Source organism: Dromaius novaehollandiae, chromosome 8 (assembly GCF_036370855.1).
Source record: "Dromaius novaehollandiae isolate bDroNov1 chromosome 8, bDroNov1.hap1, whole genome shotgun sequence".
Classification (NCBI taxonomy): domain Eukaryota; kingdom Metazoa; phylum Chordata; class Aves; order Casuariiformes; family Dromaiidae; genus Dromaius; species Dromaius novaehollandiae.
The window spans coordinates 20,772,799-21,061,156 of record NC_088105.1 but is presented as its reverse complement, the minus strand read 5'-3'; the positions used below and the strand labels follow the sequence as shown (position 1 = coordinate 21,061,156).

General features: G+C 39.6%; 3 protein-coding genes across 8 annotated transcripts; 2 read left to right on the top strand and 1 right to left on the bottom strand.

Moving 5' to 3' along the window:
* The first annotated feature begins 66,431 nt into the window (after positions 1 to 66,431).
* On the top strand, positions 66,432 to 98,074 carry SNX7 (sorting nexin 7). Of its 3 annotated transcripts, XM_064515863.1 has the most exons (10): positions 66,432 to 66,719; positions 75,747 to 75,929; positions 77,820 to 77,930; positions 78,334 to 78,498; positions 79,454 to 79,655; positions 81,439 to 81,638; positions 82,709 to 82,795; positions 89,847 to 89,999; positions 91,270 to 91,339; positions 93,379 to 93,597. In XM_064515863.1, exons 1-9 carry the CDS (start codon positions 66,534 to 66,536, stop codon positions 91,318 to 91,320), a joined length of 1,338 nt encoding a protein of 445 aa, XP_064371933.1. In that variant the 5' UTR covers positions 66,432 to 66,533; the 3' UTR covers positions 91,321 to 91,339; positions 93,379 to 93,597. The 3 variants fall into 3 exon arrangements, with proteins under 3 accessions (XP_064371933.1, XP_064371931.1, XP_064371932.1); XM_064515861.1 differs by lacking the exons at positions 91,270 to 91,339; positions 93,379 to 93,597 and adding an exon at positions 97,664 to 98,074; XM_064515862.1 differs by having other exon boundaries at positions 91,270 to 93,597.
* PLPPR5 (phospholipid phosphatase related 5) lies at positions 86,891 to 253,443 on the bottom strand. 4 transcript variants are annotated; one of them, XM_064515864.1, is made up of 8 exons: positions 253,271 to 253,443; positions 200,538 to 200,612; positions 181,822 to 182,010; positions 161,443 to 161,575; positions 158,868 to 159,118; positions 149,497 to 149,673; positions 146,907 to 147,026; positions 86,892 to 87,358 (listed from the first exon to the last, which is right to left on the bottom strand). In XM_064515864.1, exons 2-8 carry the CDS (start codon positions 200,604 to 200,606, stop codon positions 87,155 to 87,157), a joined length of 1,143 nt encoding a protein of 380 aa, XP_064371934.1. In that variant the 5' UTR covers positions 200,607 to 200,612; positions 253,271 to 253,443; the 3' UTR covers positions 86,892 to 87,154. The 4 variants fall into 4 exon arrangements, with proteins under 4 accessions (XP_064371936.1, XP_064371934.1, XP_064371935.1 ...); XM_064515866.1 differs by lacking the exons at positions 181,822 to 182,010; positions 253,271 to 253,443 and adding an exon at positions 238,997 to 239,049 and having other exon boundaries at positions 86,891 to 87,358; XM_064515865.1 differs by lacking the exons at positions 200,538 to 200,612; positions 253,271 to 253,443 and having other exon boundaries at positions 181,822 to 182,265.
* Positions 253,398 to 285,919, top strand: PLPPR4 (phospholipid phosphatase related 4). Its single transcript, XM_026094226.2, has 7 exons — positions 253,398 to 253,720; positions 268,708 to 268,893; positions 271,507 to 271,636; positions 272,999 to 273,194; positions 277,692 to 277,749; positions 279,006 to 279,179; positions 281,162 to 285,919. Exons 1-7 carry the CDS (start codon positions 253,643 to 253,645, stop codon positions 282,497 to 282,499), a joined length of 2,160 nt encoding a protein of 719 aa, XP_025950011.2. The 5' UTR covers positions 253,398 to 253,642; the 3' UTR covers positions 282,500 to 285,919.
* Positions 285,920 to 288,358: the final 2,439 nt, after the last annotated feature.

Here is a 288,358-nt window from a genome sequence, read left to right as displayed (position 1 = left end):
CTCGGCCGGTGCTGAGCTGTGGCTCCCCAGCATCCGGAGGAGCCAGATTTGCCAGCGGCTGCAGTGGAAATGCCACCAAACCGCAAAAGTTTCCATAGCTCCTGCAGCGGGTCCTGCTCCGCAAGGGTGGTAACTCCTCCACACGGCAGGATTTCGGATGAAGAGACGTCCTGCACTGACCCCTGAGTGGGCATTCAAAGGAGTTAGGGAGCAGGGTGGGTTTCACGCATTTAAAACCGGATCTTTGCTGGTGACTCTAGTTAGGAGCTTTTAGCTGGAACCGACCCATTGTTGCTTTTTATCTTCTGTTTGCTTCTTTAAATGAACAATCTTAGAAAAAAATTGCGTGGTAGCTCTACATTACTAATGTTTGAGGAACAAAACAGATCATTTTCAAGCTGTCCTACATATACAATTTCAAGAAAAAAATGTATCACTTAAGGAGAAAATCATACCTGCTGAATTCCAGGTCTCTGGAAGTATGAGCGGAGATAATAATGCTGCCTTCTATGGCATGTGAAGAAGCTTCTCGCCTTCTTTTATTGATTCTTAAGGCCTGTTGAAACATTACATAATTAAAATGTAAAAATACAAAGTTATTTGTCAAAAATATGAAGTTATTTGTCTCAGACCTTACAAACAACTTTTTTTACTAGATTCTGTCATCTACAGATTTGCCTTGCAAAGAGCAGAAATGACATTTAAAAATCATCACCATCTATTCTGAACTCCATCTGATACAGATTACTTAACAAAGTCTTGCTGCTTTATCAGTAAAAAGAGCCATTCTGGAGAACAGTATGGGGAGAGCATAAAATTCTCCTGCTTTACAGACTGTATGATAGCATGATGTCTGATTGCTTCTCAGAAGCCACCTACATCACTTTATCCCCAAATCACTCAGAGAAAAAGAAGACATAAACTGATGTTTGTGACTTGTGCATCTTGGATTGTTGACTCTTCTCCCAGTAGACGCAACCCAGGACGAGCATATTTCATGTGTGAGCTTCTGCTGCACAAGGAAGGAAAGGTCAAAGGGTAACAGGCAAATGCTATTTGCCATTCAGTCCTAATTTCCCTTATAAATTATTAAACAATCCCTTATGCATTTCCATCTTTGATAGTCTTGTGGTATGAAGTGTAAGTCAATGGATAAGCTAATTGCAATAAGCAGAAGTGGTATTTAATGCACTGGACACTTTCAATAGCAAAGTAGTTCTAATTAGTGTTTCTAACTGATGTGACAGCAGTTTACAGAGCGCCAAAATAGTTCCTCATTTGTCAAGTGGGTCTGAAGCTTATGGCAGCTTTCTGATCATCTCCCTTGCCGCAGGACCTGAAAGCACCTTCAAAAAGCTTTCTCTCATTGATCTTTAGTCAGATGCTAACTGAAAGGCACACAGCTTTGCCAGAAAGAAGATAGATAGATGCTGCACCAGCATGAAAATGTCACTTGCCTAATGAAAAAGGGTATCTGTTCATAACCTCCCTGTACGCGTGTATATGCATACACATGCACACACAAGCCGAAACCCAGAGAGGCTGTGAAGAGAGGCATTTTTATTAAGCATGTGAATGCAATGTGTGTAAAGTACTGACAGCATAAACTTAGCACATCAGATTGCATATAACATGCATGTACATGTCTGTAGCTGTGTTTGTATATATATATATGTATATATATGTATTGACACACACACATATATGGCATCACCCAATCTATGACTAAAATGCATAGATTTTAAAAGGTGCATTAAACTCTTCCCTCTAGACTTTTCATTGAATATTCGGCATGCAGTGCATCAGACGAATGACACCATTAGTTTCAAAATGTCAGAATTTACTTTCCTTGTCTATGGTTTTTCTTCTAATATATTGATAGTTCAGCTATCCTGCTGTTCTCTGAGGGCTGAGGGAGTAAACGATGGTGTGTCAGATAAAGAGCAAGTATTTGCCGAATATAGTGTCAAGAAAGTTCAGAACAATTTTCCCTTTGTTACACTTCTTTTATAGCCATCATTAAATAATTAAATATTGTGGTTAGTTATGGGATAAACTATGACATTTTCCTATGTATCTCAGACAATACTCAAAGGGCCTTAAAAGCATTTATGAGCGGGAAGGAAGGAGGACTTCTGAAAAGCGTATTTGTAAATCCACGGCCGAGCAGCTTCCTTCTTGCAGTGCCTCTCAGAAGCTGAGATACTATTACTGAAATACGTGTGCCAGACACCAGAAGCTGTGCCAATGTGCTAAAACCAGATTTTTTTTTTTTTTTTTTGGTAGTGCTGTATGTGAACCATAAAACTTCTCTGATATCAGAGATCCACCATTTCCTACAACATATGTTCTGGAAATCCCCCAATTCCTGAACTTCCTGTCTCTCCCACAGCTTATAACCAGACTGAAAAAAAATAGGAGGAGGGGTAAAGATGTCTTCTGGTTTTTCTTGTTTTCTGGGTATGGCTTTATTTTGATACACACTAGAGGGCTGAAGCTCCTTGGTTTCTCTGGCCCTTGAACAGCCTTGAAGGCAGCACAACGCAAAACGGCCCCAGCCGAGGGCAAGGCCCCATCTGAAGAGGCGACCACTGCCTCTCTCTGCACTACCCAGCTCCGTAAATACGCCATAGTTTGTAAATATGTAGTTTGGCCAGCTGAAATAACTGAGTCATTTCAGATCAATAGTCCAGGCTGATACAGGCACTTCTCTCCTCTTTCGGGAGACCACAGCTCATAAAAGTATGTGGCAGGCGGTGTCACTCAGTCCGGCACAGACAACTGGGAGTATGGAAGGGACTGGGCCAGAACACGAGTCAGAAATAAGAGAGAGTCTGCGCTAATTGGAGACGGTTTTTATTTTGTTAGTGCCTCCATGTCACATTAGTCAGATGGCTCAGGCACTTACGGAGCGGCAGTGAAGCAGGCGCGCTGCCTGCCTGCCCCAGCAGAGCCGCCGGCAGCTTCACGTCGCACCGCCCTGGCTGCCTTCCCTCTGTGCTTTCCGCGCAGAGGAGCCCGGGCTGCGTGCAGTGCCTGCTGCTGGCAGCCTGGTCACCCTTCAGAGCAGGTGAAGAAGTTTACCCAGGGAAAAGACTTACTGAAGGAGAAAAAGTTATGTGGCGAAGGCACCGCCCAGAATTCAGTCCGGAGCCAAACCAGAATGGCCGAAGCCCGGCAGCCTCGCGCTATGGCTTCGCCGCAGTGCCAGGGAGGCGATGTGGCCCTCAGGCCATAACGCTACATGATCTGCCTGCGTCCCACCCCCAGACTCCGCGCTCTCCCTCATGATAGGAGGTGAAAGCAGGGATGCTTTACTGAACGATATCCCAACAACCAAAAAGAATAACACCAACAGCAAGACACAAGCCGAGTCTGAGCCAAGTGAGCATGGAAATACATTTTCACCTCCCTTCCAGCAGAGCCACTGCACAGGGAGGTGGCAGAGCTAATGGGGCCGTCGTGGGTACCAAGAAAGGACTTGTGTTTGCTCCTATCTGCTTTAATTTAAGGTGTTTGCATGCCAGGAATCAGGCAAGGCAAAGGATGATCAGTGATCCTTCCCTCCATTGAAATTCTCATACTGATTTTCTGAAAATGACCCTGAATGTTATGAAGCTTTGCTTAGACTTAGAAATTTGCTAGAAAACTCGCTTTGGTAATGGAGGTGTGCTCTCTGCTTCCCCTGCCGTTCGTGGTTTCAGAAGCAGCCAGGACTGAGGGGGGGCGCAGGGGAACCTGTCCCGGGGGCTCCCCCATCCTCGCTCGGCACTGCCCAAAGAGCGCTCCAGAATGCCAGGCAGGGCAAAGGCCACCGAGGCACCACTGCCTTCCCCCAGCTGAGGACACCGTTTTGGAAAGAGAGCCAAATGGCGTGGGGATCAGACATGGGAGCACTGTTATATAACTTGCATTTTCCATACTTTAAAATGTTATCCTCCTGTTTAATGTCTCAGACTTCCATAATAGATTGTCATCTTCCCAGTCCTTTTCTCTCCTTCTTAAATACTGCTCCTGTATTTTAGAATACATCTTTCTGTCATTTGATCCACTTATTGACTTTTTTCTCTGATCCCATTTTGTGCTGTCCCAGTGAACCTCCCTATCCTTTAATCAACTAATGCCCTATGTTTTCACACTAATTTCTCACTAAACAATAGCTCTCCAGTTCCTGTTGTAGCTATAGATCTGTTATGAATATTAATAGCTTCTTGCAAGCTCTATTATTTGTGGGAGAGAATGCTGGTGTTTGATCTGTGGCTTTTTCTTGAATACACTAGTATCTCTGCAATTGGGGCTTGGGTCCCTTTTATGTTTTCCTACCAGACTCCTTGCTTCATTTCCATCTTTCCCTTTTATTGCAGAGTTGGAAGCTTTGGAGGACCTTTAAGCATTTTTCTTTATTAAGCAAGCCGTCTCACACTGGCATAGTCTATGGTGATTTCTGCCCTCACTGTGGACTATTTCTGTACATTCCCTAAGGGCATCAAGCCATTCAGGTGGTAGTGTGTAATTTGTTTTGTACTGTGGAATTCCTGCCATGCCTATATGTATTTAGACCACAGGCAAACCAATAAAGTTGTCATAGAAACAAAGCATTTCATGAATAAATCAATTCATAACAAACTTATAAACTTCGAAGAACCCACTGTGCTTTAACAACACATCTATTATATATACCCACTAATCATGTTTGTAATGAACAACGTACACATACTACACATGTCCATTTGTTTTGTCCTGTTGGGCACCTTATAAATATTCTTTAACACTTTCCTGTGTTGTGTGTGTCTCCACAGCATGGAAGAACAGAATTGGAAGCTTGCATGATAATGTAGCAGCAGGAATTTTTCTATTTCTTTTTCGATGTGCAAAGTGGAGGTTCAGTAACTCCGAATGCCTTTTTTACAAGCCAGTGAGGACTGCAAGTATCAGTGCAGCAATTCTTTTACTAGTCACAGACAACTTAATAGGACTTCATCCACTATTCACGTAATTAGAAAAAGGCCCAGAGTCAATGGGAGCCTGATAACAGAAGCATATAATAATATTGCTGAGAGTTGATAATACAAGCCAAAGTTCAGAGGCTGAGGAAATCTTGCCTCCTTTTATTCCGGTTTAGTGTCACTGAAGCACATCCATTCCTAAGGCAGAAGTGCTGCTAGAATTGACCGTAACAGTTTTGCTATCTCACCACGTAGCATGCCATGCTATCACCAGCACTTGGGTGAGATGGGCGGAAAACGCCACCTGATCAACGCAGCACTGCTTGGGTGGGAACGACCGTGCAAAACAGAGGCTGGAGACTTTTGAGAATCTGTCAGACTAACAGTCCCCTTGATTTCAGATGGATGACCCTGCACTAAGGCACTATTTGCCACAAGTTGTGTGGTGAATCTGAACTGTCAGCTATCAACGCAAAGCCAGAGGAGAGCTTTTCAAGTGTGCCTACGAGAAACTTGCCTCCCAGCGAGATGAAAGAAAAGGAGTATGTGTTTCAGGACAAAGTGGGGGGGGAATAGAAGTAACCTGAATTATTAAAGAATAATGGTTAACATTCAAAATCAGGGTGGGTGTCTTCCCATCAGCAGATTCAGGTGCTTAGGCGCTGGCCCCACACGAGGACAGGACAGCCCTGCGAGGCCGTCACACTCGGCAGCACAGAGCCCACCGCAGCTCCCTGCCCGGCTCCCCGGCACGCGCCGCCTCTTTGTGCCCCGGAGCCAGGGGCAGCCTGGGTGCTTGCTGCAAGGAAAACCGCTCCCTGGGCCCTCCACACTGCAGCCCTGGTGGGAACGGCGACGAGAACTGCGTGTTGGGGGGGAGGGATGTTTAGCATCTGTCCCAGAAAATGTGTCTGCACGATCCATTCATAATAGTCGTACATCATAGCATGTGAATCTGCCAGACGTAGGGTAGTGTCATATATCCTACTGATCCCAGCAGTTAGAAAGTAGATGATCACTTCATGTCCCTCTACAACCCGATAATGTAGTTACTCAATCTGTGTTCCAAATATCACTGCTTGTACACAGCCACTTCAACGAGTGATTCTGATACATCAAGGAAAACCCAAACTAATTGTAGGAATATGTTTTAAAACTACAAGTTTAAAAATGCCTCTTTTCTTTGCAAGAAGCCATTTAAGTGCTGTTGCTAGTGTCTCTAAGATATTCATTGATTCCCCAGCATTTAAAAAAATTCGAAGTATTTAATTGTCTTATTCTGGGATATTTACAGTGAAACTAGCAAGCAGAAAACTCCAGCAACAACCCCAAAGAAAGAGCTCTGCAAAACATATAGATGGCCTATTTCTCGGCAGAAGTCCCCCCCAGGCCGCACAGGGAAGGCTACCACAAAGGAATCAGCTCATGGACTTGCGCTGGATGTTATTTGACTCTTTAGGGATGTCAATGCACAAGACAGAGAAGCTCTTAGTCAGTTAGCAGGGTCCAGGAACGTACTATAGCGAGCAAAACTCAAAAGCAAAAATCATCTGCTTTTGAATGCACCATACCTTCTTTTAACTATATATATTACAGATATGTTATTTCCATAGAATAATACATTACCCAGTAATTAGGTTCATTTATGGAATCAGATCAAGCCTGTCTACATTTCTGCTGGGTAATGTTCTTCACAAACAATCTTCTCTCCTGGCTCCTCTGATTATTTTATGATTCCTCTTGCTTCTTGTCAGTACAGATTAAAGGTAACACATACTGCTGGGAACAAACATAATTTTCCAGCAGTAGCATTTTGTTTTCCTTAATAATTAACAACTGCTGCTGACTAACCTTCCAGTATAAAATGTGCACCTTATCGAAAGGGAGCGGACACAGGTTAGAACAGCTCAGTTGGGATATCAAAATAAGTGTGATTAAAGCATTAAACATTTAGAGGTTGACATTAAGGGATGAAAGGTGGAATTACTGTAAATATAAAACTGTTCAGCATTAAATGGAATGTGTTGCACTTGAAACAGTCTTTCAAAGTGCTAACATTTCAGCATTAATTATTAATAGAAACTGACAGTTCATTTTTAATTTGAGGCTAATGACAAGGTTCCTTAAGAGATAAATACAACACATGGGCTCAGAGGGTTTGTGGATCTTTTGAAAGGCTCTTTAGGTTGTCTAGGCCTCAATCTGCAAACTCGTTATAAAAATAACGTGCTTTTCTCAGAGGTAACAAACTCGCTGTGAACGTCAGTCTGCCGGCTCGCTGGGGGATCGTGCCCTGCTATCTACAGGCAGCCGCGGCAGGTGAGCTGGCTCCTCGCGCTGCAGCTCTCCTGCCCTCCACTCTCCATGTCCCTGATTCTGCCAGACTTCAGAGGAGGGGAGAGGCGAATATCTAGTCTTCGGAGTGATTTTCCTATCAGGCCACAAATATCATGTTCACCCATCACTAGTCGCCAAATGTCTTTAGGGCAAATAGCCACCTCCGTTTCCCATTTGTCATCGTTTTGAGCCATGTCACCCTAACAATGAGTTTTAGGACCCTTTTCTGATCCTACCTCCTCCGTCACTCAGGAGTAAGATCGCTGGAACAAGGGGCACAACTAGGATATGCACCGAGAAGACAGAATAGGGCCCCGGGGGTCAGGCTGGTGAGAGCATCCTTGCTAGAAATCATTGTGGATGCATTTCCTCCATTGGTCAGAATAAACTTGTGAAGTGGCAAAAATCAATAAATAAAAAGAAGCATTTATTTTGTTTCTGCTATTCAAACTTTTATGACTATCTTCAATAAAAAATGCAATTTAGAAATGTATGTAATAGAAGAGAATAGAATAGAAACATAAGTATATTATATTAGACCACTGTTATATTACATAGAGGGAGACATTTTAAATAGATTTCTGTTAATAGAAGTATTTGTAGTGACACCTCAGGTGCTCCTTTGGGATATTAGAAATCTGCTGAAAATGTGAAGTTCTAAATAACAAGCCAGAATGAGGATCAAACTTAGCTCCTGAGCTTTGGCGGAGGTAAGGGCTCACGACTGATAGTGTACTTTCCATCCAGCCATCCAAACAAATTGTAACAGGTAGACTAAGTGAAGATATATGGCCAGTGCATTCCTAAAGGGCAATGGAGAGATGGGAAAGATAGAAAGAAATTGGATGGGGCAAGGAGTGGGGGAAAGAAAATGAAAAATAGAGCCCCACATTTTAGGATATGATTGAGAAAAACAGTCAGAAGTAAGAAAACAGAAGGAATGTGATGATGGTTTTATCCGCTCTCGCTGACACATTGAGCATTGCCCCGGGGCTGGACAGAAATGAGGCAGTTTGCAGGCTGGGCCTGCTCTGTGCTCAGCCCTGTCGCACAATGCGCAGGAGGTAACTCGTGTCTATGAAAAACCAGTATTTGGCAAAGAAGGGCACTGAGGCTGTAAGGCTGTCAAATTAAAAGACATTCAAAGAATGCAGTTGTATACTGGCTTTAATTCAACCATCCGGGTAAATGAAGAGTAAATAAGAGTAATAAGAGAAGGCAGTAAGAGAAATCACTGCTTGAAAATACATCCTGATTTCACTTGAAAGTCTGCTGAGATGAACCCTCTTGGGTTTGGTTTGACTTTTTGGGTTATTTAGTGCTTTTGTTCTGCATTGAAAGAATTTGTGCTAGAAGTGGCACTTAGGGAGTATTGAAATTACAAGATGGCTTTTGGGAAAGTCAGTTAGTTAAAATACTCTGAACTTCACTTCTGGTGCTGTCTTGGAGTTAGTGTTCATTTCAGGTTCTTTTCAGCATGTGCAGCCCTTCTTAGATAGCTTACAGGAATCTGATTAAACCAGGTGCTTCCCCCATTGGTGCTAAACAATCTGCTTCTACCTGCTCTTGGTAGTGTCTAGGTATAGTGTCTCTGGAGTAATTAATAATATAATTTGGGAAGCAAATATTTTTGTTTCTTTGTTAAAATGTCTTACAGAGAATGTTTCCATGTGTAATCTTGCTCAACAACTAAACACCTGTATCCTGGCAAAGGGAAAGGCTGATCCAAGAAAAGCTTTTCAGTTTGTATAGAAAATAAAATTGCTAAATTTACCTAAATGAACAATTTAGAGCAATTTACTTCCCCAGATATTACTTAGGACTACTTGCCATCTAGGAGCTGTTAGAGAAGTATGAAATATGCCTAATGAAATGCACAACTATACAAAAGTCAAGGGTTTTTTTAATATATTTCATTCTTTAATGAAAGATGAGGCACTTTCTTGTAAAAAAATGTTGCCATTGTGTGTGGCATAAAGCGTATTAAGAAATGTACAACAAGAAGCAGCATGCTGTTTTATCTTCTGCTTGTTTGCTTGAAAAAGTCACTGTCACAAATAGAAATGGTATCTGAAAAGACTCAGTGAGTGCATCTTTTCTAGAAAAAAGAAAAGATTTCCTCTCATTTGAATTAGCTGACATTCCAGGGATGACAAGGCAGTCTGCAATTTCAGCATGACTCTCCTGATTTTCGTAAAGAGAGAAACGAGAGCTTCAAAGGGGCAGCTCCCAAGTGTGAAACCCTTTTGAAAATTTGCCTCTTAATAACTCCTCAATGTCTGATTTAATAAGCCAGTTTCAACACATTTATGCGACGTGAAGACTCACATGCGGGTTCCAGGCCGAAGAGTTGTTCTGACAAGCTCTTCCCCACATCAGCTTTCCCAAGAGCCTTACGGGTTCCCTCCGTTGTGTTGATTAGAGGGACACAGATGGCATCAGTCTGAAATGCAGGTGTCCTGCATCCCCTCGCAAGTGCGTGTCCCGTGCACGACGGGAACACGCGTGCATGCTAAGCTACACAGTTGGAGGCTGCTCATTCCTCCATGACTGTGTATTTGCTTGCTAAAAGACAGGGTTTGTCTGTATTTTGGCCACTTAACAGATGCACACTAGGAAAAAGGCCATAAAATATTGCCTACGCATACCTCTCGGAGGCTACACAGCCTGCTCCTGCAGAAAGTGTAGACATCCCGTCTTTATGACATTTTAAATAAGGGTAGCAAGTGTTGATTTTGCACATATCTTACTACATCAGAGCCCTGGAACATCCTCTTGAGGGCTTTTAAACTAGCAGCGCATGCTATAAGTGATCTGCCTTGCATGCAGACTAGAAAATATTCCACATTTCTCACCTTTCCTTCCCTCTTCCTAACCTCGCAACAACCTCAACAGAACTTCTGTAGAAGAAAAGAAGAAAAAAAAAGGTGACTTTGAACAGACAAAAGAAAAGGCAAACTTTACTGACTGTCTCAGGAACTGCAACAATCCTTAGCTGGCAGAGACTTTGGCTTGTTCCTGGCTTTTCCACTTTGCATGACAGAAGGAGACCAGTAAGTCTCTTATCTGTACTTACAGGGAAACGCCTCACGCTAGGATTTAGAAAATAGAAGGAGCTCTAAGCTCACAGGCAACAATATTTTAGTTTCCTAACAATATATACATTAAAAAAACAGAAATATGAAGGGTCGTTCTGAAAATACAAAACATAATTGTGCCTAGATTTTTAATCTCTCGTCAGTGAGAAAATCCTCTGTCATGCTGCTTCTGCATCAGCCACGGTTTTCCATGAGAGGTGAAATGGCCTCATTAGCCGTCTCCTTGCTTGCATTGCACAGTCCCCACTCGAGGCCAGAGCTTCGGTCCACGCAGACCCAGGTACGTCCCCTGATGCTACTGCAATTTGTGCAGTAGGCTCCAGACGGGGATTTGACGCCTGGAGCTCTGCTATATGTGATAGTCCTTTCCAGCACACAATGCTTTATGGAGGCAGCATTATTGCAGACACGATTTCCTGCTCTTTGAAAGGCAGACACATCTCCTGCAATCTGACACCAACAATTTATACACCTGATGGGACCCAACCGAAATGGCAACAGGAGCTTTTTTTATTATTATTATTTCATCTTGTCAAAATGAGATTAGACGGTGTGCATTTTGAAATGGAGCACAAAGGCTGTAGTAGTGGGAGTTTCAAAGGCTCTGCCAAGGCAGAAGAACACAAACTGCATGTTTGAGGCACTTGGCAATGGGTTATGCAACTCGCTAGGAAACAGGGAGAAGCAGGGAGGGAGGATGAAGTGAAATCATGGCAGCACAACTCAGTTGTGAAGTCTGGTGGCAAGGGCGGGGAGAGGGAGGTGCAGGATAAGAGCCAGGGAGGAAAGAAGCTGAGTATCAACACGCAGTGTTGGAGGGCAGGGGGATGTCAAGGTGGAGATGTCCAGGAGACAGCTGAAGCTGAAGACCTGAAGATTTGGGGTGAAGTAAAGAATAAATTGATTGAGTTGGGAGCTGTCAAACAGGGGCAGCAGGTTAAATCACATAAGAGGAGCTGGTAGGGAGAGAAATGGTCCTGGAAACCATAAGAATCAATAAAATAGAGTTTAAAAGTGAAGATGCTGCTTATAGCAATGCTGACTAATAAAAATCGAATGGGACAATGAAAACCAAGACAGAGCAAAGCTAATACAAATCATTGCATAAATAGGAAGCTGTAGCATGTATCTTCCTGGAGAAAGACGAAAAGGGCCAATGCTCAGCTGGTGTAAACTGGAACAGCTCCACTGAAATCCAGAGGATCCCCTCTAGTCACTGAGTCAGCCCCAGTGACATCTTCAAACATCGCTAGGCTTCTTGCGCACTGTTCCCCTGTGCTTTATTAAATATACTGTATCACATGCTCAGGCATAACACACAGAGGTCTTTTTCCCCCTATATGAAGCACCCATAAATTGTATGTGAGGTAGGTGGCAGAAGGGAGAGAAAAACATCCATATTGACCTTTGTCCATTACTGATAGATGCTCCCATAAAGAAAAAAATAAACTAAGGAGGCTTATTGTGTAATTGTTGTTCAGCACAATGATTTACTGTGCAATATAGCAAAGCTTATCATGTAACTTCATTGTGAAACTCCCTGATTTACTGTGCAGCACAGTAGAGCTTATCACGATGTAACTATTCTGTGGGAAAGACTTGGCATCAGCTTGGGATAGGGTTTCACAGACCATTAATGATGACTGACAGGTTCATTTCAAATGAGTTATAAAAGAGAGAGTTCACTGTACAAAACTGTCATGCTGTCTGTGTGATATTCTAATATTTTAACTTCAAGGCTGTGTAAACACTCACCACCACCAAGAAATTACAAAACAAGCACATATATTATGAGACTGGATTGCTTTACATTTCTCTTGTGTTTTATACATTATCATTAGAGTCAGCCATCATATTTTCATGGTCTATACATGAAAAATGGAAACATTTTTTCCCTTTTTCTTCAGATTGGACTGGATGAGATATACATAACCCTCCAACCCAATTATGAAATATTAAATGCTCTCAGATTAGGTAAAATATTGTCACACAGCCATAAATCTGTGCTTTTGAAGGCTTGGACACATGGCTGTAAAACATAAACTGGGTGTCTGACAAGAAAGAAGTCTGATAAAACCCAGCATAAAAATAGTGCAAACACCACTCAGCTAACTGCTCACCTGTGTTCCCTTTGCTCAGCTGGGCTTAGCAGTGTTGTGCCTGAAACACTGACGAATGTACGAGAACCTGGATCTTTGTGGAACTCATATCCTTGAGGGGTCCTGCCAATCAAATCGGAGTCAGAGATTGACTCCTGCAGCTGAGAGGAGAGGTGCTTGTCTCCTGGGCAGGGAAGATGCCATCAAATTTGGGTGGAGCTCAGCCAGTGCCATGATTCACTAGGACTACACCGAAATAACAAACATGCCTTTCTCTGGAAAGTACTCCAAAAAAGGGTTGGACAAAAACATCATTTGGATTAAACAGACAATATGTTGAATATTAGAAATGCAAAACTGAAGGGGTCATCCAGCAGCTACCACCACTACAAGCCCATTCACTGCCAAGTCTTGCATGTTGCACGAGGAAAGAACTATGAATGCTTGCTGAAATAGTCTGTAGGGGTCAACAGCCATTTTAAATATGCATTTTTCCTCCTGTATAAACAGAAACATAGGGCTTTGCACAAAATCAATTCTGCATTGCACCTGGCCACATTATGAACTGTGCATTCTTCAACAGTGGAATGTTTCATGTTAATCTTACTAGTGCGAGTAAGGGGAAGATCAAAAAAATGATGCTTAATGTCCAATTCACTTCCAAATCCCAGTGCACATCGCTGTGCAGCACAGATGTCAGATCTTTTTTTCTGCTCTTCAGACAGATGGATGCTAAAATTCTGCTTTCCTCATTCTGGATGAGTCCAGAGGAGCCATCCCTATGCGTCCGCAGAAGACATCCCCACGTGTCTGTCCCAACTTCCCAGCTGCTCTGTGTACTCAGAGAGGCTCCAAGCAGCCATACTGGGGAGCAAGGCACGACCCACAGAGCAGAAATCAAACTGCCCTCAAGATAGGCCTTGCCCCCAGATCCTCCGCAGGGCTGATGTGGCAAAATTACGAGCGCAGCCCTGGGGTTTGTAACTGGTCCTTTCGTGCTGCAACAGCTGTAACCATCCACATTCAGTCAGGTCTGAACGTGGTAAATGGATACGGGCTGTAAGATTTGCAGCTGAAAATGGCAGCGTGTGTGCGTCTCCAGCAATTTCTGTGCTTTTGTGGAAAAGATCGATTCGAGGTGGCCCCATAAATACCCCCAGCCGATTCGGCAGTGATAAGAGGCACGGCACCAGCATGCTGTCGGAACGGAGGCTCTTACGCAGCCCAAAGACCATGGCGAAGAGCACGCTTGCTTTACAAATACACAAGCTAAACCCACTACCGAGGGGTTTCTGTGGGGCTGTTGCTGCTCGGTAGGTGCCAGCAGTGCCCACTGTGCTAGCCACGGCCACGAGAAGCGCCTCAAAGTGATCTGGTTCTCAAGAAAGCGGTTCCCATTTCTCCTCTCGTGAAAAAGTATGAAAAGAAACCTTGCACTGTAACAACCAGATAGTAGTTAGTCAACACAGCCACAAAACAGCAGTGTCACAGGCTTTCCTTTTTCTAGGGATCTGTGATTTACCTCTCATATTTACTCTGGAAAAATAGCAGGATTTCAGATTCCTGTAATTCTCTTTCAGTGCTATCTGAGGCTAAGCACCTGATTCCCTGACTACAGCGGGGACGGAAGCACATGCTTCGGTCTGAGCACGTGACAAACCGCTTTAAGAAATCAGGGGCAAAAACGTGTGCGGCAATGTCTGTGGCAGGTACTTTCACAGCACTGTTTGCCCTCCAGCCTCCTCCTCCCCGCTGTGACTCACTGCTGGCTTGCCCCTGGACCGGCTGACCTATTAAAAATGTACCGGGCGTTCAGCTGTACTCCGCGTGATGGCTAGGTAACTCTGTTGCCTTGGACTGACGCAGGGAACACAGGAATATGCTCATCTGAAAAGGCAAGAATCACAAGGAAGGAGAGAAACAGCTGGCAAGTCTTAAAGACAAAGGGGAAGCTCTCTTCAGACACTTTTCTTGTATAATTTATGCTGTAGACATTTTACTCTGTCTAATTGCCCCATTTCAATCTAATGTCAGTTAATCAATGACTTCTGCATAGCATAGAGGTGAACGCTGGATGCAGAACAAATGCATAAATTTGGTCTGGCTTTCTGCAGGCTCTACTTACAGAGCTTCATCTTTTGCATTTGCTCTCCGGAGTTGAAATTTCTTTTTTGACTCATCCCCACCAAACACCCACGCTCTCCCTCTTTTGAGTCACAGTGTTTTTATATTTTTAAATCATGATTACACTTCTGTAAAATGTAGATTTTTTGAAGTACCTCACCACTGCTTTTTACTATTATTGTTTTATTACCCTGATATTTTTATTTGGAAGGTCTGTTTCTCAAGTCTACCCAGGTGGTGAGATCCCAGATGTATCATGAAATGAACATTGTGACTTTTTGCTTTGCTTTCAAAGCCTTATTTTCATGCCTTTCCTTTCCTTGCTCAATATATTCAACATAATACTTTTAAAATGAGAATATAATTACTCGAACTGCTTGGAGGGCCCACAGTTTTTCCGAATCTACTAGGCTAATCTATGTAGAGCAGTTGGAAAAATAAAAAATACATTTAGAGATTATGCCAATTAACCTAGCATGTAGAGGACCTGATTTGGCAGCCGTTCCAGGCTACAACTTTGTGGGATGAGGCCTATATTCTTCCATTACTTTTCCACTAACACTAAAGTTAAGCAGCCAGCATCCTAATTCGCCTGTAGGTACCCTGCAGACGGACACACTGCACACTCCTGGGCAGACAGACTCTCCCCACTCTCTGGACTTCACCACGTCACAGTCTGACAAACAAGTTGGAGAATCTTTTGCACTTAAGAAACTGGAAGGAGCCTTGTCCGGCCAATCCACCAGGGGAATAGTCTAACTGCCTGAGCGTGGCCCTTGGCAGCAACAGGCACTTTCACTCCGACTTCACTGGATGCTAGATCAAACTCAGTACAGAGCTGGAGAAAGCAAAATGTTTTGGAATATAGAAGAAATCACAGTTAGATGACATTGTTACCCACATCTCTTCCAAACAGTGGGGAAATTCAACATAAGGTAGGCTTTTCTCCATTTCTTTAAATGGTCTACACATCTGAGTCATTCTGCTCAGTGTCTGACATAGCATCATAGGTTTCTCAGGAGCTGGATATTTGCTGAGGAGAGGTATTTGGGGGAATTTTGGCCTGATCCATTCTGCTACGAACCACTGTAAGACTTCTTTTGAAATCCCCTGGGATTTGGATCAACTCGTTGTCTGCCAAGTTGTCCTGAACAGAGCAAACAAAGTTTTATTCCGCATTTCCTAGTAGAATTCAGAATTCTACTGGGGGAATTACAATACTGCACGGTCACTAACCTTTCCTTATTCACCACAGTGTGATATTGTACTGCATCCAATTGTTGCTGGTACAGGCAATATTTAACATCAATTTTGTAGTTGTAAATTACAGTTAAGAAATTTTCCAAATGCTTTATCCAACACACATTGAACTGTTATGTTCATTGTTCCAAGATGCCAGAATTTGCCATAGAAAGTCTGCTCAGGATCCTACTAACTAAAACTGCTTTCTTCTTCAGCGTGACCGGAATAAGACTACCTGGGGATATTTTTTCTACTTCCAAAGACAGAATCAGACTGATGATAGTTTGGCTCATCAGGACGATGTATGATGTATTTTATCTTTAGTTTTTGAGAAAACCCTGTGTCAGAAACGTGTGTTGTAGGTGGAATAAATTCACCGCTGTATAAAATTAGAAAGCATTCTGAGATCACATGTAAAACAAACATGGTCAACAATAAAGTTGTTTTAGAAGCTATTGAATTTGTGGTAATCTTCCTCTTTGAATACACCATCATTAGTATCTTATTGATCTAAAAGTTCTTGGTATTTCAAAGGCTTTGATTACAATTTTCTCAAAATATGAGAAAAAATCTATTGTACCAATTACTCGAACAATCTGAAGTCTATAGCGTGCTTCTCCTTCACAGGACAAAACAGTAGCAAAAGGAAATAAAAGGCAGTGTCAATCTTCAATGAAATTAACACAATTTAAAGCTGCTCCAGGCAAAACAATGAATTCTGTAATTTATCAGCACTGGATAACATCACCAGGGGAATTATTTAATGATTAACTACAGCGGGCTGGAGCCTGGGGTGAGGTACGGTGGCTTACGGCTGCTCTTCCAGCGGGCTCTGCCTCCAGAGCCGCAGCGGCCATCCATTTCCAAGGGAGAACAACCGCGGCAAGTGCTGTAACTAGCCCTGAGTGGCAGCCTGCACGTGACGCGTCTGCGAAGAGGGACGCAGCGAGATGAGCTCGGCGCCAGCTCTGCAAGCCTACGAGCGTTCTGGGCTTGCACGGAAAGCACTGATGTATTAGAACAGCTTTACAGGGAAAAAACAACCCACGATAGTAAGGGCAAAAGCTGCTCAGTAGTTGATGCAGATTTTATCAGTGACTCTTGTAGAGTCAGGATTTCACACCAAGTATTTTTGCTACAGAAAATTGAAAAGGTGAAAGATCTACATGCTAGTATTTAATATTGTAGTGTAAGTACTGGCAAACTGCGTTTCTGCACTTCATGGAAGCAGTCTGCTTCTGTGACTAAACAGTTTTCTGTGGTATAGCCTAATGATTTCGCTCAGAGTCACTGGGTAAAGCTAAGGGAAGACATGCCATGTTTTTCAGCTCTCTGCAGAGCTACGTCCTCATGGCACAGAAACAGAGAGGCTGTTTTAGAGCTGCAGACCAATCACTGATCTGTATCCTTGGAAATCAGGAAAATTGGACTATTAAATTATGGAATTACATACAGGCAAAACTGATGCAACCAACAGAAGAAGGCAGCCTTGGGAATGATCTAACTTTTTTTTTGCCTGGTGTGTCTCTCTTCATATAGCTTTAGGACTGGGAATTTGTGGGTGGGTGGATGAGGGACTCCACCACGACTAAGCTACAAAGCTGTTGGGTTGAGTTTAATTTCTATCCTGGGAGGAGCATTTTGTTTGTGAAATTAAACCGCGGTATGACTCTCTGCAGCAGCTGAGCAATGGAGACACCTAATTCCCTTTTCATGTTTCATGGCCTGAAGACAACAGAAATGGAGAGCCAGAAATATCCTAGATCAACTTCTGCATCACAGCAATCAAATAGCATGTGGGCTCTTGATTTAATAATGCATTTTTGCTATAGAGATACCAAGAGTGTATAAAGTATCCCATTTTTTAAGTATTATAGGCATTATGAGCCATTGGGGTATTAGCTGTGTTGCCTTGGCCATCTTGTATCTGGTTCTCTTACAGTCTGTCATTTCTACACATCCTCAGCTGTGCCTTCAAATTGGCAGTTCCTTTGTCATCATTGTAACTGTTGTGATGTTTTACACTGACAAAGTTCTTGTTGCTATTATTAACAAAAGCGAGGCTGTGTCCCCAAAGACTATCTACAATAATATCTACAACACAGATTGCATTATTCCCCCTCTAAATATTGTTGCTGATTAACAGGGTTTTTTTTCCTGAAGAATATGTTGTTCTTCTGGTTCGCTATTAGCCTCCACAAATGACTGTGTGAAACAGCTTTGTGTCTCCAAGCCTACAGTAAATGAGAAACATTTTGTAGAATTTTCTTTTCCTCTTGAATTTTTCAACATGCACATGGGATAAGAATGTAACAAGACTCCAATATAATTTTATAATTGGATCAAAACACAGTTCACCCACATATGTGCTGGATTGGTTGTGATAGATGTCAGGAGAAACTCTAAGGCAATACTAAAATTCTTTTATTCCATAACTGCCAAATAAATAGTACTAGAAACCTGTGAGCAAAAGCCTCCTGCATTGGCTGGGTTTAAACAGGAGAACTGCGATCAGCTAGTGGATGGGGCACCAGTGAAATCCAATTATGTGAAATCAGATGATGACATTGCCATACCATCCTCCTTGCCTCCGTTTTGATTTTAATTCTGAGCACATTAATCGTGACTAGCTCAGTTACACCCTGAATCCAACACAGGTGCCAAGACCAGATCTCTCCTGACTGCGTCACATCTACATGCAGCTCCTCCAGCTGCCAATGAGACCATATCAGACCATCCAGCCACAGGACCGAGTAATTCCACATTACTGGAATAATCCATGTCTGGTTTGCTCTAAAGCCCAAGGAGGACGCAGGGACGTTGATCCCGCTGTTCCCTCCCGGCCGGCAGAGGCTGGCCTGGCCACATCAGCGTGGAGGTGCCCCACGCCGCAGAGACACCATTTCAGGCCCCCATGCCAGTCCTGCTGGGGGGCAGACGAGGGAGCCTTGAAGTGGCTTCTGCACCACCACCCTGCTGCGTTCCCAGCACTGTCCGAGCATAGGAGCTCTTCTCTGCACCAGGTACCCACCATGGCCTCGTGTGCTGTATGGGTCACCTCATCCCACACTACCTACAAACTCCCTGAGCAGGGGAGCCAGGGCACAGGACCTACAGGCTCGTTTCCCACTAAAAAGGAGAACGCCAGCCACCAGACGCACCAAGCCCCTTCCTGTCCAGTCCAGGGCTTTGGTCTCAACTCCAAGAGCATCAGCATCACTGACTACTGAAATCCTCCATTTCACCACGAGGCACCAGCAAAACCTGCACGAGGGCTCCCGTCATCTGCGATAAAACGCCTATGAGAGCACCCTTGGCACAGGCAGACGTGTGGATGACGAGGAGGATGAGCTCACACCATGGCGCCTGCGGAGCACAGCAAAAGCCTCATCTGTTTGTATTAGCCTTTCCTCAGCGGAGGTGTCGTCACTCTGACCCACAGCCCCCAAGCAAAGCAAACAAAAGCAGGGAGGGCAGAACAAGCGTCAGCTCCTGCTGAAACCCTGACGAAGCTTACAATCCTTGTGTGCGGTGCCTAGATTGTATGTCAGTGATGCAACATAATTAATTAGATTTAGACTAGATGATAATACATTAGACACAGTGAGACACTACCTTCCTGCTTGTCCATCCTTGGAAGAGCTGGGCACAGTCTCTTTCCTTATGCATATTCCCTTAATAATATATTTGTCACAAGCATTCTTCCTACACCCATCTGGCATATAGATATTTTTCCAAATTTGTCAATTTTTAATGTTCCAAAATGTATTTTACTTCAGATACTTTCATAATGAAGCAGCAAAAGCCTGCCATAGCTTGATATATGGAGCAGAAATCACATCTGTGCCAGGCTGTTTTCTAATCAGATAAAGCACTGCATACCTGCAGTGCTTATTCTTCTGGCCTTTGACTAGATGTACCTGAGTGACTTCCAGTGCTACTCTTCTAGCCTTGCATTCACAATTAAATTACAAAATGCCATTCTTAATTTTAGCTTTCGGCTAATTTCAGTGCTTTTAAAGCAAAAACGGAACCTTTAGAATTACCTGGTGGCCCCCTGCACAGCATAAACCATGGAAATTCATTCTGCACCTCAGGCATCAGCCCAACAACCTGTGCTTGAACTAGAGCATACCTTTCAGGAGGGCTTCTGCCCTCAATTCTCCTTGTAAACTTGACATTCACAGCATATAACATAGCACACTACTAGAAAACACCTGCTGTGAGTGGACACTGAAAGTGGACAACACGGCTGGGAAACTCAGTGAGCATGCTCTTACCAAATCTGAGCCCTGGACAGAAGAGAAGGAGCTGTGCTACCCATTCTTCATTTTGTCTATGGGGCAAGGAACTTCTCTGAACCCAACAGTGCCATAGGGAAATGCTTCTCCTTTTCTCAGAGCCTTCACCTGCCCAGCTGTGCCTTGGCTCCTTGCCCCTGCCTGGCTCTTTTGCATGCGCGCAGCAGTCAGTCAGGATGGATTTTGCAGGAGATAATTTCATCTGAAGCCACATTAGCTCCCCAGACACGCTGTCTGCTCCTCATGGTACATCCCATGAGATACTTCCCTGGCGCAGCAGAGACAGGAAGGCTGATGGTTTGTGGCACTCCCCTACGCCAAATCCCCGGAGAGTGTTCCACCTACTTTGAATTTCCTCTGTTCATATAAAGCAAAAGGACAGTCTGAGACATTGCTCTGAGTATAGTTCAAAACACAGTTTGAAGTGTGAATTTTTCAATATTTGAAGCATTGGCTTTTATGATTTATTTATTGATATTCCAGGACAAGCATCACAGAGTGTAGCTAGTGCCTACTCCAAATATAACAACAATCATTGAATGAATAGCAGTGTTTTCATAGACATTTTATCCATTGCTATGCAGATAAATAATCTCTCTGTATAATAATACAAAGATACCAGCAGGTAAGATTAAGCATTTTGAAGAATCACTAAAAAAAAAAAAAAGACTGACACACAATGGTTCTTACTCCTTAATTTCTGACAAGAGTATGTACTTCATGAGCAGAAGCTCACTTTATACAGGGTGTGACGCAGGCATAAGAGGTGTACAGGGTTTGCTGTCTCTTATCCCTTGAGTCCACCTTGTAATATTGCTGGTATCCGTGTGTAACAGATAGTGTTGTGCACTGGGCTGGAAGATAATAAATAGATGTGAGAGGATGATTTACAGGAGGGTGCTCGGAACTCCTTGAACCACCGGGGAAGGAAAACTGTGCTGGTACAAGGTTGTGCTGTCAACCTCGCAATAGTTTTTCCTCTCTCCTGAGGGCAATTTCTCCAAGATGTAACTTGCTTCCTGCCTCATCATCTGGAAATTCACAAATCAGAGGAATTGTGGTTAATTACTAAAATGGCTGATCCATAGATTCCTAGCTGTCAGAGATGCTGGGGGGAGGGGTTTCATTGTTGTTTTTCACAGAAAGGATTTCTCCTAAAGTGATGAAATAACTCATATTAATGAAGATTGCAAATAGAAGACTTTTGTGATTATTTCTAGTTGTTGAAAGAATTGCTTATTTAAAATGCATTGCTTTCTTATGTGAAAGAACTTATATTTCTCCGAACAGCCAGAATAAATTTAGACCTAAAACATTCATAACTGAGGATGAATGCATATTCAAGCTAACACTGTATGTGATCTCTGATCATACAGTAGTTAAGTTATACAATCACAGTGATTTATGTTACTAAAATGTGGAGCCTCATATCTGCCGGAGTGTGGGTAAAGGGGTGGAATCCTCATCAATCAAAAGACTATACTTGTTCAGCATTGGGATAATTAAGGCAGACAGTAAAAAAGCATGAAATAACACTAAAAACATGGAATCAGAATTGCTATTTGCATAGTGTTATTAAGCAATACAGTGCTGAGCCACCCTTTGAAATGGCTAGCCTAGAAATCCACTTATTATCTCGTAGCACTTGATACATGTGTTCTTCGTATTCATATTGAGAGTATTTGGAGAGTAGTTATATAATACATATACTGTCCTAGACTTAAAGAAAAATGATTACAAGTAATGGCCACCATTCCACTTTATTCCAAGACAGAGACAGAGCAAGAAAGAAAAATATATAAGCAGCTTGAAAGTGCAGATCTCTGAAATTTTACTCGTCTTATTGATAGTGCCTTTGTTCTGCTTTAACAATATCAGGTAGAGATTGTTGGGCATAATGAGGGGCTAGCACAGTTGAACTGTATTAATCAAACAATGTTTAAAAAAAGTTTAATTAACTGCATATTTTGTAAAAGCCACATTTCATTACTGTTTGTTAAGAAGATGGAAGCATGCACTGGAAACACTAATTCTAATTATTACTTCAAGTGGGAGTTTTTGGCACAAGGTCAAGGAATAATAGAAGAATGTGTGAATCTGCGCTACACTGTAGCAGTAAGACTAATCATTTGAATAAAGCCAGTTGCTTTTTCTTGGACTGTCTGTGTGCTGTTCAGTGTTCTGGATGGATCTAACACAATCAGCCTGCTCTCTGGTGTATATCCACTTCCTGCTGACTCAGGGCAGCTTGCTGCTTCTGCCATTTATTAAAATGAAACATTCCTATTAAAACACCATTTTTCAGAGGGATGACCAAATAGATATTAGTAATGACATTATTAAAACTATTTTGTTTAAACTGAACTGTCATACTTGTGTGTTGCAAAGCAACACAAACAAATCTATTTCATTTAGTTCCGAGTTGGCTTTGAAGACCTGGATTTCTCTCTTTCTATTAGAAGGTATTGCAGAGGGGATGTGATGTGTGCTCCAGGAAACCGTCAGCTTTTATAGCTATTAAAAGGGAGGAATACTGTTTCTAGTACTCTCCATAGCAAATAACGTATAATTCACGGATTTCATTAACATGCAAATATGATCCATGTCCATGGTCTCCTATGTTTATATCTCCTAATAATCTATTAACGGTTTTAAAAGTAAAGGGTAATAGAAACATTTTATACGAGCAACATTTACTCATGGTTCTCTTTTTTTCTCTAATTGTATAGTACAAGCGCATCTAGAATCAAAACAGAAACAATGAAAATTAATTAACCTATGATTATCAAATAAATATTTGTAGAACATAAGGGCACAGGCCCAATAATCTCCAATTCTGTAATGAAAGACCCTGTTATCACTAGATGTCAACATGCCTTAGAAAAACCTGCGCTGGGGAGATGGAAAGGTATTGTATCACAAGTACTGCTTGAAATGACCCCCCTAGATTTGGGAGTATCAGTTGTATCGAGATTTCAGCTTTGTGGCAGACTTATCTTCCTGGCAGACAGGAACCAAAACTCCCAGATCAGGCACGGACGGAGCTGAAAAACAAACCAACACTAGAGTCACGTCAAAGACTCGGACGTGTTCATTTTGCTTTGTGATAGCGGAAGGAGAGGTAAGATTCCATCTCTAACGCAACCTTGTCTAGGATTTAAGGATCAGGTACTGTTCCTTTACATATTCTAACTGAAACTTCACTGTTTTCCGCCTGAAAAAACGCAGCAAGACACATCGCACAGCTCACACGGCACGGGCAGGCGGACTTCCAGGCTGTGTTTTGCTGCTCCGGGCTCTCACGGGTTTGCTGCCGCTGCCCCTGGGGCCACCTCGGCGGCCCGGCGCGGGCTGGGGGCCCCGCGCTGCCCCGGCGGCCGCCCCCGCGCACCCCGTCCCGGCGGCACCCCTTGCCTCTCCCCTGCCGAAGCGGCGCGGCGGTGACCTGCCCCGACAGCGACTGCACTGCCGTGGTTACGGAGAACCACACAAAGAGGAGCAGGGCAAGAAACGGGCACATCTGCTCTTGTACGAAAATACATCTAAAGCAATGGCGCTGGAGGCAGCAATAAACCATTTTAATCAACTAATGGAAAGAAACATCCTGCCAAGGACGGTTTTGATGATTTTCATATCGCAGCCCATAAGCACTGGACAGTATTTTAGACCAGGGTCAAGGCCCTTTTCTCTGAGGCTGAAGAGTTTTCCTTGGCATAAGGAGAGAAAAGTAATGTGTCACTCCCCACAATGTCTGCCTTTTTTTTAATTAAAAGTGCTCCTCCTGCCACATAATGATGGGAAGAATGATGGATTTCCAAGTATTTATTATCAAACAAGTGTAGTGCCTTTAGGAAAATGTATACATGATTTAGGAGCCTCCTTTTTTTTCCAGCTACTTCCTTGGGATGCTGCTGATTTCTCAGAGCAGCGAGGAGGAATTGCTTTGGGCTGGGCTCTCGCTCCGCAGCCTCAGCTGGCCCCTCTGCGCTCCTCTCCGCAGCACGGTGACGTGCAGATCCTGACCACAAGCATGTAGCAGTGTTTTAATCTTTTACTACTACGACCTTTTTCAGGCAACTGTGACTAAAAGAGTCAGTCTCTTATCCAGGCTCTTGTATGTCACACCGTTACCAGAGCTCCCTGCTCTCCGAAGCACGGGAGAAGGCTTCTCCTTGCGCACTGGTAACGCTTGCGGGAGCGAGAGCTGGCCCGTGCCTGCAACAGCCCCCAGGAAAGCTGCAGCCACATAAAGTCAGACAGCCGGGTGATATGAAGAGAGGTGGTTCAGAAAATAGTTTATATGCTATTCATATTGATCTATACGTGCATAAAAATACCAGATTTGTCTGGTGGAGGCTACCTGTCAGAATAAACACATCCACGTTCACAAGGAGAACATGCCGATTTTACACAACGAAAAGCCTGTTGGTACATACACTTCACAGTTCGTTACAGATTTCCTTAATTAAATGAATAGAACAAGTTGATTAGACTTTAGAAGCTTTGAGAAAAGTCAGATCCACTTATACTGAAAAGTAGGACTCTGAAATAAATTATTCACAGCTGATTAGACGAAGACAAGCATTTCTCAAACATTTCTCAATACTTCAGAAAAAGCGACATATTGAACTCTATTTTACTGTGAGGCTCAAAATGGCAATTAACAGTCCTAAGCTGCATATAAAACCCAGTATGAACCACGTTTACAAGAACATTGTGTGTGAATCAAATTACGTTATCTTTGGTTTGAAGAACTTAGAAATAATTGCCAATAAGTATTCATGTATAGGACCAATTTTTTGAAACAAGTTATTTTAATTACTGCTAGTGTCAGGAGTACGTGTGGGTGATTTTATTAGATTTAATGTGTTTAGTGAAGCTCCCTGAACTGTAGCTGGTTTATTTTTGTAGAGGATGAAATATTTAATATATCTTTATTATTCTTACTTTCTAATATTCTATTTATTTGTAAATGAATTCCAACTTTTGATGCTTTTGATGCTTTTATAGAAAATACCAGTAAGAACCACAGTGATATAATAATATATTATCAAAAACGATCTGAACATCATTTAGATTTGCGTCTCTACATACCACACTGGGAACATAAATACCCTCCAGACTGCATGTATTTAGAGCCATCTATGTTTGCACCCACACTTGGAGCCCTGATTCAATGATGTACAGGAACCCTTCCATGAAAGGGGTGGCACTGAAAAATGGGGGAGAGAGAGGGGAAGAGGTCCATAAGAGGTAAATACCTTGGCCTTCAAAAGTGATGGAAATCCTTGCTGCTTGTAGATCATTTAATTAGCAGCTTTTCACTTCTCTTCACTTCTCTCTCAAATGTGGAGCTCCTTGAACCCTCCACAGCCAAATTATTCAAAAAATTATCAAACAAATGATGCCAGCAACTATATCAATAAATCATCCTACAAAGAAGGCCATTTCAGGGTATCCACTCACACAAATGATCAAATCTTCATGCATATGTCAAGCAACCCTTCAAGTTATACTACGTGGGTTTGTTTCCTTTTCTGCCTTTTGTAATCACCGAGGCCACACATCCACACAATTTCAAACATCGCAGCGACAGTCAAAACGCACAGAGAAAACCGCCCGGCCCATCACGTGCGAATACATTGCACCATGTCTGGAAGACGGGCAAGGCCACATCCCTCCTGGTGCTACAAGGCGCAGCCGATGACCACGGGCACCACGACGGCCTCCTTCCCCCCCCGGAGCTGGCCCTCCTGGCCCCGCGCCCAGGGCACCGCTCAGCGAGCGCGACAATAAAGGTGGAACCATGCGGCACTTCGCGATAATCAGCATTTTACATCCACCCAATTCCAGCGGTAGACTGATTTCTTCATATGCAATATCTTGACCATGTCAATCCCGTGTAAAGTTTTTACGGACATCTGCAAACATTCATATTTCAAGGAACACAATACATTTGCACTTTCCCGGTGTGATATAAATTAGCAGTTTCCCACTCTTCATTGCCACAATAAATCTACACAGAAAGAACTGTTGGTATATACAACAACATCAAAGAGCCTGAAATAGAAGTAGCGACTTGCAGTTATAAAAATAAATTTCTAAAAAGAAGAGAGAAGAGAAAAGGAAACGAATGTTCTAATCTTACCTTCATCATAATCTTATTAGCATTTCTCAGTGAGTAGTTCAAGTATCAGTCTATACTCTTATGAATCTGTCTCATAAATATGTCAAGTGCAAAGTATAGTTATTTTAATAGTCTGTGTTGGTGGGCCATCATGGATTTAATTAAGAGACAACTAGTGTATGAAATATGACAGAAAAGCACCAGACTAAATGGAGAAATGTTTTACTGCAGATTTAAATCAGGGCCGCAGAAGTAATGATGATCTGGCCTTAGAAATCGTACTTAAATTTAATTAATGCAGACCAGTACAGACCTGTTCATATAGGAACTAAAAAATAGAGGCATTAAAAATAATGATTTAAGCTATACTGTGTTATTTATAAAGACATTTGCATTATCCCCCACTGCATTATGTTATTTATAAATGTGTGTTGGTTTGTAGCTCTTAAATTAATTTTAAAAGACTGCAAATGCAAGTCTAGTAAAAATGACTAAAATATTACTTTCAGCTATCCTGTTTTTGCGAACTCTCCAAAATGAAACCTTAATGAGCTTCCTGCCTTGTTTTGGAGGGTCTCAAAATGTTCAAATCATGCTGATATGAAACTGGAAACATCGTTCTAAGGGGGCAATGAAACCTGTGTTATTTTCCATCCAAGTCTCCTCTTTCTCGATCTTTCTTTTTCCATCTTCTCAAAAAGCAAGAGCATAGTCATCACTACGAATATGCAGGATTAGATCTTCAGCCAATGCACAGTCTTTTCTGCTGTCATCTTGGTGCAGTGTTTTGACTTCATAGGAGATTTTGGCAAGATAAGCTATTTTAGGAAGCAATGCAAGCACGCATATTTTCAAGTTGAAATTCCTTAGCACTTATATGAGTTTAACATGATATTACAAAGAAAGAATCACGTAATTGCATGAAACTATTCCAATAGCTCAATTCCAGCTTGCAAAGTCTTTGACTGCCAAAAACCTTGCTTGCACTGATGTTGAAAGTGGGTCTAGGCAAGTCTTGCTATTGATTTGCAGAGGCACAGAAGCAGATCCTGAATATATACAGTTAAGTACACGCCTGTCTGGCTGTAGGAATTGCTGCCTTGATCACCTATAGGGACTACATTTATACTAGATTTTCATGTGTAAGACTTTATTTTATTAATCTGAACCAGCAGGTACTAGCTATCGCATGTTAACTTTCTCAATTTGAGTGGCTTCCAGTCATTTAGATTAGAATAACCTTTAATTGGTTGGTTGCTCTAGCAGGCAGTTAAAGTATTTATTAACCTTTTATTACTAAAGGAGAAGAAAAAAGGCAATGGCCAGAAAGCATCATTAAGTGCACTTCATCCCTGTTTTCAGAAAACTCAGAGCTGTGGACTCTAGCCGCTCTCCAAACACCATAATTTGGACTGCCAGGAATGTAATAAAAACTGTAAATTGACACAAAAATGAAAGTGCTTGGGAGAAATAAATTCATAAGTACTTTTATTTTTTGGTGAAGAAAACATCAAAGGTTTGCAACTCAGCCTGGAAGGCAAAAATGGATAAAAGTATAGAGCCTATAGTTTCAAAATATTTTTCTCTTTAATGAACAGTTGAAAATATCCATAAATCTCTCCCAGTATCACTGTATTTAAAAAGCAGTCAAGTCTTTTGTGTCTGACATGTTTATAGTAAATCTATTCTCATCTGTTGTGTTTGCATAAATTGTCCAAAAGTTCATCCTGTCTTGGCTGTCTTTCAGTATTCATTAGTACTGAAGTCATTTTTGCAGTAAATGAAGAGAAAAAATGCCCAGAAATTCAGATAATGCATAGAAAGAACGAGACTTCTGATGACTAACAAGAGCAAACATAGCTTTACTGAGCTAAATTCACTGAAATTTGTTTCCTATTGCCAGGGATGAACTCAGCAGTATGAACTGTGTGTGTAAGGGTGTAATAAATACACACTCGCACATTCGTTTCCCCACGGCAGCTTTCTCGCACGTTTTCCCACCCGCGATCCTTCCCCTCAGCCCCTCTGCCCGGCCCCACGGCCCCGCGAGGTCGGAGCCAGCCACGTGTCGGCCGGGGGCCGCGACGGCAACGGCGGGGCACGCGCCGAGGGGCAGCCGCCACCACGCTCGCCCGCCTCCCCGGCCGCCCGGCACAGGCAAGGCCGGCACTTTGATCTGCTCAGCAAACACTGCCAAACTCAAAAGCTTTCTCTGAGGAATAATTAGAGCCACTTTGGGCGGTATTGCAACTGCAGCATCTAAACACATTTTTAGGTTACTTTTAGCACAAAATATTCGTTCAATAAGAAGGGCTGAAGATCAAGGACATTATTTGCTGAATGATTCAAGTAATCAAGAAGTGAACAGACAAGAAACAACCGTACAGCTGTACCACGACTGAAAACCAAGGGAAAGGGGAGCTTTCCAGCCTCGACTCCTGTGGAATCAAACCTGAAGATACAAATAATAGGGCACAATATCTCTTAGCCCCAGAGCACATTTTCTGTAATTGCCATTAAAAGTCCTGTTGTCTTTGGAGTTTGTTCACTAAAATGCTAATATACAGCGGTTTTGCAAAGAGCTTTATGGAGTAACTTACATTCACAGAAAACTATCCACACCTCTGTATCAAAAACAATTTGCAGAATTAAATATTTAACAAACAAGTTTGAGATCTGCAGTGATTAAATTAGTGAGATAATTAGCACGATCTTTAAGGTTAATGTTCACAAGTAGGTTAATTATATCCTTTCCCAAATTTCTGTTTTCATTTCACTTGACGTATGTTGTAATAACAGTGAAAGTGAGGCCACACTTGCAGAGGTGACATACGGTGAGGCATTCATCACCAAAGGTATCAAAGACTAACAGCATCCTTCTGAGAGAACTTTTTTCCAGCTTACAGTCTGAAAGCTTTACATTCTTCATGCCCCAAGAGTTCTCCTGTCTTTTAGGGTGAATTCCCTTGAATAACACTTCAGATCAGTATTAAAAAAGCCTGTTCTACAGGACTTGTGGGATTTCGTAGCTTTGAGACTTCATACAGCTCTCTAATGTTAATTACAAAAGAGATATCATTTAATGCTTTATACTGAATTCAGTCCACATGCACAGCTCCTATTTACAATACCATAGACTCAAAGCAACTTACAGACAGAGCTGAAATTCCCTGACTGGACTTCAGTGAGGTTACTCCACATTTACTCTAATGAAATTAAGAGCAAAACTTGCTGCAATTATCAGCAGTATGATTGTAGAGAATCAAGAAAGGATTCAAGTACTGCAATAAAGTCTTTAAAAACTATTTAGGAATTCTTCATGCAGTGGCAATAGGACACTTCATCTGGGTTCATTTACATAAAGCTACTCTTCTACTATTGAACATATTCAGCCGACATGACCACTGGACTCATAAACCAGAAGGCTCAGCAATGTGCACGTGTGCAGTCCTCCCCTAGCCCCATATTCAATGACAAAGTTGAAGCAGCTTCAAGGTAACATGCTGAAGCTTTCTAGGAACAAAGCAAATGTTTTTTCAAAGAATGAAAACACGGTTCCCTCTTCTCCCTGGTAGAGCCTTTCCATTTGTTTTCCTCTCAGTATATTTTGGATTTTAAAACTCATGCTATATTGATAAAGGTGGCGTAGAAAGGTTCAGTAAGGCTGTACTGCAATGGGAGGAGCAACTGTAGAAGACACGGTCTTGTCTTCACCTCTGAAGAGCCCCTTCGGGGCACGTTTGGGAAGCAGAGAGTGGCCACAAGAACCAGCACATAGCAGAGCCTGGAGACAGCCTCCCAAACCCCTGACAATAGGGTCCAAAGGACTAAAGTCCCAGAGATGGCTCTGAGCTTCAAAATTTGCTCCAACCTCTAAAACAAGTGAAGCCCAGACCCAAACATCACCAAACATTGTCATATTTAATATGGGGGTCTTATATCGACAGCACACGTAATCTGTAATCATTACATCCATGTTTTTTCCCTCTTGAAAAACTTCTCATGCATAGGCCAATAAAGGCCTCCAAACTTAGATGACTTCCCTCAGCAATGTGCAGTGTAGTACCTGCTAAAATGGTCATTAAGCCACTTTTTATCATTCTTCCGTATGGGAAGCTGGCTTCATTTTACATTGGATTCAGAACTGCCGGCATGCTGCCAGAGGTGGAAATGCTGCAGCGCCCATGCTCATGAGCTGCACCGGAGCAGGTGTGCTTCATCCCCCACCTTCACAATGCCGGAGCACCTGCGCTCCATCCCTGCCTCCACCACGCAGAGGCACCTGCGCTCCATCCCTGCCTTCACGGGGCCCAGGAAGAAGCATTGCATTTCTCTAGGAGAAGAGAACAAGTGCTGCAGTCAGGCCCAGTCTGCAGATCTCCTTGGTTTCCTTTAACATGCAGTAATAAAGCTGTTATTGGAAAAGGAAAACAGACTCATTGCTCTCCAGGGGAAGAAGGAAGCCATGACTGTAAGGGACAGCTGGATAAAATGTTTTGTGTCAAATTTTCTCCTGCGAACATTTTGCTGAGCAAAAGAATGGAGCTGGAAGTCTTATCACTATCTACAAAGGATATGCTTTTATATACTGATATGATTATAAAAATCAATCTTCTGAGCAGGAGGAGTAGCTTTTTTAACTACAGCTAGTCAGAACATCTGGTTTTCAGATTCTGCAATGTAAGAAATTCACAGTAGACTATGTTGAAAAATGGAATTTTCCTTGAAATTTTTTAAGATGTGAAATTTAAGTCAGTTTTGTTTTATTTTATTTTGGTATTGTGCTGTTATTTTTCTAAATTATTTGTTCATTTTGCCACAGCATTACAAAATGTTAACGTGCTGACGCCTGCTGGACCCTGCTGATAAGGAGGTTCACAAGAACTGCGCTGGTAAAAATCAGTCTCTGTCCTTTTGAAAAATTAGTTGAAGTAATTTCACATTTTTACTTTCCCAGAGAGACACTGCAGCCATTTCTCTTCCTTTCTTATTTATTGTTCACACTACCTCAACAAAAACATATGCTTCTCTATCCCACATGCATACTGTTACAGACAGAGCTCTCTAACGCTTCAGTGGCAGACACAGAGGTATAGCTGTTCTGGGCTGCACTGTATTTGCACAAGCAACTGATGTGAATATACAGTGCAAGTAGAGCCACAGATTTTTGAAAGACAGTTAGATATCCAGCCAGTAATTGTGTGCACAATTACTGTGATTACACATGTAATCACGGTCATTGTGCTTTCAAATGATGCATGTGCAATTCTAAAAATCTGCTCCTGTATTGCTGAAATAAACGGGAGCTTTGTTGTCAATTTGAACTGGCAGAGGATCAAGCACTACGTATTGCTAGGGGCAGTCTTGATATATATACAAGAGCAAATGCAGTTTGTTGCATCCAAAATGCTAACTTTTCAGAGTTTATTGAAACAGTAAAAGAGGGGTAGGGAAGTAGTTTTTTTAAAATATGCAGGTATATATTCATTATAAATTCCTGAATAAACAACCATTTTTGGATAAGGTCCTGGATTTGATTTAAACATCACTGAAATTAAGAGAAAAATAAGGCTTTGGATCAAGACTTCTTTCTCTAATGTTTCCAGTTAGCTTGGGTTATAGAAATGTGGCATTTGTTCACGGCAAAATCTATGGCTTTTCACTGCCTTGGCTTCTCAGAGTCAAACAAGATTTTGCAGAGAAGATGCTGTGAGAGACACTAGGTATGGTGATATGTAGTTTCATAGCTAGTCTTTGTCCATGTTCTAACAATGTGCGTTAAATGTCTTACCATTGTCTCTTTTTCAGATTAGTTTACAGCTCTGTAGTTCCAGCTGTTTTATTCTGAAACTCTAAAACCCTATCACTAGGGAGTTCTGTGTAATTGCCCATAATATGCACCACATTATCCATTTCAGGAACTGTGCTGAAAGACAGCAGCAATAAGGGGTTTTCTAAAGGCAGTCTGGTTTACACTAATGGATCTAACAGGAAGGAAATGCAATTTGAAAGAAGCTGATGCATATGTTCTATTGTTGAATATAATGTTTGATTTAATTATTAACTGTCTGTGATGGAAAGTCAGATCCTGCTCAGTTCTGCTTACAGTTTGGTACTCTGCTACCAGTAAAAACAGACAAGATTCAGTCTGAGGATTTAAGAGTTCTTTGTAAAATGCTGACATTTAATTGTGCTTTTATAAAATGTCAGCTGAGGAACCTCAATTGCATGCTTCTTCCATAAAGGCTTGCTTTCTTTTATCAAGCAAAATATACAATATAGAAGCTGACTCTCTTTCCTTTTTCACTTATGTAAATCAGGAGATTCTCTGCTAAAGTTAATGAACTGCTGTAATTATTTAAATAAATATGATCCAAATTGAGTTCATATTCATTGCTGTCCTTGAACTACTAATTTTTATTTTATTTTGCATTTCATGTTATACACATAGCACTGTAGTCAATCTGCTTCTATATGATTGAAGAAATACACCATAAACCCAAGTGAAATTTTAGGAAGGAGTTAAAATGTGCTGGCATGACTTTACCTATCCTTCTTCTATCAGGAAAAGGGATTTGGCAGCCAATTTCAATCCAATTCTGTAATTGGTGTTTTGTGATTTCTAGTAAATTGTTGCATTGTGTTGCAAAGGTCCCTAATTCCATGTGTGGGTGTTAACATGATGTAAGGAATGAATTCATTATGAAGAACTCTTACCTGAAATTCCATTATCCTTTCCTTACTATGATGACTTCTATCAAACTCATTCATATAATGTAATCTGAAAAGAAATAGGTACTGATGCTAAACTGCTTGCTGTATTTTCAGAGGAGTTTCAAGGTAAAAATCACCTCTCTTGCATGATTCAGATAAAAAACAGTAGTTTAACACCACTAGCAAACAAAATAATTGAGCAGTGTAATTTCAGGTTTGTATTTTGTATCTGTCTGGTAAGATTATCATCTTTGACACTATCTTAAGCAGATGCAGGACTGGAGTTGAAATTAAACAATAGTAATGATATTTGGAGTTCATCCAGAATGATCTTCATGGTTTATGAAAGTGGCTTCCACATCATTAGTTGATCCATAATTTCTCATCTTTCATTAAATATATGTTGCTACATATTAGCATTAGCTCTGTGGGATGCCTTTTCCTTTGAGAACTCAAAAGGAATCGGTTATTTTTGTCATGAGAGTACTAGAAAGAAACGAAGTTCCTCGGAAATACACCACCACAACTCAAACACCTAATTGATTTAGAAAGATTAAGAAAGCCCCGCAACAGTGCATTTCCAATCCGGGTGTCAGTCAGCAGAGCCTTGAACGGCAGACCTGCAGGAGCCACTGCAGCAAAATCCATCTCGGATTAAATTGGAGACGACTTCTTGTAATCCATTCTCAATTCTGGGGATCTGAGATGATTTTAGGGCTTTTTTAAAAAAACACAAACATTTTGAATATTTTGGTTTAGAGAAGTACTTGAGAGCTCAGATCAAAATATAGCCAGACTGTTCTAGCCTGTAACTCTCATCAGAACAGATTTCTGCTAGGTCTTTCCTGGGTCAAGAGCATCATAAAAAGAGTCTTTCTCATGTGTTTCAGGACTCCTACTTTCAGCCTTGCCAGACACCAAGAAATGCCAAGGTGTGCAACTCTTTTAAAAATTAACTAAGTTCAAAACAGGTACGAGCTGAGGTCAACTTGAGTTTTGGCTAAAGTGTTCTCCCAGTTTCACTTCTACTCTTACTCCTAATTAAAAGTTTATTGAAGCACTTTGCAAAATCTACTAAATTGACGAAGCAATTGTTGGAGTGAAAAGAAAAACTGTCAATTCTGAAAATAGCTTGGACTGCTCATGTGTCATTCTCAGTATATGCTGAAATATCTAGAAAAACGTGGCTCACACTGTGAATTACACCAGATACCCACACATGTATAAGCGGGCCCTCTTCCCCAGCCTGTTTCTCCATAGGCTCATTTATATAAAACACACGGTCAGATCTGAGCTGTGCTTTTTGCCGCTGCAGTGAAGCAGGATGGAGCAGAGAACAAAGGAGGCTGCTCTCCCTGGCTTAAGCAGGCTCCGTCTGCGGGGCTCCACGTGAGAATGAAGATCCAGGCATTTGCAGTAACCAGCACACTGCAGCCTCGGGGGTGGGTGGAGAGAGCTGCTAAGCACGGGAGCATGTGCAAATTGGGAGTACTAGCTTTTCACCCAGCTCCTAGGAGCGCATCCTCCTGTCTCGGCCATGCCCAAATCCATCAGCACGAAGCATCCTACCACACCAGCACAGTCAGAGTTGGTGGGGCCAGTCCACGTTCACTTCTTCTCTACTCCAGGCGCACGCCTCTAGCACCATCCATGCTTTCCCTCTGCCTTGCAGTACCGCCCTGTGTGTGTTGGCTCACGCACATCCAACAGGGAGATCTCAGCGGATATCAGTGGCTACACAGAGGGGCAATTGAAGAAAAAAAACGCTCTGGAAATCATGTTCATAAGGAACATAGGGAAAAACTGAACTCAGACAGGTGTTTCTTCATTTCTATTGTGATTCCTCTAGGCAGCAAAACAGGTGAGTTTGCTGCATGCTAATCAGGAAAAAGAACATCTGAAATATGCATCTGCACATAAGCATCTGTGCAGAGTTTCTCCAAATCAGTTCTCGAGCGCATTTTTTTTCCTGTGTGGGCCTCTTTTGTACTGTGTTGTGCCAAGAGGCTTATTTCGTATAGGTGGAGAGACCCCTATCCACCAGCCATCAGGGAGTGCTATTAATATGCAGCATCTTGAATGCATGAGCTGAATGACAAGCTGGCAGAGTTTGAGACTGTGTGGTCCAAGTTTGTGTCTCTCCCAGAAGAGGCAAAAAGCCCCCTCCCAAGCTCTCTGCCAAATTGTGCAAGAGATGAAAGAAAGGAGAATGGGCAAACTATTTTTTCTGCTTCTCTCTTCCTGATATCTGCACATTATCATTTCTTTCCCCCAGCCACAGTTTCTGTGAATGGCAGATATTACATAGTTTGCTACTGAAGTCCACTGTCAAAAGAGATCTTAACAGGAGAGCTATTGAACACATATTTTAAAAACTGCTTGTGGAACTAACCGGAAATATTTATTAGACTTTTTACACATGCACTATCTTCTGGGTGCACATATGTTGCTCTACCCTCTGTATGAAATATCCTACAATAATGAGTTTAATATTAATTGACAACCCGAATTTTAGACATACTTCCACTTTTCTTTGGTTGCTAGTGTAACTGTGCAAGACTTAGCTAGATTTTCAGGTAGATTTTCCTGAGTAGGAAGAAAGGACACCTGTATTACTAATTAGGGACTAGTTACAGCTTGATCTAGGAAGAGAAGATTAAATGGATGTTACTTATTCTCCTCACGTAGAAGATGGGCATGGACCCAGCGGGAAGAGGAGGAACCAGACAACTGCCATTCCCAGCCTCAAAACCTGCTGAGCCAGTGGCTCTAACTGGAGCACCAGGCGCCTGCTGGACTAGAGCAGCGCCCACTGCCACTCGCCTGGTGCAAGGCAGTCCTCTGTCTCTTAGCTGAAAGCGCGTGAAGGCAGAGAAAGAAGAATTTGGCTGTTTACTGGGACAGTTCTAACCGGGAAGTCCCCCACTGGTGACCGCTGCTCACACAGGTGACTTGGCATGTACACGTGCAGCCGTGCTCGTGCCGCGGCACATCTCCCACGAAGACGACGGCTCAGCGCTGCAGTGCCCGCTCACGCTCGGAGCGCCCAGGCCCGCGCGGCCGTGCGAGTTAGCTGCCTGTGCCCACACGTTCACGGGGATTTCCCGCACCAAAATACACTGGCTTTCCTTACCACGCAATGTAACCCTCCTGTGGTTTGTTTGCGGGACTGGTGCCTGAACGTAGATCTTTTGCCCCTTCTCTGTTGTTAGCATCCTGTAAGATCCCTTCATCAACTGCTCACCTTTGGGGAGGTCGGAAGGAATTAGAGAAGCAAAGAACTACAAATGAACAGTTTGCTTCAGAGACCTGTGATAAAAGAGACAGAATTCAGAGGCCTGTGTGCCAACCTAGGCTAGTGGCAACATCAAACACACATGCCAAACTGAAACAATCCCATCCCAAAGATCTCCCCGTTGGTGGGGGTCATTCCCACCACGTCCATCCGGCTGAGCAAGAAATTTGCTTTCCTTCCGCCGTAGGTAGCATGGAGGTAGGGCCCAGCTTTGCTATACTTGACACTAACCTGTTGGGGCCTCGCAACACATGATTTTCAGAACAGCAGCTTTATAGCAGAAAAGAGGCAGCTCATTCGGTATCCTCCTTCCTCGAACCTGGCCTGATTAGCAAACAGTTCCCCCCCATCCTCCACTCAAAGGTACTAAAGGGAGCAGCAAACTGGGCTTTTTCAGATACCAGCTGTTACCCTGGCATCATTTTTTCCCCTCTGTGCATGCCTTTGTCATTCCCTGAATCTCTGCCTGCTGCAGAACTCTTGGAATGAGTTAAAATGACTTTCGGGATGTTTTTCTCTTGCCTTAAAGGACTCATCTGCTTTGTTTTTCCCTCAGTCACAGCAGAACGTAGAAAATGGTCTACATGGAAAATGTGGAAAATGGTTTCTATGTAAATTGGAGGTAATGTCAGCCAGATTAATTTGTTAATTTAATGTCTAAAAATCATTTCATATTCCCCACTTACAAATTTATATTCTTTCTTGTGGGAATATGCCATAACTAAAGTTTTCTCCACATCTGATCCATTTTTAAACTGCTCCAACTATTTTCTTCCACTGTTTCACAAAGCAGGTTCATTTACAAATGAACTAGATCCTTATCAGTCACATGGGGAATTATACCTTTTATTCCTTTTTATGAGACTGAAGTCCTGCCTCTTTACTGGGAAGATTATGTAGTATCTTACCTAAGCTAAATTCCTTTCAATTCAGGGATCAGGGTATGGAAGGTCAGACCAATACTGCCAGAGGAGCAAAATTACTAGCCACAGTTATTAGCTTGAGAAGAAACCAGCTATGGTTTGCAGAATGATGTGGGACAAGCATGAGTCTAGATTTGAGTTTTACAAGGTTAAAAAAAAACCCTTACAAATATGTATTTTTATTATGCCATTAAAAATCTCTTTGTTTAAAACCCCACCATGCAAATGTGTTGAAATTCAGATGAGGTATTAAGAAGCTCATAAAATAGATAATCTATTAATAATCTTGTCCATGCTCATACAGCAGAGGCTAGCAACAAACTCTCACCGGTACTTTAAATTTCAGAAATATTGATTTTTATCAGCTTGCCCACACAAATAGTGAAGAGATTTTCTAGGATAAAAGTCACCTGGGTAATTTAAACTTTCTGGTCAACATATCTCTGTTGCTCAGTGCCTGTAACCTCCCCGAGGTCGGTGGGAACGTTTTACACAGACCGATGCTAGGCATGGGTCTTACACAGACAAGAAAACCAAAGCTTTGAACCACACATTCAAGGGCTTCTCACTGTGGGAAAACTGAAGTAATTTTAAATAAAATTCCTGGGTGTTGAATAAACACCAGAACAGCGCAGATGCCGGCAGCAGCAGCTTTAGGATTTAAGGAAGCTGGTGGATACCAAACCGCCGTGCGTCAGACCACGTCCCGGGGCGCTCAGGGCTGCGGTGTGCTTGTGCCAGCGGCAACCCCCAGCCGCTTCGGAAGGAGGCGCGAGCGCTTTCGAGGCAGCGGCCTGGGACGAGCTGCCTCTGCGCGAGGCCCACGCTGACCTCTGCGTATCCCCAGCAGCGTTTGGGGTTTGCTAATTCTGACCCCTCCACATATTGCTGATGTCCTTACCGACATCCAGTTCTTTTTGTGAGCCTCATTACACGTCAAAGGCCTAATACCGGCAGGCAGAATTGGAAAGAAGGAAATGTTTTCATCTCCTCAGAGCTGAAACACACAGTCTGAGCCCTCTGCCGAGCTCGCCCTCTGCGCAGAACCGCCCGAACGCCGCCCACGCTCTAACGGCGCGCCAGAGGCTCTACTTACCCTGCTCAGGGCGGCCTCTGATGCCGCTACAGCAGGGAATAATTTCCCCCGATGCTGACTGTCAGCAAGGCAGCTGTGGATTTCCTTAAAATAATAGATGCCTGAAAATAGAGGCTATTGATCTAGGCTATCATGTCAATCACAGAAAGGAAGAACAACCCAGCAGGTATTATACAAGCAGGGTTTGTAACAAAATGTGTCTTTCTTTCTTTCTAAAGACCAGAGAATATAGCTATCTTTAATGTCAGCTGGACAGACAAGCAGCTACCAAAAATTTCATCCAAGACCAAACATTTTGCTGGAAACAAGCAAGACAAAGACAGTAAGTTTTCCACTGAAGCAAGATAAATTGGTTCCACAGCCAGCTTCATTAGCACCTTGGAAGGCCACAGCAGAAAGCAATGAGCAGTAATTTGCTTAGCAACTGCACTGAGTTCGGAAGGCACCTTGTGCCCCTTGCCTTGGGTTGCTCTCACAGCCCTTTCCCACTCCTCCTGTATTGAGCATGTCAGTAAGAGGACAACAAAATAGTGAACTACCAGATTGTTTTGAAATTCTGGAGATACAAAAGGTCTGCAGCCTCCCACGTTCTGGCTCTTACTACGTCCTTCCTTCGTGGCTTCGGGAAGGAGGCTGTACCTTGGTCACGCTGAGCCATCGAGCGTGCACAGACACAACGAGCCCTGGGACACAGACCCATCTCTGGAGCACAGGAAAGGCAGGACAGGACCCCCGTGATGCAGGGCTGCATAGTCAGACCCACAGCATAAAAGACTATGGAGCTTTTATACTAAACAGAGCTTCAAAGCAGCAAAAATATTGAGGCCCACCAAAAAACAGAAGCAAAAAGGTTCTTTAGTAGCCCTATACTGTTCTTGCCATGAGTCCTAAGTGCTTACTGAGGAAGTGACCTTTATGAAATTATTGTTTATGATCTCTCAGTGTGTGCTAGCATAGGCACAAAGAGTATTCCAATTTATTTAAAAGGTTACATATCAAAACTGAATATGCAGTACAACTGTGTTATCACATTGTACAGCTTTTACATAAGAAATCCAATCCATAGCATGTATGCCTTCTAGGCACCTGGGCCAGATTCCTACAGTATCGAAACTAGAGATGAAAAAGTAATACATAATCAAATAATTTATTCATCCTTCTTTTCTCGTTTATAAATTGTCTAAAAATCACTTTAAAAATTCTCAGAATAATCCCTGGTTTTAAATTCCTCACAAATTTCTTCCAATAAATCACTTCTTACCTTGCAGACTATTTGAACACAGAATCCAAGGTACTCAGTGCCTTTGCAAGTGAAGACTGTTCCTGCTGAATAATTTAGTTGTCTCTGTTTCAGAAACTGCTCTGATTTCTTTTGAGCTGTACGACCCTCTTAGGGTTCCTCAGGTATCATAAACAATCTCCCCCTCACCTGCTGCTTATTAGAGGCACTGGCTCTGCCCGCCAAGGGAGCCTGACCCGGCACTGCCTGTTACCTGCCCTCAAGCTGACTCCAGTAAGTTGGGTGGGAAAAACACTCCCCAGCTCAGACAGAATACCTGTGCGCGGCTGCGCTTCAGCTCATTGCTCCCCAAGTAAGAAAGAGCCCAAAGTCAGCCAGTTTCCCAGAGGGAATGTTTCTCTCACTCGAAAAGGTAAAGGAGGAAAACAGAACACATTTATTTCAGCAAAATAAATGGGTAGATTCTCATGCATAAAATTGGGTAAAGTCACAAAATAAAAACCAAACTAAAATAACAAGTGCAACTCTTGACTGCAGTTGTTCACAAGGATCCCTCCTAGCTCCTGCAAGACCAGCCGCAGAGCGTGCAGACCGCTACCCGCCCGAGCCTCTCCCGGGCTGCCTCACCCCGAGGAACACCCCTCCGCTGGGGGCGGACACCAGCGCGCAGGGGCCCGAGAGTGGCCCAGGGCTGCCAGCAGCCTCCCGCGCCCCGCGGCAGCGCTGCCGCGGCTCCCACCACTGAGCTCCGACCTCTTTCCTCGCCCCGTTTCTCAGAGGCAGAAGACAAAAGCAAAGGTAACAAGCAGGACGCCTCCTCCCCCAGGCCTGCTGGCGTTTAGCTCCTTCTCCAGCCATGGAAGATTTCCTGGACTTTCAATTCTAGCGTATTCCTTAAAAAGAATGTTCTTTTTGGCATCAGGTCCTTCTGCAAGTCACAACGTGCTCAAGACAATGCTTAAACTTGATACAACGTGAGAATTATTTTAGATAAACGTCTTGCTAGATTCAGAGCTTCTTACTTGAGGTTGGTTTCTAATAGAGACCACACATCGCATTTTGGAGTTCAAATGATGGTCTTGGCATGTATGCTGCTTTTTCTAAATTACTCCAAATTATCAGCCTCTGGATTCTATCATGATCTCTTGTGTATTAAATAGTTCAAAACAAAAAAAAGTTTCTTAAAATTATTCTGCTTGGAAATAAGTCACTGAACTTACCAGTGACAATTTCCTGACAGCACATATGAGGAGAAATTGGCCCATAAGATTCGCTTCATGCTGAAGTACAGTCTTTAATACTTAAAAAAAAACCCAAAGTAGAAATTTGAAATCTGCACACAATTTCTTATTTTCTTTTATTTTCTGGCTTGCTCCTGTTTCTGGATGATTGCCGTAATTAACAAAGGCCAAGGTTCTCCAAACTATTCCATCTAGCCGAAACCCTCCTGAAGGCATCCAGGTAATGCATTACCATAGAATAGATCACAAACATCAAGTAACACGATCTAAAATCCAAATCTTACAATTAAATATATCACCGGAAAAATATTTTTGCAAATATCTAAAAAGTCTAACTGAAAATTTGTTTTTGCAAATATTAATGAAAGTTAATTTCAAGTGCTTGTATGCTCATAGGAAGTAAATTCACAAGAGTCATAGACATGATCAATTTGGAGTTCATTTCTGAATTTAAATGAATATTCATAGACATTTTTAACTATTCCTTTAACTTCAATACAGACTCATCAGCACTCATTTGCACCTAGTTTTTATTAGTGCAAATCAGGATTAAAAACATGGAAATCAAAAGTTAAGCATGTCTGAAAAATGCTTAAAGAGCAGAATTGAGCCACCTTTCTTATGTTCAGAATGGAATAAATCTAGCTTCCTTTTTTATTAAAATTTGAGAATAATTTGTAATCTTTTGAAGCTACAATTGTGCTCTCAGCTAAAGCTATTTATATACTTTGATACATTCCTTTACATAATGGTGCTTCTTCTCCCCAATCCCTTAAAAATTATTCATCTACAATAATTTTTTCCCATTTCCATGGATTCAGTTTAAATGAAGGTTATAAAACCCCCATAAAATAGTCTAATATGGGCTGGTTTCAAATGCGATGAGGTTGAATGTTAGTTCTTTCACTCATGAAAATTTTGACAATCTCAAGAAAAAGACAGAAGATATGTTAGACAACAAATCTCACAGGTTGCAGGTCAGTGAGTTACTGAAACATTTTCCTAAACTTAAAAGAGTATCGTCAGTCACATTTATTCAGTTACATCACTTATGTGCTTCAAGTTACTCATGTGATTAAATAACTTGTAGAATATGATAATACAGTAAAACCACATTGTTTTGAAAAGCTTTAGTTCTGATATTTTTTTATTCGCATCTTATAATTTATTCTTTTTCAGTTTGAATTGCAGTTCAGCAATTCTTCATTTTATTTGACTCCCAGTTTACTTGAAAACTCTGGACTGATCACTGACGCTGTTTGAAAAGACGGGTCAAATTTTCAAAAATATTCTAGGTGATTTAGAAGTGTAAAGGTCTGCTGACAGATAGGCTCCAGGATGCCTTAGTGACTTTCAAATGGGGTGCATAAATCAGGGATTATTTGGCTCTTTTGACTTTTTTTCCTAACATTACTTTGTCAAAGTCATGTACAAAGAATACATTGAGTTACATCACAAAAGCTAACAAAGATAATTATGTTAGAGCTAATCAGGTTTGTGAACTATGATGTTAGTCAAAAGCTTTTTCAAAGAGCCACTGACAAACTTGATGGCCCATCGTTCTTGAAAACTAACCAATCCGTTCCTCAGCTTTTTTCTTGGAAATGTGAAGCAATGTGGAATACTGTCTCTTAAGAATATCTTTTCCAATGCACCAATATTTTCTAGAAGTTATAGATGCATTCTTCTCAGTTATTGTTTGCATTCATGGGGTGCCAGTTACTTCCCTACAAAAGAATTTTCTTGAAACTATGTGCAACAAAACCAGAAAGCTAAAAAACCTAACAAGAAGAGGAGAAGGAGTTCTTTTTTTTCTTTCTTTTTTTTTTTTTGAACCATTTTTCTTAGATTATCCTAACATCTAAAATCAATATTTTTTCCCTACCTATTTTCTTCAGTACCCAGCTTGTGGGCATGTTTTATACAAGGCAAAGTGAAAAGCTTGGCTTTGAAGTCACAGAAAACTCACTGGCCAAGTGCATCAGCAATTCACGGAAACACACATGAAGGCATAGAGCAGAGAATTGGTACAGATCAGAGAAACTACACAAGCTGCTGTATCAGTTCAGCTTCATTTATTAAAAGGAATTGACAAGGTACCCTGTATTGGACTCTCTGCTATATTACTTACAGAACAACAGCTTAAACTTTATGAGAAATTTCTGCTCCTGCCTTTCGTGGATGCCAAGGTCTTTATCATGGGTGGATCATTTAACTCCCTTCAGATAGGACATTCTAATTCCATCCAGCCTGATTGTTAGTCACCTTTATTTCTTAGATCGTATTCACCATTGCTGCAATAATCACTAATTATCTAAAATTCTGAAAACATAATTGAAACATGACATTTATTTCCTTAAATTTCTTTCTATGAGTAGAACACTGTGTGATATGCATACACTTCCAACACTAATTGATTAGCCAAGATGCATCTTAGTTGAGGAAAATGGTTTAAAATAGTTTTTAATTCTGGCTGCAAAATTCTGCAATATTCTTTCACACTCAGTGCAATAATTTTCATCCTTGTCCTCCTTGCTTCTCATTCTCTCCACAGTCATTCACTTAACCATGGGGTTCTGAAGAATGCACTAGCTATTAGTCTACATGAAGAAACTGTTGCTTTCACACCAAATATGTAATATGCAAATACTCCATCATAATTCATCTGCTTCTTCAAGCTAATTTATATTTTAATGAACTTGGTCATTGGGAACTGAAGTACTTTAGCTTCAAAAATAGAGCGTGTTGAAAACCTTTTGCTGAAATATATAATTTTCAAACAGGTTTTCAGCCAGTGCAAACATTGAGATCCTTTGTTTAGTCAGCCAACACTTCAATATATAAGACAGAGATCTGACTTTATCGTAACAGCCCATAATTTTGTGTATGAGATACAGGGATAGCAAAGAAAACATTGCACCAACGAGAAAGCTGGACAAGCTATTTCTGAGATACAGTTATAAAGGAGGTTTTGAAAATTATTCTAAGATGACTTTGCCATGAATTTAGTGCAAAAGCAGCTTCTTTCAGAAAAGAATTTAAATTAATTTAAAAGATTCCGTCTAGTTTTAATAAACAAGTTCTATGCACATCTGGGAAACACAGCTACAAACGGTTTACATTTTAGATAGCTGCAGGAATGGACCAATAGGAATATTCAAAAGGTGACACTGATGGGTGTACCAGTCTTGAGTCATCAAAGCTGATTTGAGGAATACCACCTGTATAAAAAACTCCTTCAGATCTGAAGAACTTGTAAATTCAGCACAGTCCTTATACTGGCACATGACACAGCATTTTGGTAGAAATATCCTAAATTCACTTGGTGAAGCAAATTCAGGCATTAACAAAATTCCTTCGGGACCGGCTGCAAGCCTCGACCACACAGGCTGTAGTGCAGAGGAGCTGGTGCTTTCTGAATTCACACAGACGCTCACAGGCACTAGCTCTCCCTGCGGAAAAGCACCAGAGCAGAGCTGCACCTTGGCTGGATTTAGTCTGACATCTGTAAAATCTAGATTTTCCATTGGCAACACTCAGTTAAAGGAAAGAGCATTTAAAGAAAAAACTCCCAGAACGGACATTTTGGAGCTCTTGTTCATTAGCGGGGGATTATGGATGTTGGCGGTGCCTGAAAGCTGTGGTGTCACGGTCCGGTTAGGGACACGCGTGGTGGCAGTTGTGGGCTCTTTAAACAGATTACTTCAGTTCTGATGGAAAGGACATGCAGATTCAAGATCACAGGCATGAGTATAAGGGAGAGGCAGAACGACATTAAGAGAGATATCACTAACAAACCTCACACAGTAAAAACAACGGCAGTAAAATCACAATGACAGAACAATCATTTATGTCATACCAGTTTGAGAGGACATCGATTTAAAAGGTGTAATCAGATCCATTTATTGCAAGAACTAAAAAAATACGGAAACTGTGAAAGTGGATACAAATATCTCCTTCACCATATTTTAAACCAGTAGCATAGCTTTACCCAATTAGAATGAAATTCATCTTATAAGAAATATCTAATTAGATATGGTAAACTTATTTTATTTTAACAGAAAGACATTGATGACTCCTAATTATACACATATATGTTCCCTAAGTAAATTAGGGATTGTTGAAGCCGTCATACTGAACATGTCCTTATACAACAGTGTCATCTAGTGGTCACTGGTCAGACTCCTTGCTTTAACTGCAAGATGGAAATGACCAAAAAAATAAACAACAATAACATCGTGTTTGTTTGTTTAATAAATTGCATTCGTTCATAAAACAAAATACTCTGTAATTTCTAATGTTCCTTTTAACATCAGACCTTCCACCACACTAGCAGCACGAGTGTTTGGCCACTTTGGGAGGAAGAGGGGAAAGCCCGTCGGTCACCAGGCCGACGGGAAGGAGGGCTGCACCAGGTGCTTTCTGCTATGTTAGTAACGACAGCAGCTTTCATCTTTTTCTCTGCCTCCAAATTCGTTATCTGCCCTCTATAGTCCTTTCAGTCGAGATTTATAGTTGAAGTTAGCGGAAGTTTTGCTGTCAAGTCGGAGGTTTTGGCCGAGAGACGGCCACGGCTGCTTCCCCGCAGCCGGCGTTCGCCCTGCAGCGGGCAGCGGCTGCACCGCCTGCCCGGGGGTGCTGGGGACGGGCAGCAGCCAACCCAGGCCGCTCCCTGCGCCCGATGCCAGCAGTGCAGAGCAGTTTGTGCATTCAAGTCCACCGTCCCTCGCTTGGAGCTGTTCTGCTCGACACCACGCGTCTCTATTGTATTCAGGACAGCTCACTAATACTTTGTTTCGTATCAGGCAGCTAACTGTGCGCTGGGATAGAATAGCACGAGCCTGTGCTGCTTCTGACCGGAACATTTGATACCCCGTGCAATAAATAAGTACATTTTACAAACCTGCATCCTGGAAATATTTGTAATTGATGGAAAACAAAAACTCTGATGTGATGACAACACGGGGACCTAAAAGCAATGCATCACCATGGCCCAGAATAATCTGCTATCAAATGAGCCCTGTATCTACCAGTAAATCTTATTTTATCAAAAAGAAGAATATTATTTTCTAGAACCCGCTGAAAGTTCTGGTTAATGATATTGTTAGTGTACAGTCTTGACACGGACCCCTACCACAGGTTTTGGTAAAACCCATGCTTTATAAGGTATGTGTCTCTGAGATCAAATACTGATAATCATGGTCAGACATGCAAAACCAGAGAGTATTTCTCTGATCCTTGCTGTAATAGGCTGCTCATCTTCCCAGAAGAGCCTTGGGGCCTGATACTAGCAATCTGAACAAATCAGAGATCACATTGTCGGATTGGCAAGCTTTGATCTTTGACGTAACCAAATAAAATTCAGATGCAGACCTCCTCAATTCATAGAAAGACAGTACGTTTTCCAAGAGTCCACTAACTCAAAAATATTTCTGGAAGACCTGAGCCCTTATTTCTTGATACACAGGTGTCATAATTGGGGCCTTAGGACCATAAACAGACTTGCTTAAATTTGAAAGGTCTTTTTGAGTATGTTCTACAAAAATTTCACCATATATTATACACGGGTCTTCAGCATCCAGTAATTACAACCAGTATTGTCTTATATTCAGTATTCCCCCCGCTCAATGACATTATGGAAAGAAAAGGAATTCTTGTAGAAATCAGCTTCTTTGTCAAGCTTTTTTAGAGGTAAGATATAAATCAAGGGCTGGATTTTATGCATCAAATCTGATCTCTAACAAGTATAGGTTTTTCCCTATTCCATGCTGCTGGGTCCCACTCACCAGGCTTTTTCACTCAATCCAGCATTCATAAGAGGGGCCGCACTAAGTCAGCATTCTTCGACTGGATTGTTCCAGTGATCAATAGAGAAAGGACAATGATTTATTTATAAAGCAGCAATGCAGCACTGCAAGAATTAGTTCTCTTCTGGAAATGCTTCCCAATCGCTACATAAAAGAATGCCCCATAAACTTTAGTGTGGCTTGCACTGCAAACCAAATTCTAACTTTATCCCTTCATTTTTTTTTCTTTTGGAAGCATCGTATAGCTTTTTATTTAAAGCTGATTGTATATTGATTTAGCAAGGAATAAGTAACAGACATACGAATTTTCTCACAGCGAGATGTGTTGGTAGAAAAACAGTTTTGTAACTAGAAACAGAAATGAGTGATCTATTGGGTATTATGAGCTATTCTGATTATATTAGATATTGATTAGATAGTTGATATATGTGAATAACAAAAGCAAGTTTTGCATTTTAGATACATTTTAACACAGGCAGTCTTGTTAAGTAACAGTGTAGTCCACGTCAGCAGGATAATATACTAGAAACTGATCCTTTGCATAGGAAATAGAATATATGTCTCTGAGTTCCTTGTTATGTTGATGATTACATTTGGGAGAAATAGCACTCTGTATTATTATGGCAGTCTAAAAAATAAAAATGTATCTGAGTCTGCAAAAAATACAGTTTGTAACAATCTAGGCACATACTCACTGTTTCGTGAAAAGTAAAGAGGACAGAAAGTATGTTTTACATCTTCAAAAGGAGAATTTCCCCCCTTTTGGGCTGCACGTTTCTTCATAATCATCATTTTGCAATATAATGTCAGAATGAAGCACAAAAGGGAGTTTTTTTCCAACAATTGGAATTGCCATGGCAACACCCCAGATCTCAGATAAAGTTTGGTCCTGTACCGATACATTAGCATTTATTTTTTGTGCTGAGCACAATACTGCATGTAAAAAGCACTTTGGTCTTTCTAGTTAAGTATAGAAGGTGTAATTTAGATTATTTCAGGAATATGAACTATAGAATTTCAACAGCTCCATAGAAGGCTTCATCTTTAAAATCAAGTATTTTCAAAATGACACAAATCATCAGAAGGAAATTAGGTACAGCTGTCAACATAAGAGCAATTGTTTGTTTCTCTAGTCTTAATTATGCTGCATTTGAATTATTTTCCACTACCCCCTTTCCAGCAGCTCTTAACTTTCCCAAACGAGTTTATCTTCAGTGTTTGTATTTACATATATACATATATACACACACATATATATTCATATTAAGAAACAGGTGAAATTAAGTGATGCATTTAAGCCACTAGAGAGTCAAAGGAAACAATTTTTCCCAGAAACCTTTACGAGGATACTCTCCTTACACTAATGCAAAGAATTAGCTGAAGGCAAATACAGGCCCTTCTCCTCTGACACTTCAAAATTCTACCCAAGTTATAAGGAAATTAGACTCTTTTAAGTTATAAATATTCTAACATGGCAACTCTACATATCTACAGTACAGTCACATGTAAACATTTTTAGGATGTGTGTTCAGGAGGCTTTTACTCCTGCAACACTACCGCGTAGGCTGGTAGAATGACTTGCCAGAACGAAAACACGGAGGCAGGATATAGGAGCACTCTCACCGAAACCTGACTCCTCCCCAAGCAGAAAACAAAACCAGAATATGCTTTCTATCAAAGCAACGCACAGTTCAGATTTCAATTATTGATTTTCTCAAACAGTGTAGAAACAAAGATTTTGTTTTTCTAAAAAAAAAAAAGTTGGAAATATCTATGAGATAACCCTAATTGTTCCTGAATAAACTGACCAACAAAGTACCAAAGTACTTATTATGAATTTTAACAGTTCTGCTGATAAAATAAATAGTATAGAAAGAAAGACGAGACTGAAATTCTGTTGCAAAAATAAGTGAATTCAGAAAGGTTTGATTTTTCAAAATTGGGCAACTGTCATGAAACCTATAAACAACGTAATACAAGTATGTGGTCTTGGTCTACTCAAGGAGGTACCACATATTCCGTAATAAATACAGTGAAGAATGTAATAGGAAAGGTTTCCCGCTGGAGAGAGAATAGCTCAAACACAAGACCTGTGTCTCTTTTCTCATTAAGGGCCAGCCAGCTGAAGAACATAGGCTCGGAAAGTATATTCTAGACACATGACATTAAATGAGGCAGTCATGGTTGTCACTTGAAAGATCTTGAACTCCAACATCTTACGAGCTTTTTCAAACTCTGTTTGAAAAATATCTTCATGTTTTAAATGCCACTACCTTCTTGTTCATATTATAGATGAATTTCTATCTTCGCCGAATTCAGTGATTAAATTTACATTGCCTTCATGGATCCAGGATGACAATGTCATAGGCAGAAATGTGATAGGCAGAAAATTGTATTTAAGAGTAGGATGACCTAATAACCAAAACAGAAAGCACAAAAGTATGAAAATAAAAAAAACTGGGGCCAGACACTGTTAGTTGCAGTGGCGTTCATGTTCAAGGACCTGGCAGAACTTTAAGTCCCAATTTAATTGCCTAAGAGGTGTGCATTTCTTTTCACTGATAATCTTGATGGCTAGATACGCTGGCCTCCTACTTGAGACACAGGAGTACTGAAAGGTTGGTGATGTGTCTTTAACCACTTTGGAGATCAACAGCCTTGACAGTTGCAAAGCGCTTGGCGGGTAAGTTTGGCATGTCCCAGATCAGGTCCTAAGAAGCCAACAACATGTGCTGCCTTAGAAGCAACTTAACTGTGATTCATTTCTAGTATTTACTGGTGCATATAAGGCAAGACAATGAGACTCCCTTGCTACATTTCTATACTTCCATTGTTAAACTTTTTCCCTTATCTTTTTGATTTATATGCTGCAGGAAAGGCTGCTAGCTTTACAATGCAGCAATCATCTTTTGGGTTTGCCCTGTGTTAATGTACAAATTGTTAATTAACAGACCTTTTTTTAGAAAAGGCAAAATGTCTTTGTTAAAGCACAACATCTTCCACTTTCCCAAGCAAAATGTTTCCTTTGTATGGGAAATAACTGGGGTCTGCTTGAAGACAGAGGTGAATTCTGAATCTGCTTTTCCAGATTATTCCCTGTGATGTGAGGCAATAGCTGAGATGAGCTGTGAAAACGCAGCACTTTGGAGATTGTAAAACAAACACAAAAAATGTGAGGGAACTGGGAAGAAAAGGCAGACAGCAGAGAGACTACATCACTGGGCTTCTGGGGGTTTTCACCCCTTTCCTTGCTGCCCTACAGTTTTTGTAGTAGCTCCTCTTCAAAGGGAGTCAGATGTAGGTAGCTGTGTCCCTGGTAGCTGTATCTGCATAATAAAATCACAACTGCATAGTCACAGCACTGTGTTTTAATAGTCATTTGAAAGCATTATTGAAATATCTCATTGCACATTACAATGACTCTTGTACCAGTAACTAAAGATGCAGTCCCCAGGAAGTGCCATTTATTTCAGCGGAGCACAGCTGCACTAGAGGAAAAAGCCTGGGGCACCAGCAGCAGCAATAGGGAAGCAGAGGGAATCAGCAGCTTCTGTCTGTTTTGAAGGAGAAAACTCATCTTTTTTAAAGTATTTATGCGCAAACATCTTGCACAATTACAGACCTTTTTAGAGTACTCTCCCATTTGTTTTATTTCTGAATTAATTTGTCTTCAGGTGTTATTTCGATGATTTTACTTATCTTTTCCTCTGCAAATAAATCTGTTCCTTAGCTTTCAGTTGCTGACCTTTCCCATAGTTTTCCACCATATTGACCACTAGCCTCGTAGAAAAGTCCAGCAGTCCTGTTTTTAGTGGCCAGCATGCCCGCACACGGAGGCCACACACTATGAAAAACATACGCCTCTTTTTAACTTGTGCTTGCGCTCTGATGGAGGAAAAGCAGCAATTCTTTGAAACATCTTTCTTCTTATGCAAATATGTTATTCTTTCTCATTGTTTGCATTTAAGAAAAATATTACTGAAAAGATAATTGAAAAGAATAGTTTTTGAACACTATTTTGATGAGGTTTGCAACAGCCATTAGAAATAGTTACCATCATTATGTAGGAAAGCATAAGAAGGATAAAAATAAAATACAACTCAATTTCAAACCCCTCATTTTTTCCTAAAAATAAGGATTACATTTCTGACCACCCCAAATTTAGCAGTTTGGGCTGCAGACTGGGAACCTATTACTTACGCTGTCAAAGTTGTGTGTTGTGATCTGGAACAGGTCATTTAATCTATATCCACTCCTCTTTCTTCTTTTTTCCTTCCTTAGCTGTCTAATTTATATAGCAAAATACCAGGACACACTATAACATTCTGCTGCCTATAGAGCACACAGAAAAATGAGGCATGATCTTTTAAATACACTATTCATTATAATACTGGCACTAGAAATGCTTTACTGTTTTACAATGCAAATAAGATCTCGGATATAGGGGTTACATATACATGTCATGGAAGCACATTTAACGACAAGCAAAAGATACAGAAAAAACAGGGAATCTGAATGATGATCAAATTTCATGGGGTAAAAATCTGATCATTAAGGCTACTTTCTGCTTAGTGCATAATGGAGGCTAAGGCTTACTTTCCTTTTAATCCTTTTAAGGATTTACTTTCCTCAAACATGTAAATTTTCAATGTGTACAGTTTCAGTAATTAGAAAAGAAATTTGGATGCCAGAGTTTCCATAAATAACAAAAATCACCAAGATGCATTTTCCCTTGTGTATTTTTTTCATTGTATGATTTACAATTTTTTTATTTTCTTTTTGTGATCTCAAGAGATTAAAGTCCAACCCACCTACGTATATCACAGGCAAAATAAGTCATATGACATACTCAGTTTTTAGAGTCATTAGCTATCTGCAGACATCATCTTAAGCAGTGGAGTTAAAAAACCTACAGAGAAAAAGACAGAATATGTCTAAGGGTAAAAAGCCTCTGTGGGTGTTGATGGAAGTATATGGAAGAAACCAGCAAGAACAGTGGATAATGGAAGATCGGTAGTGCAGGTAGTGGGCTTATCTATATGACAAATTGATGAAGAATGAGGAGAAAAACTATGTTGATTTAATGCTGGCAATTTGAAGCATAGGCAGCACTGCTGTTTCAGACAGAAATACCAAGATAAATTCAGAAGCAACCCTTGCTCTGACAGATTAATAAAATACCAGGAATTATTTGAGCTTCTTAGAGGAAGGGATCACTAAAGAGCCTTCGAATACCCAAGATATTGCACATAAGAATAAAGGAACAGCTCCTCCAGCCCTTGCCTGCCTGTTATCAAGAACATGCTTTAAACTGATAGCAAAGCTTTTCTAGTAGACATGAAAAAATATGTATTAGAAGAGCAAAAGTAAAGAATAAAGTGAGTATCTGCTACTGATACCATATTAAAAAAACTGGCAGTGGTAGTGCCTTCAAACAGGACACCTAAGAAAGGCCTACCTAAAATGAGAAAAATACCCCATACTGGGTCTTATGTTTCAACTGACGATTCACATACGCATTATTAGCAATAGGAATGTTTACCCAGTTAAACAGAACATCCAGACTTTTCACACTTTAAAAATAAGGAACAGCTGATAAGACAAAGTGACTTAGTCTAAACATTTTCACCACCGCATTAAGTATGTCTGAACAAATATCAAAGAAGACGTTTTCCAGAATAAGGGGCTTCTTGGAGAATTTTGGTTCTGCTGGATATTTTAATATGTGGTCTGCCTGCTCACTACTAATAAAATCAGTATACCTGTCATTACAAAAGGTGTCTTAGCACATTTTACTGATCAGAAAGCCATGCTTCTTGGCTGGATTTCTGAGAGAAGTCTGATTTAGCAGCATTTTGGTCCAATTCCAGAAAATCAAGCATTCTCAGAAAGGCTACTGTGTGTCAGCAGCCTTCTACCAGACTGCTCCAGAACTCATTGCAAAAATAATATGGATTAATTTACAGACCAACAGAAGAGAGCTCTGAGAGTTAGTTCTTTGCTGCGAGAAAAGACTGCTATGAAAAAAATGCTTACGAAGTGATAAGACTGCAGGTCAGCATTAAGAAAATAAGTAAAATCTGATCTTTGTGTCCCTCTCCCCCATCCTCCAAAAAAGAAATACATATCTTTGGAATACTTCATTGTGAAGGCTCACTAATGAATTATTCATGGAAAGGTAGGACTTGCTTTCTTTCCCAGGGGTTACAGCAATGTCAAGCGAAAACATGTCAGTCTGCCAAGAAATACCAATGGTGTGGAATAATTCTATTGGAAATGACACAATCACCCCCTCTAATGATAAGAACTCCTTTGATGAGCATGTCTGAAACTCCTACTACATTCCTACACAGAGTATCAGGCATTACTAATAATTTGATATTTAATTTGGGGAAAACTGAAAGATTAGACAAGCTCATCTGAGCAACTTCTAAATCTATGCTTTATTTTTCATTTATTTTTAAGTTTATGTAAATTTACTATTCATTGCACAGTTCTCTTCCAGCACTATTCTTTTTTTTAACAGTAAAATTACCTGTGTTACAAAAATGTTTACCACCTGCTCATCTCAGCTCTGGGAAGAATTGTTCAAACCTCAATCCCACAGACAGTCCAAAGGCAGAGGAAGAACCTGGTGCAGGAAATGTAACAGTTGCTTGTTCTCTGGTACTTGTCCTATTTTTCTCACATTCCTTGTAGTTGTAGCACAGAAAAATTGGTGTTTAGGGTGCTTTCGGTCAGACTGTTGATAATGGTAGTCAAGGAGGAGTTTTCTCTATTAGGGGAACCTATTGGCAAAGGTCTGCTGGGGTTTTTCACTTCATTCATATCATTGTTTAAAAAGAATTTAGAAATTAACAGTATTTAGAATTTAATAGCAATATAAAAGAGCCTTGGTGATATACTGGTGGTGACATAAGCATTTTATTTTGTGTGCTACAGACCCCACTGTTTCAGTCTCTTCTTTGGAACCATGCTTGAATCCTCCATCTTAGGAAAACCAAAATCTTTGTGATGAGGCAAAGTCTGTTCATAAAGGTATGGTTCCACCGGCAAGAATCATGAGCAGGTATATCAAGCATCAAGGGGGCTTGAAAACAAACAAAATCAGTCTGGAATTAAGATGCAATTTCCAAGCAGCGAAGGTGACTAAACTTTGGGGTGGCTTACCAGGAGAAACGCTAGACTGGCCTGTGCTCAGACACCTTTAAAAAGATATCCAATACCACCTGAAGGTACAATTTGTTCAGAAGAAATGCTTTGGCCCGCAGGTACGGTAAACTGGGAAGTAATGCCCCTAGGAACACCCGGTCCCCAATGAGAGTAAGTTTGTGTGAATTGTGCACAGCATGCTCCTAACACCAGCAATTCTGCAACAGTCTAACACTTTTAACCAAGGCTGGTATCAGCCAACCATTGGCAAGGTCAGGATGGACTCTCTTCAGAATCTCTCCTAAAGCCTCAAGGTCAGAGTAATGGATCTGTAACTTTCTGGCTCATTTTCTCCCTCTCCTTAATCATGGTATCCGATATGAGAGTTCATGAGTCAGTTCCTTCCTCTTTCCAGTCAGGAAGCTCTCTTCATCACCATCCTGGCACACGTCAAGCTTTTTGTGTTTTGCCTGTACCTCAGTTGTGACAATTTTCATGTTTAAGTCTGTGGATACATTCCCACCAGGCAACCTCCACTTTCCACCACAGTCAGCATTATCATCCCAAATGAAGACAGAATAAAGCATTTTCTTACTTTTAGGGTCACACCTAGAGCACCTTCAACCTCTGAACAGTGGCCCCATGTTCTTCCTAGTGGTTTGTTTCTGTGAGTGTTTGCTTAAGGCTGGGTATTTTTTATCACTTTTAATATCCACTGTAAGGTCTAGCTCTGTTTGACTTTTGTTCAGTTCTATGCTTCGTCTTGACCTCTTTTGCATAGATTTCTTTGCCTGTCAATCCTTTTCACATCTCTTTCCATTTTATTGATTTATTCTTAATTATGTAGTTATTGATCTGGCTAGATCCTTTCTACAATGTTTTCATCTTTGTTTTGGATATTAATTCCATGGTTTGAATGGTTTTCAAACTTTTGAGCAAAAGAATTTCAGACGTCATCCACATTCAAGCTTCTGAACTTCTCAGGTGAATTGATTTAATTATTTGCATCCCTAGAACATCTACAGATCCTCTGTTACAGACCTATTTGTTTTAATATTTCCATTTAATTGTATCTGAATCACACAACTTTTCTTCTTCTATTAGCTCATCTCCAGTATCTTTGTTACCTATAAATGAAACCTTAAAGCTGGCATCTTACTGGTGAAGTGAAAAAAATTGTCAGCTATTACCAGCAGAAATAACCCAGGCCAACCATTATTATTAGCATTTGTTTGACAAGCTATACTGTAGAAGTTAAATACACCTCTATGTGGGGGTGCTTACCCAGACTGCCACAGCTTCTGGTAGTATCTACCGCTTTAACAGACCAGCAAAATGTTAAAGCATAAAATGCTATAATAAGATCCCTTTGGTAACTAAATCCAGTGCTAAAATATTCTATGGACTCACAAACTTAGCAGAATTTTTTAACCATCTTTTCCTGATTTTGAAGTGGTTCGAATTCAAACAGCACAGCTACACTATTGCTACTTCTTTATCACATAAATTAATCTGCAGTTCTATCCATTCTGATTACTGCATCCCATTCCATACCTGACTGTTTTTCCACTACACTTTTGTAATCTTTCCAACACCCTGCCTTTTGTTGCTTTGACTTATTGTATTTGCATACAAACATTTAAATCACTCTTTCCTGACCATCAGCAATTTTTATCCAGATTACTCAAAATCCTTCTGCTGACTATAGCATCTAACTGCAGTCTTGAAGAACAGTTCTGGCCTGTTGTTTTTCTCTTCAAAAAGCTTTTCTCACCAAACATCCAACTGTGTTCTCCCACATATCTAAATGGCTACTTCTGCCACACCAGCACAGAGGTGGCAGGTATTGGTGGCTGGATACTTCTTCCTCGTGGGTGCATCCATCAGCACAGGCCGCATAGAGGAAGGCCCAAACAAGGAATCCATCTCTCAAAACCATAGAAACCAGACCAGATTGGGCCACTTGACTATTGTTATCGATGTCATTATTTTCTCTCTTTGCTGTCCATCTTTTTGCTCACTGGTACTCCTTTATCACTGGAATACACTTGAGCTCACTTTTTTCTCTCTGTTTCCAAGAGGTAGGTTTGGGATTCTACAAACCTCTCTCAATCTTTCCCCTAACTTTAGTTTCAGGCTCATTTTACCAATTATGCCAATCTCAATCCCCAAAGGCAGTTTACCAAGGCTATTTCTTATTTTCAGCTTCCTGAGTATGCAGCAGTTCATTTCATTATTTACCTTTTGATCAGTTGTGGGATAATTTGTATCCATTTCACTCTGTGTTGGTTACCTAAAAATTGGCTGATTCATGTGTAAATGGGCATAATTATGTTTTAAAGCCATTAGCATTTCAGGCCATACTTTTAATGGAGACTCATTCCTTCAGCTTCTGTACGGAATTGTACATTACCTGCTTTTTTGTACTATAAAAGTAACAATGAGAAAAAATGCTATATTAAAAAGATCATACTTTTTAATCTGCTGAGTAACCAGAGGGTTATTTAAACCCTTTTTCAGATGGATTTCAGTTCATGGCTATCACGTTGGCTTTTCTGGTCTCCTTTCTTACCTCCTTTTTCCCACTCCTATCAGGCGTATACTTGAGTTCAGGTATGCATGCAAAATTAAGGATAAAGGTAATAGGCATCCACATTGCAATGGCACGTTCTCACGGGAACCTTAGGCCAAATTCTTTGTTGCCTTGTAAGTAATTTGCATTGGTTCGGTTGGAGCACAGAAATTATGAATCTTCACAGGGAATGTTCCTAAAGCCCTAGTAAGTCATATAGACATCAAAAGAGATTTCTTCTAATCTACCCAATAACTCTCACCTTGCAGACAGCATAGCTGAAGGCAGGGATGGCCTTGCTGTGCTCCAGCAAGGTCCAAGATATTTGTGTGGCCTTATCAATGTAGGGCCTCAGATAGAAACAATAGGTCTTATTGGCAATTACAGTAGATATTTTTGGCAGAATGGGAAAGAAATCCAAATCTCCCGCATCTCAAATCATTCCCCCCAGTGGCTTGAATGGCTAGAGATTCAAATTCAAGTGAAGACATTCCTAAACTATTCTAACCTGCCAAAAAGCAGAAGTAATTCTCAGCTGATTCAAAAACAGGTGAGTTTACTATTGCATTTACTCTCAGCCATTGAGTCAACAACTGAGTCAAAATAACATCAACAGAGCTTGCCCATCTAAGAATCAGTCTAACAGATACTAAAATATATAAATTAGAGCTTCCTATTTAGCAAATCAAAAGGTCCTCTCAAAGATGGTGTATATACAGAAAACAAACCCTTTGCACCAGCTGGTCTCTGTTCACTGCTTTGTTTAATAAATGGCTGTTTGCCTCGTGTGTTTCATGTAAGAACAAGAAAGGTCGCTGGTCTAAAACTCTAATCTGTTCCATTAGTTTCATATACAACTTTAAAATGTGAACAATTTGGTAGTATATATCATTAAGTCCATTTAAAGAGGAATTCTTACAGAACGTCAAATCAACTACTGTACCATATATTGCCACCGGCCGAAAAAAATGCAATATATTAGATAGTCATTTCCTGTCTTAAGTGATATGACATACAAAAAACATATTATTCTTTTAAGGTTTCGGAAGTTCAGTAAAGCAAAAAAGGCATGCGGCCTTACTTCACAGATAAGGAACACACACTTACAAACTTCAAGTGGAAGGAAGTGACCTCCCTGATTCCCAAACTTTTTCGCAGTATGGAACAAGTTTAGTGTAAATACTGTATTACAGACCTTTCCTGTTCTCTTATATTCCTTCCATTTTCTCAAGTCCATAGCATCCTTATAGCAATTGCTTATTGCAAAGATTAACAAAGAAGAGAACTTTCATGTATTTTAGCTTTAACCTAATATAAGAGGGACTTAATCCCTGGGAGGTGGGGAGGAACACCTACTCTTCGCTGCAGCTTCATCTTGCCTAACAGCTTCTCTTTCTCTCAGCAAAAAACAAGTGCCGGCACTGCGTAACTAGAGAGCTCACTGTGACACACCAGAACACAGGATTCAATGTCATGGTCAATCCATAAACCTAATTTTAAATTTTTAAATACAAGTTCTCTAGCAAATCCACTGGGTCAACATCTCAAGTGATCTGTTGCCAAACCATCCCTAACAGTGCAAAATCAGTTGAAGAAAATAGGGATCTAATTCATTCCATTGCTTCCCTCCTAAGACACAGACAAATTTGGCCTTTTTCATTTTCCCATGCCACAAACTACAGAACTGCTAAAACTTAACAAACAGGAGAAAACTACAGGATGCATACAACTGCTTGCACCACAAACGCAATCACACCTATTGGAATAGTTTCCTCCTGGTCCGATCCGGAGCGCTTGCAATTGCAACCTGACCATATTCTCCAAACTTGCCCTTTGCTTGCCTCATGTCTTAGCACAAAATCTTGCAATTTAAATTGTTTTGTCAGCTATTCCTTTCTAGAATTTGGTGCTACTGCTTCTCAGAATTTGATGGAAAATCTCCAGAATTGTACACAGACTGCAAAAACACCAAGCCATGCTAAGAGGAAATAAAAGCAAACAAGTTTCTTCCCAGGTTACAAAACCACTGAAGTCTACTTTCACGTGTATTTGTGGTGTTTGCCACACCTCACTCCCTAGCTCACTCACTATGCAACTTCCCCACTAGATATTCTACATGCTTTAGCTAATCCCAAGCAATGCGGGCACCGGTTAGAGAACAGGAAGTATCATTCTTCACATTTCATTTGCTCAGAAAATTATGGTACAGATACTGTCCGGAACCGTACTTTCCACTAGAAGCAACTGAAAATTTTAAAACATAAAGCAATTTTGGTGCAGTAAATATAAATAAATGGGATAATAGTAGAACAGCTGCCTACCATACTATCAGTTCCATACATACATATTCTGGCAATAAAACTTTGAGAAGGTTTCCCAAGAATTTTGGCCTATGTAAGAGGTAAGAGAACAAGCCAAAAACCTCAGAAATATCTTTTCATCTATAAATTTATCTCTGCTCTGTTTTGAGGTTAGGTGTGTTTTTTAATGGTGTTGAAAATATTTTGAGCTACTTAGCAGATTTATAGGAAACATTGCAAGTAGTAGTATCTTCTTTGGACCAGATGGCAAGTTTTCATGCAAGGGCTTTTCCACATATTAATATTTGTTAAGGTAACTACCCTAAAATGGGACATAACTGTTTCTATTCTAGGGCTGATGTCTTCTGTGTTGGGTAAGTTCAGTGGTCACAAAGTACCTGAATGTTACTGGTTTATATTTGTTACTTATTTATAGGCCGGCTTTTCTGTTTAATGATACTGTCTGAAAATGTACATTGTTCTTTTGGTCACTTCTGAACCTTGCCAGTTTTCAGTTTTTTACATAACCTCAACTGTTCATTGAAATGACCATGTGTTTGACAGGACTAAAAGCAGCTCTTCATAAACTGACAGCAGCCTTTGTCTGATCGGTTGTGAAAAAATCAGTGACACGCTGTAAATAGCAAGAGAGGTATCCATGAAGTACATTCAGAATTTATAACTAAAGACACTGTAGCTGCCCTGTCAGACTGTGGATTTCCTCCCAGCTCTGGCAGACTGTAATTGTTTACTTAACCTGGATATTGATTGTAGCTAGACTGCTGGCTCACTTCCTTCGGCCGCAATTTTCATTTTGGCAGTTTCACATACATCATTTAAAATTCCACTGAGCAGCCGAATTGTTCACATTCTTTTCTCTGAGTCATAATCTACTATCCAGGACCAGACTTTTATTTTTGTATTATCATCGCTGTTTGTTTACACATTCTGATCTCTGCAGAGCAAAAAGGGACTGTTTCAGCAACAATAACCTTGAATTACTGTCCTTTATGTTTCATACTGTATACAGATTTACAGAAGAGTCCAGTGATGCCAAAATAAAAATGACAGATTCCATAGCAGCAGGATGTATTTTTCACATATTTTATGGAAAACTAAGTAGATGTATCATTTACTATCAGTAAGCATTAAAATGTTAATCAGGTCCCACATAGATCCAAGTTTTAAATCAGTAGTTCAGGTCAAAATTTGAGTACTAAAAAATTGTTATGGATTTTAAATAGTTATCCTGGTAATAATAAACTAAGACAAGAGGCACACAGAGCTTCTGCCAAAAAAAATCTCTTAAAACATCATCAACTTGGAGGGTTAATTCAACCATGATGTGGCTCCTGGATCAGTTTAGTGTGCTCACCTACAAGCCAGCTCCCTTTACCAAAGCTTTTTAGGGTTGCTGAAAGTGTATGTGAGCAATAAAAAAAGATTGCTAAATCTTCATAGAGTGATTCTGTAAAAGCTAATAAGCCTTCAAACAATGGTAAGCCCTGTGCCTAAGAGGTCAAACAAACGATCGTTCACACTTAAGCTTATTACAATATAATTTTAAAATGAATGCACCACATCTGGATCTTCTGAGTTTCCTTGAATCTCAACATTATTTCTACCACAGATTTTGTATGCCAATGGTGTGAAACATGTTTTTTAAAAGCTTTGCTGTGATGATTTTGTTAGGGCACATTTCTGGATGGTTCCTTCCTTTCAGCAGTTGTGCTTCTTCTGTAGAAGGTAATACCTCAGATGGCAATACATATTCTCTATAGAGGGTCCTGCAGGTTTCAACTTACTTATCCCAAGCATTTTTAAATGTCACAGTATGCAGAAGAGACTGATTATTTTTGTTAACAAAAAATTTTGTTGGACTTGCTTTTTTCTCTTTCCCAATATGTAATGGAATCAACAAATGGAACAAACAAGCGTGGGTTCACCAGAAGAAAAGAGAAACGGCATAGCCAAGTAAGAGGAAGCATGAGGAGACACCTGGATCAGTAAGCCAGGCTCTCAGTGTGCCTTTGTGGCAAGAGTGAACATCTAACATCTGCCATTTCAGTTGTTACGTTCAGGATTATATTGGATGCTGTGGGCAGGATTCAGTTGCCGAAATACAAGCATCTAGTGTCATTTCAGAGGCTGTGAAGAGTCCCACCGGCTCCAGCTCCTGTGCGAGAAGGGTGTGCATCTCCTGTAAGTCCTGAGTTGTATCTGCCACCTGTGCGTCTTATGGAGACCTCAGGGAATCTAATGGCACTGTATGTCTTCATTAGGTAACTGAATTCTGCTCTGTATTTCTAAATGATGAGACTGTAGTCAAAATACACAATACCATCTCTACATGTTACCGGCAAAAAAGAAATCCTTCAGTTATGGGCCTTCCTTTTAATGTTTCATTAGGTTTAAGTGACCCCTATGACATAGTACACCAGTTAACTTGCTTAGTCTATTCACAAGCTATAAATTAGTGAGGGGATTCTTCTCACGGAACACGCAAGTTCACAAAGCATTTTCAAAGCATGTGGACTACATTGCAACAGCTGAAATGAAGTCTTCAATTTAAATAGGTTATAAACAGATATTTGTAAATGAATAACATCCATATCAGTCACTTTTGTTTCTTTTCAGTGATTTAACAAAGAGGACCATACCTGATCACAGATAAACAGGTTAAAATGCACTCCAGTATTAATGTTTCCTATTACTTAAGCTACAGAACTCTCAAACTAAACATCTGGAAAACTAAAAATAGAGAGAACTCAGATTCATATAGCGAATTAATTGGATAAATTGGATTGGAGGTATGTTAAATATTAATGTATTTGTTGGATACTTCTGGACTAAGAAATAGTCTTATATTTCATGCCATGAAGTACAGATTGCTAAATATACTATTCATCAAAAATGAGAAGAAAGCAATTATGTGGAAACATGAAACTATTCCTTCAGCAGAACAGACAATGATAGATTAGAATGGATGGACTCTATCTGACAACGGTGTAAAATATTACCAAAAAACCCCCCCACAATGGTTTCATATTCAATGAGACTTGGAAACTGTTTTTAGATATTGTAAAAGTTATGAAACCCAATAATCCTTTACCTGGAATATTTGCATGTCTAAAATTTGGCAGACACATAACTTAAAAAGATGGCAAGTCTCTAGATATTGATCAGGGCTTGGTGCATCTACAATATCATAAAAATGATCTGCAGCTATAAAAAAGATAACATGATTATGAGTACACCACACTGTAATTTCCTTTGGGCAATCAGAAAACACAGTCTCATAGCCTCCGAAAAAAATGTTTGGCAGTTACCCACCATCTGACAGATTAATCATTTCACAATATCCCAATTAAAGCACCTTCCAATCTTAAACTAATGACAACAACAACAACAACAGCATTTATAGCTTAATGGTTACCTTTCAACCAGCACATAATTGGCAGCTGAAAAGCTAAGCATCTCACAACTTAGCTAAGAGCTTTCATGCTCTCCTGCCATGGTTAGCCTAGGCACAGAACACTAACAGTTAACTTTATTTTTGAGCCATTATATGGAGCTTAATATAAAGCTTGCTCTAATAAATGGTATGATATGAAGGTCAGCCTGTAATTCACCATCAAAATATCTTTTGGGTGTAATCATAATGACTTCTGCTTACACAGTATCCAACCCTGACAAGAATTCTACCTGACAATACATTTCAGACCTAGAAAAATGCTCTCATTTGTGTCAAGCTGCTGAATGTCAGCAGATTTACTAATATGCTTATTATTTGCACTTCAGCGGTGGAACAGAGTAAAACACCGTGGGTCCTCTATAGCCCCCTACTGCTTGGCTAGAGAGCAGATGAAATAAAACAAGATTTAATCCTGTCCATGTAATCGTACAGTTGGTGAAACTCGACAAGTCAACATTAAGTATTCAAAGTGGTATTGTGGCCTAAAGGGATCACACGCAGCCTGCACAGGAGAATGAAGGAATAGCTTGGTTCTGCTTCGGTGTTTGTAAATTTAATTTGTTCAAGAAAAAGCAACTCTGGAAGGGATTACTAGCTAGCATCAACTCTGTTACCAAAGAAAAAGGGAAAATGCAAGTAGGAATAATATTGACATTTCTGTAATACAAAAAAGCTTTTAGAGCTTAAGTGAATAAATAAAAGTTGCAGGCAGCGGCAGCCCAGCCCTTCCACATGCATTCCACTCAGGGCTCATGAGCAAGAGGACCTGAAAAAGTTGAGTATTTCATGTGGATTTTATATCTATTTAGAAAACACCATATCTTACAAAATACTAACTTTTCTTTATAAAAATAGTCAAGTATTGTCTCAGTGTAACAGCTATTTCTCTAAATAAGGTAATAATATTCATAGTATGAAAATGCTTGGCATATTGACCCTTAATTATTTCCAAGATTTAATTCAGGTTCAGAGAAGGTTATCTGTGGTCTGTGCTTAAATACGTAATCCCAGGTGCCCAGGAAACATGGAGCCAGTTGGCACATATGTGCACACATGCACGCTGAACTGATGAATAACCAATATCCACAGCAGTAACAATACAAAAGAAACCGTCTGCTGAATGTAGCTCTATATTTATGCTACCTACAATATCTCTGAATAACACAATTATTCAATTGTTTAAAGTCACCTCTGGTCTTGCAGATGAAAATGAGTGACAAATTCTTGAGTCCGTAAAATGCTCCTCTTGCTAATGATTGCGTGGCTCAGCCTGCAGGGCTGAGAGGTGCTGGCAATCCCACTGGGACTTGGCGTGGAAGTGAAGATGCCCTGAAGTTACATCTTACTCTCTGGACCCTTTTATTAGAGATTAGAGACAGCTTAGGGGAAGGCTGGGGAGGGCAGGTGAAAGTAATGCCAGGATGGTTTCCTATTTTGTTTTAGCATCAGTCCTTGAGATGATTAAAACTCCAAGTAACTATGTTATGTGCATTGTAATGTGCATTTTATTAGAGCAAAGGACTACAAATACCTTTTCCTCACAGATTGGTACTTCAAATATAGATAAAGCACGGAAAGATAAGCAGTACAAGTGAGAGATCTAAAAATATGTCTTGTTAAGCTTGATTAATGAGATAATAAAAAGCTATAATAAGAAGAAATCCAATTGAAGTATCTCGTGAGATTTCTCTCAAGCAGAATAAAAAATCCAGGATAATGGTAAAACTTAGGAAAATTAGTATGGTACAGATGACAACCTTAGTATTCAAGACTACAGTACATCAGTTTTATACTTTCTTTGACTAGCTGTCTCTTATTTTCTCTTTCTGATGTGTGATGTCTAGAATTCTGATTGCTGTTAAGTTTTCTTTCATTGTTTTTGTATTGCCTCACAAGTATAACATGTGAATTTAAACACAAATGTATTAAAAATTCAGGTATTGTAGAGTTTGTAGATACTTGTTCCATTCAGAAGACCCATAAGCCTCTGGCACTTTAAAATAATGAAATGAAAGCAAAAACAAAGAGGAAACTATACTCATCCATCACTTATATGAAGCAGAAGTAGTCAGAAAACAAACCATCTATGCTTGTCTTATCATTGATATATGAAGGACAGATTAGAAAGAGTAGGGAAGTTATAGTCTGACACATTATTCATTTTTCATCACTAGCTGGGACATGAGGGTAACCATAGGATATGGAAAGGAGCAGCTAGGGATGCTGGAAAGATACCGGACGAAACAGAGCGGGAAGAGCTGTAGCTCTGGATGGCAGCAGAACGCCTGCCACCATTAGGTCAGCGGTCTGCATCCACAACAAACACGTCTGCCCAGGCCAGACGAGCGTCGCCGTCGCCCTCCCCCGCTATGACTGCCCCCACAGCTGGTAAAACCAGAGGAGGGGCTGGCGGCAGTCTGGCAAGGAGAGGGGAGGGGAGCAGGGCCGCCCAGGCGGCATAGAGCTGGGGGGACAGCAAATGGCAGCAGTGCAGGGACAGCGTAGATGGAGAGGGAAGGACAAGCAGCCTGAGGACCTCATACCAGGCCTAGTGGTAATACTAATGCAAGGGAAAAGAGCCAGTTTTAACTTGCTGAACCATACTCTGCTATCAGCATCAAAGAAGTGTGTACCTCATCTCCCTCTGGTGGCTGCTCCACAGCAAATAGCAAGCTTCTGCAGCAACCAGTTGTTGCGTGAAGTGCGGGAGATCACATCTGTGTGAAGGTTCGAGCCCTCTTCATGACTCATGCTGAAAAGAAATATGGTTCCCTCTGAATTTTAGATTGTTTAATAAACAGGAAAATGTCTTACTACATTTTATAATTACATAGGCGTATTCTTTTTCTCCTTGCACTGCTCAGGGAGTATCTGATCTTTATTTTTATCAATCTCTTTCAAGGTGTGGCTCAAGACTTTATTGAAAAGCACAAAATACAAAACGAATTTCCTCATGAACTGTTAAGAGCGTTTCATGAACAGTTTTCACAAAACTTTCACGTGACTATGGGTTCTGCCTTTTCTAATTTGACAGCTAGAGAACTGAGGTACAGACAGACTATGCCATATCTGGCTGTTTCAGTACTCATCTAGGACTTTAAGCCATTTTACAACAAAGTTCCCATTGACTTCAGATATTTCAAACTGGTCCTACACTGTGAGAAGTTGGTTTCAATGACTTGCCCAGCATCACAAAGCAATTCCTGTGTTTCACATAGAAAATCTCATCTGCTGAGGTAGCACTGAACTTTGCTGTAGGTTGAAACAACCTTTCTTTTCCCTCAACCTGGCTACTCAGTTACCACATGTCCCCAACTTTCGCAACAAGTGGCATTACTTATTACACCCTATTCATTTTCCAAAGATCATCTTACCCAGAACAAGGGAGAGCTTATGTGGAAAAAATACTAAACAACTGCAGAATTAAAGATGGCTAATAAAGGATATGCTCAAGAGGAAGAACTCAGCAACATGGGCAACTTCAAAATTCCTCTATTCTGACATTTTGTAAACTTTCTGCAGCTTTAGCATTTTGAAATGTTTCACTGTTTTCCTTTTCAGATATAATGTGGTACCAATGTATCCCAACAAGTGACTCTGACCTCAGAGCAAGCGCTGAGCTCAGCCTTCAGCACGCATACCGGACCTCAAGATCACGGGACAGGCAAGCAAGCCTCCAGCTGCAGGCAGCAGAGTCCAACACGCACGGGCAGCACGAGGCGAGGCCTGGCTGCCGCCCGCTGACCCGGCGAGCAGCTAGGACGCTGGTTCTGCAGCCGCACATCCAGCAGGAAGGAGGACACAGACCTGAGAAGCAGAAGAAACCTAGGCGCACCAGTCCCTGGAGAAATACACTTGGGGATTTCTGACCAAATAAAACAAAACAGCCGTTTGTTTCTACTAGGTTCTCAGAAAGAAGATACTACGTACACTGTTTTGACGACCCAACTCAGAAGCAGCAGTTTTCCCTGGGCATTTTCCGAGCACTGCCCTGCGTGGGCGGCTCACCGCAGCCAGCCCCTGACCCGCAGCAGCCCTCGTAACTTGCCCAGCCCACTCAGGCGCCCAGCAAGCCGCTAAAGGCGGCCGAAGCAGAAAGGCTGGAAAAAGAGAGGGGACCGACACTCGCTCGCCCGCCCGCCCCCGCGACAGGGCTCCGAGCTGCCGCCCCCGCGACAGGGCTCCGCAGGGACGCGCCCGCAGGGAGCCGCAGCCCCGCCCCGCCCCGCCCCGCCCCGCGGCAGAGCCCGCCGGCCGCGCCCGGCCCGCTCCCCCCCGCCCCCCGCAGCCCGCCCCGGCGGCGCGGCGGCCGCCGCTTCCTCTCCTGCGCACTGGGCGCGCCCGGGGCGGGCCGGGGGCGGGGCCGGGCAGAGCGGCGGGCGGCCAATTGCGGCGCCGCGGGGAGCGGCTGCGGCGGGGCTGCCGCCCGCGCTTGCAGGGGAGGATGGAGGCAGAGGGCCGGGTACCGGGGCCGCCGCTCCCCCCGCTTCCCTCCGGCGGCGGCGGGGGAGGGGCCGGGGCCGAGCCCGAGCCCCCCGCTTGCGCCGCCGGCGCGGCCCGGGCGCCGCCGCCCGCCGCGGGGGTGCTGGAGTTTGACGATGAGGAGGACGATCTGGAGGTGTTCAGCAAGGTACGGGCTCCGCGCGGCGGGGCGGGCAGCGCGGCCCCCGGAGCGCCCGGCGGCGCGGGGCAGTGCCCGCTCCCGGCCCGGCCGCGGGCGGGAGGCCGCGCCGCGCCCTCCCCCGCCGGCACTTTGCCCCGCTGCTTGCGCCGCCCGGCCGCGCTCTCTGCCGCGCCGGGTAGAGTCCGGCGCGGCGGCGCGGGGGGGCAGGGCCCCCCGGGCAGGCCCCGCGGCCTGCAGCGCTGCCGGGGCACGCCGGGACCCGGCCGGGCGGCTGCGCGGGGGGCCGGGGGGGCCGCAGCGCCGCCGGGGCGGGAGGCCCAGCCGTGTCTGCGGGTGAACCTATCACCGCCGCCGCGGCGCGTCGAGGGCACGGCGGCGGCGGCCGGCGGCCGTTGGCGGGGCTCCCTGCTCCCTCCTCCCTCCCCCCCGGCGGCCGTTGGCGGGGCTCCCTGCTCCCTCCTCCCTCCCCCCCGGCGGCCGTTGGCGGGGCTCCCCCCGCCTCCTCTCTCGCCCCCCCCCCCCCCACCGGGGCGGCCGTTGGCGGGGCGAGGGCCTCGGAGCAGCGGCGCTCGCCGGCTCCGCCGTCCGGGCCTGTCCGGGCCCCTGGCTCGTGGCGGCCCGTGCCGGGAGCCGTCGGGCAGCGTCTTCCCCCGCTTGGAGACAATGGGAGTGTTTCGACAGCGATGACTTCGGGCGCAGCAGTCCTGGCTCTGCGCCGTGTCACTTATAAGCCGTGACTGGAATGTGGTGCTTCGGAGCAGCTGAGGAAAGCTCCTCGCTAGACGCGGCTTCGAGGGCAGTCGTGCGCGCGGCCCGGTAGGGATGGCTGGGCGGGCGCCTCCTGCGGGGCCCCGCGTCCGGCAGAGCCTCCGAGCGCGAGTGAGGGCCGGCGCGCAGGCACCTCGCTGCCTCGGAGACCTCCTCAGGGCTTTTCGCAGGCCGAGAGCGTTTCCTCGCCAGACTTGGGCTCCGTAAACGCTCCGGAGTGTCCTGAAGTTCCAAGCAGCTTTTTCTTTGGAAAGCTAAAGTGTTTTGCTACTTCAGGCAAGCTACTGAAGTAATAACTATTACTGCTTTAAAATAGCCACGTAATCTGGAGTCACTGTTATTTTATCATCACTTACATTTGTCATGTATCATGTATGTATCTGTAAATTAAATAAACATTGCAGCAGCATTTAAATATAAACAAATTGAATATGTCCAAGTTTCAATATGAGTTTTCTTTTAAAAAACAAAGAAGGGAAATTTAGAAACATGCACCTTTCACATAGGAGATTCACGGAGATGACTTCTGTATTTTGATGCCAGGAATAAAATGATTGTAACTGAGATATTTCAGGGTCTGGACTCTGCAAACACACATAATTAGCTGTCTGTGTCAGCCAATCTTGCCACTACTGATGATTTTTAAGGAATCTCCTGTTAGGTCAGCTACTGGCATCGAGTGGTTTAGATGAGACTCTGGGATTTTATGACAGAATTCCAGTCGTCTTGGCACTTAGAGGTGTGGAATGGAAAGCAGCTGAAAATGTGCACCAGAATATGTTTTAATGGCTCAGAAACCAGAGAACAAATAAGGAGTTAAAATGGGGTGTTCAGGTTAATCCTAAGGTTGGGACCTGGTGTCTTCTTTTAAACCATGACGATAGTATCAACAAAATTAAAACATATGTAAATAGTTTCCGTATTAAGGCCTAGTTCCTTGTCCGCTTGGGACCCACACTTTGGGTTGGATGCACATCAGTAGCACTCTTGATGCTTATGGTGTAATTACAACTGCAATGCTTTTATTAGCTTGCAAAATCCTTTTCAGTTTCACATTTGGAAAACCTATCTCCTCTGTCTCCCAGGCTTAAATGAACAAGTACCTTTCACAGTAATAAAGAACAAGGTTGTTTTTTCCCCAAGTTGTTGCAATTTCAGGTATGATTCTTTAAGACTCTTGTAATGTTGCTGTCATTATTCAGTAGTGTAGAAGAGTAAATACATGTAATGGAAGTTAAATGTGTTCGGATACTCTAATACTCTGAGATACTAAGAGCAAAATCTATTTTCCTTTAATGTGACATTCATTAATTCCTTTAACATGGATATAAGCTTTGGTAAACTAAGTATGATATGGCTGACATGTATACTGCTTCTCATTTTGTATTGATGTGGTAAAGACAAGACTTAACTCCTACGTTTTCAGCCATTAAAAAAGTGAGCATGTGATGAATTTATTTGCCTTATCAAGACTACATCTAAAATATAACATAACATGCAGGGAGCTAAGGTGGAAAAATACACATAGGGGTCTAAGGTCCTGTTCAGCTTTCTAAATTGTTGTGCAACAGGAGGGGTGACAATAGAGATAAATAGCAAATATTTTTCCTATTTGAAAATATGTGATGGCAAACATATTTTCAGTAGGATCAATTATAAACTAAATGTGTATTTTCTGTATTTCTGTAAACAAGATATATTTTTAGTGTATGTTAATAAAAAACATTGGAATAGGAGCTTCATTCTTAGCAGCTATATATTTAAACTGTGACTGCAGTATAATTTGTGATATTCATGGAGTTTAAGGCCTGAAGGGACTATTAGGTGATTTAATGGTCTGTAACTTACAAGAGGTCAGGCTAAATTTCACCAAGTTATCTATGTTTTATTGAAGCATAACTTGGATTTAGTTAAATCATGTTTTCTAGAAAAGCATCCAGTCTTGATTTGACATCAGGAGATGAATGATTCACTGAACTTTTATGCAAAAGCAGTGCTAAAATACAATTTTAGTTTTGTTTCTCATTTTGAATTCTTTGGCTTTTACTAGTAAGCTCTGGCAGTTCTGCATATGGGTATCTATGCCTATTAATACAATATATCAACAATTGCATTGCTTGTTTGTTAGAGGAGTGATGTTGAGAATAAATATAAAGACAAGTATAGATAATATGAGTTACTGCTTGTATATGGCAAATATCTACACCTTTAAATTTCAGCCACCTGTATTCATGCAAAATATTTCCTGCTTATATTAAAACTTACCAACTGTTAATGCATGCAAAGCAAAGTGATAACTATTTCTGTAAACAAGAAGATGAGTCACGCTATGTGAAAGTATTGCATTCTTTTCACATCTTGGACACCTGCATTCACTGGTTATATATAGACTAGAAATTCATAGTTTCTTTTCAGGTGTAAATTTGAGGGCTGAGCTTTTTGAGATGAGGAAAATCTGTGAGGTTGAACGTCCTATTTGTTTATGTGCTGTATATTAAAGGGAAACTCTAAACTATTTTTTCTGTGACATAGTGTTCCAAGACCCACTTGTATTAAATAGCATTTTAATGGGGTTTCCTGCACAGCTGTCTTGAAGTAGTAGTGTAGAATCTGCAGGCTAAACACCAGCGCAACAGAAGTGTAGTGCAGTGCCCGACAGTGACATTGACTTCATTTTTCTCAGTTTAGTCAATGAAAGTGAACCAGGTACCAAAATGCTGAAAAATGAGATTCTTAAAAATTGTCAACCTTGATACCCTAAGTTATTACTCAAGATGTAAACACAGGCTTTTATTTTATGAAAATTCATAGACATTTAACCTGAGAGTTTCACAAGCCATTGACCCAGTATCCTCTGACATATCTCAAATATTACAGATGAGTATCTTATTTGGCAACTCTGATAAAGCATTATATACATGATTTTCCCTTTATCCTAATTTCAGTTACCATGGAAAAAGTTCTGAGGTCTTTTTAGCAGAGACAGCTTATCAAGATTGAATTATGAATCACACAACCTGCTTTATTCCACCAGTTTCAACATGTAAAGTACCATACATACCACACTGTCAGTTCCGTTATTCTTTGTTTTCCTTGTTACTGATGTGGTGACTAAGAATTGACAAAGCTGTAAGCACTTTTGTTATTAGTTAAAATCTTAACCCGTTCTCCTTTCAAAACTCTGTTTTTCAATGTTTGTCTCCATTCCATAATGACAGAAAACTTAATTCATGGTATTTCTGGAAAAGATGTATCTGCCCACTTCAGAATTGCATGGAGGCTATTTTTTTCTTCCAAAACAAGCTGATCAGGGATTTCAGACTGATTTATAAGTGAATGTCTCAACCAAGGAACTAACTATTCTACCATCTGTCTTCCTCCATCTTCTTCCTCCATCTCTTTGCTGCTTTGAAGAATGCGCAGACAACTAAGCTATTCTCTAATAAGATTAACTTTGCAACCACTTCATTCCAGACATATTTTAGATATCTATGCCCAAAAGATTGCAAGCTCTGAATCCTGATTGGAATGGATGGAGGCACCATGAGTCAAGCATTGAAGGTCTAGTGAGGAGTGGTGTGTAGGCAAACCCCTGGACTTAATGTTTTCTACAGAGAGCTCTAGGCAGCTCTGTGTTCAGCGTGCATTTTAGCCTATTTTGAGGCTGCTCATGCTGTATGAGTGTTTTCCTTACTTTATTACTTTTGGAGTTCCACTGACCAATTTCAGCCCAGTGTGAGAGAGGGATTATGTACCTGCAAGTTTTAGAGGAAAGAGACCCAGGACAAAGCCCCCACGCAGCAGGAGCTGAGTGGTTTTCTGCCTGTTTGGTTTCCTGGCCAGTGAATCAAAATGCACGAAGCTACTTGCTGATTAACACACACAGCTCTGCCAGTGATCTGCCCAGAGGTAAAGGGCTTGGAAGGGAGAAGGTGAGAGGTGAGAGAGGTTGGGGGGTGTAGGAAAGGGGGATGAAACAGAAGTTCAGGATGTAGAAAGCCTGTTTTTGGATACTCCAGTCTAAGTCATCTGAGTCAGGAGATTCTTGATTCTGCCTTTGGGGCAAGATATCTAATGTTAGATACCTACATTGTAGATCAATATAGATCCTGCAATGGGGAAGACCTCCCCCCCCCCCCCCGCCCCCGCCCCAGATTAGACCTGCAAGACTGCAATCTGCAGTATGGTTACAAATGTATTTATTGGATCATGTGTCATCAAAGTGCATTACTTGCAGAACAGGACTTTGGTGGTGGATGAAGAGGAAAAAAATTAAAGAAAAGTTAGAAAAAACAATTGCTAGAAGCAATGTCTGTTTTTCTGTGCCACGCAACTCCTCCTCCCTCAACTGTATGCACACAAAAACGTAGTTCCAACTGCAAAATTATGGCTAAATAGAAGACAGAATTTTATAAGGTTACCACACTTCTTTTTTTACCACGTTTCTGTGATAACATCTCACCACACAAACTTCAAGAGCTGCTGGAAGTAAACCTGAAGTATTATGAAGATAAAGAGAAACAGATACAGATGCTTATTTAAAACTCACATGCATTCATTCATTCATGTGTGGGTGATGCTAGAACCATATACAACAAAGCTGGAGACCTGCTTATTCTATGCTTTTTTTCCAGTATTTTGTTTCGCATATCGCATATTCATTAGCCCCCCCCCATATAGAAGTATACTTTCACGAACCTGCCTGTATGGAAAACTTTTAATAGCAACCTAGAAAAAGGAATGAAAGAGTAAGATATTAATAGGAGATGAGAAAGCATGAAATACATTTGGCTTGATCCAGTTTAAGCCTGTCAAAGTCATTATTCCTCAAGTACATGGCCATTCAAGTCCCTTACATGCTCACAAGTATTTTTCTTTCTCTGAAAATTTCAGATTGTCTCAGTACTTTGAATTGCATGGTCTGTTCTAAGCTATCACTTCTAGAGAGCAATTCTCATTCTTCATATAAAGCATATCCAAGTAGTGCTAGATAACAAGGAAACCAAGCTTTTCTGTTTAGCCTCCATAATGCCAATCAGTGCTGACTAGATATCAGTATACAAATGATGTGTAGGAGCAGACTGAGTAAAATAAGTAAAATGAATGACAGGCATACAAGTAAGCAGCTATACCATATTTAAAGCTATTGCTTTTAATCTTCCACCTTGCTTCCGTTTTGTCTCCTTGTTCAAAGAACTGTAATAATGAGAGGAACACTGGTACATTACTGGTTTTAGTGTGTAATTCTCTAAGTAAATTTCAACTCCATATTTGTGCGATTATACTGATAAATCCAAAGAAAAGAGATAGCAGTAGACAATGAGGTTTTAAGGCAGGAAAAGAATAAGAGGGGAAAAGATATGCCAAAGGAAGTTTTGATCCAGCTGAATTCAAAGGCAGAATCCGAAGTAACCTCAGTAACACTATGATGGTGCTCTTCAGTCCCGCAAGATCAGTCTTAGGGTAATACATGGGACTGCAGTTTGTGTGGGCTCACACTGTTCCGCTCCTGATACCTTAACAGTTTTCTCTTGAGCAACTCCCCTTTTTCCCCTGCTATATGGTTAGGGAGGCACTAGAAAGGGCAAATTTGTGAGCTTGCCACCCAGGGATAAGCTCATTCGCAACAGAGTGCTCGCCTTGAGATTGCTTGGGTAAACATGCCATGGGTTTTTTTATTGTGGCATAAAACTTTCATAAAGGTAGTTTAGGTGACTCTGAAAGGAACATTTTCACAATGTGAAGGAGCAACAGTCTTTCTAGAGCAGGAGTTTGGCCCCTTGCATCTTAAACTGCATGCCGAGGATGTTGTAGGCTGCGCTGGCGCGATGGCAGCAAGCCTGTCTCAGGCTGAGAGCCGTATTTTGTGAGTGCAGGTTGTTGCAGAGGCAGGTGGTGAGCCCCAGCGCAGACGACACAGTCTGCCACAGCTGAATTCAACCTTTGGCTTTCATGTGATTCCCAAGCAGCGATGGTGGCTCACGGGCAGTCGTCCTCTCTACAGCACGTTCCTGTCTGGTGTCTTCCATAGGACTGCACGGTTTACCTGACCTCAGGCACAAAATTAGCGCTGATATTTGCCACTTCTCCCAGTCCCTCCGCCTGTTCCTGGCGGTGTAGCTTAGCGGGGGTGCTCCGGTTTATTTGCCCTGCCGTCCTTTTGGCTGCCCAGCAAAGCAAACAGTCTTTGCACAAGACTCCCGTGACACTGGTTCTCCTTCCCTTTGCGGCGTGCACTGCTCACGGGTATTTGGGGAAAGCGGTAAGTGGTGCAGCCATTCACACCGGGCCCAGGAATAAGCCCCCGCTGCCGTTTTTCTGTGGAGTTACAGAAAGTAATGAGCTAGAGAGAAAAGCTGAGATAGTTTCTTACAGAAGGCTCCTGTCTCACCCTGCCCTGTCGCATCACCAATTTATAAATTGCCGCATCCCACGTTCAGTAATTTGAGTAGAAATCCAGGGTGGAGACATTCTCGGCCAGTTCCCATTTCTAGAAAAAACACCGTTTCCGTGGCAGACTCTGTTGACTGGAATATTATCACAGCTGCTCATTCTTGTGGCAACCCCTTAGGAAACTACCAGACTCAATTGTAAAGCTCTGCGTCTGTCTGTGACAACTCTTACCTCCCGTGGTTGCCTAATACGGATCATATTCTTAAGGGCAGGAGTCACAACATCAAGTGAAGATGAGAGTTCAGTGGAGGTAGGTGCCAATGTGTCAGAGGATTATGGATGCTTTCCGTCCCGTAAAAAGCAATAGCTTGATTTTGCTGATGGCTAGTTAGATGGTATGTTTGGTGTTGTGATAGATTGCGGAGTATCCTTGGTGGAAGATAGGTAATATCCTTTGCATCCTTATTTGTGCCAGGTTCAAGTGGACAGATTTGAATCAGGATGATCATTGATTTACTTGATGACATTATTTAGAAACTTTGTTGTAAATAGCCTTTTATTATCCAGTTTTCCATGTAAACTTTTTGATTTTTTCTAAAGAGACAGCAATTCTCATTGGCTGGAAACTTTAAAATGTTATTTTCCACTAAGTGTACCCATTACACTAAATGTGAATTTTTTGCTTTAAAAGAAGAATCAATATTCTTATCTTTTGAGTATCTTTTGAGCAGCTTTACAGATTACCATACACTTATTATGATTTTAGTTTTTTAATTATGTCAGAAGGTGCTCAAGAAGTATTTCTTTTTCACTAAATAATTTTTGACTCTTGATTTGTGTCTAACTTCACCTTTAGAAAACTGCAATTCAATGAAAACACAAAAAGGAATATAATTTTTTTCAGTAATTAAAATAATTCATTGCATTGAATACATTACAAAAGCAGTATAAAATATTAGATATTTAAAATATAGTGATTAATTTTAATTGCTCTAATGTATTAATCAGTTAATTTTTTGGAGTTAATAAATTGTATTTATTTTCCTAGTCACCCTGTTCTTCAAGGTTTTAGAGTAACAAATCTCATCTAGACTTGCATCACAGGGAGAAAATGAGATTTCTTGCCTGTTTCCAGTTGGTTTCTCAGCATTTGAGTGATAACCACTGAACTCAATGAGCAGAACAAGCTGTTATGAGGAAGTGTTCTTCGAAAGCTGTGGTGAAGGTGGCTGATATTATCAAAAGGTGGTTTTGCACTTCAGTAGATCAGTGGCTTCACTTTTTTTAGAAATTAAGCAGCAAATTTATGCTGCATTTTTACCTTTTTTTAATCATTAATTAAATGTATGTCTCTGTAACAGCTTTCCATTTCAAAATTTATTTTAAAATATATTCAAAATAAAATATCCAATTCCAACAAAAATTTTGATAGGGTTTTTGTTATTTTTTTTAAATCATCATTTTTTACCCACCCTGTTCAGGTTACTAGAGATAATTCAAGCTTCATAAGTCCTGAGTAACTTGCTTCTAACGACTGTAAGAAAGCTGGTAAGTATCCTACACAGTTACTGGGACCTCGGATTCACAACGAGCCTTAGCATTCATAGGCGAGCTTGCTTTCTCGGTATGCAGAACGTTCTGGTCAAACGGTAGCATTTTGCTCTTTCATCAGTAATAGAATAAATCTCATTTCTTATATGCTGAAGTAAATACTGAAAAGGATAACAGATTGGCAGTATATTATGTAATTCTCTCATCTGCCCTTTGTTTTACCTGTTTATTTAAAAACTTGCCATTTTAGCATCCGAGATGTGTGCGTGTGTGTGTGTGTAAATATGTATTGATGAGGATGTTCTTGTGTCTTATCTGTAGGATGCATCACTGGCTGAGGCAAACTCATTCAGTCCTTCAATGCCAATATCCCCCTCATCTATGATAAACCAGTATAAATTTGAAGATGAACCAGAATTAAGAGATCTCTTCATTACAGTCGATGATCCTGAAAGCCATGTTACAGCCATTGAAACATTTATTACGTACAGAGTAGTCACAAAGGTAAGCTTCCATTGCTGGTCTTAATGGCTTACATTAATAACAGTAGTACTATTTTCTTTTCTTTATTGCAACCTTGAAGAATTTTGACTGTTTTTGTGGATCATTCTCTGACATCTTAACTCAGATTTCAAAATTATACTCTGATTCTGCTATGAGTTAGAGACCACTAAAGCTATATGAATCTGTGGGGTAGTTTCTGAAAGCAAATCCAGCATGGTAAGGCTACATGCGCACATATTCAGGGATTTTATGCTGAGAAAATAGTTAATTAATATTCCTTCCCCTCAAAATCAGTTCTACATGAAAACAGCATTTTCTACTGCAATCTTTGATAGCAATATGAAACAGCAGAAAGACTGATTCAGTTCGAAGACACTATATCCAACCAAGTATTCATGACTTTTGGATCAGTTGCAGGGTAGTGATCGTTTTCCTTGCCTAAATGTTACCTGTTACAAAGCCTTTCGATTCCACACTCTTGGAGTTACATCCACTTTCACATGGAAGTTTGTTTCCTCTTTATAGTTGCATATTATTTCTGGGGAAGCTGCAGCAACTCTCAAATGAAAAGGTAATATTAGGAATCAAATTAGTGTATTTTTAGCTGTCCTGGATGCAAATTATTCACTAGGAATAAGGAATACAGTCAGCATTATGAGACCAGCCAGCTCTTTTAGGATTGCCAGCAAGTATTCTGCAGGCTGCATTTTGAGAATCACTGTGTGAATTTATTTTACTTTGAGTTCTTTTTAAAAGATTCATTTAAAACCAAGTTTTCAAATCAGAATTATTCATCTTTAAATAAGAGAAGATATCAGTTCCTCATAAAATATTTAAAGAATGGGAAGAGAGCTGTCTTTGTTAGGTTGCTAGCAATAATTTTCACTTTATGCATGTTTATGTAGAAGAGAGAATATTTTTTCTTCGGGCAAGTATGGAAGGTCTGCAGGTGGATTTCTTTTGCTTTTTTATCTATTCTGTCCTTTCTTATCATATTTAATTTGTAGTGCTGGTTGATGATGATAAAGTAATAGCATTCCTCCCACATACTTTGGGAAATTTTTATTCAGCCCTCAGAAATTATTAGATTACAAAAGTATGTTTGAGTTTTTTAGAATTTACTTGCATCACATTATAAGTTTCTGTGCAACAATGAATGCTAAACAGACATTACTTTAATGAAAACATGGCTCTTTTCTACATTGATTCCAGAAGATAGGGCAGTGATAAAATAAGTCTCATGGTTTGGCAATTTTTCAACACTGTAATAAGCATTTTTTCCTAAGCATTAAAGGTTTGTTGGCAAGTTTGAGCAAGGAGTACAAAATTAGAATTGATGATGGAATGTAGAATCAATTAAACAGTACAATAAATTTTATATCTATGATATGCTAAGGTTTTCATGTTTTGAACGTGGAGATTGTTGACTAATATCAGCAGGGTCCAAGGAGATATGTCAGCTGTTTTTAATTTTTTCAGAATGCTAAAAAATGGACTTTCCTCATTCTTAGATTTTTAATTACTTTAAAAGAAGAGCCCTATAAATACTGAACATAATCGTGGTTGCTGAGAGGGAAATGCTTCTTTAGAATAATGTTGAAATCTTTTGGAAACACTGTAGTAGGCTGATTGTTACAAGTCATTCTGTTTGCAGTTTAGTACTTGCTTTCTTTATACAGTAGAAATTTAATTTCTTGGTAGAATAGGATGTGTGTTATCTCTTACAACAGTTGATTGCACTTTAGAAATAAACAGCAACCAGCTAGCACGAGCAAAATAGAACCACATATGTATTTCCTTCAAGTTCTCCATTTTCTTAAAAAAAACCCTATATTGTTCTTTTTATCTGGTGTTCTAACATTCTGGGTCTGTTTTTTCTATGGTTTTCAGACATCTCGCTCTGAGTTTGACTCCAGTGAATATGAAGTTCGAAGACGGTATCAGGATTTCCTTTGGCTGAAGAGCAAACTGGAAGAAGCACATCCAACATTGATTATTCCTGTTCGTTTGCTAAAACTTACATTATATTTATTTGTTTATAAGATGGGTCCAGTTTTATACAGGGATGTTTGAGGTCTTTCTTGAGTTTCTGAAGTCTCACAAACACTAATCTACTTTCATTAGCTTTATATGTATGTGATAATTAAAAATCCCATGGCGTATGTCTCATATCTTCCAGTTATTGTAATTTATTTCACTCTTGCTTAGTTTTAGTTGTATTCTGCTGCACTATCTGCTGCAAGAACCAGCTTATACCACTGTTGAATATGTTAATTTTATAACAATCTGTTTTTACCTGAGGATTTTACAAGGCGTACCTGTGTTTTTTAGTAAGTAGAAGAACCTTTGTAATACCCCTGATATTATGCAGAGTTATGCAATGTATTTTTTCTTTTTTCCTTAGCCATTGCCTGAAAAATTCATAATGAAAGGAATGGTGGAACGATTTAGTGATGAATTCATTGAGACTCGAAGAAAAGCTTTACATAAATTTTTGAACCGCATTGCTGATCATCCAACTCTAACTTTTAATGAAGACTTCAAAATTTTTCTTACTGCACAGGCTTGGGTAAAATGATTTTATTTTTATTTACATTTATAGGAAACCATGTCTTGTCTTAGTAGAGTAAACCAGGAGTCTCCCTAGTTCAGTACACAACAATCTCCAACCATGGCTTGCTACAAAAGTGTCAAAAGAAAGCATGAAACTTACAGAATATTATTTGCACAAGATAACTTTGTCTGTGGTGTGTTTGGTAATAATCATGTATATTGCCATAAAGATTGCTGTACCTTCCAAAGCAGTTTTGTTGCTGCATATTGGTTTTCTGTGGCAAATTTGTGCCATTTTAATTCTTCATGCTTTTTGTTATACATATAAGCCTCCAAGATTATATGAAAAGTAATATTTTAGGTAATAATTGTTTTGGCATAGCACTTTTTCCCCTGTTTTTTTTTAAGTTATACTAATTTCATAAAAGAAATATACAGCCTTTGAATTTCCTACTGTATTTTTGCAAGATGTGTTCAGCTGAATATTAGAGTTCTGTACTCAGAAAGCCTGTCTCTGGACTTCAGCAAAGGTTATTCTAGCAACGCATATAAATAGTTACCAAAAAAATAGATGGATTACTTTTTCCAATGGAACTTTTTTTGTTTTTCTGAATGACTTCTTTCTGCAATCTATTTCTCTGCTCAAAAGACTAAATTGCAGACTAGATAACACCCTAAAGAATGAAAGGGTAAACATTTTCTGCCATCTTTAATCATTCTTTTTGAGAGCACAATACACAGCATGCTTATGTTTGTCCAGAGAAGCCTAGCTATTAAAGACATATGACTGTTAGGGTTCTGAGACTGGCCTAATAATTTTAGAGTAAGCTTTATACACTAAAAAGACATCTCAATTTTTTTTTCACCAAGGTTTATGTACATAGTTTTGTTAAAACAAAGCCTTAAATAGCAAATTATATTTAGAGAATTTAAAAATGTCCATGAAGGTAAACACAACATTCTGTTTTTAGGAACTTTCATCACACAAGAAGCAGGGTCCTGGTTTGCTGAGCAGAATGGGACAAACCGTAAGAGCTGTAGCATCCTCAGTAAGAGGAGGAGTTAAAAATCGACCTGAAATGTTTACAGAAATGAATGATTATATGGAAACATTTAGTCAGAAAATAAATGTATTGGACAAAATAGCTCACAGAATTTACAAGGAAGAAAGGGGTAAGTAGCAAACAACAAACATCGTTTTTATTGATTTAAGGAATATATTGAAAAAGTGAGTTGGTCTGAAAAATAAGTTTTTTTTCATTGTGCCAGACAAAATACTTCTTTCGAGCAAGCAGGGAAAAAGAGAGATTTGTATTTATTTTAATGGTCATCCTTTTGGCATACATTCAAATTAGCTTGAATAACCTGTTAATAACTTGCTTAGCATATCATTAAACTACTTGACGAGGAAGTTAGAAAGAAGAAATTACAACAAGTCCAGCTCGCTTTTTACTGTGCTTATTGGAGAACTACATGACCCTTTGTTTTGTACTTTCAGTGAAATGTATATAGTTACAGTTTTATATGCTGCATCATACTGGCATAATTCTGTCCAGATTCCAAATCCCCAGGTCTCTCTTTTTTGGTTTGATTCTGCAGCTTTGTTTCTGTATTGACAAAGCAGAAATTTTTAAAAAATTTAAAAGCTTTACTGTTGACCATAATTTCTATCATGAAACTGCCTGGTAGAGTTTTCCTTGATTAAGAAAGATGACTTCCTAAGCTCAAATTTTTGCTTAACAGTAACACCTACTTGGCACTCTAAATTACTTAATTTCTGAGACCGACCCTGATCTCAGACTGGCCATGGTCATTAGAATTTCCACTGGTCAGTACTTGAGGGATTTCACTTGTGCATAAAATATAATTTGAAGGGCTACACTATGTTCCGTAATAACTGAGACCTTATGCCTTAGTGTGCAGTACCAGATCTCACTGTGTCCTGACTAAGTTGGAGGGGTTTTATGTAAGGAGAATACATGTTGCTGAAAAGGATTCCTTTTGACATGGCTCGCTTCAGTGGAAATAGCTGGCTGAGATCCTTAGTTTCATCAAGGCCAAAATATTTGTTGCAAAACCTTATGAATTTTGAGATGTTCCCAAGCGCTGCTGGATAGTTCTTCTTTCTAGATTTTCCAAATAGCAATCTGCAGAACACTTGCGGTGTGCCGGGCAGCACTGTGGTGGATGTGAACTGTTGAGAGCTGATTCAGGAAATATTCCTGCTTGGAGTTCTTAATTACATCTTCCATGCAGGTTTTTTGTCCAACTGATTTCAGAGTCAACATTACACTCTTCGGGGCATACAGCCATGTATGCTTTGCATCTTCTGTTGGACACTGCTTCATTATAAATTCAGTTGTGATGAAATTTGGTTTCAATACATGAACAAAGCATTCATGGTACCCTCCTGTAAACATACAGACTTCTGGTCATATCTAGCCTTGCCCAACTTTAGTACTGCCAAAGGGCACAATAAATTCTGGCCTTCATCTTTCTGATGTGCCACAACAGGCATGCTTACAGGTTGTCAGTGGGGCTAGAGACATAAGGGAAATAATTCCTAGAATATCCATATATTTAGATTAATAAAAAATACTAGAAGACTGGCTATTGCCCAGGGCTGTTATAGCCTGTGTCCATCTATGTGATGACAGCATGAAGTAATTCAGATCTTTGGATGATCTATCCCATTGGCCCATCGGGTCTACGTGAATATGTGTATCCTTTAAAAATGACTGAGTTTTTTTGCTGATAGATTTCTGGGAATTGCTTAGTTAAAATAACTTCATTTATTAATTCATAACAGTGAGCTGCATTTTACTTATCTTGGTCATTTGAGCAAATTTAAACTCAGTCTCTTGCTTTGTTCACAGTAAATATGAGGTTGCAATTAGTATCACTTAGACGTCTATTAATGAACAAGAGCCTAATATGTGCGTATGTTCCTGTTAAGAGTATTTTAATGAAATGAAGGAATACGGCCCCATCCACACACTTTGGTCAGCATCAGAAGAAGATATAGCAGACTCCCTAAAAGGTGTTGCCAGCTGCATTGACAAGTGTTGCAAGGCTACAGAGAAACGAATGGCAGGGCTCTCGGAAAATCTGCTGCCAATTATACATGAATATGTTCTCTACAGTGAAATACTGATGGTAAGGTTCCCCAGCACATGCTTATAGTTGTACATTAGTAACAAAATAATTCTTTTTATTTTGTAATATAAACAATATTTATGATAAAAGCTGGCACATAGTCAATAAAACGGTTTTATAAGAGGCAAAAAAAGTAGTGAAAAAGCAAGAAGCATTTCTAATATGAAGGAAAGCTATTCTAGACCTATTTGTTTTGCTTCTGTGCTTACAGCTAAACATTTTCTGTATTTATTTAAACAGACAATATTCCCAGCTGCTGAATGGTAAAGCTAGGGGTATTAGTATTGCTGATGTATTACTCAGAATTGTCCAAAGCCAGGTTTACCAATTTTTTCTAGTGAGTACCTGTTCAAAAAGAAATGTTGAAAAAATATTTGAAAATTAGCCTCCTAAATTATTCTAGTGTGTTTGTTAAAGTGACAAGATTTCAGAGTAAACTGTCAAATAAGACAGCTAGAGAAACTAGAGCTGCTTGTGCCCTGCACTCTTTCAGCTTGCCTTATGCTAGAAGTAAATAGTGAAAATCTCTCTAGTATATGCAGAAGAAGCAGTCAAACCAGTTGTGGCAAGGTAATGTAAAAGTTTTGAGATTTGGAATTATATATTTCCTGCATCTGATTATTTTTCTTCAAAGGACTAATGCATTGCAACCTTTCTGTGAGATAAGCACACTGGATTTTACAGACAAGGAAACTAAAGCAAAAAGAAGTTTAAATGACTTCCTCAAGGTCACAGACCAAATAAGCATCAGAAATGGAAATTTAATCTGTACCACCATTCCTGTTTTGTAGTCTAACAAGAAACATTTCCTCCGCTTCTTAATTATTTTTTGACAATATGCTAAAAATCCAATAGCTTTTAATTGAATTTTAGAGGAGGAAATAATTACATATACTGAAAATAAGTACATATATCAATATTAGCACATCCATCATTTGTATCATGCCAAAATTCTTAAATCATGTCATTCTGTGGTCTAGCTTAATTAATTAAATATCCCAGTTGCATGGTGGGTTTCTGAAAAGATAGCTAAAATTGGTTTACTTCCTTCATTTTTTTCCTATATTAAGGGTGTTTTGAAAAGAAGAGACCAAATTCAAGGCGAGCTCGATTCCAAAGTTGATGCTTTAGCCAATAGAAAGGCAGAAAAGGATCTGGTGAGTATGTCAGTCTCTCTGAATAGCTGCAATATTCTAGGCCTTATTCTAATTAGACAAGCTGAAGGCCCTGCAGAAAGCATGTCCTGAGAAGCCATGCTCTGTGACTCTGCGGTGTCTCTATATTTCTCATACTTTGAAAAAGTTTGGTCTTGCAGCTGTGCACACTGGGCAAAGGCAATCATGAGAAAAATGCAAAACTTGAGTAGATAGGAGGGTGTGGCAAAGGACTGGTGATAGTGCAGTCTCATGCATAATGTTTTGTCAACACAGATGGTACAGCAGCTTATTTTTAGCATTTATGTTTTACTTTCACACTGGGCATTAAAAGGAGGTGAGACTTGCTGCAGTGATCTTGTAACTGCTGCTCTGTTGGTTTAGGAAAGAGGAGGGAGGCAGAATGAGCAAAGCTGTTCATTACATTTATTTAAAATAAAAAGTTCTCGATTCTGTTCTTCCAGGTTTCTGTCCTATCTAGTTGGACCCTGGAATTTTTTTTAAGTTTTACTTACAATATGACACCTTCATTCTAGTGAGGTCAGACTGTAACTGTGATAGCCCATGGAGTCATCCTCAAGCCGTCATCAGAGCTCAGTGAGCAGACGAGTTTGCACTGCCTCAGCAGCTGGCCTGGCTGCTGGAGCAGCCACCTGGGTCCTTGCCTCTGCTGAGTTGTGCGCAACCACAGCCACATGATCTCAAGACAGTTTTTTCCACACAACCCTGCTACGTCCTGTGCAACTTAAAAATACAGTGGAGAACAGAGCAGGCATTTCTTAAATATTTGATTGTTTAACTCTACAGCCCAAATAATGTTCTTTTAGCACAGTGTTAAAACTCAGAGAGCTTGCACCTGTGGTTGCCTGTGAAAGATAGGGTAGCTACAGGCAAGATCTGTAGCCTCGACAGTGGGAAGGGTTGCTGTGCCTGACCAGCATGGAGAAGGGAGGGTGCAGGAGTATGAGGATTTCACAGTTTCCCTGGCCCAGGGTTACAGGGATGTTCAGAGGCATCACTGGAAGGAGTCAGAGAGATCACGGGTCATGGGCTGCCAGGAAAACCACATCCACTCTTTGTTCCCACAAGTATGAGTTTGTAGAGAATGTTAAACAAAAACAGACTGAGATACATTTTCCATTTGAAATAAATTAACATTTTAGCTAACACTAATATCACTTTGTAAGGGCAGTGTATGTACTGGTTAATTAAGCATTCTGTGAGGTCTCACACTGGCTATATCAGAGGTAAGATCTATTAGTTGCATTACACTTGGAAACAAAGTATATAGTTAAGAATTTATTTGGCAGAAAGGAAGGTTCTGTGTCATCACTGAAGTTATTTGTATGCCCCTAACTATATGAACTTTTCAATGTTGCATCCCTTTTTATCAGTGCTTCCCATTTGTAGGTTGGCAGCCTGCTAAAAAATAGTTGAATTTGCACAGAACAGGTCAGTGATGAACCGCAATTTCATACAACTTGTATAGTATGTCTTATTGCTATCCATCTCCGGTAAAGGAACATTGCCTGATGGGACATGTTCTTTTAATAATAGATTTTTGTTATAATCTGATGCAGTCCTCAAGCACAGTGCATCACTGTTTCCTTGAATTTATTTTCTTGAACTAATACAGACAAAAGGGAATAATTTTCTTTTTTTCACTGTTTCTGTGTTTCCTAGTTCTAGCTGTGGTAAAAGCATTTGAACAATGTGATTCCCAGGTGTTCAGGTCTTTGATTTATCTTTTTAACACCCCTATTTCTTACTTATTTCACAAAAAATCCTGTTGATCTTGTATATCTTTGTTTTCTCATGAGAGCACCAAAATAGATGTCTGCCAGTCTAATCTGATCATAGAATCCTGTGTTCTCTAATTGAGTGGAAGTTGTATGCTGAAGACTTTCTTCTTAATTAGAAGCTGAAAGCTTTTTTATCAATGAAAATGCTGGCAACTGAGAATGGTGCACTGCCTATTTATGGAACCTGTAACCAAACTAAAATAATAGCAGCAATTTATAATTAGAAGGAAGACTAACACAACTTCATTTTTGAAAACTATTTTAAAAAATCAGTATTATGATTCTTGGAGTAAATATAGGTAGATTTTCTAATGATTGTATGTTACTTTTTGAAGAGTTTTATTTATTTGACAATAGGTAGGTGCAGCTTTACCAGCTAATGATTATTATGGTAACTAAAACCCTTTGTCTGATATGGTAATTTAGATATAGTTGGTCTAACCACTCTGTGATAAATAAAACTAATGCAGAGTGTACTAAAAATTAAAATGCTTTTTATTGTAAACCTTTTTTCCGTCCAGCTTCTGTTTCATATCTAAAGTTATAGGGATTTGTAGTCTTATTTACCTCTACAGCAAACAGCACTTTTGAGGAGTTATAGATGTGTTTTTCTAGGATTTTATATTCATTTTTCTGTTGAAGGAACAAGACTTGAAATTGTTCCATTGATATCAACTACTGGTTTTTCTTTACTTCTCTGTTAGTCTCTGAAGAATTGATTTCAAAATGATGTCACCCTTAGATAGGATTGCAAACATACCAAATTAAAGCATTATATAAAGCATTACATTAAATTAAAACATTAATTCATTAATGATGTATGCATAATAATGATTCTCATAATTAAAATGCAGGTTTGTAATTTCTAATAACGACTTATCCAAATTTAGATTGACTTATTTTCCTAGAAGAGTAAGAAAGAGGTAAGTCTGGAATTGTAGATTTACTGCAGGTTACTGTAAATGGAGCAGGAGTACTTCTTACACATAATATTTATAACACTTTGTTTGGGTAACCTTTGACTGTTTTTTAACTATGTTTTTTTTTACTATGTTTTGATTTTTATTATGTGTTGAAATATTTTGCTGAGGTTTCTAACCAGACTGATTGCACAATGAAAGGAGGTCTTAAAAACCAAAAAGCCTGAAAACACAGGTGCTGTTACTGGAATTTGTATCAAACAACTGAGTTTGAACTCTCTTTGCACATTTTTAATTCTAAGCAGATCTCATGTAGCTTCTAATCATCTCAGCATAGATGTCAGATTGAACTTGTCAATGCAATCTAATAGCCAGAAATTGTGCTGACAATGAGTGGCATGAACTCTAATCTTATTTGAAGAACATTTCCACCATAGATAAGGGATCTCAGACTGTGATTAGAGCTGATAAAAGGCTGTAAGATCTTTACTGTAGGTCACAGCAAACATTAAGTGATTTAACAAACAGGAAGTTATACAGCGGGAGAATACAAAACATTCCCAAGGTCAATGCAGCTGAAGTAGACTGGAATCACAAATTAAACCTCATGAGATACCAAGTTCTCTGGCTGAGAAAAGCAGTTTACTTGAGCTGTGCTTCTCCCACTTGGTATTTAGAACAGCTGTTTGTGGTGCTTCTAAAAAGCCCCAAATCTGCCTCCCTCTCCAAAGTTTAGGCCTTAAAGAAGGCAGTTGTTTAGGGTATAGAAGGTTTGAAGAAAGAATGTGATTTTAGATGCAGGCTCTGCAAGCAGTATATGGGAGGACTTTAGTGTCCTCCTGCTTATCTAAGACCTTTGTTTCCTCCGGAGTTCTAGCTGTAGGGACACTGGAATTTGTGGCTGCATTGCTCATCGCTGCAGCGACTGTCTGTTCTGAAGGAATAAACGGTAATGCTAGTGCAACCCTCAGTGGTTTTGAGTTTTAAACAATTCTCATACTGCTAACTAATTCTGACAAAAGGTTGGTATAATGTGCTCTGACAGAACCAGGTAAACATTAAAAGATAACTTACGAATTCTACTATCCAGATTTGGAACTGAATAATGAAGAGATGAAAGGCTGAAACTCAGATTTTGAGTACATCTTACATTTTAACACTAGACTGAAAAGAGTTAGTATCACCAAACTGTAGGATTAATTCATGCACAAGATAGAAATTCATGCTGTTTTGCTAAATGAAATATTGCAAAACGCTCTGTCACTTACTGGGTAATTTGGCTCATGGGGTAGGTCTCACTGTTCGCATTTGGATAGCAGTCTGCCCTAGCAGTGTCTAGCCCATGCATTCCTGTCCAGTGGTATGATATCTGTTTAGCATTCTGCTGCCCTTCTGTGGCCATCACTGATGTAAGATTTAAGTTATCAGACTAACTGTCTCAGTGAAATCAAACACAGAAAATGGATTCAGAATCATATTTAATTTGCAGTATAGGTTATCACAATTTACACTGTGTAAGTCAGGAATACATGAGGTAGCTATTTTAGTTTAGAGACCAAGCCTTTCTTAACTGGTTTTTGCTTCATGTCAGCTGAAGAGGGTTGTGTTTATGTTTCTTTTCAGGTGTGAAAAAGTTGATCTTAAACATCTGTAGTTGAGATGATAAAGTGTAGCATAATGCTGTCTTCAGATCTCAGGTCCCAACCCCGGCCTTGATATAACATGCAGTTTCCTTTAGACTTTAGAGTGTGATGTTTAAACTGCATATGCCAGACAGGCTTGTAGAACATAGTCTGCTTCTCCAGACCACACTGTGACAATACAGCAGAAGAAATTTGTAGTTCCTAGAAAGAAAGAAAGGCAAAACCAAATTGTAAGATAAATGCCTTAAGATATTCAGATTGGGATAATGGAGTGCTGCTGCAGCCAGGATTTCTAAGTCAGAGAAGTTCTTTAAGCTTGTAGCCTAGCTCATTTTGATATAAGGACTTTTTCTTGCAAAATCAGAAAATAGATTCAACTGTCTTTCCTAATCTAAAGCATCTAAAAATATGCAGTATTTTTGGTATTCTGTGTGCATTCATTTTTAGTATTTGAAGGAAAGGCAATTAATTTATTTGGAGCATGCCCAAGATAGCTAATCCTGTTGCCTTTAATTTCTTTAAATGTGATTTCCCCACATTTAAACTTTAAAATAACCTTTCATATTGAATACAGTGTTGGTAGTTGATGAAATTGCCCTTGTCCAAAGTTTCATTACAGGTCTGGCTATATAATTGAACTTGGGCTTTCCGATAAAGTAGAATTAATATTTTTGCATTTGATTCTTGATTAATATCCAGTTTTCATGAATGTAAAAATCTGGGAAGGAAAATCAGCATAAAAATCAAGTCTAACAAAAAATTCATTCCATCTCCGTATCTTGGAACATGGAAAAACCTCTATTCAGATGAAAATTCTTTTCATTTCAGTAGCTAAAGAGTTTTTGGACACTTTTAGAGCCAAGGGACCGTCCAACTTGAGTCAGGATTCATTCTTTCTGTTTGTTCTTGGAAAGGTTGTTTTCAGCAAGAAAAGTACCTGCTGTTTTGGTGTCCCCTCTTTATAGGTGGACAAATCTTGATGGATCCCAAATGGTGAAGTCCCAAAATCTTGTACTTTCGAGTGACACTGGTGACCATTGATACAGACCTTGTTTTTATGGCTTTGCCTCACATAAATTTTACAAGGACCGAAGCAAGAAGAGGCGCCATTAGTGCACTGGTGGAGAAAGTCTATTGCCAACAATAGACTGTGCTACACTGTTGTAGCACAAAGAAGCAGTGACATTTTATGCTGAGATTATATGGGATGTGAACAGGATTTCTGCAAAGCCATGCATAGTGGAAATGTGCACAAGAGTGGATTGTTTGGTTAAACCGTATGTGTCTCTGCTTGGATACAGGGTCATGCAAGAAACTTGCATGCGCTGTCTGCCGCCATTGATACCTGGGTGAATGCTCAGAGGGTGGGCTCCAGTTCTGTGACCGTTCCAGGCAGTGCTGCTTCGTTCGTTCCTGATGTCTGCAGCACTTGCAGCTGTTGCGCTGGAACACTCTCCTCCCTGCCTGGTTCAGGCTAGAGGCTACATGTCTTGACTTTCCACATTCTGCTCTCAGTATTGATATTTCTGCATTCTGTGAATAGCCTAAGAGTTCCTTGACAAACCTGTAAAAAATTTGGAAGTTCATACCAATGAAGGCACCAACTCTGTAGAGATCATGAGGAGCTATCCAACTTTACAGGAGTGTTGTATGAGAAAAAAACAATTTGCCTGAGAGCAAAATCCACGTAAGCGGAGAGTGTAATGGGACCTGACTTGCAATGGAAATAATCTGAGCACATAACCTTTTCGTCCTCAGTGCTCTATATTGGTGGTATTTCTGCCTGACTTCTGTAGTGAAGGCTGGTCACAGATAGTCACTGGGCAGTCCCAGAATATGAACTGGCACTATAGCTGCATGTTTACCTTGTTTTGTGATTGCCTGTCAGCCAGCACTGACATAGCTGATTAGTAAATGACAATAGGTACAAAATTATTGGGACGATTAGAAGACTCATTAAAGAGAGGCCCTCTATCCACTTAATGTTTCCTTTACCATTAACTCAGAAGTCACTTTGGGCATTTACAGTAATAAGAAGAAGATTATGGCCACAGTGTAGCCCAGGAGGTTTTTGAACCTGGATCTCTGTGAAAGACTTCCTGTTCTGCAGAAGTCCTTTGTTTTAATTTCTTTCTCCACTTCTGTACTTCTCTCTCCCTCACATGGTCATATGGAGGTTATTTCCACAATAAAAGATTACAAGGGGATAGGCAGGAAATCATACAGTTTATGTTATGATTTCTTTTGTCTTCCTCCCATTCTGATTTCTCTTGAGATTATCAAAGGTTCTGTCGGAGTTTTTTTCAGCTTTTCTGGGATGAATTCCAAAACGTATAGTTGATTCTGCTTCAGTATACCCCTCTGTACTTTCCTTTTTAGGTGAAGTCACTGTCAAGTACTCGTGAAGAGGTGCCAGTGTCCATAACTTCTCAGTCAATAGGAATATCTTCAGCAACACTTTAATTCTGGTCTGGAATCTGTGCTACTAATATTCCAGAAATTGTACTGAGCTACTCAATAGGAATAAAATGCAAAAATTTATCCCCAGGGAATGATCTTCTGTGCTAAGTTTAATGTCAACCTTTGTTCTGCAGTTCTGTTCATCTCATTGCACAACAATCACTTGATGTCAATCACTTTTGAAATGGTGACTTTACTAATTTTTTTAATGCTTGTAATTCGTATTTAGATCACAGAAGAAATTGGGAAACTTGAAGACAAAGTAGAATGTGCCAATAATGCTCTGAAAGCTGATTGGGACAGATGGAAGCAAAACATGCAGTATGATATGAGATCAGCATTCACAAATGTGGCTGAGAATAATCTCCATTATTATGAAGAGGTAAAACACACTTACTCATATCAATGTTATTATTTCATTGATTATTTCAGTGAAGAAGTCAATGGATTGTATATAAAGAGGAACTTTTGCATTTTAGTTCAAACCTATGTTAACTTCAGGATCAGTTTTTGTGGAAAGAGAGAGTCAATTATCCTTAGTTTGACTTGTTTTAAACAAAATATATTTTATTTGAGCCTCAGTTGTTGATCCTGAGTTCCTTATCGACAGAGGGCAGTGTTGTTTTAGTAAGCACAAGAATCTGGAACATATTTTTTGGTTCAATGTCAGCTGCTATATTTCAGTTTGGAAACCTTTTGCTGCAACTGCACAAAGAAGCTCTCTGGAAAGCTCAGACTTGCATAAATGATTTGGCATGAGGAAAAAAATTAAATATGATTCCTTTTCAAAGAGCACATTCAGAAAATTCTCACTGTTGTTATTTCTCTGCTAAGGAATTGTCTTTCATGAAATAATCAGATTACTAGGATAAAAATATACAAATGCTGCAAGTATATACAATTAATAAATTTAGTCTTTTTTTAATTGAAACTTCCTACTTTGGAAAAAAAGAAAAGTGTTTAAAATTAAATTTTATTTTCAACTCGAATACCATGTCTAATATTTTTGGTAAGAATTCCCTTTTACAAGAATGTATACTTAGAAACTTGAAAGCATAAAACAAAATATGTTAAGCATTTTGTGAAGTTTCTTCGTGGGGAATATTGTTCCTTGGAGGCCACATTTTGAAAATATCTCAGATATCTTGAATTTTTTTAAAGAACTTCTCTTTTTAAGAACTTCTCTTTATATTGGAAAAAAACAGGAGTACAATAAGCCCTCTATTAATCATAGAACAGTATTTTTCACATATATATGTTACTGCAATCTGTAATCCCAGCCCTGTATTCTGAACTTTTTATGGCTTGCCCGTTAGCTGATGACAGTGGCCTGATTTTACAAATCATTTTGTTAGAACGTAATTGAAAAGACAGAGCTCTTGATCATCAAGTCTAATTAATTAACATACAGTCTGTGAGATGCACAGACATTGACAATCTGTTGTTATATATAAAAATCAAAATATTTTCTGAAATCAGGCAGCAAACTTTTGGCATCCTCTCACATCTTCTTCAGTTATTGATGATCTCTAACTTGTACATCAGGAATAGGCATGTTAAATCAATATTGGAATATATTGGAATACTTTGTTCATGAATGATTAACTAAATTAAAGCACAAAAATCATCCTTTGATTCTCTTTCCTGTCTAGAAATGCTTTTTGTTGAATCACAATTTTAATCCAGAATACCAAAGCTCATGATGAACATGAAATTATGATTGTAAGTCACAAACTGTAAAAGATAATTCAATTATTGCTGATACCACAAATGGTTCTTCTTACATAGTCACTGAAATATTGGACAAATTGATCTATACTAAGCCATTATTCTTTGTTTATGTTTTTCTTGAATATTGACATCTGAATAAAATGTTTTTGCTGTCGTATCTCGATAGATCTAGATTTTGGAAAAATACCTTATCTTACTGGATTTTTTTGAGACCTGCAGTTAAAGCAGATGGTTAATTCTTGGAGGAGTGATTGCTGACAGGGGCCCTTATATTACAAGCTAGAGGTGTTACGCTTCTGAAAACAGCAGAAAAAGAAGCACTGCCCAACCACTTCAGCTGTTTGGAAGTAAAAATTCAGGAAAAGAATCTCAGTAACCTGAGAATCAGAATGCCATTTTTTACTTTCAGTAAAAAACAAAATCCTACTTCATTTTTAAAGAAAATAGTTTGAATTTCACTCTTCTAACTGATGCAAAAGCACAGTGCCTACTGCACTACTTCATTTACAGTGTTTTTCACCTGCTTAAGTCATTACTGCATCATTACCTTTCTCTCACATGTCCAAAGTTAAATGACTCTTTCATGCTTTTGGTGCACCATTTGATGCTTACAAGCCTACTCTTGCTTTAACATCCTTCATCTTATTTCCTGCATTTCTTTTCCCTACTAACTCATTCACACAAGGAGACCTGGATTTCAAAGCACATTCTGTCCACGCTCCCAGGCACCATGAACGCCATTGATATGGTTCAATTGACCAGCTCTTCTGTCTGTCTGTCTCTGAAGAGTCATCTCCTGCTTTCTAACTCAGTCACTAGACTTGCTTATCCTTCTTTCCACAGCTTTTTTTCCCCCAGTTAAACTCCTGTTCACGTCTCTTCACCTGCAGTGCCTCCTTCCCTTCTCTACAGTAGTGCTTCTCTGTGTTCCTCGTTATTTCCCAGTCTTGCTGACTTCTTCATTTCCCAGGCACACAACCTAACCAGGAACCATTCCTGCTAATGGCCATGCTCTGCATCCCTTAAACTTTTGAGAACTCTAGAGCAATGGGAAACAGACATGTTTTCTGGTGACTTTTGCTTTAGAGAATCCAATCCTTCAAAATCGTACAGTTTATATAAAATGAAAGCTGAGCTGATCAAGTACAACAAAGCAGTGTGCCAAGGTACACCAGAATTTCTAAAATGTTATTGCTTCTTTGTTAAAATATGGGGAAGGAGTATGACCTTATACTTGTTCAGATTTTTCCTTAATTTAGTTGCCTAAGGATTCTGCTGTCAACTTGTCAAGCATCACTTAGCTAGCATAAAAGAGTATGTCTCCCCTAAGCTGAACTAATGTTCACATTATATCAAGTGCTACTTTAAAGCATTACTTGGAATTACATTTCTCTGCATGCAGTAATTCAAAGTAAGTAGAGATATTTCAGTGGTTTTCCAGTTTACTGACTGTTTATATTTAATGTAATTGAACAAGAGGTATTTCTTTGTTTCTGCACCTGTGGAATCACCAGTCTCCTGTGTCTCTCAATGTTCTTGTAACAGAGACACTATATAATGCTGAGCATTGTAAATTTACAGGGTGCTCCTATACAGACCCATGAGAATGAAAGCTTTCCAGTGATAATGTGCAAGCTATGTTATAAAATTTAAATACAATGTCATTTAGTAGCCAAGTATTACCATGACTGACCAATCACTTGCTGTTGCTATAGTAGATCTCAAGAGTCCATAAAGTCCTCATTTCAGAAAAGAGTTGAATACATGCTTAAGTCTCTCTATATTCCACAAAGGCTTAAAGCCAATAATTTATTATATCCATAATGATTTTAAGTGCATTGCTAAAATAGAGAGGATTTCCTTAAGTAATGTGAAAAAACTTTAATTTAAAAAAATCAGAACTTTACTCCTGTTTCCAAAGTATGTTAAATAACATCCATTTGTTTGCCTTATTCATAGACAAAAGTTCTTGAATGAAGTACATGTTAATGCCATACTGATTATTTTATTCCCTTTTCCCTGTGCTTTAGGTGTGATACTGTTGTCTGAGGTAGCACACCTCTTAGTTCAGAACAGATGATATCTTCTAAACGGCTGAAATCACAAACTGTCCACAGGGTGGAGTTTACAGCTGAGAAAGAGTTGATTATGGCCAGAAGTATTTTTATCAAGTTAGATATAGATATTCTGCAGAGGCCTAAAGATACATCATTAGTAAAAATAAAACAAGATACAAAGTCATTATTCAACATTGTTGTTGTTGTTGTTGTTGTTATTGTTGTTATTATTATTATTATATAGCTAGCACGCCTGCCTGCTACATGGTACAAGTTAGCAGATGCAATCCAGGAAGGTTGAACTGTGGCTTCAAAGAGTTGTAGTGATTAAACATTTACTAAATTTTTCCTTTTATTTTTGTCTTCTGCTCACTACAGTCTGTAGGATATTTATAACATTAAAGAAAAAGAAACGCATTCATTTTCCCAGCGGATGAAAGAGCCTTGTTAACCCATTCTATTCATTAAAAAAAAAAAAGCCTGATTAAAAGGCTAGATTTTGCAGCATGATCCAAAGACAAATTAAACATTGTAAATCTAGAGACAGCAAATATACCACAGTTTGGTTTCCCACTGCTCATGAGGCACTCCAGTAAATGCAGGAAGAATTTTTTTCTCATGTTGAATGATAGGGAATATTTAATTAGATTTGGCATTGAAAGAAAATATTTTTTCTTCTGCATGAATGAGCCTTTGTTTTAAAGTGTAGCCTCTAATTTTACTTTACTCATGTCAAACTGATCCTGTTAAACCTTTGCAGCTTAGTCAGATGCAAAGTTAGTTATCTTTGATAGTGTAGTGAGACTCTTATTGGTGTTGACAGTGCTTACTCTTTTCAGAAAATGTAAATGATTTCCTGATTTTTTTCAGGAAATCAGTTTTTGTTTCAAAGATAATTTGGTTTATTTCTGGGACCTACACTGTTGTACAGGCTTAAATTGATCCCAAAAAATCATTAGGTCAAAAGATATTCCTTCCCCATTACTGTAACTTCTCTGTAACTCTCAAATCCTTATGTACCTCTCTATCTAGTATAAGCTGTAGAAAAATAGATGAGATTTGTTGTTTGCCCTAGAGGCCTCTGTAGTGATGCATTTAACTAGTCATTTGGTTGTGTAGCAAAGTTAGCTGCTCATGCATGTTGATCACATCCTACCTTCGCAATGCCTTGGAATTCAGCTAACAAACTTCATGCAATTTTCAGAAGTTCCCATGTGGCTGAACCCGTTTGTGTCTGTGAATGTGGTTTCAAAGCTAGGATCCATCTTTGAACCTCCAAGCATTTTATAGAAATTTTTTTAAATACATTTTAAGGTGACTTTTTAATAGCGGGAATCAGGGTTTTTCTATTTCTTTACACTCTATTTTTTGTTTCCTTGCACCCAGAAACCACGAAACTGTCTTGTCTCTCTCTCTCACACACACAGAAGACTTCGTCTTCAGATTCTACTCTAGGAAATGTCACCATACACTGTGTTTTTAAGAAAAGGTATCAACCATGGAAAACAGGGGACTGGCATAGAAACAAACATGGCATGTGACACACTTGTTTCTGTTATCATCCCTACCGCACATTCTATTTTTATATCTCCTTTTCAGTTAGATATGCAGTTGTATTATGTGAAAACCTCTTCACTGTTACTTCAAAAAAATGATGTTGCAATCTGCAGCAATAATGAGAATATTTTAGGTAAAAAGTATTTAAGCTCTTGCTATTTCATTTTGCATATTTATGTTTTTTTATGTCTTATACAAGACTTACAAGTAACTAGATTATGAATTTTAACTACTATGCGTGCACATTTAGTTTCCTGGACTTGGGTTGTTTCTTTTTCCTGTCCGTCCCCTTTGTTCAAGCTGGCTGGTCTTCTATTTAGATCTCCTTTTTCACCCTCCCAGGAAAACTAAGTAAAATCATTCTGTAATAGTGGTAAAGTATACATCACTGAAAAAATGTTGTTTATGCAGTTCATGCTGCACAATATAAAAAACTTGAGCCTAAGGCACAGAGACCTAGTTTTGTATTGGTATGGTTAATTATAAAACTTGTCAGCTGTAGCAGCGCTGTGATGTCTGACAGTGAAATAAGCCATCATAGTTCTTATATTTTGGAAAGCATGTTCTGCTTATAGAAATGAGAATAAATTAAAAATTGAATAACTTGTGTCACTGAAAAAAATGCTCTTTGTCTGGAAAGATTTTAGTAGATTGTATCTGTTCAGATAAGCAATATATTGTGAATTCATTTTAAAATAGACATTTTGGCTTAGTGCTGCAGTGATAACACAGAGTCGTTCTTATATTCTAGCCAGTGCTGATACATATTTTAATTCACATTACTGAAATTAGAGGATGACAAAACATGGAGTTACATGGGATAAATTAAACTGTGGTTCATAAAAAACATCATTCAGTGCCAACAAAAGACTGTTCAAGAAACAGTGATCATTTCTTGTCCAACACCTAGAAAAAGTCTAGGAAAACAGATGTGCCTTGCAGCTTTCCAGGATGGTAATCCAGTTTAGGCTCTAGCAAATAGAAATCTCAGAGTTGAGAGCCACAGTGAAAACACATTGCTAACAACCACCTCAAAGACATTTTAAAACCAAGATGCCACCTTCCAGCTCAAGTGTCTTAGACAGACTCAGCTGCCACACTGTCACATGAGGTGGGGGAGAATCTCTCTAATGACCAAACCTTAGAGGCTCTAAACAAAAGGTCAAAAAGACCTTTTAAGCCAGAAATCAGTTTGCAACATACTGTCCTGTTCTGTTACTCTAATTTTATGGTCATCCTTGGTTCTGCATCCTTCTGTCATCATGGATTCCCCCAGCTCTTGTCATACTGTGTATTTCCTTTGTGATGTTCTTTGAGCTTCTACATAAACGTTATTTGTGACCATCAGATCCTCCCACTTGTCTGTTTTGATGTAAATATGCAATAATACCAGGACCTAAACTCTTTAATATAAAATTAAATCCACATTGGCTGAGTTTTGATGGCATTCACTAGAAGTGTGTCTAACAAGACAGTTAGGTGGCTGTAAGTTCAAGCAGCATGAATGCTAGGATATTTTTCGTGTCTCCTAAGCAATGAGAGATGGATCCTATATGTTTCATTTTAGCTGGGCATAGCAAATTACTGTAGCTTGAATAGCTTATGGTGAAAGTTTTCATTTGGAAAATGATGCCATTTTCAGGATTACTGAATTAATTCAAAATTTGAATAAATGTAGTATGCTGTCCAGGGTTTGTTGTCAAAAAAGATATTTCCTGGGAATTTTCAGAGACTTATTTATTATGCATATTTCAGATTCTACATGAAAAGACTGTGTACAGTAAGTAGTAAATAAGCTGTATTGTCAATAGCAATAGGTATGAGAGTTTATTGTAACATTCCCATTCCAAGTTTTTTTTTTTAATAGCATCAACAATAATAAAATTATTGCAAGAGTTTGGCTTCAGTTTTAATGACAGACTTTAAAAAGTGGAAAGATGGTACTACAGGTAACAAGCAGCAGCACACACACCAGTTACCCATGATAGTCTTGTCATGACTCTCAACACTAATCTATGATTTATAATGGTTTGCGAAGCTGCTGACACTCATTTAAGCCAAAATGAACCAAAGTCATTTGGGGATTTTTTAAATTTTACTGCCTACAGTGTTGGTGCTTCAAATCAAAAAATAGTTTGTACAATTACAAATACACTTTTCCATGAGGAGAGGAACGCATTTGTCCTGAGGATGCCATTTTCACCCTCCCCTTCTGATCCCATTTCTTTCTCATTACTCAGGGGAAAAATGAATTGTGTGTGTGTTTAGAAACAAACTGTTCTAATTTAACTGGAAAGAATATTGGATATACAATAGGAATCCATGGAGTTTACAAAGGAATGGTTTCTGACAGCATGCTTTCTATTTGGAAGAGATCTTTGCCTGTAACTAAAGGGAGAGATTAAAGAGGAGCATAATTAATGATAGCATCTTCCATGCTAACATGTACAATTATGATGCTCACACTGTGCGCTTGTCATTATGTAAAAGTGACCTTTACAGCTCACTCAGCATGTTGGCTAGCATTTTGCATACCACTGAGCTGCCTAGGAAACCATATTTAGCTCTTACCATAGTCCCACAAAAGCAGCTTGTGACAATGCATATGTATTCTGCTAATTTTTTTCTTCTTTTTCTCCTTGGCTACCAGTTTTACAGAAATCCATCTGCTATATTCATATGTATCTGGTTCTTTTTTAAGTGCCTTGCTACATGGGAGTCCTTCCTAACATCTCAAACAGCGGATCTTCATGTGGAAGAAGATTCTGAAGACAGACCTTGAGTAATCTCTCTGATTGATCTACCTTTGCCCTGCTGTCTCTCCCAACCAAAGAAGTGCTCTTTATATGAGGTCAGATATATTATTAAATATAACTGTTAAAAATCAGTGACACGCAGAAAACCAGCTTATTGAAAACTCAGGTATTCTAGCATCCTGAAATACTTTTTGAATCATGCTATATATTGCTTTATATTGCTCAGTTGTGACTTTACATATTTTTATGCAAGTATTTGCATACAAATGTTTTCATAAATATTCCATAATTTGGATATATAATATTTTAAGTATGTAAAAAATAGCTCAATTTTAATAAAAAGTTTAATAAGAAAACTCTGTCTTCATTCTATTTCCTAGTCTTTAAGAAATATTGTTATTTTAGTTTGCTTGTTATAGTCCCATGTTGAATAAAACCTGTATTTGTAAAAAATCCTGTATTTTTAAAACTATATAGCATAGTCTTCAAGGAGCTCTTTGAGGATTATTTTAATAGCTCATGCTAGTCTCTCAGTGACAAAGTGGTATGGAAAGATGCTGAACCTGTTCTGTGAAGATAAGACTCTGTTAAAGTACTGTTAATTCAATTTCCTGAGCAGTGAACTAGATGGTGGTCAAAAATTGTACAATTTATTTATTATCTGTTTGCAGTATTTACATGTCTACTAAAAATCTTTCATCTGGCCTTCTGCTTAATGATAAAGGGAAAATACCAGAAAACTGACAGTTCGTGAAACAAACAGTTTCTACAATAATGTACCGCTAGTCACAACACTGATCTTTCCAGCACCAGAACTTCCATTTGGAGCTGGCAGGATTGAGGCTGATGGCCTGTTACTCCCATAGCTGACCTTCCTATAATCCTTAACTTCTTCCCTCTTTGGATAGCTGGTGTGGAAGGAAAGGAAAAAAAAGAAAGGAATAGAGAGTTTTGCATGAAAACAATTAGCCGACCCATTCATGCAGTATGCTTTAAAGTGTTCCAGTCAGTGAGTTATCCTACCAAGAGCTGTGTCTGTCTGCACCTGTAATCCCTGTAGTTGTTCTCCCTGGTAATTACGGTCTGAGCAAGCCTAATTCTGAATTTGAAATGATGAGATGCAGGAGTCAGAAGGGAACAGTCAGCTTAACCGTGGCTCTGACTGTCCACAGCAGGAGGACTTTAGCCTTACCCTTTTACTGGTGATAATTTGTGAGCCTACTGTTGTCTCTCACAAATCGGTGACGGGGGGATATTAAGCACTCAGCTGCACTTAGGTGCCTACAGAAGACTTGGCCAAGCTAGACTTTAGGCTGGCAAGTCTTTTTAGTGGCTATGATGTTAAGAAATTTAGACTGCAAATGAGACCATAAATCCAAGCATGGCATTTGCAGCAACGTAAGGCAGACTGCTGTCATGCTGCTGCCATGAAGCATTAATGAAAACTCAGCTGAATTTTTCTGAGCTATAAAATTAAGATGCTTCTGAATTACTACAGGAAGCACGCAACTCTTCCAGCCTGGAAAATGTAAAAGAACCTGCTATTCTTACAGAAAAACAGAGTCTGACCACTGTCAGGGAAGGCCCAGGCTGGGCCAGGCGCGAGGTCTATGCAGCTCAGTGTCCTCTCCAGCCAGGCCAGCTGTAGGTGCTCCGAGAAGGTGTGGAAGACCAGGTGGTTGTACTGTGCTCTTCTCCCCTCAGAAATCCCTTACGCGAGAGCTTCTATCAACGTGCTTAATAGGCCTTAATGACTTTTTTCATCTGTGAATTTTTTGTGTGTGTGAATCTATCTAAACTTTTAGGATTTGCTGTACTGAATGTAAGTGAATGCCACAATTTAATCTGCAGGAAAAATCAATTCCTTCTCCGATTTTTAAGACAGCCACCCAATAATTTCAGGTCAGGCCCTCCACATCTTAAACTGTGCAAAGAGCTGAACAATTGTTTCCCATTTGTCTTCTCTGTGCTGCTCAAGAATCTACAATCCCCTAGCACACCATCCAAGCGCTGTGTGTTTTCTAAGAAGAAAAAAAGCCATAGCCTAATATTTTACTGTACAAAAGCTGTTTCACAGCTGTGCTCATCATTGTTGCTCTTCTCGGTATTTTTAGTTTTGCTGCAACCAATGTTCAAGATGCAGACATATCAGAAATGTACACTGCCACAATTATGCTTTGATTTTTTTTCACCATGCTTTCCTATTAATTCCTAATTATTTATTAAACTGCCACTGAATGCTGAGCTGCCATTTCACAGAACTGTCCACTAACATTAAGAGCTATTCTGAAGAGTACTAAATAATTCAGTTTCCATCAGGGTGTATATATAGGAGAGCTGGCTTTTCCCAAATGAGCATTCATTTGCATTTATTAATACTCAGTTTTGCCTGCCATTTTGAGTTCCCAATCTGTCAGTAGTGTAAGGCCCTATAAGCAGGATTGCTGCAAGATAGGCAGGCAACAGTAACACTCTGAATACCAGACAAGAGAAAGTTCAAGAAAGTGACCTTGAACAGGAAGAACTGGGAGAATGCATAAGTGTAACTAAAAATTAAACAGAATGCCTGCAATTTTAGCTCCTCTGAGAAAAGGTTAGCTGAGATGGGGAATACCACTGGGCACAGCGTTTATTTTACGTGTACATTCTGTCAGTGCACAAAGCTGCTCTCAGGCACCTCATTGGCACAAGACAAGCAGCTTAGCAGTCTGTGTACTTTAGATAGAGCAGAGTCTGCGACCACCTCGCGAAAGTCAAGGTAATAGTGTCTGGGCATCGGAAGAGCCATCAAAGAGAGATTTAACATCCCTGGGAACAGCAGTGAGCTATCGTTCATTATTTTCACAATTTATTTTTCACTTCTTTTTAACTAGGCCATAACTTACGAGGGAAACCGCCTTAGTAATCAGTTATGTAGAGGCTTTCTTTTGGAACTATGTTCTTACTTTTCTGATTCTCTAATAGCAGTATCATCATGTCTGGGTCTTTTTGCAAGTACAACAAAACATTGTCCTTTTTTGTGTTAGAGGTACATATTCTTTGCAAACACCTCTGAAACTTCTCTGACTTCTTAGACAACTTATTGTGTATTTAGCCCCGTTTCCAAAGGTTTTTTTAAGGAGTATTAATTCTTAGGTTAAAGCTTAAAAAGTGCTCAAACTATTCTATTACACCACATCCATCTGCCTATATTTACGGAATTTTCTTTCTGCTGTTTTCAGATAGTTTTGTGTATATAGGATGTTAGGGCCCAGCCATTTAAAATTGTTTCTGATTACTTCCTTCTAACTACTAGTTACTTACAGGTAAGACCTTCTCTCTGTGTTTTTTATTCTCAAATCTGTGAGATCACTTTAACAACATTATTGTCTTACTGTAAAATGAAACGGAAAATTCAAACTGCACCTGCAGTTTCCTAGCTATATAACAACCACCTAATATATGACAGCTTAAGAGCTTCCTCTGGCAACCAGAGGCAGTATGGTTCATAGTAGCTTTTATTATTATCTTGTCACCAAGACGTGTTATAAGCCTTTGCCATGACCCTGTGAGATCCGCATGAAGAAGGGAGCATCGTACAGGAAATGAAGGCCCTCACTCTGCGGCGTGCCAGCCATACATTTTAGAGTGTTTCCTTGGCCCAACAATTCCATTTATTGCAGTGATGCCATCTTCTGCCCAGCCTCGGAGATGGGAGCATTGGCAAATAGCCATGACTTACTCGACAAATACTTTCAAAGTGCCCACTACAAGCATTCTGAATTTATGTACAGATTCTGGGAAACTACAACTCAAATAATTATTTCAAAAAAATGGTAAAAAAGCCTCCTTTTCAGTCTGCAGACCCCAACTCCTGGTTAACCATAACCAACTTCCTCAAACAATACTGTGATTGCACAATTTGCAGGGCTGCAAAGTTCAGTTGTCTTGGTCTGTGCTTTGACCATAAAGAGGAGAAAAAAACAAGACAGAAGAAAAGGTCATTTCTTGAGAATATGCTGCTTCTTTTCATGTTAGAGATTCATGCCTGTAAACAACGCATCTGCCCTGTTCGACTGAAAACACATACCAAGGAAAAAAGAAAAGGTCACTCAGCTACCTAGCAGGTGATCTGTGGCACGATACATAGCAAGAGAAAAAGGACATAAATGTGGACATGACAGAAAAGCTGTTGTCCCCTGCTGCTGTCAGACTGCAGTCGAAATAGTGACTTTTCAGAGTATTTGGGCTTTATATATTGAAATTCCTTCTATAGTATGCGTGATTGCTGCTGGCAGGATTTTACTGATAGAGTGACTAAAATAAGGATAACGCTGGCATAAATTAATCATGAAACCAGCCTTCCAGCACTGCAGGCCAGAAGGAATACCAAGGAGTTTTCTTTCATGTGCCCAGCTCATGGTTAAATATTATATATCGGCACTACCTACAGTATTGCACAAATAATCCCTTGCAGCTTAGTGAAGAATGGATGAGGGCAGAAGTCTATGCAGTAAGATCCACTGACACATTTTTAAGTTTACTTAAAGAAAACTAGCTGAATAAAACCTTTCTGACAAACAAGAGCACCTCTCTGGTAGCTGGCAGGCCTGACGGTAGTGATTAGAGGAGGAAACGTACAGCATTGGTGGAAAGCACCTGGTAAGCAACATGTGTATAAAGCATTGCACAACTTTCTGTTTTTGACTGAGTGAACTGGTTATGAACTGGCGATGGGCTTTCTGTTGCCTTGACTTCAACCCTAGCATCACAGCTGTGGGAGAAGAGACCTGATCTATGCAGTGCTGCAGAGGCAGCTAACTGAACATGGAGTGATTAAAATAAACGTTGGCCAACAAACCGAACTTTAAACTCATTCAAGAAGCCTACTATATTGCTTTTCCAAAATGCACTGATCTCTGAGTGCCGCCACACTGTACTGGCAGTGATTCTGCATCACTTCAAGAAATGAAGAGACCACAGATCACCTGAACCTGAAAGGGACAAGCTTAAACTTCCCCTGGATTTGAGAGGTATCACAGTTCTGGGAGATGTGGAAAGTGAAGTTATATTCTGTTTTAGGCAAAAAGTGATAAAAGATATACAATTAAGGGAATGCAGAGCTCTAAAAGAATTATTCTTTGTTTCAAATATAATGGGAATAATAATCAAAAAGCATGATGATAATTTTCCTACAGGCAAAAAGCCCTAATTCTGAGTTTTAAAATTTTTCAGCTAGACTATGACACAACACTCAGTTTTCAACAGGAATAATTCCTTTAATAACTGTATTGCTTGGAAGGTTATTTAAGGAGTAAGCGTAATTATGCCTGCATTAATAATTAACCAAGAGTTAAGCCATTAACTGCCAAATCCAAACTAAGAAATTTATTTGGAATGAAAGAAATGTTGATTACATGTTGTGGTGCTGATTCACTGTTGTTTAGTAATAGTTATAAAGCAAATTAGTTTAAAGGGCAACTGAATAACCTTTTTGAATTTACTTGTTTAATCAAAAAATAATAGTGGTTGCAATATATTTTAATATATTTTTTCATCTTTAGGCTTAATTTAACTTAAGTAAAGCATCTTACAAGGCTCTTCTGCAAATGAAAAGAAATAAGATGCTTGCGTCTTATTTTGTACTCTGGAATTGTGTTTATTTAAATCATAAATTAAACTTTCACCAGGTATTGAATAAATAGCATTTAAAATTAGAGCTGAACAAGAAGCTCCATATGTGTACAACCACCACAAAGCTTCTTACTTCTGGAGAACTATTTATTCACTCAGCATATCACATTATTTGGTTATTGAGTCACAAGTCGTAACCAGAAATGTCCTGAACATCTGCATCTCCTGCACAAGAGTCCATAGGAATTGCTTGGGCCCCACAAAGCTTGTGCTGAGCCCCTGAAGCTGACAGGAACTACCTGAGTGAGCAGCTCATTTAAGTTTCAGGGATGCTAATGCTTTTTAATCTCTTTTTACTGATTGATTTTTCAATATACCCTGTGTTTAGAGACATTCCAGTACAAGAGTCTGAAGTTTTAATTCTAATAAAAGCAAAAGAGGGAAGTTTATGAGGGTCCCTTTCAACCTAAACTATTCTATGATTCTATGTAATACTGTGGCAATTGAGAGTAATTCTATGAAGAGGAAAACTATTACAGGAATTTAGTACACCCTCTCCTACTTTGGTCCACTAGCAATCCCGTTTGCAATAAAGAAAAAAACTGGCAGATACTCTGTTTGCTGACATAAAAACAAGGTTAAAGAAAGGTTAGAGAAAGAGTTTATCCACTTGTAATTGGGCTTGAGAGAAAATAGCTAAACGAGAATAGCTCTTTGGAGACTCTGTGTTAATTCACTGACAGGACAGTAAGAATTTTATAAGCAAATTAATTGTGACAACTTACCATAGTAAAGTAAGCTGTTCCATATTTATTGCTGCCTTCCAGCGTGTAGTTCTATCGCTGTGATTGCACATATTTTGTTACTGTCTCATTGTGGTGAAGAAAAATAACCGAGAAATATAAAAGGGCATATGCAAAAGCAGGTAAAGCAACTAATTTATATTGTTCTGCGATGATAGTGCATTATGGCACCCAGTTATTAGAGGGGCTTAAAAATATACTACAAGTACAGTTGTGCCTCATTTTGTCACAGATGGGTTCAGCTAATGCAGAAATACAGTTCTGCTGAAGACTGTACCTGAAGCCCTTTTTAGACTAGCCTTTTCTCCACTTCTGAGTTATTGCTGAAGCAGACAGACTCTCAATATTTAAAAGCACCAGCCCTATCCAGAATATCTAATACAAAAGAACAGTACTGGGTCAAACCACCAAGACTTACCCAGCTTTCATTAACAGGGGTAACGTGGTGATGCCAAGTCTTGCTAAAATGGAGAGACACCACTACTGGAAAATCCCAGAAATTTTTTGGTTTTCCCCTCCTGTTCATCTGCCTTTCCCAAGAGATGTCAAAGCCATTTCCTACAGGTCACATACTGGTTCCTGCTCAAATGCTAAGCGCCTGAATACCTCTCCCAGGTTTAGCAAGGGCCTTTACAGCCACATTATGACAGGACACATGCTCCAGCTACCTGTGCGCTACTAGGACCCTGATGGAGGAGGTGGCAAAGGCACAGTGAGTGCAGCCCAGGGGGGAGGCGCCAGGAAAAGGACTAGGAGCCAGAGATACACTGATGAAAGATAACCTCTTTCTGTTAGCAGCACTGCTGACTGAGGGCTGAGTGCTGAAAGAGATGCTGAAGAGCTACATCTCATTACTCAAAAGGGATTATGAGTTGTGGTACAAAGATAACTGTCATCTGTCACTGGGATTGCAGTCTGTACATAGATTTCAGACTGTAGAAAATCAAAAAATAGTTGGGAAGCAAAAAAATACCTTGAATAAAATTAGAAGTCTATTTGCTTTCATGATTTAAATTATTTTTAGCTCAGATTTTAACCCTTAATTCAAAATGTTCTTGTTCCTAATTTGCATGACTCGTCACATATAATGAATATGCATTGCATCTGAAGTTTGCAAGGGTTGCTATGGGAATTCTGGCTTCCCTGCTCAGAAAGTCATGCAAGTTGAGAAAGCTGATCAACATGATTGTTACATACATTCATCTGCCCTTAGCAGGGTTTCTCTTATTGCTGACTTTTATGGAAAAGAAGAGAACAGAAACCAAATAAAATGTTTTCCTTATTTCGTATCTCCAGACTTTTGAATACGTCATCTCATGTATCCGAAGTATTTATTCAGAACAAATATACTTTAAGGCTGTGAAGATTTTCCTTGGGAGTCCCTCTCCAATAACACAGATCCAGAGAATGTAAATAAATAGCAGTGCCCAGTTGTGTTGTGTTGGCAGAAACCATCAGTTTTACACGGGGAAGTAAAATGGAAATTCCTTCTGGCGGAGCTGGGAGGTGCTGCACTAACTTGCATTGGCTGGAACACTTAGCCAATGCCTTATGTTTGCTTTGATGGTGTCTGGTCACTCTGCCTACGTTTTAATGAGCTGAGAACATTTAAACTTCATTGAGGACCATGCTAAGTCGGAGATAAATGATATGCCTATATGCTATTGCATTTGGAAAGCCATCAGCCTCGGCCTTCCTTCCCTGGTTTGAGGGGGGGGAAAGCTCTAGGACAAAAACCTCTCCAAAAGGTCCTTGGAACTTTCCCTTTTAACCTGCGAGAGCTTGGGTTCAGGTCATGTTTCAAAGCACATATTCTCTTCCCTGCTGTTTTGGAGATATGAACTAAGACGGCCGTAGGGGTTGATGAGAGACCTCTCAGAAGACAAGGTTTGGGAATTATTCTTATTATGGAGAATGGATCTAGTTTATCATTTATTTGTTACCATGAGCTCTGAGTACTGGACAGACATGGTTTTAAATGATTCATAATACAGAGGTAAGTGCATGCTTTTTAAATTTCATATGAAATACACATGCATGTAAGTATTTAAAAAAAAAAAGCAAACATACCATTAATATTTAAAATCGGCATGTAAGTGGAAAAAAGAAAATGCCTTCCTTCCTCTGTCACGTGTGCACTGTGGATAGCCAGAGGCCAGAGTGCACATGAGGTCGGGTGGTGGCACAGCGTGCTGACACCACTCTGCAAAGGGCAGAGCTATGGGTGCCGTGAGAGGTGTGTGCAGATGTCCACTAACACATGCTCCCGGGACCACCCTATAGCATGGTCTCTATTGTTGAGCAGCTCAGTAAAGCTATTAAAAAGCTTCTCTTCTGAATCATATTTGGGACGAGATTTATGAATCCTCCATTTGTGAACAAGTCCCCTTGTTTATTATAAGTTCAGCTGCTTTAAGCTGATGGGAGGGGAAAAACATAGCTACTCAGTGGGAACTGTCCCTCTCTGACATTTGTAGTTAGAGTTAGAAATCAATATTGTTTGTCCTTGGGGAAAATTGGGATTTTTCCCTCTTCAGTGTCCCATTTCTGTCTGTACAAGTTTTTAACAATGAGAGGGCTACCCAAATATTGATTGTGTAGCATACTAAACAATACTGTTTTCTCTGCACACCTCTCCCTCAGTAACTAACTGCAGGCTAACGCTTTCTTGTAGGCTGTTTGTCTGAGAGACCATCTTTCTGCTCATCAAAGCATAGCGCAATGGGTCCTGGTGCATGCGGGGCATCCTGCGCCTTCTGTTAATACAAGTATCTAAGTAAGTAAGTAAATGTACTAAGTAAGTAAATAAGGTCTTCACCTGTAAGCCTCTCAGTGGACAAGTGATTAATGAATATTAACCTTCTAGAAAATAGAAGATCAATGGGGAGGACACAAATATCTGTCTTTCACAATGATTTTGTTTTTGTTTTGAGCTTCAGAGATAATAGCAATCTGAGCGTGTGGACTGAGTGCAAGCAGAGACACAGGCATGCACAGGGGACAGAGTTTTCTGAGGAAGATTCAATTTGCCCTATATTTTTCTATTTTGTTATTTGTGGTACAGATATTTTATAACATAGATGCAGGGACACATGTGCGAATAACTCCATAAAATGGCCAGCAAAATGGCACTTCTGTGTTCCCATAAAGCCAGCGGCTGACATTTAGCTCACTATCTGTGGGGAGCTGCTCAGTGCAAGAAACAACATTTCATTATTAAATTTAGTTTTCAAAAAAATGTGAAATCAGTTCAGAGCAGAGTCATGTTGCATAAGCAGTTCTAACCAAATGCAAATGTATTAATATCTTGTTTTTTGGTGTATTCATTCCTTCTGGGATGTGTGAAAATTCCCGATATGGCCATTCCATCAAATGCCACAAAAAGGGATCATATTCCTGTTATGTTCTGATCCAGAATCCATTGATATGAATGAAAAAAACAAAGACTGTGTTCAGCTGCTCTAACACAAAGTCTCCATATTAAGCAACATTCAAATTATTAATAGTATTTGGAGAAAAAGAAACTGGAGCAGAAAAATGTAATCACTAGCTTGTCTTTACTCTTATACTCAGTAGTGACCACAGTGTTTCTGCCATTTGTTTCTCAAAGGTTGGGTGGGTGTTTTGGGGGGAACATTTTTCCATTGTTCATCCTAAATATCTCAGCTGCTTTTGCAGTAGCAACATGTGTTTAGAAGGGAAGCAATAAAGCCTTAATTATAGGGCAGTGTAACAGCTACAAATGCATATTCTACTGCTACATGTTCTCCAGAAGGATGTAATCAATTCACACTGTTTTTGAATGATGTTTCAGATTGTGATCTTGTAAACAGTTCTTTAAATAGCCAGTTTATAAAGAAAGCTAAATCTCTATGATTAGGAGAGCTTTTCTTTTTTCCAAATTAACCCTAAAAGAAAAGTGGGAGGACGGAGGTACAGAAGCTTTGGTTTTGAGCCCCCCTACTGAAAGAAAAGATTGCTAATAATTTGGAAGTTTGTTTTTTTTTAAGAAAAGTGCACAGCCATCAAACAACATATGCAAGAACTACATGTGGCGTGTCAGAGACAAAATTAAAATGGTGTTTCTCTAATACCAAATTCCCACAAATTAGTTAAGGTAGTGAACAGTGACACTTATTGTTTTGGAATTCAGGGAGAAAACAAGAAAACAGGGAGTTCAGCATTTTCCGAATTCGTTTTGTGCTATAGCATTTAACAAGTGGCCAGCGGCTTCTGGTCTACACTGTGATCGTGATTTCCTCTTGAAAGCTCAACTCTCCTGTGATTTGAATCTTGGGTTTTAAATATGCCACCATCCAGGAAAGAAACTAAACTAATGTTTCATAACAGCAAGAGAACTGTTTGAGGACAGTTGCAGACTCTTTGACATGAAGATGGAAACTATCATGTATCCAGAGCATATTTCATCTTTTGGTGTTAACTCTGAAGAAGCTGAGATGAATACATGAATCATGGTTATAACAGCTCTACTCCAGTATCTGTACACCAAAAAGATCAGCCTAATATGAAGGGAAGGTAAGTAACATTGCTTAATGAAAAAATGAATGCTAAGAGGAAACACAATTTGAGACGTTCCTCTATTTTCAGTCCCTTAGTCCCAGAGACCCTTTCCTGAATCCTTTCCTTTAGGTAAAGAGAGATTTTTCTGTCCTATCTTATTCACAGAAAAAAGTGATGTTATTCATACCTTCCCATGTGCCCCCGCCCAGTATAATCTCCTGCTATGCTTAGATGATGTACAATAGATGCCTCCAATTGTGCAGACTCTTTCAGAGTGGCTTTCCTGTCTCCCAGTGGGAGCCGAGGTCAGGGGGGTCTCCATACCTCTCTGCTGTTTTGGATGGCACAGACATCAGCTTTACCTTTCTGCTCATTCACTCCTCCAGCCAGGATTTTGATGAAGGGACTGGCCTTGTTACCCACACATCATCAGAGAAGAGTAGGAAAGCCATTCTAATCAATGATACTTTGAAACCTAGGATCTCTCTCTTTCTTTAATAGTTTCATTGTAAAATAATACATGAAAAATAACTCAGTCTGAAAGGGTAGGGTAAAAACGTGGACCAGCTCTACCCACAAGCCAAAGTGGCAAGATCATGCCATTGAAGCAATGGTGGCCAAGACATCACTCGTTTTTGAACTGTAGTCCCTCTCTGCTCTGCCACATGCCAGCAAGACTGAGCAGAGCTATCATAAAGTCGATCACCGAGCTGAGAGTTTCTGTATTTTCTCCACATGAGGGTTATTTTGCATATCAAGAGCTTCTCATCTGGGTCTCCTATGTTACAAAACTTCAGATCAGTATCCATGTCCAGAAAGTATTTTATTTATTATTTCCTTGCAAGGGCAAGTTCATGGGAATGCTAATGAACAGGTCAAGAATGTACATCTATTTGGGAAATAGTAAATCTTTTACAGTATAAGCTCCTCAAGAAAATGATCATTCTCAAGTGAGTAGAAATAAAAGTATTATAATGAATTACATGTTGCTTGCTTGTAATTTCTTCAAGTTGCTTAGAACACGATATCCCCACCCTGTGGCAGAGGGGAAGAAAAGCTTCTCACCTTTCTAAACCTGCAGAACGTACAGTAGAAAGGAAAAGGTTTGTCAGGTCTATTGGCCTTTTCTGTTTCTTATGTTTTATCATGTTATTCTGTAGCATATGGGTATAACTAATTGCATTTTCTGAGCAGATGTGCAAAAGACGAATTGATATGCCAAGGCTGGTAAATGTCCAATGAGGAGGAGACTGATGTGCCCATGACAGATTTTATAAATGAGACATTTATGGAAATGATGAACATGAAATGTTTATTTCATTGTAATATATTATTCCTGGAGTTAAAAGAACTATTTATAAACATCATTAAGTGGAGTTTATTTTATTGCATCAGATTCAGGGATAGCATTTTTCAAAGTATGATCCAAATATACAGGAGGCCAAGTCAATTGCCAATAGGAAAAGAATTGTGAAATGTGTCTCCCTTTCCATTCCATGTTTAGAAAAATTATTTTTCGCAAAATCTGTTTGGAATATGCTATCTTCTTGAACTCGTTTCCTCTCTTCTCTTTTCAATTTTCTACTTACTGTTAAAAAGGAAAGTAAATAGGAAGGAAGTGTTGGAAGAAAAAAATGTTAACTCCTTCTCTCCTACAAAAATAAAATAAAATAAATAAATAATTTAATTTCTGGAATATTAAAATGAAGGGTCAACTGACAAGACTATTGAGAACCTGTACAGGTCACACCCCAGCAAAACAGCAAACAAGGGATTCATGACATTGTTGCTTAACTCATTATGTCAGAGTTGATTTGATTGATCACTCAGACATGCTTAATGGTATAGCTGCTAATACCTCTAAAACTGCTGAGTGTGCCTACATGAAGCAAAACAGTACTGCCTAAAGAGGATCCTTATGGATTCTTTTCTTAAAAAATAAACAATCCCATTGTTCTAATTCAATATTAAGCTGGTAAGAACAGTCACTTTTCAAAATAAAAATGCTGCATTAAAGAATGTTCAAGATGGTATTTCTCTCCAGATGTTACGGCCCTTGTGTAAATCAGTACTTCTGATGATGTAATTCCTTTTAGATAGATCTAGAGATGTTCCCACCTGGCCAAGTCTAGGGGATCTTCTTTCGTTTTCTTTGTTTTGTATTTAAACAGAGCCGAAGGAAGTTTGGGAAGTCTTCCATATTCAGTGTAGAGAAAAAACTGAAGAGTAAGAATATTTTGCCCCTCGAAGTAATTCATAGTTGTCATCTTTTCTTTTTTTTTCTCCTGCTAGTCACTTCATTAGTATTCATATATTTCAAATCTGTATATTCACCTTCTCCAATTTTCAGGTGCTTTTCCTTCATAGTTAATTTCTTTCTTCATTTCAAAATCCTTCATTTCCCTCTGACACCATGTAATATTTATTACATTCGTGCTAAAGCTGCATGAATAATTCAACAACTATTTTGCCTCTTTTCTTATTCAAGTATAGCCCATAATGATTTACTTGAAATATTCATTATTTGAAATGTGTTGCTGAATAATTTTTGCAAATAATTCTTGGCCTGTCTATTGTTCAGAGGTGCAACTAAAAAACCAAGTGATAATGATTTGACACTTCCATCCAACCAGGGAACAAAATTCATCAAATGATGGAAGCTCTTCTTGTAAACCAATGTTCTGTGCACCTGCTAATAATGCCCCACTTGAAACTGGCTTCCTGAAAACTACTGAAATGGAAAAAAAAATACATCAAATAAGTGCCCTTTTTTAATATACTTGGAAAGAAAGCACATGAGAGTCAGTGGCCAAAATGAACTCAGTTAGTAGTGAAAATGAACACTGACGGAGATTATTGATGCCTGTTCAACTGGCCGATGAGTTGCTAATGTCGTCTTCATACAGTTATTCCCTCTGCTCCTCACCACCATCAAACAACACAGGTTACCTCAAGTGACAGGGTACTTAAAGTAAAATGTTAAATGTAAAAAGTAAATACATGATTTACGCAGCCAACTTTCAAGAAACCTTAAAGAGGTAATAAGAGCAACTACAGTGCTGAGAAGTTTCCCTTGCAGGCATTGATGCTGGCAGCAGTGGGAGGTCAACCTTGATTCTAGAGCAGAGGGATTCAAATGACAGCCACATATTTTTCAGGCATAAAGTGCAGCCAGGGTGTGGATTACTGGGTTTTCACAGACAAGGGATGCCACGTTTTGGGGAGCGAAGGGCTGAGGTTTCAGGAGGCTGAAATCTGCCAGGATCAGCAAGTCCTGTTCCTCATTCCCCAGCAGCAAGCACTAGGTTCACGAAGTGACTATCTGCTCTCATCAAGGGGGGAAGAGTCATTTCCAAGTGAGTGCCCTGGTCTATAGATCTCCCTACTGATGAGACCCTCAAGCAGGGATGTAACCATTCCCTTGCGCTGACCCACCACTTTGTATCCCCAGCCTCCAGCTCGTTTCTGTACCTTGTCAACAGGTGGCAGTACTTTCTTGGCTAGTTTGCGTTCTTCAGGGAGAAAATCTGTGCCACAAATAACTAGCAATTACAAATTTTACTAGTACCACGGTCATTTTTCCAGGCATTCACATATGCATCTATGTAACTACTGCAATTATTTAGACTGTCAAATTTCAAGGCCAGGGAACTGTTTTAGTCTTGTTGATAAAGTGCCTAACACAGCAGTTCCCGCCCTGAAGATCGGACTTCCATTTGCTACTAGAGTGGAAATAATAATTTCTTCTGCACCTGTACTTTTGGTATGTCCTGCAGATGCAAAAAAAATGCATGTTTGTAGTAGTAGCAAGTAGTCATCACGAACACAGGGCTAGGCCCCAGAAAAACATAATCTCTGAAATGCAGAGAGACTGTTTGCAAAATACTGTTGGATTTGAAGTCACTTCTCAATGACATTTCCCTTGCATTGTGGAGGTTGCTTTTAATGTAATTGCTAATTAAAAGTTCAATCATATACTGCTTAATACTCTCAATTTAGCTCTAAATGAATATTAAGTGATATAATTGCTGCCAAAGTCCCTGACTGAATTGGAAAAGGAGGGGTGGGGGCAATCTTTGGAAGCGTCAGGGTTTGCTCTACACTGAGGCCAATTTTCTACCTCCTCCTTTCATTAGGAATGCTAAGCAGGAGGTGTTGACCTTCAGGCTTAGCTTCTCTTGAATAAAAAAATGGAAGTTAAATCAGTGTGACTGTCTGTTGCAGTCTGTGAGAACTGCCAGCTGTACCTGTCTCTGACAGGAGCTCTGCAGATGCTCTGGGAGAATGTCCAAGGTACGCAGGGAGTGAAACATGAAGATGGAGGAACAGCATGGACTGAATGGAGTAGTGCTTTGAACAGGACAGAAAACCAGTTGCTCTATTATACACCAAAGCAAACAACTGGGAGTTACTTGGACAACACAGAGGAAAACACATCTATTTTTTCTTGATTTTCAACTTTAATTTCTAATAAAATCTTAAAATATAGAAGTATATGTAAAGAAGACTATGAAGTAGGCGTTAGGTACTGAGAAGTAGTCAGTAAATGACTGACTATAAAAGTTATAACTTTTTTTAATACTGGCTTTTTTTTCTATTAAGCTAAGCTGTCACCCACTGTAGCGAGATTCCATGGGTGAATGTGTATCCTGTAATTAATTATTACTTATACTTTTCCTGTCTGACCCCTGGAGTTGATTTTTATAAACTGCAAGTTGTCAGAATCTGATTCCCATTCAGTGCTGCTGACAGCAGAAATGATCAGAAGAATTCACTTAACAAATATAGATGATAAAATGAAATGTCACATTTTATTACATACTTTTGTTCCATCTGTCTGAACAATTTTAAATGCCAGATTTAAAGAAATGCCAGCAGACCATGTCTTGCAGGGGATCTTGCACATGGCTGCACTAGCTTTTAGCATTTGTTTTCTATTAGGATAATCTAGCGGCATGGTAAAGTCCTGGAAGGAAGCAGGGGGATTTTTGTTTGCAGTGGGATGCTAACCCATTCTTCCACCCATGTTCCAGGCCCTGGTAAGAACACAAGGAACTGCCACCTACCACCTTCCCTCTTGCTGGTTTACATACACAGCTTTTGACTGTATTCCCCTAATAGGGGAGCTGTATTTTTCTTTCCATGTAGCTTTTGAAGATCATCATTGCTTACTTCCATGCTTCTTGCCAGTGAGACACTAAGAATGCACCTGCATTACTCTGGGCTTTTTTAATCAGTCACAGTACTTCTCTTGCTCACTTACTAAATATTGAGGTTTTGGAGAAATTTAAGATCATCTTCAAAGTATTAAGTTGTGCTTCCACCAATGAGACAGAGCAATGGTGGCAGCGCTTAGGTGGTAGTTAAAGCTTTGGGTGTCTTTATTCACTTGGGTGCCCAGTTCCTACCAGACTGCTCCTGGTTTTGCTCTGGTCCTAGGTGAGGTTGTGGTGGTTTTGGACAGTATCTTTGCACTGTTCTGCTGACAAGTTCTGCCTGATCAGCCAGACGCCAGCAGCAAGGGAGCAGCATCGCTGGGCCCACTCCATGCCCCTCACTGAAGGAAGAAAGTGAATTCACCTCAGCCCTGAACTTCCTCAAAGCCTGAGGGTTTTAAAGTTCAGCTCAAATCTGAAGCAACTTCGATGTATTTTCTGTTTCAAAAATGCTGTGAAAAAAAGAACAGGAAAAACAACCCAGAGAAAATAAACCAAAAGAGAAAAAAGACTGGGAAATGGAGCAAAGGGAGTAATGATCAATGATCTTTCTGATCAAAGAGTTGAGAGGAGAAGAGAAAAAAAGAGATAATAAATAAATAAATGCTGCACATTCCATGACCAACCCCCCTTTCTGCACCAGCTCAGAGATGGCATTCTGGCTCTGATGCACTGAACTGGCACTGAACACGAGGAGACATCTCTTTTCCTTGGTAAAATATGAGCGAGTTTCAAGAGAGAAAATGGTTTTATACAGGTAAAATTGTTAATGCCTCAGCGCTAGTACAAGCAAGGTACAAAACAATGAGCTGCTTGAAGTTCCTCTACTGCTACATCCATCCTGTGAAAATGGATTCTTGTTCCACACTTCGCCCTTTGTATTCCTTTTGAGAAGTTGGCAACTTGTAAAAAAATGCAAAAATAAACAGCCAGAATGTGGAGGTAAGGACTGGAGAACAGTTAGACAATTCCTTCTACACACACACACATGCATGCATTTCATATGCAGAGACTCTAAAAGGTGCAGGATTTCAGCCCACAGATCCTTAGCACTTGCTGAAAAGATTCTCTTCATGTATCTCAGAATCACCAGCTACTTGGAAAACTAAGCCATATTTTTTATATGTGGCCTTTTATGGAAATTCAAGTTGTATTTCAAAGTTAAAATTTGCATTTATTTTCAAATGCTAATAAGAGTATCTTACCCTCTATTTATTTGTGTTATTTTAGGTGCATGTGTGAGGACAGGCAAACGTGTGAAGCTAGTTACTCCTCTTGGTCCTTAGTTTTCTACACTGAATAAATTAGAGTTAGACATCCCAATAGCTAGATGTTAAACTGTACTCTCTCTTTCTGTAAACTGGAAAGCTGATGATGGTAAATTGGTTTGGCTGGCATCATGACACCTAATCTATTTATTTGTCAGACTTTCATTTAAAAACTGGCTGTACAATGCTAATGGTCAAAGGACAAAACTGCAAATATTTATCAAATTTAAGCTCATTTAAAAAAATATACCAGGAAATATGTATACACGAGAAAAATATGTCATATACTTTAACAATGATTGAAAATAGTTTCACTGAAGGGAAGATGATGAATTTAACAAATACTCCATGTTTCCATACCATATCTTTGAGAACACACTGAATTTTTTTCCCCACAGTTAAAATTTTATCTTGATGCTTGATGGACAACATCTTTGCAAATAATAGAATTGGGGCCCTTGTTCCTGAAATAATGTAGGTTATAACGGGTGGTAAATCAAGTACTGGGATTTAAATGTGAAAACTTTGCTAGCTTCAGGCTACTATTAGTTTTGCACCCTGCCAGTGAGTAAAGTATGGATTAGACTAGCAGAAATACCCCCAACTGTGCTCATGCCTTGGGGCGGATTTAGATCAGACTGATTGTCCCATTAAGCTCCCAATCTGGTGAGAAGTCACACTAGTAATTTGCATCCTCATAAAAGAATTAGCAGAGCTGTTGCTTTGAAGTTCAATTATCCATGTGCATGTTTAAAGCAGAATATTGTAAATGTATTGTGCTGTTTGCACAGCTGCAGAGAACTAAATACACGGGATGTTTGCAGGTTTGCTATGGTACGTTCCACATAACCAGTAAAACACAAGGCTACTGTGAAGTCTGCAGAAGATCTACAGACACGGGCAGGCACTGAAACAGAAATGAAGCTTTAAAGAAAGTTTACAGCTTCATTTGTGGACAGTGAGGATACAGGCCACTTAAGTGTCTATATTACGAGATACCAGCTGCAGCTCTGTAGTTATGGCTGAACTGAGCTTTGAATTTAAAGCAGGGGTTCAACTTCATTATTTATGTGGATGATGTGGTTTCCTTTCTCTTTTTCCTCCACTCTCCAAATTTACAGCACGTACTGCTTGAGTACATGATGGATTTTCTACCAATTAAAAAGTAAATCAAGCAGATAAAGGTTAAAATTAAAGAGATACCTCAGGAAATTAGATTTTGTTTGGAATCCCATAGATTTTTCACATTGTTACCATACACAAAATAACTGGAAAGCACTATGAAATTAATTAAAGAATGTTTACAGAATTGCTATAATTAACTGCTCACCTATACTTATGGGGGTTGTTATGACATCAAAGGGAACTCAGCCCATCATCCTTCTCTGCCAACATATTTCCCTGCTACAGGGTAGAGCAGGGCAATAGTTCATGTAAATAGACAATCTGGCCCCAGGCATTACTGCCCCTCGCACCTTGGTGAACACGTACCAAGAGGGCTACGGAGGTTTGATGGACTCTGCAAAGCTTTGGAAGGCTTCCTGCACTACTGCAGCCCTGCAGAAGACCTAGAAATGCCCCGCAGAGGGCTGACGGTGCAGAGGGGCCGTGGCTTTGGCACTTTAAAGTCTCTTCCTATGGACCTGCCTCAACTCTCAGTATGGGAACACCTTGCACTGCAGCCTGGGCAGATGCCGGGGAAGCCTCGAGCCGCAGCTCCCTGCTGCAGACCCTCAGATACCACCCATAAATCTGTCAGCAAGGAGACAGTTGCAAAAGCATCTGAAAAATACACAGATATTAGTCAGTGCATCCCATTTCGACAGATTCCACAGACGAACAGAGCTTTTGAAAAGCCCTATAGACTAGATTATCCATTACAAAACAGTATAAATTATTAGAAAAATTCATATTTAACTGACCCAGGTAAGCTGCAGCTACTGTTCTCTATGTTAGACACTTGATATAAGTATTATTTTATTTCCTTCATTCTTAAACAATTGGCATAATGTTTCATGGCCCACTCTTTACTGCTTCCTGCCATTGTACCGTATTTTGGCTGCTGAGAGAACAGAGAACATTGCTGCAGAGAACAGGAGGGATCACTGCAGAAGACACAGGGATGGCATATAGTATTTATCTATAAGTGACGGAGATATTTGGATATGACTTTTATATTTATTGCTAGTGACTAATTAAGGTTCCAGCTCAGCATTTGAGAACCAGCATTTCTAATTTGCTGGCTGCCTAAATCTTAATCAGAGCAACATCCTAGCATCAGGGATTCTGCAGCTTGTGGCATTTGTTATGAGAATGTGCTTCGTCTGGGACCTAAGAAAAACATACAGATACGATCGCAAGGAAACAAAAATACTATAGCTTCAATGTTATCAAAATTAAATGACTGTCTTTGAAAACAGACTACTTTTCATGTAGCAAAGACAATTAATGACAAAGGTAATACAAGTAAGGAAGATTTTCTGAAATGCAGTAAGTAACTAAGGAGATCTCTTGTATGAAAATCCAAGCTGTTTTGTACAATTTCATGCATTGATGAATCTTTGCCAAAAGGAACAGAATTCCTTAAGCTTACAACTATACATGTAATTAACCACATCAAAATGATAACCCATACGAATTTAATAGTTTGCCCCAAAACATCATCCTCTTGGGTCTTGTGGCAAACTACTCATTATACAATAAGCCCAATATATGTTACAGAGTCTGCTCTGTTCACATGCAGCGTGTCCAGATACCCATGTTTTTCCAAATGAAAAACCACCGTGGAAGAGATTACAATGTTTTTATGTTATTGAAATACTTCTGATCTTCCTAAAACTAAGTTTGGGGTTAACCAGATTTACTGCAGTTTATTACTTTTCATTTATGAATTACTGGAAAAACACCAGATCCCTGCGCAGTCACAACCCCAGCACAGACTACAGATCAATATGAAAACTGATCCAGTCACTCTCCACAGCACACTACTTTCCTTTGGTGCAAGTATGAACATTACACAACCTAGACTCATCTAGCACAAACAGTATTAAGATAATAGCTGCTTTCAAGCAGTCGCTAAACACCTCCAGCTCTGAAACTACACTTTCATTAACTGCACCACAGTCTTGATACCTTTTTCTTTCCAGTGATTGACATTGTTGTAATCTATAAAATTGGCTAATTCTATAGTTTATTGTCTATCTGCACTGGCGTTTTTTAACATTCAATATTGTTGACACTTCTAATTTAAAAAGAAAGATTTCCATAGTCTTTAATAATGGAAGAAATTCTGGCTGGCTTAAAAGAGAGGAAATAGCAGTGGTAAACAAAAAAAGTTCAAAGTAACTGAAAGAAGTCAATGTTGAGCCTGCAGCCCACTCCCACACTTGTTTACCCTAGCAAATAGAAATAAAGATGGGTTCTGCAACATATGCAAAGGCCTAATAGACTAAACTAAAGTTGTATGCCATACTAGAGAAAGATCAGATGATGCCCATATCGGACTTCTTTCTAGGTTCCTTGCTGATCTGTCATATTTAAATTATTACTTTCTTATGGTTACTTGTTATATTGATACTTGAATTATTACTCAAACAGAAATCAAGAGGTGGCATTTGCATGCCTTGTTGCTAAAAGCAGAGCAATTGTGTGTTTTGTTTACTGTAACTGCCTAGCAAATGTCAAGGGGAAAGGTACCGAAGCACCACAGGATGGACTCCAACGTCCGCTCCTTATATTATGCCCTGACTTATGTCAACTTCCTTATGTATTGTTCTACACATTACATGTTAGCTACACAAATCATGTCTGTCAAACTCACTGCAAAATTTATTGCTTTACTGCAATGAAATTTCACTTTGTATTTTATTACTAACAAAAAACACTTCTACAAAACAATGAAAACCAAGAGTCTATCTTAACAAAAATATCATGTCTGTATTTTCTGTACTAAGCCCTAAGTGTACTTCAGCAGCCTTTCAGAGGAACGGTGTAGCTCAGAATATCTCCATTCCAACAGCACAATCCCTTTGGAGCAGACAGATTTCTCAGGCCTAGTTTTTCCCACTTGTATTCCTTCAAAGTTAAAGATGGTTAGAAAATGCCACAATCAACATGGCTTTCCTGAAAATACACATCTCAATTCTTCCTATTGACCCAGGCCAGGTTAATTAAAAAAAAAGAAAAGAAAAACCCACTCCCCAGCAAGTTCTTGTTAAAATTTTAAAATAAACGTTTAGCTCTGTTTCCCTTCTTTTTACATAGGTAGTCTGTGAACATTCTCAGAAATTGTTTTCTCGTTTTTTGCTGAAAGGACATTTAAAAGCAACTTTCACAAGTATTTGAGTAGACCAGCGTTGAAAAGCACATGCGGTTTGTGTACAGCTCTGCTATGTATATCTGTATGAAGTGTTTGTACATTTAATTAGTCAGAAAGCTGAAACGGTGCCACATCACTAGTTTGCTCACTTCAAATCTGAGCAGTTCAAACTGTAGATACTAAATACTTCTATTAAACCATTTGTAGCCAGTTCATAGTGATAAAATGGCTGACACAGGATTTGTAAATATATACTAAATCTGATCTTCATTTAGTCCAGTATGATACATCTGGTGAGTATTAGTACTGGATTTTTCATAAGAGTTAGATAAGAACAAATGTGAAATAACAATCCTATAGGAGAAATCTTCTCTTCATGACTATGGTTGGTTCTTTAGCCTAATGTTTTAATTATACCATTAATATCTTGAAATCCTACCCAAAATAATGATAAACATTTCCATCATTTGCATATCTGATTCTTTTTTTCTGAATCTGGTTTGGCTTCAGCAAAACCCTATAGTAATAGATACCGAGAGTTAATTTAAGAAGTCATCAGTTTTAAGTTTGTCTCAGAGACAAAATCTTCTCTTCATATGAGAACAACTCCATAGGAGCTGGGATTTATCCTTTCCTCACTTGCCTACTTTTACCATGGCCTCTTTTATTTGTTGCCACTCCAAACTAGTTTCAGGCTTCCTCTGGAAGAAAATTTGCCTGTGCTTCTATTTTGCAAAAATTATTAATTGAATAATGGATACATTCAGGGGAATTCCACAGATAAATAAAAAGGCTGATCTCATTGAATAAATTATACACTTCAAATTACATAGTAATTTCTGCGATATTACTCTGTATTGTGTTATGCTGGAGAATACAAGTTGATGGTACAGTTTCGTTTCGTTATCTCAACATGAAGTGCTTATTTATGGTATTAACAGTCAGGATTTCTGCGAGGATTTTGCTACTCACACCACACACTATATGTTTCTCTCAATAATTTGCCCTTTCTTTGATAAAGGTATGTTCAGTTTTCAGGAACATTCTGCTTCTCTTTCCTTGAAGCAAAACTCGAACATTTTAATGAAGATGATTTTTTTTTTATTGCCTCGTTTGCCGAGCAAGGCACGCTCACTGAAAGGCAGGTAGTATCACAGTCATATTAGAGCTGTGAAACAGAGCACAGTGCTGTTCAACGTCTGCCTTTGACACTTGGCTTGTCAGACGGCTGGGGCCCTGCCTCAAGGCGGTACTGCGCTTTCCCTTCTCGCCTGGGCAAAGCTCCAGAGTCAGGCAGCGCTCTGCTCCCAGTCACAGGCCTCAAACGTCTCACATAGCCACTGCTCATCTGGCAGAAAACAGAGATGGAAAAGATGTACTCCTTATGAGGAGAAAATATATTTCAACTGTACTATACAATCTGTCTAAAGGAAATGCAGTTACTGGAAAATATGCAACGTGCCAAGACCCTTGCAATGCGCTAAACATCAAAATAAAGCCCTCGTGAGACCAGCCTCAGAAAGAAAAGACATTTGTCCTGAAACGGACACAAAGGGAAGTGACAGCTACAAAGAACCCGGCACCAAATTCAGAAATGGAGAGCCAATCCGTCAGAAACTTCTCTGAACCGTCCCTCTCCCGACAGAATCTGCTTTCTAAAATACACTATTTTAGTTCTTCCCAACAAAAATGCTAATAAGCACTGCGAGGGTCACAATTCCAACCAGAAAGATAACTCATGCTTCGGAAGTGCCAGCACCAGGACTCCTCCAAGGCCCCAGGAGCTCTTGGAGGGCGTCCTTCGAATGGTGCTTCCTCCAGCTCCAGAGCAGAGCAAAGGGACGGCCACGAAAAGGGATGAAAGCTTGAGACACCTCCCACAACTGCTTCCAAATGCAGCAGAAGGAAGGGGGAGGCAGAGGGAAATCACCAAAGTGGAAAAATTAGCTATCAAAACCAAAAATGGCCTTCATAAAATGAAAGAGGAAGTCTACTGTGATACCTGTGGGCAAAGATAGTGCACTGCAGGCAGTTACAAGTGGTACTGGCCTACTCTCCATCGCCCACTGTACTCACTAGTTTCAGCAGTGAACATTAAAGTACATAAATACTCAAGAATCTGTTGGAAGTAGCTACAAAAGGTGTGCAAAATGGATGACGGAGTAAGGATAACTTTCTCATCTTATTTCTTGTACACAAGGCTCTTTCTACTCCCAGCCACCTTAAAAAAAGTGAATCTTGTTTTTAACTCCTGGAGGGGAAAAGGAAAAAAAAAAGAATTATTCATTTGGCAGCAATTTGGTACCAGAGAATTCATTGACACTGAGTCAATAAAAACAAAATCTCCACATGCTCTGTCTGGTTCCTCACCCACCAGGCTGTTTCAGGGAGGAAGTGCAGGGAGGAAAACTATGTAGTTTAATTGGTATTACATCTATAAGCTAAGTAGGCCCTTAAGTGTTCTGAAAAAAACCTGTAAAAGGAAAAGCATCTGCAGTAGAGAGCATGAAAGAACATCATTCTTTGCTTATTTACTGTTTAGAAGTATTTTAAATCTTTTTATTTGCAAATGATCTCAGCTTGCAAATGTACAATGCACTGTTGTAACAGGTGCAGATGATATTAAGAGAACTGAATTGCAAGTACACTTTGGAGCACTGCACTGAATCATCTATGAGTGCTGGGGCACTGTTCTTGCATTATTTTAAGTGCATACGCATTACTAAATAAAATAAAAATACTTTGTATTATTGGTATTAAATTACAGTACAGCAGGTAGGTTGCATAGAAACCAGAAAAGGATAACCAGAATGACTCTGTAGGGAAAATACTTTAATCAAAGTTTATAGAGGTTAATTCGTTACCTGAAAAAATGTCAGGAATTAGATATAGATACAGGATCTACTCCTGATTTCAGAAGGAATTTAATTATCTTAATTGTGTTACAAAAGATGCTCAGTTTTTGCGTGATTCGGTCCTTAATAGTTCAAATATTGTGGGCTTATAAAAAATAACTAAAAAGTTTGACTGTTTGGACAAGGAAGCATAAATTACAACAAATATAACTAAGAGTATTTTTAATAAGATCCTGTTATGCTCTGTGAATGAATGGTGGTGAGGGCTGTAAAACTTAATTTTAAAATAAACTCCTGAACACCAAAGAAACATTCTCATGCTTATATGTAAGCACAGATTTTTCTATAGTATGGGTGTATTATTCTATAATGATGGTGGAAATGCTATAATATGTCATAAATAAAGTTTTATATTTTTTTTCCATTAGAAGAATGATTGCAGGCACAAAGAAGGGACTTCATTTAACCAAATTACATGCAAGCATATATTTTAAAAATAGCAGAAAAACTTATTTTTATTGACTTAATAAGTAGCAGAAAAAAGATAGCATGTGATGACCATTCAGAATGCAAGTAAAACTGGTAAAATGGTCTAATCCTAGTTCATGCTCTACAGCAAGTTAAACATCACCTTTTCAGCAGCATCGTGAGAGTTACCAATCTGGGCATGAGAATCATTACCCCTACACGTAGGAGCCATTGCTTTATTCCACCACTAAGAAAAACTGGCGACACTGGGAAAACTTGAATGATAATCCATACTGCAATATGTTTGTGAGCAATTAAAGCACAAAGAGTCATCATCCCCTGGTATCTCCTTTCTGATGGCATGCTTACTAGCTGTGAGATGAGTCACCGGCTTTCACTTCCCACTGACCCATGCAGATTTCCATAGATACACCACACTAAAAAAAAAAAAAAAAAAAGCTCCAGCCCTCGTCCTATATGCTCAACAACCATTCAGTTCTCTAAACTTTTCCTCTCTCTCCTCTCCTCCTTCCGAAAATTGTTGGTGCATCTAAACTGGAATTTTCAAGAAAACATCAGAGATATGCCAAATTAAGCCTTCTGCTCTGTTTTCTTTCTGGTTTATTCAAAGACAATGAAGAGCAGAAATATATCCAGTAACATGTACTAAATGCGTTGTTGCACACTGTAATACTACAGTTCCTAGCTTGAATTTCCGATAGCACTTTCCTATCCTGTAAGGAAGGGAAATCTCTCAACACACAGCAGAGGCAAGAAGGAGGACTTTTTGCTTCAGAAGCAATATTCCAATTCCCAAAGCAATTTAATAGGACTTAAAAGATTAAAGAAAACCCAGAAACTATCATTTCAAGAAGAGGGTCTTCACAATCCATGAATCTGCCACTTAAAATTCTCAAATGAATAGCACAAACTACTTTTCAAAGCCACCCAAAAGTTAATCTGCCTAGCTCCCATTGCAAGCCAATGCAGTTTTGGTATTTGATTTCTAGAGGCTCTTTAGCAAATCCCAGCTATGGTATATAAACACCTTTTCCTGGCCCAAAGAAATTGCCTCCTGCAGAGTCCATTTTATGGCCTAATAAGAGCTGGCTTGTGCTGCAGCAGCACTGCAGACAGCACTTAACACCTGAGCAGGATGAAGCAAGGCCATTCCCTGGGGGACAACACTTCTTGCCAGGTCAGTTCCCAGCACACACATTAGACAGGAGAATCCAAGCACCTATCTATTCTACAATCACGCTGGAATGAGGTATAATCTCCGCTTTTATACTCCTCACTCCTGGGAACCTTCCCAGGATAATCTGTTCTGTGTGGACTGTTTGGGCCACCTCTGCTGCCACTAAGTCAGTGCCGAAGCACTCATTACTTTCAGCCCATGAAAGGGGCTTTTTCAGCCCCCTCTGTCGAATGAGCTCATCAAGAGTTTGAGATGAATCCAAAATCTCCCCAAGTTGAGCTGCTCAGCATGTCTGGAAGCCCTTTGTTGTGCCTGTCCCACAGTAATGGATTTCCATAACTCAGTATTTGATGCAATCATATTTTTCTAATTAGACCTTAAAAAATAAGTCTAAGGAAAATTTGTCTTTCAAGCTGATGCTTGTAGGATCATTCCAGCAGCAGTTCATAACTGCCAGTAAATAAAGCCTGAATCCGTGTTCAACCTAGCATTAGACTGCTTCATCCAGATATAGGCATATTCATGTTGATGTGGGCAGTTAATACCTTTGAGAAAATATTAACATTTAAAAATTAAAATGCATTTGAAAACTTTGGCCTAAGGATGTGGAAAGGAGGTAAAATTGCTACCAATTTAGTCTAGAAAAAATTGGGACATCTAAGATCCTGAGGTCTACTAAGGTAGCTCTCCTAACATCTATTCAGACATAAATACAATATTATAGTAATCAAAAAAAAAACAGGTATAAAAATACCTATCAAATAAAATGATGCACTTTTAGAAGTAACATAATTTTTAATAAGAATTTACAGAATCTCTCTGAATTTACAATATAATGAAGCACAACTCCACAAAAGATAGGAATAAAATGTAATTTTTCTAAGAAGAATGACTTTCAAAGCATGAGACACTAATCTCATATTCAGCGCTTTCCAGACCAAATGTCCTGCTTAAAAAAGAGAGATAGATACTCTCTAAATGCCAGTTCTACCAAATCAAGTCATCTGGGAGTCAAAGGAGGTCTTTCTTTCTTGCAGAAATCATTTCAGTAATTATGATCAGTAATAAACTTTTGCAGGACAAATTATGTCCTCATTAATATCTATGGAACCTCCATAACTTAGTCAGCCCTTGCAGGCAAATCAGTAAATGCACAGACAGTACAACTTTAAATACAGCTCTGCTTTCTCTCTGCTGGCTGATGTAGATGTTATAGGAATAAGGAACAGTAAAAACGGATTTTACTCGTAAACTAAGCATGGGTCTTACTATACACAGAAAGAATTATTCCAATGGGTAAGAAAGTGTCATTTATACACTGTCATGCTTCAGTACAGAACCACACCTTAGAACAAAATTTATCCTCCCAGATCTTTCTTTTCTTTTTCTTGTACGTTCCTTCTTCTCTCCCTTTGTGTTTCAAAGCTTCTGTGCTGATAGAGTCCTTTGGAACAAATTCACAACTCTTATAAACTCAGCAACTTGTAAATGAAGGCATGTGATCCTCCATGTGCCTTCCTCACAACAGAGGAGGCCTTAAAAAAGAGCACTGCTTGCAGAAAAGCCTCTGTGGGGCGAGAGAGCCTTTCAGAGCTGTCCCTTCTACCTGAGCAGGGACACTTTGCAGAGTTCCCCAATCTGTACTTTCCCCCCCTCCCCTTGTGCTTTCACACTTTACAATATTATGCATTTCCTTTTACCTATTTATTTCACTATCCTTCAGTTAATTCTACTTTTCTACAGTAAGATAGATACCAAGATGCGGGATCTTGCCACTACAGTGACTACTACTACTAGTCTGCTGCAGACTTCAACTGAACCCTGAAAAGCACCGCTAAGCAGTCTGCAGAATACGCAAATATGAAACACAGTAAACTACTAGCTGCATTTTCATATTAATTTATGGCTCTCCTTGCCCACAGACAGAACGTTACTGTTAATAATTCTCCTCATGGTTCAGTAAAGTTTTCCATGAAAGTGTTCCCGAACAGGCCAAACTTCACACACACAAAAAAAGCATGGACACAGTTTCTGCATCTATCATTCTTGCAAAAGTTGTCCATGGACTTCGGTAACAATATCATCCAATCTAGCTAGACCAGATCACCATTCAGCATCGCATCTCTCACAGTTAAGTGTCTGGCACCACTACAGTCATGTAACTATTTATCCATTATCATTTTAGCCCAGCAACTACCTTGTATTGGTTGTTTTAGTGGAACAGGGAGTGAAAACTATGTCAGTCTGTTGGCAACACTGGATAAATTAAGCCAGGCAGAATATATCTGGAGTTTAGCCAGGATACAAAATGTACCACAGATTTTCTCATCAAAATGGCTAAGATCTTGGACTACACTCAGACTAAACTCCGTTTAGAAAAGGAAACAAAACATTGCCATAAACCTACATCTGTACCAAAGGTGGTCTTCACAGTACCATTTTTGAAGAAAGGAGAAGAGAACAACAGGCTCAGCTCTTATTTTTGCTTTGTCTGAAACATGCTGCTTTTTAGCAGCTGAGACATGAAGACCAGGAGAACAGAGAAAGAGGCTAAAGCAATGCTCACTGCTAACAACAGCTTCCTTGCTACTGAAAGGAGCAAGTTTCCTGAGGAGTGGATTCCCTAGGGCAACGATCAGTATTTAATTAGAATCAAGGAAGACTGGCAAGTGACCAGGCCTTTTCTATCAAAACTAATGAATAAGAATCAAATTGGTTGTTTGGGCTAAAAAACAAGTCAAACTGCAATAAGTTCTAATTACTTGGGTGACCTCATTTGTCAACATCCAACAAGCCACCTGCTTGTTTCCATAGATCTATTAAGGCATCTTATAGATGAGCAAGTATTTGTTTCTGTATTGTTTTCTTTTCCTGCATTTTGATTTCTTTCACCTAAGGTAATCCTAACGATAACTATCAAGGGATATTTTTGTTTTAAGTAAATATATTTTTAAGTTTTTCCTCTATGTTTAGTCTTTTGCCACAGGAGTGCCTAGTAAATGAACAGAAAGGAAAAATGTATTATTTTTTAAAGTTCCAAGAAACATCAGTGGGTCTCTAGTATTTGTTTCCCGTCTCCCAAGGACACACCAAGTTATGACCTTGTATGTTTGCTTTCCTACCAGTTAAGTGCAATGGTTTGCAATCTCATACTATGGCAATCAGTAAACTGAGACAAGGATCTCAGCCCAGTGATTATGGGGACTGCAAGGAGTTTACAGGCATAGAGTTTACAGCGATGGGAACCAAGTTGCAAAGCCTAATCTGGAAATGCAGGTTGGCAACCAGTATAAGCACTTGCAGGTATATCAGTCAACCTGTGTGACTGCTACACTAGACAAGCAGTTCTCACTGGGAGGTACGGTGAGGTGCCTGTGGAAATGGGGCTGCAGAAAGAATATGGATCTAATTCCATGTTATTTGGCTGTGGCATATGAATAATCTCATCCTTCACCTCTTCTGGCATGCTGCTGTGATATTGTGAATATCTAGTCACAATAGAGGTAAGATACCGGGGATGGGAACATATCATTCAAAAATCTGGTGATATTCAGCTCTCCTTGCACGCAGGCCTCAGGCCAGCCACAGGCTGGCTATTGCCTTCCATTTCTCATTTCTTGAGGGTTTATCTATCTGCCAGCTCAAGCCAGCATCTTCCATAAGCAGGATCTTGCACCTCCAGCCCCCAAGCTTTGGTTTGTTAGGTTTACTCTGAGGTGAGATACTAAAAAATATACTACTGCAACTATTATAGAAGAAAAATAAAAAGAAAAGTTCCTCAGTTCCCTCAAACAGAACTTTCCCTTCTCTGGAGTCTCCCAAGTCCTTCTGCTTCAGAAATATCTGTAGGCTGGGCAGGGGTAGCAAGGAGTGAGTGACTATACCAGGATAGAAAAAGATCTTTTCCCATGATTTTCCTTTTTAGATACCACAGTGACCAATGGCTTTAGTGGATCAACAGTGTGAACCCTCCTGTAAGACCTGCTCATACTTACAGAGCATGTAAGGCAGAGCACGTTATGCGATAAATGGGGTCACACATTGTTACTTGAAATGCAGCATTAGCATCAGCAAAGCTGTAGTGCTACTTTCCTAATGTCCCTTCAGCCTGTGCCTGTCAAATCCTTCTCCTAGACCTCTCTGGAAAGAAAGGAGCAGTGAGAAACATCAAGACTGAGATACGGAGAGTCAAACTGCATTTAAATTGCCTGTCAGTTTATCTAAAAGGCTCTCATTTGCTATAATTAGAAACTGTAATAAAATTACCAACAGCGGCAGTTTCTATTGCTAAGATAGCAAATTGAGCTCTTTGGTAATAATCTCTTTCTGTTGGAGCTTGTTTGCGTAATAGGGGAATCAGTGAATGATGGATTCACTAGTCATCACCTCCAGCTCCTAAGCTACTCTTTATCTAGCTGATGTCAGAACTCCCTGCTTTATAGCCTTATCCAGTGAAATTCAATTTGATTATGCTTAGTGATCATGATGATCTCCAGTCAGGGAACAGCAGATCAGAAAACAAATTCCTGTTAGGTAAATATAGTCTGGCAAGTTATACTTTTGCACACAGATCATAGGCTGCAAAAATCTGTGTAGGATGGCATAGCAAAAGGCTTAGTCTCAGAAAAATGGCAGAAATCTATTTGTGTTTCTTGTTGTTTACATGGTCTTTGGTTAAAATATTTGGAAAGCTACCTTTTGGGTGGAGAATTATTTCATAGTTTTTCATGCATTTTGCTACATTACTTTAGTAAACAACTTTTCCCCCTTCATAATCTTGTCTTAATATCTGAATAGCTCTTAGTATCTAGCTAAATTTCCTATCTTTTCCTTTTTTGTTTTCACGCTTTCCTCCTCTCAGAGTAATCTCCATTTTAAGCCATCAGTAGCACAATTTATTAGCATGAAAAGATACTCATGCATCCTGCCCTGGTTCTTTCATGTTCACAGGCTGGCTGAAGCATCTCAGTGCTATAGCTCTGTACTATGTCTCCAGGTCTGCAGATAGTGGGCACAGCAGTGAGATCCTGAATGTTGCCTAGACAGAAAAAAGTGCCTACAGAAAGTTATGGTTGACATTTAAGGGTCCCATCCAGGATGAAAGCTCCATCTGATGAGGTGCCTTGCAGACCCATATACAGACAGTTCACAGTGCAAAGAATCTACACTCTAACAGATACAATCACATCAACACTTGTAGCCAGATACATAGTAAGAAGGCAAACAAATATAGCCATAACTAGCACTACTTCTGTTGCATACTGATTTTTATTAAAATAGAACCAAAGTCAAAGGGCCTAACGGGAGTGGGGGAGTCACTAAAGGAAGGGAGTAAAATGAGGGAAGAGAGTCATATTTTGTTGCCTCCTTGCTAGAAATATGGTCATGTTTGAGGGGTGGTTGTGAAAACAGATAAAGCAACAATTGCACTGATTATATTGGCATGTTTCTTGCTTGCATGAAGAGGTAGATAGCTGAAAATGAAAAGGTGCTGTGGGGGAAAAAAAAAAAAGGTGCCAGATGCCTCTGTGTGTGGCATTACTTAATTCACTTTAAGCCCTGCTGATAACAGAAACATGAGTGTTCGGACCATATGGCAGACTACAGCTAGTACTGTGACGGTAGTACTGAACGTGAGTACAGGGCTCCAACAAGGACCGCCCTTGCCTGTATGAGAGCTTCCTCAATCTCACAGGTGACTGTGCCAGAAAAACCATGCAAGACCGCTACGTGGATAGGTAGGTCTTTTCCTGCTTTTGCCAAGTCTCACAGTTCTCCCTGCTTGCACTTCTGCTCTGAAACCAGCAGTCACATCCAATAATGCACAAACCAAGCAGAACTTCCCAGTTCTACTGCTGCCATAAGGAGATGAGAGCCTAGATGGAAAATGCAAGAATAGTGCCAAGCTAAAGCTAACTATTTGTCTATGACATATTCTAAGAAAAATGGTAAACTGCAAACCAAGACCAAAAAATGAGGAAGATCACATGTTTAAACACTGCTAAAGTGTAAAACTCAGTGGCAAGGAATGGCACTGAAGGAAAACAGAAAATTTTTAAAGCTAGATTAATGTATGCTGCAAAGCTCTATGCCATCTGGTGATAACAGCAATAAAAGATCAATATGGAAGAGTGAATAAGTTCAAAAAGTAATCAAAAATAAGAAAGTGGCATATAAAGAGAAGACAACATCTGTCACAGGGAATGAATGGAAATCACATTTATCTCATATTCAAGGAATAAGAAATGACAGACTGAAAGCCTCTTCTGATAACACACTGTCCTGCAAACAGGCTATGCCAGAACATCTTAAAGCTTTTGGAGACAAAGTTGATAAATTCACATGATAATTCAAGTCTCCATCTGGTAGGTGAAAGAGCATTTCCCTGTTCCAGGGCTAACCACTGCTTACTGTAACTGTGTGAGCTTGCAACCTCTTGTCACAACTAGGTCTATCAGGAAGAGCAAAACTAGGATAACAGTACAAATGTGCAAATACTCATCAGTGACGGAGACCTGGTGTCCTACAATAATCTGTCATTCTGAAAACATTTGGCATCATTTTCCTGCCAGTAAGAGGGAGAATAGCTATGTACCTCAGTTGTGGACTTCAGAGCAGGCAGTGATACAGGGAGTTGCAGCTCTCCTGAGTCCTTCTCACAGCTAATGCAAAAACTGTGTTTGCAGCCTTGCTAATGGTCCTTGAGTGCAGGCTGGAGTGGGGGCGAGAGGAGAGGAGAGAGATGCTGCATTTGTATCTGGTGGCCTATATTTGAAGCCTAATTCAAAGCTTGGTCAGGGTGGAGCCTGCGTTTCAAAAGAAGATCTCTCACAGCAGGAGGACACAACAAAGTTCAAGGAGAGTGATGATGTTCTGGGGTTTGTCTGTTGTCTCCTATATATCTTTGGTGGTCTGGTGATTTTCTGTGAGCAATTCCACACCAGGAGCTTGCTTCTGATATGGCCATTTGTTATATCTGGGGTGCTGCTCCCAAATGCCACATGTATTTGAAAGAATTAACAAAGATAGGGTCAGATACGTAAGAAATAAAAAAGATATAAAACTAACACCCTCCCCTCTGAGTCTCCTATTTTAATCTGGAGCAAGTTCCCTGACTGCCCCCAGGAGTTACACAAATTAGAATAGACAAGAGTAGCATCTAGTCCTTTCTTAACTAATTTTCCTTTTTGCTATATTGCAGGAAGGCATAATACACACAGCCCTGCACAACTTTGCCGTCCAATTAGTCTGTGATTGACCACAAATCCAGGCCATATTTGTGCCTGTAACATGACTGTTGGACTACCAGCTGTAGTATATGCAGTGTCATGAATTAATCTCATATGATGTTTGCTTTACCAGCTGCATATGAAATTCTCATCCACTGTCTATAAAGTCACTGCACGTAATGTCCTCTGAAATTTCCTTTGTATTCAGATTCAGCCTTCAGCTTAGATTATCTCACTCGAGTTTATTACAAAACTTTAGCTTTGGATTTTTTTTTATCTGGAGCAATACCATTTTCTACTGCTGCTTGACTCCCACTGAAATAAATGACACCTCACCACATCTTTCCACTTTCATATTCAGAGACTGAGATATGCACCTGAAAAATGTCTTTTGATGTTGATGAAGTCCAAAGTCCTACTCCACTTGCTGGTTATTACACAATATGACACAGCAATATGTAACATCAGATGGGAAAGAGGGGTGTCAGAAGCAGAGAGAAGTAAAGACAGAGAACAAAGACATAAAACAAATGGAGCAGATATACTGAAGGCCAGTGAGGATGAAGAGAAAAGTTTTAGCACTGTTTTCTTTTGTGCCGACATGTATCTGACTCAGAAATTTTCCTTTCACTGAAATCACAACCACAGTGAAGTGAGTAGCCGTTCAGAAATCAAACCACCCACTTGAGATTAAGCATGCCACACAGAGCCAAACCTTGTGGGATCTTCCACCACAGCCCTAGACTAGGGAGATCTGTAGGAGCTGGCTCTTCCTTTGGGCCTGTGGAGATGACACCTTCCCCCAACTATTAGAAGCTTTTAGTTTCAGGGTTATAGCAATATATGGATAGAAGTGAGTTTATAATCCCCTTTTTCCAAAAAAATTACATCCATTAAAGAAATTTTCTTAACCTCTACACAAAGACTACTGGCTTCCTGAAGAACAATTCCATTTTAATAATTCAAAAATGCAAAATACAGCCTTTTATTTTAAGTATGCAGGGAAGACAGGTCACCAGGCAGTAAATAAGAAGTGATAAGAGATAGTGTCCAGTGTGACAGGTGCACCAACTTCTCTTAAGCTGACAAAGAACTGCAGATCAAACATCTTGTAATTATCTGCTCTTCTAAGCAAAATGTCAATTGACTCTGTGAAACGTATACACTACAAGAAGGCAACATTCCATAGGATAATATATACCTAAGGTGATAGAACTCTGTCACGTAATCAGCTAATGTTAAGTCCCTACTCATTTTGCTTCTTTCCTAAAAAGACTCCTAAAATGGGAAAGCTCTCATTTCCTAAAACAGGAAAGCTCTCGCTCCCCATTGACAATATACAGCTTGTTTAGAGTCTTTCTATTCCCCCCTCTCCTGCACTGGGTTTACTGTCTTTGACTGTGACTCTGTAGAACAAACATATCACAAACAAGGATATTCTCTCTTTCTCTCTGGAAGACTATATGCTCCAAAAGTACATGCTTATAATGTTTTCTCTAATTGCTCAGAAAAACAGGATATTAATCTCAAAAAAGATCTATCACCCAGTCTTGCCAGCAATACAAAGTATTGACAAAAGGTAAGGATCTTGTTTTATTCCTGATATTTCCTACTAGGATTACTTTCAAGCCTTCTGTCTCAAACAAGAGCCAAAAGGGCTTTTTTGTTTTCTGAAATGAGCACTTCGCTCTCGTCACGTTAGACTTATTTTCAGAATATTTTAATAGAATATCTTCAAGCTGTCGGTTGCCATTGTATAAATAGAGGTTGCCAAGGAAGGAACAGTATCTGCTTCTTTAAGCAACAGCAGCAAAAGTAGATGAAGCAGCAGACAATTTATTAGCAGAAACAGCAGACTAATAGCAACAATTCTCATCTAGCGCAATATTTCAAGAGTGCAGAAATGCCATCTACCACAGAATTGGTATTTTAAGTTAGAAAATCCAGGAAATCTGCTTGAAATTAGCATGTATGCTACTGAATATAAGAAGGCATTTTCCCTGTCTCTGAAATTCATACCCCTTTCTCATTTTGTAATAATTTTGTAGCTCCTCATTTTTCTTTTACAGCTGTAGAAATGCTTACTCTGTTTTTTAGGAGTATTTCTCTACTTCAGAGCCATCCTAGGAATCCACTACCCAAGACCCTTACACTTAGAACCACACTAAAAATTGCCAGCAATGACAAAAATGTATTTAGGTACAACATTGTTATTTAGGGAGAGATTTGTCAGAAGAAGGGTTTGGGGGTTTATTTATTTATTTATTTAAGATCTAAATGTTGTCAGATGAGATCATTGCTGCACGGAATTTAGTTTGGGAACTAAAAGTCTTTACTGGGCTCTCTCCTGGAACCAAGTCAGAGATTAGGTAATCTCACAGTTGGCGTTTACCATCATGCCTACTCTTATTTGCTTTCAGAGCACAAGAGCAGTCTTCTGAACCCAGCCCACTCATGAAACCATTAGCATCTGTATAATTCAGATAAGATTATTCTGTTGGTGTGATCACTAGAGGAGACTGGCTACAGCACACTGCTCTGGCTGTTCTCACTAGGGGAGGATAATAGTACAGCTCCTCTGGGGAAAAAGGGCTTAGGGCTTGTCCACACAGGGAACAATTCAGGACTGTTTATCTGAATTAACTGGAGATTTTTTGTGGATTACTTAGCATCTCATAAAACCTCTGAATGTATACTTTTATTCAGAATTATATTGTCCTAATTCAATTGAATTAGCTTACTTCCAAATGTCAAAGTTTTATACAGCTCGCCGTAATGGACCGAGAACAGAAGACATGTAAGGGTATCTAAAATGGACTGGCTATGAACACAGTCACTCTCCCCATATGCCTCATGAATTTCACACTTCACAGCAAAATGTAGTATGAAGAGCTGAAAACTGGAATAGAAGAAACTCAGTCTAAGACTATGATAGGCAAAGGACTGGATGTCACTGTCCTCTTCAGAAAAAAATAGTTGGAGCCTGGGCACTAGCTGGTTTTATTGTTTACAGCCAGAGTGATCATCAAACCTGCTCAGATTATGATATCCTTTCAGACAACCGGGAGCAAATGATCTTTGAAGCCAGCATTAACAATTAGCTGTCTTATCACCGAGTTGTCTGGGACAGCGTTCATCAAACACTGCAGAAAGTTTCATAGATGATACGCTGGACTTACTAGAATTCTTTAAGGACTTCCCTTTGGGTGCCCAGAGCAAGCTTCAGTATTGAGCAGGGGCCTAAGTACCAAAACTCTGTGCTGGAAGTGGACTCAAGCTTCATGATGAGGTAAATATATGGAGTTTAGTGTCAAAAGCAAACCTGTTACAGTTATACTATGGCATGGCAACTCTGAGAGAGTGCTAAGGAAACAATGAGGCTTAAGGCACAAGTCATGTTATGGTTGCCACCTTCCCTCACACCAATTCCCATCTGACAGGGTCGTATGTATTTCTGAGGTGCTCAGAGTTTCCTCTTCCCAGAACATCAGGTCACAGCTGGAAACCCTGAAGAGTTTTTCCAGCCATCCTCACAGTGGCGTGGAACAACAAAGAGGCCATGTACAGTGTGTTTTAGCAGTTCCACTGGAAAATCCCTGGTGGCCAATAGCAAGAGTAGATCCATCACAACCCAGGGCATGCAATGGAGATTACAGAGTAGGCAGAGAGCTGTGAAGTTTTCCTTTGTTTTCCTTTGTGAAATCTCTGAAAGCCACAAGCTCTAGACAGTGGAGGAAAAGGCTCAAGGGCCGAAGTCATGATAGATCCCCACTCATTTGGCTTTCTACTTGTCTAACAGAGGACCAGGCAGACTCTGACTCCAACTGTGGTCATGCTCATAATGCACCTCAAGGTGAGGGGGTGCTATCTTGCCTGATTTGTCCACTTTCTGAAAGGCATCTGGGGGGAGATGAAAGATTGTGGGGTATAGCAGGAAAGTCAGGTGCATTAGTATCAAGTCAGCTGTCAGAGGCAGCACCTGCTGAAAATACTTTTGCTTGTGGATCATCCAGACTGCTTGAAGGGGGGTACTGCAGGGCACTGAAAGGCCTGAGAGGTCTGGAGCTCTGTTCCCCTCCCTTCAATCCTCTGCCCTTCTGCCTGCAAGATGCTCCTAAGTATCCCCAAGGCCCAGGCAATGCAGAGGGCCAGGGATATACTTGGTCAAGTCAAAGCAGACTCAGCTTATCTGTTCTTAAAATGTAATGCACTCTGCCTTCTGCATGGCAAGGCTCAAAAATACCAAAATTAGACTTGGGAAGAGTATAAAAAGCTCCCTGCTAACATAATGTGCAAACGGACTGTCACACTCGCTGTGATCTTGGACAGCAACAAAATTAGAAGGCAACGGCAAATAGCAAAGAAAATTGCAGCTGAAAAATAGCAGCATTATTCTCTTTTAATACACATTGTTAAAATGAAAATTTTTAAAAGCTGAAGAGATGTGAGCCCAGATGCTATCGCCGTATGTCTTATGCAGTTCATGATTACGAACAAACAGCAGAATACATACAAGTACATCTAAAATGGTATGGATATGAGCACAGCTGGTGTCCCCATATGCCTTATGAATTCCACTTTTAGGAACACAGCAGCATACAGCATTAGAGATGCTTCTTAAGCATCTCATTTATATAGAGTGGAGTTGTTTCACTGAAGTACACGCAGAAAAGGTCCATGAGGAGATCATAAGAACAGCTGCATTCAAAACCACTGAAATGCTACCTTCAACTGCTGTGCTTTTACTGGGAAGCACTCTGAGCCAGAATATTTTCCAAATGAGTGATGATGCTTAGCTTGTCAGAGAATCCTCACTGGGATTTTTCTAAAGAGCAACCACCAAAAAGCCATTTTAGTGAGAAAATGCCAACTTATTTTTGTTTTGGCAAATTGTTCCTACTGAAAGCTTTTTCAGGTCCAGAATGGAACTGCAAGTGCCCGTGCTCCAGGGCAGCAGAGCTGCTAGGGGTGTGTGAGAGTTGGTTTCTAGCCTCTTCTCCAAATCAAGCAAGGCACAGTCTGGGGCATGACTGGCCCCCATCCTGGCAGAGAGCCCTTCACCAACAAACTGTGGACTCTTCTGCAATACAGCTCTTCTCCTCTTGCTTTTCAATTGCACCAGAATCACCTCTAGGGGAAGGTGGTTAACCATGGGGATTCCTGGTTGACTGTCAAAATTCATCATCGAATACAGCTGACTTCTAAAATCACCATTTCACCATATGTAGACTATCAACCAATGTACAACTAGAGCAGATACCTAAAAAAAAATACAGCACATATGAATGAAAAATTATTTTATTTAAAAATACATTATACAGCAGAGTGTATCTCTTTTTGTTTTCTCACTGCTGGTTCACAGAAATAACATGATAAATTTAACCCAAATATTTGACTGGGAAAGATCCTGAGAGAGAAAGAGACCAGTTACAAGCTGATTATATACAGTACACTGAAAAAAGAGTCATCTCTTTTAACATAAAAGAATCTGTTGGTAATCTTATAAATCAGATATAAAAAACGCAGGTTTGCTACCATGCAAAAATGAGTGAAGATTTCATTTAAATCTGCACACAGAGAACTCATTAGTACCTCGGGCCCTGAACAGCTAGACTAAGGGAAGGGTAAGTGTGCCTAACACGTTGAAACAAATTTTAGACCTACTACAATTTTGTAAAGACAGCTGATAGTCTAATAAAGGTGGATTTTCAATCACCTAAGTAACGCTTTTGTAGCTAAGGGCTCTATTCTAGGACTTTCTTCAGAACTGATGTATTTCTTTATTGTCTAATTCTCAGCTTAGCACAATGACCTTGTGAGATATGCTCTATTGCACTCAAAGAAGACCTGGCCTCGCTTTGCTTGCCAAGCAGTATTTAGGTAGTGGCAGGCAAATATTTTAGTGAAAGCAGAGGTTAAAATAAAAATAAAAAGCATTTATTCCATGGACGACTATGTGGGAATGCATCAAAATTCAACATATAAAGTATATACCCGATTCTACAGTCGCGTGTTTCAAACAACCTCTACCAATGATTAATGCGCAGGAAATACAGTATATTAGAAAAAATGTAAGGCCTAAAATGTTATGTTCGTTTCAACAGATCACTGAACATCACTACTCCTAATGTGTTTATAGTGGTAGTGTTGCACTCACTGTTGCCAAAGGAAAACTTTCTGGCAGATGCTACGAGTATCTTCAGTATCTACAATATTCAAATCCATTTGGCTCTCAATTTTCATAGGACAACTTCACTATGAATAGACAGCAAGGCTGCCTTTGGAAGGGGAGACTCAATTTGATTATTCACAGTGACAAATGAGATATGATACCATTGTCTGATGCTGCAAAAAAATCAGTTCCTGTCAACACTGCACAGACTGACAGAGAATACTCTTTCTGCAAGAATATGGCCCTCGAATACAGAGATAGAAAGCTTCCTAGAGATAAATGCCACCTCTTCTGGCCACTTTATGCAGCCATTTTGTTTTTTGCATGAGTGCTCCAAGGTGAAAATGGAGACTGGAAACACGTATGTACTTTTCTCACTAAGCCAGTGAGAAATAACTCACATATTCTCATATCTTAGCACCCATTCTCCCAGCATAATATCAGGGTGTACAATAAACATGTGAGGAGAAGATGCAGGCTTCCTTGAATGATTTACGTGTTTTATGATTAGCACTACTTCCCATCAGATATGCTGAGCTAAGAATGGAGCCCTTAACCTATCACGGGATACCATCAGTAATAAAGAATATCAATGATCAAAATTGCTATATTATTTTCATCTCTTTTAACCTAGATACATATATATCATCCAAGACATTCAAGAACTACAAAACAACAATTCAACTACAATTATGTCAGGAAAATATCCAAATAAATAAACTTTTAATTATGATACAATACTTATTACAGTAAAAATTGGCATTTTTTTTCTCTTCAAAAGCAGAAGCACCAGTCTTACATGTAACATACAGTTTAAATGATATCTTACATGGAATACAGTGTAATACAATGTGCAAACAGCATTTTCATACAGAACATAAATCTTTTTCTAGTTTTTATACACTGAAACTGCCTCAAATGGAAACACGTTCATGCTGAATTAAAAATGCAGATTTTAAAAATCAAATTCAAATCAAAATATGAAGTACTGCTGGAATAGGTATATGAACCATTAAAAAAAAAAGAGAAGCCAAAATAAAGGGTATTGTCAGATAAATGTAATTAGTGCTCAGTTCGTCCCATTCCACCAAAAAGTAAACAGTCTAATATTTTTGCTAGAAAGCAAAGTGACGTTTTAATACTTAAGAATTCTTCAAAATGTTGGTATCATTTTAATCATGTAAAAATCAAGTCAGAAATAGAATTTTTAAAAATTTCTTATTTTTGATACACTGCAATTATCATGAGTGGGCTGTGAAAAGAGATGAAGTCCAATGGAGTGAATAAACATCAGCATCAACATCATGTGACTTCTGCAAAGGCCGTGATGTGGTTCTACAAGTTAAAGGAAAAATAAACAAATAAAACCCCAGAAACCAAACAGTTAGATATCAATCACCATTGTGAAAACTGTTGCATCTTCTGCTTTAGTGACAGCCTTTCACCTGAAGAGTTTTGCAGTAAATAAAATTGTTCTTCACTGTAGTGCTCTCTACTCACTCCCATAGCAAATCTTTGTTAAATTCTGAAAGACTGTATATGTAAGTACACTGAACTAAGTAATTAGTTAGATACTTCTACAATATTTTAACTTTGTTATTTAATAAAAATATGGTTAATGTGAATAATCAAAGTAGTTGTATCTTATTTATAATTTAATGCAAAATTCCTAGAAATGAAGACTACAGTTTCTGACAGGTTCTAATATGCAAATATTATGCCAGTGAAGACTCAGTTGTATAGATATCTGCAGGATCCAAAGGACTGGATTCTGCAAGGAACTGTACGTCTCCTTTAGGTGTGGAGTATCCTTGACTGCCACCATTTTTTTATAAAAACATGCAATGCATAAAATGAATACAGAGAGTCTTGATGTTAAGCCATGTGTTTCTTCCTCAGCGCAAAAATGTACAGAGAGAAATAGTATCATGTAAAGCACTTCAGATTTCTCTCATCACCTCCCTTTCCCTCTGGAAGCAGACCAAAGTCATCAGAAGAGAGCAGGCAGGTGTAAGCTGAAGAGGAGGAGGGGATTTAGGCAACTCATGGCAAGTAGGATAGATTCCAACTTTTTGCTTCAAGGGAAGTTGTTCTAAGTCTTCAAAACTCCCTTATGCTCCACAGAAAGAGCTAGCCTGACTCCTACTGCTACTTAGAGCAGTGCTCACCAGGCATTTTTCAGTGCCCTCCCTCTGCTGTTGACCCTGCTCCTGTCAACTTTCAGGGTGGGGGTGTATGTTATGATTCAAATCCTGGAAATTAAAAGTTCACAGCAGGTAATTTCTACTAAATTCTGCCCCCTCCTTTTTTTTTTTTTTTTTTTTTTCCCTTAAAGAAACTCAGTCTATGCAGGAAAGAATAAAAACCACCACACAAGTTTATATTTCTTAGTTTTTAAACTGTTTGGATGCTTGCGCATCAGTCTGCAGGGAAAGGAGGGGAAAGCAGACAAGAATTTGATTTCTACATTAGAGGAAGGAATTCAGAGGCACCCTGAATCAGTGCAAGCGAGAGCTGCCTCTTATTCCCCCTCTCCAAACAGTGCTGGTAGCTTTGCTCCTTTTCTCACTGTGTCATATCCCTGCTGTGCCCAGGAGGAAAAGATCCTTTTTTTTCGTATTATGCATTTTAGATCTGGCAATGCCCCTGCTGTATCTTCTGACAGCTTTCAAAACAGGGAAACCCAAAATTTCCATAAGTATCTATGTACATTTTTCTCCAAAACAGAATGAACATATTTTAATTAAATGGCAATGATTAAACCATAGCCAACAGCTTTTTAAAAAGAATCCCCCCCCCAAAAAAAAGCAGTGTGCAATTTTCTGTGAAAAAGTTTACAGTTTAACAACATTAGCAAATGTCAGTGATTCTAAGTTTTGATTCCACAGAAGAAAAGCAAAATTCAATTTTCTAATTAGAAAACAAAACATAAACATTTCAAGGCGCTTTAATTGGTTGGCCTCTTCTACTTTCAGTAGGGGACAGAGGATACACTGAGCTACCTCAGTGAATCTGGAGCTGCTATTGTGAAATTTTCCCCATGGTATGTATTTGTAATCATTTGCTATTTATATGTTACATATTTATATTTAGTATTTACAATTACTTGCTAGTGGGAAGAATTATTAAGATTGATTCATGCACACTTTTTTCATATGTCATCTTTAAGGCAAAATTACCAACAAGCCTTGTTGAGGCTCTTTTTACAGGAAAAAAAAAAAAAGGGCATCCTTCTGATATAACTGCATTTCCAACTTTTTTACCATGCTTTTCTACTTCTGCTTAGATTTACTGTGACAAAATTCAGTGTGAAATATTAACTACCATCAGCAAACAAAGATTCACGCAGATGCAGGAGACAAGCAAAAAACATGCACAAGACCCCAGCTCCTAAAACTTCATGGAAAATGATCTCCCCTACGGTAGTCAGAAGAATTAGAATATGCTGAGGATCTGCTCGGCTTTACCAGTTTTACAGACAGGGACCTCAGGTTTTGCATTATTCATTCCAAACTGACAGTATGAAGTTGGTGTCAGTACAACGTAAACAAAGCATGCTTCATAACCACGCTCTCACACCACCAACAGAAAGCAAAAGGCTAAGGGCTAAGCCTTGAGTGCAGGTTTCTGGGGTGAAATTATCCATATCTGTACATCTTATGTTAAGATTTTAACTAATCTGTGTTTATAAGCTGCTACATAATGTTAAAGCATTGAATTAGCCCATGTCAGCTTTTTGTGGTTTGCAGTTTTCATTATACAAATTTAATAGTTTGAACCAGAAATTTTTGTTCTACTCTTATGAATAAAGCTATATAAATACTCAGAAATAATCATAAGCCTATAAAATTTTTTCCACTGTTGAGAACACAAATTTTACAATTGTCTGTACTCCTTCACACAGTGGGGTTTGTTAAAAGAAACTGAAAAATATTACTGCAGCAATTCAGGAAAAAAGATAACTATGTTTCAGTTACCACAACATCTTCTTGGTCAACAAGTAAGTATACTTCATGCTTTTACTGGATGAATCACATTTTTAGAGAAAAGAATAAGTTCAGGTGAAATTCCCCCTTTTAAAAAGTTGCAGACCTGCACAGAACGCTGCCAGCGCTCCGCCTCTGCCTTTGCTTTAACTCTACACACGAACACACAAGTGCGCCGTTGCGCACATACGTTTATTGCCTTATGTGAAGATGTTCAAAACGGTTCATTCCTGTTATCCAGGAGAAGAACCTAATGATGCGTGCTTTGAAGGAGTTCCGTTGTAAAGGTTCTTCTGGATTATTACTAATACCTTGATCCTGTAACACCTACAACATGTACATTCGAGGAGGTCACACTGAATATATTGTTCCATTTCCATTTTATGTATTATTTTATTTGAAAATTAGATGTGATCACAGGTTGCATTCCAATAAAAATACTTCCTGAACCGTTCCCTAGAGGTAGATTTAAGCAGACGAGCAGGACACAAGTGGAAATTCAAATGCTTGACTTTGGAACAAGATTGCTTATGGTCTTTTACGATCTGCCTCTCCTCGGTATGTGCTTCTGTGTGTGAAAGTGTGTTGTATTATAAGCCTTGTAACATGCTAAATTATCAAGAGTACTATGACAATATGACAATAGGAACCTGAAAAACTGCCCATAAGCTAACGTAAGTGCATGCAACCTAGTCAAGCCTTCATGGAGATACACACCCATGTACTATAACATTGCCTGTGTGGCTACCCAGGTACTCTTCTGGACTTGAAACACGACAGTATTTGCACACCTCAGTTAAAATATTTCTGAGCAACAGAAATAAAGACACAGCCCCTCTCACCTATTTGCACATAGTATGATGAGCTAAAACATTTTTGTGTTTTGCCTTTAGCCTGCGAGCTTAGTGACAAGCGATCACACTCATCGCAGAGGTCAAGGGACCAGACAGGACTCCCTATGCTGCTGTATGGGTATGCAAGTGCACACTCCAATGAAAGATTCCTCAGTACTAAAAAGCTCAAAACAAGGAATAAGCAGTAACTCTGAGAATTAAAATTAAAAATACTCTTTCTGGCACTTCTAAAAAGCTATTTTATGCCTCCTGTGAATAACCAAGATGGAGTAAACAGGAAAACATTATACCTGAAAAACAGGAGAGGAAAATATTCTCCATTCTTAAAATCCTATCAGAAATTTAAGAGGGATCTATGACACTACATATACTTAGCATTATCAAAATACCACAGTTCTCTCTAATGTTTTATCTCCACTGTCACCTTTGGCACGTATGCATTAGGACAGGAACTATAGTGTCAAACTCAAAAGGATTTCTGAGGCAAAGACAATTAACCCTGATACCCACCAGTAATTGGTATGCTATGAAACAAGAATGTTATCTATTGTGAGAAGAATTCCAAATCCTTACCACCATTAAAACTCAGGAATGACTGTCTCAAAAACACAGCTGGGCAATCTACAAAGGTAAAGACCCTAAACTATCTGTTTGTAGCTCAGTCATGCTGGAGAGTCAATAAGAAGGCTCACTGAAACAAAGGACAGTGACTGTGTCTGGGTACATGGGCACTGCTGACAGAAGTAACATCATGAAGAAACACCAGGCAGAGATTTTGGGGACAGATTCAACTCAGCAGTCAAACAGAGCACTACAGAGCAATGACTGTGCAAATGAATAATATTGAGGGGATGCAGAAGGCACTGATGATCAGAAATAGTGCAGTAGTCATCTCATGCCCTAGGAGACAAACCTCAGTGCCTGTCTTAACCCAACATTTCTTTCTGAGACTTTTTACCTCAGCATTTTATCTACTGCCTGAATTATTTTATGTTACTTTTCCCCAAATGCTTCATTTTTCGTTTGCATTTGATTTTTCAAAGCTAGAATACCTATAAAAAGGGCTAGCAGAGTCAACAGCTGCTATAATACTTGTATCAGCACCCCTAAGCCCTGGCTGATTTTAGGTGACTTCATCATGAAATAAATGGCCAGTCTCTCCCAAAAGAGAAAACAAGAAGAATGGTTTGTGACTGCACTGGATGAAGCTGAACTTTAAACTCTTTCTTCCAAGCACCATCCATAATATCCCTATTTCCCAAGAACTTTTGCAAGAGAAGAACAGAAGTCTCTAGCCTTGACTGTGGTGGGAAGAAGGCACTCCACTCCTCTGTAGGAGAGTGCTGGCTAACAGAAGCAGGAATTGTCTTGTAAGAGATGAAGAAGGTCAGACAAAGGAGAGAGAAAGAAGTAGATGGGTGAGTGATAAGGTTTCTTGGCTTTCATTCTTTTCATTAATTCTGAGGATAAATGTAGTTAAGCTGAAAGCAGTAAGTCTGCATTGCTGAGCCAGCTCTGGCAAAGATTCTTCAAGGAGACACTCTGCAACTATAGCTTATTGAAGTGTACAAAAACTGGGTACCTGTGCAGAACAGCTTCATCATCTGCATGCATCACAATTAAACAGAAGTGCCATGCAAACAGTGACCTGCCCTTGTCATTAACCAGCAGAGGCTCAGTTCAGAATATTCCAAGTATGCATATTCCTGTTTAAGTGCACTTCATATGTAGCACTCGACCTTCACCAGAACTCAGATGTTAGCAACACAGAGAGCATGCCAAGCATGGCAAGAGCACTATTTTTCCAGCAGGCAAAAGCACTGGAATGCAAAGGTATCAGACCTGGAAAAAGAAGAATGAGGTGCTCCCAGGTCTGTGTGATGCATCATGTGCTTGTTCATACATAGATGAAGTTTATAAAAATTGTGATGCAAATGAGTGAGCTCCTACCTAATGGGGTTTTCTAATGAAATCATTCTTTATGACAGCATCTTTGAATTGCTCGCTCTCAGATACCCATGTGACTGTTATTTTTAAGTAACAGAGTTGTACTGTTTCATCCTAGTGCTGCCTTAGCCCACGATAACTTCAGTCAGTCAGGATCTGTGTTACTCTTACTAGCTAATTTCTGGCAGTAAACTGTCTTTAATACCTGCACAGGAGCTTGCAGTCTGAGAATAAAGAAAAACAGATTTTAAACAAGCCGAATAGGAATATATGAGAATTCAGAATGTGGAACTGGGAAGCCCTATCTGAAATATAGTGAAAAGTAACTTTAGCATAGCTAAAGCAGGCAAAAGGCAAATTGCATGCCAATTACCTAGCATGTCTCCTTTGCAGAGAAGAACAGAGGATCTAAAGTAAGAAGGGAGTTAAGAAGCAAAGACTAAGTTAATCATTCTTGTGGTGATGGTAGTTAATTGAGCCATATTTAGACCCTACTTCTGCATAAGTATTATTCCTAGTGCCCTTTATTTAACAGGATATGGCTCCTATCCAAAAACATTAAACTAAACATTTAAAAATCACAAAAGCTCAACATTTAAAGCACTCAGATATAATTAATTATTTGCTAATCCCCATTCAAATTTCCTAGAAGATGGAAATGGAAGAAAGCGTTTCCCAACAAATAACTAATTCTCTCCACAATCATCCTCACATCTCATCCTGCCTGTCTGGAAAGAAGAAAGGCTTTGCAACAGAGAGAAAGATGAATCCATAAGCCAAGATCATATCAAGCGTAACACCTTGCTGGCAGCTCCCTAATTAATTGGGAGATGTCTCATAATAGCAAAGAGCTATTCTCCATTGCAGTGTGAATGTGAGTTCAGAGGGAAAGAAGGTCTTTCACATAGGAGTTCTGGGCAGTTCACAAACTAGAGGTCATCCTCAAGCAGGTCATACTACTCTTGCAGCCACTCTCCCCACATCATCCTGTAGCTTTCCCAACATCATCTCAGCCTTGGCTAGATCAAGTGTCAGAAAGATAACATTGCTCCCCATGAACAAGAGGGTCTCAAATCAGGTAGAACCACCAAGATAAGACAAAGTCTTTATTCTCTGAAGAAATCAAAAATTTCAGCGGCCAAACTGGAACTCAGGCAAGCAGAATTTGCAGAGAATCTATATTTATGACCTATGATGACTGCAAAAATGCCTTTTATCCTAGCAGGGCCTAGCACATAAATAAGGGGTGTTCTTATTAATATGGCATGTTCTAGGCCAACCGATACCTTGCTTTGTTTTGACATTTTACAGTTTACCAAATGGATTATTTTAAAGATGTACAGTCATCATCTAACTGTTAGTTCAAGCAAGTGAGATTGTGACCTCCTCAATGCAAAATATCAGAAGTAGTTTAGACACATTTGGTTCAAAAAGGCTTGTTAGATCATCCTGAAAAGAATTCTCCTTTCCCGTCCAAAGAAATGAATAGCAAACCTAGGGCTAGTAGCAATTCCTAATAAAGGACAACTTCCACCAATTTTGAGCAACAAACACACATTGGGAAGTGTCTGAAAACATTTCTTCTTACGTTTAATACAAAAAAGAAGCAGTAGCAGTAATTTGGATTAAAAAGAATGCTGTAAAAACATAATTTTGGTGCCCTACACAATGTAGAATTGTTTATCATCTTCAAACGTGCATAATAGAAGAAATTTTAACAAATAATGACAGATAAACTCATTAGAAAAATCAGAATTTTAAAATTTGCATTAATAGCTCAAACTTTCCTCCAGGTGAAGATGTCTAAAATATTCTCTTTATTTGCTTATGCTATTTATTTCAGTGCTTGTTTGCTCACAGAATTATTCTGACACAACCTTACCTAACACTGACATAGTACAACAGCATTTTTGCAAAACCAGAACTTTTTATCACAGAAAACTAAAATGAATTTTAAACACATTGCAATACTTACTCCTGCAAAACATCTTGACATACCCAGGAGACTATTGCTAATATGTTCAAATCCAAAATCATATTTGCTTTGGCAAGACATCATAGCGTTTGTGCAGTTCATGTAAGACCCATTTTATTATTTATTATTATCATATTCATTGAATTGTTTGGCTTGATGGTGCAGGCCCCACTATAGCAACATTGCTAGTGTAAATATAAGATCCCCAGCCTTTCTGCATGTGGAGTTGCCCTGTACTGGGGCTGTAAAGGTGCCTGATGATAACAGGCCCACAGCTGATCCATAGGTGACTGAATTCCATCCTACACACTCATTTCAAGACCCACCCCCCCAAAATAGAGTAAATATACTGCATAATCCCACATTTGGCTGTGGGCTCAGGGTTAGATTTCATCTTCCTAAACACTCCAAACTCTATGGACTCAATAAGCCAACATGTCAATCAAACTCACTGGAGGAACTCAAGGAAAGAGGGCCTCAGATCTACTCAGCCCAGTTCCATGGACTCAGCAGTGGCTGTTGTAAGAAGCAGCCATGGCAGTAAACTAGACTGATATGTAGAGTTTTTTCCGGAAGTGACACGAAGAGTCTCCCAGCAGGAGTATCTCTGAATTAATTCTTACCTTCTTTCTTCTTCACTGCTATGTCTCCTTTCTTTACATCTTATGACGTTGGCACTCTTGTCAGGGTAGTCTGGAATCACCGTTCCAGCAAAGCTACATTTTATTTGAGCATTAAAAAAAAAAAAAAAAAGTTAGACATTACCTTTTCTAAAGGGCTTTCTACTCGGGGGATGCTGATCATTGGCATCTGGGCCAGATTATCCATGTGAGAATGTCCATGCTCTGGTTGACGTCCTCTGAAGTTATTTACCACACAAACAACCTAAAAAAGATTAGAAGATATACAGAATAGCTAAGGAACAACTCCCTTTTTTGAGTTTTGATCCTGACATTCATCATTAGGCAGAACTGATACCAGCTTTGTTCACAGCTCACAGTAGAAACACAGACACATGAAGTTTGTGTTTTACAGAAAAAGCCCTAATTAATATTTCAAGACAAAAGAATTTCAAGCAATTTATTGTTACATGCATCATCCTAGTACAAAAAATCCTCTTATCTAAATGCCGATGTAGCACTGAAGCTAAGTAATACAATACCAATTATCAACAATATAATGAACAGATGTCCAGAGCATGTGCAGAAAAATATGACAATAAACTTAAATTCCTATGAAGGGCCAGTACAATCTAAATTGAGAACGGCAAAGAACTTCTCAAAAGGAGAGTGCAAAAGGGAGAAAAAGAAGGCAAGGATAGTCCTCAGGCAGGGAAACACAGTGCTAGAGAACTGCCAGAAGCAGGACTGTCAAGGGGCATGGAGATGGCATAGCACTGAAAGGTCCCTATCAGGGGAGGCAGTGGGAAGCACAGACAGGAGGAGCAGTGGTTGTCATGAGCCACCTGACGGCCTGTCAGGGCAACCCTGAAGGCAACCACAGTCAGCACAGCCAGTGCTGCCTGTCTGGCCATGGATCCGCCTGGGCAGAGCCTGGTGGAGGCAGTAGGACAGCACACGATGATACTACAGTCAAGCTGAGGCACGGTGCCTGCCCTAGGGCAGGAACTAAACTCCAAGCCTGCTCAGGACAGCAGGAAGTATAGCAGTGACTCTCACACAAGTGTTTAGGAATGTGATATACACCAAAACGTGCTCTGGGTAAGGTAAAGAACACTTCAAAGAGTTTATCTATCTAAACAGCACAGTTCAAATGATTATCACCTGGGGCCATCTGACAGCATCACAACCACTCAAAAATTCTTCAAGTGGTAATGGCTATTAATGAGATTGTGAGGTTATAGTATATTAATATCAGGCAATCACTTCTTATTAATCAGCTTTTTTGCAAATACTGGATCTTGAACAGAAATTTTAATGGTTCATGCAAAGCACAAATTTATGTAGGTAATAACTGATAAGTTTAAGAATAAGAAATGTACATCCTTGAACTGATTAACTATTTCCTGCAGCCAACAGGTAAGAACCAAAAAATCATAACTTTCAGTGCTTTGTCATTCTTTCTTTTCAATAGCTAGTTAAAGCCTATTGCAAATTTTCTTAAACAGAAGATTTTCATCAGTGTGATTTATTTTTTAGAGTGCTTCCTTAAAATACCTGTTCAAATGGAAATATTTTTGCAATTGATTTGTGAGTTTAATGATGCTATTCACATAATATACAGTTTTCCCAGGAATAGCTAATGAATACCCAGTTTGTTAGTGTTTTCTGCTGATTCAGATGTTCAGCTGGGTAGCAAAGTTTGCCAATTGTATTTTATTCAAAACACAACTAAACTTGATGTTGTGCTAGTTAAAAGAGATTATGCAGTACACAGCACAAAATATAAGAAAAAATATGGGACCAGACATCTGTTCTATTCCCTTTTATAGCTCAGGGGGCACAAACAGAATAGGAAAACTTCTTAAAAATGAACAAATACAACCCCAGGACACCTTGTGTGGAAAGGAATGTTTGGAAGTGCCAACAGGTATATTTTAAGGAGACCTAAAGCTGCCACACATTTACCAGAAGGGTGAAAACACCCATCTCAGACATCCCTGTGTGAGCTCCCAGCCAAGTTCAATGAGATCCAAGAATCAAGCTCAAAAATGTTTTTATGGGGAAAAAAATTCAAGGGTATATTCAGTACTAATACTAGGTCCAGGCAGACAAACTTGCAAGCAGTAAACAGCTGTGACTTTTCTATGTCATGGTCTTGTACTGAAGTTATCAGCAAAGGTGATTAATAGATAAGCGGTAGCTTGCTGACACAGACACTGGTCAATGTGAACTGACTAAAGATCCGGTATCAGGACACAGTTCCAGAAAAGAAAAGGCTAAATGAGGATCTTTTACTTCAGAATAACAAGATCTCAATTTAAATTTAAGTGAATATTTAAAGAAATTCAGCAGGGCTATTCTAAAGCCAGAAGAGAGATGCTACTTATTCTCTGATCAGTGTAGGCATCATTATACCAAATTTAACACTTCATAAACAAAACCTAGAGTAGATGTTATTCTGAGATATACACTTGCTCAAAGTTGCAAAATCATTGGGTGAAATTCTACAGCCAGGGTTATACGTCAAAAAAGGTAAGTGTATCAGTCATTTCTTGATCTGACATTTCTGAGTCTATGAAAATATAGCTAAGGAAACTGATATTTTAATTAAAGAATAGAAACACCTCTTTCACATCTAATTGCCTGAAAAGTCTAGTCTACCAATACTTGTTACGAGATACAAACTTATATAGTGATTTTTCCAAACAGAAGTGAAACAAATATACACTTACCAAAAACACAGCTATAGATATTCCGATTAGAAATCCTGCTATCACATCTGACCAGTGATTTCGATACTCTGCTACTCTGTTGATTCCAGTAAGAAAAGCCAAGCACATTAAGCCCAAACACAGAACAGGTTTTGCAAGCCTTGTTCCTCTGGCTTTTACTGTGCTGGTGATATACATCTGAAAATTAGAAAGGAAGAAAGTGTAAGACTCTGATCAGTAACATCTCCCACTAATTGCTGAACAAAATCTCTGCAACTTGTTTTCAACAGACTGTGCCTACTTGGTTTTTTGGGAGTGAAGAAACAAGAAAGCTGAACCCTAGATAAAGTCTTCACATCCTTTCTCTAGAGATATAGAAACTCTAGGTAGGTAGACAGCAATTTCAAATCTTACATGAACCAACCCCCCCCCCCCCCCAAAGAGGTAAATTAGGCAATCTTATTGTATTACTCTCAATGTATATATTTATGCAGAGAGGTAAAGAAAGAGATTGATTTTTCATTGCCTAGTTTTGGCAATAACAGAAAAAGATCTTGACCTGATAGGGACTAGATCAAGAGCTTGTTTTCATCAGCAAATGCCTTCATCATACACAGAAGCAGCTGATTGTAAGCAGAGATTTGTCAAAAAGCAGTGAAAACTGAATGAAATGCCAGCATACACTTCTATAAATAAAGTCAGATAGTTTCAGCTAGTGCTGGACCAACACATCTGTGCTTCACAGATGCTGATGGCATTTTGCACCCACCCTCCACAGCACACAGACCAGTGTAGATGCAGAAACTTCTATGCAATCAACTCGAAGAAATCAAGGTCTCCATCTCTGCCCAGCTTGCAGTCGAACTGTCTGTGTTAAACAGTAAAAAAAGCACTATCTGGTGACAGAGCAACTTTCCTGCCCAAAGGATAGGTGCACTAGTGACTACAGGGCTAATGCCAGCACTCTCCACGCTCTGATGGGTTGATTGGAGAAATGAATTCCAAAGTTGAAGGCTTTGAATTTCCACTCTCCAGCGGATATTTAAATCTTGGCAATAAGGCTGCTTGAAAGTTTCCCACTGAAATATTATACTTCAACTAAGTTTTTTGAGAAAGAAGTGTTTATTTCCTGTAGAAGATGTTGATTCTGTAACTAAACCATCGAAATCCCTAAACCCTTCAGATTTAGACAAAGTTGAAGTTTTAACACTGAAGAATTCCAATACCTTCTAAGCAGTTTCACTGGAGACTAAAAGTGTATAGTGACAGCACTTTGAATTGCAAAGGCAAACAGATGGATCTGTGTGCACTGAAGAACTGGTACCTCCCTTGACCAACAAATGGACAGTTCTTTGGATTTTTGCACTGTCTGAAACTTCAGGTGAATTTACTGGGTAACCAGTTATGTAGTACTGCAGTAATGCAGTTAAGAGGATTAAAAAGTGAGATTACAGTTACAGTAAGTTAAATTAAGGAAGTAACAGTCAAAGCTTGTCAGAATGACATCTGCCAAACATTTTGTTCAAAACACTAGAGAAAGTTCCACAGCATAGAGGAAGAAGTCACAGCAAAACCAGGAAACTTAAAGTCACAGCAGAGTATTGCAACATATACCTTACATCTTCAGTGTACCTTATATGATGAACAGCAAACTAGTAGCATGCTTTCGACTAATGGAGACAGAGCAAACTATTGGAAAAAGAGTTTTGGGCCATATCTCCAACCCACATCTCCTCTCCTCTTCCTAGCTCATTTAAGGAACAATGTTTGCTCCTTCCCTTACTGTCCTTTCATCTTAGCTCCTTGTATTTTTATGAGATCTCTCTTCATTGAGCTACTCTTATCAAATGGCATGCTGATAAGACAACTACAACTTCATTTCCAGCTTTTTTTTCCCCAGAAATTTTCTTCAAGCTACAGACAGGGTGGCACGTGCTGAGTTAGTCAGCAATCCCTTAATTTAGGGAGGCTTGCTGTACTCCTGGATACTACCGCCATTATCGACATTCACACTACATCTTAGAACATGTGGTGCTAGGGAAAATATTGTGATATTTTGAATACACAGCAAGATCACCAGATTTGGAATACAGCCTGGGCAGAATTGATAAGGGGAAGCTGGCTGAGGTTATCCTGGATTTAAGTCTGTATTGTAGCATAGTAAATCAAAATGAATACTGAAAAGGAAAAAAATCACTAGAAAAAAGGTGTAGTTTGTTTAAGGCAGGGTACAGTGATGTATTTCAGCTATCTATAATACCTGGTCATCACGAAAGAAGATAATCTTAACTTTAATGAAGAAGCCAAAACAAGTTACAATGCAAGAACTTGATTCTACAGAACTTCAGCTGAAGGTCAACATTTTTTAATACAAATCTAAAGTGAAGAGTGCTCTGCAGAAAAATCTTGGAAACTCTTTATACAATCAAGTCCTTCAAATCCTTACTCAGACAAAGGCACTGAGTGAGTGAGAACAGACTGCAGAATCATGCCATGTCTCACACGAGTAATGAAGACCTCCAGCTCCTGAGTCCCTTCCTGTAACTGCAGTCAAGATTGTCACGCCCAGTCCATTCCTCGGAATAACGTGAGGGTCTGCCAGCATAGGTACCTCTTCTATCTTTTCTTTAAAGAACAGCCGCAACGGATGTTAAGGATAGTATTCAGTTAAAGCATCAATACAAACAAGGCAAACTTCTCTTCTTGAAACAGCGTAGTGAAAAGTCTACACATTTGCAGGGCAAGTCAGAATTCATAGCTCCCCACTTTTAATCTTGACCTCTTGCAGTTTTAGTACAATACATTCACAAAGTCAGTTTAGTCAAAGATCAAATTTGCATTAGGAATAAAAGATAATTAAGCAGTTGTTTTGTTCTTGATCCTGAAGCAAAATGCTATGAAGCAGCATATTCAGTAAAGGGCAAAAAATAAACATTTTGAAAGATGACAGGATTTTTCTTCACTTACTTTTCATAAAAAATAAATGTATTATCAACAAAGGAAAAAAAAACCCCACAGTGATTCAAAACATTACTGAGAATGAATGACAACACAAATTTGTACATGGCTATAGATGTTTACAGAACAAGTCCTTCTCAGTTTATTTCAAGAATAAAAATGTGGAGGAAATCTAATTAAGAAAATCTTGTAAATTAAAGTAGTTAGAAACAAGACCAATAGCTGTAAGACTCTAGATGTAAGGTCAAGGACTGACAGAGTAATTTGAATTAATTTTGCAGGCTACACACTCTCCTGCAACATCAGATCCACGGTGAATCCTCTCTTGAAGATCTCTTGCTCTTCCTTTTTGCTGAAATTATATTTTCATACGAAAAAGTATCAGCAAATAGGCATCAGCAGAGTCTCCTATAAGGAGCTGGATGTTATCTGATGGTTCTGTACACTAATATTTTGTAGGTTTTCAGGAAAACGCAATCATTTCACCTTTGATCTTTAAGATGCTGGAAGTGAAATCTTCAGAGAATCTCATAAATTGGAAGAAAAAACTTAATTCAAGCACTTTTAAAAAGATGCATTTGCCAGATCATGTTCTTGGAATCCACTGACAAACTGCTTTCATAAAAAGCAGTATTAGATTTATCACTTTTTAGACCAACTTCAGAGCCTGCAATAATACACTAGTAGCCTCTCAGCAGGAAACAAAACCAAAAGCCCAAAACATACACTGCCATTGGTTTTTGATGGACTTTTAAAGAGACTTCTGTGGCTAAATTATCTGAAGTGTTTTTCAAAAAAATGCATAGGCATCAAAGAATAGAAGCTTTTAATCAACTTTCTACCCTGGAGACTATTTTGCCGTGAGTACTTACATTGGGCAATACTTCAGAAATATTTCTTGGTAATTATATTCATTCATTCTCTCTTATGAGCACAGCAGTGGTGAAAAATTCTAAGTCATAGAAAACCTACTCCTTGTAAATTTTTACAGCCTTTCTGTGCTAAAATTATGCCTAATAATGCTTTAAAAAAAAGCCAAAATTTACATTTTAAGAATTATGTAATGATACCACAATTCAGTGCTATTACCACTAGGAGTCAGAATCACTGCCATCACCATCATCTTCATCACAGACAAAGCAACCTGTGAGGTTTCTGACATGACTGTCTCAGATCATAATATAAAGAATAATCATAATGCTAGCAGTAAGATTATAATTGGAAAGCTTTCAGAAAAAAAAGTGATGTTGCAAGTCTGACTCATGTGAAATACGTCCTAAGTCTAGTACAAACAAAATGATTCCAAAACAGGTAAGAGAAGAATAGAAATCCTACGTCAAGTGCAGGACAAAATGATCTCCCAGGTTATACTACGAGCTCCTCCTCATCTTTTTCTTCCAGCTGTCTTTAGACCCACCCATACAAACATCCATGCGCACAATCAAACACACATGTAATGGGTTCCAGAGTACCATTCTAGTTAGAGTGGAGTTAGTTGTAGGCTGGCCACACCAAGCAGGAGTCCAGTTACTTTTCCTAGCTGATTTCTTCAGTCTGGGGCCCAGGGATGCAGGGGGTAAGATGCGCTTTATGCTTGCTGTTTCAGTCCTTCCTGAAGCAGGTGGTCAGGGAGGACTGACAAAGGGACAGAATAAGTTCTTTAGTGGGTAGAAAATACTGGCTCACGGAGCGACAAGTGAAAAGGGGAGGGAATCAGTGTACAGGCACCCATCCCTGGCAGTGCTCCAAGTATAAATTATCTCACATTCTGTTTTGTTACTGTATAAGTAAAGGTAGCTATATATGTTCCACCTCAGGAATGCACAACTTGCTCTATTCATCATAGCCACAAGAAAACAGACACCGAAAGATCAAAAACCTAAAAAAAAAAAAAAAAAAGAAAGAAAATACAGCAGCAGACTATAGTCTATAGCCAGATTCAATGACATAACTTAAAAGCACTTCAACTGACTTGGTTAATAATTTGGGGTTAAATTATTACTAGAACAAACCCACAAGTGTATTCTTCAGTCTTCTGGGCCTCACTGCAAACAAAGCCATTCACTGGAGACTTTTTAGTTCTTTTGAAGCCGTCCCCACTTTTCTTCATAAGTTTTGCAATAATTATTGATGATCCTAGGCAAAAATTGGCTTTCAAAAGCAGGGGCCTGGGTTGGCCAAAGGAAGAGAAAGCTCTAGAAATGTTGGACCTTTCTAGTAAGTGTCCTGCTGTGAGCTCCTGGCAGTTGCAAATCTAAACAGCTGGGGAAGGAAACACATATCCTCCAACGTACCAAGACCACAAGATGCATCAAAATATTACTTAAAGCTGATTCAGACTACAGAGGTCATTCTTTTCAGCAATTGAGTTGTAATGAAGAACTGACTGACAAGAAATCTCCAGAGGTCTTCAGATAAATCCCTGGATCGAATTGAAATATTAGTCTACTATCCAGTCTGAAAGTAACTAATACATCCAATACATGAAGTAAGAACACAATACATGCTGTAAGATCAGAGAGTGACACTGAGCAGTGTCGTCATCATGTTGACAGCACTGTGACCCAAACTATCTTGCCATCTCTTCCCAGTGACCAATAAACACATTAAGCAGCCAGGATGACATAACAGCATGCCGTAAGAACAAACCTTGTAGAAGAGAGGAACAAGGGCTCAACACAAGCTCTGCAGAGAGGAAAGAACTGTCAGCTTTATCTGCTAGCCCTGCCTGAGACCACAGCTGTGGTTAAGAGTCTACAGTAAAAGGCAACAAAAGCAGTCTACAGACCCAAGCACTATGTCAATCATCAAGATTTAGACTTGTTCCTCTGTCATTACAAATGCAAAGCAAGTTTGAAAGGTATCTGATAACACCAAGTTTAAACATTATCCTATCCTAAGGTAAGCTGCCCACTGCTCTTGCCCAGCATAATAATAATAAAGCAAAAAAGAAAGCAAAATTTTATAAAAAGAATTAAAATTTGTCCTTAACCTACATCTAGCAATGATCAGTCCCCTAGGTTTGCAGCACCAAAGGACAAACTGTTAGTCACAAGGCTTCTATTTAAACCCATGGGGAATAGACTGAGTAAGTCTTCATATATCACTTTGAAATCCTACCAAAAAAAGACTCATGACTTCTCATTCCTGTGTCTCAGTTGTGGGGGGGAAGTATGTGCATAACTGACTACTTCAAAATAAACCTCTAACTGTTCAGGTAGTGTCAGTTTATGCCTATCTAAATGCTGCTGATGCAATTATATTCTATTTAATAAATTTGGGGTGTTTGCCTTAAATACCTGTCTATGTTAACATGTTGCTCCAGCTGAGAAAGGGTTAAGTTAATTGCAAGGCTGCTAATAAGTGAATGCTGATGCAGTCAACTCATTATCCCAACTCTAGCAAAGAAAGATATAAGAGGAGTTAATCAGAGAGCTAAGGGGAAATCCACGTAGCAGCAGAGATTTTCAAATAGATTTATGGCAGTTCATTTTGAAGATTCTGGTACACTAGAGATAAACCTAAAAGTTTTAAGGGGATGAGTAATCCTTGCAACAGTTGATGTCTGGAGCAGGGTAGAGAGAATGCCTAACCATAGCGCTGCCATTCAACATTTCATCTGCTAAGTTTTTCTTCATAGATATTGAGAGGAAGCAGTGGAGGCAAATAACTACACAGAGGTCCAAATATCAGCAATACAATTGTTTGAAAAAGACTGTGCTTTCGGCAGGAGGGAAATTCAGTTACCATAGCAGCCACCCACGCTCAAGAGAAGGGGGAAAAAAGTGAGGGAAGACTAAAAACTTAGACAGAAAAAGAAGCTATTGTTAACAAGACAATATGCGCCAATGCTAGGCGATCGGGGCATGGCTGCACTTAAAGGGAATGAGATAGGGGAACTATTTGATAAAGGATGGGTGCTGTTTTTAAATGGGCTGATTGGTGAAATCACACAGGTCTGACTTTGTTTACTTCGCCCACTCACAGACCAAGGATTCTGAATCAGCTTGTCGCTTGTTTATATCTTTAAGCTGGTTGCATTTGGTGCACAGCTGGCTGAAGTGTCCAGGGAGGATTCTGTAACAATCCCTCCCTCTCTCAGAAATATTTCTGTTTAACAAAAAAAAAAAAAAAAAAAAAAAAAAAAAAAAAAAAACCACATTTTGTATCAGAGATGATATGTTCATGAACTCAGCCACTGAAGGCCACTGTTCAAATATGATATGCTCATACTAGCTGAGTAATACATGGAGCTCATTATGTCCATGCTCTCAATAACTTTTGTACCCTGGCTCACACAAGACTAGGCTACTGTTTAAATCTTCCACTCCAGTGAATAACCATGAGAAAATTGTTATTCAGGGCCAACTTTCCTGATAAACATCATGACAGTGTAAGGACATGACCCCAAATATTGGAACATTGCATTTCTTTCCCCAATGTGTAGAAAACAGTATTTTTAGCTTTAACAATGCAACAGGATTTTTAAAAAGGACTCTGCCAATACTGCGCCAAGGATATAAATTTGCAGGCTAGAATCTAAATTGATACACCACAGCAATTTATTTTTACGTCATGCAGCCTGTAACAAAAATTCAGAAATCCTGTTGGCAGTTTATAATGCTTTAGGTAAACGATGATACTGTTCTCATGCAACGATACAGTGAAAAATTACAAAGTCATGATATAGATTACATTGGTTTTCATCTTTGATGTTGCTAATTGTATAAAGACCACAGATGATTTGCTTAAAGCACTCTTAACCATGTCAAAAGCCACTAATATTGGATATTAGAAGTTCATAGTGTCTACTTTTTTGCTTTGAAGTATTAGTACTATTTTCCATCCTGCTCTGCAGTGGCTGAACAGTTTGTTTCCTTTAGTTACTGTGACTCATGCTAACAGTGGAAATCCAACTTTACAGATGGGTGGGAAAAACAGGAGCAATTAAAATGAAGAAAGCTGAATATTTTCTAAAATAGCTTGGGCCAAATTTAGAGGTATGTTTCACTGAAGCAAAGCTTTAGATATTTCCTCAAATGACAGTACTATCAAGAATCTCACACTTGCCTAAAGTTAGTATAGAATTTTACTGCTTATCTCTTACTTGCAGATAACACTTTTCTGTACTAATTGATGATCCACAAGTCTTAAGCAGACATTGCTCAAAGGAACTTTTGGTAAATGTTACTGTTAGTGCTGCTGATTCTAAGCAACAGGCACTAAAATCATATCTAGAGGCATGGAGCTGGCACACAGGAAGTGACACATTGGTGGATGGGCTTGGGATCTTGGCCATGCTGGCAAAGAATTAAAGAACTGAAAGTCAGCTTATTAAATATGTATGCTCAAAGCAATACACACACACACACACAAAAACACACATGTGTGTATATATGTATATGAAGGCCACTATTCAAATACTGAGGAGATCTAAGGGATGACACCTGTAATGGTCACAGAGGTACACGTTTGCCTTGTGTCCCACATATGCTACGAGGAAAGCCTTGGCCCCGACCAGTGGTCTGTAATGAATCAGGATTACAAGCACAAGTAGTATAGGAGGTTCTCACAGGGGTGTCCCTGGGGATAACTTTACTATGAATGAAATGCGCTGCTGCTTAAGAATGGAAAGATGTGTGCTCCAAACCAAGCCAGGGAGTATTACACTGAGTTACTTGAGTGACTATTCCCCTGTCACCTGCTTTCTAGCACTTCTGAATAGCCTCAAGAACAGATCTGATGCCAGCCAGTAAACAGCAGTTTTTATCCCAGCCCTTCTCATTGCTTCTTGTATCACAGAGGAGAGAAGGAAGAAGGGTTGGGCTGTCATGTTGCCCACTTCCTTGCAGAATGAGAGTCAAACTGACTTTGCATGAGGACTGAGGTACCCTATAGATAGCCACCCTGGTACCTATTGATATGCACAGATGCTCAAGAAACATGTGGAGATCAAACAGTTACATATACCCTCTCCTCTGCTTCACACCACCAAAGAATACAGCCATTTGCAACTCTACTAATCTGTACTGCACTAAACACACCGAAAGGGACCATTCACCATCAAGGGCAATCCCTGTCCTTACTCCCTACCACCCAACACAGACTCCTCTTGCATTCTCTGAAAATGAGGAAAAAGTAAACCAAGAACCTGATTATATTAAATCTGTAAGCCTCTTTGGAAAAGTTATCCTCTCTCAACATTGCCCTAAAGGCCTCCTTAGCTTTTGCAGTTCAGAAGACCACTACATCTGTAACTGGTAGAATAACCTAGTGCAATGAATCAAATTCTCAAAGGCCTCACAATAACCCATAAAAGATTCACACAGATACAACCAATTAACAGTCTTATCTTCCCCCATTCCTTCCTCCCCTTATATTCTGAGCAATGTGCACTCAAAAAATAGTGATGTTAAATAGTACAATATACTTACAGCCAGATACATAGCTGCATATACGCTTAGTGCTGCTTCTTTGGATGGGAATGTCTTTCTGGCTTTCAGGATAAGATCTGGGTTTCCAGTACAGGCATGTACGCTACTGATGAACTGTGTATACTGTTTACAACCAAGTGCTGTATAGTTGGGTTTACAAAGTGCAAGAAAATGCGGTGCAAGATTCCCTGTTACTACTTGTCCAGCATTTACAAAGATGTCCGTAGCAAACAGTCCAAACGCATAAATTCCTAAAGAAGGAAACAAAGAGTTAAACTTCCTGACAATTTCACTCTGTGATAATGTATTACAGTATTTATCATAGTAATAAAACAGCTCCAACCATTTAAGAACACAACCATGATGGCAAGATGGTACCCTGAAGATTCTAGCTCGTACTGGAGATGGTACATTCCTACACAACCCCAGCAGCAACATGCCCACAGAGTTGATCTCTCTCTACCCTTAAGAGGAGCATGCTCATTTCTTGTGCAAGTAGCCCACTTTCCTAGGCCCCCTGGCCATATATCTCCCCAACTTTTTAGGGTAGCTAGCCAAACTGGCACCAAACCTTTGCCCACGTTCGCTAAACAGAAAAATGACAGAGGCAGATTCTTCACCCCACAAATCTGCTTAAGAACCAGAGAAGTCAGGCCTTGATAGATAAGTAACTTGGAAACCTATTACACATATTGGACAAATGTTTGCTTTTTCCTCTCAGCTGTAAGGAAGCTGAAGTGCTGAATAATTTAATACAGGCATGCATGAGTTGTCTTCATCTGCCTACCACTGGGCACATCTCTATGCACAGCATGTTTACCACGATATCAACACAGTGAGGTAAAGATCTATATATTTGAGGACTGCTTATGCTAAAGGATTTTTTTTATCAGACATATCAGCAAAGCATTAGGCATGTGTACTCGTTCATTACAATGGAAATACATGTATCTGATTACTTAAAGGAAAACAGATATTCTACTGTTCTGAGGTATCTTTTTATCCTTTTGGGAGAGGAAAGCCAGCCCTGGAAGGAAATGCAAACACAGCCCCCTGACTGGGAGGCTAAGCCAGCAGATGTGTGTTCAAATTCCAGCTGAGCTGCAGATTCCTTGTATTTCCATGGACAAATCACTTTACTCTTCCCATACTTCAATTCACTGTGAATATAGTGTGGGTTCTGACAGTCCCCAACTTCATGGGGCACTGTGAGGATGACAATATTAAGGGACAGCAGAGAAGACTGCCACAGAACCACATGTGTTTCTGAAGGTCAGTTTTTTCCTCAGCAAAGCTAGATGACCCAGAGTGATTTCTGGGATTCTAGCTGGTCAGCAGTCACCCTAATGTTAATTCGTCTTGAGCTGCTAGACACTAGTGAGCAACAGATTGTGCCAAGCCAAGTCACTGCCCAGGACGGCCCTTTCAGCAAACCCTGGGGCTGTGCACTGCCCTTAAACAGGCAGCCACATCAGCTTCTGTGAGCATAATGCATAGTCATGCCTCACCTGGTGGAATGGTGTGGAGGTTGTTGTTCAGTCCTTCCCTCCTTCCCCATTTGCTTTTGCGTCTGTGAGCAAGAAGGGTTCACCAAGTGGGAAGTAAATGCAAGGACTGATTGTAAGCAGGCCCCGCACAGACTGAGTGGAGTGGGAGGAGCTCCTCAGCATCGCTCTCCACCTCCTCGAGATCACTAAAAGCGAGACTGCGTCCTGCAGGGACTCTGAGCGCTCCCATGTAACAGTGACCATAAATTCACTAGCCAGCTGCAATCGCACTCTCAGAAGGCAAGCACAACTGCCTCACAAATACCCAGGCTGCAAATACAGACACAGCTGTACGCCCCCTCCCTCTCCTCTGCGGCACTCAGGAAGGTTAGCTGCCCCAAGGCTTCGTTCCTCCAGCTGTTTCTCCTAGATACAGCCATGAGTGAGAAGCAAACAGCAGACAAACTGAGACTGCTCCGGCATCCCTACATGTATTAAAAAGCAGCATTTGAGAATAATTCAATAGACGTTGGGGGTACTTTTCCCTCCAAAATATATTTATAATGAACTATGTAGAAAGGATGACATCTGAGATCTACTAAAGTCAATGGCGGGGGGGCACAGCTGACTTCAGTGGAGCAAAGATACACACTTACCTATTACAGATCATAATACAAGCTCTAGGCTAGGAGAATACTTAAATGCATGTTTGAAGCCAATTCCTGTTTAAGTCCCAACGTCTTCAACTTCGCCTACTAGCTGAGTGCATAACCAACAAAATCTGTTGACTATAGACATGGCATAAGGATATTCCCTTCTCCATTTCATCCTGCTCCAGGCCTGCTGACCACATTTCCCCATTGTGGTCCGAATTCTTTCTATTTTTACTGCTGTTTCTGCAACTAATTTTTTATCCAAACTTCCCAGAAGCTTAATTTGCTACCCAGAAGGAGAGATATCATGGCATCTGAGTTAGGATGACACATGAAATGCTGTATGGTTATCTGAATATTTCCCCCAGGTCAAACTTAATACAGAATTCATCACTCATACTATTCAAAAAATGGAAGCATTAACTTTGCTCATACCAAGGAATCTGATGGTTCTGCGAACTAGTGGATTTATATAACAACAGTCTCCAGTTAATATTGTTTTTTCTTGGTTTTCAAAGTCCTTTGTAGCCAACTGTAGACAAAACACTGCAGTTTCTCCAACAATAATCTTAGGGAGAGGAAAAAAAAGGAGAGAGAAATGGTTCATCAGATCACTATAAGCAAAATATACCAACAATATAAAGATGGTTATCTTGTCTTAAGGAAGGAAAACCAAACCAACACAAAAGCCAACATAAGTAAGTTCTGTATTTTAATCTTATGAGGGAAATACATCATATGGCTTGTTTTACTTTATTTGCACTAAAAGAGAACAAATGTCTATAGCCAGGACTTGGAATCAACATAACATAATGTAGTTTTCAGGATGAGGGGAAAAAGTAAGCAATCTATTAGCTCAAGAACAACGAATTACATAACACACAGGATGTGGACCAAAGCACCAAAACTAAAGGCCCAAACCTGTAAGGTGCTGAACAGTCTTTCAGCTCCCCCATGGGAACTGAAATTCACTGACATTCAACAACTCACAGGGACGGGCTCTAAATTTTGGGCCACAAAGGAAATATTCACAGCACAGCTCCTGTTCATATCAAAGAACTGGTCTGCCAGTAGGTACTTAACAGCATTTGATTCATATTTTGCCACCCAAGTTTATCAATTCTGCTTTTAGTTTTGTTCCTCCTGCTTGAACAAAATGTCACTGCTGATATTTTGGCATTAAGCATGGCCTTCATTACACCAAAACGAATATAGGTCACATTTCTGTAGATTGTGCACATTTCAGTCACTGAAAAATGAAAACATCCACAAATAAAAAAAGGAAAAAATTATAGATTTTGAATGTAAAAGAGCCCCTAAGAGGTGTGTATTTTCCCGTACAGCTAAACGCTGTCCTCAATTTACTTATGACAGTTATGGTGTTGATCCTTAATAGCCAAGGACAAATCTTAAGCATGCATCTACCTAAACCTGTGATACTGAAGCTTTACTGCAGGTATAACAGGTATGATCAAAAAGAGCAGAGCAGAAAGGTCAAACTTTGATTCAACGTGGGACTGATGGCAAGGTACTTCCTCTCTTCTATTTGAAGAACAATAACGCTTATTCACAGGTACATCACACTTCAATAAACAGTAAAGAGCAGCGAATTAAAGCCTTAATACTGCATCCTAATACAACAAAAAATGCTGTCAAATCTGATTCATTGCTTAAGTTTTTCTAAATTTTTGACCTAACAGGATATTATAAACCTTTTCATATATCTCAAGAGATCTGAACAATTTTACATGCAGCACTGCTTGCAAAAAAACATTTAAAGACAACTTTGGGGCAACAACTCATAAACATAGTTTCCTTGTCAACAGGAAGAATGCAATCAATGACTTTACTTAGTTATTCTTAGATCTACGCAGATGACTTTGGGCTAAATTGTGACACACACAGAGGAAAAGGCTTTTCATAAGTAACACGAAACAAATAACAAAAATTGGAGGTGGCAAGTGTGTAACAAGCAAAATTCTGTTTGTCACAGAAACAATCATCTGTTACTTTAAACTGGCTTCACATCCTAGTGGCTTTTCTAGATGAAATAGAAATTTCAGTACCTGAGCTAACAAGTATCCTCTCTTTCTACTTTGATGTAAGGCAAATTTCCAGCGTCCAGAAGTACAATTTCTTCATCTATAATTAACAAATGACCAGTACACATATAAAATATAAGTCAACCTTGAATCCAAATTCACCAAAATTATGACAATGATAAGGAGAACTCAGAGCAATGACTCCTACAGCTCCCATGAAAGGAAAAAAAAACAGTTCTAATATGATTCATAGAGGTGAGAACTGAAACACTAAGATCTTTGCTGTGAGTCATAGTAACTCCCTTCTTTCCTTTGGAATAATGAAATGTCTAGGACTAAGCAATTTGAACATAGTCAGATTCTGCTTTTAACTGCTTTGTTGCCAAACCCAACAGATTTCAGTAAAATTACTGCAAATTTCCAAACTATAGGACAGAACAGAATCCAGGCCAAGAAAAGCACCTGTGAGATACAGTGCTTAAGCCCTTGCAAGAGCACAAACAGCAGACGTCCCTGGCAAGCTGAACTCTCCAACTCTGAGCGGAGTGTCTGAATATGCTGATCCAAGAACACAAGTTCTTCCTTTTGGTTTGCAGGGAAGCTGGGGTTAGCAAATGGGAGAACTGTTCGTTTAATTATCCCAAATGTCAGTATTGGACAGAAGATCTCTTTAACCACCTGGTCTTCATCAGCTGTATGTGGGCCCTGGCTGCTGCAACAATTTTTCCTTGCTACATTTCCCATCTCCACTGGTGACCTGGATGAAGAAAACCACTGCTCCAAGACTACCAAGAGCAGTACTCAAGCTCTTAACAGACCTAAAAATACTCTGACAGCCGGTATGCAGGTGCAAAGGTCAGAATGATGCAGAACTCCGCTAAAGACAAAACATTTGATATACTAGGCCCAGTGCTCTACCCTAAGCAGCAACGTGAGCGGATGGCCATTGTGCACAACAGGCATTCATTTCTATGCTTCTGTTGCTTTTCTTTGATAGAATCCTGCTGGAATTTGGCAATAAATACAGATTCGGTATTTTTCTGTATTGACAGCTCAGATAAGCTGTTCTCCCTTCCTCCATCCTTCCGCACAAGTGCATATCATCTCAATAATCATCCTATTGATGTTTCAAAAAAGGAAGGAAGATCTTCTTTTTCAATCTTAGTAGGTCCCAGGAGAGATTCTGTTTCCCTAAGCGAGCAATTACTTCCCCTTCTTCTCTCCAGCACCACTGGCAATCTTCAGCTCTACAGCATAGAGGATAGGAATGGCAACATCCCTCCTACCCTTTGCCATGATTTGCATGCCTGGTGTATTCCAGGAGGTAACAATTTCTGTATTCCTTCTAGCACAAGGACGGTCATTGCACCTTGCAGAGCATATGCAAGTTGCAACCAGTCATCAAATGACATTTAATGCAACAGAATTATTTGTGCACTTCTTGGATTATCTCAGGGCAAAATGTTTTTGTAATACTTCAAGAGTGAAGGATTCCAATGCAGAACCTGAAAGCTTTGAGAACATCACCTTTTGGTCAAAGCTACAGAAGTTCATGCACAGAAATGTACTTTGCTATGAAAAATAAGTGAGGATATTAGAAGGGTTGGCTTATTCTGTCTAACAGGTCCATACTACCTTAGATCACTACACAGATCTCCTGGAGAATAATATATATTAAAATTCCTAGCTCGTAGATATTTTAACAGTTGTTAAACGCAGAGAACGTCCTCCCCAAAAGCTGAGAAAACCATTCAACACAGAATTAGCGCATGGGAAGTACAAGGAAAAGAACAAACAATTTTCATCTGAACAGTAATGTACAGAGTGCAGACTTATAAGCATACTAAAGAACACAAACAGAATAGTTTTCACAGTCCTTAGATGAAAATGCAATGTATACAACCATTACAACAAAGAGCAAGAGAAGAATGACTGTCCTACAGGCATCAGCCCAAGATCTGACAGGCAATGTTCATGTTACAGTTTTTCTTTGTAACTGCAAAAAAGGCCCTTAGTCTCCATCTGTCTGTGTTCACAATATAAAGAATAACAGAAAAAGTATAAATTGCCCTAGATAAAGATATTATATGTAATATTATGAGCTTCATAAATAGTATTCAGATTATCCTTTCTTTTTATGGAAGTATGGAAAGAGAGAAGCAAGCACAGAAGTAACAGGAAAATACAAATCACGGGAAAAGTTCACGTAACCATCTCCATGGCAATCGTACCCTTTCTGTGATGTGACAGCCCATACAACAGAAAGGTATCCAGTTTGGAAGGGGGTGAGATCTAAAATTATTCTTTCTTCACGTTTCACCTCTTAGCTCCTGTATAACTTACTAGCTGATTTATTCTCATGTGGGTTTTGTATTAGCAACGTATTTACAAAGCACACACTGCAAGTCCCCTCTTTTTGTTTATTGCACAGAATACTTACAGTACACATTCCCTACGCTGATTCCCTCCTCCCAAATTATTTCAGATTTTTGCTGTATTAGTCATCTACTGAAGCAATCTTCAGTTTTTCTAAATCCAAGTAAACCATCCCTAGTTTTAGCATTCCATGTCCATTTAGAAATCTCAACTAATTTGTCCTTCCCCAAATCATTCCTCCAGTGTATTCTTAACTTGGTTCTAAATTATGAGCTCTTTTTCAACTCAAAATGTCAAACCTGACTCATTCAAAATATCAGAGCTAGAACAGCTCTGACCTTGTTGATTTTCCAGTATACTGACTCCATAAACTTCCTCTAGTGTCACATATGGTTTACAGCAGCCAGCACCTATATAAATGAATGACTTTAGATCAGCACCTCTGAAATACTAATGAGGTTTATTTTATGGACTACCTCTAATAGATGACAAAACTTCCTAAAAAACTCAAGTTAGAATTAAATATTCATTTGAATGACAGGATTTCTGAGAGTGTATTAATATATTTAAACACAAAGAAATAAAGTCCTGAAGCTTAAGGTTGATAATCTCTACTTTGGATTAGGCAAGAAATTTCTGTGCACACATTCATAGTTCTTTCCTGTTAACATCTACTTTAGCCTATATAAACTTTCATGGAGTATTTCATATAGGCCAGGACACACAGTGGGATACATGATTACCACTCTGCCATTTCTCAGGGTTATGCTGTAGCTACAGCAACTGCTAAGATAGATGAGTAATATCAAAAGGCAGTTACTGCATTAAAAAGACTGCTAAATTTTCATGTTAAACTGTTGACAATATTGTGCACTGTAATTTCTCTTCTCATTTCTCTTTTTCATTCACTGCATTTTTCTCTAACCCAAATCCTAACCACGACTTCAGCGAGACCACTTGCAAGGAATTACATGACAAGGGATTCTCCCCTTGGAGAACGAATGTCTCACTCGGTCCGCAGCACTGTTTTTTTCTCTGGAATGACTCGTTCATACTTCCTTATGGGGCAGAAAAGGAAGCTAACAACCTAAGCCAAAAAGTCCTGGAAAAGACTTCTGTAATAGGCATGTAGATGATAAATAGAGTCTGATGTTGCATTTCCCCCCTATCCCTCATCAGTTCCTGTTATAATTTTCCCACTTTAAAATGTGGGGTAGATTTCTTTCAAAAACATGGCTTCCATGTGCTTTCTTGTTTCAGTTCTTTATCTTGTCTTTTTATCAGAACGCAAGACCATGGGCTATTTCTGGCTTATCTCCCCTTTAAAAATCTCATCAATATACCACAGAGCACAGTGATCTTCAGAGGTTAGAAAATCTAGCAGCATAAACCTTGGTCCTCAGTGATGCTGTAGAGAAGCTCCACTGTCTCCTTTAAAGCAAAATTGCTGTGTGAGGTGACAGCTCTGGCAGGAAAAGCAGTAACAGTATATCCAGCAGTAGCAATTTCAAGTTCATTATGCAGAGTTTTCCCTTGAGGCCATTTTCTTTGTGTTTTTCTTGTACTCATTGCTTCTTGCTTGCTTAAACTGACAGCAAATGCCCTGGTTAATTTCCACACAAGCACATTTTCTGTAGTAAAAAATGACCACAAGTTTTGAGGAAAATGAAAAAAAAAACCCCTCAGATAAATCCATCTGCTATGGATTAACTAAAAAATACCCCCTTCATTCAGCATGAAGAAATAGGACCACACTGCACAGCAGCTTGTGAAAGTGAAGAGAAAAGATGTGGAAAAAAAAACCTCAGTAGGTTTTGGGTTTTTTTTTTCCCAGAAAATGTTATTTTTGAAAATATATACTCTTCCTCTTAATTTTTTTGAGAAAATTACTATCAAAATTTTAATATGGTTCTTGGTACTTATTTGGTCATGGCCACTCCTAAAAGAAAAATATCAGTATAAAATTTTTATGTTGAATACTCAAATATTATCTAAAATTAATTATTTCTTTATAGTACACAGTATGTGCACATGTCATTAAACACTAATGTTACTTCTTACTGGGATAAATATTCTTTACTGCTCTTTATGATACATTGTACACATAGTCATTATGTAATAACCGTGAAAGTTGCTCATTTTATACACATTTTACTGCTACTTGGAAGTGAGAAGCGCATATTAACCAAACATTTATAACCAGAGAGCTTTAAGGGAACCTTGTGAGTACATAACCAAATAGAACTGACCAACTTGGTCACCGACTCTCAGTCACGGAATTATTTCCATTCATTACTTTATCATATGACAGACGAAAGTGAAATATTTTTAAATAAAGTGTCTAAAAACTTTTTTTTTTTTTTTTAAAGCGGAGCTATTGATCGTGCATGTAAATACCTTCTCCTCTATAGAACGCATGTGTGACCTACCAAAGTCTCTGTATGGCACACTGCTACCGGTACTGGAACCATACGACACAAGAGCAAAGTTCAGGCACATAAAAGATCATTTTGAGATACAGTTATCAGAACTCTGCTATTCTGAGTGTAACTAAAGGAACTGCCTTGTGCCATCACCACAAAGGGCCAGAAGGCAAGTCCTGAATTCCAGCACACGCGGTCGTGCGTTTGATGCTCAGCAACAGAAGCAGAGGGGAGACCATGCAGCACCACGGGGAAGAGCCAGCCCTGGAAAGGTTCTTCTTTACTCTTTACGGGAACATTTGCTCTGCCTTCAGCCCACTTCACCCAGTGTGGCTGGCATTATATTCCCTCCTCGTGTCTGCTAAACCTTTTAGATCGCTGTGAGATGAAGTGTCCAGCAGCTCTGTACTGCAATTCTCTAGAAGATCAGAAATGGCCAGGACACTAGGAAAACTAAGTCAGGAATGCTAACAGGGCAGTCTGAGGGCCAAACAAGCGTCTGGCATCTGTCTCCAAAATCACCTAACTGCTCACAGAGTTTCGTATTACTGGGACAAATTTTATTGATGGATGCATTCCAAGAGGTAAAAAATAACAGACTTAGGTGAAAACTGTTTTTCCCATGTAACAGACCTTTTCTAATTTTAAAAAAATAAACCTCAAAAGCAAGAAAACACATTAATTTAGAGAAAATCATCAAAACCCCAAAAAACTAATGATTTTGAATTGAAAATGGTAAGATGGAAAAAAAAAGAATCAATTCAAAACTGACTTATAAGAGCAAGTAAAAAAAGAAATCAATTCACATTTCAAAAGGTAAAGCTACTTCAAACTGAAAATCTTCAAGTAAGGTTTATCTAAATAGGACATTCATAAAGGTTTTAAATTCTTCATTTTCTTTTTGCAAGAATGAGGATGCCACCGAACTTTACATGTGAAAGTTTAGGATAACCAAGGGATATTTTCCAACAAAAAACATATCTTTCAAAGTTTCCAAGCCCCACACTTCCCACCACAAACAGACCTGGTGAGGAAGAAGGGTTCTATTATGATCATGGATCAATTAATTTTAGTCTCTGGACCTTTGAATGATACTTGAAAGAGCTAGAGCTGTTGTTACATGTAATTACTTCACTAGGAATTCTGAAAACAACTTGACATCAAAGTTTTTCTTTTTTCAGGTGTGTAGCATAAACCTTTAAAATACTCATAAATTTGCAAAGGAGAACCAAATATGCTCAAAGCCCTACCATGCATCTTCTTTATTAGAAGATGTATTTCACACAATATCATTGCAATGTGATGAAATTAAACCCTGCATCCAGCTGTATCACTTAAGTCTTACATTTGATGCAAGTGATATATGTGATTAAGATTGTGACTCCTTATGTCCTGGCCTTGGTAAGCACCTTTGCACTTCGACTGTTCAAGAAAACACAGTATTTTGTTGCGTATGTTGACGAAGATTAGTTTCTTAAGCCTTCTATGCATATTGAAAACTTTATTCATTGACGAGCTCAGCACCGATGCTTAGGATACCCATACCAAGAATCATTTTGAATGGCTATTATTTACTTTGCTACTTTATGCCTTAAACCCTTTGATCTGTACAACTACACTTACCTACTCAGGATGAAGATTCAATTGCAAAATTCAACATACGCTATCATTTATCACTGTTTGAACACAAACAGGTCACATAACAGGCATCTCAAAAATCTTGATCACAAACTAGTAGTATTACAGTCAGTATATGTCCAGAACCAACTGTTCTTAGAGGCTCCGAGGAAGCAGAATATCTCAATCTCCTGTTTTTCACACTGCCTTGCTTCTACCTCATTTCTTCTCAAGGTCAGCTATATTTTGCAGCCACATTATTCCTCAGATTGGTTCAAGGAAACCTACTTCCACTGAAAAGTGATAGTCACCAAACAACCGAAACTGAAGGACCAAAAATTGTATCATTATAAGCACACTGACATTTTGTTACTGTCAATTACTATTTGATCTACAAACATAAAACGTTTAAGTAGGTGGCTCAATAAAACAACCCCCCACACTTTTTTCATAAATTTTTTTTTTTACTTTTACAGTAAAATAGCTTTCCTTGAAAGTACATAACTAGCTTCACTGTAACTACAATGGCCTCTAAGTAAAAGTCTCTTCCTTTACAAGTATCTTAAGGCTACAGTATAATTGTCAGCTAATCAATATATTAAGATCATCATCTTTTTTCCAGTTGAAATCAAAGGTAACATCCCCACTGAATTCACACAGGGCAGGACTGGTTGTGTAAAAACACAGCATTCTAGATCAAGAGCAATACTTCAGACAAAGTGAGGAGATGGGTGTTAGCTATGAATGCTCTCCCAAAAAGATGATAAAATAAAACCAGGAAGCCATGCCAATTTTACAGGGGACTAGTACAAAATGTTTTGGAAGTAGGTTTAACAGGTTAGATAAATCAGAAAGAAGAGTCCAAAATTATAAAGTCCACCCTTGAGTATATTACCTTAAAGTCTTTCGTCTTAAATAATACTTTATACACTTCACATTGTCAGCAATTAATGCAAAGGATCCAGGTGTCATTAAAAATGAGTTAGCCACACTTTAAAAGCCACTGTATGGGAAGCATTTGCTCTGGAACCATGACTTTATTCTGAGCCGCCTCACATCTGATTTACTTGTGCATATTTACTCTTCTGCACATTACTGACACTCAGCATAAAACTACTAAGACTATTGCAGCAAACCATTACAGTAGAACTAGTAAGTAACAAACCCCATCAGTGTTAATACACATTTCTAATGTATGAGGAAGCCTAGAAACAAACACAAACAAAAGCTTGGAAGGAAAAACGGGGACTGAAACTTTTACTGACGCTTCAGTGACACAGTCAAAACGAATGAAACTGTGGCTCTAGCAAAGAGAATTTCTGCAGCTTCACTGACTTCAAGCAGAGCCATGCCATTATTCCAAACATGGTCACAAGAGATACTGACCATTGAGAACAAATTCTGAAGAAAGAAATCAGAAGTCTCTCCACCAGGCACCCCCAAAACAACAACTAATAAGAACAAACACACAACAACCATTCACCTACACTTCTCTCCTCAGTCTTGAAAGCTGTAACTTCAGAGTGTGCATTTCTCCTTGAGAATGTTATTATAATAAATGAATATACTGAAGTGATGTTCATTAGAAACAGAATTTTAATGAAGGCACAGAAACAGGAGTATAGGACTGTTTATAACATGAATATCAGAGGTTTTAATGATTATTTATCTCTTCTTGTAACAATGTAATGGTAGTGAATTAGCCGGTGAGCTTTTCTACAGAACAGTATATACAACTAGCTTATCACATTTGTCTTTATTTGGTATGTGTGTATGCGAAGAGAACATTTCAATAATGATTCTATATATTGTAGAACAAATATAGAGAATTTACTTTACATTTTTTTGCAAATATGATTTGCACCACTCTTGTCACTCTTTCAATTCTGCTCCACAATGTCTATTTTAGTGCTCCTGCCACAAATCCAGATGGCTGCAGATGTGCAGCTGGCAACACTATGTTGTCTGACCCTGTTTAGGAATTTACACAATGCAGTGCTTGAATAAAGAGGAAGTGCCAAGTGCCCTCGTTAGCACAGCAGCCAATGAGCTGAGATGGGAGCAAAAAGAGGGGGAAATTTTAGCAAAAAATTCCTAGTACAGGAAATGCCTATGAGACAGAGGGGAGATTGTATACTTCGCTGTGAAGACAGCAGAGCATAAAAACAGCTCTTTTAGGCACGCAGCAGTACTCTGAAAACTAATTGTAAATCTATAGGCCAAAATAAGCCTAACTACTTTTCCTCAGTATCTGCCTATACCTCCTTCCACTCATACAATAGCACACATTGGTTTACCTTAACACAGACTACCTTCTTTGTATAAACTGTAAAGTAATAGTAAGAAGATGTTGCTGGCTTTATCAAATATCTTCAGAGAAGCTCAACTGGTGAGAGAAGTGTTTTAAAGAAGACATGGATGAATCTATGTAAGAATGTTAGATCTTGCGAAGTTTTGACATTGACTGTCTTCAACGCAGACTTTATACAAGCTTGCATTTGGTCTTCTCTGTGAAGACAATAAAGGGGTATTAGATAAAATATATAACTGTTCTGTAAATTTATGTACATGTATTGTGGTTTTAATCTGCACTGGACCTATTCTCTCATTATCTGAACAACTTCAGCTCTTACTAGAAAGTGAAGTTCAAAGTATGCTGTGCTGAAAGGTGCTTTCACACGTTGAACAATATCATAACCTTTTTAGGTAGTCTAGTGTAGTGAACTAATTCTTTCAGGCATTACTTTTTTGTCTGTCTGCATTCAAGGTTAAACATCCGTATGAACTAAACTATGGACACAAATCAACCACCTAGGAGTGACTATTTTCTGGCTGCATGTTGTGCATACACACTCACATATGTACTTTTTTTTTTTTTTTTTAAGAAATAGTCTCTGCTTTATGATTTCTTTTACAGTGGATCTAATTATGTAACAAAAACAATCAAATCATAAACAAAAGAAATACTGGATAGAACTGCAATATTGAGTCTGAAATTGAATGTGGTTCCATAAAATGATCCTATAAGCAACACATTGATTCACATATATTGCTCCTCAGGAAAGTCCTGCTACTGCAGGTAGCACTGAAGCATGTCATTAAATCCCACCAATACCAAGAGAATTAATTAATACATACCTAGCTCTTGGATAATTCTTTTCATGCATAGATTTCAACATGCTTTACAAAGAAGCCTAGTTTCACTTGACAGCTAGGAAGTGGAGGCTAAATCTACATCCTGCTTGGGGAGGCCAGGCCCCTTAACCAAGACAAAGCCTGATCTAGCTCGCACCCCAGCTCCGTACATTCCTTCTGTCCGCTGCAGATGTCTGTGCACTATTTACATATCCCAAGGTCAGTCTGCCTACATCTGCCTTTGCTAAAGACTCTGAAAAGTGTCCCCATGACTGACTGAACTGCTGACTTCAGCCACAGGGGCAAATAGGACCATGGGAACAGACAGGCTGCCCTCACCACAGTTCCCCTAAGCTTGCTTGCGGCCTACATTACCATGCACCACAAGCTCCTGAGCCCTCCCTCGGGGCCTCTCAGCCACTCAGACTCACATCCATGCAATTTAAATGCACAGCCTTGAGCCCAGCCTCACAGCAGGAGTACAGATACACCCCGATGCGTCCAAGGATGTCCACCAGAGCAGTGGGAGAGGCAGAAGCAGGAGATGCTCTAGACACCAAGCTATATCCACATATGATCAAACTACTCTGTATGTGCTGGAACTTGGGCACGTCCAAATGTTGTTCTACATAAATATGAACTTAAGCACAGAGATAGTTTTCTGTGAACTAGGAGGTCAGACTTCAGACATTAGCTGGTAGCAATTTGGCTGAATTCCCCTTTGTCAGCAAAGCCAATGTAATGGATAATCTATGCACCCACTCCGTAAAACTCAGAAAAATAACGTGTATTGGCCCGTCTTAATTAAAGGAGGTTAAGCTAAAATAGTTTACCTTGTGCTCTCTACATGCTCCCAGTTGGCACGTGGTCAGTTACTGCAGCTCAGCTGGCCCACGATTAACAGATCTTTAAGCAGAATTAAGTCAGTCATGTCTGAATGCCCTAAATTACTATGGACAGGTCACCCTATTACTATCCAAAATAACTATATTTGGAAGCTGAGTTCCAGTTACTGATTCTAATATTTAATTCTTGATTTAAAAAGAGACAAACTACAAACTGACCCCCCCCCCCCAAAAAATCCTCATAATATTATTCAGAGTTTGAGTGACAGAACGTATGACTCAGATCCCTTTTAGAGACAGCATGAAACCTACCAGCCTAAAACAACTTAAAGACTGTTTCAAAATGTTATGTAGAGGGGAAAAAAAAAAAAGTCAGAACAGCAGGATACTGTTGGGCTGACTTCTATTCTTGCTGGCTTTTTACAAAAACTCTAATCAGTTTAGGAATTAATGTTTTCATTCATACTCCTTAACCCTACATGGGTGAGAGGCAAGACGTAATATCCACAGAACCCAGTAAAAGGAAAAAAACTATTTATAAAGAAGAAAATCCTTAAAACAGAGAATTATATTGCATTTATAATTAATTGTACATCAGTTATTATACATATTATATGCACATTAATGAAACTGTATAACTATATAACATATAATAATTATACAATGTGTAATTATGATGCATTAACACAATACGTACAAAATCATAGGGGATGTTGTCCAGAACAGTAAGTAGAAATGGAATTCACAGCCAATTGAGTTTGTGCCCAGTATAACCATAGTTTTATAGATATATGGTGTATCCTACCCACAAAATAGCATCCAGGATCAAGATTTAATTTTGAAGAGATTGAACAAATTATTAGATTAGTAGATAGTAGATTAAAAAAAAATCTTAATATAGCAAGTAATTTTTCTACTGATTTTCTAGTGTTTTACATAGAAAATATATTCCCACCTGCAGGTGAGGTGATCTGAACAAAGCCAAGCTGCAGATCAGGGACAGCAAGTGCTATAACTTCAGTCTTCCCACTCCCTCTCCAATGCCACATTCCCCATATTATACGCGACTATTAAGGACCAGCATATTCACAGGGGGTTTTCTGAGTATTGGAGTCTTCTGAGTAATGGAGATATGGTATATCCATCTCAGCTAGGCTTTTTATTTCTAACCTATGAGGTACATTACACCTTAGCTAAGTAAGAACCATTTATGATGAAAGCTGGGATGTCACCCACTTCAATGTATCTGAGAGAAGCTGTAAGAGCATTGCAAAGGTTTTTAAATATCACACTGCTCTTAAGGCTGAAAACACAGCTAAAACTACTTACAATTCTATTTTTGCTGTTATTTATTACGCATCATATGAACACCAATCTTCTCAATCCTCTATGATGTACAATGAGCAAGAATTGCTTCGTGTAGAAATGGATTATTACTTCAGGCTTACTATTTTAGATTACAAACAATGCATTCAAATTCCCTAATCATATGGTGCAGGATCAGTTGGATTAACAATCTCTCACTAAAACATAAGTGCATCATTTATAGGACAAGCAGACATTCAGCTGCTGCAAACAGAATCCCGTCCACCTTGTTCACATCTGCTTGCCACTTTACCTCCAGATAGCCCATCAAGCAATGAAATGTATGGTCCTAGATTTTTTTTTATAAGTAGCATGCATAGCAAGCACAGTAGAAGCTATAAATTCAACTGGTAGTAAAAATATAGCTTTTGCAAGCATTTTTTTTTTAATGTAAGCTATCATAGCACAACAGGAGGGAGGACAGACACCAAAGAAGGATTCCAAAGAGACCCCACTACAATGGTGCTGAGTCTTTATTATTTCTCTTGGTTACAGCTCTGCTGGATTAGTGGCTTTATGCTGGGATAAAAACAGCATCAGACTATCAAACCATGTATTTGTCTTCGTATGTGTCCTAACAGGCCAATACTGACATCTGGTACACAAAACTACTGCAAACCTTAGCAGTGAGATTTATGTTTTATTCTTAAGTCAAATTGCAATGCAATGCAATTATCCCTTCACAAAGGAAAAGTATGATACAAACTGCCCCTTAGATTATCAGCTACTGTCAACATCCCCCCACCTAGAAAAAAAGTGACTTTCTGAAGCCCCTAACATTTGCACATTAAAAAAAAAAAAAAACCAGCTCATTCTACATGTCATTTTTTTTATATGTGTCCGTCCCCCCCTTCCCCCCCCCCAGGGAATATAAGAATGAAAGAAGAAAACTGATAGAGAAAATTGTGCACGCAGGTTGAAACAGAACTATGAAGGCTGAGAATGAAAGGGCCCTTCAGAAACAATATGATCACAGAATAAACAAAGTATTCTGGCAATTGCCTCTTCATGCAAAGTCTTAACAGCTGTCAAACATGCCAATAAGAAAAGGAGACTTATAAATAAGCTTTCGCTAATCAAAGATATTCCAGGACTACTGAAATAGCTCATATATCAAGAAGGAAAAGACTGTTCCTTAGGCAAGTAAAACCATTTCCATTTGATTTCAGAGGATAGATTTGGTCTACCCGATTCATATGGGGCTGAAGGTGTAATTCTAATCTTTTGTTGCATTATCTTTATTATTTCCAAGACAGTATTGGAGATGTTCAAATACTGCAGCTAAAAAACTAACAAAAGAGCTGATTTCTGGCACAGTACATTCACAGAGGACAGTTCCAAAAACAGTTCATTTTCAGAACTGGAATTCTAAGCTGTGTTCTTCTTTCACTTCTAACAATTAGCTGACAGAGAATATTTTCCTGTATCAGAAATGGATGGCACTCCAGCATCTCATGAACAACACTGTTACACCAGAGTAAAATGGTTTCGAAGTGAACTACAGGTAAACTAAAAGCTACTCCGACAAGAACATTTTGAAAACTAGCCTGATCTGAAATCAGGTCAGTCCTGATGCAACAAAACATGGACTCATAGGTGTCAGAAGGAAAACAGGGACTACCAGCTTTGAAAAGGAAAAGAATCAGATAGGAACATATCCTATCATATCAGCTATATCTATGTGCTAGAAGCAAGCAGTGCATTTACTTCAGGTCTTTGCACATCCTTCATTTACTCTGAAGTGCTCAGATCTGGAACTACTAAGAGAGCAGGAAAGACACTGAAGAAAGAAAGACTTAAGAAATCTGTGCTGATTCTTCAAATGGTAGCTTTCCTTTCTTGTTATTCTCAGACTGATCTCAGTTCTTCATAAAGCATGAGGTTACAGTAAATTCCTGCAAAAAAATGTTACACTTCTCACTTTACAGTTTTTTTGCCAGATTCCAAGATTCCTTCCTGAAAAGATCAGTAAGGAGAAAATTATTGAGTAAAGCTAAGCTGGAGGCAGAATGCCTGATTTTTTACACCCATTCCCTGTTTGGGATATGCCAGTGAAAAGACTCATACAGACTACTAAAAAAATAAAATACAATACATGATGTCTGAACGACATTTTTTTCAATTATGATATTAAGAGGATTATGCTAAAACACAAATTAGTCTTTAATTGGTTTACAGAGAAATATGAATATGCTAGGAATTTGCCCAGGCAAATAGAACAGTGTATATTCTATGAATAAGTACCATAATCATCTGCTTGTTACTTGGAAATAAAAACAAACAGCATTAGCATAATAAAACTGTTTATCCTTCTTAATGAAAATATGTCATTATCTCCTCCTAGTTTTTATAAAGCAGTCACTGTACATCATAGGTCCAATAATCATTGAGTTTTACACAGATTATTTGCTTAAATAGTCTTGTCATTTTAGACAATCTGTATTAGTGTGTGGACTCATTAAAAGAATCCTTTAGCTCAGTTAATAGTATTTGACAGAGGACAAAATTATTAAGATCTATCAGAAAGAAATTATGCAGAACAGATCATTTTATAGATTCTGAAAACTAGAGAAACTAGCCTCACATTCTACAAATCATTCCTACTGGAAGCTAAAGGATTAGACTGACGTATATTTCCCGAGCTACATCTGTCATAACGAGTCTAAAAAAGCAACCAGCCCACCGAGCAAAAACTGGCACTTCGGGAAATGTTTTAAATAGCACCGAGCTCTAAACCATCACTTTTATGCTTCTTTTCATATATTTGAATAGCCATATTTCTTGTCACCTTCACAACATTAAAGAAAGGTATCAAGAATTCCTCAACATACAAGGGGATTCTGCATATTACTGCTTCAACTAGTAAAAGCAAGGGATTGCACAGCTAGCACTACTCTTTCAGCCCTGAGTCATGAAGGGGAAGAACAAAACGCATGGAGAATACTCCCACCTGTGGGAGTCTCATTCTTTCATCTCAGAACTGCATACTTAAGCCCTTTACATCCTTCTGACTGCAATTTCAATCTCATCTGCATTTTGCAAAACACTTTGCTGTTAGTCCGCCTAACGTTCCTGATGCAAATACATCAACTCACCCAAGACATTACTTTACCCATGCCTAAAGGCATGACTTCAGAGACCTTCCATAAGTAATAGTGTAACATTGAATTGAGCTGGAGTTTTTTTCAGCCTTAAAAAAAAGGAAAAGAAAGAAACACACACACACACGGGACCTGTACAAATTCTCTAGTGGAAGAATGTAAAAGTAAAGATTTACTACATCAGGAATATTGCATATACCATTTAGAGGTAATCCACAGAACAGAGAATGAAAACCAATGCTGTAAACTTGCATAAAAATAGGAAACCAAATGGGAAGAGGGAGAGGAATAAGCTCTTTTCCTTACCTACAGAAAGACTGGGATTCCTCTATAGGTTTTCTACAGTTGCTGTTTCACCTATGAGACTTCACACAGACCTGCCTATCTGTGGACAACAAATTGCTTACCATTGAGGTGAACAGCGCACAAATTTAATTTCTCATTAGCTGCTACATGACCTATGAGATTCTGAAATACTTGATAAAAGACTGTAGATATACAAACCCATCAAGTCCCAACTGCAGAGTATGACACTCCTTCCTTCAGCTCCAGCTGCACCTTCCCTATCGAAGCATCTGCAAGTCAAGCATTTATAATACAGCAACCAACCCCTGCTCCTGCCCTGGGACTCCATTTGCCGGATCCAACTCCTGAGAACCTATAATCTGACAATCAACTCTATCTGTCCCAAAGGCAGATGCAAAACAGAACGGGAAGGACTCAAAAACGGGAGAGTGGCAGCAATGTTGCACTACAGCTGCAGGAATGTGTTATTGGGAAGTATAATTTCCAAGATTAACCCAAAAGTTTCCAGGACTAGCATAGTGCCACAGGTTGTACACATAGGTACCTCCCTGTCAGATGACCCAGTTCATCATTTAACTCTCAACACACTGTTTTCTGCCCTGTGACCAGACACTCAGCTCTATCGCATGGCTTGACACCCAAGTCTGTTACTAGAGCTCTGACATGACACAGCAGTTTTGGATGCGATAGCCATGTCACAGCCTCACACCAGGAAGACACCCATCACTGATTACATGCTCACCAAGATGCATCCAGCTACAGGTGCTTTACTTTTTCAGCTTTTGAATAGCAGGCATGTGGGAAGAGAAAAGTCACTGGGAAAATCCATTTAGTCTCTCATTTTAGAACAACTTCACTAAAATTGAATGCAATGGAGCCCATCTCTCAGTCACATCAAGAGAACCCAGGCCATCTTGAAACAGGCTATGGCCAATACAACAAGGCCCATGTCTCCAAAAAACAGTTAGCCTGAATACCAAGACAAAGATTATCTAATGTTCCATCTCAAAACTTCATAATGAACATTAACCCCACCAGCCAAGCTAAAAGAAAGCAAAAATCAAACAGTATTACACAAAACACTGCAGCTAGTTGGAAACTTTAGACTAACATAATACTATAGCGGAGAGGGAGAGGGAGAGGGAGAGGGAGAGGGAGAGGGAGAGGGAGAGGGAGAGGGAGAGGGAGAGGGAGAGGGAGAGGGAGAGGGAGAGGGAGAGGGAGAGGGAGAGGGAGAGGGAGAGGGAGAGGGAGAGGGAGAGGGAGAGGGAGAGGGAGAGGGAGAGGGAGAGGGAGAGGGAGAGGGAGAGGGAGAGGGAGAGGGAGAGGGAGAGGGAGAGGGAGAGGGAACTCTTAAAAATCATAGTATTTAATAAACTACTTTCCATGACAATAGAGATTTTGAAAAAGATGAACATTTTCATTCATGGAAATCCATTTTCTCCATAAGTCTACATTTGTACCTTTATACAGACAGAGTTGTATTACACAAATCATCTTTGTATTTCATTTATAGAAAATACAAAGCTTACACGGAGTATCTATACTCAAAATTTCATAAACAAAATATGACAGTAGAAATAGTAGAATAGACTCAAATTCATCCCTGTGAATTCTTGGGAATGGAGTTACACTGCAGTTAAAAGCATACAAATAGCTTTGCTTAAGAAAATATTACCTTTATTATTTCTTTTACTGAGAAGAATCAAGCAAAGTCAACTTCCACATTATGCATAACTGGGCAAGAGATACCCCATGTAAACCCTAAGTTCAAGAGGACTGCTCAAGGAGAATCAGAATTTTGTCTAGAGCCTGAAAAATATTGCCTTTATTTAATAATGCTAATGATTAGATGAATCCAGTGCTGTTGAAATCACTAGACTGACATTCCCAGAGGCTGAAGCCTTCCATTTAATCCAAAAAACTGCAATGCCCTAACAAACCAATGCACCTCATTTTCCTGAGAGACTGGTGATCGGGAGAGGAAGGACAGTTTGAATATTCATCGAATTCCACCATTAGCTTTTTGCCAAGGCTAATTACAAGACTGCCAACCAAAAATGTGATGTCTCTGATGTAAGTATCCAGCACCCAGGAAGTGAATGGAAACTACCAATCCATTTTGCTGACATACATTAGGAAGAGAGATGCTGATTGTTAGGCAGACTGCACCCTCATCTTTATAGCTTCCTGAGCCAAACAAAACAAATATAATTAAAAACAAAACAAACAAGACACAAAGAAGGGAAAACCACCACCAACAAAAAACCTCCAAAATTTCAATGCCTTTTGAGGTTGAAATGAGCAAATAAACAGATAAATAAAACAGTCAACTAATTCATGTTAAAATAAACAGGAAAATCAAACCAAAAGGCTATACAATGTGTTTTGACAAAGGATTTAGTTCAATCCCTGGAAAAACGGACCAGATCTACTATAATTATCTCAATACAGCACAATGTCTTAAACACTAACACGGAGTCTGACCATGCTGGATGCCATCTGAACCTCACGGTACTATGATGCACAAGGGAATTATGTCAGGGATTACCACAGCCTCAGTTTGATGAAGCACCCTATTCTTATACTTTTTACAATTTCCTGAAGAGCAATGAATCTCTGAAATTAATAATTACTATCTTAAGACATCTCTTATTTTAAAGACCTTTTTATTTTTAATGCTGAGAGCTGATTAACAGAAAACTCTTTGTAAGTAGTTTCTGTATGTATAACTGTGTGTGCACCTGGTGTGCCTATATATAATCCATCCCTAATGGTTAAATACTCCTGTCTCGTTCCCTCTTAGTCTTTCCTGCACAATATGGTCAGGGATTATTAAATGATGCTAATGACCTTGTTATTTGACATTACAAATAATACATTCAATAACTTGAATGGCAGATGTTTCATTGCTCCCGTCATAGTTTTTTTCCTAAAAACAAAGAAAACCAAAGAAATAAATCTCCTTTTAGATGCATGCATTTTAACCTGATTGACAGAAGATCATATTAAATTACAGACACAGAGGTTTAGTTTGCACACACATCAGTAACTGTGACATATGGAGACAACTAAACCAAGCAGAATTGCTCCTTATTCCTTTCATTTGAATCAGTTTACTTTCAAAATAATAAAGTGACAGAGGGTTTTTCTAATTAGCACTAGGTGAAATATCAGTATGCAGCTCTTAACAACCAGCGTTCCCTCAGGTAGCCCATCCACCTGCAACAGATGCACGTTTCAAAAAATAAAAAGATCTTTTCACTGAACAGAGCCGAACTGGGCTGGCAATTTAGAAACAGGCAGTTACATAAATCGGTGCTAAAAATAAACTTCAGACACGGGGGGTGGGCAGGGGAGGGGGTCGGGGCCCGGGAGCGCTGCACGCCGAGGACCCGGGGCCGGGCCGCAGCCCCGCCACCGCCGCCGAACGGCCCGCTGCCCCGCAGCGCCGGGGGCGCGGAGGGTCCCCCCGCCCGCCGGGCCCCCCCAAGCCGCCCTGGCGGCGGCGCCGCTCCGGCCGGGGCCCGCGGCGAGCCTCGGCCCGGCCCGGCTTAGCCCACCAAGTTGCCAGGGCGGCCGCGGGCCGGCGGCTCCTGCTTACCACCAGCACGGGCACGCCGGCCGTCAGCGAGTAGAGGAGCACCGGGGGCACGGCGCTGCTGTCCTCCGGGCCCGGGTAGGGCTTGCGGTAGGCGCCCTCGTAGCAGAAGAAGCCCTGCACGTTGACCGTGAAGGTGTCCGTGTACTCGAAATAATAAGCCAGCATCACGGTCCCTGCCATGATCACCATCTGGAAGTAAAGCATGCTGGTGAGCGGCGAGGGCACTCGCATGTACGCGGGCTGTGGCGGCCGCGGCAGCCCCCCTCCCCGGCGACGCGCTCCGCCCGCTCCCCGGCGGCATCCACCGCGGGAGGAGGCGGCGGCCGGGAGCGCGGCCAGGCGGCTCAGGCGAGCCGGGGGCGCAGGGCAGGGCACGGCAGGCGGGGCCCGGCCCGCCGCTCCTGCACCGGCTCCAGCGCGGCCGCCGGCTCGTGCACCGGGCGGGCGGGCGGAGCGCGGCGGCGGCGGCGAGAGAGGGCGGCTTCGCCCCGCCCCGCCCCGCCCGGGGAGCCGCAGCCGCGCAGGACTCCGGCCCGGGCCGGGCGGGGAGGAGCGGGGCGGCGGCGGGTTCAGCGCCGGCCGCGAAAGCGACTCCGAAAGTTCCCCGGCGGGGCAGCGGCGGCGGGACGCCGGCCGCGACGGTGGCGCCCAGCCCGCCCCCGGCACGGCCCTCCGACCGTGATTAGTAAGGGAGCCCTCCCCTCCCTCCGCCCCGCAGGATGCGGCGGGTACCTCGGGTGCGCTTCCCTATATCCGTATATACGCACACAGCTGTCTAGCCGCGCACACGCGCGGAGAGCCCCCCGCCGCTGCCTGCTGCACCGGCCTGCCCGGCGCGGAGCCGCCGGCGAGCGGCGCCGCCGGGTGCGGCCTCACGGCGCTCGGGAACGCGCCCCCGGCCGGGCACGGCCGGCGGTACCCGCCCCAGGCTCTGGGGCAACCACGACGCAGACTTGTCAGGGCAGACAAATGCATCAACACTATTTGCCGTGGTGTTAAAGGCCTTAAAATGGAAATATATTCTCTTTGGTATATGGATAACTAATAAAGCAGTTAGTGTTTAAATCTTTCATTTAATAGCTATAAACAAAATACATAGCTAGATATGAAACTATCATCTTCCAAGCAGTATCCCAAAAGTAAGAGGAGAGTCTGCTTCAGTGCTGGGAGGAGTCACACATATATGAATCCAAACAAGTTCCATACAAAAAAATAAGAACATATATATGAACTTAAGCATAAACAAATGTGCCAAATATTTGTACAGAATTCTCTCTGTATGGGCTCTTGTCTGCGCTCCAAAAGCCAACAGACAAATAGGTAAGTTACCTAAAGGCAGCTGCCCCAACACCAACATGTGATACAGATGGCAAACAGTCTTTAATGGGACACATTAGCCTTAAAGATTGCACTTAGGTTACTAATAATGGCTTTTTGAAATTGCAAACTAGATTTGATAGCCCTGTCTTTACAACATGTAATCATGCCTCTAGCTTTTGTACTTTGGTTTTAACTGTTTGTTTTCCTCCTCTTCCTGGAGACTTTTGTTCATATTCAGTGATGTTAGTCTCCATGCATTTACTCTTAATCAGCCCTTGAAAGAACACGTCCTTCATGTCCGGATTCCAAATCTGGTCTATTTTTATGTGCTCTTAACCTAGTCTCCAGAAGAATCTAAAACATGGCATTTGCATTGCATCCACCAGACTTAACTGGATAGCTCCATGCCTTGTGAACAATATGTAGTGATACGAGACACCTTGTGGTGAATTTTGCCTAGCATAAAGTTACTTTCCCTTTTCTTTAGTGCAGGGTCCAATATCCATTAATGTCTACCTTAAAACCTTAATTTCATCCTGTGTATTGCCTACAAATACCCACATTGCTAGGATTTAAGGCTGGATCCAAAGACTAAAGTCAATAGTAGGACTGTGATCAGTACTAGACTAGGTTCTTCAGATGTATTTAAGTAGATGCCCAAGAGGAACACTGGTAGCACCCAACGATTAATGTGAGTACCTTTGGTTCACTGCTGTGCTATGAAGCTCTTATACTTCTACTAATCCAGAATGTCCCACACTGGGGATACAAATATTATAATAAATATGGTAAATTTCTTTCAAAAATTTGTATTGAAGGAAGCCCAAACCTTTTTTCAATATCTAGCTAATAAAATACTCCTGCATTCTGGTATCCATTACAAGCCAACTTCCACTTATAAATATACCAATAAAGCTATTGCATATAGGAATTAGAGGACAGAAAATGTCCTGTTTTACAAAACTTTTTGAAGGTCCTATCAACATCAAAGAATCATATATTTTGGAAAGGATCTCCAAAGGTCATATAGCCCAACCTCCTGCTCAAAGCACGTACAGTTAGATCAGGTTGCTCAGGGCCATGTCCAGTCAAGTTTTAAATATTTCAAAGGATGGAGATTCCACACCCTCTCTGGGCAACCTACACCACATTAAAAAAAAAAAATCCTTATCATTATTGGTCAGAATTTCCTGCATTCCAACTTGGGTCCATGTCCTCTTTTCCTGACACTGGGCACCTGACGAGAAGAATCTGTCTCTCTCTTCTCTACACCTTCCCATGAGGTAGGGGTAAAAAACAGTAAGATACACTCTTGGCCTTTGCGTCTTAAGATTGAACAAAATCACTAACACTTCTGGCAGTACATGTCCCAAGAGTGCACTGTCCTTTTGGTTGATATACAAATGATAGCAAGTGTATCTGACTGCCATTAAATGAAGCATAAAGACTACTGCAGGAATTATTAAGAGACATTACAATGAACAGAGGCTTTCTTCATGCTTTCCTTTTGCTTTACAACAGCGACACTATACAGGCACTAATATGTAGCTTTCAGACATTTAAATACATGGTGTGCACCAGACTGGAATAAGTCTTTTAGATGCAATATTCACTTCTGTTATTTGGCTGAATCTAGTGCCCTGTGCTACAAATACCACAGGTGGACAGGTGCCATTTATTAATATAGATACAAACCAGAGAACATAGGATTTAAGTCAAAGAGGAGTTTTAAAGTCAACTTCATTGACAGAAGACTCAGATCACTGAAGAAAGAAACTAAAACATGAAAATGTCATGCTCTGTTTTTCATTCAGAAATCATGGTGTTATGTAGGCAAATGTAGTGATTGTCAACTTGATGCTTTGCAGAAGAATTCAGCAGGCAACTGTGCTTATTCTGTCAAAAGATAGATGTATATATATTTTTAATCCAGGTGCTTCATAAAACGAAGACTTTCATATTCAGTGAGGCTCATTCTCTTTCCCAAACCCCAACTTTTAAAACAAAGATCATTAGGCAAGAAAGTAGTCGGGTAACCTTAATGATCACCAAGGGTAATGAACACTCAACTACAGAGCGGAAGACCAGATCCCAAAAAACTTTTAAGCAGAAAGTATACAAAAAATTCAACAATTTTTTCATTTAAAATTCTGTATGGTTATGACTCTTTGAAAATAATAAACTAAATAATATTTAGTCTTACACAGGTAAGCCCTGCTCACATACTGTCATCCTCTCTCTGCCTCTTCCTCCTCTTCTCCCATTTTGCAGGGTTTGTTCCCTTATGACAAATCTTGTCCACATTAGTAAAATTGTGAATTTTACTAATTAAGAATTTGTACATACTGAATACAATTCCTTTCTGCCCCTAAACATTCACCTGCTGGCATATTTGACTAGGAGAAGCATCTAAAAGTTCTGCAGAAGGTCTTTGTCAGGACTGGTGAAAGCTGTCTGAAGCTACTTTATGCCGCTTCAAAACTACTGTCTGCCTTTGTTATTATTTGCATCCTCTCCTAAAGTGCAAGATGTGCAATAGAGTATTTCCTTTTGTAATGGATAGTATCAGACTTCTTCACCTGTTCATACTCATGCATAGTCTGGATGATGCAATCCAATGTAGATTTTGTGGTTTGTTAACATAAAACAGAGATTTGTTTGGTGCAAGGCACATAGAGTACATGGGGGACAGAGTGGTTCTGTGCTGAAGATTTCTCAGGATGGCACAAACTGCTCTGAACACGTGATTAGAGATCAGAAAGGCAACAACATTCACTTCTTCTGTACCTATATACATTGCTAGATGCAGTTGGTATCTGGCAATATTGCACAGTCACCATTACATTCCCAAAGGCACTAATAATGCACATAAGACAGAGGAAGATTTCTTGTTCTTTTGTTATCCTTGTTATTTTTAATGGCATGCTGGTTTATTTGCATATTGACAAATGACTGGTTTAAAACACTCCAAAAGATGTGGTTTCTAGCTACTGATAAAGTTAACTCAAAATCTGGACTAGCCTCTGTCTGACTTGCACCAGTTGAGAAACATACACGTACTTGTTGCTTACTACTGTTCTCTTCACAAATGTTGACTGTTCTACTATATAGGAAACTATTTGTTATAGCAATGAAGTTTAAAAATGCTTAGGAAAGTACTGGGAAGGCAGGTCTGAGCTCCATACAATGCTTAGGGAATTAATGAAAAGCAAAAAGACAATAATGCCAAATATTTGCTTTCTTTGTATACTCATCAATTAATTCCCATTTTTGCAGACATACTTTATAAGCATGGCCTGTACACTAGTGGCTTCATCTCATGAAAATGCAGTTGGCTGAAGAAGTAAAATTAGAGCTACACTTCTGATTATAATGGATGTGATATTTATTGGCTGCACAGTTAAATATGCAAACATTTATTAAAACAAACGAATAGAAGCATAAGAACACAATCCCCAGTGACTTATGCAGTCAGCTAAATGTATTCTGCAATGATAGTATTCCCTGCTGATTTATATCAGTGATATGCAATGACAGCAGAATGGCAGAGAAAAGCCCAGAACAGGCAATTTTTGTTTCAGAAGGCTATTGGTAAAATTGTAAATTGAAACTTAGATGACAGACAGACTGGTTTTGAAAGTACCTTTCTTGGGAATAGTTCCATTGATCTCCGAGCAGGAGTTCCCCTGATAGTCCTCAAAGATTTTTCTTGTTCTTTTCATTTGCTACCTAATCCTATGTGAAATATCATCTCAAGAGACATAGCGTAGAGCAGGGTAGACAACGACACAGAAACCTTAGCTGTATTGTCTTGCAATACTTTGAAATCGTGACCTTCATCGTAGGGACATGTTTCCAGTTCTAAAACAAATCCATTGACCTTTCATGTGCTTGACACCATCACTTGTATGATATTTTCTAGTTACAAAAGATTGCTATGGCAAAAGGCAGTAAAGAAACAAAGTCAACCCTTTTTATTTATAGAAATAAAATCTAGCAATCCAAAAAGGCAAGAATAATCAGAAGTCTAAAGAAGAAGTTAAAACAATGTATGTTGTTAGTCTGTAGAAGGAAGACTGAGGAGGGACACAACAGCTTTCAAATACTGTACATTAAAGGTTGCTGTAAAGAGAAAAGCAATAGTCTGTTCTTAGTGTTTATGTGGGATAAGTGTAATAGCAGTTGGTTTCAAATACAGGGAAAAAGCTTTTCCCAGTGTCTAATGGAAAAAGCTTTTCCCAGTGTCTAATCCAAACCAATGGTTAAGCAGCGTAACAGAGCGATGGAGAAATTGGAGAGCATAACAGCAGGATAGGGATATATCTACACAGACAAAGACGTATTTGACCCTCACTTGGGAAAGGAAGATGGCCAAGATGATTTCCTAAAACTCCCTCCACCCCGATTTTCATATGACTAATCTGATACTGTAGCTGCAGCTAGTTCATTATGGTTGTGAGCAGAACGCAAGCGTATTTCTGGATTGTTAATCTATATGGTCCGAATTCTTTTCTTAGCTATGCTAGTGCAAATTTGAAATAATCCCAGTGACTCCAGTTCCAAAGATTTCTAATGTAATATAGATAGATTCTCACTGGAGATGGGAAGAACAACAAGCATTAATATCAAAACATTTCACTATTTTTACCTTTTTACTTCTTTCATACTTTTTCAGAGTGACAACATCTGCCAACTCCATGGCTGTCTCCATGTTACATCTCCACATTATGTTAAACCAGCCTATTCTGAAGGGAATACTGCACCTGTGTTGATGGCATAGTAGCAGGGGAGAGATGTAACGAAATAAAATCTGTAGACAACTCCTGGCTCTAGCCAGGAAGCAAAATAGGAAGAATCCCCTAGTTTGGCAGATAGCAGGAGAGAGGACTTGGTATACCAAATTTAGAAGAACACTGACAGCAGACTAATTGGGGAAGCAATCTGCACTGAAAGAAAGATTTGTCAGAAACAGAGCGTGTGCCCCATATAAGTTATAATATGTGATCCTTACAGCTGCTTGAGGGGAGTGCAAGAGGAGTTTAAGCTGATTGTCATCAGGTCGACTTCAGGTAGACATCCTGCATGTTTCCCACCACACAGCCCCATTGGCTCAGCCATGTGAAACTTCAGTAGCCTGGTTATTCCAAACTTCATTCTGTAATCAGCTCAAAACATCAGTGACATCAATTTTTGCAAAACTACATGAAGTTTCTTTGATGTGAATAAGTTTCTGTCAAGGACTAGAACAGAATATCCAAATTATTGTCCATTAATTACAAAAGCTAGTTATGTATAACACCTTGTTCTCTGATGAAAGCTTTACTCTGCCAATATACAGTGGTAATCTCTGTATTTAATAACAGATATTGTTAAGAGATAACTAAAAGGACATTTTTAATTGTTCAAAGACATACTTCATCCAGCAGTGATTTAAATTCTAATGCCTGCTGCTAAAATTTATGCTTATACGACCATCACACAATGCAAAAAACAATTTTCTAGTATGTGGAGCACAGCAGAGAATCAGAAATGGGATTTTGCCCAAAATACCTGCAGTACGATTCAGACAAGTTAGGCACCTGATCTAAGCTTTTCATATGGGCTTATTATGTAGTTCACATAGAGAGACAACTCCAGCAGGTGACTAAGCTGTACTACATTAGGGCAGGATGAATCATATTCTGGAATTGTCATTGATCCCATCTTGAGACATACCAAGCTCCAATGAAACCACCTATCAACAACAATGAAGCAAGCTTTGATGACTAGTTTAGGCTAGCACCCATCTTTTAAAGGGCTGTAGTGAGATGTGATCAATTTTACTCTTAGCTTTTACTCGCACATCACTGAACTAGCTCCAAAATAGGAATTATACCTTTCATGAGTCACATAGGGAGAAAAAAGGCAAATTAGTAGCACTAATAAGCACTAATATTGTTTTTGTATTATAGTCTTATGTAGAGAACCTGCACGGCTAGACACTACGTCCATAGAAGACATTTTGCCCCAATAAGCTCAGGCACCTCATACAATGCAGTCCAAGTATATGAGAAAGCAAGCAGATGGAGATGAAACAAATGAGGAGGAGGACAAGGCAACAATGAAATGATTGAGTTTGATATAATGAGTAGCAGTCACAGCACATTAGTTGCCTAGTCAGTGTTTACATCAATAATTAATTTTCATAAAACTGCTGGCTATCTTCAAATTCAAGAAATGAAAAGTATTATTGTATTCAAGTTCTTCATAGGTTAGAACAACCAATTCAGGATACCAGAAGGACACTACATATCTAATGCTTGTACATCTTAAGAACCAAAGCCTGTATTAGCATATCTACCACTATCCTTTCAAAATAAAAAATACAGAACACAGTTTTGTCAATGTAGAATGCACACTGATATTTGAAGTAATGATTATTTAACCTGACCTACGACAAACTTAGAAGGAAAAAGCCTACCAATCAGAAAATTATTACCACAGCTATAAAGTTATCATCACTGGTAGACACATTTTCAATAACTGCAATATAATATAAACTGACTGTAAACTTGGCAATCTTTGGCATAATTGATTTGATAAAAATTGTATGAGTAACCTCAGGAATTAGGAACAAAATTCCTGTTCTAATGCACCCAGAATATCATCTTTCTTTTCATTTCTTTTGATGAATTTAAAAAAAGAAAACTCTGAGAGGTAGTCAGTAATACCTTGGAATATTGATGCAGCAGATTATTGAATCAGTAGCTGATACAAGCATTAGCTTACTCATGGTGCAGTACTCAAGTGGAAAAATCATCCTGACCTGCCCTATGCAGTACAGCTAGATTTTATACATAATCCAAAATTAGTTCAGACATTTGTATAATGCCTGAAGGTTTTACAGACCAATTCAAAAAACTGCCTTTACATATTACTGAATTAATTTCACTCATTTGAATCTGGCAGTCCTTCTGTGTTGTAATTTGCCTTCTCCTCTGTAGATTTTTCACTGTAAATAGTGAGACTAATTAATACAACTTACCATTTAAATATTCTGTATAGCCATTACTGGGATGCCCTCAAATTAAATGCATTTGCCTGCTCATCAAAGTTATATGTTGACAATATGAAACCTCGTCAATCTGAAAACACGCACGGGTAGGAAGCAAAGAAATGCTCAGCCCATCCAGCCTGTGGATATTTATGCTCTCACCGACTGCTTATCCACCTATAGGAACTCAATAACTAGCAGTCCTCACTGGTTTTATACACACTGTAAGCACATTGCTCAAAGATCTGTGAGCAACCCATGCAGTTACCAGAGAGATGAAGATAAACTTGTTTTGACTAAAAGAGACCTTGTTCATTTGCAGTAAAACTTGTATGGAAGCCATCCTCTAAATCAACCCTTTGGACTTTTAAAATTCTATATCTAAACTGAAATGCAATTCTTATTCTTAGCTTTGCCATCCTCATCTTTTGCTAATTCCATGACTGGGGAATGATATATCCTGAGATACTGAGGAGGAGAAAAGTAAAACCATCAAGAACCGTCTAAAAGAAGTTAGACTGCCATGTTGGCATGGGAGTCTGTGAGGAACTGTGAGATCTGCCTTCTGACACTGAGCATTTAGGGGAAATTGCAAGTTAAAAACTTGTGTAGTTATCTCTCTCTCTAACAGAGCTTGGCCTGTAACAATTTTATCATGAACAAATAAGTTACACAAGACTCCAAAGACGCTTTCAAATACAAGTCTGTGTGTAAGATTAAATTAACCCACTTATTAACTTTCTCTCAAAAGGAAAAGACAAATAGGCTAATATCATAAATTATGCACTATAATCACAGCATACTTCCAGCTCTGGTTATCATTAAATGTATGCAGCTCATTCTGGCAGGAGTCCAATACATTCTTTATAACAGCTTCTGCTGGGTAAGTTCAAACACAGTTGTGTGGTAGAACTCGTTATGTTCTTACAAATTATACCAGACATTTCTCATTAACATTACACCTGAAATCCCATTCCCAGGTTGGATATTATCCATTTACTTCATAAAATTAAGATAGGATAAGCATAGAAAGAGCAAGTTCAGGATATCTTTAGCTAGTGTTTCAATGGAGACCCCCCGAAAAAACCCAAACATCTCCCCCAACCCCACATTTACTAGTCTAGAATGGTAGAACAGAATTGCAGACAGCATTCATTACTACCATGTAATTGTTTAATAAAGCTAGAAATAGAGCTAATGATTTTCTTTATATTACTTTGAAAATTTTAATTATTAAAGATCCTTGACAACTAATTCATGATACTCATTAGCCAGAAGACAGCTGTTCTGTACCCTGGTTTAGCCCTCAGGATGCACCATCCACAGAGCCTGAAGAAACATGGATATGGTATGTTTTCGTTCAACCTCAAGACTACTTCATTACATCCATGTTGTCACACACACACTTTGGAAAATGCCCTTTCTTTTGTAGCTTGTTCATGAGCATTCAGCTAAAACATAAGACTCAGGGAAGAGGAAAAGCTGAAGTCTAATGGCAGTCTTACGGCAAAAAGCAGTCAGCTACAAAGACACAAAGCATTTCTACAACTCTGCACTAATGCTGTGCATGACACTATCACCAGGCCAGTGAAGGCACACCTCACAGGAATCTCTGACACTAGTTTGCCTCAGAAACTCAGACCGTCGTTCCCACTGCAGGACAGAAGCCGCTGCAATATGAGATGCTCCCCTTAGAATGCCACCTCTAAAATATTGTTTGAGTTGATAATGCTAAGCCCAGAAAAGGACTAAAAAGACAACCTTTGTTTGAGGCATTAGGCTACTCACACTGAAGTTAATAATTGCATTTCTCTGAATTACTGGATTCCTACAGAACATTTTTTTCCAGGAAGCATCCATTTCCGTCCATCATTATCCAGACACTTTCCTCCTATTGCAGTATCTCTGTCCTTGGAGATACTCAAAACTTGACCAGACAAGGCTCTGAGCAACCTGATCTAAAATCAGAATCAGCCCTGCTCTGAGCAGGTGGGTGGATTACATCACCTCCAGGAGTCCCTTCAAACCTAACTATTTCTACCATTCTGTGAATTGGTTCTGATTTACTGTGATCCATAGCCTTTATCCTTAATAACCATAATCCATTCTAATAGTGACTCATCACAATTATTATAATTCACTTAATTATTGTAACTTATATCAGAAAGCCATTTTTCCTCAAAATCGGTGAATTGGTACAAAGTGAAACTAGCCATCTGCTTACCTACACAGGTAGCAATAAAGACATTGCCTAGTTTTCCTCTTTATAAAGGGACAGTCCTATATGTTTCTATATGCCCATAGAAACACAAGCCCCTCCCCCATATATATATATATGTATATGTATACATACACACACATACATATGTTCCAGTGAGCTGCTACATAAAGGCTATTACAGGCTTGGTCTTAAAGAAAAGTCCAAGAGGCTATCCCTTTGACCTGATCATCATTTCTCACCATAACCACCTTTCAGGCAAAAAGCACACTGTTGAGCTTTAGCAGGAAGCTCAGAAGGGCAGCATGGAAGAAAATAACTTCTCAAGAGTAGAAAAGTCACTTCTGAAAGACAGACTTTGCTGTTCTGAGAAGCAAAGCCTGTACTGCAAGAAGCAGGTGGAAAGTTAAAGAGCCAGGGTAATAACAGAATGATAAATCAACAAGCTTTTGAAGATACATTGGGCTAACTTGCTATCAATTGGTATCAAGAATTACTAATATCCAAAGCTTTCAAGCTCTTAACTAAATTAACTTACTTGAGATTGCTTCTCATTTCAAAATACTCTGTGTTTAATAAATTGTTAGGCTAAAGAGTAAGGAATTTATTAGAGTAGAATATGAGTATCACTGATACAATAGGGCACACCGTCAAATTATTATGTAATAAAATATATGCATGTTTGGTTAATATACAACTCCGCTTTGGTCTCTGCTTTTGGAATTCCTGACTAGATGCCTTCTTCATCTAGCTAATCAGCTTAACTCCAGATACACTGTACTAAACAGAGAAGTGGCAAGAGAACTTTCAGGAAAAAACATTAGAGGAGGAGAAGTGAGGAGAGAGATTTGCCCAAAAGTAGGTTTAGAAAGTAGGCAAAAACATGAGAAGTTTAAATCACAGGTTTCTCATGGGAAAATGCAGTAAGTGGGGAATTCTGTAGGCTCCTCCCAGAGCAAAAGGATTAAAAGGCAGCAGCTGAAGAGCTCATGCAAGTAATAGCACACTGGCATGACAGCAGGAGGAATGGAAGAAGCAAGAGCTTGAGTACACACAGTCAGTCTGGCTTTCCAGGTAAGAGAGATTCGAGGCCTAGCAGATGGCAGAGGGCAAAGGAGGCCCTATTGTTTGGACAGAATCCAGGAATACAATCCAGGAATTCCTGTCTGCAGAGGATTAACTGCTATCTGCCAGAACTAAGATCTCTTTTCTCTTATAGCCAGCTAGTGACTCTGCTGTGACGCTATTAAAGCGTCATGCAGCTTTTGCACGCCCCACCTTGCCAGAAACTATTGTTGTTCTTAGAAGTATCTACGATTCCTTCTCTTTGAACTGAATGCTGTATAGGAGAGTGGTAAATATGAACTACAACTGCCTCAGATACAGAGAGACATTAAAATTTATTAGCATTTGGTCTTTCACCTCCCACCCTCCCCAATAAGAATTCTGTTATTTTAGAGAAATTAAAATCAGTAGGAGATCTGAGTACAGAACATAAGGGCTACAAAATCAGATTCTCACTAAGCCTGCACAAAACTTAACCTTTGGGAAATGGAGTGGGCAGTTGCTAAAAAGATACAATCATCTTAGGACACATAATTTTATGGCATTAACCTTTTCTTCATAAAGCGATGCCAATATCCAACATGCTGCATACTGCCTCTATAGTAACTAGGACAGTATCCAAATTGGATTTAAGCAAATTATTTAGCTTATCAGGCATACTAATGTCCAGCATTTAATTCCATAAGGAACATTAGGAAATTTCAGTTAGCAAAAAGAAAAGAAAAAAAAAAACCCAAAAAACCAACAGAAATGGGGACAATCTCAGTTTTGTCCCAGCTGACCTTGGCATTAGTTACACAGCCAAAGTCAATAATAAGCTAAGTCATACATAATACACTGTAGATGATATTCCTAACAAATGCATATCATCCACCCAGGTTGTATTCACGCACTTCCTACTTAATATCTTAACTGTCTTGCAATAGCTTTGCAACTAGCAGCTCCAGAAGCAAAAGTAATGAAAACAGACACACAGAGGAGCTTTTGTCATATACTCTTCCTCTAAAGATAGAAAATATCTCAGATGGAGAAATGTTCATTACTGTTGATACATAGCAATTTAATTCAGCACCAGTAGCTGTATCTTACCAGACTGATGTAATGAATAGATACTTCTAGATAATCTTGTCCTTTCATTTTTCATGAGAAATATCACCAGTGTGGGTGTTTTAAAGAAACACAGAGTAATAAAGCTTATAAATCAATTGGGATAGTTATTACACACAAGCTCTTAGAATTCACTTCCATTGTCTAAACATATCCCTAAATATACTAAATATATCACACAAAGGAAAGTTCAAGACCTTGTTCATATGCAACAGCTACAAGACTCCTATTGCTCTCCCTGTTTCTAGGATAAGCAGCAGACAAGGTAAACCACAACGCATTCACTGGATGCAGGGAAGTTTCTGCTCCCTGCATTTCTCATGGTCAGAGCTGGAAAAGTCATTGAGAGAAGAGCAAAAAAAAAGAGAGAGAGATTTCAATGCAATTATAGAAGAATTCATTCATGGGTTTTAGTTTCCTCTCCTTGGCATCTCCATTTACTGTTTTCTTGTGCTTTGATCTATTTCTTATAAGTAAAAAAGGCATTAACAGGAGGAAGAGGAGGAGACACAGTACCTGCTCCATGCTATTGGCCAGTCCAGTTGCTTTCTTTACCAGCAGGTGAAGACGAACAAAGGGCAGCTGGCTCATTTCTACACTGCCTGGGGTGACTCACACAGCTCTTCCATGCAGGACATTTATTTGCATCTGGTTCTCTGTTATGCAAGTCCCTAACAACTTAAACAATTTTCTGTAGCAGTGAAATTGCTTACTATGGTGTTACTGGTTTATGAAAGCCAAGCTGAGAAATTGCGTGGGAAGATTACATTTCAAAATAAAGAACAGTTATTGAATTACTACGCTTTATCCATTTCAAAGAAGGAGCAGCCTTCCAATGCTTGCCTTGTCAGTAGAAGACATTAAAAAGTTTCATTAGCACAATTAGTGTTTTTCATCGGCATCAGTTCTTTTTCCCACAGTTGCACTGCTCTCAGTGAATGGTTAGTGCTGAAATCCTCCTCTCCCTGAATGTTTCTCATCCTGTTAGATGTGCTTGGAAGTTTAATTTTTCAGGGCACTGTCAAATAAAATGTGTTGCTGTTCTTGAAATTAAAATACCACACAGATAGCAAGAGCCTCCCTGCGGACTGTTTTTAACAGTGGACTATTCCTGTTCAACAATGATGGACCAAATATGTATGCTGCACATACATTTTTCACTGCAAAATGCTACTAAAATAAACAAATTAATTATAGAAAGATTGCGAACGAATGTTTTTCAATTAAGGTTTTTCTGTTCAAAAGTAGATTAAATGAACAATGCATCAAACAAGATAGGCTAACCAATATTTGGCACTAACATATACAAGACTCTGGTTCAGAGCAGACAAGTTTTTCCATTTTCACAAAGGAAAAGGAGGATCTAGTGGAATGGAAGAGCAACACACAGACTCCAGGGATGTAATTTTCTGGGCGCTCTTTGTCAAATTATCCATATATCAAACTCAGCAAAATTTTAAAAGGACCAATTTTTTTTTCTTTTTTTGGGTGATTAGGGGATAGTCAGTCATGACACCTGTTCTGTAATGGATCGCTATAACATTCTGGAAAAATTTAATGAGAAAGACTGTCTGAGAAATTCACTTTGTCCTTCGAAACTCATGCCCCCAAGCTGCTGCTTTGTGTCACCTGTTGGCATTATGTCTATATCTGAACTCATATGCTAGGAGTAGTTAATGGAATGACAGACTTGAAAAAACAATCACCCCAATTCAGAGGCTCCAAGAAATCCACAAAAGGATCAAAAATATATTTTCCCTAAACCAAAAATGAGTAAAAGAGCTACCTGTAATTGAGGGAACAGCTTTCCGCCCAGAGAGCAAGCCAAGGACAACCAAAGTCACTAAAAGCCAGGGGGGATACTTTCTAAGTGGGGTTTTCACCTACAATTTTATTCTTCCCATGAAGTCTCTGCATAATCTCGCTTGCATCAAATACTGTGCATACTTGATTCTATCCTAATATTCTGCATTAATGTATGCTATTTAAAGCCCTGCAGTGCTTTAAAACAGCTTGCATTTCCTTACAACATCATCAAAAAAACTGCTGAATATTTTGCATTATTATTATTAATGGGTAGAACTACTATCATTATCTTTGCACTTTCTGTAATTCCTTCCACAACGTACATCTCTCACACATCTCTACTTTGCAAGCTGTAATACCTAATTTCAAGTGGCTATGCAGAACATAAAGCTAAGTCATGGAGAAGAGATCCACATTACATAACAGTATTATTAGAAACAAATCTGTACACCATTTTAATACTGCACTTCCCTTTCATGTGTTGTTTATTTTGCATTGAAGAAAAAAGTTATCAGTCATCTTAATACCTAAAGGGTATTACAAGTCTTAGAATGGCAATAAATATACAAATAAATGAATACTCACAAATATAGTTGGTAAAAGCATATATCTGGTAAAGCATGCTATAACTCCATTTACCTAAGAGCAGACTCCAATATACATATTTAGTGTTTACTTCAATGGAATAGTTTAAGGGTCCATTTGCAAAAAAAGCAAACTGACCCTCTAATATATTCAATTTCTAGATTTAAAGAAAAATGTATTTTGGAAGTTACAAAGAAAAATATAAATTGTTTGACAAGTGGTGATTTTGAAGGCTGTTTTTTGATGGGAGATTTCTTAGGGTGTGAAATACTTTGCTTACTTCCTTGTTAGCATTCCAATATCATATTGGATATCATATCATATCATAATTTCATAGAACTGCAGCTGATTCATTCACTTGCAACTGGTTTCTGCATTCTATGTTAAATTCCTTACTGGCCAGTTTTTAGGACCATCAACAAGCTACTTAGGTACTGAAAGCAGGAAAAAGGGGAGAAGAAAATTATAGGCTGTAAAAATTATACAAGAGAGAGTTTATAAATAATGCTCTTCTTAGGCAGAAAATAATTTCCGAGAACCCAAAGCGTAAAGGAGAAGCTAAGACTGACCTCCTGCTGTTGAATCAGCTGTAAATCGTCTGAGTCATCTTGATGCTCAGCTATGAAAAAACTCACAATTCAACGGAAAATAAATTGCATAAAGAACTCTGCAGAATGCATAATCAAGGTATTGACAAGTGTCAGCCAGAATCACATTTAGTAACCAAATTATCTCCTGATGCAACACCATTGCAAAGCAAGGTTGTGCAAAAAAAAAAAAAACAAACAAAAAACAAAAAACCCCACCCATGTTCTGCCTTGTTGGAAGACAGCAACTACTCTTAGCATTCCCCTAATGTAAATCACTCTGATCGCCTTTTCTTTTGCTCCTAACCTGAATAGCCATTCATGAAAAAGTCATATTTTTCTGAAAAGAGTGAAATAGAACCTGACATGTACGTAGCTATTCCCTGCCATAGCTTCCAGCCAGTACCCTCACTTCTTCAAGGGCTGAGGTACAGACCTTTATATAGCTTCAGATGTACCGACATATGCTCTGCTGTACCAGCACACCTCCCAGCAGGGAGTGCCTGCTTGGCTCCAGCTGAGCTTTAACATCCCAGCTGCTGCTGAACTCAAGAGGAAGTGCTCCCAGGACATCACTGGTATGAACTGCAACAGGATCTCTGACAAACTTCTCTGAGAAGCAAGCTAGGACTTGTGTACAGTCCTTTCTCATACCCTGTATCACATTTATGTCTGCTCAGATGCTCTAATACCCAAGTAAATAAAGGCTGACAGCTTTCCAGGAAAGGGGATTTTTCCTAACTGTGTTCCATGCAAAACAAACTCTTGAAATACAGGCAGGTGAAGCTGCACACAGCTAGTTAGTTACTATTGGGCCTTTGCAGATAAACTGGCTCTCTGGCAGATTATATAAATAATATAAATTATAGTTATATAATTATATAATATACAGTTATATAAATCTTGCTGAGATATCAAGTATCCACAAGACAGTCACCACCAACTGACAGTCATCACCACCACCACCTCACGTACTCTCTCCCTAGCGAATTCCATGACATACACCTATATAGTAGTATGAAGACATCATCAGATTTTTGGATCCCCAAATGCCATTAGAGTTGACATCATGGAGATCGTGCATCTTGATGCTGTCACAGGATGACATAACACAAGCAAGAAAAGCCAGTGGATCTGCAGTGATTTGTGTCACAGCCGATCATAAACATTACTTGAAAAGAGTGAACATAATTTGCCAAGTTACAAAACTAGTTGAAACGATGTGACAGAAATAATACCAGATAATGAAGCAATTTTCTATCCACTTGGAAGCAGCTTCTAAAATGTGCTGATAAAAGCACAGCAATTTAAAAGACAAAGAAGAAAGTCTCCATGGAGGAAGAAAATTTATTCAGGAAGGGTCACTAAAGTCCTAATGTTTACACCCTGGCTAACTTTCTCTTGGTACGTCGCTATGTCCTCCCTCAATTTATGATATCCTCTCTCCATTTTTCAGATGTCTCTAGATATATCACAGAAAGAGCTGAGTGTCCCACAGCAACCTGAGCACTCACTTCCCAATGCCACTGTGAGGTAAGGAGATAGATCCACAGAAGAATCTTAATGTTCCTCAACTTTTACTTCTCAGGTCCAATACTAAGCACTACTGAGACCGCCAGGACCCAATTTAGATGCAGCCAAACAGGTTAGCTAAAATCCAGGCATTACAATACCTAATTCTTTCCCTAGGTGTATGCAACACAGCACAGGAAGTCTGTCGCTGAGCAGGAAACTGAATGCAAATCCCTCATTCTCCCACAGCTTAAGTAGTGTTTATCTGAAGAAGTTCTACTTTGAACTGTATTCCACAGAATCCAATGTTTCACAAGAAATGTACTGTTATATAATAACATGTTTATATATATATAAAAATAATATATATTAGTAATGTATTTGTTATAATACAGTTTGGTCCATACCCCAGAAGTGAGCCTGCAGCTGTTACAGTAGCAGGAAATAGGACATTTCCACATCACAGACCTTGTTGTGACTGCAAGGCAGTGCGCTTAAATCTAAAAGCTAGCACAAAATTATCAGAGGGACTAAGGGGCTGTAATTGCCTCCCTCACACACCCAGGCACAATAAGCATACTCCCAGCCACACACACAGTTACGGTTGTGCTGCATCCTCATCCATAACACTTCTGGATCCAAGCCTGGCTAAGCTAGCTTTAACATAGTTAGTTCAACTTAACAGTGGGGTTACAGCCAGGCTGCCAGGCACTCCAAACTCCTCTCAGGCGGCTAGTTCTGCTGAGTTCATGGTGGGGCTGAAGCCACCCACTCTAAAGCCAGCTCAAATAGAGCTGAATAGATCTACGCTGTACAGCAGCTACAGCTCCACTGCAGGGCAGAGTGAACTGGTATCATTTCTGTTATGAAGGCGATCTACAAGAAGATCAGAGTAAAGAAAAGGAACTCTTTATAGTCCTCAGTAATTACAGTGAGACTAGTCTCAGAAGTAAATCAAAAGCAAAACAATCTACTTAGAGCTAAAGTTTCTCAATATCTACTATTTCAAAATGTTTCCTGTTCCTAACACTGATTTACCTTGAACAATTAAAGAAACTTTCTGCTCCCCTGTTCCATATCTTTAAAATGAAAAGGATGATACCTTCAACTGTAAAGTGCTTTAAGACCAATGAATGAAAAGAATTTTAGACTTATGAAGTGTTATTAGCAAGATTTAACCATCAATATCTATATGGGTCCAGCTCAGAAGTATTTCACTCTTGGATTCTGGCACTTCAGAACATTAAATCCACTCAGAATGAAAGCTCTTCACTCTATCTCAAGCAAAAACTGAAACAAAAAATTACAGTTACAAGGACTGAAATTTTATTCACAGCCACAAAAAGTGATTGCCACATAGCAGATAACATTCTATATTGGGATAAATAGAAATATGTTGGTAGATATAAATATGTTGCTGTTGACAGCATTTTCTTAAAAAATACCGAAATAACTTAGCAATGCATCTACAGTGTTTTCTTACCTCAACTAATATGAAACATAACAACGTCAAGTAGCTTGTCTGAGATCGATGCCTGCTGCTTGAAATCATGTTCACCTGTGAAGGAAACAAAGTACATTAGGTGCATCTGTAAGGAGCTGGCATTTTTGAGAATAAAGTGCCCACAGCAGACTATAAAAGCCTTGATTAAAACACAGATTTGTACCAAAATAAGGAAGGTGAGAATTACAACTGGGAATAGGACTAGGAAGAGTATGTGCGCTCCTTCATTCCAGAATAAAAGAGCTACAAATTAATTTATATCTGACTATTTTGCTAAATTGATTCCAGCCATTATTTTTCTAAATAACAGTATCTATACAAAGATTTGAACTTAAAATTGTTTTAATAACACCCCTGCATATTTTGACCTGTTTGGATTCAAAACAAATCCTTTATCTCTCTTCAGCAGAGCTACTCTAATTCCATTGACTTCAAAGAAACTTAAGTGTGTACTTAAAGTTTATACTTAAGGGCTTTGCTGAAGAGGCATTAGCAGAAGGCACAAAAGTTTTGCAGAAATAAAACCTGAATTGACCAGATGTTAGTATCTTCTGCAGAAGCACGGGTACACAAAACTAGAAAGAACTACCAAGCCATGAAGTCATCTCCTGTAATCACGATACAGTAATATCTTATTCTGAAGGACCCACAGAATATTTATTCTCAACACCACAGCCACAAAACTGAAAGGCACCTTGTAAGAAAATTAAGATCTGTTCTTAAAATACAAAAAAGCAGTAATCCCCTGGAAGAAAACCCTACACTACTAATTTCTGCCACAGAAAGAGACCAGAAGAAACCAATCCATCACCAATGTGATGATTGGAAAAATTAGTGTTGCTAAGTCATGGCCTGCTTCAATTCTTACTCCCAGACAGTAAATAAAGATAGTTAATGAATGTTTTTATGTTCACCTATCCTGCTAGCTAATTTTAATTCACTGTTATGCAAAAACACTCTTCCCACCTACTGAGGTGATATTCAAGCCTTAGAATGAAGCCTCTTCATGCACTGAGCCTTACATTTCACATCAACTTTTTCACTGTTTTATATGTGTATACAACCATGCTTTGGTTGTATAACATATATATAAATAACATATATATATAAATAACAATATTTATTTACTTGCTCACTACTAGTATTTGAGCCGTATGAGTATGGCCGTAAACAACTGCTTGGTAGTAGTAATAGCTTTGGAGGGGGCTACAACAGCTTTGTCTTTAAGGGATACTGTGCCAGTTCTCATTCCCAGGTATTCCCAGCTCTCTCTCTAGTCTCTTCCTAAAGCCTACTAAAAAGAGTCCTTTAGCCCTCTTCTGTTTTTCTCAACTGTGTCCTGTACTGTTCTTCCTATCTTATCACTCACTCCTTTTTACTCTCTCTCATCCCAGTCTTTCTGTTCTCCTCCTCCAGTTTCTTCTTTTCTCATATCTTCCCTTCTCCTCATTCTGCTTCTCTCATGTAGCACTCCCAGCATCTTGCCTCTTCTTCACTCTCTCTTCCACGCCATCCCAAATCCCTTCTTCATTCCCTTTGGACTCACTCCCTCCTGTGCTCTGCCTGTGCATGTGCACACAGGGCTAGGGGCTGAAAGGTCCAGGAGACAGCATACTAAAGAGAAGGCAGATGCTTCCAAGCAACATCAGAAAAACAAATTCTGCTATGTGTGTGTGCAGCCTGCCTGCCAGCAATGCAAAGAGCATCCTGGATGGCCCTCCTCCCCTCACAAAGAAGGCTGGGGGAATCCCTCCCCTTCTGAGTGAGATAATAGAAATGTGGTGCCTAGACGTTCAGTGAGACTTGTGCATGCACCAGCTGGGTCTCCCTGGGAGCTATTAGCTTTTTGATTGGGACCTTGCCACTCTGGGCTTTTTTTGCACAGTCTTTGGAACTATCAAACACAGCAGTGGTTATATGCATTCAGTTTGTGCTTATCCAAAGCAGTGAAACAGAAAAATGCTTCATAGGGCAAGGAGTGTGGCATATGTTCTTGAAACCTGTCTCTGACTGTTAAAGGTTGAGCATATTTATCAAGCAAATAGAAAATGATGGCTCTATGATTGATCAATTTACTTTTACACACCCAGGGCCAACCTCTGCTGTTCATATTCCTCTGGATTCAAATTCTCACTCAGTCAAAAGTCCCTTTGACTCCTCTGACACTGTTACATAGTTACATAATATAACCATGAATATTGCATATGGAGATAAATACATGCACAGCTACTGCACATTGGGACTATAGGCTCAGCTCATTAAAAAGACACCAACATAACTATTATTTATTATTTATTGAGTGCTGACAGTACATTGAGAAGAAAACAAGCTCTGAGCATTAAGGACCAATATATGGCTGCTCTTCAGAACTTACCTTAAGAATGAGAAAGGCCTAAGATTCCTTTCCTCCAGCATAGCATCAAAGGAGAGATATGTTGTTGCTAGTGCCTCCTAAGTACTGCAGCTGGGTGTGTGCCAATGCCTGAAGCTCTCCATGCACCAAAATGGGGATGAACTGCAGAGCCTGAGGTGTGTTCCAGAACTTCCTTTTTCATAACATGGAGACACTGGCTGGAGCCTAGGACATCCCTTATGAACTCATACTATAGGATGAACGCATACTATATCTCAAATTGCCTCTCCAGAGGTTGCTGCTATTAGCTTGGAGGAAGATGAGTGAGCCTGAATGAGGCATCAAGAAGCTATCTGTGAGGGCACAGCTGAAATGCTACAGACATCCCTATAAAAAGCTGTATGTAAAGAACCATTCTGTTTCAGTAATATAAAGTCTTTTCATGTAACTAGTTACTAGGCAGCCTGTGAAAGTTATTCTGGCAGTACCCCATAGTATGCATTAGCCAGTCTGCACATCTCCAGCTACTGTTCTGGGAGTATGTCTAACGGTAGCCTACAGGATCAGTCTCCACACAAGTCCACCCCTGCTATATGTCACCACCAATCTGCCTCACTACTATACTAGTGAGTCATGTTCATATTTGTGCTCTCTCTGTTTTTGAGAGAAAGACTGCAGGCACACACTTCCATGAGGAGCTCTGGACAAGGCAGTTTGAGTGGAAACATCCCCCTGCAGCTCTGAACGAAGGCTGGTTACAAGACACAGCTGAATCTCACTGTTGGCAGCTGTAGGCTCAACATCCTCAATTTAAGTAGTTCTCACCAACATGCTCACTGTTTCTAATCCCATTTGCAGGTGCACAGCACACTCCATTCAGCTTGCAAGAAGCTTCAGCATCTCTCCTCAGCAGGAGAGAATTGCATTCATGTTTCCAGGATGATTTTTCTTACTTTAAGCTATTATACAAAGGGTATAGAAGCAAGACCACAGCCAAAACAACAGAATGTTTTAACAAAAAGCAGTCAATGCCCTGCACTTTACGTGGAAACCAATCTTGTAGGTGATTAATAGACATGCCTATTGCTTCCAGTCCTTTGGGTTCATAGGAATGCCTCCTCTTTGGAAGTGACATCAGCAATGAGCTGTGGGCAACTCTAAACAATTTCTAATGTAAAAAAGAAGCCTAGAGCTTAGACATGTCCACCGTTACTCAAAAACAGAAGAGGAAATACTTAGGCTCACAGCTTGAATATCATTTCAAGTGCCTTACTTAATATCACAACACTTCTGGCACAGCCACAGTTGAGAACTGAGGTATTCTCAGTCGAAAGAGAGTCCCCCTAATCTGTTCACTATGTTACCACCTGTATTCTCCACGGTTGCCATTTGTATGCCTGTCTTTCATGGCATGGGGCATGGCATGTCCCTTTTTCAATGAAAGCCAATTTGAAGGTGATTTGAGAGCCCAGTACTATCTATCTTACAAACCTTGTTATACAAGTGCCAAACAGATCTAAGCCACCATCATTACAAGATTTCTATTCCACCATAGGTTTCCCTATAATTTGGAATTCAGTTAGAAATCCAAAGACATATTCTACTTCATCTTTCCATTTATGGGTGAGGTTCACCTACGCCAAATACAAAATACTTATCAATAATTCAGGAGAGGTAAAGATATACTCTGAACTAATAAAATCTACTAAAATACAAACACAGCCCGCTGGAATTATCTGTAGCATTTATACTCCCTGGTGTGGTGAAAATGTAGCACCTTGCCAGAAGGTAAATTTATCAAGAAAACAAAAAAACAAGGTCACTGTGTTATGAAGAAAACAAATCTTCATCACAGAAACCCTTTTTAAGTGCAAAATCTGGGAGGTCTTTACAGAGGCAATGGAGATGATGACTTATTAATGAAGAAAAAGAGTGAAGACACTTTTTTTTAAGATACTGACAAACACCTCTTCGTAAAGAGGGAAAACGTGCTCTATGTGCTCTATGAACATAAAGCACGAGTGCTTAGAGCTGCAGGCCTGAAACCTACCTTGATTTTATGCAAAGGAACAAGAAAAATCTTCCACCAGTGGGAAGAAAAGGCAGTACTATACAAGCACAGGTTGCTGGAACCCCTTCTAACCTCATCCTGCTGGTGGCAATCCAAGCCGCACCAGTTTCCATATGATTTGCTATTGCAGGAGTTCTGTTGTGGGAGTACTTCAGCAATTCTTGGTCACCCTGCATTTTTGCTTCCAAGTCCAAAGCAAGCGCTTTCTCACTTTGTACATATGTATATGTCTCTGTATGTCTGTGTTTGTGCATGTGTCTATAAATAAACATACTGCAAAAGCTAAATAAAGCCTTTTATTGGCCCTTTATAGCATAGGTGAACATCATTCCAACAAACTTTGTCTCACTTTATACCACAGTTTCAGGCAGAAATAGTCCCAGTGAATAGGTGGACAGCAATCAAACTGAAACAAGTTGCACTGGGACAGAAGCTATCAACAAACAGAACATGAAGACTCTTCTCAAACTCCTGAGCTGAACTTTGAGCAGCTGGGAAGCCATGCACCATAGCTGTCAGATCACATTATAGGAACGTCTATATCCACTTACATTTCCCTTAGAATTCATCTTAGATATATTTAGGCTTCAAGTTTGCTTTAGTATGGGGTCAAATGAAATCTGCAGCATGTGTTTTCCTATTCCTCTGCAACCTGGCCAGTGTGATAAAAATAAAAAGTGCTATTCAACATCCACTGTCAGTTTAAATTTACCAGAGAAGGATTGTAGTTGTCTACCTCTTCCCTTCTGCCCCCTCACTAGTTGTTTTGTTTCACAAAGGTTGTATCTACATTCCTGACCTTCTAACTGGTATTTAGTTAGAAGCCAGTTCTATCAGATACCATGATCAGCTATCAGAAAAATAACTGGTAGTACCATTCTGAATAATAATTCAAAAGTAGGGAGTATTCCACACACCGAGAATGTCTCATCTGAAAGGAGGCAAGCTGCTCTTCCTAAATGACCAGAGCTCTTGCTGCAAAAGTGTTTAAAATAAGAACGCAAGCTTTTTATTACATCTGGAGACAATAACTGAAAAACTGAAATGAAAATGCTTCACGGTGTTCAGTGCCGTGTTTGATTTGTGTTACTTTATCTATTTTTCAGTTTCATAAATAGTACTTGGCAGTGTAAATCTGTTGTCTCCTATTTCTTTTGATAAAAGGCAATTTGTACACACTTTTTAAATGTTTATGAGTAGGAAACCTCACCACATTTTGACATGCAGAGAGACATGAGTGTAGGGGCAGGAAAGACAGAGAGCAAGCAGGAAAGAAAAGTAGTTACCTATGGGCTATTTTGGAATAACAACCTAAAATGGAGGTAGCTTAGGTCTTTATAGAAGAGCAATAGGGATTAGTGGTTACTGATGTTACTGAATCAAACACTACTGTTAATGCTTTGTCTTTTTTATCACGGTAATATTCAGCAATTTTTTTTAAGAGAAAGTTTTGTGGTCTCCTTTTACTGTCATAGTCTAAGGGAAAATTTTCAAGTACAGAACTTTGGGGCACACCGAGCAATGCTTAGAGGGTAGCACAGCCAAGGACACTGCATAGGAAACGAGAGGATCTGATGCTCATGTCTAACATGCACATGTCTAGCACATACGTCTCCAGCTATGTCCTTACTGTCTTTGGCAGAGAAGACTGAATGCTTAAAGCCAAATCACCTATCCCATTGTGTCCCCACTGCCTATAATGGCAGAGCTCAAGTGAAGAGATTCGATGGCTTGACTAGAGCCTGCTGGCTTGCTCCAGACTGGAGTCAGTCACTTACAATGAAGGCAAAAAGGAAGATCATGAATTCTGGGCTGAAAGTGTGAGGCTGAATTTTGATCTAACACAAAGTTATGGATGTATGTAGAGAAACAAGGAGGACATGAAAGATGTGGCAAGTCTTCTGACCATAAGAAGTCATTTCTTGGAGCACATTTTCAGTTTCTGCGACTATGATAATGCTGATTAAACCTGAAGAGCACTGACTTTTTTCTTATTTCCACAGGCAACTATCAATTTACAGGCAAATATCAATTTAGATATTCTGCTACAGGAGTTGATAAACTGGTAACTCTAATCTTTCTCATTGTTCTTCACAGACAAATGATAGCACAGACGCAAAAAAGGGAACAAGCTTACCCAATTTCCTTGCTCTGCTGAGTTGTACAGACTCTCATGGATAAAGTGTTAAAAAAAGATCTAATTTATTGGGATCTTGGCATAGGCTAATGCTTGTGTGGGGTATCAAATCTCAAACAGGACAGTTGGTCACTGTTTGGATGGTGACAAAAGTCACCTTTGCATGGTTCTTTACAAAGGTGTCTTCAGCTGGATTGGGTGAGACTTCCAAACTGCTGTTCTGTTGAGTACTTATAACCCAGCTAGACCATGGTCCTACCTGACCACTTCAGCACATGCATGATCCATCACGGTTGATCATCTTAAACTACCTACAAAACACCTTCTAACTCTTTTAGCTATGTACAAAAGACTGCCCTATGTGACCACTTCTGCATCTGCAGTGACAGTTCCTAATGACGACTTAAGAGGATCTTATCTATGCACAGTTTGATCAATTTTCCAGGACGAACTGCTTGGTGAGTCTCTGGAAGAGCCAGATTTGCCACCTGGGATGTTAATCAACACATTGAGACATACAAATTGGTCTAGGCACAGCAGGTGCTTCTGGGAGAAATCTTCAGAACAGTCCAAAATTCCCAGTCAGACAGCTCCTGCACTAGTTCGTCAAATAATTAATTGTGAAGGTGGCCAAGAGTTCAGTCAACCCCCTTGTCTCCAGTTAGTCCATTGTTTCAAATTGTCTATTACCTCATCTCTGCAAATGACCAGACTAGGACTTCCTGGACCACCCAGTGGACTTAACTACATGTGCAAAAAGGCACAACCATGATATCCAGCTATACAGTTATAATTATACGACGAACTTGAATTTCATAACTTAAGTTCCACAGCTCCTGTCACTGTTGGAGCTCATTGGGGTGAACAGTAGCTGATACTCTACTCATGGAAAAATAGTTAGTGAAGATTTTTACCTTTTTACCTGTGGTCCTACCTCTCTGTTCCATACAAACATATACACACACATACAGCTGCTTTCTAAAACTCTACTCAGGCTTTCACAGATAGGGCAAGTCTTTGTTCTTATATCAAAAAGAAGTCTTATATGATCTACAGTTGCATCAGAGAAAAATCTTGTAATAACCTGAACTACATTTTAAGGACTTCCTGTTTAGAGAGTCATTTATGATGCAAATACTGAAATGTTCATTCAGAACAATCTGTAGAAGAACTCAGTAGAAGAACTCAGGTTTTCCAGATTTTCAGACTATTCATCCTCTTCCTCCAAAAGGGTTTCTATTACATTTTAAGCTTTGGTGGTACAGGAATTAAAATGCCTCTTTTCCCTGAAGCTGATGTTAATGCTGATACTGGGGTGTGAGGATAAAGGACAGAGAAAGCAATAGGAAGCTAACTCTAGCTCTATCTATGAAAAGCATACTGAGCACACTAAGTAACTAACAGAATAGAGATTAACCTTGTTTCTAATGCAAACTGAATATCAAACTGCAGAATACCAAACAACTGATCTTCAGATATAAGTGACAGAAAAGGAGAACTTTATATAGTAATGTCTATACCTTTTTCAATAGTAAAATGCTGGAGAGTTTGCACTCAGACAAATATGTGACATTTTTCCAAATCAGTTTTCTCCTATGAAAATACTGTAAAATGAAAAAATATGAATGATTGTCCTTTCAGGCTCAGGCTCTGCCAGAGTAAGAAAAGAAACACATGAGAGCCAAATGTTCACCAGTAGGGATGTTCTTCCATCAGTCTCTTATATATGAAAAAGGAAAAAGTAACTGAAGTAACATAACTCGTACTGATAGTCCAGATGCTCAAGGAAGAAATTAATTTCTGAGATAACCTGGACACAGACCATATGGATCAAAGTCAATATTTTCAAGTATATCCCAAAACAAAGTGCAAAGCCAATGAAATCTAAACAGTGCAAGAGCAGGTTGCCATCAGCTGTTTAGAGCCACATGAGAGGAGAACCACTGCAAAACTCCTTGATGAGAGCAGAAAAAGACATTCTTGACAGCTTTTGCAACCTGCAAATTCAGGGTGCCCCTAACTGGTGAATTTTAGTAATTCACTTTGGATGCTCTTTCCCTCTGAAGCCCAGGGCAGTTGCTCACTTTTCCACTTCCTCCAAACATTTTTCCACCTCACATCTCATCTGGATTAATCCATAGCCTAGAAGGTCCCTGCAGCATCTGCCAGGCCCTCAGTGATCTCCTAGGGACAGCAGCATCTAGGTCAAGAATAAACGAAATGTAGAGGAGAATGTTATCAGCAGGTTGGTGACACTGCAACTTAAACCATCACACCATCTTTCCCAGTGGTTTCCCCATGTTGCACAAATGTCTCTTGTCTCCTCGTTATTTGCTGGCTTCTGATAGGTGTACATTTGTAATGATGTTGAGAGCTAAATGGTGCTCTCCTGTCTTGAATTTAAATAAAATGAGTTTTAAAAAAATGTAAAACAAAGAGCTGAAACAGTATTGAGAGACAATCTTACTACCATGAAAGATGAACGTGAGGAACCAGAGAAACTACAGCCCTTTCTTTCTTAGATTATTCATTATCTAAAGATTAACATTAGGACAACCTGGAAGCCTGTCAAAAACCAAAACAAAATCTCCCACAGGAGTTCAAGTAGTAAAAAGTGTTATCAGCCAGAAGGGGATTCACTGGATTACATTTGTAGTGACAGGATTAGGTCTTTCCCAAAAAACTGCATTATCAGAAATAACAAGACCATTTTTTTATGCTTAGAAGACGAGGGGAGAATGTACTTGCTTTGCAAGGAGGCAAATTAATAAGGGATTAACCAGTAAAAGAATTTCATAGAATCTTAATTCTATAGCTTTGTACTTAAAAAAAAAAAAAAAAAAAGGAGTGAAGGAACAAAGTCCTGGTACTGCAATGAAATCCCATCAGACATGGATGTGACAATGACCCTCTACAGTAATAACAGGCAGCACTTGCCACTTAGAAGGTCCATACAGAGACACCTCAGTCAGGCAGCTGATTGTGGGAATCTCTGCGGAGTGACACTCACAAAAATAGCTATTATAACGTAACTGCCTAGAATAATTCCTCATGTATGTCTTGGAACAGCTTTTTGTCATTGTCTTTCTCTCTGTTTTAGAATAAAAATATTCAAACACGTGGAACTTTTTAAGCATACTGTGTCTTAGTCTGCAGCTTGGTCTATGGTCAGACATAGATTTACCATGCAAGGCAAACTGGCTGCAGCTCTCTGTGTATTACCAACGCCCACTGAAGAATGAATGAGACAGGTCATGCAACAGCATAGCAACATTGGGTCTGTTTCAAAGCCAACATAAACAAATCTTCCTAAAGGGAAGTTCTGAACAAATAATTCACAAACAAAATATAATTCTGTGAATTTAAACTTTTTTTTTTAGCTGTAGATTGATGAAACTACAATTACTGCTGCTGAGAGTCCCCCACAGTCGAGGCTGGTAGTGCTGTGAAGGAAGCGGGTGAGTCAAACTGGCTTGACGCATGCATGATTGTACAAACCTACGTATAAGCGCCCTTTGTCACACCACTCTCTGCCTCATTCAGTGCTCAGTCAAGTATATCTTTAGGGTCCTTTGCGTCCTTTATGGCCAACCACACTTTTTCTATTCACCTTCCAGTTTGCCACATAGGATCTGCAGGGGCATTTACACATTGCTTATTCCATCTACATGACTGGCCAATCACAGTCATTATGAACGATGGACACACAGTCAGCCCACTTCAAGCGCTGGACGTTTACCTGTCTGTCGTATAACCTCATTGGGAATCAAATGTGAAACAGCTGCTGGTAAAACTTCTCCAGCTGATGAATGTGCTTTCTGTATATCAATGGGGTCTCAGTAACAGTATTATTAGAACAATATAATAACAGAATAAGTGAAGTCAAACTGTGGTTTCCCCAAATACATTCAGTATTGACATTTTCATCCTGATTTTTTTATTCTCATTATGAACAAATGTCCAAATTTTGAGTTATCCTGATTAGTTTTGAATAGATGTAAAAATCATTCATTATTGTTTTGGTTACAAGGTTTGACAAGCCTCACGCAATTCCAGCTTGAATTAATTAAAAGTTACTTCACATGTCAGACTGAAATTTGCTATTTCTAAATACTTTTGCCAAAAAAACTCAATTGTTCTAATGTTCACCAGAAGCGTATACAAACAAGAAGCAGAAGTCATTCTCATCACAAGTATATCAAAATTTGTTTTTAATAATGGCTGCATTTCAAGTTGTATTGAACTGCTGATCTGCAGAAATCTTGAGGGTGATTTATGGGAAGCTGGCTGCTCACACAGCACTCATTTTCCTCCCAGCCTTTGATTATTCTTTAAACTGTATCTTAAAATTTATTAAGTACTTTCCTAATGTGACTATCTAAGCAAATTCTGTATTGCCAAAAAGATGTGATGCAACTACAGGTGAGAGTGGTATGATTCTTCTTTTTGCAAATCAAAGACAAAAGAGGTGCACCATGTCACCAGCGTGAGAGCCTCTGTGCAGCTGCAACAATCTGACTTTCAAAATGTTACTCATTAAGACAATTTTGATGGGGTCGGTGTGTAGAAACCTCTATACACGATTTCTTTAGATTCTGCTTATTTGTTCTACTTCCTCCTGGCCAAATCAACTCTGTTCATTTCACCTCATGTAACACAAAAACTTGGCATTATTTCTGAAGAGACAAAATTCACTTACGATTCCTAGCTTCTGCATAATACCTAATTTATGCAAAATAATGTGTAAAAAGCCACAATTAAACTTCAAAGAACATAAACATGATAATCATCTTCATACTTCATTAAAATAGAGAAATGTTGGAGTCAACTGACTTGAAATTTGAGTGCATAATTGTAAAGATCCCAGTTACCTGATATATAGCTTTCTTCTTCTTAATCTCTTTTCACTAAAAATAGCACAGTAAATATCTCAAAGAACAAAAGAAACAAAAAAGGTGATTTTTCTTCACATGGAAAATTTAAGCACAGACCCATATATGAAGGTGTATGAGTTGACTGACTCTGTGTCTTGTTTGACACCAAAACACCACCCCCACTAGCCTCCTAAGCACATGCTAAATCCTACAGACTTCTCAAATAAATCCACAGATTTCACAAATAAAAATGAAATAGGACCTCCATGCTATGTTTGCATTTTCCAGTGATAAAATTAAGTACTTCTTACTCAAGCAGCTGGGATACCTCTCAAAGGATGGTGTGAACTGCAGGATTTGCTATCTACTAAACGAAAATATGTACACTTGAGTATATAGCCACACTTTAACTTAAGGCCAAAGTAAACAGAAAATATAACCTCAGTATGCATATGTGAGGATCATCACAAACAGTTTTGTGCTGTGGATCTCCCCATGAAAGATTCATTTTCTAAATATGTCATCTCATCCTGTGATTCAGAAGCAGAATACTTCCATCTGGCAACAGATGGTCAAGATGTATCTTGTTTGTAGGAGAGTCTTCTGCTAAAAGCACTGGTCTTCTCTGCTATCTAGATAATCAGATAAGCAGCTTCTTTCTAGTATTACTAACGTGAGAAACCATACCAGAATCTTATCTCACAAGATCAATCAACCTTGTATACACATTTAATATTAAGCACGCTTCCATACATCAGAGCAATTTGTGCATTCACTCCTAATTTTATAGTTAATAAAATGCATGTTATATATGTAACATCCATGTGGTTTCTCTAACATGCTAGTTGATGTTCTGAATCTATTTAGCATTCAATCAAAGGTTGTGACTAGATATTGACTTCTCAATAGCTCTTACTACCAGCTCTCACAGTTGCACTTCTACAAACCCTGACTGGAGCAAGCTGTTCTTACTGACTGAGGGGTGCTTGTAACCTTTGCCAAGGGTTTGCAAAGCCATCCCCTCAAACTGAACCTACAGCATTGTTTCACATGTTTTCAATCATCCCACGCATGCACAAGGCAGCAGTATCTGTGGGAGTAACAGATGGCAGCCATCAAAGTTGGTTTGTCCTATTTCCTTCCTCACTATCCCAGATAAGTGTTGCCCTTTGCTGGCTTCCTCTTCTAAAGGTTCTGGAAGAATATCCCAAAGCTCAATATACCCTAACCAACTGTTTGATATTTACTTTCCAGTGGACTCCTAACCCTCTTAGTGTGATGGCATATCCTTCCATTTTACTCCCAGGTAGAAACCCCAATCCTAATCCAGAGTCCATAGAAATCCTTCTCTGGTATAACCTTCCTTCTCTGCCAAGAGTAACACAAGCATGCACTCTAATGCCTGGCACTGTTGCCTTGGCCAGGACTTTCACACCACTATAAATCTTGCACAGAAAGGCACAAAGCTGGGCAGCAGGTAGCCAAAAGATGGAGCTAGCTCTGCCATCTTCAGCCTAACCTGGTGTTCCAAGCTAGCAGCTTATAGAGAAGTACTCTTTAGGAAACTGCTTTGAGAAGTATAAATTTCAATTTTAAAATCAAAATTAATGAATCTGGAAGAAGAATTATGGTGGAGGGGACAGGAGACCTGCTAATAATGCAGTTGATGAATAATGAAAAAGAAAAATCATCATTTGGGGAATTCCAAATGGAATTTAACTCCAGCTAAGTTTAGGTTCCATTTAACTTTTATGAACTCATGAGTATACAAAGTAAATCCATAAATTACATTTCAGAACTATAATTAATATAGGTCAAAACAGAAATTATGCCCATCTCGGGGCAAAAAGGATAAGTCTTTTATAATGAAGACCCAGGGAATGGACTTGATATCACATCACTTGATAGCCTGTCACACTGCTGCAATATCAGATTAAGGATACTCCCAGATGTATGGATATATGGGCAACTCAAAGGCTGAAATCTATTCATAGGAAATATTGGGTATATCATTCCTATTTGTGAAAGAATTTGTAAAAGTCTGACAGATTCTGTTTGACAATAACTGGCAAAAAGAAAAAAGTTACATTCACTAAATGAATTGTTCCTTAGGAGCTGTTCACTCAGTTCTAAGAAAACGCTCCAGCATCAGCTCTAGTGGAGAGTTATGAGTCATCTGACAGGAAAATCAGCTTCCTCATTTCTGTGTGATTTGGTAAACAGGAAAAGCAACACAAAATTAATCCGGTGCTTGCTTTGGTCACAAAATCTGAAGTGACTGTTGCCATGGGTACGTAGAATCAAGTTTTTAAAAGGGATTTAAGGACATGACAGAGGAAAGAATAAAAGACAACATGGACAACTTGAGAATTGTAGTTGAAGAAAATAAGGATCTGAAATAAAGAAATCTAGATAAGGAAAGTGACCATTCATGCCATGAAGATAAGGCAGAAGAGAGAGCTGCTTGAAAGCGCACTGTGGAGAAATAAAGAGAAGAAACAGGCAAAAAGAGACTATGGGGGCGACAGAATAGCAGTTAGCTCCATAAGAAGAGAGGAAGGGACATGAAAGTAAGAAGGGACTGCATTATGAGGACAACCCATACATACAAAATCATGACAGAGATCAGAAAAGGAAAAAAATGGATAAAGAAATAACAGATGAAAGAAAACAGAAAATGCACATTTATAACACAAAAAGCAGATAAAAGTGACTGGGGATTCTTCATTAAAAAGAGTCAATGAAAAAGTTATCAGAGCTGATCTGAAAGAAAGAAATATATGCAGTGTGGCAGGAGCAAGAATATATGTTGTCCTGAATTTAAAAAATTCTTTATCGGAGAAGGGAGGAATCCACTAATCCTACTTCCTGGTGAAAAACGTCATTGCAAAATTCAAGAAAAGGATCAGATGTCTCTGCCAGTTGGGAAAGACAGTGGTTTATGTGGATCTTTAATGGAATTCTTCCATTCCCAAGAGAAGAAACATTTATGCAAGATAAGATGAAAAATGACTGGCAGATGGCTCAAGGCCTAATCTTAGAAGGAAAGTTTTAGGCTGCTTGACCAGTTTATTCATGGATAGGGGATTCTTTCTGAATGGAGGACTTTTAAAAGTAGACACAAAAGATAACATTAAAGAGAATATCAGGTGAGTTGGTGACACAGCTATGAACATCCTGCTTAAAAAAAAAGAAAAAAAAGACAGTAAGTAATGTCTGAAATGTATGTATGCAAAGGAAAAGAAGGAAGCTTCCCTCTAGAGGGAAGCATGTTAAAATAGCAGTTGTGACTAGGCTACCAGCATTGAAAAGAACCTGTTGACCAGGAAAGAGAAATAGAGTGACATGCTATTTCATGGTAAAGACGTGACAGACTATAAAGAAATAAGAAGGGCTACTGTGGATGAAACAGATTCTAGCTGGGTCAAAATCAGTGTGTAAAAGCAGTTCTCCTGAGTAGTGTTGAGACTGTGTGAGCACGCCACTGTCTGGTTGGAATTTTGTTGCAGGATCAGTTACTCTGCAGAAAATGTCCGTGTAAGTGTTCTTACCTCAAGGCACTTACTAGAAAATACAGGGTTACTTGCTCTTCAGTGAAAGCTTACCTTCAGCACAGCTTTCAGCTTGAGAGGCGCGGTCTGGCCTTTCCTCATCTTGCTATTTTAGCATTAAGAAATGAAGCACTAAGAAGGGCTAAGAAGAAGAAATTTCTAAGAAGAAATGCTTTGTTTCAGAAAGATTGTTGGAATTTTTATATTCTTGTGGAAGCTAAAGACATTAAAGGGCTCACAAAGAGTTTAGACTCATTCACAGAGGACATGACCAGCTTTTAAACATGATGATCTAGATGCAACTTCCAGATTGTAAGTCACTAAACTCAGGATGTGTTTTCAGGTGAAGGACCATTCAGACATACATTCTATTTCTTTTACTTTTTCCTTAAGCATCCTTTAATGGTCACAGTCAGAAGTGAGAGACAGACTAGATGGCCTTTTGTTGTAACTTATTGTGCCTATTCTTTAAGGTTGAGATTGAAACATGAAACAATTTTTTGTAACCGGGCACAGGAATAAGAACATTTACATCCCTTTATGGGCAACTGACTACCTGAATACCTGCATGACGCAGGCAGATGTGGACACAGTGGTCAACGAGCCTTCACTCCATAACTCTTTTGCAGACAAAGACCCAGAAGAAAGGTTTAATGTGATACTGGAAAAAAGACCTTCCACTCTACACTCTTAGAGAACAAGAGAAGACCTGTGAGTCAGAAAGCTGCCTGGAAGTTACAGTGCCATCCATGGCTACTTCTAGGACAACACATTTCTCTACAGCTATTCTCTTTTCTGAGCATGAAGTGACAGTGCAGTTTAAAAGGATGTCCTGGAAAATATGTGTAATTCGTAATAGTGCTTGAAAAAGAAAGTTCATGTGCTCTGGAAGAGAGTAAAGTAAAGCTAACCTACTGTTTAAACTGGAATGCCTTTCTTTTTCCGTAAGAGATGTGCTGAGAAAAGCCTATTTCTAACAATTACCAAGTGACTTTTTTTTCCACCGTGTGCTAGTTTTTGTTTATGAGATGATTTGCATAGTTTTAATTGCTGTGCAATTTACCACATGATACAATCTTTTCTTACAGAAAGTAGCAATCACATACTGTACATATGATGAGTAAGACTCTCTATCAAAAACAGGTTCATTCACCTAACACTACTGATCGAAAGAGAGTTAAAGCATTGCTTCTGGAACATCTTACATTTTTAAAAACACTTCTTTCCTCCTTTTCGAAGAATTGTGTGCTCTCCTTTCACAGTCAACAGATTTTCAAGCATTTAGGTCAAACACTTCTCAACTGGTTGAGACCTGTTGGAAAGCATCTTGCTAATGTCTTAGTACTGTGCAAGTTTCTCCATGATAACGAATGTTGCAGTGCCATGTGGCTCTGTTGCAGCTTGTAATGAAGTTGCTGAATTAGTAATATTCATTAATGTTTCAACAGTACTCCAGAAGTGTTAGCTGCTGTCCAGATAAGAAGAGACAGGCGTTGCAGTAACGGGCTTATAATTTAAAACCAGTAACAATGAATAAGGGAAAAAACAAAGTTGCAGGCTCACATGACGATACTGTCCATATTTACAAGGACAAATATTTCACTGGAAACATCAGGTAGAAGCATTTAGCTTAGCTAATAAAAAATGGTGGGACAATGGCAGTACTTGAAAATGTGCAATGACCCATACTCATCTGACTGAACCACTGAAAGCTTTAGCATACGCTGGAAGGACAACTGAGTGGGAGCAGAGGGATGCAACCCCAAACAACTTTTGCATAACTAAGTGCACAGTTTATAATTTACCACATACCATACTGAAAACTGATAGCTGATGAAAACTGATGAAAACATAGCTGCAGCTATGATTTATGTTCCTACATGGATTCTGGCTAACTTCCCTGAGAGAAATGAATAAATGGTAAACACCACACAGCAAAAAATGGTGCAGATGAATACTGCTGTCCCAGACCGTCACAAACTTTTTCTATTTTTTTTTCTTTTAACTAACGTTAACATAGTGTCTCTTTCCCAGGCCCAGATGCTACTGCAATAAAAACAGTACAAGAGAGAGATGGAAAGGCAGATTAACATCTTGCTGCTTAGCTTGAAAAGGACCTTATCACAAATAGATTTTTTTTCAAGGTAAGCAGCAACAGTAATAATAGAAGAGACAATGAATATCAGACACTGAAACCTCACACTGACATCTGAGGTTTAACTTCAGTTGTGATATCTGAAGAATTCTAGGAGAGAACTTAATGCTTCTTGATAAGGATTTATTTTTGCCATTCCTAACTCTTTCCAAGGTAAAAATAGGTCTGGTCCTTCTTCTGTTGAAATGAATTGGGCTTTCCACATTAATGTGGAGAATAACAGATCTCAGCGTCCTGCTGTTTTCTGAACAGGTTTGTGTCTTTACTTAGGGGATATGTTATATTTGGCGCAATTGCTTCTGAACACTTGGTATATTTTTGTGCTTAATTTCAAATACTTGGTGATATAATTTCTTCAGATATAATTTATACCTTTAAAAAAATGGCCTTTGAAGCTGCTAACATTGGTGCCATACAAACTTACCAGTTAGTGAAGTGCTAGCTTAAGGTGCCCTGAACACCTGCTTGTTATTTCTAAAAATAGTGAATTTAAAAGTGCCTTTGCAGGATAACAGAAGAATTGACTCTTGTGAGACTTCCTAGCTCTAGTTGCAGATCTCCTCCTGTCTATTCACAGAGAGTAGATATTCTCATCCTTTTAAATTCCTGTGTATAACTTTTATGCCATGAAGCCTTCAGGCTTTATGGAGCTCTAACTTGTATAGGGCATAGCTTGTCAACATGGACTAAAGCAAGCACATCAGCTGTTTTGCTCTTCTCCCCTGCAAAGCTTCCCATTGTTTTCCCCCAAGCGCTGAGTCACACAGGTCTAAATTTTCAGTCTTCTGTAAGTCTGCGGATAAAGACAGCGACACTACAGACCACAAGCATACAGATTTTCACTGAAGGAACTAGAGCTCCCTTCCAGTAAAGACCAAGGCTATGAAAGAAGTGCCAGGAGGATGCACGTCCAGCACCAGTATTGCTACCTCTTGCTCCTAGTAGCACAGTCTGTGAGACTGCCAGCTGCAGGATAAATACAGGGCAGCATGTGCATGTGTAGGCCGTCTGTTACCTCTGTGTAATGCCTATCACATGCAGTTCTCACCTGAAGGAAAGAATGAGGCAGAATGAACCAGTATCATGGGTTCTGAAAAAGCTAATTATATGGCCTATTAACCTCCTGAAAGGCCTTCAGACTCTCTGGTGACTAAGACAATATAGGAGACAAACAAAAATGGATGAGAATTATATAGAAAAAAGTCATATTAATTTGACTGGGATATTTTTGAGATCTGAAACAATATAAGTCACACTACTTTCTCTCTTTGAAGGCCTTTATAAAGCATTCCAAAAAGTGTAACACAAAATCATTGTATTTTCTGTCATATAATTTAAAAAACAGCAGACACCTATTCTGTAAATGATGTCAGGTTTCAAAATATAAACACTACAGAATCACCTGATAAATAGGTAGCAAGTAGAAATTAATACACAGATCAGGTGGATCTTTAAAATCCAGTAAATCCAAGAGGAATTTTTAGGTACAGTGTAGGTATAAGTTTAAGAAAGGCTATACACTACAGAGGAGGATGTAACAGAATGTATTAAACCACTACTCTTCACCTGCAGAACCCTGGCAAAAAGCCTGCTTTCACTTACAAGTGTGAAATGAATTTATGAGCACTCTTAACCTCCTTTGTACTGAAAATTTGCTTATGCCTCATATTTCCTGCAAAGGCCAATATGACTGGTAGGCTACACAGAGAGCTGCTCTGCTAGATTAGAGCACACAATCTCAAGAGCACTTCTTTTCAAATCCATGACTAGCTAGAGCCCTTTGATAAAAGGTGAGTTAAACCCAGGTTTCTTTGGGAACAGTAGTTCAAATAGGAATTCAGAAGCACCTAAATGAACATGTAAAAGTACCACTGTGAAGTACCAAAAGTACCACCAACTATAGTCTAGTATATCCATTCCAACCTGCTGCTTTTGGGGAAAAATTTTCTGCTGTACTTCTTTGAACTGCCAGGAGGTCCACTGTCACTTAACATCTCATTTTGAACACCCCATAGGACTAAAACAGACAAAGGGAAGGAAACTAAAATCCATTCATACAGGATTAAGTACGGCTGATACCACTGGTCCAAATGGTCGAGCTTGTCTTTAGCTAATCTTACACACATCCTGTCGCTACCCCCGCATTGTTGAACCTCTACCAAGACATGTCCTCACTTTTGTTTGTATAATCACTTTCTTTAAGTTGTCCTAAGGTACCCAGATTTGTACCTGAAGATTTCCAAGAATAATCAGTTTTTCTCAATATTTCTAATACACATAAAAGGATCCTCAATGTCGATAGGCAGTAGAAAGTTAGTAGACACCTGAACGTTATAACCCCTATAATAAGACCCATTTGTGCTCGACTTTTCTGAACTGTGTGCAAAGACAGCCAGAAAAAAACACCACCAATAACATGTATTTTAGCAAATGCAACTACCAGAAAATAAATCACATTGCCAAGGTTGTTTCTTTTTCAGCATAGTATAACATGGTATTGTAGAAATATCTATTGGGGGGGTTTAGAAAACATATTCTATAAAATTTTACAGCCATACTTCAAGTAGGCATTACTACAAGGAATGAAACCTGTTTTAGTCCCCAAGCTATGGACATTTCACACAAATTCAGCACCCCTCAGTTTTATGATTGAAAACCTTTTCCACTGGAAACTAAGGAAAATGGATAAGAGACTCTAGAGTTTACACAAAATCTCAAGATTACTTTGTTATATGATAGATTACTACGTAATTCTAAATTTGAAAAAGAAGCTCATGTCTGTCTTTTGTACTTCTATCCATTACTGTTATCTATACTTACATCTCCTAATGTTCCCCGTTATCTTTTCTTTCCTTTTGCACTTACACCACCACATAGATACCTCTGCTTCTCAGAGGTCTGAGCTGTGGGCATACAAACCACTAGGTTCTTCCATCACATATGCCCCTAAATTTCTATCAAGACCACAGCCATTGAACCCCTAACATTGTACCACAACAGGCTGCTCAGAAACCTATCTCAGTCAAGCTGAAGTAGGATTCTTAAACTCTCCTCTATGTCTTTTCCTACTTTGGCCCTATCCTATAGGAAGAACATCCTAGGCATGATTATGGTGGATGAATCTGGAACAAAATCAATATTACATGTGTGAGTGGGATAGGGAGAGGTACAAATAGTGGGCAGATGCGTGAGTATTTCGTGTGACACGGATGGTTAGCATATGTGTGAGTGGTACACAGCTTAGTGAAAAATGTAAATGATATGTGATTCATCTGTTTAGTGGAAGGCACTCTTTCTAAGACCTCTTAGTGTGGTTTCAGATGAGAATTTTTACAATAAATATTAGGAAAGTAGTTGTTTTAACATTCACCTAGGACACAAAATCCTCACCTTATCTGTTGTCATTATGTGGGAAGTGCTAGATTATGTGCACTCGAGGACTGTACTAACGGTACATCTGGTGTTGGATGTACAACCCATTATTTTTAGTATAAAAACTCTCCTCTATCCTGACCAGAAGGAATATACCCGTATGGTCTACTTTTGGTCACTTTATTGATAATTATTTCAGTCACACAAAATTATTTCAGTAACTAGTTTAAGCTGCTCGCTTCAAACTGGCTTATGAGATCCCTTCCACAGGTGCCTCACACTGCACGAGGTACCTGGGTACCCAGCTCAGAGTGAAGGATTTCATCAGGAAGCAGGGCATTATAGCTGTCAATTGCTATGTCAGTACATATCGGGACCTTCAGCAGAAAAGCAATGCTTAATTGCTATGTCACCGGTGTATTTAATGGCATTGCTTTTTATTTTCTATTTACAGAGAAAAAAAATTTGTGGAAGGGGTTTTTTGATGTCTAGGGAGTGAAATATGTCTTATCGTTTCCTGATAAATATTACTGAAGATTTATTTCTTATTTTTCATCTTTATAAAAGAGAATTCTCTGAACCAGTTCCTACTCCTTTTATGATTGTGCCAACTGCCTTCTGTGGAACTTGTAGTGCAAATGAGGCACATTCTATCCTAACCAACATTTACAACATTTCTTCCTATTTTAGCTATCCATAGCAATTTAGGAACATCAGAAGCACCCTCCTGGAAAAGATCGAAGATCCATCTAGCTTTATATCTCTTCTGAATAACCACTGCTGCTCCAGAAAGCATTAAATCCCAGTAATTCATTATTTGACAGGAGGATGACTTTCTTCCCTGCATGAGCAGGTGATCAATTTATGCCCCAAACCTTACACATTCTTGGTACTGCTGTGCGTGCAAAGCACATGGCATCAAATGTATATAAAGTTCAATATGAAAAAGCACCATATCCCTCATAAATTGAATGCAACAGTTCTACTGCAGAAAATTATCTTCTGTCAACATCCCCAAATCACTTGAGTTTGGAATTGTATATTAGAAGAAAAGCCTATTGGAAAAAAAAGTGCAAATATAGCATATTTTACTTTTAAATCCCATATATTGCCTTGCAGTACACTTTCTTTCCTACTCATTAAGCCCTGAACATCAGTAAAAGCAGTACTGTTTACATCCTGCAAGCTTTGCACAAATTCATCCTGTTACATGAACGTCTCTTAGAAATCAGATTCTATTTTTCCAGTGGAGTTGCATCCAGTTTTGCTACAGCTGTGTGATGCTTTGTCTCCTTATTTACATAGCAATCCATCACTCATTGCATATAAAAAGCATTTTGTAAGCCATACAAATACATGTGTGCCAGATTTCAAAAAGGTAAAGCCTATTTTGTGGTCCATACACTAAAGATTTCCAAAGACACTGCAAGGGTGCCTATCACGCCATGCTCAGCAGAGCAGTCTTTAGCTATAATTAGTCTTTCTAAATACCAATTAACTTATTAATCTATATGAGTTCTTATAATATATTCAATTCCCCAATGCATTAAAGAGCATTTCATTGCATATTTCAATCTCTTTGGTTCATTTCTTCCAGAAGGAAGATAATCTGGGTAATTAAAAAATATTTAAAAGTATTGCTATCCTTATCAGCACTAGTTACTCTTTATGCCTGTTAATTCAACATTAACAGAATCAAGTGCAAAGTAACACCAGACTTTAGGAAGTTCCATATGCACTAGGTAGTATTCATGTAAATAAGCTAACTTGCATGTTTTTATTGAAATAAAATACTTCTGTTGAAGCAAAATATGATGCCAAAACTTTAAGTCACATGACACTGGATTTTGCCACTTTTGCTTCAGCAAGTACTGTTTTTTAGAGGAAAGTAAAGGAAGAGTCCTTAGTGCTCTCAGATGAAGAATGCCGGAGCGACTATTCAGTCACATCCTGGAAGCCCTTAGTTGGAAGAACACATTTGCCCACAAGGGGGCTCTTGAAATGTAAAAGTACTGTTCACTGCAGACATCTGCTTACATCTGCTGGAAGAATTAAGAGAAGTAACAGGATAAAAATAAAAGGGTCTAATCTCATGTGACGGCTTCTACCTTACATGGGTTTACTGATAAAAACACAAATGCATTGTTTTTGACTGAACAGGTTTGATACATATTAGCTTTTGAATTTCAAAATGCATTTTGTTAGAGCAGTGAAAAATTCAGACAGTAATTATCAGTGTCAGCTGAAATATTATTATGCACACATGACTGAAAGCCTTTCATAACCAAGCAAGAAGCAACGCAAATCATTGCTGATAGCTTTTTACAGATCAATTACATTTAAAAGACAAAATATTTCTATCTCATATAACACATTTTCTACTCGGTCATTTAGATTACACCATTAGAATTGGATCTGAAACTCTGCATTACTCTAGCTCCCATACATACATACTAATCTGGCCTTAGGCTACCCGAAGGACCAAGCCCCTTGGGTCAGCACGGCCTGCGGCCCAGCCCGGCTGAGCCGGTGCATACAGAGTGCCTGGGGTCGCCCCTGCCCAGCCTCGCCCGGCCCACGCACCGGCTGACGAAGCGCCCCGAGAGCCGCCTGGGTGCAGGCATCGCGCCGACACCGCAGGAGCAGCCGCCGTGCAGCAGAGCCGTGTCCCTGTGGCAACGGCTCGCTCCCGCCGGCAGAAGGCGCCTCTCACCCAAATCCCATCTGCTGCTCCCACCGGGGCCTGCGGTCTGGCACTCTAGACTCCTGCTACGATGCTTATTTTAATAAACTGCCAGGGTTTGGGCTCTAAGGCCTGCCCCACACAGGTGGGAATTCCACCTTTCCAACCCTGCTATCCAGTCAAACACGCAACCCCCGAAATAACAGCGAGGTCTGTTACAGTCATTTTTTGCTCTATCGAAAAAATCTACACTAACATCTCCCCTCTTTCCTTCTAAGTCCAGGATTTCTACACGTATGTTTATACGTGGGCATGGGCTTACTTGGCCCATACTTTGGCTCCAAACCAGAGCTGTGTGACTATGCTAGCATGGCAGGGGGCTCTTGGGCTTGCAGGGCTTTTGTTTAGCTGAGAGAGCAGTAAGAACAGGCCTGTGCCTGCCTGTAATATACAATGCAAGTAACACCTACAGATTTTCTGGGGAGGAAAAATACTCAGGCCAGTAGCTCAGGAAATCTGGGAGTAGGGCACTGCATTTTGTTTCTGATTGTTAAATCATCCTTAACTGCGAAAGCCAGATTTGAACTAAGTCTGGGAGGCACTGAGGCCCTGCAGCTCCTGCTGATTTGAAGCATTGACCCCATGCCTCTCTCACAGAACAGGCATAAAAAATACGCTGTGGTGAGCTTCAAATAAGCATCAAAGTGACTGGAGCTTGTTGTAGCACAATCCCATATTGTCATTCTCCTAGACCTCTATATTTTACTAGTAGAGGAGAGGCTGAGTAAAAATACTGATGACCCGTTCTAATACCATGGAAAGAAATTAAGAAAAATGAAGGAAAGTTTGAAATGCCACAAAAACATGCAGACAAATATACAGAGACCAATGTCTGCACTGCATTTGCAAGAATTCATTGCTCACCAGGAGGCTCCAGCCCTGCAAACAGGCAGGTGCTCACTACTCCATGTGCGGGGAACGGTGCTGCCGTCAATGCAAATGCAAGCAGGGAATGCAGTCTGTCCAGTCCTAGGAAATAAAAACCTTTATCTTGAAATTAGGGGTAAAATATTTGCTGACTTGAAAGGAGAAAAAATAAACTACATGTTCTCTGTTCATACCATTGTCCGGAGATCACAATTATTCCTAGCACAAAAAATCTATGATGTTACTGCACTGAGGAGCTGCAGGGATTGAAATAAAATGGTTCAAGCCCTTTTAGTTTCTGTGAAATATCCACCACATAGAAAAAAACAGCAGAGCAGGAAGCATGCCTGGGTTCATGTGCCCATGCACTGTATATTAGTGACATATTGTAACTTGTTCCGCTAGAGTGAGCAGAGTGAAATACTTGTTCTCTCTCTCATTAATTTAAGATGTTCTTAAAAACCCATGCCTGGATGTCTGTCACTGCCTTCAGTCTTCTCCTTTATCTAGTGCTTTCTAGGTTACAGAACAAACACCAAAGGAGTCAAATGTAGATGAAACCGAGCCTAAGCAAGGAAGAGCAGAACCACCTTTCCAGGTCTTGATAATACCACCATAAAGTGTAAATATTTGAAACAGCTATTTAATCAAGTCTAACTTAAAACTACAAAAGCAACCTGACTGGCTTGATTTTGAGCTTGTGATGAGATTAATCCCTTCACTGCAGTGGAGCTGCTCCTGAAGTGTGCCACTGCAAGTGGATAAGGTCCTACTCTAAATTAAATCCTCTTCACAAGAATATTCAGAGTCCACATCCCATCCCTATAATGCTTTGCAATATATGTGTGTAGAGGATAAGGCGAATAATCATTATCTATTTCTTTTTTATTATAGTCATATTTAGAGGTTCCAAAAAAGATCAAAACTTCTTTGTGCTAAGTGCTATAAAGATACTCAGTAAGCACTAGATTCTTTATTTGTATGGTTCTTAATTGTACAACAGAAAGCATCCTCTCTTTATCTTTTCCCTCCCTCCCCCCATAAACTCACACTTTTATTCAGAGGTCTTCAACAAGCAGACTAATTGTAAGTGCACAAACATGCATATGGATTCATACACATAAAGCAAGGCAAAATTGCAAAGGAGTGGGCTTATTTGAAAGAATGGGCCTACAAATACCTTTTTTTCTTTTGGACTACTGTTAGAAGACAATTGCTATATATTTTCCTGCTAAATACAAAAGATCTGAAAAAAAAGAAAGATCTGAAAAAAAAGAAAGTCCAGAAAGGGAAAAAGCAGACTTAAAATGAGAGCGAAGTTAAGGGCACAGAGCAAGTCTTGCATATTCCTAACCTAGCATAAACATGAATTTCTCACTCTTCTGCCTGAAAGTTCCATTTATTCCAAGAAATTTATTTAAATTAAAACAGGAAGATTTGAAACATACCATTCTTAAGATGTGCTTTCCTACCTTTCTCTGACTGATTTTAATTAAGAAAAAAGGTGATATGGAGTAGGCCATGAAAAGGGTATATACTGAGTTATGCATGCACAAATGAGTTTTTCACTGACTATAGTCATAATGACTTTTTTACATCTAGGACTTCAGACTGTCATATCCTAAACTACTGTAGCACTGTAAAAAGAAAGCATTTGTTATTTCAGTAAAAATATCTATTTTAATTACACCACCTGCAATTTGATATACAAAATGTGCCTTTCAGAGCTCATTTTAGGGCTAAGGACTAGAGGTACTAAAAACACACAGTGCAATATTATACAGATTTTACTCTTGGATTTTTTTTTTCTGTGATAATGGGAGTCAAATTTTTCTCCTTTTTTTAAAATAATAGAAAATACCTTTCAGGACTGAGTTAGCCATTTCCAAGGTGATCATTATCCTATTACTGAGAAAGGAATCTAGTATAATATTGGAAAGCATATTAGATTTCAGAGCGAATGTAGCTCTGCATAGAAAGCCTGCATCATGGAATGCCGCATTTAGTACCTGAGAGTTTAATGTTAGACTGTAGTTAAAATAACTAGCTCTCACTAGGGACAGGAAGCTTAAGCCCTAGCAATTTATCATAAGGTCTTTTATCTGAGTGTAGTCTATGGAGAACAAAATTGTTTGAGCAAGATTGTCCCATATAATCTCACTATTTTGTGTCTTTCTGTGAGGGTTAAATAGTTTAAAGAACTATCTGGGAGTCCTTTTTCTGCTATAGGGATACTCAAGCTACTGATCTGCAACCCTTTAGAGGCCTGGAAGAGCAGAGACTTGGATGATAAAATAGCTTAGAGCAGTTCATCTGTGTCAGAATTAATTTGACTTTGCTGATGCCATTATACAAAGGACCATTACAGCTTTACTTTGCAAGCAAGAAATGCGAAGTCATATTTCACAGAGGAGCTCTGAGCTCAAGTACTACATCTCTTGTAAATCCAGGGAATTTGGACTACATCACTTCGGTAAGATGAGTGCCATTTCTTCTGCTTTATTTTGACCCATGCAGAATAGGATCTTTTAATCTTTAAATACTCAGGTTGCCTTGTTCCCTACAACACTCCACATAGGAATGAACTCCATGCTTTAGAAAAGAGAGAGCACTAGGAGAGAACTCTGTGCATTCATTATTCCCATATGTTTTACAAACCTTGGCAGTCCACTGGATACAAGTGGGTAGTGAAAGAGTCTCTCTCTAATACGATGCACATATTTTGTAGTGGTAGTGGAAAGAGGTAGTGGGATAGATGGGATGGCACCTCACTAACACATCCAAGTCATATTAGTATTATTGGCAGCTTCTGTGAATTTGGTTTTAAAATAGTTTTGACTCCAGTTCTCTTTCACCTTTTCATGCAGGAATGAAAGCCTCTCAGACATCTGAAAATACCATAAAGTTCAAATTAAATAAAAACCAAGAAGACTACCTCTGCATTGAGCCAAATTTACCAGCTATCATGGTGGAGCAAAGACAACCAGCTGAGCCATGAAATCATTACTGGTGTTTTTTTGCAATAGGAGTGAAGACAGAGTCTTGTACAAACACAAACTGCTGTAACAAGGAAGGCTCCATTCTGTGAAATATGAGGTTGTGATTTCATGTACACCACAACTATAATTTGGCATGACATTAAGTGAAGATACATTTTAGAGACTGCAACTCACAGTGGGTCTTAGTTTAATGCCACAAAAGTAAGATACATGCTTTACAGATTAATCCTGACACTCTAAAAGCTGGATTTTCCCTGACATAACCTGGGGAGAAAATACATACCAAGACCTGGATTCATCCCACTCAAGTTTAGTTATTTAACTGAAGTACCTCAGCTAGGAGTTACCAACTCCCCCAGAGTCAGCAGAACATGAAGAATACCTTATCCAGTCTGCCTAAAACCTGAATGACTCTCTGGAGATGGTTTTCTCTCTCTCTTCCCATGGACTATATGGAAAACCTGGGGACTGAGTGCCTAAACTTAGGCAGAATTAATCTGTGCCCAAACTCTGGGCATAATCTCAGGCCTCCATGTGTCCTGGAAGAACACAGGACTAAGTGAAGCATACCGGCCTACAAAGACTGAAAGAACTGACAGATCACAGTCCCCAAGAAGCACCCAAGGACAATGCAGCTTACATACTACCCAGCTCGTTGGAGAGAGAGCAAAATAACTCCTCTCTTTTTCTTTGAAGGAGGCTTACTACAGCTTTACTTTCAACCCTTTTTTCCTTATACAAACTATTTTCATTAACTACAGACCACTGCACTGCTGAGTTGATAGGATAAAAAATATCACTTGACTACACAACACTCCATAACTTCAATTTTTATCTTTCCAGCATTAATAGACTTCATGTAAATGACAAAATGCAGTTATTCTGCATGTCACCTCATGCACTTTCACCATAGCACATGTCCCCTTAAAAACTGGAGGGATCTTTGTATTCTGGATAACCTTGCCTTTTCAAGTATGAGACAGAAGGAAGGTGAAGATAACCGTAAGAGGACAAGCTCTTCATATTTCAAAGTACTTATTGGTCTCTGGTGCTGTATCTTCAGATCCTTTGTCCCAGTTTCTCCAGATCTCAAGTTTGGGGCAGTCAGGCAGAACATTCTGAGAAACCTGTGCCATGCCAAGTCAGGACTGATGTAGTCAAAAAAGGTCTAGGGCTGTCAAACTGGAGTTTTTCATGAGCATTAGAGCCAGTAAAATTACTTATTTCCACTGCTTTGCTTTTTTGCTCTTACCACTCCAATTACGTATCTTCAAATAGTTTGGAAAGCTCACATAACCATGGTCTTACACCACAGAAATGAAACTGAGATTGTTTCCTTTCTAGAAAGAACACTAGGTTGATTTTGCACCTTCGTGAACAATGTTCATAAAGCCACAGAAAAGGTTTAAAAATTTTTTTCTTTACTTTTCTTTTTCATAATTGGTTGTTTTGAGGAATTGATGTAATTTACTGAAGTGACCGTATGCAATTCATAAAAACAGTAGCATCTGATTTAAGAAGCTGTTGTGGCTAAAGAACAACTTGGTAGAACCTTATACGGCCCTGGTTCTCCGACAAATTTTAAAATTAATATGACACAACTTAACCCAAAATATATAATTTATTTATATATACAATAAACACGTCTAAAATATATATTGCAAGGGAACGCACATTTTGTTCCTGTAAAGTGTCCTAAATAGACCTGTTGTATTATAACTATATTAAGCCAGCTCCTTCACTCAGCAGAGCTCTACAAATTTGCTGAATTGATAACCTTCTGTAATACATTAGTATGGAGAGACATAATAACTAACTGGGTTCCCAAATCCTATGAAAATGAAGAGATCTTCTCTGAAATACCTGTGAGCAATATTTGGTTCAAATGTTCTTTGGGCATAAGTCAGTTATTTTCTGAGTAGTTCCTATCAGGAAGACATTTTGAAAGATTCATTAGATCTATTGACTTCAGTCTTAATACTAGTTTCACTGGCTTAAAATAAAAGTGAAGGCAGAATCAGGCTATACATACTCTATTCCCTGGTTCAGAACGCAGCTGTTCTCCACCTGATAGCATAACTAATTCATTTAATAATATTCAAAACATTCTATAGCAACATATTCTAGCAATTTCCAGTTGTCCATTATTTTTTCAGCTTCCTCATAATCAGACTTGACTGAGAGAAAACGGAAGGAAAAAATACATACATTATGCATGTATAATGCATAATGTCTGAACTATGATGACATTTCCCTTCATTTGCGCAGAGAGACAGAATAATTTACTCCTGGCTACACCACTCTTGAGCTTTTCTTTCCCACGAAAATACATCACAAAGACACGCTTTATATTAATGATCTGACATTATATGGTATTGAAACAAGGGAGGGACTTGGTACTGAAAATAGGGGGGACAGGAAATATCAACACTATTATAGTAAAGTTTCATGTTCTGAAAGATGAATTAAAATTTCAGAAAGACTTTAATTTTTTTTTTTTAATCTCAGGCAACTCCAGACAAAACAGCGCTGTATGTATAACAAAAGAATACAAAGCTTAATGGATTAGTAATTTGACTTTTTTTCCTCTTGTATCCTTTTTTTTCAGATTTAAAGAAAAAAAAGATTAGATTCATTTCAGTAAGCTATTTCCTTAGAGAGACAAAGGAATGCAGGTCTCCATGAAATACATAAAATTGTGGTTTGACTGAAGGCAGTGGGAGCCTTCTTCTAATTTCAATTGGGTCTGGGTTTTCACCTCTTACATGCAATCTTAGTCTGAAAAGTCATTGTGTTAAAAGAGTCACTTTACTCAGTGGATCACCTCTTTGAGATATTGAGCAGTTTCTGCTGACTATAATTTCCTTTACTTCTTTTTAACTCCTGAGAAGACATGAAGGAGCGAAACACTGTTGTTCCTGATCAGCACAATCATTCACCGAACACCACATTTTCAAAGAGGTTGTGGCTCTTTTGCTACATACCATTAGTGTCTCCTGGCCCTAAACATAGCATAATCCCCTGAAAACAGGATCATTCTGGAGGCAGGGTCATCCACTGAAGATGGGAAGGGAAAGCATTTCTCTTAGCCATCTCATTGAAACCTCTGCCATCTCAATACAGGCAACTTAATGCAACTGGTCAAAGCAGCAAGGCCAAACTCATGGGGTCATGAGTTTTGTTCTTGCCGTCCTGGGTGCATTTAGCCATCAGAAAGTTATAACACAGCTAAGCAGGACTAACTGGAAGCCAAGACAAGCCAGACCCAGCAGAGAGCACAGCTGAGCAGTAACCTACGTTTCCACATACACCCTGCTTGGCACATTGCATAGAGTGTTTGGGCCTAACATCCATCAGTAACTCTCTCACAAACCAGCAGAAGGCAAACAGCACAGTGTAGGGGACAGCTCAGTATAATTTGAAGATATTGATGTTGCCAGGTATAAATGAGTAACTAAATCAATCTGCAGCATTTTAATTGTAGGCGATGGCTCACTGGAGGAAAGGACTCAGCATGACTCGGCCATCCAAGGTTAAGCACCCAAGGCTGGAAGCAAGGACAAATGATTTCTGCTGCTTTCCAACAGTTTTTACAGGGAAACTGTTGAGGGAAAAGATGTTGTCCTGCTATGCTGATTATTGTAAAATCCGTTTCAGATAGAAATGGTACTTAAAGTACCATTTCATTCCCAGGAGGTTGAAGAGGTTATTTGAAAGAGATGGGAGAGGGCAGAGATGAAAAACAGCTATGCATACTTCCTTTTTGTTTCTTCCATCCCTCTCCCACTTCAGAATACTAGATGTAATGCAATTCACATTATATCAGATATGACAAAAATCTGCAGCTCTCTGTTCTGTATCTTGTTGCAATTCTTCTTTCTAGAGGTAGATTAACTAGCAACAAATAACTCAAAAATGCCATTTATTTTACTTTCTTTGTAAAAAAAAAAAAAAAGAAAAACTTGTTAACATTAGATTTTGTGGTAGCAGGAGCCACCAAAAAAAAAAAAAATCTACACACTTGCATCTGCAAGCCACATGGCTCCTTAAGTCTTTGTTTCTGTGTGGCAGGTATTCACCTATATAAGGAGATATCTAGCAGTCACTTCTAAGCTAAATTATCCTTTCTCTGCCCTTAGAAGGTTCATTGGAAACTCTATTGATTAGAACACGCTTTCGGTCACCCCTACAGGAGGTCCATTGGTACAGATAATGTGAAGGGGTAAGAAAGTGAGAGTATAAATTGAGATTCTGGGCATTTTACATACTTCAGGAGTCTATTTTGATCGAAGACCAGAACTTTTCATTGTCAGTAGGCCACACAGATGTGAAAGGAATTGTTTTCCCCTTTGACTATGAGAACTTAGAAAATTTGGGCTGATGTCTCCAGTAAGAACAGTCAGTAGAAGGCACTTTCTGAGAGGGAGCAAAGCAATAACAAGACCACGGAAGAGCTTGAAGGACCCCCTGCATTCCTGTGCTACCCTAGCATCCTGTCTCTGCACTCTGCCCAGCCAGTCCTTTGTAGCAGCCACTGTCACCTGCTTAGAGCTTCAATTCTGAAGCAGGAGGAGCAAGGGAGGCCAGCAGGCATAAGGACAGCAAGTAGTGCAGCAGAAGGAACCCTTATGCTTGAGGAGAAGCCTGAATATTTTGTTTGTCCTGAGGCTAGACAAGTTTCAGATGTCTTGAAGATGTCACTGTAAGTGAAGCAGGTCTGGTAGAGCAGATGCATCAAAGATCTGCTGCACAGATTCGCTAATAGCACCTCTCTCCATCAGGGCAGAAGGCACACTGGGAGCACATGACAGAAACTTTACCAGGACTTTGACCTGTATGGACATTCTGTGACTTTTATTGAGACTTTGTTTAAAGTTCAGGAGCAGTTTATCACTTGGTTCCCTGCAAGCTAGCTGGGCTAGCTTAGATTTCGTACTTCACTAGCAAGTTTTAGTGAATCACCTATTCAGTGAATAGCAACTAAAGACAGAAACCACAGGACTGTTTTAAGGATGGTAAGTGCCCGGATATCATGGAGACAGTAGAGAAACCTGACATGATGGACTTGGTTTTGTTTCATATGGTAGTTTTGGGGTTTGCTTAATAGCCTTTTATCTCTCCTCAGTAATTCCCAAGCCATCTCACTAGTTAACAAAGTTTTATTTCCACTAGAAAATAAGGATACATTATTTTGTAAGGAAAAATTATTAAGGTGTAACAATGACTGCCTGTCAAATGGACAAAGATAATTTTTGCAACTTGTTCCTCATCCTTCCACAACATAGGACACATTTGTGAATTTACAGATTTAACCCAGAACCAGTCCAGGTCCCAACACTAAATACTGTGTGGAAGAGAATTCTAGCAGCAGTCCTCACCCTAGTTGTTACCCTGATGTTGTCTTTCTCCAAATCATCATCCTTATCTTAAGTGTAACTCTAGTCTGCATGTAAGACGTGATAGACTTCAGGTCTTCCAGTCAGAAAAGGACTGCTCAGAAGGGAATAGCAGGAAAAAATATATATATTTTTGTACTTTGGCATCCCTTTTTGAACTCCACTTATAACTTACATCTATGGGTTCTCTTCTAAGAAAATCTAATCTTTTCATTAAGTCTACACCTCAGCTGAGATTGAATCCAGGATGTTGGAGTCATATATTTCTCCAGACTACATACGACTCAGAATATTCAGCAGTAGCCAGACCAAGCTACTTTGGCAGCCACAAATTGAATTCCATTTGTAATGTAGCTGTTGACTTCACTTCTTAGGAAACCAGTTCCTACCCCATACTCTAACCCCATACACACATTTAAGACAGGGACTACTTTAAACCTCCAGAGAGTATTATCTGGAAGACAAATACGAACATCAGCCCTTAATCTTCTTTTGCACCCATTATTGAACCTTCCTGTTAATGACTCTCCTAGCTCTAGAATGCTATTTCTAACCTGAATCTAACTCCGAGCCAAAATTCAGGCTGAGGACTCCTCTAGTCTCACAGAGGTGAATTCCAGCAGCACCCTGCAGTGGCCTTTGGCATCCTCTATTTTACCGTGCTTTTCACAAAGCTGATGGCTTTCTCTGGCTCAGAACCGTAATCCTTCAATGGGTTGACACTGAGGCCAGGGATCCTCAAGACCAGACTAAGTAACATCTGGAGCACAGTTCCAACAGAAGCCCTTACCTTCACTGGCAGCCCCTTTTCAATGCCCATCTCTGATTTGTTCTTTGCTATCTCTTCCTCAGAAACACAATCCATATTTAACCCTAAACCCCTCTAAGCACCCAAGCAAAGTGATGACTGGTATACAATTCTTACAACAGTCTAACTTTCCCTTTGCAGTCCATTCACAACACTGGTGGTAATGTCTCTTTTATGTTTCTTCTTTCATGAACCTGATCTCTAGCCTAAAGGGCTGCACCATATTCTGGGAGGAGAATTTCAGCAGCAGCATCTAGTTTACTTCAGCAGCTCATTTTGAGTTGTTATCCTAGCTGGGCTCCTGTCTTTGCTGTTCTTAGAAAAATATACCTTGCCATTACCCTAACACCAGACTGAGGTTTCCCCTGGAATTCCTGCCACACCTTCAGTCTAAGGAATGCTTGGCCTCACTTTGCTTTCACAGCCTCTTTTGAATCATGATGGGAAGTGAATTACAGCCACTACTTCCAGTTTCCATTGTCAGCCTCATTTGAACAGTCTTACTCTATCTCCTGCCTTTCCCTTTTTCTAAGACCTTCTTACCTTAACCCTAAGTTTAGGCATATATGTAGGCCAGGGATTCACTCATGTCCCTAGTAATTACTACTACTTGGAGGAGAATTCCACCAAAACCCTCTGTTTAGTTTTGTAGAGCCCTTGAGCATGTTGCTACTGTTTCCCCTTGCCTTTTTTCCAAATCCTAAACTGTATGTAAGTGTGTATCACACTTTCTGCAGAGTAGCAACCACAAGGAATTAGAGATCCTTAATCTTGACTGAGTCAACTCAGATATTTCAAGGGACAGAACACACAAAGTTCAGAGGAATAAGGATTTGGTAGGATTTGCTCAGCAATACTACTATCAAATAAGATCAGTTTCCCAGCAGTTAACATCCACTGTACCCAAAGCATCCTTTCATTTCAAAGCCTATTTGTCAGTGTGGGATTCCTAAGCAGGAAGAGAAAGAATTAGATTCAATGAGTATCTTCTTTTATTCTTTTTTATTTGCAAAAGACATTTTATACCAAACCAAGTAGGGATCTCTTCTCTAGAAATACATACTTGTCTTCATATCAAAACCTTTTTATTTCTGAATGTCTTTTAAGAAGAAAAAGTACTGAAACTTGTCACAACTTTAATCGGCTGTACATCTTGACCATGTCATGAGCATTCTCATGTTATATCACAGGAAGTCCTATACAAAAATACCCACTTCTGACTGCCTTATACGATCCTGACAATCATAAGAGATTTTTTTAGAGAAAGAAATTTATTAAAGCATAAATTATAAGCAATTTTTTCGGGGGTTTTTGGTTCAAAATCGCCCTCCCAATATATGCACACATCCAGATCTTTGTGTAAGTGAGGTAGTCATGGAGGGCTTGAGTGTTTCAAGGATTAGTGTGCTCTTTGCTATTCCCTTAATCTTGTCTTGTGTTGTGGGCGCATGGCTCACTCAGCATGAGGGAAAAAGAACACAGAATATGAGATCATCACACCTGTATTGGACAGCAGACATATTCCAGGCATGAAGAGGTAGAGAGAAAAGGGCCATCATATGGGGACTCTCCTCTCCTCCATCCCCAGAGCCCACAGAGCTTCTGAAGAAAACAACCCACAGAAGAATATTACTCTTAACCTGGCAAACTTCTCTTTAAATACATGTGCTTCTCTCTTGCCCTCCCGCATCTCCCAGAGGTATGCTCTTAGACATGCTTTTTACAGATCACAACAGAATATATTCTTTGTTGCCAAACTGTGTGAGAACCAGCTTCCATTTTTCCCATATGCAATACAGTTCTCCAAAATACAAAGACAAGGGCAAGTAAAGGCAGATTCCCAGTCCAGCCAAACAGACGTGCAGAGGAAGTTTGGAGGTAACATCATCTGTTCAAGCCAGCTAAACAACTACAGAGCAACTTCAACATTATGGTACATATAATCCTTCTTGCCTACAGTGTAGCCATGCTGATGAGAAAAACAAGAGGATATGAACCATGTTTGACCCCTCAGCCTTTGGTTATGTCCAAAGTAACTGAATTGCTTGGACTTACTAATTTATGTATATGTTCACAAGCAAGGGTCTGAATTTGTATGCTGAGCATAACTGTACTAAACAGAAATGAGAAATATAACATGATACACAGTCTAGCAGATTAAATCTACTTATGCATTCATTTCCCATCACGTAAGAGTTTATTCCACATAGTACTTACTGCATTGTAAGTATAATAACCCAAACATGCCAAACTGTATATACAATACTCCATGGCTCAACAGCAACATATCGTTTTTGGATGAAAGAACAAAATATGGGAAATATATATTGCAGCAAAGCTACGTGACTCTGCAATTGCTGGTTTAACCACATTCCCATCTACAATGCGCTGGTTGTTTTAAGCACATTTGGCTGGACTGCTGGAAGCATAGATTTCTAGTAATACCAAAATGTTTAGAGGCCTTATGATACTTATGTTAGGAACACCAGTAAGACTGTGAATTCCAGTCTATGTAACACAAATGACAAGTAGAGGGTAGATAATGTAGACAGCTTTTTAAAAGGAAGCAGTGACAAGTCTAGTCCTCCTATTCTCATTTCCTGGTTATACGACGCAAGTGGCCCTAGTTCCAAGCAGCGACCAAATGTGGAGAGAATGCCTAACCCATGTGCAGAACTACACAGCATGAGACAGCTAGGACAGTGGGTAGCAGGTGCTATTTAAAGGGGGGAGAGTATGAAAAGAAGTTTTACAGGTAGTAGACTGAGAAATTCTCCAGGGGGTGGCTCAGTAATCACTGTACCACTTGAAAAGCATGTACTCCAGCTGGGTGCTGTATTTGGCAATTGAGCCCTTTGCTTCATCCAGTGTAAAACCACACATAAATCTTTCACAGAGCACTGGACTGTTCCAGTACCTACACACTGCATTTTCAGCAGCTCCCAAGGAAAATGTAAAATCACATTGGTTGAATGGTACAAATTGGGGCAAGGAGGATGGAAACTGCAGTATACCTTCACGTCCAGCTATGTGGCCATTGCTTGGCTTTGCACACAGATCTGTTGCCATGCCTGATGCTACGTGCATCAGGAAAGAGGATTTTTCTTTTCATACAAAAGCTAATCTTACTCAAAACTGATTTCCATGACATCTGGTCATTATATAGCTAAGGTTTCTCGTGAAACTGCTGTTTCACCATATTTCCATAATGGAAACAAATTGGAAGAAGAGCTACTGCATTTGAAAAAAATGTCAGCGATTTACCAACCCTCATCTCCTCTTTCCCATTTTACATTATAAAACACTCCTTGGGGACCCAGAAAAGACTGAGGAACGGAGTCTAGAATTTAAGAACAGTCAAAGATGATAAAGTTATTGCATTTACATAGAAGTCATGCAGTATATTTAAAAGGAAAACCTGTGATATATAATTTATAGAACAGCAATGGTAATAACCCCTATTTATTGCTTGCTGTGAAATACCTATATGAAAAAACATCCCTTTGTGCCATTAAAAAAGTGTCATCATGTTAGAAGAATTACTAGCTACGGAAAACACCCAACTGAGGGCACAACCTCAGGTTCTCTATTTCCTGGGGGAACTTTCTGTATGATATGGATATTCTTCTGTAGAGGCAGAAGTAGCTAACAATTGTTGTGCTGCCATTTTGTGATGACACAACTGGAAGAGGGTACATGAACGTCTGATCACGCCCGATTCTAAAAATCCCAGGGACAGTGCAGGGTCCCCAGTAGCTCCTCTGGGAAGATGACTCAGTCTGTAATCAAGCTGTATAGAGAGGCAAGGATCACTGGTGTTTTTTACAGGAATTCGTCTCAGGCCTCTTTTGAAGTTCCTTAAAATTTCTAACTCCCACTAACATTGTTAGCAACTGTAAACACGCAGCATCTTCAAAGATTAGAGTTACAATGAGAGACCTTCTTCTAATGGTCTCTCAGTACTGAATTTAATTATGGTTTACATAACCTCCTATCATCTCTTGAGACTGAAAAGGATGTTATTCCCGTTTAATAAAAGCATGAACTGCAGCACAGACAGCATAAGAGATATCCAAAAAACTGTCATGGGACAAAGTTTAGTGGAAGAAATAACGACAATTTTATGCACTGCGCCAATGCCATCCTCCCGGTTTTTGGAGGATCTTTTGGTGATTTTATAATCACATTTTTCTGGTTTCAAGAATAATCCTTAATTGATCTCAGAAACAGTCACACAAACCACTGGGAAAACTGAGTCACTAAAGAAATAAACTGAATACACACAGAGAATTCTCAGATACACAAGCTAAGCAAACTAAAAAATAGACAAGCTATCTCTAATCCTCCATGTAGATATGTTACTTCCCAAACCAGAAAATTAAAATATTCTAGGCAAGAAATATGATTACTTAGTTGAGAATGTCCATAAAAAACAAAGTATTATTTGGATGAAGGACAGGAAAAGGTTGATCCTTTTTACCTGTCAATGCCTCTCACATCATCATTGTTGCTCTACACCAGATATCCATTACATATATTCTAAATGAAAGCCTACGTCAACAGACTGGTAAAGAGTACTTAGGCATCAGTTAGTTCATAATATTGATAGCAACGCACAGAAGCACATTTTAAATGAATTTTCCCATACACTGAAATGGATCAAACTGAATGGGATGAACAGGATATAGAAAAAAAAATTACATTTGCATATCTGAGAACTCTAGCTAGGCAAGTGATTAGGGAAGCAGGATACTTGCAAACTATCTGTAATTCCATCTCCTTGTAGAAACTGCATGTTCTTCTGCCAAACTTTGCAACAAGAGATGCTGCTTTCTACCATGTTCCTTATCTTCTCCAACTAAAGTGGTGTCTGACCTATCTGCACTGCAAAAACCTACTGACTCCACTGCCTTCAAGATTGTTATCCTGGATTCTACCAGCCGGTCACAGATCAACAGACACCTCCCCACAGATTGCAGCAGAGTTATTAGGACAAGGGAAATGAGAAGCTTCCTGGCTATGTCCACAGCCAGTTTCTTGAAAAGCTCAGAGCAAAGATACTGTAGAGGTGAGAGACAGAAGGACATGACGAGACTGGACAGTCAGCCCTACCTTGGACAGCTCCTCAGCTCCACTTCCTCCTGCAAAAATGGAAAACCCTGTCACATTGGCAGGCAGTAACTGTGGTGCAGTTAATATTTAAAGGGGTAAGATGAGCACAGGGCAGAGACACAAGTAAAGAGAAGGGTATTGTATTGCTCTTCACTTCAGAGCTTAGTCACTTGATTTCCACCTCAATTAACTAATCGACCTAAACAAGCCTGGATGGCTGGCATCCCCCAGAAGACAGCATAACAGGAAAAAAAAGACAGCATGTCAGATAAAAGCAAAGAAGCAAAGCACTATGGAGAAAGGGACAGGGAGTTTGGAAATAGACTTGGAGAAGGTAAATAAAAGAGGGTGAGAAGATTAAAAGGAAAATTGATAGGAGAGCTGAATGAGAGAAAAGGATAAGGAGGGGAGGATAAAGGAGTGAACAAGAAAAGAAACCACATAGGAGGGAGTGAACAAGACAGAGATGGAAGAAATGTAAGAAAAGGTGTGTAGAAAAAGGGAGTGATAAAACTGGGACAGTGAAATGGCAAGGAAAATGGGAAAATGATATGGAAGACAGATGAACAAGAGAGAGTTGCAGAAACATATGCAGAGTATAAAACAAAAGAACATACAGAAATGTAGCAAGCAAAGGGCCCATATTATAGCGATACCTGCATCTGGGGCATCACATCCTTTTTAAGTACCTTCCTCAAATTTCCAAACCTTATATCCATGTCCCCAGACAAACCAATATTCACCGGTTCAGCCACCAATCCATTAGCAGATTAATAGATATGCTTTGATCTCTGGGAAGGTGTTACTACGTTCTATCGTCTTAACACTGGTCATAATCTTGACACCACTCTGTGATTAAAAATATAATATTTTAACCTGTTTAATTATGATGATAGGTGCAGTCACTGCTTTTAATTTTGCTTTTGCACCATAAATAAACTAGCTGATCATGTCAACAAGTCATAAACAATTTCCATCTGGTATCAAAATGATAACATCATCTACATATTCATCAAGTGGCATGGATATAAATAAGAAAATTTTACTGCTTACTTGCCCTACTACTTCTTTAGTGAAATTTGCAACCCTTAGGATCTTCTAACAGCAAGTCAGACTATCTGGACTTAACCCCAATGGGAATGAAGGGAAACATTCCCAGGCTCTTACTTGATTATTTTCAATTAAGTATAGAATTTCACATAAATATGGCAATCTTTTCTGTAGCCAAAGAGGTGTATTAGAAGCAGAAAAAAATATGAGAAATAAATTACTGCTATTAGAGAGATGAACTCATTCAAAGAATACTTAAACCAAGTATTAAGCAGTAATGAAAATATTAACCTCCTTCATGTCTTTCCCCTCTTTTTAGGCATGCAGTTTGTCGTTGGTCACGGTTCCCTATTTATCTATCATAAGAATTTGTTTCTGGAAAGCATTCTGCCAGGGTAGGAAGGCAAATAATAGTAATGAAAAATTCATGAAAATCACATTCTACCAAATAAGTGCTGATACAGATGTTCTGTTATCAAAGCCCTTTAAATCCCAAGCAAATAAATCCCTCAATCGACATAAATGGGCTCTTGGGGAAGATGAAGGAGGAAAACCACTCAGAAAACTACACTATTGTATATATGGATTTGATTGATTTAGAATTAAGAAAGTATTTGTGAAAGCTTTTGCTTCTTTCAAAAATCCAACAATTTGCTTTTTAATTTGAGTTAGACTAAGGATATAAATAATTCTATTTCAGTGCAATCCTGCTGAAAATTGGGGTAGGATGATATCCATTTGTTCACAGAAGGGAAAAATGATTTTAAACAACTTCTGATGTCTAATTAGGCTGCGTACTAATTCGAGATCCCAGTATGTAAAATGCTTGGGGGGAAGGGGTGTCTAAAGTAATATCTCAGATAAGGAATGAGTTGCTTATTTCGAATTTATAACTGCTTGGATGAAATAATCTTTAAGCTCAGTGTCAATTTTTACCAAAGTAAATCACTATGGACTCTCTTCACCTACAATGATCTGTTGCCTCAGGCACTGCACAATTGCTTGCTTCACAATAAGCTGACAGCTGACTTATTCAATAAAAAGGTCTGTCTGTCTGTCTATAGAAGATGTTTCCTTATTTTCTTCCATATTGTATAAAAGGAGTTTCTCCCCTCTTGTAGACAGTAGCATCTAATTCATAAAGCCTAGCCTCAGGCTGGAACTCTCTGAGAATGGATGCTGAATTTTTCTGAGCTACACAGCATTACCCACCCCTCCTCCCTCCCAAAATCAATTCAGATGTCGTGGAGAGTCTCTGCTGGGCCACCCTTCACATGTACAAGTCAGAAAATATCTTCTTCTGAGATCTTGAGGTAGTAAAGACATTTTGAGCTATTCTACCAGGTTAAGAAACAGTAAGTCAATGTGATTTAATGTAACACTAAGCTATTCTTTAATCATTAGACCATAGAGAACTTGGGAAAGTTGATTTATTCAGAGTTGCTGGAGCATTAAAATATCTAAGCTGCTAAACTTCAGCTGTGGAACAAGTTAGGTGTAAATTTCAAGCCCATCTGAATGAGTAAATTATTGCAGAATTTATGGACAAAACATGACTTAGGAGGACTATAATCCACACAGCTCTCTGGATCTTGGAAAAACTGTAGAAAACATCATATCAGTTTATATTAGTAAGTTAGCAAAGTACAGTGAATGGAATTATTTACAAAATGATTAAAGTTATCAAAATTGATTTATTTTAAACTATTGAGAGACTTGAGTTTGGCTGGGAAAAACTGTCTAGTTTTATAACTTTATGCCTGTGGAGTAGGATTCCCATTTTCGTCTTTGTATTCAGAGATCTTTGTCTCAATTAAACACAACAAAAATCACACAAATGAAGGCACATAGTCAGGCTATAGGCTGAAGCAAACATACAGAAATTTAACTGCACAAACAATAAACAAATGAGTGTGGGTTTGGATAACATACCTCCTTACAATGATATACAATTATGCATGTACCACACTGTATGGAGGCAAATGGAGTCAGTAGATGCCTCATAATGCTTTTATTTCTATACTGGGCAAGGTTTATTCTCTCACAGCTCAAATATGTGATGTGAAAAGCAATGGCTTAGGCTTGTGGGGTTTTTTTTGCATGCTGCTATGTAACAGAGAAATTCTTCCAGCAGTGTATATCCTCATCCATGTCTACATCTATACAGTACTGGCTTTCTATACAGACAAAGTAGTTTATTGCTTTTCCAGAAAGAATGGATCGTATCATCCACAGAATCTGCCTTCAATTCTTCCACTTAGGGAAAATCTACAACTCAATGAAATTATGCTGGCCCTGTGCAATCAATGCAGGTGTTGAATTCTGTATATACATCTACAAAATGGAGACAAAAAACTAACTCCACTCAAGTTATATGAGTACAGCTTTTGTTGCCCATTTTGCGCTTTCTTACAGTTCTTTGGTTATACAGAAGCCAGAAAGATGTCACCTGTCTCTTTGGAGAAATGTCAGTAAGCTAAAGGACACTCTGCAGAGATATAAGGTCAGCAGAAGAACTCTCCAGCAGCCAGCCCACAACAAGAGAGAGCAGGCCAGGCAGAGGCCTGCAGAAGCTATGGCTACTATCAACGGAACCTGCCTTCCACCCTTCCACTCAGGCAAAATTTACAACTCAATGAAATGATGATGAGTTGAGCTATTAAGCATTGCTGAATTCTTCCACAGAGAATTGTTGTAGGCAACAAAGCAGAGGCACACTTCAGGCTACTTCAGCTTATGTTAGATAGCACTTTTAGCCCTAACCTCCCCAGAAGTTACATGTGCCCACTTCCTTCCTAGACTGTATCAAATTAAGGAACAACCACTTAGGGAAAGCCAGGTGCCAAATGGAAGAACATGATGCTTAAAAGCATTAAGTCATTAGATATGTCCAATTCCCTGCTCTTCCCCACTTCTTTTTATCCTGTCTATTGGTGATTACTGGAGCAGCCATACAGAGCAAGAACTCACTGCTACACTGTGCAGTGAGCCACACGCGAATCAAGTAGAGCCTCCACTTCTGCTTGCCCTATTGCAAAACTATCTTGTATTTTCTACACATTCTTCAAACATAACCAGCAGCAGCACAGTTATCTGTGGGGGCTGAATCTGGGACCATCAGCAATAACTGCCTACTCCCAAATGCTATCTGAAAAATCAGCAGTAAGAGCAGACTTTTGTAGGTATGCACTAGAAGACACAGACTGAATTTAGATGCAGAGTTGACAACTTGGAAATTATATATCCTAATATGCACATGCTCCCAAGTATGTGTAGAAATACCTATTTATTAAAGCAATCTATTTACTGTAAAGGAACTAATTGTTAGTAATTCAATAGTTTTTTAAAAACAAGTTATTGAATGAGTGCAATTCTAGAGAATGGCACCTATTTAACTCTCAAGCACATATAGTAGAGGCATACCTGGAAGCAGAATATGGCCCACATTACTCAAGTAACAAACACACATCTCAATTTTTTGTGCAAGTTACACCTAACAATTACAATCTCTAAAACTCAGTGAAAAGTTGTAATAGCTTGAATGTGTTTAAAATATTCCACTCAGGGGAAATGAAGAACTGCACCAAGACAAATCATCCTCTTCTTACATGATGGATATCTTCCCATTATTAGTCACCATTACTTATGATAATTTTCCTTCAGTTAGTAAGCTAATTCATTCACTCTGTGTTTTATTATTCTTTGTCCTAGCTTTTGGCACAGGAAGAAAAAGAAGCTTGGTGCAGTGGTTTAATGTGCTGGCAAGACTCAGAATATTCTAGTTCAGCTCTCAGCTCCACTTGAGGCAAATTGCCATGGCACAGCTTACAAAGTTTGCTTCTGTAACTATGATGAGGAAAGAGTGACTTTTTTTTACTTCAGGAGCCTTAAAGGCAGTTGTGTTTTATATTGCAAAAAAGTCTCGTCACTAGAATAATGTATTCCTACTCTCCAAATGAGAAGCCATAAAGAGAATTTTTCTGTCAATATCACTGAATCAATACTAAGCTCTTTCTGGCAGAACTATGACAGGTACTTCTAACCAAAAGAGCCATTCCAGCAAAGCTAAAGTCTTGTTAAGGTCTTTGACTTTCATATTTCAGCTTCTCAGCTACAAAATAGGAATATTTTTAGGATAAATACATTAAATTATGATATGATCATTTACCATGATAAGCTAAATCAGTATTTGAGATGAATAATCATAAAAACCCTGATACTGAACATGAAATACCAGAGTTCTCTGCTTAACATGGATGGAAAGCATGCCCAGCATGTGAGTCTCTAAAGCTTCTCACTTCAAGTTGACTTCAGTAGGCTGAGAATAAAGAATAATTACTTAGTAACTGTTTCTTTTTTATGGTGAACACCTGTTGACTGCTTGTGCCTACATTCCCTCTGGTAATAAACTTTTCCACATTTAATTTAGTAACAACTGATTTTAATAGCATTCTAAGCATGATTTAAAAAGGATTGAAAGCCAACTGACTGCTCTTCAGCCTCACATCACAAAACCAAGATACAAAATTAATGTATATAGTGTTTTATACTTTTGTCCAAGTATTTGCTCTATAAAGGATGTTCCCTCAGGGAATATTCAACTAGTTTTTACAATCAAGCTATTTCAACTCAACTTATTCACTGATTAATTGTTTTACTTTTAGTCTAATAAATGATAGACTGGTTCTCATGCAGTGGCAGTGAGTAATATTTTCATTTTGTAGCTATTTCTGCACAGCATATATTGTTAATGAGTTTTTCTGTTGCCTGCTGATGTAGAATTGTTTTCATGGAAAATATGTGCAGGGGAAAATAATAAAATACAACCATTTCATAAAAAATAAATAATAATATACAAAATATGTCCAATAGAAAACAACTAATAATAAAATAAAACCATTTCATGGTTTTCCCTTTTCTGTTAGCTTGCTGATAGAGTTCTCTGGTGCTATACAGTATAGTTAATACTAATATGTACTGAGTGCTGTTGTGGAATTGCAGTCATTTCTAGATGACATGCTGTCATTCCACTCTTGCTTTGTATCTAAGCCTTACAGACCTCATAAGTTCATATATACATACATATTTATATGCATACATACATAGTAGGTTCTACTGACATGCATTTAATAACTAACAGTGAAAATCAGTATTTAATGGTGGAGGGTAGGAGTTTCCTTCAGTCCTGAGGACACCTGATTTGTGCCCCTGACAATCAACAGCACTGTAATTCCATACTTACAAAATAATGAATGTTCTCACGGAAAAATTTTTGTTGGAATTCAGTATTGGCAAAAATAAAAGATTTTTCTCTCCTGTGAACTCATAAAATCTAAGAACACTCTGAAAATACATATTTCAGTATTTTAGACACTTTTTCTGTTACCTCCTATGAATAAGGTACCATCTTATGTTTTTACCATTCACTTGCTAAGTTTCCCTCTCAAAGCCATGTATGCAGTCTGTCTTGTTCACATAATTTGAAGCATACATTTTTCATTAAAATGTACTGAATGATATTGTGTTTATGCATACTACTTTAAGAAAAACATTTTTGAAAGGGAGGTTATTTTCCAAGCTGGAAAAGTATGACATGAAAGTCCTAGAAATGGCAGGATTAATTTCACACGTGCAGTGGTCAGAAAGGACTGAATCAGGATCAACAGGCTATAGTAGCAGTACTCCTCAAAATGTCAGATGTATATCAGCACTCTTCTGACATGGTATTTAATACAGACTGCAGGCAAATGGGATTTGTGCTGGGATTTCTGCATTTCGATTTAGACCAACAGGTACTACCGTTAATTGCATAGTTACAATTTCCGTGCTCAACCTCTGCCCCAGCTAATGCACCAAATACATGATGTTTAATTAGCTGGTTGTAACTAACTTGTCCAGAAACATGCAAAATCTCTATAGCAGAGAGTCACTGCATAAATATCTGGATTTGTGGCCTACTGGTTTCTACACAAAGTTGCTTTAAACAGTACGGATATCTCGGTTTTTCAAATGCTGACATTTTCACGCCTTCATGCCTGTAACAAAGATCTCAAATGCAGACATATGCAAGTAACTAGGGATATGCCATTATCTGAATCACATTAAAAGCATATCTGGTATGTTGTACATAAACTCCCTTTTCCATATTCCACACAGGCCTTCCATGAACCAGCTTCACCAAAAGCCATGTAACCACTCTTAGCCTGGTCCTAAATCTGGCTTAACAAGGAGTTCATATGAACCATAGTTCAGCATTATGCTTCCACAACCACGTCGCTTCCAAACCAAAACTGACCCACAGCCAGAAAGCACAGGCAAATGTTTGCAAAAGACTATATATAGATGTGTTCGCAGGTGGTATTTAAAGCCACAGACTTAGAAGAATGACCCTAGCATGACTCATGCAAAATATGCAAAATTCAGATTCTTGACCAAACATTGCAGTGTAAAAGGCAACAGGGAAGACAAGAATCTTTCACAGTCATATGCTACTTTAAAGCTGTGACCTACATCTAGGAACCAAAGAAAAGACATTAGAAGACAGAACTTTATAGCAACAGGAGATTATTAAGCCCATCAGAGAAACAATCGCTTGATGCAATTACAAAGGTAAAGCAGAATTCAACTTTCCCATCTGCACTGGGGATCTCTTTTGTATGCTTTGAACTTGTTCCACTACGTAACTCCCAGCGCTGTCACATGCCATCTATTCAAGAGCACTCTGTGCTTCTCAGAAGGGAGTTACAGATGGGTTAAAGAGGAAAATTTTGCACTAATATGAAAAACTAAGCGAAAAAAAATCATGCACTTGCTAAAAGCTAATGCGAACATTAATAATTAAAGGGACACCCTTGATATCATTCAGCTATCCAATTTTCATATATCCTCCTATCATTTTTCCCTTAATGACTTTCAGCAGGTTTAGAGGAAGGGTACCTTGTTAGAATGCCAGAAAATATTTTGTCCTGTTGTCTGACATGGACTTTGTCCTGGGAGCCACCATTTTCTTTCATCGAGCCACCATTTTCTTTCATCTAAGTAACAGACTACATTAAAATAGTTGCACCAAAGATTAGAAAGCCTCTTGATGAATTATTTTTAAAAATTCCTGTCTTATAACCACAAAGACCTTTTAAATGGATAACTGCAAAATAAGCAACGCCCTCTCATTTGCTCAGGCAGATTAACTTCTGGAGTAACATCTAAATTCAATACACAGAGCAAACTCCCACAATTGGATATTTCCTGGGGGACTGAAAAAATACATATATACATTGCTGCATTTCTGAATCCTGATATGGCAAGCAAAGCAGAACAAAAATCATCTGTCAGTTCCACACAGCAGTGCCCAATTCCCATATGCCACTCCTTCTCCAGAAGAGAATTACTGTTTTAGTATGATGAGCTCACATCACCTCTTCCACACTCAGCAGGCAAAACAAAACAAAAAATTCCATCTATATAACATGAAAGAGCTAACCCTAATCCCTGCACGCAGCCCCACAAAATGGACTTTTGGGGGGGGGATTCTGTGGAGACCAGGGGAAAGCAGGTTTCCTTAGGCTACCAAGCAACAGTAGCAGCAACTGTAGCTGCTACTGAAACTTCTGGCAAAACCTCTGACTGCTACAAATTGCTCCATACCATTGTCCGGTCAGTGGGTCTGCACATCCACAGACCCTCTGCCTCTCAGGTGATTCTAATTCTTCCCCAAACTATTTCATCATACTTTCGCAAGGAAATTTATTCAGTGATATAGCGCGGGTCCCTGCTTATGCAGTGTGCTTTCTGTTCCTATGGAAGCAGTAAAACCATTTCCATTGTCTGTGTTCAGAGCTTATCAAAGCCTGAGAATAAAGGCAGGCTGTGGTCCAGAGCACCTGGATAAAGAGATGATGACCTACAGTCTTATTTTATACAATGCACCTTTGCCAGCATACTAGACTATGAGGGAAAATCATTTCAAACTGTGTTTCTAATAACTGAGGCAGCTGTTCTCTGTCTGACAAGCAGAAGGAAAGGTGCTTTACCTGAAGAAGCTCCATTGCTAATACTTCTTTAGCAGGGGCAAGGTTTTGTGTCAGTATGAGCTCTTAAAAATCAGCTTGGAATCTTCAGGGGCACCCACTGGTCACAAATTTTTCTTTCTGTTGAGGCCAGAATAAATCACTCTTCCTAAAAGCTTACTCCAGATGAGTCAGGAGAGGCCTATTCTCCATATCTAGGACTTCTATCTTCTAGTTCCCTGTTTTCTTAGGGTACTTTTAATTTTTCCATGAACTCAATTAATTGTTTTTGCTGCAGCAGAGCATATATAGTTTTATGCTTCATGCTAACATGTTTCTATGACACTTTACTGTTATAGATTAATTGAAGGTGTGTAAAAAAAGCTGTCAGCATTGGTTGACACTATACATACGACCATCCTGCATATAGATAACAGGCATTCATAAGTCATGCATCACCATACTTATGTGTAAGACTATCTTGACTGAAACAGACAGGGGGCACATTCTGAATTTTTGAAAACCAACACACTTTCTTTTAGGAGACTGTACAGATGCGATACTCACTTACACAAAGGCCATTTCACAATGTTCTGTGAATGTTAAGGGATTTTAATATGGATATATGTTATGCCCATCTGAAGGCTGCTTATACTTCTAGAGCAATCCAAAGAGCCTTTATATAAACACCAATCAATCCCATGATTTCTAATAACTACCCTGTCAAAAGAGCTTTGGAGGACTTACATATTTTTATATATATATAGGTGTTAATATATAGATGAATCCCTTAGTCCAAAAGCCATATCATTCCACTTAGCAAGCGATTTTTCCATCAACATTCATGTGCTTCAAAAGGGACACACAGGAATCTAAGCACCAGTCCTGAGGGGCAGAGAAGAGATATTTTTACTTCACTATGTTAGCTCAGGATAAGGGCCAAATGACTGCAGCCCTATCGGGATACTGTAAGATGAACAGACATACATAGCACAGAACTATCTCTGCAGAAGTCAGTCAAACTCCACCCACTGAAGGCTCTGGTGTGTAAGCCACAAGCTCAGAATATGTTGCCGGCAGCACATCAAGGGTGAAATGATTAAGTGATGCCATAGCTGTACCTTAGTTACTTATTCTTGAGAAAGCAGTTGCTGTAGCTGGGTCTCAGCAGAGAACACATGAAAGCACAGCGAGAAGGGTGGGAAATGCAGCCTAGCCAGGACCATACTTGCCCATCAATACCACCTTTGATTGGTGCAAGGCAGACCTGCCACACTCTGGGACCCAGGCATTGCTGTTCCTTTTCTCCCTCTATTTGACTAGACAAAGGACAGTTGTTGTTGTCAAGATCTGTTAAGAACAGAAAAAAACAGCAAGGTGAGATCCCTAGCTGGTGGAAGCAACAGAAGAAGCAACAAAGATGGCGGTAGCTCAACAAGTGGAAAGTATTGGAGATGAGACTTTCTATCATATGAGGAAATTCTAGCAGCATTGAAGACCAGAGGCTTCTTCCTGTGCAACATACAGACAAAAGGAAAAAAAACATAAAAATCCAGTACACAAAAATAGCTGCAGAGGCAGGCAAAGCTAATCCCTTTACACCTGTGTGCAACATCTATACCAGTAAACTAAAAGGCATCAGCAAATATTCCTGAACACTGGAAAGCAATCATGTGTATTGTTAAAAAATCCTTGGCAGGATTTTGGCCCAGGTCACCTAGCACAGTTTCTCACAGTTCACAAGCGTGGTTTAAGAATTGCACAATCTAGGGACCAGGCCCAACAGATGATCTGCAGGCAGCCACCAGTCCAGGAGGCTAACAGAGCTCAATAGCAAGGACGCAGGCCATTCCCTTTCAGCCTGCCTCAGTTGCCACAGTGCAGCTTTCTGAAGTGTAACATGGCTTACCCCTGTCCTGTGCTGACTGACTATTTCTCTTCATCTCCCCACCATACCTTCACCCTTAATATATACACAACATACATTTTTTTCCACAATTGCTTCACTTCAGCTATATCATATCTAACCCCTTTCCTGACTCCCTCTACCAGTAAACTCACAAAATAGTGAGAAGCAAAACCAGCACACTAACATGACTCCTCCTGCCCTTAAATCATTCACACAGCATGCACTGCATCCTTCCCACCACCCAGCAACCATCATCTATTTATAGTGAGAGCTTGCAGATCAAGGAGTGGCTACTGCTCTGTGTTCTACTGTACCTAAAAAGCACAGCTGCATGCTTAATTGGTCTTTAGGCACTACTACAATAAAATATAATTAATAATACATTTTTGCCAACTTCTGAAGTTACAACACTATGTGAGTTTCTCAGTTCACTTCATTGGAGTAGCACTCTGGCCCTCCCTAGTCTACCAGAGTGCAGCAATCCACCTGTGAAACTGGGAGGCAGGCAAAGCACTCTCAAGTCATTTTTAATGGTTCGTGTTCATGATTCTCAAGCCAGTCTCACGACTTCAGAACAAGTGAAGCATATACAGTAAATGCAACTCTGAGTGGCATCGCTCATTAACCACTTTCCCCATTAACCATTAAATGTTTGGCAGTAGCAAAATCTAGCTATACTTCCTCAACTTTTGCAGTTTTACTTGGAGTAATCCAACAGCAAGGCTAACAAAAGGGACTTTTTTACTTAAAGGCCAGACCACTGATGAGTAGGAACCACTATCAGCCACCCACACACTGCCCAGAATCATTTCCTGGAATTTGGCTCTGACGACCAGCCACAAAACTCCTCTGCTCACAGCTCCTTTACTCCCAGAAAACCTCCTCACCACCTGCTCAGCCCAGAGCCACCCTGCCTCCCTTTTACAGAGGTACTGCAATGAGCCCTCTGCATCAGTAAGTCAGCAGAACCCCTTAACTATTTCCTCACAGGTCTAGGACAAGATTGTGCATTGGTGTGGAAACACTGTCAATGTGTTGCAGCTCTGAAAACTCTTTTTCAGTGATTTGGAGTCAGATTACAGATTTGCCTTCCACACCTGCCTGCAGGCATGGGGAGTGATGAGTACATTTTTGCATTCACCCTCTTATTATGAAATGTCTTTGCATGTCTGCTTAGGGCAGAGCATGGACTTGGCACTCCCTCTCTGTGTAAATGAGATGGGAACAGCTGGAAAAGAGAACGCCTGGAGAGAACCTTCACTCCACTGCTATAATGCACTGGCTACAGCAGCCAAAATACCATGCACCATCAGGAGCCCTATTCCCTAGAAGCAGGAGGAGCAGGAGATAAATTATGACTGCTTGAGTCACACTTCTTTCCTAAAACATTAAAGCTATACACCACAACACAAGGGTACATTTACAGGGACAAGATAACCTGTACAGACATTATAAACGTGTCACAAAAGAATGAAAACCATATCCTGTATACAGAGCTCCTGCAGGCCTTTTCCAGGTTACTGTCTCATTGCCATCAATGGGAGCTTGCCTGAGAAAAGGCTGCAAGCTTAGATCCATAAATAGGATCTCAAAATAACACATTTCACCATGGAGACAATTGTTCACGCTAATTCTGTTCTTTTAAAGATATTAGCAGAAATTGCACAAGATCCTTTAGGGATTAAAGAAACACATGCCTCCATATTGCACAGGGAGCAGAAGAGCTCAGTTCTTCCCTTGGTCCCAGTCACACCACACCCACTGGAGCTGAGGCCAGGATCAGCTGTTACTAGCAATTCAAACTCAAAAAGAGTACGTGCACACAAACATGTTGGCCATACAAGAATGCTATTCCCAGTGCCATTCCACTATTGTTTCATGGAAAGATTTCCCCGAAACAAGAAAAAGGCCCTAAATTCCTCGTGTCAGTTCTCTACATTATTTGGGTTTTTTTTTTTTTCTTACCCTCATGCCTGCAGGAATCTTTTTCAGGTTTCTCAGGCCTATATGCGGACATTTGCTGATTGCGTGCTGCAGCCAAACTTCCTCTCAGTGTGAGAAAAGAAAATTTAAAGTTCTTGGGTTTACTGTTGTTTTTTTTTTTCCTCCACAAACTGGGTGACCTAAAGAGGAGCAGCTCTGGTTTGCTTTCAGGTCCTCACATACTGCCTGACCTCGGTAAGGGCCATTTCTGATCTAAGCCCTTTGATGCTTTGAATGGACTCCTTTAGCAATCACATACAGTTATTACCTTGGAAGGATTTGCAGGCACTTTCAGCACTCCTCACTTCTTTCAGTTTACTGGCTCCACTGGTTGCACCGCTGCTGAAGAGTTCCTTGTGTATAAAACCCCATGAACAATTTTGCCCCATCACTACTCTCCACCTTACCCCAATACATCCCTGGAAGCTCTCTTCTCCATTTCAAAGGAGGTATTTATGTGATCCTCCCACCATCACCTCTATCACCAGAGCAAATGAGCACCTTCTCAACATGGAGCTTTGCTAGGTCCATATGGCTAGTACAGAGAGGTTTATTCAGTTAAATGAGCTGCAATTCATATTTGGACTCTAGGCCTGACACAGAATCAGTTGTTGTATGCAACACACTCTAGAGGTTTTGGGAACACAAGCGTTCATGATACTGCAGCCAACAAGGATAATTAACTCAAATTCTGCCTAAGCAACTTCTAAAACATTCTTTTTCTATTGAATGCACCAATGAATTACAGCCCACTCCAGCAGAGGAAGCCCGAGCAATTACAATCACAGATGAGAGCTGTAAAAGGCCTGCAAATTACGCGCTCTCTCCACCAGGCACAAGCTCACATTCAACCCTTTAATAGAAACTTCCTGAAGACTAACCTGCTGCCAGGTGCAGAGCCACCTACGTGATCTGCCAGTGCACTGTCACATCTGATATACTTATTCTTTTCCCCCCACAGAAAAAAAGGGGGTGGGGAAGAAGAAGAAACTCATGGTGGGCTTTGGCAGAATGACCGCCAACTGCAGACCGCCGACCCGGCCCCACGAGGCCGCTGAGGCCCGTCCAGCCCCGTCCCCTCAGGCCCGCCTCAGCGCGTGCCTCGCGACCGTTACCTCGCGGACCGTTAGGATTCGAACTCCGCTCCCCAACGGGCGGCGCGTGCCTCGGGCCGCGCGCGCGGGTGGGGGCCTCGCGGCCGCCGGGGCAGCGCGAAGCCGCCCTCCCGGCGCGGGGCCGGGGCTCTCGCCAGGGACAGGCGCCTCGCGGCGGGCCGGGCACCCCTCGCCTCCCCGGCGGCGGCGCGGCCCCGGCCCTGCCCCTTACCTTGCCGGCGCGCCGCCCCGCGGGCTGTGCCGTATCGCTGCCCGCCGGGCGCTCCCAGTGGGCGCGGGAGCGAAGGAGTTAAGGCGGCCGCAGGAGCCCCCCGCACCCCGCCCGCCGCAGCCGGCCCCTTCCCCCTGCCCGCCGAGCGGCTTCCCTGACGTCAGGCCCGTGCACGGCGCGAGGCGGGCCGCGGCCGCGGCGCAGGGGACGCGCTAGCGGGGCGGCGCGGGGCTCCGCGCGGCGGCGGCGGGAGCCATCGCGGCGGCCCGGCGGGCGGAGGAGACGCCGCGGCTGTGAGCGCCGGGCAGCGCGCTGCCCCGCGGCCGCCGCCCGCAGCCCCCGGCCGGCCCGCGGCTCCCGGCGGCAGCCAGCATGTCCGCGAAGGAGCGGCAGAAGGGCAAAGTGACCAAGGACAGCGTCACCCTCCTGCCGTGCTTCTACTTCGTGGAGGTGAGTGGCCGCGGCGGCGAGCCGGGCGCGGGGGGCGGGGGCGGCGGGGCTCGCTGCGGCAGCGAAGGATGCGGAACCCCCAGGTGATGCTCTGCCGTTCCCCGCAATCGGGGTCGAAGCCCGGCGGTGCTATAAGCAGCCGGCATAAATTCCCCTCCTCTGTGCAGCCTTTCCAAGGGGGAATTGTTTCTGGGAGTAACGCGGAAAATGCACCCAATCACGCTACAAACGCAGTATCTCTCAGGAGGAAGACATGTTTCACGGCAGGCTTCGGGCAAACACCGACTGCGTTTTTCGGTAGAATAAATCACATTCGTAAGGGAATGCGTAGCAAAGTGGGAATGCGTAGCAAAGTAGAAATGCTTCCAAAACGTTTTAATTGACCCCTGTGTTATGTGCTTCCTGCAATAGAGCTAAAAATGTCTGTTTTGAAAATGGAATGAGGTTCTCGGTGGGTCTTAAATAGCAAAACGTACTATGGCTGCGCCGATGGTAGCAGGTGGAGTTGCAGAGACGCTGGCTGCTCGGCGTGTCCTCGGAGGCATTCGGCCGCCTTGGGCAGCACAGCCCTTTACGTGCTTCTAGCAGACCGTGAGGTCACAAGAGCTCATCAGTTTAAGCTTCAAATTCACATCACACCAATTTCCTCTCTAATGACACAGCAGCAAGTGTGAGGTAACGACACTGTGTGGATGGGCAGAGTGTTTCAGATGACCCCACTCGGAGAAGTAACGGAGGCACTTTGAAACTCTATATAACTTACCTCAGAGACATAGTGTGAAAATATTGTGAAGAAGTTTAATGGTAAAATATGGTGTAAGAGTTAATTATGACTGGTAAGCTAAATAAGAATATAAAACTATCTATAGTATTTAAAATGTATAAAATATAAAAATATGAAAAATATGAAAACTGAGGGAAAATATAGAAGAAAAAGTCTTAGCTTTCAGGTCTGTTTAGAGTGCTTTGGTGGTTCTCTGGGATGCAGGAAGGGTCACGTCAAGATGGGATTTCAGGTAACAGAGGGGTCTTTCTGTCCTCTAAGCTCAGTAGTTACCAGGACATGGTTAGGCACTAGCTCAAAATAAATAGCACCTAGTGAAAAGCTTTGCAAAGGTTGTTTCTATGGAATTATCAGACGTATATCGTATCCATGTAACTAGGCCCACTTAAGAAAAGCCCTTTGATGGAAGAAACTTGCTATGCCACATAACTTACGTTAGCTTTGTAGAGGAGGGAGACGTCAAGCTTGGAGAAGCTCTTAAAAAAGCTAGGGTCTCATCAGCCTTCCTCACTCTCTGGGCCATCTTTCATGCTTTCAGCATCCAAACAGGAAGGAGATCACTGGGCCTCACTCAGCTTGGGTGAAATTCTCACATGGGCCGCTGCTGTAGAGATCCTGCAAGACACAAGAGAACAGTACTGTTCGGTGGGCTGTGGTTTGGCCTGCAGCAAGATGGGTGAATTACAGAGCAGCAGCACAAAATGTGTGCCTGCTGTTCAAGAGCTGTCTTATGTAATATTAATTCCATACTTCTAGTTCCCCTAGAAGCTCCCTGTAGCTGTTACAAGGACTAAGACAAATGATTCTGCAAAGAGATTAGACTGAGCTTTGTGTGCAATTCACACATGAAGCATGCAAGTTCTCCACTCTGGTGTAGTCTCTTTGAGATCTTCAGTAAACCATTTACAGCCACATCAGCAGAACCCCTTAACCCCTTAACTAACTGAAGGTGGAGTTCAGCAGCCAGCTGCACTGAGAGGGAGTCACAGTCCTAAGGGCTCACAGTGAACTTTTAGGACTTTGACATTATTCATTCACAGGAGCAGAGCCCAGAATCTAAGCCCTTCTCTCCCAGGAGTGAGCCCTAATTTATTGAACTGTGGACTTATGCCCCCCTTGGGCCAATGTACATTTAGGTATTCAATACAAGTTAAAACAACATCAAAGAGGAAAAACTCAGTGCAATACACCTGAGGCCATACATTGGTGAGGAAAGTCTTTGGTGAGCTATCAGTCTTCTCCCATTAGCAGCAGGATTTGAACCCATTTCCCACATTCTAAGTGAGGATACAGGTCACCTGGGTGAAAGGGTGACAGCAACTCAGATGGTATCTGGAGAGAGACACTTACATTGTATTTCTTGTGTCCATCCACCTTGCATACACCCACATGGGCACTAATTCTAACTGGATTAATGAGAATGTCTTCCTAGAGCTTAGTAGCACGGGAGGATACCAGCACTTCAACTTCCACTGTGACTGGCTCAAGGAGAACCAGAGATTGAGTTGTACCTCATAAAAAGGGATTTAATCAAAGTCAATTTTATTGGCATTAGAAATTCCCAAGTGTAATGGATGGAGGGGTCACCCTGTGTGGTTGACTGGCATTATTCTGTTATATGGATTTCTTTTGTAAGCAAGAGGTGAGTTCCTACTAAGATCCAACAAAAGTTAACTACTTAGAAACAAAACTTAGCCAGTTTAACTAAGGCTGTCTGAATTTATATAACAGCACATTATTTTAAAGCTTTTAATTTCATGAACATATGGTTGAATGAATGATGGGAAACAGGCTTTCAACCTCTTTCCTCTAAATGCCTTCAGTCCTTTTATGTTTTTTTTCTTCTGCCACTCACTCTTCTTTATTTTTCCCTGTCCCATTTATAGCAAATAGTCCCTCCCCAGTCTGCACTGCAGCTAAGCAACATATAACATCATTTTGCACCCTCAAACAAGAAAAATAGGGTCTGGGCACTTCTGCTTTGCATTTAAGTACATCACGACACACTGAGGATCTGGGCCAAAGGAAAAGCAAATTTTTTACAAAATATATTAGAAAATGGTGCTGGTTTTGCTCTCAAACACTAGACAAAAGGAAAGAAGTATAAAAAGAATTTTGGGACAAGGAGGAAATGGAAATTCAGCAGTAGGAGAGGTGTTTGTGTTATACAAATGAAAGCTATTATACAATTAAGGAAGAAAAAAATCAGTTGCAACTGATATATTTTAGGCAGGCGGAATGAATAAAGACAGATTCTCTGCTTTAGAAGGACCTGATCTTTTGACTTAGCAGCATACAAATACTTACAGCCCTGACACTGAGTTTTTCCACTATTATGATACTTGCAAATATGTTACGAGTGAGACTACTCTTATTAGTAAATATGTTTGGCGGCAGGAACTTCCAAGAGCGGATAAAATATGATTACGTGGACTGCATGCATGCCAGCTGATGATCAACTTCAAAGGAAATACTCTGGGCCTCAATTTGATTTCAGTCTAAATTAAGAATAAGTCAAACTAACAGATTTAAATAACAAAGTTACAGCATAAAACCAATATGCCCTTCTTAAGATTACTGTTTTCACTAGAGCTATTCCTCATTTACACAGGAAAAGTAAAGAGCTTTAGAAGACAGAAATAAAAAGGAAATCTAAAAATGAAAAGGAGAAATGAAGCTTCTGGAGAAATATGTATGGATCATAAACTAAAAACAATCAGAGGCAAACAAATGAGCATTATGAAATACATCATAACACATTTCTAATAACATGTTTTCAATTCCATGATTCATAAAGTAAAACCTTGATGATTTATCCTACGTATCAAAAGTATGTGTTAGAGGTTATTTTAAAATAATCAGAGCGCGCTCCTGAGAGCTGAATAGTTTTAGCTTGCTTTATGTGTCACACTGCTCACCTGAAGTGCATAGTAATCAGCACTACCAGGCAGTCTAGCCTATCTTATTTCTAATTATGCTTGTGGCTTTTAGGGTCTTGTAGACTGTGTGGATAATCTGAGCTTCATTTTCATAGCTGAGAAAGACAAAACTTGCCATGGAAATTCAAACTCCCTCTGATCTACTGGAAATTCATTTTCATGGTAAAAAGTCTACAAGCCTCTGAGAGAGAGAGATTGGCTATTCCTGGAAGAAGTTCTGCTGTTTGTTACCTGACTGTTTCTCTTCAGCATATTCAGAGTATATCATGAATATATTCACTTACAGATGAAATTTGCATGATGTCTCACATTTTAAATATGTATCTGGAAAACTCCCAAGTTTATGTACTTTCTGCTCCTGGGAGAATGGGCACACTTGCAGAGGCAGGACAGATACATTTTTTTCTTGGTGAAGCAAAAGAACTGTCTCATTAAAGATCCATGGGTGTTTTTCTTCACCCACATGCTCCCACTTCAGAAACTTCTGGTTTAAATCCTGGTTTTACAGAAGTCACTATGAATCTTGCCTTTGACTTCAGTGGCACTAATGCTTCACCTTCTGCCCAGGATGTGGGAATGCAAAAGCCCAGGTGTTGTGAGTCTGAGTCACTTGATGCACTTATTCTCCAGGTAAAGCTCTGGCCTCTGAATGTTTTGTTCCTGTGGCACAGTTTTCATCTGTTGATTGCTTAACTTTCAGGGACTAAGATAGGAGACACTTTAGAGAGAATGTCCGCTGCACGTTTAAATTTGTTCCTCAACCTGTCCTCTAGACTCCTGTGTATGATGCATGCATGTGGATATAGGTAGCTCTCTTCCTAGGCTTTCCAAGGCACAAATGGGAATTAATCAAGCCCAGACTATTTGGGAACATGGCTTTCAGTATTGGTTTTACCGCTTACCTTTTTTGGTCCACAGATGAGCTGGAATTCTCACGACAGTGGTCCTAGCAGAAAACAAAGATCTGTTATTGTTGTAGGACTCCAGCAGGTCATCAGCTGCCACTGAAATAAATGCAATGTAGAGAGTGTTTGTTCACTGTGTCTCAGCACCAGACACACTATTTCCATTCATTTCTAATATATACTGACAGAGATAGGTTTGAAATGTCAAATGTTTGTACACGTCACTAGGTAGCTCAGTGCCACTTCTCAGACACATCTGGATTTTTTTCAGCTATTCAGCCCTGCATGACCCACCACATTTAAATTATGCACTTAGTTACCTGCAAGTTATGTATAGGCATGACTGCAAGAGACATGACTATCCAAGGGGAGTTCAGTGATTAGAATAAGAGTGTGGGGAGAATAGGCTATAGGGTTAAGTCTTCCTAAGAACAGGATGTTAGTATGCTAGTGTAAGAGCTAAACTGCACTACAGTTTCCTGGAGGCACAAGGTAGTCACATTTTTCTATATGTATGTTTTCTGCTATGCTTAAATTAGTCTTGAGGAAAAAAAACTATAGAAGCTGAAATTATCCCCATACTGCAGCAGGAGACTGTGGAAACAGTATAATACTTTCCACATACATTGCTTTTTTGTCTCAAAAGAGTCAGCTATGTGTGAGGGAGGGGGAAGAAGAGAAATGCACTTAACAGTCTGCTCATTAAGCTGACCTTGTGCCATGGCTGACTCCTAGCGGATAGATGTCAGTTTTATTCCTAACAGCGCATTAGAGACCACCCCCAAAATGGTAAGAGGCAAACGTGGGCCTGAGAAGGCTGCTACTCATTCAAAGCAGCTAACACCATTCATTGGCAAAGCCATCAATGTTGCATCCTCCCTATCATCTCTAGGTGTACAGAAGAGCTGTACAGCCTGCACACTACTTTTAGCAAAAGATGAGCAGAAAAGGGGAATGACAAGGGAGGGGTCAGGACTGTGCTAAGGCTGTCACGAGAGAAAACTGGTGAATGGTGAAGTTGCAAAAGAGCATGGGAGTAAGCTCCTGGAGAAGGGCTGGAACCCCAGGGTTGGTTGGCTGGTTTTTTGGTATGCATGGAAACCAGTGGATTTAGGGGAGCAGAATAAATTGTAATATTTTGTAGGGATTAACAGATATTAGCAATCTGCTGCAGATAGGTTTTGAGTAAACTTCTAGCTGAAATTTGGTAATGCTCTGACCTGAAAACAACCATCTTTTTGAAACATCACTTTTCTTGATTCACCCTAACTTTGCAGCAGAAATCTCATAATCAACAGTCAATGCAAACCCTAACTGCATTGTTTATAATTAGTTATCGATTATAATTACTCATCAATTAATATATTAATTGTAATTAATTGTAATCATAATTAATATAATTAATCATCAATTATATTTGAAGTCAGAGCAAAAAGAAATGTTCATGGTATTTCTTCATGTGTTGTAAAATTTCTACATAAGGGTTTGCTTTATATTTAAGCACATGTTCTTAATTAAATTGAAATCTCTTAGAAGTATTTTTAGATTATTCTTGCCTTAAAATAGTTTTGTTAACTATTGTTAACCATTTTTATTTTCTTGATTTCTCTCTGTGTAATTGCTACTTTTTACACAGGTATGAAAACAAATAAGCACTTTTAGGATTGTTATGCATTCAGCATGAGCTTGAGATTTCTGGAAATAAATAGGAATTTCATCACTTACATATCATATACATTGTTTTGGTCTTATACATAGTAAGAGGTTTTGCTTTAAGATTTGACAAAAGATCAAGATGTTTGAGGAGTTATACTAAGATATCTGTTGTATTTCTAAAGCTACAGTCTAATTGGCAGTAGCAGAACAATTCAATTAAACTCTAAAATCAATGCTGGAATTAGGAATAATTTAATTCTACAAAAATGGTAATGATAATAGATTTCTATGGCGCCTGGGACTCCAAATTGGGAGTTCAAATTAAATTCAGTAGAGTTAAATCTGACCATCACGTCATATCTCTGCAATTAGTTTCCACAAAACTTAGACAATGGTGAGGTAAAAATCCTTTACAGAAAAGCCCAGTTCCTTACAGCCTTGGGCCAGATAAAACCTGCATCCAGAAAAGGTGCAAGAAGAAGCAGAAACTGGAGTTCAGAGAGAAAAGTAAAAAAGAAACCAAAAAAAACCAAACAAAAAAACCCCTTCATATAGACTCAAATTTCAGAGTATGGCTTCTCTTTCAAGCATGAGGGGTTTAAGAATTCAGTTTAAAACAAAACAAATGTATCTACAAACCTGACTATTCTTTTAAAACAAGCAGGGGAAGATGGCAGGTCCCCCACTCTACATCCATCCTGTACCATCTCTTAAAAGTCCTCATGATAGCACAGTTTGCAATGCAAGTAAACTTGAGCAGTCTCACCAAGGGCGAGGGCCCAGCACTGGTATGGCCGTGAGGACCCTGTGGGAGAGCCCACAGATTGTAGAAGGCAAGAGAAAATGGCAGCATTTGGGTAAGCTTGGACAGAATCAGAACTGGGTCCTTCCCTCCCCCCCGTCATGAAGATGGCTGCAAATGGAGCTCTGAGCAATGAATTCAGAGCAGCAAGCAAACAATCTCCCTACTGCTGCAACAGGCAGATTTGAGCTAATAGTGAGGAGAGCAAAACAAATACTCCTGTCCTTTCTGCTACGTTCCATCTGTTTAATATAGCTGGCCCCCAAGGGTCCAATAAAAGGATGCAGGAACATTTGTTTTCATCTTTAATTAATTCTATTTAAAGTCATAATATTGCTGCCATGAAGAGAGCCCAGTCTTGCACAAGTGTCAGTGTGTACCCCACATGGAATAATCTGCAAAATCATGGTCTGTCTCCAGTAATAAAATGTATATCAGTTTTGAAAACGGGAATAGGACCAGTCTGAAATGTGTGACAGCTGCAGCCTTTGCTATCCATCAGTAACCTGTATGTTAGTGCACATGACTGTTGATCAGAGAGAGACATTTCCTGCATGTAAACACTATAATCAAATCTTTCATTTTAAAGTTAGTTCAAATGCATTGCCAAGAACTGACTTTGGTCCCACTAGAGCAAGTTTGGAATCAAGTCCCATTCTTGCAAATGGCAGTGCATGAAAGAAATCTGGTATCTTGTATTAATCAGAGACTCTGAAGAGCACCCAGAACTTGGATGCTTCAACTCTCTGTCATTAGCATTAGGTTTCATAACCGGGCTGGGTAATTACTTAGATATAAGAAAATAACAGCAAGACAAAATAATTTCTGGAATGCACTGCAGTTCAGTCTCTAATTTTTCTACAGACATCTTTTAGCAAAATGTCATAAACATTTGTGATTACCTTAGGTTGTATCATTCCCATGTCTTTGTATATTTCAAAGTATTTAGCAATACTTTCCAAACCAAGAATGAATTCAAATCCCTGCTGAAGTTAACAGGAACCCTGCCAACTTTTCACCACTAATCTTCACAAGAGAAGTATGTAATACAACATTCATGTTCACATAATCACAATGCAAATATTACTTCATAGGGGCGGAATAGAAAACAGTCAGGTATGAAAGGTACCATTTCTTCTGCTTACCCTGTTCCTGGAAGGTGTTCAGACATCATAGTCATGACCTCATTCCAGTCAGAATAAGAGAGACCTGTTCTCCTTCCAGTCTCTCCTCCTGTCTTTAGTGAAGCACACAGCAGAGTGTAACAGGACAACAGCTACGGCAGTTGAAACCTGTAATTGCTGTTAGTAGTTGGCTAAGAATAGGAATACCTTGTCTCCTCCAGCCCACCACAGGCCTCTTTTTTGTCTCATCCATCTGTTGTGCCTTGTCTGTTAGACCATGAATTCCTTGGCATGAGGACTGACATTTATGAGACATTTGTGATACATTTTAATAGACTCTATCACAATGCTATGGCCTGGCAGTGCTAACACAACATAATTATTAAATAGTCCTCCCAAGCACTTGGCTGAAATTGTTTCCATGAGGATAAACTGATGGCATTCATTAGCTATCTCTTTGAGGCAGTTGTGTTTATTTGCTTACTTGTTTACAAAGATTCCCTGATTCCCAGAAGACAGGAGAAACACCAGGAGGCAGCTCCAATGCTCAGGAACTCCTTGCCTGCTGTGGAAGGGTTGCAGAACAGCCTAAAGATCTAACAGTTTCTTGGCCTCCAGTACTTGGCCAGCCTGGTTCCCCATCGAAGTCTAAAAATAAGAAAAAAATTGTTTCCAATTATAAACAATCTGTTCTCCAAATAGCCTATCAGACTTCCATTAACCCTTCTCAACATGCGGGATAGTCATGCTGTCTTTATTCTGCATCTGGTAGATTGTGTCTTGGCTTCCTCTGAAAGCTACATATACATACTGCTTCTCTCTTTCTCTGCCTATCTTATTATTTCATATACAGGCAGGTAAAACAAACCAATTCCATGGTCTTTGTATTTGCAGCCAGTCTCCAGGAAAACCACTCAAGCCATTCTGCCTTGTGCACTGAGCAGTGACTTCAGTATTTAACTATGATTGCACAAGAGGCAATTCACTTTTCCCTCATTTAGCCTGAGTGAAATATAACCCAGGTTAATTGCTTTTCTAGCCCATATTTAAAGACTGTCTGCTGGTAGCCACCAGCACAGCGCAATACAACAACAGTAGTGTTTTACAGCACAGGATCTGGATATGAGTTCACTGAGAAAAGATAAAGCCTGTACTGCATTGTAGCAAAACAGAGAGAGGTCACATAACTGCCTCTTGCAAAACAGAGGTTCAGATGTTTTACTTGAGTATGTGACACTGGGGCTGCACTCTCGCAGAGCCCATGGATTTTAAGATGTTACTCACTTGAAGATAAATATGGACTCTTTGCTAAGTTAAATACTAGCAAATGTAAGTATCAGATGTGTAACTACCAGCGTACAGTTTTAGAGAAAGGGAATTTATAGAAGCTGTGATTTTCATAGAGTTTTGCAGTGCTTATGTGTATCAGATTGCATATTCTTTCGAAATAATAAAGAAATTGCATGGGCTTATTTGTTGCCTTTGTGTTGGTTTGAGCCTCACTATCTCCATGGTGTTATTTAGAAAACCATCAGTATTTGGTTGCTACTGACTTGCCTGTAAATGTTGCCTGCAGAGCAAGTGTAGTTTTAGGGAAGCTTTGATAATTTGGAAATTCTCCAGGAGGAGTGAGCACCTTGAATTAGAAATGTAGGGCTCTGCAGAGACGCTGTGGGGTGGTAAAGTTAAAGGTCCTACATTTTAACTCCAGAGCAAGGGGTTCAGTGTTTCACTCAGAACAACGGGGTGTGTAGCTGGCGGAAGGCCAGAGGTAAAAGTCAGTGACCGAGATTCTGAGCTGTCCAAAGGACAACTTTCTGCTATTTAGGTTTCCATCCACTCCAGTAACAGGATTTTTCCACTGTGGCTTGACCTCCCCCTGCCAGACCTGAGGTAGTAAGAATAGTAATATCAGTATCTGAAGAAGTAGAGGACAATTAATGCTGTTCCTAATGGCACACAGTGAAGAATGATAGCTGCTTGGCTTGTTATGCCCAAAATCTTGTTCCGGGCAAAAAAAAAGGAATATATATATATAAAGCTAGGAATTTATTGTTAGTATAATTGAAATCTTGACAGTCTGATCAAAGAATTATTATTAGTCCTGGTCTAATTATCACAGGAAAATTTAAAAAATGTAAAGAATATTACTATACAGAAGAAGTCTCATCAATAACAATAGCTAAAATTGTTATACACACACTTTTTTGGTATCTATCCCTTTTCCTAGTGTTACACTCACCTTTTCGCTGCCCCTCAAGGTCCTAATGTTGATGGCTGGTAGGGGAGTACAGCAAGTCATTAGCATCCCAGATCCTTCGTTGGAAGCAGTGTGATGAGGCTGGTGATTGCTTCCTCACTCTAGGATTTACTTGGATTCATTTTTATGTTTGCTAACGTGTTTTTGTGCCTTGCTCTTTCATTATTGGTTTGCCAGTTCACATTACACTCCAATTTACTGTATGTGGTGTAGTTTATATATCTTGGATACTTCTTGTTTATATTCTTTGTTACCCCTAAAATCAGTTTTGTGCAGCTGCAGGTCTGAGTTTCTTTAACTGACTAGTGGTGAGTTCTTTATAGTCTTAGGGCCTCCAGTGCCAGCTTATGCCCCATCCCTTATCATCCCATGCATGTACTCCTCTACACTGCATCCTGTGTCCCCATTTGTAAGGCCTCTGCTGTCATATCAGGCCTGTATTCTTGCATTACATTAGAGTCACAAATATCTCATTCCACACAGAATCAGTAGCTGTTACTACTATCTACATAAAAATCATAGAGTTGTACCATACAAAGATATGGGAAAGTAAAACAAATTAGACATAGCCTCCTGATCTTTAGAAAAATTGCTGTTAACAGCTAAATCAAATAAAAACCATTCTCCTGGCAGATCAAGACAAGTTCAGAAAAAGCATGTTTGACAATCCTCAGTCCTGAGGCCTTGCAAACTCAGTACAAAGTCTGTGGCCTATTAACTAGATATGGCAATACTGTATTTACTGGGCTACAGGTCTACAGATTCCTCTTTTCATGCATTCAAAGTCATGGAAAACTAATCATATGGAAATTTCACAGTCCTGAGCAGGCCCAGCATGGCCCAGGTGTAGGCTATACCAGATGACTGTCAATGAACTGTGCTGGCATGGTGGCTCCTGGATAATCTTAATCCTCACAAGTACACAAAGAGGAATTACCAAAGCCAGCACCCCAAAATGGCCCCAGGACTGAGCACAGTCTGTCCAGCAGTGGTGTGATGATAACCTTATCTCCCACCTCAGAACTGCTCTCAGAGCCGTCCCTTTTTTCAGCAATCTGCAGTGCGCAATATACATCTTGTGGCTCTTGGCCCTGAGGAAGATTTGTTACATATTCCATAGCTTCACAGAGGTAAATCTCTCCTGGCTAATGGATGCTCTTTTGCTTTGTCCTGCAATATGTAAAAAACAGAGGCTTTCACCTTTTATTGTTCTTCTTACAAGATCTCTAGGTATTTCCATCCTTGTTGAGGATGATTTTCGTCCTTGTTTCATCTTTGGGAATACAGATCATCTTTTCTCATGCTTGGACAATACGTAGCTCAATGCAGCAAGATCTTTGCAATATGAATTCTACCTATATTAATAACACAGTCCTGTGGCTTAAAAAAGGCTCTCAACTTACAGTTATAAAAACAGGAGGAAAAAGAAAAAAAATCCTTTTTGTAAATACATAAACCCCAAATCAAAACTTTCCAGCAGCTTTGCTTATGGTTCTGATTCAAAGTCTCTGTGTGACCCAAATGGGTCAGATTCTACATTTTCAGGTCTAAGTTACAGGCTAAACAAGAATCTTTCTCCATTAGCCAGCTAAGGAAGCAAGAGCATAAAAACTTATTAGTCAAGATATGTAAGCTGATGTTGGTGGGTTTATTATTCTAATTAGGAATAGGAAAATTCCTATTCCACTTTGTAATTAAAACAATACACATTATACCATCTAATTACGTTTGACATTTTCAAGGTGTTGTGAGCTAAAGTCTATAATTATAGAGCTACTGCTGCCTTAAGCAGAACACTCAATAAATATTCATATATTAAATAGCCACTTACAATCTTTAGAAGATTGTAAAAGCATTTGCTTTTCTTTAGCCTTTTGAAGATACATTTTATATTTGTATTTTTAAAAGGTATGAAGAAAAAAGTCCTGTGGGATCTGACATACTGTATATAGCAAATTGAGTATAAACCTATTCATTAGTATTGTAAGCAGTTATGTTGGGGATTCACAGTCCTTTAGAATTATTTCTTTTCTTTTAGGGGAATGGGTAATTATAGTCAGAAATAATATGGTAGTCCTGTAGTGCACAGCTCAGAGGAGCCATAAGACAGTGAAATGCAATTTTCATCATTCCTTGTTTTATAGTTAACAATAAAATTATAGTTAACACAAACAGCCATTTTTAAAAATGAAAGTTAACCACATCTTCTATTATAAGAACTCACAATGAAATATCGCTTGAAATATGACCTATTTATGATAGTTCGGTATTGCCATTTAAAACAGCTGCTTATCTGAGAATACCATAATCAGAGTAATTACTTGTGGGTAAGGCAGGGGCCTGTTGTTCCCAGAGAGGCTTTTCTTTTCTTGACATTAGAGAAATGGAAAGATACACAATGGAGAAGAAACTCTGAGTGCAAAGTGTCCCATGAGTCTTCCTGGTTTATGTGTCCATCCCAGGAAACAGACCTTTGGGGACATCTGGATAAAAGGACATAATTTCTGAAAAGAAGGGTAACAGACCCTTTGCTCATCTTGTCCATTTAGCTCATTGGAATAGGTTTGTGTCTTGCTGTAAGAGGCTTTGCCCCATGGGATCTGAACCCCAGCTAAATCGCTTAGGTATGACTTTCAGATAATTAATGATAAAAGATGTTGCAAATGCCTCAGTAGTTAAATGCTGTGCAGAAGTGAAGTTGTGATATGCACGAGTTCAAATGTTGTGCAGAATTTCAGTGCCCAGCAGGAATGGTGGAGACTCCCTCCCTCCCCAAGCCGCCCGTGCACGGGGGAGCAGTGCACCCTACCAGCCCTCGGGGGGGACCTCGTGGCCCAGACACCTCCAGGGCAGCAGGGCAGCTGCAGGGAGAAGGGCAGGCAGTGCCACAACTGAGTTCACAGTGTACCCACGGACATTAAGAAGGAACAATCTTCATTATTCCCCGAGTAGTCAAGTCCTCTTTGATCCCTACACTTCTATATAATGACGAGAAACAGTCTACCCTTGTTGACTGATTGTGCATGGATGCGTTACAGTCAATAGGGACTGCATCCAGCATGAAGTGAGAAGTAATATTAAGTAATGCATCCAGCTAAAGAATATGACCTTTTCCTCTGATGGGCAGGAAGCATGATTCAAATTAGTTAAGTTTTATACAATTAATCCAATATATTATAAATATATATTATATAATATACAGTATTCATATTATAATATATAATGAATATTTTACATTATATATATTATATATTGTATATGTTTATTATAGGTTGTAATTTATTATGCATAATAATACAAATGTATATATTATATAGTACAATGTTATCAATCTAGGCAAGTCTATTTAGTAATTGCAAGCTTGTGCTTTTCAGCTGCAGTTAAAAGTGGGGAAAAGTTTATGTGGTAACCATCCTAAAAAGAGGCAGGGAGGGGGAGAAGATGCGCAGGTAACATTCCATTATCTATAGGTACCTTTGTGGCAGCAGGGACATAGGCAGGGAGTCATTGCATCCCAGTGGAGAAGCAGGCAGTGACTGTAATGTGGCCTTCTTCAGTGAGGACTCTGGGAAATAAAAAACAAAAACTTACTTGAGAATTTACTAGACCTTTGGTAAGAGGATGCAGGGAACTATCATAAGCTACTGGTTCTCCCTGAATGCCCCACTACACACAGGGGCAGTGCTGCCTTGTCTACTCCATTGTAAACCAGTGGCTGCAGAAGGTCTCCTTTGCTATTGTTTCCCTTGAATGACTTCCTTCCACGGAGACCTATTGGCACAATCTGTGCTTCCCAGAGCTGGTGGCAAGCTGAGGTGAGTTTAATCCCAGAGGGGCTAATTTCTCTCTTAATAAATTAATGGAAGTAATTGTGAAGGGTAAAATCACTAAAATACCTAGAAGATAAAAGAATTGTGAACCATAATCATTGTGATTCTATGCAGATTGAATCTTGCCAAAATTTATTGCTTTTTTGGCAGAATTACAAAAATGAACAGGTGAAGGCAATACACTATATTATCACATATATCATAGATTCCAGGGAAGCCCTGGATATTTTTTTTCATTAAATGTTACTTTGAAATTTAAATCCAGTTGGCTTGGCTATAAAAACTGTCATATATATGACAGAGAGCTGCTAACGGCCCAAACAAAGGGTGATGATGAACAGCAGAGTGCCATGGCCACTCATGGGAGATTGCAGTTCTCAAACATCCATTTGAAAAAAAATCAGGGTCTGCCCATGAATGATTCATAGATAGAAAGGCTAAATTATGTGGGTTGAAGATTGGATCAGGTATTTTGACTAGCTCAGTTGACAACAGGGTTACCTGATATCAACTCAATAGTATCATGCGTCTAGAGAATTAATTATTTAAAGATGGTAAAATGGATATAACAAGCAGTAGTGGGATGTAAATAACAAACTTTGCAGAGATTAATAGACTTTGCTGTCTTTGCAAAAGCATTGCTATTCCATTTCTGAAAAGTAATTTGTTGCTTTCTTCTCTTCCTAGTTGCCAATATTGGCATCTTCTGTCGTTAGCCTCTATTTTCTTGAACTTACTGATGTCTTCAAGCCAGTTCACTCTGGATTTAATTGCTATGACAAGAGTCTGAGTATGCCATACATTGAACCTACACAAGAGGCTGTTCCCTTCTTGATGTTGCTTAGTTTGGTTTTTGCTGGACCTTCAATTACGGTAAGTTTGAGGTGCCACTGTCACTTATTAAAGATTTTGAATGGAGCTTCAGCTGGCATAAAGAAAGGTAGCTCCTTTGGCTTCAGTTAGGTTACAGAGCATCATCCAGGCTCATTACCTTTCCGTAGAATTTTAACCTCAACTTTTATTCTTTTGTAGCAGAAAAATGATACCCTCGTTAAAACTTTCCCTGTAACACCTGTTCCACTCACGCTGCCCGGATTGTGGGCATCAAAGTGGAGAAACAACCCTGTGAGCTATTTACAGACAGGACATCTCCATACTCTGAGATACACCATAAATTCAAGATTTTGCTGGAAATGGGAGCCTTTCATTTACAGCCCTGAACATGCCACTTTCTTTGGAACTAGCTTTTTTCAGTGAGAAGTTGTACTGGTGTTGTCAGTGGTACTGTTATGCTTTCCAGAACAGCACAAGGACTCTTCTAAATTGTGAGTTAATCAGTCACTAAAAGCAGGCAAAAAGTAAACTGATTTAATGGCTCATCCAGAGGGAGAACATGATTTTAGCAGAACAGAAACTTCCTGTCAGAATATGAGCAGTTTGGACACTATAGTAAGTGAAATAAAATGTCTGATATATAAGTAAGATAAGTATAGTTCCCTGCTGGAATTGCTGTGTCAAGTTTAAATGAAATCCAAAGACTTTACCTTTGTATATCCTACAAGGGATTCACTGCACCTGACTTTAGGCATCTCAGCTAGGAGCATTATTCTCACACCACTCCTCTTCGGCCAGTGGAGAGAGAAAGTCACCTCCAGCAGGTGATTCCAGGCACCTAAAATCTGAATCAATCTTCTGAAAGGGTCTCTGCTCTCCCATGACCGCAGTGACTGTGCTCCTCACTTGGACACCTCCACAAGGCCAACTACAAATGCATCCCTGCTGCTAACTCCACTGAATTCCCTTGAATGCAACCAGTTCATTCCTTCATGCCAGTGGCCAATTTTATAAAATCCCTAAAATGTGATGCCCATGTGAAAATCATCAACCACTGTCCTCCCTACAGTCACCAACATGTTTTGTTGTTCTTCTTTTTTTTAAACTGAACTCTTCTTACTGTGTTTGATTTTGGTTCCTTTGGAAGCCATTTTGAATGGTTTTGCATAACTGTCAGACTGAAAATTGTACTTGCTTAGGAACTAGAACCTAAGAGTTACAGTGCTCCAGATAGAGACACTTGAAGCCAACACCAAATACTGAGAGAAAGTCGCTGCTGACTCTTATCAGACGGTCCTACTGCCTCCCCTACTGTGGCAGCCTGTTTCCATGGAAATACCAGCCTCTGAATTTTCCTCCTGTCATAGGCCTTGCTCTTTCCCTATTTTCTCCTCTGTCACACAAGCTAATCTACCGTTCTGGTGTTTCTCCTTATGCCAGACATTCCCTAGAGTTTGGCAAAAAGCTATTTAAGTTTCTCAGTTTTTTAAATTTAAAATACTGATGATTTCTAGTGGTAAAGTTTCATCTGTAAAATGACCACATGGAGACAGATAATAGTGACTGTAGTTGTCATCTAATAAAATTCCTTAAATATCCCTTATCACTGACTTTTCCATGTAATGGGACTACCTACACTACTTCAGTTTTTCTAGGAAAGAAGAAGTGCAAGCAGTTAATATTATAAGAAAGGGTTAGACTAGGCTTGTCCATTGTATCTCCCTTCTTCCAAGCCTAGGGCTCTTAATGTGTACAAATTTAATGGATAATTATAGCAGATTCTTCCTGATTGAGATGTTTTAGCATCTCAATGCACTGTAAGCTTTTCGCATTGCCTATGTTACTTTTCTGCTGCATCTGTAGATAGACACAGTGAATCTCCTCTTACAGGTGATAACTGCCCCATTCGTTTCAACATTTCAACACAGCCTGGATTCAGCCCTATAGAGATTTCCAAGTTGTTGCACTATTTAACAGGAAGAACACTCAAACCTGAAATTGCAAACTTATGACTGGTTCCAGACTTTCCAGCAAGTAACATTTTGTTTTCATTTAGAGTCTCCCCCTTATTTCTATTCTAAGCTCTTCTCTAGGGCTTCAGTCATCATCTCTCTTGTTTGGTGTGTTCAGAGGGCCATATAAGGACAGAGCTTTTGCTATTGCTGTGGGTCTGGTTAAAACCCAGGCCAAATTAAACAATTAGGAAGATCAGGTGGCCAGGTAATTAGAAGCTGCTAGGGATTGTTAGGCATGAGGCCAAGGCTGAGAGCTAAAACCACCTTAGAAGCGCTAAGATATTGCCTTGGAGGAGAGATTTTCTAATTATTACTCTTTTAGTGTAGAAGCATCAAATTTCAGCTGTAGATCAAGGACACCATTCCACTGAGTACTTTATAAACATACAATAAAAAAAGGTGTCCTTCCAAAACCTTATGCCACTTATATTCAGCTTCAGTGCCATCTTCTCGCCTGCTCCCACTCAGGCTAAATTGCATTAGTGAATGTTTACATATTGATACAAATCTTTTAAAAGCAAGTACTTGTCAGTGGATGACATTTGTTGTGTTATGATTATATTTCAGCCCTTTAAATTCAATCACTGTCTTCTGAATAACTGCTTCATTTAACTTAACAGCTCCTTTGTCATTGCAGATAATGGTAGGAGAAGGAATTCTCTACTGTTGCCTGTCCAAAAGAAGAAATGGGATTGGAACAGAGGCCAATATTAATGCAGGAGGATGCAACTTCAATTCTTTTCTTAGAAGAGCTGTCAGATTTGTTGGTGGGTTTCAAATGTTAGTTACAAAGAAGAGCCTTCTGTGTACATTCAATTTTCATCATGCAAGTTTCCTTCTCTGAAATAGCCCTTTAGAACAGTGCAGGGTGGTTACTGGCACAGATCTTCATCTGGCAGAAAAATGTGAGAAGAAATTGTCAAATGGAATGACAGAGCAACCCCATATTCAATAATGCAGCATCTACACTCTCCATTTTCCCTTTCCTCTCCTATACTACTGTCAATGTTGCTAAAAGAATCATTTGTTTTTCGTCCCTCCCCCTCCACCTTGAGCTGGCTTTCTTTTAATTGTTTCAGTGTGTAGTTTCTCCCACATCTCTTCAATGCATTATAAGGTCTCAACCCAGCTAACAGAGTATTCAAGAGTAGCATGGCAGTAACAACTTGTCAGAAACTGTCAATAGATTTGATGTTCTTTTTCTGGGACGTGTTTATCTACCTCTTGAAAAATGGCTAGAGTCCATCAAGCTAATGATAGGGAAGAATATGGCAAATTGTTCTCTTTACTTTCCTTTGATTGATATTTACTAAAACTGAATTTGAAAGGGCAACTGGATTTTGCTCCCCTCTTACAGTTAAGTTCCTCTGTCCCTGAATGGCCTAGGGAAAGGTTTTCTGTGTTGCAGAAATCTTTCACTAGAGAGAGCAGCCTGAGCAAAAACAACTTACAGGACAGGCATGCTGACAGCCAAGGAGGACTATACACTAGGTTTCTATAGGCTGGCAAGCAGGGAAGTGTTGGAGTGTGTGACGGAAAAGGTTATGAGCTACACAACCAGGAAAGCAAAGAGTGGCAAAGACTTGGTACACAAGAAATCACAGATGTGTACATCACAGATGTGAAGGTAGCCAAGGTTATTGCCAGCTGATAAGTCTCTGGTGGTAAAAAAGAGAGCAGCTCCTCAGAGCAGTGAACTACTAGGCAGCTGTCTGTGTTGTTAAAAACACCTTTTTAGTGGGCAAATCCAAGGACTGAATGAGCACATATGCTCATATAAATGGCTGCTCTTGAGTCAGCTCAGCAAATTGCTTTCCGAATGGAAGCAGCTCCAGTGCAGTGTACTTTATGTACAAAGATGTTGAAGAATGCCAAACCATCAAAACTAAATGTTAATTATCAACTGGAAGAAAACAAACTCAGATTTCCAAACATAAATAAATCTTATTTTTTTACATTAAAGAATTCAGCTCTGTAATAAGATTTCATAAAAAATGATTCTTCAGGTAAGTCCTCTCAAATCCAGTGATACAAGCCACCATATTGAAGTATTTGTCACAGTGAATTCATTCAATTTACACTTAGAAGATCATAATAAAGTTAACAAGTTCTACTGATTTCTTTCCTAGGTGTTCATGTGTTTGGTCTTTGTTCTACTGCTCTTATTACTGATATTATACAGCTATCAACAGGATATCAGGCACCATATTTCCTGACTGTTTGCAAGCCTAACTATACATCCTTAAATGTATCCTGCTCAGAGAATTCCTATGTTGTGGAAGATATTTGCTCTGGAGCTGATGCCAATGTTATCAATGCTGGAAGGTTGGTTTTATCCTTCACTGTGTACATTTTTAAGTATTCTTTGTTATTATTTTCTGTCCTAATTTCAAGACTTAATTTCTAGTTAAAGTCTGAATGAGTTTTGCCAGTTTTTTATAATAAAGCTGACAATGTGTCTTTTTAGTGATGTTCAATTTTCTGTATAAAGATTTTAGGCCAACGGTGGGCTTTGGAAGCCTTTCTGTCAGATTGGGAAGCCCAGTCATGAGTAGCTAGTTATTTTCTCTCCTTCAGAGGAGACATAATTTTCTATACAATTATTAATGTAATTAATAATTTTATAATAATTGTTTCCAGTGCTTTTCCCAGTAGGGTCTGCATAAGTTCTCCATATTGGTTAGGGGAAGAAGTTACCCAAGTACTTAATAATGGAGACCTCTATATACTACGCATTACTGTCCTGGCATTTTGGGCTTAGTTTTTCAGGTTTGGTTTTGGGTTTTGTTTGGCTTTATTTGTTCTCCATTTCTGTGTTTGATTAGATTTTTTGATACTGACAGCTATAGAGAAAATTCATTCATCAGAGAAAAGACAGTACAGTGCAAACGTGTGTGTTCCCAAACACATGCCTCTGGTTTCACAGGATTCCTAGCTTGTGGTTCATCCTCCTTGGTCATTTAGTCTTTAGCCTCCATACTTAGACAGCCACAGTAGAAATTAATATTGTTTGTAATAGCAGGTTTGGGAAATTGCATATCATTCAAGTTGAAATATAACCTAGACTACATACCTCATTTTGAACAACTTAGATGTGATAAAATGGTGATAATTCTCAATTACTGATGAGAGGTCATAGATTTAAACAAGGAATCTAGAGATCTAAGTCAGTAAGTTGTACATATACATCTCTCTCTATATATATATACACATATACACCTGCTACTCCCTAGTTCAAGGACCTTATTACTATGTGTCCTAAATATAGGTACTACCCCACTGAGAAATCATAAAGGTCTTCTCTTCATTGAATACGGTATCTGTCTTCCTTATCTTTTTCACACAAGGTTGAACTCTCTTGTCTATTAGTCATTTATATTGCATCCCTTTGAATGTTTTGCAGTCCTTCAAATTTTTTTCTATGTAGTGCTTTTTTAATTTCCAGCTCCCCCCAAAAAATAGCAAAATTGTACAGTGTTTGAAATGTTTACAGTTTCTGTCTCTGACTAAGCTACATAATTTCTCTGTGTACCTGATTAGCACATATGAAATTGTATCATTTCTGCCATGTCTTCACTAAAACTCGGCACTCCTTTCCTATTCTATATGCAGCCCCAGATGCTAGCTTCCATTTTAACTTTATACCTCATGATATTATAGTCACCTCGATGTTGTTAAGCTGTTCTGTCTATAACATTAAGGCACCTCTCCCCCACTTTATTTGCTCTTCCATTAATTTCAATGGTTGGCATGCTTGTGAGTCACAAAATCATTCACTTTGTAAGTACCTTCCAGCAAGTCTTGTAATCCAACGCCTTTCATTGGGACAAATCAAGTTCACAGATGTCTGGAGATCCATACTTGTTTGACGTGTTTAGTCTTAGATGTGTCCAGTAGGCTGAGACTCGTAATTAGCATTGACTAATTTGTTATATCTTTTCAACTTATAAATGCGGGCAAGATTCAGAGCTGACATGAAGGATTATAGTTTCATTTGGCCCAAACAATTTGGTGAAAGTTATCACCAGAATTACTGTCAGCCTTCACTTCACTGTCTCTTTTCACATAGCCATTTGCTGTTTCTTGGATACTGCCATTGAAGTCTGCTGTTTGCAAGCAGTCTCTTCTATCTACATGGAGTCCAAGTGAAATCAGTGTGGCTTTATATGTGAGCAGGCATCTGTCTTTGCAGAAAATTTTCCATTATTACATCCCAGTTCATTTCATTATAACCTCTAATATGGTGTCTATTGCTATGTCACTCCTAAGTTTAAATATCATCACTTTCCAAAAAACAGTTAAATTAGTTATAACGGATGAAGTCTAAGCAGTCAGTTTTTGTATGTTCATATTTCCTTACGAAGATGACCTTATATTGATATCTCTAATTCATTCCCATGACAGAGGATACATTTGGTGATCTATAATATTCTGGCACCGCCCTCAGTTTCTCCTTAATTAAATTTTATTACATCTTTGCTTTAATAAATTATTGCTTCCTGATGTCTGTGTCTACTTATACCAAAGTAGTCAGCATTTCTTACTGTTTCAATACTCCCTTCAATCATTTGCTGTGGAGTTTATAGTATGACTTCTCCAGTCCCGGAGGTTAATTTGACTTTAGCAATTTCAACTTGTAAGACTTGTTCTAACAGTCTTCATTTTTAATTTGTACTTCCCAGAAACTATGGCTCCAGAAATTTGCCTCTAGGCTCCCCTATGAAAAGTACAGAGAAGAATACATAACCATCCAGCTGATTGTATGAATTAACTTTCTGCAACATCCCTGAATGTCCAGTGGTTTGCTTTGTCCATCTTTTCCTCTGTATGTCTCCAAAAAGCCTTTTCAGCTATTTATATCAAGTTCCCCAATGAGTTCTCTATCCTCTGTCATTTCTGATGTTCTTGTTCAGTACGACTCCCTCTCATCTTTCTTCCCCCTCCACCCATCTTCAAGCATAAGCAGAGTGATACACTGTCTTCTGAGTTCAGGGCATGTTTTCTCTGAGAACTCTGTTCACCTTTTTAATATAGAGCCATATAAAAAGGCTATATATTTTTAGCTTTAATTATTTTCATTTTAGATTAATAGATAACAAACAGAGAAGAACAAAAGTAATTTCACCATTAGAGAGCACACAGAGTGCATTTATTCTGTAACATGCTGTGCTTGCCCTGAAAGCATGTAAATAGAAAGTAGAATAAATAGAAAATTAAGTGTTGCATAGTGACACACCTTATATACCACAGAAGTGCTGTCAAATTAACCTTAAGTTCTGAATGGAACTAAAATTCACAGAATCAAATCTACACATTAGCTCCACGGAGATTGTAAGTAGATTTATGCTTACACTAAAACCCGCACAGGGGAGAGGAGCTGATTAGTCATTATAAACATTTACATTTCATGTCTTTAGCTTCCTGTCCTCAACCCTGAACTTGGTCCCTGTGGATTCCATTGTGAAAGGTTTGTTCAGATATAAAAAAACTGAAAGATTTAGATCTCTTTCTTTAGTAATGAAAAGGAATCATGCTGATTTCAACTTGGACAGAGTCAAGGACCTGCTGGAGCCATGGGCTCGAATTCAGGTCAGCAGCATGGTGTTCACGCTGAACTACATGCACACATTTAATTGCCAGTGAATTATTTAGAACAGACAACGTAAAATGCATACGGAAGAAATTTAGAGTGCAGATGCTGCTGCTTTGTGGAAAAACGATGCCTTTGTCTAAGGGCAAAGGACTGCATGTCAGTCCCTGCTATTTTAAACTAGTTAACTTAGGTGCTGCTAGCAGAACAGCTGTAGGAACATGAAGCCCAGTTTGGGCAGCAAAACCCATCTGAGAAGCTAAATGACTGTTCAAGCAGTCTAGATCATTCAACTCCCCAGCTCTTCAGTGGGAGCAGAAAGCCCTCAACAATTTCACGAATATACCTTGATTTTGCCTATTGTCTCATACAGATTTGACATATTTTCATTTGCCCTCTTGATCTGCACCTCAGGAAGGGGCTTCCTAACTCTTAAAATGCCCTCTCCAAGTTATTGCACTCCATTCACACCTACCAGGTGAGAAAGTCAGAAAATTTGTAAAAAATAAACATGAAGACATAGCAAATAAGGATGCCTCTCTCTCAGTGCCCTGTCATACCCCCATTATTACAGAAAAAAGCAGGGCACAAAGCCTAAGTCACACAGATTACGCAGTAATCTCCATGTTGCCAGTGGGAGACATTTCAAGGGGCAAAGGGGTGCTGCAGATCTTAAGCCTTCAGATTATAAGAGGTCTGTAGACCTACTTACGCAATTGGGAAAAAAAAATCTTTATTTTCCCTATCATCAGTCTTCATTTTTCATACTATTTCAGTTGCTGAAGTTAAGGCCTGATTATCAAAGTTGTATATATAGCTGATGAGTCCTCCCATTGAAAAGAGCCCCAGTGAAGTCAGTGAGAACAATCATAAGATCCAGGTTCCTGCATTAAAGAAGTTGTATAACTAGGTACTTACTGAAAAAAATATTACAGAAATTTATTTATAGAAATTGCTCTCTTAAAATCAAACATCCAGTCTTTAGTTCATTCACACTCTGTTATTTCACAAAAAGACTTTTATGTTGAATATTTAATCCAAAAAAAGTCATTTTATTAACTTTGGTCCTTTCTCCAGAATACAGAAAAGAAATTTAGAGATGAAGTGTTAAGGATATATTGCTTAGGATGTGTAAGCTGAAAATGACTGTACCACCCAATGTTTTTTTCAAGTGAACACTAGTACAGTGTTTTTGAACTGAGAAGCATAATTTTAGTGTCCTTCCTTGGCAGAAAGTCGTTCCCTTCTCAACATGCCACCCTGGCAGCCTTTGCAGCTGTGTACATTTCGGTGAGTAATCAACTTTGTTCATTTTCATTTATACAAGAGAAAAGTCAGAATGTCATTTGCTGTATATTGTAAAGTGGTGTGTTAGCTAATGTTGTAAGGATATAAGTTCTTATCCTGTCCGTTTGACAGCAAAATTGAAATTACTAACAGCTAAAAGAAAAGCAGGTCTACTAAGAATACAGTAAGGGTATAACTGGTTCACACTCTTTGTTAAGAAGCAACATTATCTGTTGTAGTGGAGTGTAATATTAAAGTGTATTTAATACTTCACGTTATTCACATATAATGCTTACCTGTTTTATAGGGTGATCTTTTAGTTTACCATTCAAATGAATCTTTATATGTTCTGCCTTTTTATTGCTGTCTTCACTTCACTCACTGTTTTAAACTTTAAGAAACAAACATTTATGTGATCTAGTTTCATTTGACTTCCATAGAATTGCAGCATGGATGAAATGGCACAACCACTTCCAAAGGCCTCCAAGGTGCTACTGCAGAGCAAGTGAATAGAAAACAGCAGTAACTAGCAGGGAATAGTAGGACATGCTGCAGGGATCACAGCTTATTTCCTACCTCTGACCAATGACATTTCTGCAGTTCAGCGTCCCGTGTTTGTATGAGTGACTCCTTATTTGAAAGAAAAAGAAAAGGGAATTTCATCATAAAACTCAACAAAGAACAACAACCAGTTAATAAGATTTAGATAATGGAATTGTGTGTGTACTGGGAGTTTGCCTGAGTATATTTATTCTGCCCAGGGAAAGGCCAAAAGCTGGAATAATACTGTTGAGCCATCTCCACTTACTTCTTGTGAACCCCCCCTGGCATCATGGCCCCCAGCTGAGAAATGGTTCTCTAAAGCATCTGGTGGTGGCTTTTGTTAGAGCAGGATACTGCTTTCATCTGGCATGACATCTGCCTTCTGTGTTTCAGAAGTGGTGACTCTTTAGTCACATTTACAGAACATTTAAGCTCTGACTGTGAACAGTATTTGGGCATAAAATTCTTATTCTAATTGACCTCAATAAGCAACAATGCCTAAGCTTTCAGAAATTCATCTCTTGTGATTTCAGATTTTTCTGCAGTAAATAACCGGATTTAACAAGGCTGTAAAACAAAATTAGTAAAACTGACTGTGCAATATTACCATATAATAGTGATCTGTGTGTCAAAGAAATATTTAATGCAAGAAAAGTCATATCCTCTTATGTAAACCTGAGTTTCTTCAACCACTTTTTCTTTTTCTTTTTTTTAAGATGTACTTCAATTCTACATTAACAGACTCCTCAAAACTTCTGAAACCACTCTTGGTCTTTGCTTTTATCATCTGTGGAATTATATGTGGTCTGACTCGTATCACCCAGTATAAGAACCATCCAGTTGATGTTTACTGTGGCTTTCTCATAGGAGGAGGAATTGCTCTCTATTTGGTAAATATAATATGGATGTAGTAAGTTTTAGAAAATAAAATTTTTAAGTATATAATAAGAATACCAGTATGTTTTATAAAAATCTTTCATCTTGGTCACATACAAAAATTAAAGATACAGTAAAAATGTGCTGAAGATGACCATGTTAGGGGTAGTCACTTCTAAAAATAAACAGGAAAAAGCAAATATGTATTTCAATTTGAAGCGCCATAACAATGTGCTTAGTAATGTATAATGGTCCGGCATTGTATACAGAAACAGCTCTAACATGATATGCTTCATTAAATACTTAGAGATACTCAGCTTTTCTACTCCACACTTTTCTACTCTACAAGGAAATTATTGGATTAATCAGTATTTGCTGCCAGCCTGAATTTATATTGCCAACGTTAGCTTTATGATCTCAAAAATGGTCAAAATTAATATACAGCAACACAACTGAATAAACTGCTGAACTTGCAGGAAATCAAAGGCAGTATTATGCCTCTGTGGTTCTTTGGAGCTCTTGGGAAAAGGATGCACAGGAAATGATGCAGGGGAAATAGGCTGCGCAGAACAGGTTACTCCAATGCTTTTCCTCTGTACTGGGTTGGAGCAGATGCGGCACCTCAGAAGGGCCGGTAGGATAAGTTTCTTTGTATGTGTCGGTAGGAAGCTCATCAAGCATTTGCTTTTGCTTGCTGCTCTCAATATGTCTCCAACCTGACTGTTGCTGCCCTAGCTGTTCAGCAGAATATCAACCCACGTGCCTGAGAGCAATCAGGAACTTCTACTGACAACATTTTTGGCTCCAGTGTGGGCAGGTGAACAGAAGGGTCTCAACAGCCAGTGTTGACCTCCAAGAAGGCAGTGATGAATTTTTGTGTAATACTAAAATAAGATCATATCCTGTCACATTATTTTTGTGACATGATAATCTAATCTATGTGCAGATGGTCTACTAGGGTCACTGTGGGGTAGAAGTGACAGCAGCCAGGGTAGATAATAGAAACCCATGAGCTACTAAAGTCAGTTTCTATGACTGCCCTGTGAGCAGAAAGGCACTCTCTGTTGGGAATATTATTTCAAATGATTAAGCTGTTGAAGACTATCATAAATGGAGTTATTGTTCCCATGTTTGAATTCCACAAATAAGTATGTTCTTTGTTAGGTCTTCTCCATATACTGTTGCATGATGACATACATCAAAGAGGTACATTGTCCTGAATATCCAGTAGCCAGTAAATCTGTCCTGAAAACTACACATCGATAAGAGGAAGGGGAGGGGAAACACTGTGAAACTACAAGTAACTCTGAAAAGGGTGTAAGGAATGAGTAACCAAAGTGATTGAGTCAAGCATTTCAGCCTGTCATAAAATATGCTCTCAGTTTTTTTCAAATGATACCATCTTACAATGAGTCTGCTGAATAAGAAAATATAGTATAAACTTAATCTTGTTACAGTTCTGTACAGCTTGGAAAGCAATTGATTTAAAGTTGGTAAATTGTTTTATCATGTAGATATTGTATTACATGATTATTATGCAGTAGAAAGGGCAGAGAACAACTCAAGCTGGAACAAGATTCAGTAAATCAGAGCAGACAGTAGTGCAGCTGTAAAATATCTTTAACTTGCTCAGAATACTGCAAACATTAATTTTGTTATTTTTGTAACAAAACATTCTTACTTCAGCAGTATCTGTTGCTATATAAAGCAAAGAACATAAAACGAGGCTAAATATTTTCCTCATCTATTTATTGCCATGAACTATGTGCCCTAGTTGTTATACTTCCTATGTACCTAGATGTATCAGAATGAGGACAGAATTTGGAATAAGGATAAGGATTCACTGGTGAGGAAAGGAAAGTGAATATATCCTGTCAGTTAAACTGGACTAATGCTATCACTCTATATTTATTTAAAGGCAGAAGAGTGTAATTAAAATATCTTAAAATGCTTCTTTTTCCATAACTGGTTGTTGATACTGCTGTTCAAATATCAGGGCCTGTATGCTGTGGGGAACTTCTTACCAAGTGAGGAGAACGTGTTTCACCCGAATTTTCACAGAGAACCGCTAAGGTCTTTCACAGACCTTAGTCAAGATGCCAACAGAATCTTGCCTGGTAAAAATGGAAGCAGCAGCGATGGCATCGCCACTCATCATTCTGAAAGTATCCTGAATAGAAACCACAGAGATTCAGGGTCTCTGACTAACATCAAGAGAGCAAATGCTGATGTAGAAATCATAACACCACGAAGCCCAATGGGAAAGGAAAATATGGTTACTTTCAGCAACACTTTGCCAAGAGTCAACACACCATCCTTGGAAGATCCAGCAAGACGAAATGCAACAATTCATGCATCAATGGATTCTGCCCGCTCCAAACAACTGCTTTCCCAGTGGAAGAACAAGAATGAAAGTCGAAAGTTGTCACTGCAAGTAATAGAGACTGAATCTGGCCAGTCACCACCAAGAGCTATTGAAATGAGGTCAAGCTCAGAACCCTCCAGAGTGGGTGTAAATGGGGATCATCATGGCCCAAGTAACCAATACCTGAAAATTCAACCTGGTAGCATGCCAGGTTGTAACAACTCAGGTCTCTCTGGTGGGCCAAGGGTCTCTATTCAGTCACGTCCTGGCTCATCCCAGTTAGTGCATATTCCTGAAGAGACTCAGGAAAATGTGAACACATCTCCCAAAAGTAGTTCAGCTAGAGCTAAATGGCTGAAGGCTGCTGAGAAGAGCGTTGCATGTAGAAGCAACAGTCAGCCAAGAATCATGCAAGTAATAGCCATGTCCAAGCAGCAAGGAGTGCTTCAGGGCAGTCCAAAGAGTTCAGAGGGAAGCACAGTCACTTGTACAGGAGCCATTAGATATAAAACCTTGACAGACCATGAGCCAAGTAGCATTGTCAGAGTTGAGGCCCATCCAGAAAATAACAGACCTGTAATTCAGATGCCATTAGAAGGCGAAGGAAGTGGGTCATGGAAATGGAAAGGTCCTGAAAAAGTCACCCTTCGTCAAACATATGAGCTAAATGATCTCAACAGAGACTCTGAGAGCTGTGACTCCTTGAAAGACACTTATGGATCAGGTGACAGGAAAAGGAGCAACATAGATAACAGCGAGCATCACCATCACGGAATCACTACAATAAGAGTCACACCAGTGGAGGGAAGTGAGATCGGCTCAGAGACTCTGTCCATTTCTTCTAGCAGGGACTCAACACTTCGAAGAAAAGGTAACATCATTTTAATCCCTGAACGAGGGAGCAGTCCAGAGAATACCAGAAATATCTTCTATAAAGGCACATCCCCCACACGAGCATACAAAGAATGAGAGGAGACATATCAGCTGGTCCACACCACCACAAAGTAAAACACATCTTGATACAGGTTCTGCTCTCTTTGTTTTGAGCTGATATTTACCTTTGATGTGCCAAATTACTGACCATCAGCCCAACCTCTGTTGAACACTGATGATGTGTAGTGTGCATGAGCCTGTGCAAATCTTGTGGTGGGGGGAAAAGCACAATGCCAGAACCTAACTAATGTGAAACATTTTCATGCAACGTGTTTCTTCAGACTCAAAATGTTTATCTGAGAATGATGATGTCAATCAAAACAATGGTCTTGAACACAGACACTTTATTTCCTGAATGTGCCAACTTTTTATTTTATTTATATTTGTGTCCAAAATCGACTGAATTTTTCACAGCAAAGGCTGTATCAGTGTTATAATATTCACCTTTGCAGAGTTTGCACCAAAACTTTAATACAGGATGGTGCTGATAGTAACTTTAAATGTTTTGAAAATTTGCAAACTTACTAGACTCTACAAACACATGACATATTGATGTGCAGTTACTTTAAAAGTAATATTGCTAATACTATGATGATGCTGGCTGCATTCATTTAGAGTAGGAAATATTTACAGCTTTGTTATAGTGGATCTGTCACATTCAAAGATTGCAAAGGTTTTGTGTAGTTCTTTAAGATGTCTACTGCAACAAAAAATGTGTGGGTGACATTCCATTAGAATGGAATAACTATCTATTTTGAATAGTTTTGCTGCTACTGCTCAACTTTTGTTTAAGAACAGGTGCTACTAATGAAGAGGCTGCTTCTTAGTGGGCTAACTTGTAGAACTGTTTTAAATATTGTTTTTAAAGGGGTCTTTTAAAGTACTAAAAGTAATTCAGATTTTGCATTTTTAAATCTGTCATTCTGTCCTTCAGCAACCCTTCCATTTTTCTGTTAGTTTTTACCTACATGATGCGTGACACCAGTAACAGTGAGATTCGCAAATGTGAAAGGTGAGCTGTGCACAGATAAAAATAAACCGCCACTTGCTGATCAGCTTCCAAGGACACTATAGTTAATATTCTAGCTCACATTTAGAAGCAGTTATTCACCTCACTTGCTTAGCATGCCACAAGAACAATCACAAGTTTCACCCCAGTGACCATCATTTGGGGAATTTATGCTTCGCTTTAAAGATGGAATGCCTTGGTATTGCAGAATCCCTAAAGAGTGTTGCACTGTGCCACCACTACTGTTCACCTCCCTGGAGATCCCCTCCAACAGACCCTCCTTAAGCATTATATTTTTCCTCCCCACTTAATAATACGGAGGGTCTCTGCACCTGAGAGAATATGGATTATTTTAGTAAACTGAGCTCATAATATAAAGAAAGAATTTACGAGCTTAAAATCTGTGTTGCCAGAAATCAATGAACTAGAGAACTCTAAAAGGAACAAGCATAGCATGTCCTGGGCATGCTAGAAGAAAAACTCAATTTAATTTGGCTTGAACTTAAATAACTTAAACCATGAAGGAAGTCACTGGCAATGCTTGTCCAGTGCAGCTCCTCATTCTCTCCTAGGTCACTTCTACCTGAGGGAGAGCTGCCTTCAGATAGCTTCCAGGACGGGGAGAGGGAATGGCTTCGCTGTCCCCTCACTGAATAGACAGTCGCAGCTCAGGTCTGTCCTCAGGCTCTTTTAGTGGGGTGACTTGCTCTAAGTCCTCTTCTGATTCAGGGTATCAGAGAACCAGTTACCTACTACATAGCCAGTACCTGTCTACCAACCTTACTCCACAGGCCTCTGAGGAAAAGGTGGAAAAGCCCACCATTCCCAAACCAAGCAGGAGGTAGAAAGAAGAATCATCCCATCCTAGGAAGGTAAATAGCACAACACAAACACACAAACCAGAAAAGAAAAAATCCAAAACAAAATGCTGAACCCAACCCCAATCCTAAGCAATCTCAGAAGTAGGAGGATGGTGTTTGCTAACCTGCACAGAAGAAGGGATTCAGAGTCCCTTTCCATAGAAAGCTTTATATACCTTCCCAGTTACACGGATGCTCCAGGCTTAGCTGGGTGCCATCAGCCAATCCTGTCAAGCAATGCTTCCCTCACCTGCCCATCACCCACTGTTGTGGAAGAGGCTGGACCTTAAAGACATGACCACCCTTTTCCTGCTAGTTACAGACAAAAACCCCACCACACATCTGACGTTGGGGAGGGGGGTGTATTTTGCAGGCTACATGTAAGGAAATAACCAGTAGGGTTGCAATCTGTTGTACATGTTGAATGTTATCTCAAGGCACAGTAGCTGGGAAAATTAATCAAAGATACTAGGGAAAAAAAAGAGTAATTTTTTAGAAATGTGTTCTCAGATTCTAGTATTTACAAGTCAAGATTTATTTTTGCTTTTTAAATAAATGAATCTTTAGTCCTTGGTATTTAATATCAAATTTTGTACAAGGTTCCTAGGAATTACAAACACTTGGATTGTCATGAACAAAAACCCTTTGGATTGAGCTTAGTTCAGGTACATGATAAAGCAGGTAGGATTAGCTTTAACAGAATGGGTAAGACACAATCACTGTTGGCCTATCAATGCAGGGAAGTAAGATGCAATCATTTGTTAGTTTGTAAGTGCAGGGGAAGGAACATATGTAGATGAACCTGGAAATAATGGAAAATTGAAATGGAGAATATGGCAATAAAGCAAAGATTAGAAAATGTTCCCTCTGGCAATTTAGCTGTTTCAAAAACAGCAGGATTCCTGGTGGGAGTGTTTGTTCTTTATTCCTTGGTTTGAGTCAGATATATATTGGCATATGTGTTGCTTTTATTACTCTAAAACTTGCTGCACTATTTCAAGTGCAGTATGATATTTTTCCTAAGCTTTCCTATTTCTTAACAAAAGATTTTAAAGCACTTGTGTAATCATTGAAATTGTGTTCTTTACATAAATATTGATATATTCTTTTTTTACTCAAAGTGCCAAAGGCTACTGTTTTTAATAATGGCTTATCAAATTATATTACATTAGAGAACAGAAATGTAATAATATATACATTGGAACTCAGACCTCTGCATGTATATTTGATATGGAGCCTTTTGTAAAATTACTCTTTGTTTACATTCCACTGATACCTTAATTTAAAATTAATCAGATAAATTGACAGGTGACATCTTAGTGTTCTAATTTTCTTACTTGCTAACAGGCACGAATTTCTTTGTTAGGCTGTGCTTTACTGAGAAAAGAAAATACTCAAAAATAAACTATGTTTTTAAATGAGAATTCTCTATATAAAGTATTGTGTTTAATAAAATGTTATGCAATGTTTTCAAATGGAAAAGAATTTGTAAATTGCTATAAATGTATTTTGTTAAATAAGTACAGATCAATGCTACTGTGTGAGTTTATTGTGCTAACATCATGAAAATAAAGATAAAATTCCTCATTGATGTTCAGTCATCTCATCTGTGGTGAAGCAGAGCCCCATTGCCCCCAAAGCTGTTTTTTAATATCAGGTATCCCAATGGCACGTAAAAGTGGCCATCAGTGAGAAACCTGTAAGCTGTAAAAAGTCAGGAGGATGATGTCCAAGCAAGGTGCCTCTGTCTGAAGAACATGGTACAAAAAAGGAAAGCGAATGAATCAGGAACTTAAGGCCACATCAGCAAACATCTACTAGCTCGTTCTGCAGGAGCAGTAGTCACCAGCCGCCTGCGCTGCTCTGCCCCGACTTCACTGCACCACCCTGCCAGCATTGCATGGAGCTGCTGGCATGGAGAGGCCTCTTCTCAAATTTGTGAAGGAGACAGGGCAGGTGTCAGGAGGACACCGGAGAGGAAGGGCTCTTCCCCAGGGCAGGCAGTTAGGACGCAGGACACAATCATCAGGTAACACACACCTGATTCCTGGCAACCATCAAAAACATTACACATAGCAGCCTGCTGTCAGAAACGCACTCTTTCCTAGAAACCGCACAAGGTACGTAACAGAAAACTCTGTCCCCAAGCCTGTCCTGAAATGCTCTGAAACAGGGCAGCCAGCAGGGCCCTAAGCGCAGATAGTGCCTGCCCCTGCGCAGACACTGCCAGTGCCAGAGCGAGGGCCCCGGGCACTAGCAGGGCCCCTGCAATACACAGCATCAAACCAGACCCGCTCTGGAGAGGCTCTCCCTGTGCACACCCAGACCGCCGTGCTGGCCGGCTGCACATAGCCCAGATGCTGCCCAGCCGGCCGGGTCACCCACCCGTGGCGAGGGGTGAAGGGACCCGCTGGTCGCAGCCCACCCGGCACTGCCAAGGGATACGAGGGCACCAGGCATGCATGTGCAGGCGGCACTCGCGACAAAGCCACGCTGGGGTTGGCTGGTGTCATGCCAAGCTGCGGTGGCAGGTCTGGGTCACTTGGCAATCTCTGTCCCAGGATTGCCAGTTCACGACAAGGCAAGACCAGGGGCCTCAGGCAAGAGAGAGTTAGAAAAGGGATATGTTGTTTGTGAAGGAGGGGAGCGTAAGCACTGGCATGATGCTGCTCCCTCTGCGGCGACCTAAGGGGCTCTGCTTCTTGCTGAGGCTGGGGAAGGTCGTGGCCATGCTGCAGGACCAGCCAGGTTCAGCAGAGGCTAGCCCTGGCTCTCCCACGCTTCCCAGGTAAGCTCTTCTCCATGCCTACGGGGACACAGCAAGGCCCAGAAAGCGTGCACATAGCAACAGCGGGGCCTGGAGCGCTTGCCAGAGGTGCCTTAACGGGACAGGGTTGGCAGCATGCCATTATCTTTCACGGTAATTTTGTGTCAAGAAGGATCAACCTTCTTCCTAGACACACAAAACTTAACTGAATGCCGTCTCAGGGTTGCCAATTTGAGACACGCTGCCATCAGGCCGAGGTGAGACCGTACCACACTGCATGAGTTTGTCACGTCAGAGAGAGTTACAGGAGTCAGGTAGGAGCAGAGGCTCCTATGAGGCACTCGCCTAAGCCTTTCTGAAGCTGAGCAAGGTTCTGCGTCCTAAGGGACCAGTCAATTTTTGGTCATGTAAAGTGGGGCAGATTCTCCCTTTCTCTGCACTTGCCTCAGCTGAGTCTCTACCTTTGTCATTCCAGATCTAGGCCACTTTATTTGCATTCTGCATTTGCAGCAATGACTGCATGACGAGTAGAATAATAGTCCCGTTCATTTTCTCTGGATTTGCAGTTTTATTTGTATATGTCCGTATACAAACATCCTGTGTATGTTCAAGAAGCTGATTTTGTATAAAATGCTTCTTGTCTTTTTTATATGGAAAGACTAGAATGTATCCAATCAAATCTTGGAGCAGATGTACATATCTGTGCTTGCCATATAGAGCCACTTCACAGCCTGCAAAGTAAAACAGACCCTTCTGGGGTATGACTGCTGAAAAGTGGTGTCTGATATGTATCTGATGATTTCTCCCCTGGCAATGCCCCTTTCCATGGGCTACAAAGGAGCCTAGACAATTAGTTCAATTATTTTAAAAAGGAACATTTTAAAGTTAGGTAAAAACGAAGCCCCCCTTTGAAGACTACCTTTGACATAGAGACTACATTATAAACCTTGAAAAGAAATTACCTGTATTGACAAATCATGTCTTACGTTTTTAGACCATTCTGGCTACAGCAACATCATCACTAAGTTAAGTGAGCTGACTCCCATCCAAATTTCTGACAGTATCTAATTATGCAAAAAAGTTTTCAAAGGTACGAAAGATTAAACTGAATCTTTTAAATCTATTTTGTGCTGGATTTTAAAAGAGCTTCAGAGGTCCTAGAGCTGAGAAGCCAGATGAGACAAGCTTGTACTCTAATGTTTGGTATAAATTTATAAAGACCTTTCACATGACAGATCAGTACACAGCTAATTTGCCAG

Coding starts and splice junctions, on each gene's coding strand:
- SNX7 (XM_064515861.1), top strand. CDS start 66,534: ATGGAGGCAGAGGGCCGGGTACCGGGGCCGCCGCTCCCCCCGCTTCCC. Junction 78,499..79,453: donor TTCTTACTGCACAGGCTTGG/GTAAAATGATTT, acceptor TTCTGTTTTTAG/GAACTTTCATCACACAAGAA. Junction 79,656..81,438: donor AATTTACAAGGAAGAAAGGG/GTAAGTAGCAAA, acceptor GTTCCTGTTAAG/AGTATTTTAATGAAATGAAG.
- PLPPR4 (XM_026094226.2), top strand. CDS start 253,643: ATGTCCGCGAAGGAGCGGCAGAAGGGCAAAGTGACCAAGGACAGCGTC. Junction 271,637..272,998: donor AAGAGCTGTCAGATTTGTTG/GTGGGTTTCAAA, acceptor TTTCTTTCCTAG/GTGTTCATGTGTTTGGTCTT. Junction 277,750..279,005: donor TTGCAGCTGTGTACATTTCG/GTGAGTAATCAA, acceptor CTTTTTTTTAAG/ATGTACTTCAATTCTACATT.
- PLPPR5 (XM_064515864.1), bottom strand. CDS start 200,606: ATGATTTCAAGCAGCAGGCATCGATCTCAGACAAGCTACTTGACGTTG. Junction 182,011..200,537: donor TATGTTTCATATTAGTTGAG/GTAAGAAAACAC, acceptor CTTTACTTCCAG/ATGGTGATCATGGCAGGGAC. Junction 87,359..146,906: donor TAGAAAGCCCTTTAGAAAAG/GTAATGTCTAAC, acceptor CTTTCTTTCTAG/GAACTACAAATTTCTTCTGC.